The sequence below is a fragment of the Electrophorus electricus genome, chromosome 3, assembly GCF_013358815.1.
Source record: "Electrophorus electricus isolate fEleEle1 chromosome 3, fEleEle1.pri, whole genome shotgun sequence".
NCBI classification, from domain to species: Eukaryota; Metazoa; Chordata; class Actinopteri; order Gymnotiformes; family Gymnotidae; genus Electrophorus; species Electrophorus electricus.
This window is the reverse complement of record NC_049537.1, coordinates 25,117,563-25,396,094: the sequence shown is the minus strand read 5'-3', so window position 1 is coordinate 25,396,094 and position 278,532 is coordinate 25,117,563. Positions and strand designations below refer to the sequence as shown.

Below are 278,532 nucleotides of genomic sequence, written 5' to 3'. Positions count from 1 at the left end.
AGATGAAAAATGATTGCGGGAGGGAGCAGCAGCGATCTAAATCACTGAATATGGGGGACGGAGCAAATGGATGTTGAGAGACACCAAGCACACATGAAAGAGAATTATTCAAAGCCAAAGGCACTGTGATCACTGCACAGCTGTAGGCTTTCGTGCTGATATCTATCAAAGCAGGAGCCACATGGTCTCATGCACAGGATGTGGGGGGATTTTCTATAGCCTTCCTCCTGTCATCTCCGTGGCAACTGTTGTCCCTGTATGTTTTTATGTAAGAATAATCAGTGTGCTTTGGGGAGGAAATAGCATATAGTTAACCCAGTTTCTGACACATAGCCTTTCATGGTTGGTTAGAGAATAACTGGGAAGATAGTATGATCCTAAATAAGGTGTAGCAGTGAAGAATATTGGTGATGTGTGCGGTTGAAAAGAGATGAAATGAAAATGAAATGTTCAATATCTTTCCAGTCCTCATAGCAAGACAAAAAACAAGACAGCATGGTATTAATACTTGATCCAGTCTGATGAAATAGCTTGTTAATCATTTTTTGTGTTAATTCAGGCATTTCATTTGTTATAAGGGCTGCATGCATGAGTGTGTGTGTCTGCTCCCGCCTCACTATGCGTACACGTGTGTCGTCCGTGTTGAGGCCAGACCAGCACCTCTGCATGTCATAATCAGATGAAGCTCTGAGGGGGAGCCAGTGTGCATGGGTACCATGGCCCCACCACGTCTGAGCTCAACAAAGGCCTTCATCACATTCCAGCAAGCAGTAAGTCAGTTAATTAATCCTGCGCTGAGCTCAGGGCCAAAGCTCATACGCTTTTAATATCATTCTGGATGTTATACAAACAGCAGCAATGCCTTGCCTTTTTCCACAGCACGAGAAATGTGTTTATACCCCCAGCAACCCAGAAAGCAAGGGAGGTGTCAAGGGAGGTGTCAAATGTCTGAGCTTTAATTAGACCTGTCTTTACACGTTCATGGTAATATGTTAATATTTGTGAAGACAAAATAAACAGGTGGTCACATTCTCCATACTTCCTGACAGAAGACACCTGGATAATAGCCTGAGACATTCTGAGGCATCTTAGCAAGGCTTTGAAGTTCCATTAATTAGAAAGCATATTTTAAGTAATGGAAGGCCTAGATGTATATTTATAATCACCATGAGGTCACTATGATTATCACAGTATTTTTGGAAAAAACACATTTGTGTTTGTTTGTATCTGATTTCTCAGCTTGCCCACAACTAATTGGCACTTTTACACCCACAGTGTTGTAATCACATCTGCTGTGTTGGCTGCAGTCTTTCACCCTCCAGATCATACATCAGAGAAAAAAATATAAATATAACCAATGGTTAAAACAAAAATTGCACACTCATACACTCCCTCATGAAACCACACACTTATTTAATTTTTTTAAAATTTTTTGGAGACATTTTAACATAATTTGAAAAGGGTGTGTGTTGCTTTAGTCTCAGATTGTAATAAAATGCACGAATATGATAGAAACCTGAGTGGCCCTAACTGCTGCATCAGACTTGGTATGGAGTGCTGTGGACTGTTGATCTTCACAGCCATACTCCTCCTACTTGACCATTAAGCGGTAGCAGCTACTGGCGGTCGGGGACTTCTCGATGACTCACTCCGCCTGACAACCATTCATTGTGCGGCTGCGGCACACACGCGCGCTCTTAAGTAAGGGGTTTCTTCTTTGACTGCACCGAGCAGCCCTCCACTGGAGGGCGAGTGAAGCAAGAAGGAGAACGGGCAGCAGCTGGAGACAGATGATCCCGGCCCTTCCTCCTTAAGCATCGTTCACCGCCGGATTTACTCTGCCTAAAGCGACTGATTCGTGTAAGAAATATTTGGTTGTGTCGTTCGTTGGTTCGTGTGTGTGTGTGTGTGTGTGTGTGTGTGTGTGTGTGAGAGAGAGTGTGAGTGAGAGATCTAGGCATTGGTTTGAATGCCCTAGTTGGAGAGCATTCACTTGGGAGGTCCAAGATTGAGTGAGAGAAAATCGGTATTGTGCAAACTGTTCGAAGAGGCTTCGAAAAGCACTGAAAAAAAAACCTCAACTCCATCACCATCGGCAGAGGTCAAGATGAAATTACATGCTTTTGCACCACTAGATATGGCTGGTAGTAGTAGCTAGTTTGCTAGCTGTGTCAGAGTCATTGGCACCGTGTCCAATGGCATGGGGGTAAAGGAAAGTGTCGCGCGCGCGGCTTCTGAAGAACGCATTGTTTTCCCATTGAAAAGCACGTGCGCAGCATTTGAGCTACTGTTTAAAAACTAGCTAGCTGCGCCGGTTAATTTCAAGTGGTTCTAGAATGGTTCAGAGTACTGACCGTTAGCCTCTGCGCTAGCTAGCTTGGTGCCTGTCAACTAGCAGTGACCACATTGCCAACAAACAGGATAGCTAGGCAGCACAATGAATACAAACATTATAATATTAACATTAGCAAACGCCAGAATGTTTACTATTTTAGTAGTGGGCCCAATCCAAATATTATTTGTTGTGTGTATTACTGTTTATAGCTGCGTACATGATTTTTAGTTTCTTTACCCAGTTTCAGACTGAGAATCAAGTCAGACAAAAACTGCCTATGAAAATCTGGAAATAAATAGCTCGATAGTTATGTGACTTACCAAAGGTGGTTTAAATGTCTAGCTAAACCTGTCATTGTGTATTAAATATTTAATTATAGCTACTCAGTCCACGTAGCTTGCTGTCCTCACTCTACCAGTGTTTTGTCCAAATGCACCCGCCAGGTCTATGCAAGAATTGTAGCTAGTTTCCAATATTGTTAATGGATTATGATTCTTTGCTAATAAAAATTGGCTCAAATGAAACGCAGTTGGAAGTGTCCGTTGTTAATTTTCAGATGGCTACAAATTGTCACATTAAACATATTAAAGCTCAGCCCTTCTCGATGGACCGGATTTGGCCGTAATCCTCTCGTACAGGTTTTTAGTACACCTGTCTAGAAAGGCGGTGGCAAATTTTCCTTAAATGGGCTTTTCATTTATACAAGTAATGCGGCATATATTAACATACAAGAACGGTTAACCGAATAAAAGATGGCACTAGATTCCGTTAGATTGCTAGCTATTTAGCAGGATATTTTAAGACGATAAATTTAGCCATTTTCGTTATTACCCTGTGTCGTCTATGGACAGTAGACATTGAGGTAGAAATGATGACTGAACAAACAGTTTTAAGTGACCAAATTTAGACTGATGAGAACACAGGAATTTTTATGATATTTTGAGTATACAGAGCTTCCCAATATAGGATAGAGCCTCCATGATACTGTATATAGTAAACTTATTGACGTGCTGACGAAGACCGGTAAAGGTTGGGATTTTCTATATGCGTGGCAGGTCCATAAACGCATATTAACGATTAAAACAGTTAGGAGCAAGATAATACGTTGTTGCAGGATCTGTTGACCGAGTGAACTTAAGTTCCTGTTTGTTTATTGTTATAGTACCGGGTCTGTTGTCAGGCAGCTGACCTGTGGCTTGTTGATCAGGCATTTCAGCCAGATAATTTAGAACTCATGCCTTCATAACTTAATATAGGACATTCGAATAAAAAAAAAACCATAGAACCCTCAAGAGTTTGATGCCATCTAGTAAAACTTGTGGCACTTTCTGTGATCAAAGAAATTATAAAAACTAAAGTATAATTTATCATATGTAATAAAAAGATTTTTGGGCAGGGGGGAATGAACATTGTGAATGCATTTTGTCTGTTCACATTTATATACCCACTTTGGGTAGGAACATGTCTAACTACATGCTACCTTCAAGGTTACTTATCACAATTTTTTTTCCAGTACCATAAATTTGAGGGACATTCTGTGTGTGTGGAATTGGCTGATAAAATTAAAATGAACAGAGGACTGAATTTGTGAATAAAGGCTTTGACAGACCCGTTAGATGGTTGAAGATATGCAGTATTTTGAACCTTTGACACACTGTTGCTTTTTGTGGAAAAGATTTATGATGCTGCCATTTCAAGTACATTATCTTTGACTGAAAAGCTGCCAAAATGTCCCTGAGTCTGTATCTGATTGGTATACAGATTGGGGCCTTTTGTTCAGTATTAAGTTTCCAGTGAATTCTTATTTGATTCAAATCTCTCTTATGTGTTCACAGAAAAAGATGCTGGTCTAACACTGACTTCATGCAGCACTGGTAAGTGGGTAACAACTCTCTTGTTGGGGGGGGTCTCTCCACTCAGTTCTTACCTTAAGTATTAAAAGGTGATTATGAATTGTAGTGTTTTTAAAGTAGCTTTCAGACTGTAGTCACTGTTATAAAAATTTGAATTGATTGAGGCAAGTGTGTGTGTGTGTGTGTGTGTGTGTGTGTGTGTGTGTGTGTGTGTGTGTGTGTGTGTGTGTGTGTGTGTGTGTGTGTGAGACTTTTTTTTTAATGCTATTTTATGCTTCTACCATCTTTTATAGAGTGTAAGTGCAACAGGTGTCTATGCTTGACCACCAGTGCAAAGCAAGGTTGTTTGACATCTGATTAGGATCACCTGGTGGAGTTTGTCAGTTAGAGGTGGCCTTAATAGCAAGTAAAAATATCTGCTGTTATGTCTTTTGAACTAGCATCTTCAAATGATTGCTTCATCAACAGGCATAGCAAAGCAATGAGCAGGTGGAATCTGAGAATTTTGCAGTGTCTATGGACATTGGACATTGCCACTGTTGATATGTAGCTGTGGGACAGTACCACTTGCATATGAATCAACTAAAAATAGAGCTTACATAGGTGGTTTTCAAAGCATCTTGAGGGATTTAATCCACTGCTTTTTGTGCGCCTTTTAATCTGCTATTTTCATCCGTTTTGGTACATTTACCAGCAAATTATTGTTGGTTTTATATATGGCTTTTTTTTTGTGGTTTGGATAAGATCGCTGAACTGAAAATCCTGACGGTGGCTGGTGTGAGGATATCCTTGGCTCTGCAGTGCCTCTCCACACTGTTGAATGGACACTCTGCCCTACACCTTGTTGAAGGCTCAGTTTCGCATACAAACAGCAAGGCCTTCGCAGTCTCTGTGATTTTAAGATGCTGCTGTAAAATGTGTCGGCTGCTGCACTACTGAGCTTGATGTATGTTTCCATGCTGTATGAGGCCACAATAATCACAAAGGCATATAAGCTCACATTTTACAGTATAGGATTTGGTGTACTGCCAGGCTGTGAAGGCCATGTCTGTTACTCTTCTGTACTTCTGCCAAATGTATTATTTTATAGCCATATAATCAGACTTTATTAATTACTAGAGAAACATACTATATTATATTGAGCACAGATTCACCTCTTCTTGAGGACCACTTAAAGTTTCAGAACTGGTGGTGGGTTTGTTTTAAGGTTTTTTGTTTGTTTTATTTTGTTTGTTTGATTTTCCTGATCACCACAAAGACACCTGAAAGTAAATGCTTGTGCATGTTTCAGTAGCTGGTGTACTGTACATAAAATAATAATTTACACCTGTGGCATAGTTGCAGAGCTTACGGAACCCTAGGCCAAGGAGAGTAGCTTAGTAAGCATTACCTTTAGGGTTTAGCCTAAGGCTTCTGTAACATGCACGACAGCATTCAGTTCAATACTGTTAGGCTGTAGTGATTTTGTGCTGCTTTGCAGTCTGGTAATATATTGTTGGTAAAATACATTCACACACAGGTTCATTCATTCATTACTTTTATTTTTGGAGATTTTTCTTTGTAACGGTGACACAAAATATCCCAGCATGTGCTGTTCAAAACTTGCCTCTATCTGGCAGCATAAAAGTCTACTAAACGAATGCTGTTCCTGGACTGCATATGTGAGTCTAAAAATACTTAGGAACAGTGCAAACCAAAAGCTATTATCTGCACTTTCTAATTCCATTCCCCCATTGGAAACACATCCCTCCGTTCAGATTCACTCAACCCGTGCCTCAAACCACTGGTGGGATTGCTACATGTGAACATAATTTGCACTTCCAATTAAACTGTCGACCTTTGTTCCATAACACAGAACATGACTCCTAAACGTGCTCACTTCTGGATCTGTTGTGCTCATTGTGTTGGAGTTGGAATATTTGTTGAGAACATGGAGTTTGATTAGCTCCTGAGCATGATGAACAGCACTTATGATGTTGATCAAGGCTTTCCTGATCAGGAAATAAACTGTGTGAATCTATCCTGTTCCAAAGCAGGGTTTGAATATCCAAAGCTGTTAATCAGTTAAAATTGCATGATGTGTAGATCTCAAAATGGCTTGTCCTCTGCGGTATGCTTAGCTAGCATTACTTCACAATGAAAACTAGCCAGGTACAAACTTGCTATGTGTTCACACTGTTAATTCTTCACCAAAACTTTATGCGGAAGTTATTAAAGTATTTGTAGATAACATGGAGCTGTGATTTAGGTTTCATAAAGCATCTTATTTTAAAGAGCAGCCACCTGCCTAACAAGATCACTATGTTGTTGAACTCCAAAATGGCAATCTCAAACCAATGGCAGCTGGACATTATTTGTATCTTTAAAGCTGAAGCTCACAGCACTGTTAGATTTTGACTTTAGCTGAAGATGCTGGAGATTAAGACTTGGACAAGCTAATCAGGAAACATGCATTTTATTTTTTTAAATTTTTTTTCTAGATAATAAAACATGAGATGGTCAGAGGACACTCTTGACGGTGACATTACTTGCAGCCTAATCACATTGGTTGTTAATTTTACTGCTGAATGATGGAAATGTCACGTCACACTCCACAGGGCAGGCTATTTCAGTAATTTGTGATCACACTATTTAATATAGAGCAAAGTAGTTTTACTGTATAGCCACCTGTCAAATGGTCACATGTGAAACTGATAAAAGAAACAGAAATTTTGACTGGTCAAGCACAGAAGCAAAAGCCTTTATTAGCATCACAACTGCCTCACAAAATTGGAGGTTCTCTAAACCGCTATATGTTGTGTGGGGCTCTTTCTACACAAGTGATTTGAAGCTCTGTTTGTTTAAATATTTATCCAGGTTGTATTCAGATCCATACCTGGAACAACTCTATTCACTTTGGGGTGGGAACGGTATAGCCCAGTGTTCAATTTCTAGTATAGTAGCTAGGTTGTTGGAACCATTGTTTTTCAAAATAACATTCTAGCTAAACACAAGGTTGTAATAATTAATGTCTCCATGTAAGGATTTTGTAGGTAGTAAGAATCAAAAAGATCTAAGGGAGACCTATAAGGAACTACCCCACACTTTGTCCAAGTACCCAGTATTTGGGCTCACCCTACAGTTGAAGTGACATTCAGACTCTGAGTGTGTTGGTGAGTTGACACAATATGAGAGAACTTCCTAACCAACAATTTAAAGCTTAAAACTTGCTTTAAAGTTAAAAACAAATTTCATAATGTATAAAAGAGAGATACCTAAGCAATTGCTTGCTCAAACTGTAGCCTCCACAGCTCAGGGGACATCAAATTAAGCCTACAACTTCTGCAAAAATGGTTGCCATAGCATCAGCACAAGACTGTTGCTAATTGGCTCAGCTCCATCAGCTTGATTGGTTAAGAGGCATGGAAAGAGAGTTCCCGCAGGACCAGCCAATCACGTGCGTCAATCAAGCTTTTGAGTAGTTCTAGTTTCCCAAAAGCACCATAACACAGTGATTATTGTTGTGTCATAAGGTGAGCTCCACACTGTACAACTACTGCTATGGTGTGACAGTCTGTACGAAGTTGAGATTTGTCACTGGCAATTGATTAGACACATTTATGCTTATACATTTTATCGCTTTAGTTCTTCACAGGCAACCTCTCTACCACCCCCCCTCCCCCACACAAACACACACACACTCTACAGAGCCACACCCACTGCGTTTTATAGCATTTTTGACAGAGCTCTGTCATGTTTTAAGCAGTGTGTGGACCTTGGTCTGAGCAGGTAGAGGTGCCACCAAAGCATTTGCTAATGTGGCAGGGTAGAGCTCGTTAGCCCATGCTGAAGCTCTATATGGAATTAGATGGCGGGTGTCAGACCTTGTTTCTGTCACACAAGAGACGGGTGGTGTGACACTGGTCCCGGACACCCTGTCCTCCCCAGCTGCTCTCATGGAACAGGGACTCCGGCTGTGCAGCTTCTTCCTCAGGCTTTCTCTCTCTCTCTACTGTGGTCTCTCACTTTCTCCCCATTTTTTTTCTATTTTCTTTATTCTCTTTGTTGCCCTCTGTCACGCCCCTCCTTCTCCAATGTGCTCTCTCTCTCTCTCCCTTGCTGCCTCCCCCCTCTTGCAGTCATTTAAGCCTGTGTTCTTATAACAGTGACCCTCATACAGCACCTGTGAGAACTCCAGGGCTCTGTGCTCTCATCGCTCCTCACAGTCACCTTGTCTACAGCGATGACACTGTGTGAAGGTTGAATGCTAATTATTGTTGGACCCCAGAGGTGAATTACATGAGCAAAGCTCCAAGGTACCCTCATAACATCTTTCTGAGTTTATCAGCATGGTATCAGCCCCCATCACTAATAAACACTTGAAGGAGCTATATGAAGCCCTCCCTCCCAGTAGCATGCTCTGAAGCAGCAGTGAGGAATATGAAGGCGGGTATGTCAACACCTCTGCTGGGTTCAGGAAACGCCATTCACTCTTGAATTCCTCCCTCAACTCTGTCTGTAATTACAGCTTCTTAAAGATGCTTTGTTCATGATGATTTCTGCACCCTGTGTTATTTTTGGACTGTTTGATATTCGTACGTAATAAGTCTGGTTGTAGCAGCTGATCTTATAGGTGAATTGTGTTGGAGAAACATTCAAAGCTGTTTCAGGAAATTAATGTACAACAGCAGTTTGAGGAGGTAAAGGTGTTGTATTTTTCCATACCACAGCTCGTTGATGTCATAAATGAGTGTGACTTTAGGGATTATAGGCATTTTATCATCTGTTCTAATCTGGAGAATAATTGTAGCTAAACATGATGTTACTTGAAATGACAGCATTTATGGCTAAAAATAAATGCTGCTCATTATGAGGATTTGACTACCATATGGATCAAACGGCATAGTTTTGAACTGGTGGTTTAAATGGATCAGCTTTGTTCGTTGATTGCAGTGTCAATTTAGAAAAACTGGTGCATGTTTACTGCTTGGCGATGTGTAATCTGTATCTATTTTTAGAGAATAAATCATTACAGGTGATGCATTCTCTTGAGGTTGTCAAGGCTTTAATTTCATAGACATGTCCCCAGAGACAGAAGTTCTTCCCATGACAGCCATGGCTTGGTGCCATATTCCCACCAAGTTTAGTCCAGGGTCATGCCTACAGCATATGGTAATTACCTTTTATGGCACAAAACTCCGATTTCTGAAGAGCACTCAGAAGACTACTTCATTCTCTGAAACCGCTTGAGATGTTGAATGTAGCAAATTAAAGAGTGGTTGTGTTTGTACTGGTCTGTCAAATCCATCTGCCTGGCTATAAAATGTTTGTGGGGGGGGTGGGGGGGCAGCACCGCTTAGGGAGGGTAACAAAGTGAAGAGCAGCTTGTTGAATGTGAGAGAGCAATAAATACTGAAGGTTTTTTTCCGTATCGTTTTAACTATAATATTATGGGACATCGGTCTTCTTTCGGTTTAAGGTGTTCAGCCACACCAAAACCCCCAGTGATTAATGAGCACCTACAGAATGGAATTGCATATTACAGGGTTGGTTAGCGTTCAGATGGACTTATATAAGCAAATTAGGTGTTACTGAAAACATTTTTGCTCTCTTGAAAACCAAACGTATAAGAGATGTGACTGTTGTTGCTTCCTGCTGTCTTGTATTGTTGGAAAACCTTTCATTTGCATTGTCCTTTTTTAGTTTTAACTTGCTTGCTTGCTTGCTTTGCTCTGTCTGTAAGTAATTAGTAATTAAAGCAGATAGTAATTACTTAACATTGTTTTACTGTGTTTGCAGAACATCACCTACTGCTGTCCTCGGCCCTGGAGCTGTCCCTGACGTGATTGCGGCATCTGTCTGGTATGACTGAAGTCACATCATATTTGAATTACCCCAGCATTCCTCTCAGAAGTACCAATCGCTGACAGTCTCACACATCCCCCTTGGCTGCAAAGCTGGGCAGAAGCGGCTCCTGTATCTGCTATAAAGAATCTGTCCAGCGGTGCTGAGACGCTGGGCAGAAGCGTCTTCCATCTCTGCTGTAAAGAAGCTGTGCAGCGGTGTTGAGCAGCTGATTGTGCCCTGCGGTCCCCAGTTATTTGTCCTCTCATATCGGAGTTTCGGCTGATATGCAGATAGTGTCTGACTGTCTTGTTTTTTGAGTCGTGACGCACACCAATATTTACTACATGGCACCTGTATTAAAGGTTGTTTAGCAAAAGGTTGTTTGGCAGCCTGCTGTTGGTGGCATATTCATGACTGCAGAGATAGATATGAGAGAGAGCAGATTAATGACACCGTTATGTAATGATGGTCATTATATACCAGTGCATATAAAAAAAAAAATGTATTCCAAAAATGTTGCTTATAATTTAATACGGAGATCCATATTTTTCTGAACTGGTGTTTACAGTAGCACAGATAAAGGTGCAGTAAAAAATGGGGATTTATGATGTAATCCCTCACGCATTGTAAAATGCTATTAATCCATGTTATAAATAATGCCTTATTGGTATAATGTAAGCCTTTATAATTGCTTATGTACACATGATTATTAAAAGTCATTGCTTGTTGAGATACTATTTGTACTATTAAAAGGTTTTCTACAAGCAGACCAGGCAGTAATTCAAACAGATTTGCAAAGCTAGGGCATGGAGTTTGGTAATGCATCCAAGATCCACAGTTTTACCCAGGTGCTGGTAAATGATGAGGATAAACTGGAGCTCTTGGGAGATTCATATTATTTTGGTGTAGATTTCTTCTGAGTAGAAAACCTTCGAGTGAATAGGTTTTTATACACACTGGGCTCTCATTTGGACTGTAAAGTGCTACTAGGAGCCGTGTGCCGTAAGTCATCCTGTCTCAGCACAGCAGAGCAGTGGCTATTATGGCCTGCCTGTCCCCGGGAATAGGGTTACCATGGAGATGTATGGTGTCGGAGCAGAGCAACATCTGTGTGGTGTTTGTTTGTCAAGAAAGGGTTTCTCCCTCTAATAAAATAAATAGGGGGTGGGCCGCTGATCAAATGGAAGGGATCACAGCTCACCTCTGATGTCGAATCTACCTCACTTGCTTGGGGTCTTGTCAGGAGGCTTTGAGGTAATTGTGTATTTTGGAGAAATTACTTGAATTTTGTTTAGTTGTTTCATAAGCTTTTGCGTGTTTATATACACAGACAGACAGACAGACAGAGACACACACACATTATCAACTGAAGTTCTAGCACCTAAAAACATCGCATATCATCTGTACAAAGCAGCTATTCTCCAGCACCCTATTTCTTTCACCTGTTTTGTCTTTGGCCAGCTGGATTTTGGCCAGATGTGACTGTGTCAAAGGACTGCCTTTACTGTCTGGACAAATTGGGGAATTATTCAGCTCCAGTTGCCCTTTGCCTCCATGCCTCTGTATAAGGCAGTGTTCTCTTTCAGCAATTCAGAAAAAATGCATTCCCTTATTCTCTTCCTGTCTTTATCTGTAGGGGGTTAGTGAGGAATAGAAGTTATAATTTGTGTTCCTCATAGGTACATATTTGGGCAGAGAGATGATTGTGGATTGTGGCCCTTTCCTTTCCTCTCTCTCTCTCTTTCTCTCTCTCTCTCGCTCTCTCTCTCTCTCTCTCGCTCTCTCTCTCTCTGTGTGTCTGTCTGTCTGTCTGTCTCTCTCTCTTTGTCTCTCTCACTCACTGAAATGTGTTGTCTCCTCATCTCATAGACCTCCTCCCTTCCCAAACGCTCACATTCAACCCGGAAACAGTGCAAAGAAATCGGATAAAGCTGAAACAGGCTGTAACATTCCAAACTATTATTAGCCTAGCCTCCACAATAATATTCACTCCAAATATTGCTTTCTTCTAAGGCTTTAGGTGAAGGGCAACTGGTCTAAGACCCTAGAATGAACCTGCTAAGCTGAAACTGTGAATTCTCTTCTCTGCAGTTTTGGGTTAGCAGTGTAAGGAGGTCTGACAGTTGTCCCTTCTCTCTCTCTGTCTCTCTTGTGTTTTGACCATGTTTGGGCAAACCTGGCCTGGTGGAACCCGAGGCTGCGCATAGAAAGTGGGCTGAGGTGATCCCTTGCCCTGTTAATCTGCGGTAAAACACACCTCAGGCTGGTGCTCCAGTAAATCTGCTCTGCGCTTTATTTCAGCCCCAAACGCAAATCCTGAATGGACCTGCAGGAGTCATGGACATCATTAGCTGTGGAAGCTTTCATGGCGTTACTGTGATGGGTGGACATCTCCAGTCCTCAGCATGTAACATTTTCCACTGCTTTGCATCTTAGAAGCTTCTGGAATTCCTGATTGTGTTATTACCTCACACACAGACACGTCCTTCAAAACCTTTTCAATTCGAGGTTGGTGTTAAGTAATGGGGTTACTGTTGAGCAAAACAAATCCTTGGCTGTGCTTTGCTGAGTCATCAGAGGCAGGAGTGCCCCTTGGCACCCACTCGTGTGCTTTTAAATACGACGTATTACAGGATCGTAGGGGCCATTGAGTCCAACCATACCACCACTCATGATGCCCCTCTGTCTATCCACTTGATTTTAGCTAAAACATAGATGCCCTCATAAAACTGCTGGCAAAGCATGGCAGGTGAAGCCTTAACCTCAGTGTAGAATCCTCAATTACGCTGACACTCCAGACAAACAAACCCACACCCATGCTTCCGCAAGCACCAACACTAGCACACTGCTGCAACCACAGGCATCAACTTTGGTCTGTGCTGAAGAAAATCAAGAATAATCATTTTCAGCAGCTACAGCCTGGGAGGCACTGCAACCATTCATGTGTCTAACCATGCAGGTATGTTCATTTTATTTAGAGTTAAGAACTAAAACTTACTCAAACTCAGTATGGTGGCCACTCAGAGACTTCACTATGTCAGACAGCATTGTTATTCACAGCATGCCAAAGAGACATGTCACCACTGAACAACAGAAAGAATAGAACATATGAAGTACTGTCAGTATACATTGCCAGTGTTTACAAGGCTCTGTCTCAAGTTTAGAATTCCCAGCATGCCGTTCGCCTCTCAAATGGGTCCGTCCATGTGGGGTTCCTCAATGTGCGGACGAGTACAATGAGATGAATCTGTAACCCTAAGGGATAAGCCAAGCCTCACATGATGGAGATAAACAGTGGGCGGCCAGAACGAGGACTCTGGTATGGCGGGGTGGATTTTTCCCTATCCCCATGGGTTCAGTTGCCAAGTGGCTCAGTGTGCCCACCACTTCCTGACTTTGCCCATGTGCTACGCACACAGCCATGAAGTCATCAGCACAAGCCGGATCTTCATCCGTGCAAAAACACTGTTTACTCTGAAACACCCCCCAGGCTACCAGAAGTCATATCTATTTTCTTTCTCTCTCTCTCTCTCTCTCTCTCTCTCTCTCTTTTTCATTGAGCAGAAGCCAGTAATTGGGACATTGATTGGAGAGGCCTTTATACAGATAGTGCAAAAGGTATTTTTTGCAAAGTGAGTTTAGAGTGAGGACCGTTTTGAGCACAACTGTCCTGCTTTCCTGTTGCAGTGTGCCAGATGGCTATGTGCTTTGCCACTGGTAACACTTCATGACATCATTGTGGGGTGTTCTATCCCCTGGCGATGCTACTGTGATATTGTAGGAAAACATTAACCTTAAGTTAATGTAGTTGAAGCTAATGCTGTTTAGTAGTAATGTCATTTAACAATGTCATTTCTAACAGTGAGGTAACCAAATTAGTCTTTCATACTGTACGTCTTGCTGTTTGACTCATTACTGCTTTTCCCTTCAAACCCAGTAGTTTGTGTTTGCTTGTATGCACAGGTGTGGTCTACTTAGGCCATAAGGATACAAATAAGAACCATATTCTAAGGTGTTAAGACTACAGATGTTTGACTATTGACTTTTTCATCTAACATTACCATTAAGCTAATACTAGTGAAATTTAGTGATGATAAGTAAACTAGGGCTGCTTGTTTTCATTGTTGTACATTAAAAATGACTGTTATGTAGGTCTGTTTGTTTTTCACTTCTGTGAGCTCCTCACTGCACTGCCATTTAGAGCTACCTAATCTGGGACATTTGAAGCATGTGCGCATGCGTTGGGGTGTTTCTGTGTGCTTTAGAACAGGTTACGACTGGAAAGGTAAGGATGTATAAGCTTACTGTGGAGGAAGCTGGAGGTGTGTTTTTGTTTGCTGTGCTCCTGGCCAAGTGCCAGCATAGCTGCTAGTGTGCTGTTGAACAGACCTGCCACGCGTCCTACGCAAAGGAAAGGCTAGCACCCGCCACTCATGCTCCACCACCCAGTCACCACGCCGCAGAGTCACACACGGAGACGCTGGCTGTAGGGCTGGACTTCTCACACTTGCGCAGGTCTGTTAAATGTCTTTTTGTCAGGTGCAGGACCACAGATTGGTGACGTTCCTCAATCTGAAGGACCTGAGTTTTGCTAGGAGATCACAGACAAAACTGTTCCTGCTGGTCATGAAATTCTTACTGAGCATTAATACAGCTTGGGGGTTTTTTAGGTGAGGTTGGGGGAGGAATATTTGCTTGTTTGCTCATGACAAGCACCTGATAATGTGTGCATAGAGTGTCCATTACCCAAATATCACATTGCCACAATTCTGTGAGGCACTAGAAGGCTTTCTGTATTGCTGTATACTCTTACTGTTTTGCCTTAGGGCTTATCCCTTGTGGGCAGGAATGTTGTGTCACACAGTGCATAAATGACGGCAAGGGCCAGATCGTAAGTGGAAGCTTATTGTCTGGAGTTGGCAGGCGCTGGTGCAGCAGGAGTAACGGTTCCTCAGCTCCGTGCTTGGGTCTTTTCCCAGGGTTGCTTGGTGTGAGGCCATGTCCAGCAGAACTGGCTTCATTCTCTGAGTTCGGAGAGTTGTGCATCTGAACTGGAATCATCCTTCTCATCTTGAGGGGAAAAAAATGTTATAAACTGAGGTCATACGTTAACTTCAAGACAGTTAAATATTTATCTTGACTTGCTGTCTCAGCTCTGCAGTAAAACTCCAGATGAATTTTAGAACCACTGTTACTGCTTTACAGATATTACAATCACAATGACTAGTAAGCTACTATTATGTTATTACTCATTACAGTTTTATAATTGGGAATAGTTTTGTGGCATAAGCTTTGCACAGCATAAGTTCATTAATTACTTTGTATAACAAATGATGGCTGTTTATAGATGTACACTTGTTGAAATTGCAGCTGAGGTGTTTCTTCGATGACATGTCTCTTCCGCTCCTGTTTGAGAGGGTGATGATGAATGGCTGCAGAAATGAACCTAATAAAAGCACAGTAGGGATGAAAGTATTTTTGTAACTGAAACAAAAACCTTCTGAACAAAGTTCAGTGATAATTATGTTGCATTTCCAAATCATTACTCTTTCACTGAGAGATGTACGGCATTTTAGCATATGTCGCTGGGGCTGTGAATTCTCTGCATAGTGAAATGCATGAAAAGCCCTTTCATGCTACTTCAGCAGTGCTAGTGTGTGCTAACGAAGTCATGTTTAGGAGTTCAAGGTCTTACTAGGTGGAGTTCAGTTCTGCCCCCTCCCTGTTAAGTTATGCATGATTACCAGAGGTTTTCCCTAGTTCATCACAACAATAAGGGCTAGAATGCCTTTTATAGTATATCGTATACTGCTCCGTCAGTGCATAGCTTGCAAAATGTAAACATTTTGTCATCCATCTACTTATATTATGTGTGACTTCTGAAATCCAGCAGGCTCGTTAGGCTAATTTCCTGCAGGCTGTGAAGAGCAAGAGCCTTTTGGAATGCTGGTTGTATGCTGGAGCTGTGCTTTCACCTGCAAGGTCAGCTCGGAATTCCCTGTGCACCCCATACACATCTGAGCCCCTCAGTCCTTCAGCTGAGCGGCAAGAATGAAATCGGGGAGGACTGGTTATTTTCCCAGTGGCTGGCTTGAAATGGCAGGTACCAGGGGTCTGCACTACAGGCCGTATGCTCCTAGCACCCACTGTGTCATATGCTTTGAGCACTGAAGACAAACTAGTTGCTTTGAAGGATCCTTGTTTCCTCTGGCACATTGCATTGCAAAATGCTTAATTCTTGGATTTTGTCAAAAATCTGTATTGTGTTGTGCAATGTAATGTTTGTATGGATAGGCCCAAATATTAGTTTTCTCACTCAGTGGGTGCCTAACCCGGAGCCTTTTCCTGTTTAATATTAACCAGAATACATTGAACTTCTCATCCTAAACATTTAGCATTGTTCCAACATTGTAAATGTCATCAGCCATGTGGAATAGTCTGAAATTTCTTTGGAACATTGGGTTTTTTGCTGCATGGCTGCCCCTATGAGAGTGACATGAGGCTCTTCCTAATGTTCCTCTGTGGGGTGCTGCAGATGCTAATGGCAGTGTGTGGAGAAAGCTACGTTGTAGTGCTCGCTCGCTCTCTCGCGCTTTCTTTCTCTCGCTCTCTCCCCGTCTGCGCTGATCAGGTTCTCATGCCAGGTGGCTTATCTGTCTGGGTGAAATTTGTGAGGATCCTCTTTAGTCTGCCATTTAGCTCGCTCATCAATGAGCAACTATCGATTGAGAGCACTCCCCTTCCTGCCGAGCTCTGAATCAGACGTGAGATCCATTTCTGACATCACAGGCCATCACATCCACCTGCGTGTCCCCACCATTAAATGCCATTAAATGCAGTGTCTGTTGCCATCTTCAGAAGTGACTTGTGGGAGAAACACTGTCTATTGGCCCCATCTGTGATTGGTTATGGCAGTGAAGAAAACAAATCAACAACACATTTTTTCAGGAGAGTACTTAGACACAGGTGCACAATCTGTAACTAGAACACCAAGACTTCAAGATGGATATGGGTTTCATTCTTAGGATTAGCGAAGCTTTTGTCAAAGTGCTTTCACACAAAGTACTTATAAGGATGTGTTTTAATTTTGAGCTCCACACAAGGCCAACATTCAAGGTGTTGAAATGTGGCAGGCCGAGTGATAGAATGGAAAAGACATGACCTCTCTGTAGCATATTGAAAAGTTGTTAAAGCAGAAAATGACTACCGCATGATTTATCTTAAAAGGGTGCCTTTGCTTTCTTCCCGGTGAGTTATAGAAAAAAAAATGTAATATGAAAATCCAGTCAGTTTCCAGTCTTTGTGTTTTGAATGTGGCTTAGGCTTGCCACAGTCTGCCAAGTTGGCTTTCAGCACACTGCATGCATTATTTAAACATAGATGAATGTGATGGGCACACACTGCAGAGCAACCGTTGAACAAGGCCCCAGAAATCTTTAAACAAGAACAGCAGAAGTAACAGAGACCTTTCCCTGATGGCCAGAGAGCTGGCTATCTGATGAGGAGCTGAATTTGCAGAGATGCTGTGTACAGCACAGGGGGAGAGAGATGTACCTAGATAACCCCTCATGCTTTTGTCCTCGAGACACATTACTTACTCTGTTTCGCATCTTTGCCCTTTTTGCAGTTGGTTACGGTCGAACTATTGCACTTTACTGATCCATGTGTTTCCTGAAGAAGCCAGTGTTAGGTCATGTTTCCCCATCCCCTGCAGTGTGTGCCTCCCTCATGCTCCCTCTCTTTCTGCACCACAGGCCTGTGAGCAGCCATGACCAAGTTATACGAGTTCAACTGGCAGAAGCACGTCCCCGATTTCCTGCAGGAAGGTGCCGTGTTCGACCGATTTGACGAGGTAAATTCACACGTGATGTTCTTTGACTACTTACGGACAGTTCACTGCACTATAGGAAAAAAATTTTTGTTTTAACTTAAGCATGTGTCTGGGCAGCTGTGAAATTTTAAATTAATAAACAGAACAGTAATCTTATTTATAATCAGTTATTCAGAAATTCAGTTAACTCTAAATTTTTAAGCACTCTAGATATTTTTTTACTTTTTACCTGTAGTTAAAACGGCAAATATTTTTACTTTGTATAAATATAGGCAGTGCTTTAGTTCCACTCTGACGTATTATACCTCCTTCCTTCTCTAATGCGAGTGACTCTGTTTGCGTGGTCCGAAGCCTCTCCATGCTGAAGCCTCTCAGTGCTGACGCGTCTCATGGCTGAAGACTCTCACTGCCCATTGTAGAAAATCCTGTCATAGTGTTCCCAATACTCAGGCAGAACCCAAAGTTTTTCTTAGTCATTGTGAGGCCAAAGAGTCAGTGTGATCACATGCACACCAGACCATTATAGCCCTCAGCATCCCCAAACGTCCCTCTCGGTCTCAGAAGCATGACCGTGTCCCTTTTCCCTTGCCGGCCCTTCTTCTTTCCACCCTAATCGCATCACTTAAAGTGGGCTGCAGCGGTACCAGGCATCACTCAGCTCTCCCCATGAAGGACGAGGGTAAACGACCGGAGAGGGCCATTCATCCCAGTGTGACGAGCGAGAGACTTCAGCCCAGCTGTATTTCGTCCTCTCTGTAAAGCAATTCAGGCCAGGAAGGCCTTGGGCTGTATGTGTATGATCTATGTGAATTTTTGATTTAGGTCCAAGAGGGAGGCCACATCTTTGCCACAGTGTAGAAAAAGCTTAGGTCCTTCTTCGGTAACATGTTCAAGATTTAAACAGTCATTAACCCTGCCAGCACTTTACAAACCCATTTCGCCTGCCGCATTATAACATTTTATAACACATGCTGGTTCTTGCACTTGGGAAGCCAGATGCACATCCTTCCATCCTGATGTGTAAGCATGCTCCAACACTCATCATTCACAGGTAGATAATTACATGCAGAGCTAAATAGTGCCTGAGTGAGCAGAACTGACAGGCAGCTCGGAGGATGTACTCTTCAACTGTAAGATCTTACTGCAACGCTGCTGCGCTCAGTTCAGTCATATCTTCAAATCTCGAGAATTATGTATGTGAAATCTGTGAATTGTGGAAAATTGCAAACACCATACGGCATTGTTAACTGAATTTCCCTGCAGGGGTACATGTCTCTTGATTAACACTGCAGATGCCTAGCAAAGGAAGGAGGATATAAATAAGAAGGTAATCTTGTGGAGACCAGTTACTGTTCATCCTGATCCCACAGAGCAGCAGACGGTGAAGCCGTGGAGCTGTCCACCATCTTGGCTCTGGCCGTTGCCTTGAAGGGCATTCGCAGTGTGCTCATTATCCCGGCTCATGGGTGGCCACTTGCATGGATGACACTCGAGTTTATTAGCGCTTCGGCCATTAGCATCCTCTTGTAATCCCCGTGTGTTATGCACACGACCGCTTTATCTGCAAAGCAGATGGGGTCATCTAGATAAGTGACACAGGGGTTAGAGAGGGGCAGAATGAGTGAGACGGCCAGTGGTGACTGATGCAGGTGTAAACACAGACCTGGGTTAGTTTTCTCTAGCTTGATCCAGCACCACAGACCACTGCTGGTGCAGACTCATCTAACCGGCTATTTGCTAGTGGAATATTCCGGAGCGTAGGCATGGAGTCCATCCACTTTCTCTCTGTATATACCTCTGAGAGAAGTCAAGGCTACATGGCCTTCTCCCCCTTGACTCACTCTTGCTTTTATCAAAGTAATTAAATGGCTAAGATCTATTAGCTACTCGATCCTCCCTCACCGGTCGGAACGTTCAGATGCATGGCTCATACGCGCCCCGGGGGACGCCATGCAGAGCCGCCGGCATGTGGTGTACATGGCTTCCTCCTGCCTCCCTGTACACACCTTAGCAGGCTGTGCTGTTGGTTAGCCGTCCATGCGGCACTTTCCTTCTGCAAGTCTGTGGAGATGAGGACAGGAAGAAGGTTCCGCTTAGGACAGACCTTTAAAAGAAATCATATTTGCCGCTCAGTGTGCAGTATTCAATGTATCAACTAATCAAACCTTTTGAATGTACATTTTAATCTCAAGACTCATGCGGGAGTTTGGGGGTTGTGGACACAGGCTAAAGCAGCCCTAGACTAGGATAGTTTTAGTGGAGAATCACCACCGACTGTAATTTATTCCATTACTTGGGTCAAGTTAATGTACTGTGTGTTAAATTGCACACTCGCAGAGTCTGTTACAATTCAATTACAAGTCCATCATGTTAATGTGTTGTGTTAAATCTCTATCAGCTTTGGTTTCTTCCAAAAAACTGTTCTAGAGATCCAAATGTGCAGTATGAGGAAATAGAAAGGGTCATATAGTGCCATGTCCCCTGCCTGATGGCAAATGCAGGGCTGCCTTTTTCTTGTAAGCCTTGTCCTATAGCCCTGGGCAGAGCTCACCTCGCATAATGTTTCATGTTCTTAAATCACTTGTCTGATCGTACAAGCAATGACATTCATAACTTTTTTTTTTTTTTTTACACAGTTTTTACAGAGATGTTGGAGTGTGTTCAAGTAACATGAGCAGTGGTTGCATCCTGCTTAGAAGCTAATGAACTGATTTTGATAATGCTGTTGGAAAACCTACTACTTGCCACTTAGCATGTAATTTCATCAAGCCAGGCGTTGTCTTTGCTAAACCTCATGGATTAGTTTTTCGAAACTAAATTGGTGAATGCATCACATTTTTCATCAGTGTCTTTAAAGGTTTGCGGTGCATCTGTGTATGTCCCAAGAATCTGTATTTTCTTTCGACACAATGCTTTATTGTCCACGGAGTAACCCAGTTGTGTCTAAGCCTATGGTTTAATTTCATCCTGATTTAAAAACCTAGCATTCCCTCCACACTTTTCTGGTGGCTGAATTTAAGGATTATTTGCATCAGTATCATCGGTAGGTGTGTACATGAACAGTTGTTTTAACTATGACAGCACGCTATCTCAGAATCACAGCTTGCCGTGCTACTCAAGCAGAGCTGAATATAATGGCACAAGGAGAGAGTGTCAATCAAGTGTGCTCATTAGAATATTAGTACCAGGCCCAGACTGTTCTCAGCTAGAAATGATGAGCTAGTTTGTTTTTGTTTTTTGGTTTTTTGTTTGTTTTTTTTTTAGCAGTTTTAGTCATATTTCTGTTCCCTGTTTTTATTTATTGGAAATTCCCTAAATGTTTAATATAACACTTGAGTGTCACACAAACAGTTTGAATACTTTATCACGTTTCCTGGGTCTTTAACAAAGTGACTATAGGGATAATAAGATCAGAATGAATATCAAGATTCATTGAAAGGAGAGAACCAGTTGAAACTGACATGCCCTGTGCATGCCCATAGTAGCACTGTTACCTTCATAAGCTGAGCCAAGCTGAGCCTCGGTCACTCAAGCCCCAAACATGCATGATGGTTCTGCATGTGGAGATGCACGCAGCTGCACACAACGGGCCGCAGTACGTGCAGACGAGGCACGACGAACGCATGCAGACCGCGCTAGCCTGAGGGCTTTTCAGGGTGGGACTGTGAAACTGCACAGGCCTGCTTAGGCAGCGATCAGGTGGTTCAGCCTGACAGACAGCCAGCCACACAGTCATTGAGCTGCTCCTGGACATGCCACAGAAACAAGCAATCTGGCAGCTACAGACCTCTGGATTGGCGTCAGCTACAGCTGCATGATGCGGAGATGCATACTATATTGCAATTATATTCCAATTCATTAGTGACCATGCTATGGTGATGACCCCTTGATTAAACAAGTGATGACCCTTTGATTAAAGACCTTTATTATTTTTACCAAATAATACAATTATTTTTACCAATAATTTTTTTTTTTTTTTTATGGTCATTGGAGCACATGAATTAGTCAAAAAAAAAAATCATCATCTGTGAGGAACGATCACGAGGCGGATGCATATAAAGAGAAGAGCGAGATTTCTTATACGCAAATCCACAGTCAGAGTCGTAGTCACAATCCAGGGTCAACTTACCAACATGGAGGGATCCAGGAAACATGATGAGACAAACAGAAAGTAAAAGATGTTAAACAGGAAAAAAAAAAAACAGGCTAAATAAAAATGTACAACACGGAACACAGCTGGAACAATAACACAGGTAACATAAACTTAACAGGGCTCAACATCTTCAACTATGAACAGAGAACACAGAGGCATGGATTAAAAACAGAGACTTCAATTCACAATGACCAGCCAACACACAGGCAACAAGGCAGGGTTTAAATACACATACAATAAGATTTAACAATGCACATTTGCAACTCATGAGGGGCGGAGAAAACGAAACTAAGGAATGGAACCAAAACAAGGAATTAAAGCAAAACAAAGACACGAGACGGGGAAACCATGGAGACAGGGATGCTAGGAGCCAACCATTACACTGAGATTTGCCAGGACATTCAAAGCATGCAAGAAAAAATGTTGGTGTGCATCGTGTGATCTTAGCATTAACAAACGATATATTGTTAAGTGCTAGCGTAGAACCACAGGCATGCTAGGTGATGTTGGCAGGGCTGCGTCACATGCATTTAGCAGTGTGCCTTCCTCCCAGCACTTGGCCCTTGGTGTCTGGCCCCTTACTCCCTGAGCCCCACCATCCTGAGGCCTGTCTGGCTACTGCAGCCCTCAGATAACATTAGGAGGTCAACTTGACCTGGATTTTCTTCCAAAAAACACACACAATGGGGTGGCGAAGAATGCTAATCGAATCACCAATTGCAGTCGTTATTGAGTTGACGGTCAGCAGTCATCTCAGCTTCAGTTGTTTGCAGAAGCATTATGGAAGAATGGCCAGATATGACATGACAGGAGGCTTGACTGTAGTCACCGAGGAGCCCGTGTTCACATCCAGGAGCCGTTGATGCTCCCATGGATCATTGCTGGTTGCTCCTGTTCCCTCGAGGCCACTGTGTGATCGAGTCTTTGAGTGTGTTCCAGGAGGGCGTGAAGCATGAATGGTGAGGGCTTTCTGTTGTGGTGTGCCAGCCAGCATTGTACTAGAGTGTATGTGCCATATAAAACTGAGTGACGGGACCCTGGCCTCTGTAACACCACTTCTCTGTTCCACAGGATCCGTTTGTCTTTGAATCCGGCTGCCTTTTCAAAGTCGATGAGTTTGGCTTCTTTCTCACATGGAAAAGCGATGGGAAGGTACATGTTTTGAATTTGTTTTGAATACATAATACTTTCTGCCCATTACTAACCAACAGAAGCAAGAAAACAAAACATGAAGACTGCATTGTGTTTAGGTGATTATTGTTTAGAAATCGTAATGCAATGCTATCAGCACAATGTGAGACCCAAGAGAAATGTTCCTGATCCCAGCTGGCAGCACTGATCCAGCGTGTGGTGTAATCTGTCTAATGTGTTACAGGATATAGCTCCCAACTAATCACATTGTTCCCTCTCTATTAGCTGTACCACAGCATGTTGAAATGTGATGTGGAAGTGCTTCCTTCATTAATTTTTTTCTTGCAGGAGGGCCAGGTTCTAGAATGTTCCATGATAAACAGCGTTCGTGCTGGAACGGTGCCAAAGGTGAGGACTAGAAGTCATTTCTTCCACATAGATAACCTCCTGGCCTCGTAAAACTACTCGTAGAGGGTGTATTTAACAGATCTTGATGTAATCTCAAATTGGCTTCCCAGCTACACTCAACTATTAACTTTTTTACTTATTATGCATAATGGCGTATTTCTCTATAAGACGTTTTTTGACTTTTCAAGAGGCAAGCTGATGGAACAGCATGAGCGTGTTGCACATTGGTCCTGTAGCTGCACTGCAGTGATGAGACACTTTAAAGTCAAGAGCACTGTACAGCTCTCTCTTTTGTTTGTATTGGCACTTCCATCTAATGTTATCAACCATCAGAGATGATCTTGCGTTTTCTCTCAGCCTCAGCTATTGACCTATCCCAGTCATTGAACCATCCTGCTCCTGTCTAGTGTTTGTCTTTCTTTACAAGGTCTGAATAATGGAAAGTCCCACTCTCCAAGACTAGAGTAATGTCATATGGACACCTAACAGAATCATGCGACCGTGTTTGTGTGTGCATTTGTGTGCGTAGGGGGTGCTATGAAAATAGATCAGAAGGTGGCATTTGTGATGTTTGCAGAGAGAGGCATTCTGTTGTACTATCTCCTCTCTGTTTGGTGATAAGTCGTATATCTGCCAGCAGTGCCCCACAAACAGAACAAAGCCAATTCATGAGTCATTGTCTGTCGCTGTACATGAAGTGTGTACCATATCTCTAGTCCTCACTAGATTACACTATTATTACTCTCTATTGTTTTGCTAATTCAATAACAAAACATTATTATTATTATTCAATAACAAAGAATTAGTGGAGCTTTAGTTTTGAGTCATGATCTTAGATGCTTAACAGATTGAAACCCACATTGTCTTCTGTGTAGTTCAGCCCAGAATATGTCATCATCTGAATGTGACACAAATCAGTTCTTTCATTATTTATCCTGACAGACTGTGGGTGAGCAGTGTCTCAGGAGACAAGGTGGTAATAGTGCCACAGAACATTTGAAGATCTGCTGACTCAGTACACTGGCTTAATACTGTGATTTATTTTTCTGTTAAAATGCTAATGCTCTGTTGTCAATAGGATTGGAAGAGAGTAGAGCGTTTTATGAACCATTAGTTGGACTTGAAAATGTTTCATTGGGGATATGAGTAATGGTTCACTGTGGGGAGGCTACATTTTGTTTGTTTTCTTTAGATAACTATTGCAGTAACTATATTTATCCCACAAAATGTGAGATATATCCAAAATTGTTGCTTCACATCCCCAAAAAGAAAATGTATAGATTGCTGTTCTCTCATTAGTCCTCAGTATGTTTTATTCAGCTGGACACAGATAAACTCTGTAAGGGTTAATTCGCCCCTAGAGATTAGGTCTGGTTGTCGTGGCTTTTCGCTTAAGTAATAACCTGTGCCATGTTATTAGGGAGATGAAAGATGGAGGAAAGCAGTATGGTCAGGCATGGTGAAGATGAAGACAGGGAGAGCCTTATTGCATTTGAAGCTGAGGTCGTGATGAGCTGGAATTAAATGCTTGCCTAGAAAGTCCCAAAGAGCCGAGACCAAACACGGCAGTACCTTGCCCATCCTGACAGCTGCATCATGTGTCCCCAGCACAGGGCTGACCTCTGTACTCACTTCTGTTCCTCTGTCTGTTTGACCCTTTGATGGGGTCTGCAGGACCCAAAGATCCTGGTGTCCCTGGAGGCAGCAGGGAGGGCAGAGGGCGACCTGGAGGGCTGCATCATCTGCGTGTGCAGCGGTCCGGACCTGGTCAACCTCAGCTTCATGTACATGGTAGCTGACAGTGCTGACACCGCCAAGGTAACCGTTACCACAGCAGATCTCTATGGAAACCTCTGCTTTAACTAGGCTGCGTGACAAATGTGTAAACAGAGTGTGATTTAAGACAATGTAATAAATACAGGGACTGGAGCTCTAGTGAGGTCGCTGGTGCCTTTCGTGGTGTTAGCTGACCTGTAAAGGTACTGTCATCCATGCGGCGATTTCTGACGGGATGGACTGCATAGGTGATCAATAGCACCTGGAGGACCCTTTTCTCACACTCTCTCGCTCTCTCTCAAACACACACACACACACACACACACACACACACATGTGCTAGCCAGATGGGAATGCTGGGCCTTTCTTCATGTTGTTTGCACTTGTATTGTGCACTGGCTGCAGGGCCTGTGTGGTGGATCAGTGAGAGGGAGCTCTGCTCTCCTCAGCCTGACAGGTTGGGCTTACAGCCACGGGTAGTCTGAGAGCACAAGGAGGGGACTTTTGGGAGCCTGGGGTTAGCACAGCTCATAGAGGAGGAATACCTCGCTCTGTGTAATCGCACTTAGCTCAGGGCCAACTGACTGTTGTCTAACAGGGTCTGCATATGAGGCACAGTGCCATCTGGTGCATGCTAGGAGAACACGTTCTGAGAGGAATTTCAAGTCGTGGTGCATGCCTGAATTGCATTTATTGAATTATACATTGACAGAATGACAGCTCTGTAGTTTGTTATTTTGGGAAGAGAACGTCGCATGACCTTGGTTTTTGTATTTTTCTAAAGGGCAGTAATAATGCTGCACTACAAAACACATCCCACATTTCCCTTAAGGTTATAAACGAGCTACAAACAATGAATGTACATCACTGCTGAAAATAATATGATTCATTTGTCTTCATAAATAATACAGTCAAGTGCCACTCTTTTCATTCATCACATCTTTCTACAGTTATTGCATCAAGAGAACAAGGGCTGTTCAGTATTTTTACATTGCACAATACGTGCTAGCACTATTATGTGGAGCACTGTTTGGAAACACAAACATTAACCATGCTGTCATTTGCTTTTGAGTGTCCACTTTGCAATTCCAGAGGGATGGACCTTTATCAGGAGTGTCTGCTTGTCCTCTGCATGTGGCCTGCCTGTGCTCGGCGTGTGGGAGCACTCTGTAAACATTGGCATTGGCCTCTCGGCCACGCTTCATCTTTCCCCTTCCTCGCCAAAGCACAGCCCCGCAGTGTTTGATTTCCGCCACCGGTCGCCATGGCAGCTGTTGTGGCCTAACGTTTCCTCTTATTACACTCTTGCAGAGATGGATGGAGGGCCTGAAGGCAGTCATCCACAACTTCAAGGCCAACAATGTGTGTCCCACCAATTGTCTGAAGAAGCAGTAAGTGACCGCACCTGCTGGGGCTCATGCTACGAATCCGGGAACGCCTCATTCCGTGGCCCTGAAACCATGGGCATGTCATCTTGTTTCTACGGCTGAAATTGCCTAGAGAATTGCTTCGGTTTGCATTGCACAATAATGTGAGGTTTTGGAAACATAAACACATGGTGAGGCTATAGGAACTGGTCAGGGATAGATAATAACAAAAACACATAAAAGGAGATAAAACAAGTAGTTTTCGCAGTATGTGCAAAACTAAATATTTTTGTTAAGGCAGGGCTAATGAAGATTGGCTCCTCTCATAGGCATGGGGTTTTAAACACTTGTGCACTGAAAATTAGCAGTTTGCTCTGTAGTGCCACTCAGCCCAAAGCACTGCTTAGGTTCACTTATACACCACTTGACAGGAAATCTTTAGCATGAGTCAGGTTACTCAGTGGTTAGTCAGATCTCTTGAAAGACAGTCATTCAACTTGGGCTTTTCTGTTTGTATTAAATCTGCTTGAAAGCTGGGAAAGGCATAGTAGGAATAGCATTCCTATGCCTAGTTTTCTCAGGAGATAATGGTTCCTGCCTCTGAGAGTCTCCTTCTAATGTAGTCTTGGGTAGAAATTTATTCTTGGCACTTTTAGGGCTGTCCTGGAAAGACAGACTAGCTCTCTTCAGATTTTCTCTAGTCAGATCTACTCATCTAAAGAAGAGAGAAATGTGAAAAACATTATTCACCTTTTCCTTCATAGAGCAATGGATAACAAATGATTCCAGGATTCTACAAGTATAGGTAACCAAAGGCATACCCACTAAATGTTTTTAATCTTTCTTTTTTTAGCTGGATGAGACTGTCCTTTCTGACCAATGTCAATGGCAAAATCCCAGTTAGAGGGTAAGTTCTGATGCACAAATTAAGAGCTTTAGTGGGGTCACTTGAAATTCTTGACTGCATTAAGCCTGTCCTGATGAAGCAGGCCTGCGTTGAGCCTGTCCTAATTAAACAGGCCTGCGTTGAGCCTGTCCTGATGAAACAGGCCTGCGTTGAGCCTGTCCTAATTAAACAGGCCTGCGTTGAGCCTGTCCTGATGAAACAGGCCTGCGTTGAGCCTGTCCTGATAAAGCAGGCCTGCGTTGAGCCTGTCCTGATGGAGTGCATGTCTCTGGTGTTGGGCAGTGGTAGCTCAAGGGTTAAGGTACTCGACTAGCAATGAAAAGGTTGCCAGTTCAAGCCCTGCCACTGCTGGGCCCCTGAGCAAGTCACTTTGGATAAAAGCATCGGCTAAATGCCGTAAATGTAAATGCCTCTGTCCTGTCTGCAGAATCACTAGGACGTTTGGCTCTGGCAAAACGGAGAAGGGGATATTCCAGGCCCTTAAAGAGCTTGGCCTTCCCAGTGGGAAGGTGAGGAGATTCCACTTTATTCCTGTTGAAATTGAAATCTAAAACTTAAATTTGTAGATAATAAAGGTTGTGTATTTTGCAGTTTATACAATCCAGTGGCTTTTTCTTTTTGTGGTAAAGACCTAATGTATGTGTTTGTTTGTTTTTTCTAGAATGATGAAATTGAGCATTCAGTTTTCACTTTTGATGTCTTCTATGCCCTCACTCAAAAAATATGCCCACGCACAGACATCGAAGAACTCTTCAAAAAGATGTACGTCCTGACAAAAAGCTTGATGAAAACAGAACACTTGTGGTGATTTGTGTAGACTTTGCCTGCCAAGTAGCACTCTGTCTCTTCACTGTGATGCACTACAGTGCAGTTATACATTGGTCGATCGTATTTTTGTTTAAAATGTCAGCTTGTATTGATGGTTAGAAGGTTGAAATTGAAATCCAATTTCACATCTCTGTGTTTAGCATTAAATATTTGCCCTTAAGATTGATTGCCTCTGCTATGCTAACTCTTTTAAAGGAAGCTAACTTGCTTACACAGTTCAACATTAACTTTATTAATGTTTCAACTAACAATAAAAGTAATTTTTAAGAACATGTGTAACCACTATAAAAGCCAGTGTGTACAAAAAAAAAGTGCTTTATGATCTCTAACCCTCTCTTCGTTCTTTACCATGTTGTTTTGTCCATTTTAATGTAACAGATTTCTTCTAATTAATTTCTTTGCAGCAATGGGGACAAAACTGATTATTTAACTGTAGACCAGTTAGTCAGCTTTCTGAATGAAGTAAGCTCTTTATCATTCATTAACTTCTCTGTGTAACTGCTTCCCCAGCCTCCCCTGCATCTGCATGACCCGCTCCTCTATTCCCTCCAAGCCAATTGCATTGCCTTGTCTGACGTAACCATGGTTACCGTTAGGGTTGTCCTGGCTCATTGTTCCACATTCTGCATCGCTTCTCGTGTTTTGGTTTTTTTGGGGTTTTTTTTTTTGTTTTTTCTCGTGCATGTTTGTTTGCTCACTCCCTGGCTGTGTGCGCATGTGCTTTTTTTTTTTTTTTTTTTTTTGTGAGTCTTGAGTGCACATTAGTCCTCCCACCCCCAAGTGTGTCTGAAGTGGGTTACTCTAGCTACGGGTGGCAGGCAGTGTGGGGACATCACTACCCCCTGGCCAAGTGGCACCATTTCGCTTTGCACCCCCACCCGCCGCCTTTCCCCTGCCTGTGCTGAGTGTTGGGGCTGTTTTTCCTGCTAGTTCTGCTCCTGTACACTAGCCAAGTGCACGGCGCCTGGCAGCTTGGTTTAGAAGACGGCTAAATAAATGTAGCTCTCCTCTTAGATGTAGAGTGTTTATGGCGCTGCCCAGTGCCCTTTGTCTTTTTAAGGTCACAGATGAGCTTAATAGCTCATGAAGGCAGGCTGTAGTGATGTTAGGTGTTTGAGTTCACATCTGAGACTGCTGTGCTATTCAGCCTCTGCTGTATTGTTTGTAGAATCAGAGGGATCCTCGCCTCAACGAGATCCTCTTTCCATTCTACGACCCCAAACGAGTCATGCAGATCATCGAGAAGTACGAGAGAGACGAGGACTTGAAGAGTAAAGGTGATATTTTTGGAAATGTGGGATTTTTTTGTGAGAGAACTGTTCTCATCATATAATCGAAGTAAAGGCTAAAAACTGAGACGGCACTTAAGAGGAGAGAGAAAAAGCAAGCAGAAAAGAAAGTGATGATATGCTGCCATCTAGTGGTTGAAAATTGTAACCCTTCGATAGGTGGGCTGTGAAGTCTTAAATGCAGCATTCAGATTGATATTGGAATAACTATCACTTTACTTATAGAAGCAGGTGGACCTAGTGTGAAGCTTATTTACCTGCTCCATATTGTGACTCTGATCTTTCTGCATTTCCCCGTCTACCTTACCACCACAGGCCATATGTCCAGCGACGGCTTCTGCCGGTATCTGATGTCCGACGAGAACGCACCCATGTTCCTAGACCGCCTGGACCTGTACCAAGATATGGACCAGCCGCTAGCCCACTACTTCATCAGCTCATCACACAACACCTACCTGACAGGCAGGCAGTTCGGGGGCAAGTCCTCTGTGGAGATGTACCGGCAGGTCCTGCTCTCCGGGTGCAGGTATACACCATCGTGTCTGCCTGTAGTTCTGGACAAAGAATCATCATTTTTATTTTGAAATTTTTGATTAAAATGTTTGTGTGTGTGTGCATGCACATGTTCAGGTGCGTGGAGCTGGACTGTTGGGATGGTAAAGGGGAGGATCAGGAACCCATTATTACCCATGGAAAGGCCATGTGCACGGACATTCTCTTCAAAGTAAGCAAAAACATGCTGCCATATTCATCATGCCATGCAGAACAAATAACGCATGATGTTGCTACTTTTTCCAGTTTAAAGATTGATCCTAGAAATGTAATGTTGCTCCATAGTTTGATCACCTTTGCAGCTAAACAGTTTTCGAAAATGGATATAACATGGGTGGAATATGTGTATCTTAAAACACACGCAAATGTCAGGTGTTTTTACCCCTTCCCAGTGGTATCAGAGCATAATTGGATTCTGCTCTAATAAATTAAGGAAAATATAACTGCTTTAGGTGATTAATCTAATAGCCTACCTTTTTACAGGATGTAATTCAAGCTATTAAGGAGACCGCCTTCGTGACATCAGAATATCCTGTTATCCTGTCATTTGAAAACCACTGCAGGTAAGATGAGCTTAGTGCCGGCAAAAGAATAAACAAACGGGGTTTTTTTTCCTCTCTCTCTTTCTCTTTCCTCTCTAATACAGTCATGGCTCACAGTTTTTATTTGAAATCCTAATTATATTAGGTCACATTATACAACTTAAAGCTCCTGTAATCAGTGTTACTCCTGGCTGCCGGAGTAGTGCATCCCTTCTCTTCAGTCCCACACTCTCCAGTCAGACATTTCTCCATAATGTTCAGCCTACACTTCTATGTGCACATGCAAAATAGCTGACTGGCAGGAGGACCGCCTCCATGCTGAGAAACTTCCTGATTGGTTAATACAGCTGGGACCCATTGCAGTTGCAGATCGCAGAAAGACACTATTTATTTTTACTATTTTAGTAAAAGTTTAGTAAAAGCAATGTTTCTAAAAAATATATATATATATATTTTTATTCCCATTACGGCAAATTTGACAGACAGCGAGAGGGATTATGTAAACTAGAATTGGGTTTCCCAGGATTTTGGAATATGACCTATGGGTATTGCTGCAAACATGTGATTGATGACATTTATTGTTGCTGTGTGTAATCACATGTCCTGATGTTTCAGTAAACCTCAACAGTATAAGATGGCAAAGTACTGTGAGGACATCTTTGGAGAGCTCTTACTCAAGCAGCCACTAGAGGGCTTCCCTGTATGTGAGCCTCCCAAGTCACACTAAAACTAAACACCACGTAACATTTATTTATGACGGTTTTTCTTTTTTTATATTAACTTGGAAGAGTAGAGACAAGACATTTTTCTATATACTGTATAGTAAAACTAACCAACCTTGATAGCAGAAGGTGAGATATGTAATGGGACTGAAATGGATTTCATCTGTTCTTTTTTTTGTAGATTGAAGCCGGTCGTCCCCTTCCTTCTCCAAATGATCTCAAAAGAAAAATCCTCATAAAAAACAAGCGCTTAAAGCCTGAAGTTGAGCAGAGTAGGTACCTCTGTGAGCTTTCAGTGCAGTGTTTTCAAAGTCTTCATCTTCCGGGCTCAGGGGTTTTGGCAGATGCTTCTACTTATCTGTGCTTTTGGACACAGTTGCATCACTTCATGATGTTTCCTTTGAAATTTCCCCATGTTCAATGTTCCACCATATGTATGTGTTTATTGTCTGCCAAAAAATGCAAAAAGTGATAGTGTGTTTATTGACCTTGTTGCATGGTGTGTGTGTGTGTGTGTGTGTGTGTGTGTGTGTGTGTGTGTGTGTGTGTGTGTGTGTGTGTGTGTGTGCGTGCATATACAGAGCAACTGGAGTCGTTTAAGAGACACATGGAGGCTGGGGAGATGAGTGTGCAGGCAGCAGAGGATGAGAATGAAGATGACCTGGAGAATGGTCAGTTGGCACTCTTCAGCTCTCGGCCACCCCCATGCACTGGGCTCCACTCTTGTTGGGCGTGGTCATCCACCCCCCCACCCCAACTTAGCTACATGTGCACTTGACAGCTAGTATCTCAAGCCTTTTTTTTTTTTATGGATTTTATTTGTAGGCTGGCTGTAGAGTGTAGCTCTGTAAAAATGTTTAACTGCAAAAATGTTGGAAGTATCCCTTTACGACCTGTGTGGAGCGTTGTTACTTCTGTCATGAACAGTATTATGTTCAGGACAGGCACGTCTTGTTTTAAGGACAGGTTCGCTATTTTTTGAGGTACACAGCTTCCCATTGGACTTAAATACACCATAAAGGGCTATCATTTAAAAATGCAGATTATTCTCCTTTTTAAATGTGTCCTATACTATGAATTTGCCATTTTCAACACGTCTTTTTGTATTTTATGTTTAGTTTATTCAGAACATGTTCTGAGTAATAGGATTTGATATGACATTTGACATAACATTTTGATATAACATTTGACTTTTGATATAACTTTTGGAAGCCCTTGCAGTTTATAAAGTACTGCCCAACTCTTTGTAAATTTCCACACAAAGTGAGGTTTCCCTAAAACATATGAAGAAACTTGATGGTAAATGAGTTTAGCATTTTTAAAAGTGGGGAGGTTTGAAGGCTTATGTGCTGCACTAAACTGTTGAAGCTCATCGAGGTTAGCTTTTATTGAGATTGTGCTAGACACAGTTACACATGGTAGGAAACATTTAATTTTATTAAGTTGTATGTTGAAAATAGTGAGCTCATCTTTTAATAGCTGATGGAAAAGAAGACACCAAAACCCGCAACATCTCTGAAGAGCACGGTGAACAAGACTCGCAGGAAATCAGCATCTCCAGGAAGGAAAAAGTGCGTTGCTAATGGACACGCTCAGTCCACCACAGCCCAGTGTGTGCCAGTCAGACTGAAGGCCACTCAAATCCTGCCTCTCCTTCTCTCAGATTCCTGATGATGAGATCACGGAGATCTCGGAAGCAACAGAAGCTGATGCAACTGATGTGTCTGAGGCTTCAGACCTCGACAACAAAAAGAAGGTCAGTAATTCATCCTGTTCGCTGCTGGAATGGTTTCCAGGCATGACGATGTGAACAGCCTGCGTGAAACGCAAAGGTAAACGTGTAGCTGCAGTGATGTAGCTGAACCGTTGTGGTGGTGTTCCGCCGTAGGACATGGTGGAGGATGCCGACACCGAGCAACAGCTAATCGCTTCGTATAAGTATGAGGGAGCCACCACCAACATCCACCCGTACCTTTCTGCCATGGTCAACTATGCCCAACCCGTCAAATTCCAGAGCTTTGAAATCGCAGAAGGTAGAGTTGCATTCTTGTGTCTAAAAAATATATGGCTTTGAATGCTAATCACATTGTAGTATTACTTTGGTTAAGTATGGTATTTGAAAACAATACTTTCATCTCTGCTTTTCTGTGCTTCTCATTCTGCATTTTGTTCAATTGTCTGGTTGTATTTTTCTCATCAGAGAAAAACATCCATCACCACATGTCCTCCTTCAATGAATCTGTAGGCTTAGGCTACCTGAAGACCAATGCTCTTGAGTTTGTGAAGTATCCTTTTACTGCACTGCATGAGTTTGTCAGGAGATGGCACTGTTGTGCAGTTGGGGAGTTTATAATCCTTAATTTAATTAACTTCTAAGAGTGATGGGAAAGGGGATAAACAATGAAGTAGTGTGACACATTGCATCGATTTCTCATTTATTCATCATTAAAGTCATTTTAGCCTAGTTCTTTTCCTGCTGTGAGAGAACTCTTTCATTCACACTTTTAAACTTAAAAGCACTTCTCTGTTTTAACCTCACTGCTATAGTTCTTTCCCAGCTGCCAGTCTCTCTGCTGGGAATCCATCTGTTTTGAGTTCGAAATAACTCCTTGGCCTGGTCAAGGCCCCTAACCTCCTCACGTGCCTTTTCCTCATCGGCCAACTCGCAGCTACAACAAGAGACAGATGAGCCGCATCTACCCGAAAGGAGGCCGCGTGGACTCCAGTAATTATATGCCTCAGATCTTCTGGAACGCCGGCTGCCAGATGGTGTCTCTGAACTTCCAGACCCCAGGTAGGGCCCATGCCTCAAACACCCATAGACTTGCACACAGATCCACGCATACTTCATGTTAGACAAGTATGTGGAACAAAGGTCAGTGCCTTTTCTAAAGCTCTTCCCACCTGAAAATGACAAATATCTCTTTGGATCTTCATTTACACAAGCTCAACTAGGGGAACACGGATGTAATTTCTGAGAATTATTATGCAGCAGGAATCCAGTGGATAAGCTTTGGTGCCAGTTTAGCCCTCTGCTGGTACTACAGCGCTGGCACAGACGAGGCTGATTGTTCAGCCTTTTTCAAGGGAAGCCCCTGCAAGTGACCACAGCTATTCAAATAGATGAGAGTGCACCACTTCAACAGAGAGGCTGAGTAAACACACAGACGAGCCAAAAGGCCACACACACACACACAGAAAAATACCGTCACACACACACACCACCCTGTGGCTGCCCGCAGTAGGCTGAGAACATATGTCTCCAGTGAAGCTGCTGAAGGGAGGAGGAGACTGTAGACTGGGGAAACTGGGACACATTTAACCCACACAGATGGGGAAAGCACACTCATGTTTCATATTATGGGAGGATTCCAGAGATTGCTGCATTACATAGCCGTGGGCTGGCTGGTATTGATCCATTCTGAAAAGAAAGACTTAAAAAAAACAATAGATCCTTTGAATGGAAGCTGTAATGCACAACACCATGAGTTTTAGCACTGGGGGTACAGCAGGGTGATATCATGCAATTGTGTTTAGCACTCCAGCTTTTAATGCGTCAGTGCTTAATGCAAGCATTTTAATGAGCTTCTATCGCTATACTAGGCTGCTTCTGTTTAATATGACTTTCGGCATGTAAGATTAGCAAGTCATATCTAGGCAGAACTAAGAGCAGGGGAAGAAGGCTCCTTAAGGCTCTGTCATTTTTCTTTCTGTCCACAGACTTGGCCATGCAGCTGAACCAGGGGAAGTTTGAGTACAACGGCGCATGTGGGTGAGTGTAGGAGGCTCAGCCTGGAAAGCTCATCAGTTAAATTGTGTCACATCCCATTAGCCGTAGCCAGAGGCAGCCCTTAGCCACCATCCGCATTAGCGCAAATGAGCGCTCGCTAAATTTTTGCTCTCGCCCTCCCAGTCTGCCACCCGCCATTGCTGCAGACCCTGCCCGAGGGGAGGCACTCAGCCTGGGCCTGTGGAGTGTACAGCTCCTCAGGCTCATGCAGGCGTCAGGGCTCACTGCTCACTGACGAAATGCAAATCGGCACAGCCCAACTTTAGGAACATTAGGGGCTGTGGACTTGATTGCTGTGGGTGAGAATGTGGGTGGGTTGGTTTTTGGGGGTGAGGCTATGGGTAGGCGGATGAGTGTTTCGAGGGGGTGGGGTACGTATGCGTGTTATTGTGTTTGACGATTCGTATGGTTTTGTAATGGGAAAAGCTCAGGTCATTAATCTTCTTCCGAACAATTAATCAGAAGGATAATTACCAGCTGGCTTTGAGTCACGACGCTAGCTGATACCTGTGTAAACATGTAGGGCTTGTTTTCCACTCTGATTTGGGTAATAGCAGAGGGGCTCAAGTAAGCAGCTAGAATTTCAACCCAAAAGTGACTTGCTTTATTCAGTGAGAGATGAGAAACTAATGGAATTAATTTGCATGTAGTGACTGATGAAGACATAATATGGCCTATGGTATTATAGTAGCAAAAAAAATGTTTTGCTGTTTTTTTATGTGTGCGCATGTGTGTGCATGCGTGTGTGCGCATGTTTATGCACGTGTTTGCAAACGTACATGTGCGCGTGTACATAAGTGTGTGTGTGTGTGTGTGTGTGTGTGTGTGTGTGTGTGTGTGTGTGTGTATTTTGTCTGTATCACTGAAGAAAGATGAGTGTTTCAGCTCTTTGTGGCCATCTCCCACAGGTACCTACTAAAGCCTGACTTCATGCGGCGCTCCGACCGGATGTTTGACCCGTTCTCTGAGACGCCCGTGGATGGCGTCATCGCTGCCACCTGCAGTGTTCAGGTGAAAGCACTGAAGGCTCTGTCCACAGTCGCGGCCGGCACTCACACTCTCTAAGCAAAACTCTTCATTGCTTGCTGCTTTACATCAATCTCTCTGCTAACTGCTCCTGGATCAGAGACTGCACCTCCTCTGGGTCCTTTGCTATGAAGAGCCGGCTCACTGTTGCATGTGCCTGCCCGTCCCAGGTGTTCTCAGGTCAGTTTTTATCGGATAAGAAGATTGGCACTTACGTGGAGGTGGACATGTACGGCTTGCCCACTGACACCATCCGCAAAGAGTTCCGCACTCGCATGGTGATGAACAACGGCTTGAACCCAGCCTACAACGAGGAGCCCTTTGTCTTCAGAAAGGTGGGTGGACACATCTAGCGAAACCATCGAGATCGGTTCAGCAGGAATACTGAAATTCAATTAGCGAATCTAATTAGGTTGCTCTTTTATCTGTGTGAATGGGTGGGTGAGTGAGCTCACTTAACATCTGCATCTGCAAGTCTGTTCTACAACGGGTGCTACAAAATGTCATTCTTCCAGATAACATAAAATTATAATATGAAAGGATATTTACATAGTACACATTATAAGTTTAATGAGATTTAGTTTTCCTAAACTGAAGCGGACACCGTACACCAGGAAAGCAGCAGTACCAGGTGTAATAAGGCTGTTCAATTACTTTTTGAATTCAACATTTCCAATACACCCTAGTTTATCATACTCTGGTATATCATATCACCTACTGCCACCCCGCAGCTGTACTGTCATGGCTCTGTAAGTGAGATCAGATTCCTGGCTGTATATTGATTATGAACCATGGCTTTGGGCTTCAGGATTAGCAGACAGATGTTTCACTGCTATCATTGTCTGTTCATCTTCAACCAGTGGCATATGTTATTAAATAAGATATTGGGTATGTGTTATTTAAACAGAAATACATATTCTTCAAGTTTTCACAGTGGCTGGGCTAACCCAAGTTCTGAACAAGTTCTGAAAGAGCAGTGTTATTAGCATAGGTTCACTTGATTTAGCATAGCTGGTTTTACTGGGTAAAGATCAGCACTGGTGCAGCCTGCACTCATGAAAATGTTGCGGCGTCGGTATATCTTTGTCTTTTTTCGTTTGCCTGTCATTACCGAGTTTTCCTGCATGGCTAAATGGCTAAAGCAGCCTGGTACATGAAGGCGTGCGTGGGCTTGCAGAAAGCAGGAGCGCGAGGTGAGAGGCTGGAGAACCCATTGAGCAGCAGCAGACGGAGTTGAAAGCGAGTAACAGAAGAGAGGATAAAGTCAAATGTGTGTGGGTGTGATGCTCTGGTTCGGTATGATTTTCAGTTACGAGGTCAATTCATTTTTTGGTATTTTATGTTTTAAAAATATGTCTGATTCTACAGCTATTTGATTATATATGCAATAATTTTTGTTTGTCTCAGAAAAATGCAAAGTTTAATTCAAAACTAAAGATTGCAAAGTAGCATGTTCATATGCAGAAAAGTGACCTTGTAAAACTCTCTTGAAATTGTTACACCCTTAGTGCGTGGGTGTGGCTGTGCATGTGCGCATACATGAGATTAAATGAAACTGAAATTCATGTCCAGTCTTGTGCCAGGGACAGGTTCATGGCACACTTGTAAGCAATCAGTAGCATTTGCTACTCCATGCCATGGGCCGATGGGCTTTTTACAGTATAAACCATTCACAGTAAGCATTACCACTTTCATATCCTCTATGGCTCAGTAGTATTTTAAAGATTTGATTGTGTGCGGAAGGGTGGGAGTGAGTGGCAGAGAGAGCGAGAGGGATCGTGTGCAGGGCTGTTACTGCTGAGGCCAGCAGAATGGAAGACTCTCTCAGGCATGACAGGGAGACTCCAGCACAGGCTATAAATCACAGCTGCCGCAGTGCTGCCTGCTCTACGCACACACATTGACTGCTGTTAACCCCCCAAACACACTCCCAGCTTTCACAGACATGCGAATACTCATACGGCCATCATCAGTGCCATTATCCCCCAAGCATGCGTGCGCGCACACACACACACACACACACACACCCACACACACACACACACAGCCAGCCAGCCAGCACTGCTGTTACAAAGATGCACAAGGATATTAAAACATAATCACTCCCTCAAAAGATGCTAAACCCTCAATCATCAGCTCAAACGCCATGATAATGTAACAAATACTAGTATTAATAGACATTCCCATTGATATATAAATATAGTTCAAGTTCCATTTTATGGTCTCTTGCTTTCTCTTTTAAATGCAAGTACACACATTTACTCACATGCACATATATTCAAACAGTAGTCAGTCCTGCTCTTATGACTGTATGCTCATAGTCTGTTCGTGACCAGTCATATCACTTGCATGCATGGTCTCACAGAGTCCTCAGTGTCCATCCACATGGAGTGTTTGAGCTGATGCTGAAGACCTATGCTCAAATGCAGGCAGACCTGCAGGTATTGGCACATGACGGGGGGAATGTACTACCTCAGTACACACTAATATGCTGTACACTGACATAGCTAAACCCACACTTGAATTTAGTGGATACTCGATGTGTTAAGACACATTTTTTACACACACACCCACAGAAAGCTGACCTGTTTTTCACAAATGTATTACAGTAATCACTTCATAGACTTTTGACTCCTTTTGACAAACTCCTGTCCTAAAGCCCTCTGCCCTTCTCCTCTGTCCTCTTCTCTGACTCTGCCTCTGTCACTCTTCATCGTTCTCGGTCTCATTAATCTCCCACCCAGCTCCTCAGAGGGGCCACGGTGCTGTTCAGATCTGCAGTGCTGGGGCTCACTACATGTGTCCTTGTTCTCGCATGCTGCAGTGTAGGAAGCGGAGCAGCGGGTACACTCAGCACTGCAGGCTCACATCGCCTGCGCCATCTCTTCTGCTCTAACCACAACTGCTCAGAGCTGCATTGGCCAGTGGTATAAAAGCCCCTTGTTTGTGAAGTCTGTGATGTGGGTGATTTGGCTTGTGGCTAGTTACTATTGGAGCTCTAGCTGTGCGTGCCGCAAGGCTTGAGCAATTCAGCACTAAGCTACTGCAGCCTGTCTACAGGACTGGCCGACATGTGCCATAGTCCACCCCTCCCCCGGCTGTGCCATTATCTATCAGTTTGAACTTTCCACAGTGAAACTGTATACGTTTGCATGTTGTAATGTCTGAAGAGGTGGAGCTGTCATAATGGCAGTATAAATTAAACTCCACCTCCCCATCACTATTGGAGGTAGGTCTGCTTCCTGACGGGAGGAGCTGAGGTTCGTCAGACCTGGGGGAGTGAGATCTAGTGGGAAAGGAAAATGGAGCATTTATGACTCATAAAAGGGATAATTCTATTTTTCCTTTGTTTATGCTGTAAGGTATCTGTGAATAAAGCTTTGCTCTTCAGCACTGCTCGCTCGCTCTGTGCATTCATAAGCTCCTTCCTGATGGCCATGGTCACGATGCCTAAAAACATTTTCTGAAGGTCTTTGTTATCCTGGTACTGTGTGTCGGGTGTCAGACTGCAGAGTTTCTTCCTCCTCTGTGTGAGCGCAGGTCATCTTGCCAGACCTGGCCGTGTTGAGGATTGCTGTTTACGATGACAACAATAAGCTGATTGGCCAGAGGATCCTACCCCTGGATGGCCTCCAGGCAGGCTACAGACACATCTCTCTGAGGAATGAGGGCAACAAACCCCTCTCTTTGCCCACGGTCTTCTGCAACATCGTCCTCAAGACCTACGTACCTGACGGTTTTGGAGGTGAGTTGGCATGCGTAGGCACACGCACGCACAGACAGACATACACACACACACACACACACACACACACACACACACACACACACACACACACTCTTAATGCAGTACACTTGCAACTACATCCCTTCCATGCTACAGCATGCACGTACCCTTCTTTCACAGACTTGTTTGGCAATTTTGGACGATAACCCTTCTTTGGCAGGCTGTGTGGGCTTGTGTGCAGGAGCTCGGCTGAAGAAAACTGAGAAAGGCCTATGTGAAATCTAGAAGTGACCACATCTGCACACTCCTCACCCCTGGCCATACATTATCACACTGCAGATGACTGCAGTGTGCACTGCACACAATAATATTTAACAGCATAGCAAACTGCAGGAAATTGTCATTGCTTTTGAAATATTTTTTTTATATCTGCACATCAGATTTGTAGAGTAGGTAATGGTTTCTTGACCTACAGCAATCCACTGTAATGGAGGCTGCATGTATGAATGTAATTATTTATGTGAGGTTTATGACTCACTCACTCACATACACACTCTTTATCATTTTATTCCTATGCACAGAGATCACCTCTGGCATACCCTTGAAACCTGCTTCCAGTCATCCAATTTATTCAGAGCATATCTTCACCCCACAGTCATGACCCAGATCTATCCAGATGGTGTGTGTGTGCGCGCGTGTGTGCGTGCATGCCTATGACCTCTGTAGGCTCCCGCTGACCCTCTTGTGCCTTACTGTTCTTAAAGAACTTACTCTGTGTTCATTTAACAGGACAAGCAGGTTAAACATTTCTCTTTAGTTGTTTAGATTGTATTTTGAATGTATCATACTTTTAGAATTGCTCACAGCAAACATAAAGCTTTACTATTAGTGTTTGCACCATTAGTTACAGTCCTTGCATGTAGTTATGCAACTACAGGTAGACATTTCTTAAGCCTTAAAAATGAGTAACAAAATAATTGTAATCATTATATCTAAATTGCTGGATGTTCCCTGCTCAGTATTCCAGATGGAATAGAGTGCAGTGGACCAGCAGTCCTCTGAAAGCCTGATTTATATATTAAACATGGGTGGGAGGTAGAAGTACTAAGTTGAAAATCCCTTTTTAGATCACAACTCCTAAAGAAAATAGATTTTCACATAAATAAAACAACAGTAACCTTACAATCTTGTAAATTAAAAAGCACTTTAATTAGAAGATCCCAAGTGGCCTACTGGTCTGAGACTTCTCTATGTCGTCAAGAGATTCTGAACTGGGGTTCGGGGGTCAGGGACCCCAGCGAACAGTTAGAAGCAGCATAGCTGCTGGCTTCTCTGAGCCTGAAGGAGGCACACCTTTGCCCTCCCTCTCCCATGGTGGCTGCTGTCCTGTGATGCTGGATTGAGGAGTGAAAGTGATCAGGTTAGGTGCAAATTAAAAACCATAAATAATCAAAACGTGAATATATTTGAATTGCAATACTTTAAAAACTGAACAGTGAAGCGCATGTAGCATATCGATCCCAAGACTCCAACATCAAATTAAGTTGATTTGTTGGTTGTATGTAAATAAGGTAATTCTTTTCTGTCATTTTATTGCAAGTTGATTTATAGACAATGAACCTCATTGCAGTATGTGGGAAATCAATTTTAATTTACCTTTCCCGAGCCCTACGAGTTTACAGATTACTGTGTGTAGCCCAGAGCCATTTCCTCCCCTTTGTTGTGGCCAGCAGAGCAGAGCTGGCGGCTGCTTAGGTCCTGGAGGTTCATGTTCTCGCCTCCCATTTCTGAGGTTCGCCTAATGTGCTCGGGTGCGGGGGTTTGATTAGCATGTGCAGAATGGTGAGCAAGTGCTCTTATTTGGCTGTGGGGGGGGGGCTCATTGTCTCTGGTCATTGTCTCTGTCAGCTGGGGCCTTTGTTCTGGGATTCATGAAGATGCTGGAGGAGGAGCAGAGTGGAAAACTGCAATAAATGCAGAAACGCGACTCGAATTGGATCCACCTTTTATTTCTTTATTCCATGCCCATGAATTTATGCAGTTTTTCTTCCTTTCATTTGCATTTGATATTCAGAATGATTTTCAAAGTTTTTTGTGTGTTTTTTGTTTTTAATTTTACTTGCCACCCTTTTGTTAATTTGTTTGTTTGTTTATTATTTATGGGGTGATGGGTGGGGTAGAGGGTTGGTCACAATAAGTAGATAAACCACAGCATTTCTTCCTAGAAAGAAATGTTTGCTGTGGGGGGGGGGGGGGTTGTTGTTGTTGTTGTTACATAATATCTGTTGTGGCCTTTTGTTGTGCTAATTCTATTGCGTTCCCTGTCCCTTGTCTAGAAATCGTGGATGCTTTATCTGACCCAAAGAAGTTCCTCTCCATTGCTGAGAAGAGAGCAGACCAAATGAGAGCTCTTGGCATTGAAACGGTATGCTCATTCTCCCAGTCTACAGCTACGCAGTCTGAGGCTCAACATGGAATGAGCCTGCACCTCCTGTGCTAAGCAAACATGTCCTTTAAACATAGAGCGACATCGCGGACGTACCAAACGAAAACTCCAAGAATGATAAGAAGGGCAAGATGAATCAGGTGAAGACTAACGTAACCCCTCAGACTAGCTCGGAGATGGGCCAGATCTCGACCGCCATTCTGAACAGCAGTTGCGACTCCAAGAAAGGTGAGGCTATCCAGTACAGGATTGGACACACTGTAACACTGACATCATCCTCTGTCATACTGACATCATGGATGAGATGTTGTTTGTCTCATTATCTTAGCAAAAATACATGTATGAAAATATAAGCATCTCGGCCCATGCTTGCTTACGGTGATGTAGCTTATTCCCTGTGCTCACAGATTCTACGCTGGTGCACCCAGTGACTATTGAGAACTTGAAACAGATGAAAGTGAGTCTTACGGAATGTGAATGTGAACCGTTGATGTGATATTATTGCAATAAGAAATTGTGATGTCAATTATTTGACCTGAAAGATTAATTCCAGTTATCACTAGGAAGCTTTAGAGTTTTCTCTTCTCTTCCTAGTCCTATATTAAACTGATCAAGAAGCAACAGAAAGAACTTAATGCAGTGAAGAAAAGACATGCAAAGGTTTGTACTTTTGAAGCTACATCCTATGACTAAGTGAACTGTTGATTTTCTCATTTTTTATTTTCTCCCTCTTGTCCGTGAAGGCTGTTTCTTAGTACATTTGCTTACTTGACGATGTCATCGGCCCTTTGGTACATCTGTGCTCGTGTACCCAAGGGTGGACATTATTAGAATTGTTAAGATTGACTGCTCTTCAGAGAATTCCCATTTTTTGGTCTGTGGTATTAGACCACTTTTATTGATAAACTTGTTTACTTTCAGTTGGCAAAAAAACAGTGACTTTAATATGTGTCTACGTTAATTGCTAAGAGTCGGTGTGGAACCTCTGTTTACAGGAACACAATGCCATGCAGAAGTCCCATTGTACCCAAGTGGACAAGATGGTGGCACAGCACGATAAAGAGAAATTTACATTGGAGAAGCTACTAGAGAAAGCAATCAAGAAGAGGGGGTAGTTAAACTTGCTAAAAGCTAAATCTATCAGCTTAAGAAAGAAAGCAGTATGCATGCAGTAACACTTCTGTCGTTTCCTGGATTTTCTGCATCACAGGGAAAACAACTGTTCTGACTTAAAGAAGGAGACTGCAGTAAAGGTGGAAACACTCACATCAGACCACAAAGCAAAGGTGAACTCCACTGGGGTCGTCTACTACTCTTTATTTCTAGGAGTTGATGAGGTTCCAGGATGCTGGAAACTTTCTGTGAAGTAGTGTACACAAGTCATTGCCAACTCGGAGGTTTTTTTGGGATACTGAACTGTACTTTACGACCCATCCCTCCTCTATTGCTGTAGGTTACTAGTCCTTTTCCATTCAGTTCTATGTACTGTGAAGTTAGGAGACTGAGCATGTTCTCTGCACAATTGGGCCATGTTTTGTGTGACCTCTTTTATGAATGACCTGTTTAGAAAACAGCAGGTTATATATATTTAGTGTATGTAACTCTAAATATATGCATATTAGTTTATGCTATAAGTGTTTAGAAAAACCATAGTGGATTTAAGTATAAATGCATACTAAAGATCAAAGATGAACACAACATAGAGATTGTAAGGTCTCTCGATTTCAGAGTTCCATAGTGGTGGACACAGTGTTGGATTGTAACAGTCATGTAGTAGGTTTAGCCAATGAAACAATTGCTCAGACTAGATGTCAGTATAACTTGAAAATGGCCCTTCTCACTATTATGTGCACAATTCCAGTTGAAAATGGACACACTAAATCATTGCTCCTGTCAAAGCAGACAAATCCCAAGTATAGTGGGTGAAAAGGCAAAGATAAGCAGAAAGTGTGTGTGACTGTGTGTGTGTGCGCTAAACCCACTAAGTAAAACCATGGACCTTGTCTCCACTGATGGTTCACCACTGTGACACGGGTCTTCCCGCAGGTGAAGGATATCGTAGCCCAGCACACAAAGGAGTGGTCTGAGATGATCAACTGTCACAGCACGGAGGAGCAAGAGATGAAGGACGCCCATGTGGCACAGCAGTGTGAACATCTGAAGAAACTGCTGTCCAGCGTCCAGGAACAGCAGACACTACAGCTCAAACTCATCCATGAACGGTGTGTGTGGGTGTGTGTGTGGGTGTGCGCTTGCATGCATGCATGCATGTCAGTGTATGATTGGCTGGTGGTAGGTGAGGGTGCACATGTGCATATGCACATGTTTTTAGGGTAGTGCCTTGCAAGCACACTGTATACTAATGCCTTTTGTTCTGTACACTTCTCTGGGTACACGAGATTACTGTTTATCTGCCTCTTAAATAACAGCCCCATTTTATGCAGTAGTATTATACATTAGGGTCTGTGGCCTAATATGATTGTCTTTTGAAATATTATTAGTTTATTAGTACGTTCTTAATTTTCTATTCTTCTTTTTTTTGACTCATTTACACAGACAGAGCAAAGACATGAAGGCTAACCAGGCAAAGACATCTATGGAAAACAGCAAAGCCATCAGTCAAGACAAGAGTATCAAAAACAAGGCCGAGAGGGAGAGGTATAGAAACTCAAACCCCAGCCCACTAAACTCTGTGTGCAGCGAGAAATATTTCATCTTCTTGATATTTTCTTCACAGGAGAGTGCGGGAGTTGAACAGCAGCAACACAAAGAAGTTCCTTGAGGAACGAAAAAGGGTCTGTTTCCTCTGTTTGTCCTAATTTTAAAAAATAATAATTTTGGAAGGGAGTAGATTTGATGAGATACAAATCATGTTTCTGCAAATAAGAAATAGAAATATCAGTTTATATTCATTATGTGGTTCCATAAAGAAATAAAAATTAAGAAGGGAAAGAATGGAATGTTTTTCAGTATTTCAGTATGTTGAAATGTCCTTTTAGTTAAGTAGTCATTGTGTGACCCTGCAGTTGGCTATGAAGCAGTCAAAAGAGCTGGAGCAGCTGCAGAAATCCCAGCGTGAGCAGGTGGAAAAACTGGAGAAGTTCAACGAGCAGGTATGACCCTGGCCCTTGAAAACCGCAGTAGGCCTGCCTAGATACACACATGGGTGGGTCAAGCACTGTGAAGAATTTGACCCCTCTCATCGATTCATTTCTTTCCGTTGGTGTATGTCTTCCATTGCGCAATTGTGCACACATTGCGCATGTATTCACTGAGCCCATCCATTTACATATGATTTGCTTGTTTTTTGCACAGCTTTTGAAATCACATCATGCAAACTCTCAGAGTCAAGGTAGGCTCACTCACCCCTCCATTCTGCTCCAAAGACCTCGTCATTGTCGTACTCAGTCCAACATTACACTCGCACTGTACTGATTTGCTGTATACTCACATCATTTCCTCACAACTATAGACAGACATATGTAACTTAATTTTTTTGTGTGGCACTGACCCATGAGATCAGTAGTTAACATAGTTTTCTGTCATAGTCCTAAGGTACCCAAAAATGCATTTATCTGTATTTTCACTGTTCCAGCACAGAAGACTAGCTGCCCTATAATAGTTTGATGACTAGCTAATGAGTTGGCATGATGGATTAGGATAAACCCTGAAATGCACAAAAAAGAGAACAGAGAACCACTGCATTAGGTGACTGGTACCCATGATTTCTACTGCATCTCTAAAGCCTCAGTTAGTATCTGCAGAGTAGCATGCAAGTTCACTGGTGACAACTAACTCATGCAGCAGTGCCTTTGTCTGGAGAACAGTTTGGAGGCTTTAACAGAAGACAGCAGGTGCTTGAGCTTGTCCCTAAGGGTTTAACAGGCAGAGCTACTACTGGAGGGTCAGCAGGGCTCTTTATAAACAATGAGTCATCCAGCACCCTGAGTCGTAGGCTTACTACCAAGAAAAATATTGAGAGAGGTTTTTTTTCACAACCTGGCATTTTTATTGAAAAAACTCCTCCTCATTCTTGGGAAATATCACTCACTATTAAAAATCACATTGGTGAATGACCAAGGAGGCCAGAAGCTCCTAGGTGGCGAGAAGCTCTTTGTAGATCATGTCTGTTTTAGATCAGGATTTTAACATATTACACCATTTTACTGTGCTTATTTTTAGTCATACATACATTTGGACAACATTCAGTAGGATCACATATTGTGTAGTGTGATGGCCATTTTGCGAGAGCTGCATAAACAATCATTTACAAAAGCCACTGGCAAAACTCATCGCAACTACCATCAGTTTTCTCGAGATTTTCATGGAAGTTGTTCCTCAGTGCTGGGCATATGTAGGGAATCCTGGCTGAGCTACTGAGATGCCGTGCTTTGAAGTTGAAGGTTTATGCCTCATCTGATCGTTCCAGGCCAAGGACATGCAGCAGATGGTGCGGCTGGAGGCGGAGATGGACCGCAGACCAGCCACAGTGGTGTAACCACTCCATCCGTCAACTGAGAAATACAGAGACTCCCTCCATTGTGCCGCCATCCTGAGCTCCTCATCTGGAAATCCTAAAACCTTCTTCCTCCTCAACTGCTCTGAACCTCCTTCTCAGTCTCCATCTATATCCCAGGAACTCCATCAAGCATGGAACCAACAGCCCCTCCACCACTCCCATAAACCTTCCTCCACTATTAAGTGACCCTTTCCTGTGCTGCTCAGCCACTTCCTTCTCACCCATATCCCAGCAGTCCTTTAACGTCACCCTCTGTCTGTAATCAGCCTTCGCTGCAGAGATAGAGCTCCTTCCGCTGGTGGCTGATCCTGTGGAGAGTCCGAGCCCATGGAGACACCGAGCCAGCCGCAGCCGCGTCCCTCGTCCCAGCGTCTGCAAGCGGACTCGCCGTGCGAGCCGTGGCCCACATCAGCCATAGGCTCCTCCCCTGGCCCAGACAGACAGAACTCAGTGTTCTTTGTAAACCTTTTTTAACTTCTGTCTCAGTGGTACTAGTTTATAGTAGCAGCGTCAGACAAAAATAGAGGTATAAACTGAACAGATTTTAATTTGTTTTATGTCAGCACAAACTTGTGAACGATATGTTACACAAGAGTGGAGTAAAATAATCCTGAGCACTTTATATGCGGTAGGCCGTCAAAGGTTTCTGGAGTCTGTAGCAGTGCACTTGGGTTTACCTGTAGTAAGAATGTACATGTCCAAACACTGTCTCAAGAATGAAACGTTCTGGTGTGAATAAAACCAAACAAAGCAGTTGCCATAGTTTTTACACTGCTGTTCTTTTTCTTAAACAAAATACGTTTATGTTCCATTTTGCTTAATTTTTTAAGAGTTAGGTAAAATAAATAACTTTTACCCAAACTCTATCATTGTAATTCATTATTAAAATGGATTATACAGTTTTTGTTTCCATTAACAGTCCCTTAGCAATGTTTGCTTTGGAAAGCCACTATGATTTGTTCAGCGTTTGCAGACACTTAACTGGCACTGTACTGTACCTGCTGTTACACTGTATGTGTTCACATGTGGTGTTGACATTCCATAATGGACCCAAACCAAATGCCCTGTGTGTGCTCTGACTAGTGTGAGGTGAGCTTTACATGCCCCTCTGAACTTTAGGACATTTGGCAATCACCTGTTCCCTTCTTGCACTCACTGAAAAATGTATTAGCAGCTGCAAAAATGTATTTTACCCTTTAACCCCAGAATGTCCCATTCATCAGGAAACAGTTGTTATAATGGGCTGAGTGTAATGGATGTTTGGGGGTTAAAGGAATAGGTGCTAGTTAGCAAAGTCTTACACACTTTTAGCATTTGGGTTCATTATAGACCAGAGGTTTGGCCTGGAAAGAATAAGGTAGAACTCAAGACCTGTGGCATAATAAGGCAGCTCCTCCTGCAAGTTTTTAAGCAGACCTCAGTCTTCATTTACAGACACAACATTGTTTTCAAATGACGTACAGAGCCCATTACACTGAAATACCATACCCCTTTGTTTTCCACTTGCTAAACAATGTCTCCTGTTGAAATCTAGTAGGTAGTAAAGAAAGAGTATATTGTATATACTGGAATGTATGTAGTTACTTTAACAGTATGCTTATTTTACAAGGGCTCTGAGATGGTGTGTACATATATGTCATGGGAATGCCACCTATCAACCACTAAGTTATTTCCTGTTTTTGCCCAGTTTGTGACATCAAGACTGGCACTTGTGTTACGCTCTCACCACATATCTATAATGGAATAATAAGCAAAGTGCTTTTAAACTTAAATCCATTGCTTACAAATGTGCCACTTGATGTCTGGTAGGATGTTTAAATTATTTTACAAATGAAAAATGCCAAAATAAGGGATTATTTATATACAGATATATATATAAATATATAAATATACATATTATTCAGTAGTGGGTAGATTAAGATTATATTTCATTAGTTAGAGGCTTTTTGCACTAGATGAATGTTGTGTGACTTTCATGTAGACCTTTTGCTATATAGTTTGCCAAAAAAGCAGATTATTTTTGCAGAACAGTGTTGCTTTTAATGTCATCTGTTTGTACTGTTCTTGTTTTCTGGGCTATCTGCAGCTAGTCAATCAACCAATTTGTGAGTGTTTTTGTATTTATATTGTATTTGTCAAACTAGAAATGGAAAGTACTAAAATACTGTTGTTATTCTGCTACTTTAATACCGTTTTATAGTATGTGTACCAATAAATTATCCAGGTGTTAAATGAACCCTTGTTTGTGTCGGTGTTGTGTATGTAGTGCAACATTGCAGCAGTAGCCAGGATTTAGAGTGAAAGGTATGTAAACTCATAGATATTGGGCAAAATAAATAGTCATATGGATTAAAGAATTTACGTGGTACACTACATATTTATGCCGAATGAGTTAAATCTGTGGGTGAGTGTTTTACTGCATATACAAATGTTTTCCATTTAATAAGCGCTTTCATAAATTGTCTAATGTATTCACGTAATACAGTCGCTGTTCCCTTTGAAGAGCCTTTGATAATTACTCCATTAATGCGTCCCTTTGGAAACAACAAAAGTGTTGCTCATGATATTAAGGTTGTCCTGGCAACTCCAAAGCGCCCAGTATAAAGAGCGCGTTTTGAAAAGCGCTAGCCATAAGGTTAGGAGAGAGGTTACTTTGACCTGCTCCTCAGCAAGGTGCGCGCCTGCTTGTTTTTGAAGAAAACAGAATTTTCATCATAATATGACATAAAGCTACCGGAGAAGATGGATTCTAAAACTGACACAAAAATCCTCTTAGAAGCAATCTCAAAGGACAAGATTCACCTCGCCAGATTTATTCTGGACGCTTTGGATGGAAAAATTATCGACTCGAAAAGTGAAGGAGCACAAACCCCACTCATTTCGTCCGTGTTCCTCCCGGACTCGCAAACGAGGTGCAAGTTCATGAATCTTCTTTTACAGAAAGGTGCTAACGTCAACCACCAAGACGAGAGCGGGCGCACGGCATTGAGTTACGCTTGCGAGAATGGATATTTGGATGCCGTGAAAATGCTGGTTAAAAACAATGCAGATCCCGAGGTGGTCGACATGTGGGGAAACACCGCTCTAATGTATGCAGCTGTTGCTGGGCATTCTCTGGTCGTAGAGTTTTTGGTGAGAGCTTTCAAAAGGCTAGGTCTCCAAATAGACCGACAAAACAAAGTTGGCAACTCTGCAGTGGAAGTGGCCGAGTACCTTGGACACACAGAATGTTTGACTGCATTACTGTGTAACTCCAAAAAAATATATAACGATAACGATGCCTTATCTGACATATTTGGAAATTTGAATTCCAATTCCAATTCCAATTCCAGTGGTGAAAACGAGGAAAGGTCAAACGAAAACCCATCTGAATTTTCACTTAAGCAGCGAAAGGACTTTCATCAAGTTACTCCACAATGCAAAAGTTCAGCCCTTGATAGAACGCGGCTCCACTTCAGCTCAAGTCGAACGCGGTCCCTCATTTTACGCGGCAGAATGAGGTCAATGGATTCTATTGAGGAATTTCAAAAGGAAAGTGACAATTTGCCTCAAGGCCTCCTTTTCTCCGGTATTCTCACTCCGAAACCCCCTCAGCGATGCCGGTTTCCCCATAATTTGAAAGAAGGAACAGACACCTGCATAAGCACTCACCTGCCCCCACTGATCAGAGGAACAGAACTTCACACCTCGGTTTTATATTCACCAAGGCCGTCTAAACATTTGTCCAGAACCCGCGCTTCAACACCTTTGCTGGACAGCTCTTTATCTGGTCCGCTTGGCATCCTATTAACTCCTCTTGGAAAAGCCAATAAAGAAGACTCCGATAGAAACAATTCGAAAAAAGTGCCGTGCGATTTTATTCTAAAGCGATTTGATGATAGCTACTATCAAAAGAGGTGCAGTTTACCCACAAGTGCACTTAATCCATTGCCCTCCGAACGAACTCCAAAGCCTTTGTGCAAAAGCAAAACTATACTGAAAAGCATCACATCGTCGACAAATGTCGAACCCCTGGAATTCTCAGTTCCTCAGACATCCAGCGCATTTTCTGTGCTGAGTAGCAAATTATTAAGACGTTTCACTTTTCCGGAGGTCAAAAAGACTGGCAAAGAGGTGCACGAAGAAAGTTCCGCCACGCACAGTGAAGACTCTGAAACGCCTTTACGAGCAATTCCAAGGTCGGAGACGTTTCCCTTGGGTAAGAACCACCCCCAAGTAGGAAGTAAGCCAAGCATAGATAGCATTAGCGCAGTTAAATGTGAATTTGACTTTCACATTAAAGCAGCCCCGTCCAAAGCGAACTTCTGAGCGCACTTATCCTTTTGGGAACGATCATGTGGTTCAGTCGAAGATGAATCACTAGTTAAACCGACGGTATGTATTCTGCAGTTACCATAACTTGTACATATGTATGCTAAATGTGTGATGATTCTTATTAGAGTTTATACTTAAACCTTTTGTGTAGTATAGTTTATAACTTAAGTTCGGACCGGATCTCATGGAAGTAGTGTTTCATTGAAAGACGACTAGAAGAAATTAACTTACTGTTATCATAACTTTTGTTTACTGATGCGTATTATGTGCTCCAAATGTGTTGATGTCTTAAGTGGTTAATAAAATGTGATAAAATGAGGGCGTTACTTTTATTTACCCATACTGGGATAATTTAAGTATCATCGATCAATATTTTTAGACTATGTGTACTGGTCTCCTGGTATGGAGGAAAATGTGAAATTAGATTACCTTTTCAGTATAATTTCACTAGATAGACCGGGGAAGAGTGTGAGCATTTCATCAGTCAGAGTACTGGAATGTGTGTGTGCGTGATACAGCATGGATAGGGTTATTAAGGACACAGCTTTGTCCTCGCACGGCTGAGCTCACACATTACAACGCTGCATTGGAGAGCGTATCTCGAACCCCCCGCAAACGCACACGACAGCAGCTGCAACCTTGCCTACAAGCTGGCGTGAGGAGGGGAGGGGTGCATCGATTCTCCCCATCGCCTCAGCTAAGAACCCAGATATGGAAACAACGGCATTGCGGGACTAGTTGTGCGTCCTCGCTCGGGCAACTTGACTGGAACTTCTACCACAAAACACTGAATCACATTGCAGTTATGTCTCACCGTTCGTAGGTATGAGCAGGCAAAACGACCTGTATTTGCACTACTTTTGTTTTTCTCGTTTTTACCGACTTTAGTGTCTTTAGTGCGTCGCGTTTAAATACGTCGCAGTCTACCTCTGTAGGGTGAAAAAAGCTAGTTGCTGCGAAAAGTGACCGGATGCTACCTCACGTAGGCGACACCTGGATTTGCTGCATCTGCAATGATCGGAGCGTGACTCCTTAAAGACGAGCAGAGTGTCAGTGTTGTTTGCGTTTGCGTTTTTACCTAACAATTTAATTCGTCTACAAGACTGTGCTTCCATCAGCATGGAGTTGATCAGGTTCAGGACCCTGGACAGCGTTGGAGTTTTCCTCTGTTTTCTATGTAAGTAGTGCTGAATCAGAGTTCCTGATGCGCTATTTCGGTCGTGACTCTACCAGAGGTTGCACAGCCAATCTCTATCGTAGAATATTTAATAAATATCATTTAATAAAATTCGATTATGTTTCCTATATTTACCGTTTTGTTAAAAAAAAAAAAAAAACAAGAAAGAAATTTTAAATGAGTCGTGTCCAAAAGACCAATTCTAGCAGACATTAGAACTCCTGAGCGTACTTTGCTAATAATTTGAATAATTTTGGTTGGGGGGGGGGGGGGGGGGTGCTAATGAGTCATTTTGCGCGTTTGTAACACGAGCTGACCATCTTTTATATGGTTCCATATCGTCATGGTGAATGGTTTAAGTGGTGCTGTCTTCTCTTATGCAGGGTTACTGTCAAAGGTTTTGTCGGAACAAGAAGTTGAAAACCTGTCGGGGCTATCAGCAAACCCCGACAAAGACATTTTTGTCGTGCGTGAAAATGGGACAACTTGCTTAATGGCGGAATTTGCGGTTAGATTTTTAGTCCCATATGACGTCCTTGCACTGAATGGCATAGACGTAAGTTTATCATTTTTATAATAGGTCACATTTTGCATCTACGGTAGAAAAAATCAGAAATATTTTTATTTATGCACATAACTCGCAAAACGATATTTACTACAACTATTTTTTTTCATGCCTCCTCTTTTTTTTTCTGATCCACTGTTTAGTTATCAATAAAAGAGCTAATAGTGTTGACCCCGACACGAGCTGTAAAAGCACACAGTGTGTGTGCGAAATAGTCGTTTCATATTTGTAAGTGTATTACGACAATACACAGCTGCCGTAACTGCAATTTCTCCATGCACAGTTAATTACAGAACAGGCAACACTTGCACTTCCCCGTGGGGCTGAGATAGAGGGGAAATGCGGAAACACAGATGCCGAGCTCTACGTTTCTTGGATGAATAACGCCTACACCTTTCGCATCTACTTTTCAAAGGTGGGGGAGCTTTGCCAACCTCTGTATCCACGTGTCAAATTATACAAATTTATTAAGATGACTACCACCCAGCAGATGGAGATGAAAAACATATTTTGGATATTCGCCCGCACTTTTTTCATCTTACTGTGTCTGTGTGTGTGTGTTTAGGAGAAACGCACCGTGGGAAGCGATGGTAAAGAAAAGGAAACTGAAATATGGAAGATCAACAAGGTTCAGCTGGTTTATGACACATCTGAGTCATCGCATTTCATCAACGCATACAACCGTGCGTAAAAAAAACCAAAAACGCTGTTATCATCATGCTAATATGTCTTACTGTATTCAGTTAAATATAATTAATTAAAATAACATTATTATTATTACTGTTGTTGTTGTTGTTGTTGTTGTTGTTGTTGTTATGTTGCCTTTTGGTGTTTTTCTCTTGATCTACAAATATTTTGTTCATAAAGCGACTTCACGGGCATCTTTGCTGTGGTCAGGTACAGCTAGTTACACATAACTAAAGCCAGCCGTGCACTGAAAAGCTTATGGTCAACTCACGTTTCAAATTAGGTTGATCGAAATTACCTTGACATTTGTATAAAGTGCGAAAATTTAGATTTACAATTTTCTTGAAATGGATAAATGATTTCCCACACATTTGCATTTAGGTATTACTCTGCACTACACTGCGCAACTATTCTGGAGATTTTAGACTCTTTTACATAAAAAGATAAATGCGCAACAGCTATATGTTGTATTACTTTTTTCATGTATTACTGTTAATATTGTTACACTTCTGACATTTGTATTGAGTTTTATTTTTGTGATAAAGTGTAGTCATAACAGTGTAAGCGATTGTTGTCACCACAGTATTTTTTGTGTGACCTTTTTGTACATTTTGATCTATTATTAAACAAGGCTTTCAGCAGTGCATATTAGGTTGCTTATATCCCCTCCTGTAAAGATTACTAGACCTCCCCTTAGGTAACTTGGCTGTGTGTTTTTGTATGTGCATGCCCATGGGTATGTATGCATGTTTGTGCATGTGTCTTCCTCTGCAGCGGGGAAACGCACTGCCAGCACCCACCGCCTGTCGGCACTTGTGACTCCAGCCGGCCGATCGTACGTGTGCACAGCTCAGCAGACCCTCACGCTCCTTTCCAGTGACCACCAGAAGGGCATTACCATTTCCATGTCTGACATCCAAATCCAGCCTTTTGACATCAAGAGTGACTTTGTGTTCAGTGAACGTAAGAAAGAATGCCCCCCCCACACACACATACACACATTCCACTCCACCCCCCACTGCAACCTCTGCAGGTTTTACCAAGCATGTGGAGACAGGGGGACCGCCTACCATTTAGCTAGTGTATATGGGGGGAGGATTATTACAGCATCTAGATTATATCAGTTCAGTCATATATTCTGTTGCATTTCTTACTATAGCAATATGGTTTATGGTGAGTTCAAAATACACCTAAAGCTGGGAAACACATGCAAAATCACACACCAAAAAAGTCAAATGAAAATAAGTCTTTTCTTTTGTCTTGCTGATGATAGATGGATATTGCTGACCAAAGCTGATTGTCTTTTTGGGATAAGCATTGCATACATATTCTCCAAATGTTAACGTTCCACCCTCTGCTGCTCTTGGGCAAGTGAGAAGTAGTGGTCATATAATACCTCCTATCTTCACCTTGCAGTGTAATGGCCAGAAGAGATTACCAGTGTGTGAAGAGCAGGGGCTGCAATGCGAGGTCATTAGGAATTTATTGGCTTGCCTGTCTCCCCCAGTTAATGAGGCTGCCGGCTTTCTTTCCTTTAAACGTGCATGATTTACTAGTCCATTTTATAGGGTACTGAGATGATGTGTCACCTTTCACTCCCATGTCCCCCAGTCCCATTTGTGTATGAGAAAGTAAGAAGTGCTGAAAGTGCACTGTGGGAATGTGGACAGGCAGTTGTTTATGGTATATCTAATTTATGTCTCCTCCCTTGGTATTTCCGTACCAGGCCAGTAGTGTGTGAGGGTGATGCAGAGACACAGATTTACTGTTAATTCATTTGTCAGTGAGGCATTTCAGTTAGTCACCTAATTGTTTACAGGATGATTAATGCAGCAGAGTGATCCTCTAAATGTGTCAGCAGAGCTCTGGTAAAGGTAATCTTCTGATTCAATAGCTCTAAGAGTGGTAGTGAGAGAGTAAGGTGGGAAGAATGTTCTGGAAATAGCTTCAAAATATTGGGGGGGGGGGGTGAATTGCTTAACTCTACTGGAGGATAAAGGTGCTCATGCCCCAGAGGGACACAGCTGTTTGTACAGTAAAACTGAACACAGGGAAAGGAGCCCTGGTTATAATATATTTATATACATTATAATTTATTTTCAGAGATAACTGTTAAAAACATTTTTAAAAATGAAATTCATTTTTTATTATTTTGAGAATGAATTTAAATCCCAGATTGCAGATCCTTACCTGTTCATGTTTAGATGTGTCATTTTCCATTTCCGTTCATTTGAATGGCAATCGCTCTCCTGCCCTCTCCTGTTGCAGCATACAAGTGCATGACAGACCAGCGAGAGCAGCTGGAGGAGACTCTGCCTCTGGTGTTGGGCCTCATCCTGGGCCTCATCATCGTCATCACCGTCACTATCTACCACTTCCACCTGAAACTGACCGCGCCCCAATCCCAGCTGCCCCGGGACCGTTCCCTCTACAAGAACATGTAAAGACACTTGCACCATGGACCCTGCCTGGCCCCAGGGGAACAGCTCTGATACTTGACACACTTTGTCCTAAAATCCCGGGACCTTCTGAGTTGTTCCATCCTCTGTGACTATTAGAAAATACGTTGACCATCATGTCTTGCATTTGCCATTCATGTCTGTTTTGTTTGTAGAATTATTTATGGTTTTGCACATGTACAATATCTTGTTAAAATGTTACATGGAAAAGAAAGAAAATCACATTTGACACATTGATTGAATATATCATGTTGTGTGCTGTAAGAATATCAATGTACTAAACTGAAGCTACTTCAGTTCTATTAAAGTATATACAAAAATATAGATATTTTATTATGACATATGGCTGAAGCTAGAGTGAAATCATGGCAAAATTGTTTTGTCAAATTCTACTTAAGAATAAATTATTTTATGTGTGTCCATTTCAATAACTTAGATTTTTGTGAGGTTGGATTAAAAAACACCAATTCATATTACACCCTTTAATTTACTACTGACCATAAATCTATCATAAAACAGTGGAGCCTAGGTCTAGGTCAATCCTTTGTCCTCATAATAATAATAATAATAATAATGAAGTTTCTCTGTTTTGCAACCCAGACCTTATCGACAATAATGCCCTTATCTTAGACCTTAGACCTTATCTTAAGAATAATGAATAGCACCACAACACTGGTAAATTACTAGCTTTTCACTGGGAAAAAAAACCCCAGTGTAATGGGCAATTATTTAAGCATCCCCAAATCAGTGGTTCAAGACTTATTTATCCTGTTGGACTGTGCTGAAGTCCAAACTGTGGAGGAATGCAACATTTGTCACTGGTGATGTACTATGCCTGGTTAGAAATTATGGGAAGAAACAATTTTACTAAGATCTAGTTTCAAAAAGTTCTCAAACATAGTGGTCTCAAACAGTCATCAAAAAAATGGGATTATCACAACCACTGAATAAATTAAATATCACTGTGGGCTGTCAACAAGCCGACTAAACTAGTCAACTATTAAATATACCCAGAGAGATCCACACAGAGTAAACCAGCTGACAAAAATGACAATCAATAGTACAGGATGAGAGCAGTGATCAATGCTCGCATGATGTGTTGTGCTTCTGCAGCAACGGGAGATGGAATATTGATCTGAATCTTTGACTCAACTGACTCTTTGACTTAACTGAAGAAACCTAAACTGCAAATGACAGACAGCCACTTCTGTCTTGGCACCATGGAGTCTGACACTATCATTCTTTTTAAGCACAAACTAATTATTTAGTACTAGCTTTTATATGTTAAATGAAGACTGAAGAGGAACAAAAAATAAATAAAATGACAGGAACAAAAAAAAAAGGTTTCTCTGTAGATAACAATTTCTGAACCACAATTTACATCTTTTCTAAATGCTTAGTTTTTAATGCATATTATTTGTTGTACTCCTTATTAAAACACACATAAATTATATTTCCAATTCATATGTTGCAACTGATGCTATTATTAATTCATGTGCTTAGTGTTCATAAGAGGTTTACATGCTAGACTAATATGAAATTAAACATTGTGCTTGAAAGAAAGATGTGCACAGTCCTGTTTTCCAATTTTTTTATTGAAACCAATTTTACCGATAACACACATGCAAGATCATTGTACAAGAGACACTACAGTTAGGTTTACTCATTCAAGCTCGACCATTCGTTTGCCAGAAGCTGATGTTCCTATTTACAGATCACAGTGACTAATGGGAGAGAAACAGGCCCAGTGGCCACTTACAGGGAGGGTGTCATACTGAAATGAAAACATTCTGTGTCAAAACTGTCAATATTGCTGGGATTTTGGGTAGGTGCGGCTTGAATGAGTATCATTGGTAATTCTTAAAGGGAGCAGCTAGGTGTCAGTGGTTAAAAATGAAAGCTTGTGTTTATGTCTTTTTGAGAATCAGATAAAAGTTGTGGAATTACCAGTTTAACAAGCATTTAAAAGCACAATAATAAATACTTGCAGGATTATTGCTTTTCTGATAATTTCCTGCTTGTATGACATAGCCAGCATCGCTCTTTGTAGGTATTCAAAATGAGAACCAAATTAAAAAGGCCACACTACTGAAAAATAAAGCTTCAGTTCAAAAATAAATAATACTTTAAAACAGCTTATAAAATTCTGGCAATACCGGTCTCTGCACTGACTGGAAGTTCTGTCTACAAATGTAGGATAAATAAATATATTCAGGTTTCTTTAACAGTTAAGGGTGTGTTTAGTGTGGGTATATTTATTTCTTAGTCAAAAATGGTTTATAAACAGTAGGAAAGATCTTGCGCAGAAACTCTTCTATTTAATACTGCCCATATCACAATGGTTACATCACAACAAAATACTGCCCATTATCAAAACTGTACAGAAAAACTTACAATTCCCTTAAAATACACTTTCATTGTTAGTGTGAGAAGAGAAAAGTGAAAAAGATACGTTCATCCCTCCATGGTGTAACAGCTTTGCCTCTATCTATTGCAAGCAGAATCTTGCCCGTGGTCTTCCGTGATCCAGCGCATTTTTCTCCAGAATGCATTGTTGTTATTGCTGGGCTCTCCTGAGCCAGCAGCCATCGATGGCCAGTGGCCTGTCAGCTCCTCATCCTTGCAGGCTGAGCACTGCTCCACCCTGCCTGAATTCTACCAGAAAGGAAGCCACGGCCTAGAGAGAGAAAAACTGCACCGGACAAAATCACCCCCATGGAGTTTTCACTAGCTAATAAAAACTTAGATTCAAACACCCACCCCTGAAACCAGGGGGCTACTACAGGCCATAATATATCCACCTTAGCATGATATTCTTTATTCATAATTTTTTGTTTTAATAGATGCTTTCTTGTTTGCTTTGTTCACCTAAACTACAAACGATTACAGGTGTCAGTGTCTTTTATCCACAAGTTACATATGATTGGGTATCTTGGTATGTTGTACTACACTGGGGTGTTGCCGCCCTGCTGGCAGGAGGTCAGCAGTGACGGTAGTGCCTCATCAGGGGCACTATGCAGGAGGGAGGGCCTGAGAGTTTGAGGAAGGGGTGCTGAAGCAGCTCTTGTGCTGTGGCGCGCTGCGAAGGTTCCCTCACCAACATCAGGTCCAAAAAGGCTCTGAGAACTGACGATACCTGCAGAAAGACATCACACGTGGCAGCCAGTGATAAATACTGGAAGCTCTTAATTATGTCTGCATGTAGTGATAAGACATCTGAGGTGAATTGTTTTACTTTAAACACACACATGCCTGTAAGGGCACTGACCTTGTGCGACTCTTTTAGCCGAGGGGGGAGGTTGTCTCGTATTCTCCTCATGGCCTGGAGTGGAGGCTCATTGAAGTATGGTGGCTCACCATCCACCATCTCAATCACCATGATCCCCAGAGACCAAATGTCCACCTAGAAAAACAAGTTCCATATTCTGATTGTAAAATGTATCATTGTGTTTATCCATTATAACATAGCACATCAGATACAAAAAGCACTGTAAATGAAGTCTGGTTTAGAATGTGGTGCAAAAGTGTTTGAGAAACGAAATGTGAAACGTGAAATCTCTAACAATTACCTCAGTGCCATAGGGCAATCTGGAGATTACCTCAGGTGCCATCCAGTACGGCGTGCCCACTAAGGACTTTCTCTTTGGAACTTCTTTTGATACTTGGGCACAGAAGCCAAAGTCAGAGAGCTTTATCTAAATAAATAATACAGAGAGCAGTGCAGTTTTAACAAAAAAAATTTCGAGAGTCAATATAACAGCTAAAATAAGTGAGGGGCGACAACTAGGATACTTCTTGGTAATGGGGTCACGTGTAGGGCAAAATTCACAGCTTATTAGCACATAATCACATTTTAATTTGTTATGTCCTTTCATCTAATTATGAGGTGGGTGACAAGATTTAATAGCTCATAATTCCTTGATTATTTTTCTTCTCTGTCTGAAACACCAAGAACCAGGATGCACCAGGAGACAAGACCAGCCAATCCAGTTGTAGTTCTGTTACTGAAAGTATTTTTTGTTTGTTTCTCATGAAATGGTACACAAAGCGCTCACTGTCCAATATGTTTGAATCTTAGTAGATAAACACTTCTATTAACATCTATTTGGAAAAGTTTAAAAAAATGGGTTGGTTGAGATTGCATTCATGTAGGGGCTTAGGTCAAATGTAGGGGCTTAGGTCAAACGTAGGGGCTTAGGTCAAACATGTCACAAGGTCACATCACTCCATGCACTCACCCTGCCATCACTTGTTAGAAGAATGGAATCACTCTTTATATCTCTGTGGATGACGCCTTGCATGTGGAGGTACGAGAGGGCTTTTAACACCGACAGACACACTGTGGCAATCTGCTCCTCGTTCATCCTGTCAGGAAACACAAAAGATTCCAGGCACTCAACCTAAACCAAACTGGTTGCACAGACACCAGCTTCACAGCAAGCAAAAACAGCCTGATGAGGCTTCAAAAACATATTTTTACCCAGCTACAATCCTGATTTAAATTACTCCCCTACTCACACACGCATTAACAAACACATACACACAACCGCAACAATTGCATTACACCAACTTTATCATTAACAGAACTTGCGCTGCACTAGAACAATAGCGGCAGAGCAGTGCCTGGGTGGGACTGCTCAGGCAGCAAAAGATGCAGCACGTCTCAGTGAGCAGCCCATCATGTGCAGGGCGCACACACGAGGCCCAGCTGTCTCGGCAGCTCCCCGCCACGCTCAACCTCACCCACGGCCTCACCACTGCACCCTGCGGGAACTCGTTGTCATGCCGTTTGTTTGCAGACCCCCCCCAAGCTCCAGAGAAAGGCACGTACTGAAGAGGGTTTTACTGGCTACCGAGGCACCGTGTGTGCTCATAATTACACTTTTCGCTTCGATAGTGGTTGTGTGGATTTAACTAGAGGAGAATCTATTGTCTTAAGAATGAAACTTACTCATTACCTGCACAAACATGCATAAAGATATCCCTGATAATTGTCTAAAGAAATACAATGACACGCCAGGATATGTCTGAATATGAACTCTATCTCTTCTTGCTCAAGCAAGCACACCTCTTACAATCTATCATCCACCTGTGCAAAACAAACACACTGCTGTCCCCATTCTCCTTTCCGACTGGTCTTAATTGATGTGTGGGTGCTGTTGGAACATCCTAGACACTTTAACGCAGGCTGGCACTGTGCTGTGTCTCTGGGCAGGAGTCCAGTGACAACCAGCTGAGGAGAATACACCTCCAACCAGGAGCCAAATCACAAAGCATTTTTCTTTGATCATCGTGATCATGTACTGTGTAATATACTGCGTATTGTGATAATGTGCTGCTTTCGCCATTCTGTTTAAAATGCCAACCTTTTCCTACATAACCATAAAGTGGTGTAATAATGCACTGAATATCACATGAATGCACATTTCCTACAAAGAGCACTGCGCTCCCATTCCAGATTGTGCAACTGCTGGAAAACCTGATTCCTTCATGCCGGTGACGACAACTGCGATTTCATTTTCGCTAGTATCATTTGCTTACTGCGAGTGATCACAGCTCTCTGAAGGGCCTTTGCTGACACCTTTTGATCAGTTTATACTTCACTGGTGAACAAAGATTCAGTTCTTCTCCACCTAGTGCTCCCTTCTCACCAGGCAGGAAAGTGAACATATTAGCATTACATTCACACAGACCACAGGCTTCTTTCTGTGCAGCTCTCGATTACTAAGTCAAACAGCTCCTGGTGCGCTGAAACAAAGGCAATGGAAAGTTCAAGCTGAGCTCACATCTCCTCTGAGTCTAATGAAGACCCGGCTACTGATCTCCTGGCGGCGTGACCACGGGGACGCCCATCCTCCTGAAAGCGTGCAATTAGAAGCCAACCCTGTGCCACATGGAACTGATGTACGACAGCAATTACTGTAATCATGCATACAGAGGGCCGTTGTTTAAAGCCCCAACTCAGCAACTACACACTTTGGAAATAAATGATAATGAGATGAAAACTGATTTTGCAGCATCCACCTGTGCTGCACTTCATGAATTCCAGTTGCTTTGATACTGTATGTAACATGCTTCATCAAGCAGCTATTTTTAATGCTGGTCTGTGTTCTACAGTGTAGTGTGGCATGTTATTGTTACCTCGTATGCGTGACAATGTCTGTCAAAGCACCACCTTCTAAGAACTCCATAACCACCCAGAGTTCATCTCCAACCAGATAGCTATTATACATGTCCACGACGTTCTCATGGTGATAGTCTCTCATAATCACCACCTGCAACAAACAACAGCACAGCACATCTTAGATAAGATTATCTACACAAAGACTGAATACTGTGCATGCACTGTTAGGTGAAATCTCTAGTCTAATCCCTGGAATATCTTGGTTTGAAGGACAAAAAATCAGTTAATATTGATTATTTACACAATCTTAAAGTGTACTGTTATATGAATATTACATCATTGTGCTACTGTGTGAACCACTAGAAATGTACTAGATTAAAGCATGTTTAAACCCTACCATACACAGATTCATAAATATGCAGTATACAAATTCAGTCCTGTTTCAAAGAGAGGCTTACTTTGGATTAACAATATAAAAAGAGCATGAGAAACAGTACATTGCTGTTAGCAAGCCTAATAGTATTTTCAAAAATAAACAATCAAGCGAAGCATATAGTATCCTCATTCACCAGGGACCGGTCCTGTCTCCTGGGACTTGACTCAGCCCATCACAGGTCACTGTTTTGGCATTTTCACTGTATGACAAGAAATGTAAATGCGCAACAGCCCAAGGTTTCCAAATACACAGGTTAGAGAGGTTTCTGCTGTTTTTTCATTAAACCTTGTCAATAAAAAAATCAATGAATTCCAGTTTTTAAATTTAACTAAATGACGCTTGATACAAGGCCTTACATGTCAACTTGTGGAAATATCCTATGAGATTTTTAATTACATTTTTGACTTCTCTGGCACTTTACATCAAAGCTGAGAGGAACCTATGAACTGCCTGAGAGATAAACAAAACTGGAATACAGGAGGTCTGACTTTGATGGTTACCAAAGCACATGTTCATTATCTATATTTTGTTGTTTCAATGGATATATAAGGGAATCTTATTTCAATTCTCAAAGCTCATCTTACAGTGAACTAAACTGCATACTTCAGACAATTATTGGATAAATGTGGCACAAAACACAAAAATAGACAAAGTGCCTTCATGCTGACTAATAGTTTCCAATCGCTTAAATGCTACTGATAACAGCAGGCCTTCCTGTTCAGTTCATTCCTCCCACCTCATTGAAGAGGAGCTCACGGCGTTGCTGCTTCCTCAGGTCCATCTTCTTCACAGCCACCTGCTTGCCACTGTGCTTCTCTGTGGCAATGCAAACAATGCCAGTGGAGCCCTCGCCAATCTTCAGGAAGTTGTCCAGGTACTCTCGCGGGTCGCCCGGGTTCACCACCAGCTGCAGCGCTGCCCGGAACTGCTCGTGAGACACACGTGAGGGCGGCTGCTCGGAGGCAGAGCCCCAGCTTGGCGGCGGGTAGGCCCCAGGGGGGATGTATGGTGAGGAGGGCTGGGAGTGCGCCCCCTGTGGGGTGTAGGGCGGGCTGGGCTGGGAGGGCGGGTGGTGGTATGGCGAGGGCTTGTAGTGGAAGGCGGCAGGGTACTGAAAACTGGCCGGGTAGCCGGCTTTGCCGTGGCTCTGAGGTAGTCTGAGCGGGCCGCGGGGGTACGTCTCTGCCCCTGGCACCTGTGGACTCCCGTCCCGTGACATCCTGTCATAGTCAACCTGGTCGATACACATAGATGGACATTTTTTCACGTGTTTACAAATAATACTTTCTAGCCACCAACCTAAGCATCTAGTTTTCTCTTAGCGCCTAAATTTATCATGGTGTACATTTTTCTATGGAAACATCCAGTACAATACATCAAGAGATTTAATGAATACAAAAAGATTTAGTGAATCACAATAAGTAGAGTGACACAAGAGGCTTCTGCTGAGAAAACACAATAAAACTTATGCAATGGTGTGTTCCTTATTTAATTTCTGAATCTCCAAATTTTTGGAGCACCATTTGGGTGGTGTATAGACAAAGTGCAATACTGTCCCAGGGAACACAATTAATATAACACATTAACAGCTACTAAAGATTGATGTTAACTAAAATGTAGTTTATGCATTCAGAAACAATATCTCATGTGGTACTGCCCCAGCCAGGCGTGAGGTGAGGATTGGAAGGTTCTCCTGTGGAGGAAATCGTGACCTCTGTGAGACAGCGCCACAGAGCTGCAAGACCAGTTGTGTTAACACTTTCATGCATACCAACTGGGCTGAACAATATCTGTATTGTTTTCTTTTAAAAGTCCATCAGTGATATACTACATTTCTAATGCTGAAATATGAGAACATATATACTCTGCTGCATCCGTCTATATTGCTGCATCCCATAAGATACTTCCCTTGTCTCAACGGGGTCAGAACGAACAATAAATTAAATTACCCCCACTACTCCCAATGATGACAGGACACGGATAGTCTTTCAACATGCCTTATGATGAGAAGTCCAGTGAGGCAGCCTCACACGCTCAAGCTCGGTGCTACAGTACAGCATGTAATTACGCCCATAGACTCGTTCAATCAATCATTTTCTGTGAAGGTGCTTGTGGGATAGAGGAATCCCGAGACCCCTCTACGGAGCGCGGCTAGGGTTTGCCAGCACCGCTAGCTGGCTGTCAGCCAGGGCTCTCCTGATCCATGTTCGTTAAACGCACATTAATCTGAATTTGGCAGCGTAATCAACAACCCAACTGAACTGTGAAATTGAATTCGGTGGTGGAACATCGTGCGGCCATTTTTATGCAAAGGCTGCAGAAAAGGAAAGTGCCGTGACATGAGTTTGTCACAATGAGCTGCGGCTCTCGCCTACCACGGACGCGCGCGTCGAAGTGCTGCGGCTGTCCTCTCCTACACACTGGGCCACACCAACAGAAGGAAAACACTGTTTGCTAAAAGACCAGAGCTGATTGACAGCAAAGATTTTTTTAAAAGGTTGTCAAGAAGAATGAGAAATAGGGGGGGGGGGGGGGGTGTTAATGCAATGCACTGTAGTGAATTCTTTTCATATTAGTATTAAGTCATATGCCATATTAGCAAACAAAGTGTCTAGACATACCCACATGAGTAACAGGGATGACTATAAAAATAAATAGGAAATACGTCCAAAATATGTACATATTGCTTTTTAGTCTTTTATGCTTAATTGGTTTACAAACATGAATTTTGCATTCTGTCGTGCATCCTCTCTGTATGGTTTATGATTCCACTTGGAACAGACAAAGGTAGTAATCTAGCTAACTATTCGAAGCAAACATCTCCTTGATATAATAGTCCTTGGCATTATTTATCAGCAAAACCGGACAAAAAGCATTTGCTTGCAATAATGTACAGTGTCAAAAGAGAAAAGCTAAAAAGAATTCACTTCATGTGGTAACAAGCAATATAACTACTCAAATAAATGCTTTGAATAATCAAATGTTTCAATTAAAGTATTTAGAAATTTAGTTAAATTGCTTGTTACCCTATCTAATTTTTTTTTATATGAACTAATGAACCTTTTTTATGGTGTAGTTCTAATAAAATGTAATGAACCACATTTTAAAATTACAGCCAAAATTTCTCAGCTGTGCTTTGCAACAACCAAACTGCAATATTGCCTCTATAAAGTGAATGTATAGGTTACACATTACCTCAAAAAGTCCCTGTGCTTGGCAAAGGGCCTTTTCTCTAAGTCGCAGATGAACTGCTGTTATCGGGGAAATTGCCAGTGTTCCGTTAATTGATTTCTGCGCCATTCTCGTAAAAGTAATTCTGTGTCTTTGGCAGCTGCGCTGCGGTTCGGGCCGAGCAGACTAAGCGGTGACATGAGATCCATCACAGAGTCAGTACAGCAGTGCACTTGAGCGGTCTGGCTCGAGGCTAGATGCATTTGAGGAGATAATACCCTATCTACACATCCTCTGGGTCAAGGGGGTCGAGGGTGAGGAATGGGGGTAAGAGAATGAGAAGGTGGAGGGTTTACACGTGCCTCTGCAGGGTATTCACTGCAACATTATAATTAAATAAAACATTAACTACTTTTAAATGTCCACTTGGATCAGAAATATTGCAGGATCAGTAGTCTACTTACTTCTATTAAATATGATCAGGAGAGTTATTCTGTTATTTTAATATGGCCACATATGAAATTATGCTTCCCATCTGTATCTCATCCTTCTGAACGTGTGTTTCTGGATGTTAAGCCCGATGCAGTCGAGATTGTACTACTACAAACCCAAACGATATCTTGCCATCTGAGGTTCAAGAAGAGAAGTAAGATATGGGCAAGGACAGCGTTACCTTCCCGATGATCTGAGAAGCAGAGGTGTTTTCAGAGAGCCGTGGGTAGGTGTAGGAACTGTAGGGGCCCTGTGGTGCAGCCCTGAAGGCACTGATGCCATAGGGCAGGCTGGGTTCCTGCAGGCCCGAGCCTGACCGGGAGCGCTGGCGGATGGCCGGTTGGGGGCTCGTCTGCGACACATATGATGACTTGGGCCTCTTATCATAGTCGTCCCTCAGGCCCAGGGCATAACCACCCCCACCCCAGTCCCCATCCGCATAGTGCATCTGATCGCTATGTAATGAGATGCGTGACGGAGTCCCCAGGGGCTGTTCCCGGTAGTCCTGGCTGGATCCCCCAAGAGAGGCGCGATAGTAGGCCCTGGCGCCGGGCGCCACCCCCTCGTCCGCAGAAAAGCGTACTTTGCTCTCCAGGTAGGCGTGGTAGTCCGGCGGCATCCGGCCATAGTCCGAGGACTTCTGCGGCATGGCGTCCGGGTAGAAAGGGCTGCGGATGGAGTGGCCGTTCTGTTTGACGGAAAGGCGGTAGTGCCGGCCCACCGCCCACTCCCCGTCGTAGCCACCCTTGTCCCGGTCCAGGGAGAAGTCCCGGCTGCTGTCCAGGTCGCAGGAGTAGCGGGCGTAGTAGTGGCTGAAGCCGTTCTCCTCGGGGCCGCTACTGCTGGCGTTAGCCGAGGCTACTGACAGCTGCTTGCTGGAGCCAGCATGGTGGGGCCCTGGTGGGCTCTCCTTGCGCAGGGAGTTGGAGCGCGTGACTGAGATGCTGTCAAACTCTTCTAGCAGGCCGTTGATGGAAGCGTCTTTGGGTGGCTGGCTGCCCCGCACAATGGTCTAAAAGAGGAAAAGAGAGAAAGAGTGAATGGCACCTCGGCTTACGCCCAGAACAGTAGTCTTAACTGTCTCCATGACGAAACGATGAATGCGTCTTTGTAAGCTGCGGGGAACTTCTCACCACCCAACTGGTTAGACGGCTACTGTGCTTAGTCATGCCCCAGCCTGGTACAGCTTTGCCTAAGAGGCTTCTCTAAACACAATCAAAACATTTCCATCACATTGCACTACAGGGTGCTTGTTGCGTTATGGTAAAACCATTACCATAAACATCAGTGGGAGTCTGACAAGAACACGATATAGTAATCTAAGCATTTGGCACACTGCAGCCCTGCACAGAATGGCAGTCAAAAGAGTGCAATCTAGCAGTTTTCATCCCATCATCCGACTCGGGCCTATGAGCGTTTCACAGCTGTGGTCTGACTCACACTCATCTCACTCTCAGAGCTGCAAAAAGAAACACTGGAACAAAAAAATCTTCCCACAAACAAAATGTGTGTATGAGGGCCAAAATGTGTGTATGAAGGCCAAAATGGAAGACTCTCTGGTTTTCCTTCTTTGTTCACTTCCATCTCTGTCAGGGACGATAGAAGCAACTTGACAATAACAGGGCAAATTACTGAAGCCCGAAGACTTGTGGGAATAGAGGAGTGTTATGTACATCTGGCAACGTGGCTGTGTCACATCACAGCACGCCGTTTTAAGCAGCCCAATTCTTCTAGAGTCTGGGGGTGAAGCTGCTAAGCTTCTTCAGCTCCATCACCCCTTATGGTCTACTCCCTGATCTCATGGCATTTCTAAAATATATAATCGACTTTGTTGAGATTCACAAAAATCTGGCCAAAACATCTGACAAGCAACAGGAGCTACAATGCCAAATGTTATTTAGTGATCTCATTTTTAGTTACTTTAACTTTTTACATTTTTATTAATATAACATTTATGCATTCACCTGTCCACGGAATGCCATGCATCTTCTAATTTCAAAACATTTCGAACATACCAAAGCTGACAGTATTCTCGCAATAGTTACTTTGTGAAGTACACCTTGTAAGTGCTTTTCATAAGTACACAATAACCCATCTGCTTAGTCCATCTGCTGGCTTGCAGAAATCATCGTGCACCCTCTGCCACGTGCATCACTGCTCATTTTCGGACAATGCAACAACTACTGATGAGATATTATTTGGATGGTGGACCATGTTGAACACAGCATTAACTCTGACATGACAGCAGCACGGTTCAATTTTATTCAACATAACAGTATTTACATATCTTAGTGTCACTGCTAGACCGAGAGTGATTGAGCACTAAGAACAGCAGTGCCAGTTGCTCAGGAACTGTCCCTTCATAAAAGGCTAAAGAAATTTTAAAAAACTACATGACCACAGGTGAAGTCTAGACTGCATACCTACCAGGTGGTTTAAAGAATGTAGCTGGTGAAGGTTTATCCCTGGACTGTATTTGTTTGTACATACAAGGTTTTGCTTAAGCAAAAACAAATACAGCACACTACATAACCAAATCCAGCATCTCAAGAGCAGTCCTACAGACCAAGGTCTATGAATACTGGTGTCAGGGGTGGGCCAGGCAGAACAGATGGGGGGAACAGTCCACTGAACACATCACTTAAGTCCTAGAAAAAAGTCATTGAGACTAGTAAAAGCAGAGTGCCTTTGTGAATCTAATCCAACATTAAATGACAGCACAGACGGATAACGTAGGTAGTGTTTTCCACTGAATTTCACTGCATGAAGGGGCCTGTATACAGCTTATTTTAGAAGCCAGAACAGTAATACATAAGTACACAGCAAAGCATGATCACCTGGCAAGCACAATTCACATTAGCATCAATCAGTCTCTTGGGAGCAGAGCATGACAGAAGTGATAAAAGAGAGGCAGCATTATAATTGAAACAGAGGATCCATTAAACATTTATTGACTGCTGTGAGCCTGCCAGCACAGTTGATATGCTCTAGGTTTCCTTTTCAAGGCAGGAGTTTATAAATCTCCAGGACAGGCCAGTCACCTTACAGCAGTGGCGCTAAGCCAAGCCCTATCCATCTCTACACTACGGGTGCCGCTGAGGCCCAGGTCACTGTCCAACCAAAGTGGACCACGACAACGGGGGCTCCCACCGAGAGCCAGCTCACTTGGAGCTCCGACACCATCAATGGTCTAGTGCAAAAGCCTGCAGCACTTCCACGTTCCACTCTGCTGTTTGTCTCACAGAGCACGTGGTCAGCATATCTGCTGCTTGGCCTGTACTCCACCTCCCCTACACATCCACAAATATGCACATCACCGATACCTCCCCTACGGCTCCCATACACATCCCCAACAACCTCCACATGTCCACCTCTCCTACAAATTCAGAGATTTTACTGCTGTTAGAACTGATACTTCATATTAATTATACCTACTATCCACTTGTATAAGGCTTATTGCCCTGCTGCTAGTAGTGAACCAAAGATCATTTACATGAATTTGTATCATAACGTGCCTACAGTGATATGCGTTTCAAACAGCATTTTAGAGTACTTCACAATGTACTATTGAGAAAAGTTGTTTACTAGCCTTTGTGAAACAGAAATGTACAGTAAAGGTCTTTCCTTAGGAGAAAAAATGTAATTGGTTTTATAACACCCATTAAGCAATATTGGAAGCAAATATGATTTAACTTTTTTGCAAAGTTCCCTACTATACCAGTTGAAAAAAAAGAAACTAGGTCTGGAGTGAAAATCAATAAGTACGGAGAAGCACAAAAGAAGAGAGTGGGAGAGTGCGTGAGAGAGTACAGGTAGAGAGAGGAGGGCGGAGCAGGGGCTGAGGTGGGGTAATTGCGTGCCAAATCACTGTCAAGCTCCAGAATCCAGCTTGGCCTTGGAGATCTGCCCATTGGTTTGAATTAGGTGCCTGATAATTCTGGAGTGCTATTCATTCTCTCTCTCTCTCTCTCTCTCTCTCTCTCTCTCTCTCTCTCTCATTTTTGTGAAAGAGCAGGATTCAGGGCTGTTCTCGCCGCTGGCTGCTTGTGACAGGAGCCATATTTCACTGGGGCGCCTTCTCCGGCCTGTCCTGCCGTGATAAGACGTAATAGATCCCCCACCCCCTCCACCTCCCCATGCCGCTGTCGTCTCAAGGTAAGGGAGCGAGGCAGCAGTGAGCAAGGGGAAGAGGATCCGGGGAAGAATAGGCTCGCCAGACAATAAACCGGGGATTAACCTTGAGAGTAATGAAGTGTGAGAGCGGAGGTGTAATTAATGAGCCAGTCTCCAGCAGAGCGCAACACTGCCCCCTCTCCATCCTGCACTCAGGTGAGGTACACAAGACATCCTTTGTGGACACCGACCCACTGCAGGTCAAAAGGCACTTGTGCCATGTTGTTCAAACTTAAAGTCACACTTTCCAGTTTTCAGTTGTTTACACGTTAACGACTAACACTGTGCTTTTGGACTTTCAAAATGCTATTAAGAAATATTTTTAGAATGTTTCAAAAATATTAGCCAGAGTGAATCGGTGGCTTAGGGAAACAATGTGTTCTATGGGTTTTATAAACTGTGTTTATAATTATTACAAATTAAGAATTTCATAAATAGAGGGTATTGTGAAAACCAGTTTTCACAATCACACAGTAGCACACTCTACAGGACAGTTACTACAGCAGCTATAGCAGCTTTTGGGAAAAAGAACCTCCTCATGGTAGGCCTGGAAATTGATCCATGGAGACAGTTCTCTGATACAGGACAATGGGAATCCAAAGATTTGAAGTTGATTTCACACATTGAAAATAATTTGCTGAAGAGTAAGACACTCTGTTGTCATGGTCTGATAAAGCCTGCTTCTATGCCACAAATGTTAGTGGTCTGGTAGTCTTGTACTTTGGACAAAACACAATTTTTCCTATTGTGTGTATTAAAAATAACTGATTTCTAAAATTCAGAAAATTTCTGAATCCAAAAGTACTAACTTCCAGCTTCTATTTAACGTCCCCTATTTGCGTCACAACATTAAATCAGAATATAGTACTTTGGTGCTATCTGCTGGTATTGAGCCCACATTGCATGCTGATTAAAAAGATGTGTAGTTTGGTAAAAATCCATGAAAATTCTAACATGATAATTTTTAGATCTTTGTTAATAGTTATTAGTCAACCATGTGGTCATGAAATGAAGAAAGGTTTGACATTTTTCCTTCTGAGAATTAGGTCTTCAAAAAGGGCATAGTTGAGGTTAAATAAATTTAAACTTAAAATCTCTTTCACAATGGTAGTAAGTGATATTTAGGACATGAGCTCATAAAAGCACTATAACAAACACTTGTGTCAATTAATAATTTACAGCGCCATCAACATACTTACTATTGAGATCAAGAGGAGACTAAATAATACAAAACTAATGAGGTTGATGATATCAGAATGACTTTGACTGATTAGCACCAGAAAAGTTTCTCAGCAAATTGGCCTGCACATCACTGAAGAGGGGAAATGGGACCCTAAACATCTGTAATTGTAAGAACCTGGTGGGCTCAAGGCTCTAAACTAATTAGCATGAAAACTCTTGAACCCATACAAAGTTCTTAACCTCATTACCCTTCCAACCATCAAGTGCAATTGGGACCCTGGTTAGAGTGAATCGCTTGGCCTTGCCGAGTAATGAGCACTGCAGCATTTGAACAGCATGCAGAGAACAGTCTCTCAGAAGCTGCCTATTAGCCCAGGGAAAAATATTTAATTTTTTTGTAATGCCTGTTCACAGCCTCTTCAACCTCACTGCCTTTATGTCCAAGATGAGCATCCCATTTCCAGAGGTAAAGTAGGAGTGGATGTACATTTACAGCATTTAGCTGATGCTTCTATCAAAGCAACTTACAATTGTGACTGAGTACAACTTGAGCAATTGAGTGTTAAGGGCCTTGCTCAGGGGCCCAACAATGACAACCTGGCAGTGGTGGGGCTTGAACCAGCAACCTTCTGATTAAAAGTCAAGTACCTTAACCACTAAGCTACCACTGTAGAAAGGGCTCTCCCCCAGGCTGGTTTCCCTCAGTGTAGTCGTGACCCATCCACAGCCTGAGTTACAGAGACTGCTCGTTCACACTGTACAACATGCAAAGTTAACTACACATCACAGTACAAAGGAAAGTCTGTCACATTTCTGTTAGTGACACTACATGTCCCAGCAGTCCCACAGTACTTCTAATCCATTCTCCAGTGCACGCACTACAAGTGCACTTGTTGAACTGAGAACACTTGCAAATGAAACTTGAAAGGAGAGCAGGAATAATGATAAAGGAGTCAATGACACTACATTTCGCATGTAAATGACTGTCCAAAAATATTTTAAAATATTTTAATATATCTAATAGTCCTACTAATAAAATGCCAGAGTAGATATGTAGTACATTTAATAAAAACGGCCTAAGTAGATATGGAAATGTAATTGTAAATGTTGCAAAATGTATATAATATAATGCATACCACAATACAAGGTAGGTACTGCCTTTTAACTTTACTTTCAAGAAATAGCAAATTGTGAAACATTACAAAAAAAGAATATGAAAAGAACTGAAAAAGCTGGTGAACTATTATTACACTCAGATCCCTCTGCTCACTTTAATAGAACAGGACTTGGACAGGTAGCGGTACCTTCCATCACCACTAGGGGTTGCTCAAATCCCTTTAATGCACCCCTCCAGTGGTTGGCGCGAGGGTTTGTGAGAGGAGCGTTTCTCCTGAGTCACGGTGCTGTCTCCTCTGCTCATCCTCTGCATTCTGGCCACAGCCAGCCCTACTGCAGCAAGCACAGATGTCAGCCCCCACAGCAAGACACACATCATGCCATGAACTGGATGAAAGAATTATGACTTGCTATTCATCCCGACCCAAGACATTAGGGATCACGGTTGCTATATGAAGAAGCTAGCCCTCATCACCGTGATCGTGAGGCAACTGAGGTAGTGAATTAGGGGCTGTCTCCTGAGCAACCTAAAGATGTAGATTTGGACTAAGCAGCAAGGTTGTAGAGAGAGAGAGAGAGGGAGAGGTTGATATAAAGAAAGGGATAGAGAGAGTGAGAGCAAATGAGAGACAAAGATCATTAGAATAAGGGGATTAAACATGCTAATTCTAAAGCACACATGCACGAAGAAATATTCCAAGTGTTTGAGTGTTTGTGATGTTCTTTGATGATGTTTGTCTGCATTAAAGAAAACTCAAGCAATTTTTAATGTGGATGGACTTTAAAATATATTTCTATTCTACAACATTGACAAATGCAAATAAGGGCAGTAAAGCCCAATAAATAGCAGTAAGCGCCCAGTGTGATAATGAGAAGGGATCATTGTGCAGCAGGTGTACACAGCAGCTCCCACTCAAATAAACACTGCTATTGTATAGGGGATGACACACTGTATTAGTGACTGTAAAGGAAACACACATCCAGCAAAGTCAAAAAACGGTGACAGTGTAACCAAAACCAAAATCTTATAGCATGTTTTCACTGTGGTGAGCTCTCTCGAGCTCTCTCGAGCTCACTCACTCCCCCCCCACACACACACCCACTAAAAAAAGCCTCTCCAATCACACCACACATCTCTAAACACAGAACTCAATCGCCAGAGCCATTATAACCTGACAGTGTATGGGCTACACCCTCATAAACATGAAGGTAGCATGAGCAGTGGGGGAAAGCACATACCCACAGACCACTTGTACAAGCTGAGATCATCAAGCTTCAGTATAACTACAACACATCTACTAGAAACACTAGACTGTACCTACTATAAAAGTACTCCTTTAACCTGTGGGATTATAATCCCACAGGTCGATGCAGTGTACTGTGTGGTCATTGTGGCGTGTGTGTGTGTGTGTGTGTGTGTGTGTGTGTGTGTGTGTGTGTGTGTGTGTGTGTGTGTGTGTGTGTGTGTGTGTGTGTGTGTGGCTGTGTGAATGACACACCTGTGTGGGTTTGGGTCCTCTCTCCGCCAGGATCCAGCTGCAGCTGGCCCACACGCCTGGCCCTGCTCCGTCTCGCTGGCCCAAACTGAGAGTGTCTGCACCTGCTGCCTTCTCTCCCACTCCCTCTCACTGCCTCTCTCTCCCTGCCCCTCACCCTCACTCCCTGGCCCTCGTTCTCCGGCTTGTGGGACGTCCAGCCACTCGCAACATAAGTCACCACATGCAGCTGCCGCCTGCCCCGGGTTAGCAACAGAGGCCCACTATCAGGTTTCTTCCCCCCTCAACCCATCACATGCTCCATGGTGCTGCTCTGTAAGCTATTACTGACTCTGTCTGTCTGGGAGTGGGCTCAAGACTGTCAGTACTGTACTACAGTGGGACAAGCCTTGACATGCCACTCCAAGCACTAGCACTCTGTCAAGAGGTGCCATCTGATACAATACACAACAGGCTCCACAGTGCTGGTACCAGTACCACAGAGCTTACTTTAACATCACAGTCTCCAAGTCTTCCCTCTAATCAGAACTACTATAGGAACTATTTTAGCTGCTTGAAAGGCACCTCCATTCAATACAAGAACACTCTTGACTAAAATGCTGAGGGCTTCTCTAAATTTTCTCCGTGGAATATATGTAGGACACATGAAAGGTCTACCACTGTATCATAGATCTTGAACTGACATCTATCTACAAGTCTCTAACAGGCATAATGTCAGTCTAAAGCCAATGTGCTACATAAAACTTACCTCTACATTGCTAAATACCAGAACCTCTTCCAAGTGAATGTGCTTAAAGCACACTGACCTCATAAAGGTACAACATCATTCGGTGTTGTCTTCTTCATGAATGAGCAACACATATAGAACAAAACAACAGCTAGCTGTGATTAAAAAAAAAAGTGGTAACCATGAAGACTGTGTGTATAGCTTTCACAATGTTGACCACGGCAGCATATAAGAACGCCACCAAAACAGGTATGGTGCCAGACAGTGGCTGAAGGCAGGGGGACTCATCTGTGAGTGAATACAATCGGAACGCTCATGCACTGGACACGGCTTCCGTCTTCTGGCCAGCCCAGTTGCCTCAGAACCGTGCACTCTTCCTGCCAAGCGATGAAACAAAGCTATCACTCGTGTCATCACCGCAGACATAAAGCGAGGAGAGGGACAACTGAGCGAGTCTAAACTTACACCCATCTAAGGGCCAATGGATCATGCCGCGCTCCTAAGTGCTCCAATCAGCCTAGCAGCATTAATACTTGAGGGACAAATGAGAAGGACGGAGTGTCTGTGAGCACAGCTGAGCAGATGAGACAAATGAACCTAAGCCGAGCATGGCTGTGAACTACACAGAGGGTCGATAACACGAACTGCTGGGCAGCAGAGGTGCAATAACATGTGTTTTTGATATAGTTACGATATACTATTACTATATAATCTGATATTACTTGTTATCTTTACATATCTAGAATGACCCACTAGAATATTCAGATAGAGAATTTTCAACAATCACAAATAACATTGCTTAATAAACAATTTGTCCCTTGCAAGAAAACTTAGAGTAAGTTACATATTTTGTACATATTTTAAGTGCAGTGTCACTTATTACTTATTGATGAATAAGTAATATATACTTATTGAAAAATTTAATTGGTCCATCACTTGCCTGATAGAAAAATTATTAAAACAGATTTAAATCAAAAGTACTACACAGTATCAAAAGTACTATAAGATCCACCTACTTTAGCATGTGGGACAAAGAAGTTAAAATGTTGATGCCCAGTGTAATTATAGCCTGCTTTCAGAAATAATTACACAAATGTTTAGCATTTTAAAGTACACCTTAAAACTTTAGGTGGGAAAAAACATTAGGGAAAGGAGACAAAAAATCATTCCTGATCAAATCACAGATACTGCTTGTTTACCCTGCAGGAGATTGTAGATGAACCACACATTTACATATTTTGCTGTAAATCAGCATTAATGTGTTAATACTTAACCCAGGTTTAGGTGATCATTCATTTAGTTTTCAAAAATTCACTGCTCTATGTTCACTGTAATATGGCTTGCTATATCAAAGCATGCACATTAAAACAAGCATAAAAACTCTTAACAAAAAAGCTCCATGTAATGGTCCATGCCACACGATGACATGTTTATGGTGTTTACTATTATCAAATGACAATGTTTCATCATGTGACATGCTTATAGCAAGCCATATGAAAACATGAAAGATTTTCACAGAACCTACATAGCTACACAGTACAGTAAAAACCATCAAATGTTTTTACACATTTGACCTTCATGACTTTGTGACTATGTGTATGAAACACAAGAGCATGCATTTTGGATTCCAAAAACATATGGACATTGTTATTCGGTCTCAGGTTTCCGAACGCATCATCACAAAGATGTAGAAACTAGCACACACACACCCCCAGCCAAAATGCATGTGACCAAGCAGGAAAAAGCAACAACAGGAAAAGGAAGGCAAACACAGGGAGGGAGAGTGTGGTCCGAGGAGGAACAAGCGCAGAAAGAAGGGTAGGAAAAAGGGCATACTTTTCGCAACGGCGATTCAGACGACCGGACTTTCTTGGGAGATATCTGTGAAGAGAGCAAGAGAATTAATGCCTGGTTGACTCCTCTTCAGAGATATCTCCTATGGAGCTGCACTGGTTTGCACCTGCCTATTGTGTATGACTGCCTGCTTGTTTTCTACCACTCTGCTGGGAACTTTGGAGTCATGGCAGCCTCCGGGGCAGCCAATGCTGCAGCCGCTCTCACCCCTGAGCCCTCCACCTGCCCCTGCCACCAGTTACCTGCCCCACGCCTTCTCCTTCACCATGTGACAGGTTGGGCAGTTTTACTATTTGGCACGATATTGCATACTAACTTTTGCATGATATGGCACTGCTCACAGACCTGAAGATGTGGTCTCCCCAAAAAACAGCAGTCTCTAGTCAGTTTACTGACTGTCCTAATTTGCACTGTATGACATGTCCTGTTGCAAGCATGGACTGTAAGTGCTGTGAGGGCTTCCTTTTTTGGCTTCTACTGACACGAGTTTCATCAACTGGAAAAAGATAATATGTTATTAACATGAAGCCACACGTGTATAATTTACAGAATGGATTCTAAATAGGAGAAACCACATATGTATAACACACGGATTGGATTCTAGATTGAATTTTAGATAATAAAAATCATACTGCTGGAATTCTAATGTAGAGGGTATTGTTTGTTTGTATGCAACAGTTATGAAGTTAATAATTCAAGACTAGCACACCAGGAGACTAAAAATATTTTTGTCATCTGTCTCTTTTGGCAGAGTTTCTCATGTTTAAAGGTTCTATGACTGTATGCTCGCTTATGAGCGCTTATTATGTCTAATAATATCTCCCCCATGTTCCTGAATTAGTCCAAAACATTAAACAAGCCCATTAACTATTGCGGTGAAATAATAATGATGATGCTGGAATACAACAGCTCCTCCAAATGGTCGTGTGTTCTGTGATCCACGCTGACAGGCAAAGCTACAGAAAAGAGACGCAAGGCCAGGCAATGTGGACACCAGAGAGCAGGCAGGAGAGTGAGGCTGAATGGGCACTGACTGACGGTCGTGGGAACAGCACAAGGCAACATGGGAACAGCCTACAAGCAGGCACATGTATAGACACTGCATGTCGTAACAAAAAGAAAAGCTTAACACTCTTTCTAGAGTCAAGAGCAATTGCAAAAACATTTTCGTATCTGAACTGAACATATGAACATTTGGTAAGAAAAGCAGCAGCGACAGTGTACAAGGTAGAGGTGGCAGGAACCATCAGAAATTACTGTTGTGTGCAAAAGGAAGCCTGACTGTAATCAGGGGCAGACGAGTATGTAAAAAAAACCTAGCGATGTACTTCAAAAAGTGTGTGTGTGTGTGTGTATATGTGTGTGTATATATATTATATATATATAAACTTATCTATAACTATTCAATATTTTAATATCTGCCATTTTCCCATTCCATCTCTACCTCACCATGCTGCATCAGCCCATAGGAGAGTAAGTGAGGGAGAGGCGAAGGCAACCACAGAGCAAAGAGCCAGAAGAAGCAGAGAGTCGTGTTACCTTCATGGGGGCCAGCTGTATGGGGGTGATGTAGGACGGGTCCACCATGGGCTTGGGCCGGTTGGCCGTGTCTGCCAGCAGGCTCTGCCATTGCTGGGGCAGCCCGGTGAACTTCTGCTCACGGGGGTCAAAGCCCGTGTGCACGCGGTGCTCGAAGTTAGACGGGGCTGAGATCTCCAGCCTCTTCTTCTTCTTTCCAAACATGTTGGAAAAGCTGGACAAACCTGGACACACACACACACACACACACACACACACACACACACACACACACACACACACACACACACACACACACCAACCATCACACACACACACAGTACATATACACAGTACAATAGTAAATAGTAAGTACAATAGTAAATAGTAATAATGTATTGCTCATGCTTAATGCATGTAATGGTTTTGTCACATACAGTAATATAGTTCAGGCATTTCTGTGATCTAAAACAACAAAATATATGCATGATGCTACATAAACAAGTAGGATAAGTATTTTTTTTGTATCTTGTCACCTCCATAGCAGCAGTCGGTGGGTAGTTGACAGTAAAATAAATGTATTCCCACTAAAGGCACTGCAGATAAATAATTGATTATTACAAGAGTAAAATTGCCAGTCCAGATGTGGATCAGAGGCTTGTGGAACTGAAGAGGCTGTCCTAACAGCCTCTGAGCACTTGTCAGACTCTTTGTGTTTTGTGGCTGAATTGGTCTCCGTGTAGGATCATCCCTCATGTTTGTTGGTCACCGTCATTCAGGGAAACAATGCCACTCTTCAGCACTGACCCACAGGGCCCTACACGGTGCCAGGCTGACCCACGCACTGCCAGCTGCATTGCTACATGCACAAGAACAGCCTCTGTTTGTGTTTGCATGTGTGTGTGTGTGTGTGTGTGTGTGTGTGTGTGTGTGGGCATGTGTGTGTGCGTGTGTGTGCACATTTGAGAGAGCAAGTAAGCTGTAGAAAAAAAAAAGAATGCTGCCTTCAGGATAGCTGCTTTCTGGTAGCGTTCCGCACAGCCCCTGCAGCACAGTGTTCATCTGTTCGATTTAGCACTCTCCTGCACTCGCTAGCACTAGTGCACGAAAACTGTTCACCTGGGCTGCTAAAAGCCATCCCGCAGGCAGACCTGAGCGCCATCTGACACTCAGCCCATGTCTAGGAAACCTGCATGGATAGGAAGCACTGTCTCTCCAACAACAGCTGAGAGCATGGATAGAGTCATCAGCTCCCAGGTAGCATGAATGTGATGAATAACGCAGAAGCTGATCGAGCTGATTAATGGAGTCTTCCTCATTAGTTGGAACCACTCTGCCTCCAAGGGAGTGGTTGGATATGATGTTGGTGATTTTAACAGAAGGAGAGCGGAGTGCTGGGAGGGATGTTGTTTCAGGAGAGGACCGAGCTACAGGTGTGCAGGAGGCTTACTGAGAAGAAGATCTCTGAAACGGTGGGCAGTACAGCATCATCACACAACCCAAAGTCAAACACCAACTTTCTGGCTACAAGAGAAAGGTCAAGAAAAAAAAAAGGTTTGGGTCAATTCATGAGCAAACAAGCTACTGTCAGGTGGGCTAATCTTAGCTAATGAGAAGAAAGATCATGACAGAGCAACTAGGAAAACATATGACAAACAAAAGGTCTGAAACCGATACTGCCAGTTGTGCTTTGCGAAGCAAGCCTAGGTGTGTAAATTGAGTATGACTGAGTTGTCATGGGGAACAGATATGGAGACTGAGCCAAGACAGGTGGAGCTGGGGATCAGTGCTGAGACAGGTGGGGCCGGGGATCAGTGCTGAGACAGGTGGGGCCGGGGATCAGTGCTGAGACAGGTGGGGCCGGGGATCAGTGCTGAGACAGGTGGGGCCGGGGATCAGTGCTGAGACAGGTGGGGCCGGGGATCAGTGCTGAGCAAGGCAGCACTGCACACATGCACACAAGGCCTCATGTACACAGTGGAACAGAAGGACAGCAATGGGGCATCTAGACTGGAACCTAACAAAGCTCAGCTCAGAGCTTAGAAGAGAAGAATGTGCAGGGGTCAGATACATCTCATGAGCAGCCGCTCCCCTGCCTTTTATTTTTTTACTTTGCTGTTTGCATGCAAACATCATTCTTTCATGCATGCACACATATTTTCCATGTACTCAAAATAACGGCAGATAACAGCACTGCATTCTTCATGTCCATATCAGCTCCCTGACACTGTCCTGTTTCTGCTGCTGTATCAATCACCTCACCTCAGCTCCTAGGCAATGCTGGCATGCCAACAACCTGTTTTCCTTTGGCCTGTTGATACTTAGCCAATAACTATTTAATATAAAATTAAAAAACCAAATCATAAATGTCATAAATCTAAATGACACAAACACGGCACACTGCTTGAGTGTGCATGTTTTACCAAAGAGCTTTAAAGGCTTTTTAATCCAAGGATTAAAAAAAGGATTATCAGCTAAAACTATTCCCCTTGTACTGTGCCATTTCCTTAAAGGACAGATAAGAAAGTGAACAGACCCTTACAGTGTCACCTGGTCTACCAGCTACGAGGACCATGACCCTTTAGTCTTGTTTTGTGACTAGAGACCAAAGCTTCCACCATATAAAGGGTACAGACTTTGAGGTATACCATATAATAAATCATTCTTCTAGTTAACCAAGCCTTTCCCCTAATTCAGAGCTCATTACTAGTATATAAGCCTAGTGTCTGGAGGCCCTGTCTAGACATCTTTGAGATACACTGTAGGATCCTTGATGACATGATTCATGACATCTGACCTAAGTTTAGACATAGCAACTTAACAAACACAACTCAGAGTCTTTACAGTAAGGACGTACATGACCCTGGTCATGTATTTTCCAACGTATCCACCTAAACTGTTCAACTGCATATACTTAAAAATTCCGACTGCGTGCAGAGTCCTAAGGCATGCACAGAACGTGCTAGGGTAGCACTGCTCATGCTGCAACCTCTCAAATGTGGCATTCTTAAGGGATTGCAACAGATTATGAGTAGAGGGAAGAGCGTGAAGTGGCAGTCCTGCAGATGAGTACTGACTTCTTGGGAATGGCATTACACAGAAAGGGCTTGATGGGGAAGAGAATGTCAGTATGTACAGAGTGCATCTTTTTCATGCTTTTCCTGAAATTTTAACCAAATGCACACAGTAATACAGACACATAAATGCCACTGAAGTACAAACAGTTAATGCAAAAATAATTCTGAGTCATATTATCTTATTCCTAAATCCATGTCACACACTAAATAAAGTCAGTAGTAGTGCCTTAGTCATAGAGACTTCTCTGACTTGGATGCTATCACTTTGGATCTACAATTTACAACCGCAAATGTATGTAACAATGCATTTTACCAATAGAAAGTGTAAAAAAAATATAGGTGATGGGAGCAAGTCGTGCTGCATCATGCGTCATCAGGATGATGTACAGAAATACAGGACACTGTCTGAGTGCAAACCTTACTGTGCAGCTTCAGGGACAGCCAGACGTCACGCAAGCTGAGCTGCGTCACTGAAAGGGTATGTCATGCCATGCTGGACCTGCAAGTCTGTCCCTGAACCATCTGTCGCCATCTGAGAGACGGCAGGCGCTTCCCGCCTAGAGCAGCGACAGAGTGAGGCCTGGCCCTTCCCAAAGGAGTTCTGATAACAGCTCAGGGCCTGGGGCCCTATTTTAAGGCCCCCGTACACATGTGCTCTTAACTCACGGGCTTTGGAGAGACAGTTGCTTTCCCCACACACCCTTGCTGCATGGGGTTTAGTAGGGCTTTTTAGCATTCTTAACTGAATTTCAAGCATGCAGCAAATGAAGGTTGGGCTCCAACACAATTAGGGCACTGTAACTAAAATGAAAGGAAAAGCAACAGTGAGATATATATGGTTTCTCATTAACATAACAAGGCTGACTGCCCTTCAGGTGTCACATGACTTCACTACTGGAGTATTTGGCTTGTGTGTGGTCACTGTCAGACCTGTAATCTTATCTTAAACAAGGCCCAGAGAGAAGGATAGACCTTTGCTGAAAGGCAAGGCCAGCCAAAACTGAGTTTGAGCCACTTGAATGGCTGGTAAGGCACTGGCAACATTAACATTTCATAGCTCTTACCAGCCACAACAAAGAATCAGAATGGAATGATAATTTTATCCTCATCTGATTTTTGCTTCATTTTAACTAGTGGTAGTTAATCTGGTAAACTGATTTTAAACTAGGACACTGCAAACCAGACACTGATGGTCACAGACTCACAATGTATTCAGCACACAAAATGACAGGTTCTTTCTAGGTTTCAATCATACTCAACAGTACAGGTATACTACAAAATAAAATATCTTATAGGGCTAAGCAATATATCCGTTGTTTTTGTTTTGTTTTTTTTTTCCTTTTTGCAATATATTGATTTTGCAGAAGGCAGCTCACTAACAAATAACTTTTCTTTGTTTGCTCTGGTCATCTTAGACAATCCAGTGTTCTATAAAAGATTTGATGAATCATCGCATTCACAGGGTCTAACAAACGTAAACATTGCTGTGTATAAATATATTGCACAACATATGGTAATTGAAATATGTTGCAATATAATCATAGTATAATTACAGTTTAATTGCAATATGACTTTTCTGTCCATATCATGCAGCATTAATGATTCATAATCCCTATGCTAAAAGCAAAATCCTATATAAAAATTGCTTTCTTCTGGTAAGTTTTGAATTAAGTCAGATACACTGACAGCTAACAACCTCTCTGAAGCAACTATGCAAATTTGAATGCTAGCCCCCCCATACTGTCATACCTGGTATACTGTCATACCTGGTAAAACAGCAGCTTCCATAACATGCTGAGTGTGAAAAGCCATAGGCCCCTCAGTGCAAGTGGTACGAGCATGTTCCAGGGCTGCTCACTCATGCTCAGAGAACACCCAGCGTCAGAACCTGGGCCAATTCAAGGGCTAATGGCAGTGCTCAGACAGGCCAAGCCTAACCCACTGGGGCAGGGGGCAGCCACCCCCAACCTCACTGCTTTGGATGTCATCCGGAATTCCACCCATCCATCGCGTTGCTCTGCCATGCCTCGGGGCACTGTGACATCGTGGGGGGCACTCACACATGTACCTGCACATGCAACATCCATTCTGCAGCCAGCGAGTGCCATGAAGATAGAGAACGAACACCCAGAGCCATCTTCCACACCATGCAAGAGCGTGCGTGCGTGCGTGCGTGCATGTGTGTCAGACAGAGCCACCTGACTGGAGCAGATAGAGAGGCTTACAGAAGGGAGAGAGAGGCACAGCTGCTACAGTCAGTTAAGACAGAGTCTCTGGTCTACACACCCCCACACACATGCACATACACACTCAGATACACAAACACAACACTGGTATGTGCATGCTCAAGAACACTCACAGGGGATACCTATTCCACATTTATTTCAGTGAATTACTCCCAAGGTTTCGTGTGTGAAAAAATCTTCTGAATGAAAGGAAACGTGTTTCAGAATGGATTAGTGAGAGGTGTGCTGCTTCAAGGACTTTGTGGGAAGCCGGCAGTGGTACCACACCCCTTCCAGGACCAGGAGCTATTTTTAGCCCCACCCACACAGCGAGTGCTGCCCGCCGTGGGGTGCTTATTAGGCTGCGGGGGCATCTGGCTCACTAGATATCATCCCAATTCCACATGTTCTATCTCCAGCAAAGAAGCAATTTAACCAGTAAGGAACATGACAACAGCTCCCTGAAGCATGCCAGTCATTCCAGAGAATTACATTCAAGATGCTCGGTGGACTGCTCACATTCCTTTGTATGGGGTATTGTGTAGTCATTGTGTAGTCATACACTGATGTGCTCTCAATACATTTGAAAATTATTCCAGATTAGTTCCAATCAACGATTAGTTCAAATCAAATCACATCATCATACATGAGGCAATAAAGTGTTGCAAGCAAACTGTAGATCTTTGAGTTAGAGATTTTGAAACTTCACCAGTATGTGCTGTGATCTCACCACTCTATACAATGCAAAAGAGTTGTCATAAAGTCATGAACTACATTAGTTAAGTCAGCTGGCATCAACTATCAGTGTCCGTGAACAAGCAGTGAACATGTCTGTTCTAAACTATGCATAGAACTGGACTAACTTCCCAGACAGAACCATAAACGGTATTAGCTTTAAGATCATTTAAGCATGCATCTTTAGAGGTTATTGGGTATCAATATAGCTACAGATGTATTTTAATTGTGAAGACTCCTCTTTGCCCGAGTGCTGGTGCAGGGCACTGTCCATAGCTGGTACACTATCAGAATAAACAGTATTTAGTGCATAAAGTAATCCTGCATACCTCTAGACATAAGTCACAAACAAATAACATACCTACTCATTTACAACTAGCTTTGCCAGTAGAGATGGGAGATCATCTTTATCAAAGGCTCAAAATATCTGTAACAGTGCCTTGATAGTCTACACAGTGTACAGACTACATAGCCTCCACAGTCTTCACAGCCTCCACAGTCTACATTGTCTACAGTCTACAAAGCCTCCACAGTCTACACAGCCATTGCAGACAGGGGGTGAGGAAAAGCAACCCTGTCTGTCTTCAAATGGGAACAGTATTCAATACACCATGGATTCTGAAAGGATGAAATGAAGCTAGACAAAAACACAAAGCGTCTTTGGCTGTACGAGGCCTCTGAGGATCGGCGAGAATGGCCCGAGGACTCTCTGGGCAATGTGCGTCACTTTGTTAACAAGGAGCTCGATCAGTAAATGAGCCATTCAGTCAGGTTGAGTGGTTTCACTCCAAGGTATGGACAAGTACCTAGACCTTCTCAGAGCCCAGGGAATAAATCCATGCTGAAAATGAGTGAAGCAGAGTCCTGCAGGACAAGTTTGTTACTGTCTGAAGGAAAGACCAACGAAGAAGGCCTACAGTGTGCATGTGCTCATTTGAACAAAATGAGCTTATGTTAACACAAAGTATTTATGTTAACACTCATAAAGAAACAAAATATTTTCCAACAATGAGAGATGTCTTTCTGATGTGCAATGCAATTGCTCACACACACACACACACACACACACACACACACACACACACACACACACAACCACTTGTGCACATAATCATGGGCTATTTTGAGCCTTAAAAATACCCATCATTAGTCCATCATTAAGCATTCAGCACGAGAGAAAGGTGGAGAGAAGTTCATCTTGCTCCTCCCTCTGGGGAGCAGCTCTGCATACTCACACTCTTTTGAACACACATATTAATGCATACATTATTCATTTAAACGTGCAGACATAGACATTCCCATACACGTGAGCCCACTCTTGTTAGGTGCACACAGCGCCACAGCCGTCTGTGCTAAACGTGCATGCAGCATGTGTGGATAAGCAGTACATGCATTCATGTTTACAGCTGACTTTGTGAATGAAACTTCTTTTTGTTTGGAAATTTTTTTAAATCATTTTATATAATCCTCACTAAATATGTCCTTTTACATGACAAAAGATCACTTACTGATCAATAACTGGTCTGACAAAATTGTGTTGTTGTAAACAGAAATAACTGCTTCTTGAAGTAGGCATAAATCTTCAGCAAAATCACTGTAATTGTATTTCTGAGATTACGTTTAAATTCAGTTTTAATTTACACTTAAACAAACCACGTCTGTGTGCTGGTTGTAAAGCTATATAAAAAATAAAGCCCATAAAGTATAGCTAGCTTTCTGCACAGACTTTAAATGGTACAATATGGAGACTGAAGAGGGTTTTGAAGTGTCTGCAATGCTCAAAATAGCTTAGAAGAGCCCTGGAGTGCAGGAACATCTACTATGAGCTCAACCATGGTTCAACTCTACAGCTAGAGCTGTGGGTGAGAGGAGTTTTAATGTGCGTTAATAGCTATCTCCTCTGCCTGTACGTGTCAGAGCTTGAACATGTACTTGTGTATGTGTGTGTTTGCCTACAAGTCCTGGTTAATCTCTGCCTGCGTTTCTCAGTGCAACTAGAATTTAGTGGCTGCTTCCCAAGCCATTACGTAACTTAAAAACAGTGTTCTATGTTGTACTAGATCAACAGCCTACACACAGCAGGGACAGAGGGAGAGAGAGAGACAGAGAGAGAAAGAGAAGAGAATGTGTAAGGGGGGTGTGGAGAAAAGACCAAATTTCACACTACCTTATGTGTTAACACAGTCAATGATTTATCTATGGGACATTAGAGGTGGCCAGTGTCTTCAGTCCCAACGAGTGCAACCTTTGAATTTTTGCTTGTGATGTGAGCTGCTCCAGTGACCACTGTCTTCTGCAGTAATGATTTTCCCAGCCACCCTTCCTATGTTCCACCTCTACATCTGACAGAGCAAAGCTGCACAGGATCTTAGTCCGAGCAACTGGTCAGCACAGGAAAAGCTGCGAAAGCACAAACCAGCATAAATAAATAAAAGAAAGAAATAAAAGCCAACCTTTTAATGCCTCACTCTGTTTTTCTCGGCAATCAAATTTAGAGTGCTATTTCCATCTCCAATTTCTCAGCCCTCTCTTGCCTGGCTGCCTGGTCATGTATACTGCATGTATGTTCACTGCCATTATGGTGCCCTGTTTTATGCATGAACTGTCATGGGGTCCACCCTGCTGACCCCAAGGCAAGTGAGCGAGAAATAGCTTAGCACTTAGAGAAGGTACATTACAGAGAAGGTACTTTGGCCATAACTGCTCAAGAGAAAAGGGATGTAAATTTAATTTAGACCTGCTCCTACAAATTTGGACCTGCTTCTATAGAAAAGGGATCAAAACAGGGCTTCATGACATAGTTGAACATAAGCTTAACAAATAAAGGACACTAATTGCAAGGTCCCTGGAATATATAGTCAATAATCAAATATAGGAAATGAATGCAACTTTTGACAGAGAATTCATGTAATTAATATTTCAACTGTTTAAGTACTTTAATTTTGAGTTATTACTCTCTACCTCCTTTGTTCTTTGTTATTTTTTATGCTTTATTATTTACTCAATTTTGTATTTTATGCACATTTTACAAACATTATTTTATGTACATAATATTAATATAATCATCATTGCAATCTTTTATTATGAGCACCAACTCTCTCTCTCTCTCTCTCTCTCTCTCTCTCTCTCTCTCTCTCTCTCTCTCTCTCTCTCTCTCTCCTAATTATACCACAGTCTAATTCCATACAACCCATCTGCCGTGGTTACCTAGCCTGGAGTGCAAGTCTCACTTTGCTCACACTGATTGGCTTACACAGTCAGCGCATGCTCACACAACGTACCCTTGCCAAGCCAATCAGCATGCTCGCCCAGACTCCACCTCTTCCCTTCTGCAAAGCAAAAATGCATTTAGCCACATTCAGGCACATGCTGAACCACACACAAGTCTCCATGACACTTCCATTTCATCCTTCACATCAATTAAACCTTTACACACATTGATGTGATTGGCTGCCTCCCATATATAGTGTTTAAATGTACACTGTATGCTATATGCTATGTATACGATTGTTTTTCGCGGATGTTCTCACAATCATCCACATTTTCCTGTTGATTTGATGATATTTATTGTGCTGGATCTGTGCCAGTATAAAGAGCCCTGAGCTTGAGAAAGGCATTATAAAATAAAACAAATTAGTATTTATTATTATTATCATATATGAGCAAATTGCAATACACATGCTGCCATGCACATGCTGTTGGTTGGAGAAGATGACAGGGGACTAAACAAGTATGTGTGAACTATTTAGCCAGTCCTCCACTATTATCAGTAGAGATCCATTTAACGATGGTTTATAAACATGCAAGAGACAAAGTAACCATCTGGTCGAACTATCACCTACGTACAAAGACTAGCAGTTTATAATGGGACTTGACATGAAAGTGCAAAACAAATAGCAGCTAAGCACTAGTGTGCATAGCTGCAGCACTACTGCAAAGTGATAATGTCCTCTGGTGTCTATAAAATGCTGTTGTATATGTTTTATCAGTAGGTTAGCATAGCATATGTTCACACACTATTTCTAACAAAGTTTCATTAATATATTGCAGCACACCATAACTTGAACATTACAGCGTATAGTTTTGTTGTTTTTTTTCCCTCAGATTACCATTTTCTAATATATTCAACTAGCAGGAAGTTCCTACTTAGCACGCTTCTCAAATCATATTGTTTATATTGTTTTTGTGTATATTTGGTGCATTGTTGTCATCTCATCATTAGTTATCAGCATTGTATCAGTGTCAATGATGCTGTAGAGGGGTCACCCTCACCACAAAAATTTCAATGTATGAATGACCTGTATGTTTATGCAAATGACAAATAAACCTGACTTGACCTGCCAAAGTTTAGTTGTATTTAAAGAAGGAACAGAAGATAAGAATGCATCAGATGTCAAATGTTATCATAAATAATTGTAAGATTAAATTTGCTTCTATGTGAAAAACTGTTGATTTGCTTGAAGCTATCCTAATATTCTGGCTTTGACTAGCAACTTGCAGGTGTGCATCTTTGTCGTGATCAAGCCAGAGCATGTGGTAAAACATTTTCATCTAAAACTACACCCATGGTGCTCTCACTCCAACTGCAATGGTAATTAGGACTTTGAATCAGAGGTGTAGGAAGCCAGTGTGCAGTTAGTGTAATGGAAAAAATTTAGTCTTTGTGTTGATGTCCGTAAGTATGTTTTTAGAAGGTCTAACTAATTAGTCACTAAGCTAATAAACTGTCACTTCACCCTGTGGTATGGCGAGACATCAATGGCACTAGCGACTCTAGACTGAGTCTGGGTGCTGACTGACAGTATCGAGCCATGTGCACTTCAGAGCTATTTCCTGTCCTTTCATGGTCTTTCTCTTCACAGTGCCCAACTGGATGACTTGCTTTCATCTGGCATCTTGCATATAATGTTGCATATACCGGCATGCAACATTAGCAACTGGCCAGAGTGTCAACGATATTGACAAACTCTCAAAACTATGGTAACGCTAGAGCGTCCTGTAGCCCAGTGTGGCTGTTCTAATAATGACCCTTCTCCATGCAAGCCTACTGGTTTCTGGACTGACACATTAGTACTCATCTCATCGGAGTGGCTAATCTATCTGATGGGCGAAAGGGAAGAGCGCTCCAGTTTTAGCCAAGTGCATTGTCTCAGCGGCATCACGATGGAGAGCCTCACAGCACAATGGGAATGTGAGGATGGCTTACTGTCTTGAACTCATAGGCATGTTATAAGAGATCTTTTATCATAATGCATGACTAAAGCCTTTGTGCCTGTATGCTTCTGGGTTATGTATATGTTATGTATATTGTTGAATTTAATAATTAGCTTTTAATATTTTTTATCAATTATTATGATTAATGTTTATTTAAATGGGTTATATTCCTCAAATATAATAATTCATCAATAAATCATGTATGAACTCTAAAAGCAACAGTAAAATCATCAGTAATTGCATACTATCCACTGCAACTCTTAAGCATTTACATAAACATTTTGATGAATATAACTGACTGTTAAGATAACATTAAAAAATTATAGTTTGGACTTATGCAAATTTCAGTACTTTAGTTCAGGTGAGAAGTTCTGAAATAGTCATACATAAGACAAAGCCCAGTGTAAATATATGTAAGTCATATACAGCCTCATGTCATGGGCAGAGGCAAAAGCACTTCCTGTTGCACAGGAATTACTGACCAATGAAGACCTTCACATACACTATATAAAACTATAATGTTTCTGTCCAAATTGGGAATCCAACATTAAATACACAAAAACCTTAAAACAATACAGGAGCTGCATCTGGAGAGTGTTCAGCTTGATAGAGAATAGACATAGTCATGAATATGACTAAATCTGGGTCACTGGGTCTCCTGCACGGTACAGGATTATCCTAAAAATTAAATCTTTGTTTTCACAAAAATGCAAGCGGACCCTTATATTTTTTTACTTTTTTGTTTTTAGGTTATAATATTTCCATTAAAATAACAACTGCACTCTGTACAGACTTATACATTCTGCGCAAAAATGCTTGAAGCCCCATTTTTTGATAATATACTAATTTCACAGAAGCATTTGAAATATAACACCCATGTCTGAGGGTAATACAAAAACACTATTATGCCTCTGCTCATACAGAAGGATGCTGGCAGATCTCCACAGAAAGATTTAGAAATCTGTGCTCTGAAGACATTGCGTAACATAACAGTGCAACACATACTATAACTGTCGCCCACTGCAGCGTTCACGAGATGCATTCTGCACATGGGCCATAAGAAGTGCTCAACTGCCACTAGTCCTGAGATTCAATTAATCAGTATGGCAATGTATCACACACCAGGACAAATGTGCAGCCATGATAATAGAGAGCCTTCTAAATGCTCAATTCCTCATACAGGCTCTGTAAGGTCTTCCACCCAGAAATAAATATACACACACAAACACACCAAGCATAAAGAGTGGCCTGGTCATGATGACTCATCTCTTCCAGAGTTTTTTATTTATAAAGAAGAAAAGAGGAATTGAATGAAATAGGGCAAGCGACATCAAACAAGATTTGGATGGGCAATGGGCACACTGCTTTTCTCCCAGACCAATATCCATGCCAAAGACTGATTCAGTTACACTTCATAAACTTAATCTATCTTAGCAGTGTGTTTCAGCCAACCATCTTCAGAATGAGACATGTTATTCAATTTAGGCCTTTGTTTATGGTGTGCTTGAGGTGCAAGGGCCATGGGGAGAGACAGAGGGTCACAGGGATGAAGGAGAAGCTGAAAAACCAACCTCAAACACTCAGAGGATCTGGATCTGAGCTCAGCACATCTGAACTGCCATCCACTGTAAGTGTGTCTATGAGATATACATCCATCATTTGACTGAGAATGTGTGTGGAATGCTCACAGCCTCCAAAGGCTCCATGTTTCAAAAACCAGAGTAGTGAGAATCTGTTGAATTTGTAGAGAGTCCATAACTTTTGGGTTTCAAAGGTCACAGCTTTCAAAATCACCTCGACTGAGCATATGGATTTTGTGCTCATTAGGCAGATGTCAGAGCTGACTTGAAAGAGCAGTAAGCAAAAAACAGAAGACAATAGATTTTAAAACCATAAGACAATCTATGGCAGGCCCCCCACCCCACCGCCGCCCTGGTGCCAGCTGCACTGATTCTTAACGTGGGCTCTAAATACAGCTCCTTGTCAATGTGGAGCTGAACAAAAGCAGTCTAATTATACCATGAACATCTCATTACCATGGTGTACAATGGTGTACCTTACCTTTTTACATTCACTCATCTACAAATCTGTCTCTATTTGACAGGCACAACAATGATTGGGGACTGAGAAACACAGAACTATATCAATGTACCAAACCAATAGAACTGTGAGCTTAGCTTTTGTCAGATGAATTAAAACATTTTTCAGTGAGGAAACATGCTAACATGCTTGTCTAATAAGCTCATTAGACAAAAAAAAAAGTATGGCTTTAAGCTGTATATGACAGAGTATCCAGGCAGGCCACTGGTTGTGTAGCTTCAGATTTCTTTAAATTGAGAACCTGGAGCTCATACTAATGGCCGAGATGCATACAGTTATGTATCCACATGAACAAGTCCATTTCCAGTCTACCACTGAATATATGATATAACTGTCGCAAAGAAATCGAATGAGAAAAAACAGGCTAGTGAAGGCACAGTGTAATGTTATACTAATGTATAATGTATCACAGTGTATATCATTATCTTGGCAGTTAACTCTAGTGAGGGATGGGAGAGTGGTCGAAATCAAACCCACGGGTTTGCGAGTTCTCATTCTCAAGGACTAAACCAGAGACAGAGTGCTTAGCATCACGTGCAAGGCCATAGATGGCACATGATGCACCTACATTCTTAAGAACTTCAGCTGGTTTGGACATGCACGCTGCCGCATTAAACTGCAACCAGTCGCAGCAATAACAAATGAATTTGGGATGAGGCTACAAGGAATCCACAGGGGAAATCTCACATGAGGCAAAGCTAGCCATTCAGTCCAGTCATGAAGCCAGGTGTTTCTTCAAGCATGCAAATAAATGACCATGGCTATGCTAAGACGACAGGATGATCATGGCATGCTTTTGACATCTTCATTTGGCTTTGATTATCCTTCCACCAGCCAATCAAAAGGTGCCCTTGTCAACTTTCAGACTGTGAAACACACACCACACACATTGCTTTTCTGGAATCTTCCTCAGCTACCAGAGCCTGACCATAGTGTGCTCCGAACTCTCTTGACATTTACTAATCTCCAAACACCCCTATCCCCGTCCGTCTTGCATAGCATTCAACAAGCTCACAGTGTATATCACAAACTAAACCTAGCTCCATCAGTGGCCTGAAGTGACACTCTGAGCCACCATGACAGTTCTTCCTCACTGTTCTTCGAATATACATTGCCTGGTGCGGTGCCACAGCACACTGCGTGCCGGCGCTTGTTTGCTTCTCCCTTCATCTAACTCCCACCCGCTTTCTTGGTCTTCCCTTCTCATTACCATGCCTGCCAATGGCATCTCTCTGGATAGACTAGACTATCTAAAATCTCTGATGAGGCCTCCAAGGTCCTGCACAAATGTAAGATTAGGTGTAGAAAACAGATATGTTGTTTAAAGTTTCCCATGCAATGAATGTTCCCATAGTTCACTAGCTGTTAAAGCCCACTGCTCTGTAGATGGTGTGTGAGAACATCAGAAGGATCGCTAAAACTAGCTGTCTGCAGCCAACCGATCTTTAGTTTCAGAATCAGTATCAAGTTATATGCATCCACCATTATTCAATGGTGGCGTTCTGTAAAGACCTTTTTTAATAGTGTGCATGTCAGGGTATACAACAAATTACTGACTACATGGATATTAGTAAAAAGGGAGGTAACAGCTCGGCTCTCCCATGCTTTGATCCTTTTTTCTTTCTTTCTTTTTTGTTTTTGACATGGTGTGTTTTGCTGCCAGTGCAGCATGTACCGCAGGGCTGGATGACAGGCCAGTGCTTCAGCCAGCAGCCATTCCACACTCACTCAACATTAGCACGCACTTTTAACAGTACAGGCAGAAATGCTGCAGCTGTGGTCCAGTTATTACATCAAGTCTTTTCACTTCAGCCCAATACATAACACCAGTTTAGAATGGGATATAACTAGGCCTACCATAATTGCTCAGACAGTATCACACAGAAATATTAGGCCTCTGCTAATAAGTATAATAATTATACTCAGTCATAATAACAATATTAATAATAATGATAATAATAATTATTATTATTATTATTATTATTATCAACATTATATTGTTGGTGTTGTCATTACACTTGTATTGTACATGTACATTCATACATGTATATTCAAAGTCCAAATCTAAGAACATGTACCAAATGAGCAGATGCAAGAAATCAGTGCGTAGTCTGTAATCACATTACAAAGCTTCTTTTCCTCAAAACGCCACCTAACCATGGAAGTTGACTTTCCTTCTTACTGCTTAAAAATCCTATGTATGGTGTACTACAAAACTTGGGGTATGCTCTAGCACCTGCAGCAGCAACTAAATTGGAGGTAAATCCGATCGTGTCCATGAAAACACCTATAAATTATAAGTACAAAAAGGAGCATTGGTTTTGGTTGCAAACGTCAATTTTTCTAATGTATTTATTTGCTTACTGTAATTGCAGCCTACAAATATTAGTACAAATGCAATGAATGTCGACGAGCTGCCCATCCTCTTTCAACACCAAGGACAGCGGTCGACTCACAGAAAGCATGCCCATGATGTAAGCTTCAATCGACATGTGTTTATTTTCGCCTGTCTTGAGAAGACGAATAGTCGCCTGACAGTGACAGTGCTGTTTCACTGTTCATGCCGAGGCGTGGGAGAAGGCTCTCCATTTAAGCATTTCAGGGTTACAGTGCAATTTACGCACTAAACAACATGAAATCACGAGATGTCGTTATGCAGGATCAGAATAACAGTTTCCATACCTGTTCCCTTCGATAAGGTCCTCACATGTCCAAACAGTGATTTGCTCGTCAACTATGATTATGGATATACCGTTATGTGGTTGCCAGCGCCATGTTATCAGTCTTCAGTGTGCTCTACAAGCTGGTATTGATGCGAAGACAGTGTGCTACATCCGGGCTGTTGTGGAGCTGGCAACGCGAGCGCACCGAAATTAGAGCACCTGAGCCGGTGGCGCTGTGCACGTTGGGAGAGATTTCAAATCAAAACCGGTCAAAACGTGAATCGTGGCAGCCAAGGGACATTTGCTTCTTTGCTTCTGCGAAGTCACCGGAACTGATCTTTAGGACGACAGCTTTTTCCAGGGCATCACAGGGCAGGTGTGGCTACGCTACCGAAACGCCCCTCGCTGTCATCGAGACGAGCGAGACGTGGCTGCGCTGAAGAGATAACCTCCCATCGTGTGTGGACAAGTGACGCGCAAGAGAGTAATAGGCCTATAATTAACGTAATGATGACTTTTCGGACGTCAGACTGTAAATTTAAGCACAAAGGGGTGAAAATTGCTTGTTTGTTGTCTGTCTGGCCAGTATGTAACGATACGTATGTGGCTGAGATCAAGCATCGGGATAGTAAGTGGAACGTAATTACATAAGGATGGTTGCTCAAATGATAAACGTGCTCTGCCGAAGATATGAATCGATCTATCGGACGTGTTGCACAAATGACGTCGTCTCTAAGAACATAACAATGACGACATCTGTTCATATGCGGAAGATGAGTATTTTATTTGTAATTTTTGCATGATGTCATGCCTCCCAAAGGATAAGCAACATTATGCAAATAATGTGTTTCAGAGTCTATAATAATATCCCGTGGATTCAGCTATGTTTAATTGAGGGTAAAGAATGATAAATGGTTTATTTTTCTGTTAAAGACGCAGTTGCTAACCAATTATTCACCAAAAATAGAGCTCCCTTTGTCCCGCTGTGTAGTTTTGTAGTTGCCATGTAGCAGATTTTGTCAATTACATTTATGGGGTGTAACCACTGAGTGTCACTAGACACAAGCATGTCAAGCATATCGAGGATGTGGTTGTCGAGGATACGCGCGTGCGTGCGTGCGTGCGTGCGTGTGTGTGTGTGTTATTGTTGTTTGTTTGTTTGTTCGTTGTTTTTGTATGAAATTCTGCAGGTGCAGAACATTAGGAATACCTGCTTATTTCTCAGAGTAAATCAGTCTGTCATATCCAGAGTGAAGCTATGACACCTACCTTAACCCATTCTAGTCAGAATTGTAAGAGCCAGGTTAAATAAGTTGTTTAGGGTTTTTGTTTGCTTGCTTGTTGTTTTAGGATTGAGACAACCGGAACATAGACTGTGTACATAAGGGTGAGTTAAGTGCCTTTAAATGAGGATGGCTAGTAAATGGTCGTTTGAGTGTGTATGTAAAATGTTCCATTACTCTAAATACTGCCAGCCCTCAGCAGGCCAGTGGTCAGTAATGACAGAGGGGGAAGGACCCAAGCTGTGCACATCACCAAAATTCAAGTGCCCCAATTAGTGTATACTTGCAATTAAGTCATAGAGTTCTTATCATCATAAAAATTAAACAGGTCATAGTCATTCTGAATAGAGAACAACACATTAACTTTATATTATTGCCCTATGCATTTTTCTAAGATTTAAACATTACTTTCCAACCACTGATACAATAATCTGAATCAGTTAAAGAATTGGGAGTGGCTAGATCATTCTGATTGCTTCTATCCCCATGACAACAGCTTCCTTCCTATCTTGATCTCCTCTCAGTGTAGGTTAAAACAATGCACACTGGGAAGGGCTTCCACAATTTGTAATGAAGCAGCACTTTGGACCTTTGCCAGTTTTTTTTTAGAGACAGCTTGGCTAATGCAGGTGCTTTGTAGCTGGCAACCCTCACCCCTTCCCACAATTCTCTCCTATCTGCCACTCTCTTCCTCTGCATCCCTTCCCATGTTATGTTGTATAATGAGGGGATTGGCTAGAAAAGTAAGGGTGTTATACATTCATAGCTTCACAACTACAGCTATTATACTTTGGAGTCACCTTCAATTCTCAAATTCTGTTGTTGTTGTTTTTTAATCCTTGCTTATTATATCACATTTATGTGTATTGGAAACATGATTCAGAAAGTTTAAGTGACTTTGTATGAGAACTGCAATGTATGAGAATTCATTATTTGTGTCTTTTAAAAGAGTTTTAAAAACCCTGAGCATTTCTGGAGTTAGAATGTGTGCTGTTTGGGGCTGTAATTTGACTATTTCTGATAACCAGTGATATAACAGTAATAGAAAACATGCATTAGAGAGTACGAGAATTGATTTGTTTAAACTCTTTGAAGTGACTTGAATAGGCTTTTTAAAGGCAAAAAAAATCTTTGACACACGCAGGGATATTGCCTGCAGCATAATGGAAGGACATCCTTCTACATATTGTCACTTTTGAGATTTTCCTCTAGTACTAAAGTACCTCAAAGTGATTCATCTACTCTTTAGCTATAATGAATATTGATTTCAATATATAGTCAGTTTAGATAGAAAGGATTGGTAAAATTTCTAACATTGAACACTGAAGTTTTCCCTCTTAAGATTTACATTAAACAATGTATGGATCCTTGCAGCAGTGTCATTTTGCAGTTCAGCCAGTATGATCTTCAAGCCAGTAGTAATTTATTTGATGAAATGCATCCGAAGCAGACTTGAGTGTGCACCTGGTGGGCATTCTAGTTGCAGCTCATGGGCATTTCATTCTCATTGCTGAAGCAAAGTCTACTTCCTACCAGTCAAGATCAGACAGCAGCTAGTTGGAGCTCAGTTTGTGTGTCCCTCCATGACGATGGCCACTGCCTTTACCTCACGTTACTGCTGCCTGCTGAGAAGACTACAGGGAGATGCAAGGCCTGTCAGACCATGTGACGTCAGCGGCACAGATAAGGCCCAAAATAGCAGCTTGTCATCTTTTCCCAGCTGCATTTGACACAACTAACATACTTACCTCTATGAATCATCCAGCCAGGACAAACACCACCCAGAATCCCATTTATGCCTATATTTGACAGGTTCAAGATACCTTTGAAAGATAAAGGGGTGTTTGCAAATTTAGAAGTGCAAGGAACTGAGAAGAGCTATGATGATGTGGGCCATCTCAGGCATTAAAACAGACACTTGGCAGTCAAAATCTGATGTGATCTTTTCCCTTATATTTTTCAATTTGATATGAAAACTGATTTAGGACCAAGTTCCAGATATTACCTTCTTTACACTGAATGATATGAGACGGCGCAGTGATATGGGACTCAGACATTGAGCAAAAGCTTGTACTGATGAAGATGCTCACTGTACACTTTGTCAAAAAATCTGCAAGTGCTCAAAATTTCTCCAAATGTGTAGCTTTAAACTTCATATGCTATTCTATGTGTTTTCATCTGTATTTCATTAGGTTCTTTCAGACTGCTTATCTAGAGGTAACCTGTACAATTTTGCATTCCAACTTCCATTATATCCCATATTAAATAATGAAAACACCAACGGTCATGGCAGGGTGAGTTACTTCTCTGCCATAATGCATTAGGCACTGGAAACTTTGACATTGTTCACACACTGAATATCTCACATTCAGCAGAGTACCACACGAGGGCTCACAGTGAATGCTGAGTAGACAATACTGGCTTTAACCCATAGGCTTCTGTGAACAAATCTGTGTCAATAAAGATGCACAGTTCCCTTGTCCAGATCCATCTGTACACACACACACACACACACACACACACACACACACACACACACACACACACACACACACACACACACACATACACACATGCACACACATATACATTTTACAGCAGCACAGTACAGCAGGCCACTGCTATGGTATGTCTTTTGTGAGCTCAAAAGCTATTGAAGCCATCACCCACTGGGTTGTGTAGAGAACATAGGTCACAACCATTCAGCTGTGTTCTACACTTAGAGTTAACTGACTTATGACTCCCGTATGCTGTTCTGCTCTCCCCTCATGACAGCAATTGCTTTCTTGAATAGGTTGACAAGTCCCTGCTATATAGACTGTGGAGAGTCCAAAGAAAGTACTTTTTGAGCTTTATTGCAATTTCTGTCAAACTGAGCAACTGTTATGAAACATAAAGAAGTCACTGTTTAAAAAGAAACTAAGTTAAAAAAGACTTGTTGTTTTTCAACTGAAGACCCTTTCAGAAATAGAAAATGCACATATGAAGATGCAAGTGATAGGCTGATGACATGAGAAAATGTACACTGATTTCTAGGCCTCGTAGCCTAGTTTGAGGTTTGAGAAAACAGAACATACTGGACTAAACAAAGAGGATGAACATTTGGCTTTGTGCTGTGTTTATTCTGCAACCCTGGACACTGCAGCTTATTTTGCTGAAGGTTTGCTTCACGTTTCCTCCAGAATCATGTGAGGATTTTGTAAGCAATCTCTTTTGAAAAAAGAAAACATTTTGCTTTTGGTAAAACCACTGGTTTGAGCTTCCTTGTTAAAAATCATTTTTTAAATATTTATAAATATCCTACATTTTTGCCCCCTCGGAGATGTTCAAATAATGCATGGTACATCATTTGCAGCACTGTACCTACATTAAAAACAAACCACAGGTGGCATGACCAGCTAATTGATGGCCACACCTATTGTATGAGACGATAAGCTTGATTCAGTGAATGGCATTACTTTCAGCATGTTGGAGTGTGAGATTCAGCCTCCCCATTGTGTCCAGAGCTCTAAACAGTGGCCCCTTACAAATTACCAGTTTTGCACAACTTTTCAGCTGAGACATCCCTTGTAATTGCATTACTGCATTCCTGATTTGAGCAGTTAGCAACAGTCTCATGACCACTGACAGCTACGTAACATAGCACTATTCAGGCCATGGAGCTTCACAGCCACGAAATGGAATAGAATGTATATGACATGATATTCTGTCTGAATCCAATTAGATGGCTATTGGTATTCCAATTGGTGAAACCATAGGCTGTATATACAGTGTGTGGTTTAAACACATCTAAGATGCAGATTCACATGGAAAGAAAGACATACACTGCACTGTGCAAAAGTCTTACTCCACCATTAGATTTGTTGTTTTAACAATGATATGACCATATATCATTATTTCTTTTTATTAGAATACAACCAGAAAATACAGGAAATTTGTATGCAGTGTAAAAAAAAATCAGAAAAAAAGGAAGAAAAACAGCTTTTATAGGCTTCCTTACACTAGGGCAATAGCAGGAAAATACAGCCTAAATCTGAATAAGAATTCTGAGAAGCGCTGAAAGAATTCTGGTGTAATATAGCAGTATAGTATACCAGTATAACATACACATGACTTGAGAAAACCTCAGGACAGTCTCACCAAAAGAGTTCAGGATGTGCTTAGTTCAAAGGGAGGTCACAATAAATACTGACTTTTACCTGTAGAAGCCATTTTGTTCAGAAAATTGTTTTGTTTAGTTTTTTATTTTGTGTACATAAATGTGTACATAAATGTCTGCTAAATGCCATAAATACATATTTCTTGTATTTTCTGTTTACATCTTAAAGAGACTGAAAAATAATTATATATGGTCATTATACCATTGCTAAAACAACAAATCTAATGGTGGCCTAAGACTTTAGCACAATACTGTATGTCGTTTGTCCAACAAGACCCATTCAGACAATGATGTTTCATTTGCAGATTTGTTTGGAACAGTTGGTGAATGGTGCATGGTTTATCATAATGGTAACTTCAGCATGCATAGAACAACATATTTCTGCATTCATTCAGTGTTATTCTAAATAAATTACTCTGGTTTCTATGGCAACCCAGGATGTGCATGTGTCAATGCGCTAATAGTTCTCTGAGGAGAAAAGAAAGTCTGTTAGTCTACACAGCTGCATTTGTAGCCTAGCCGCTCCAACACACAGACAGACGGACACAGAGAATAACTCTGCTCTTGGGTTGTCCCTCAACTGCCACTAAATGTCAGTGCACATAAAAAAAAAAACCATTAAGTTCAGTTCTCCTCTAATACACAGTCATATTGTAGTACATCCTCATGCCTAGAGCCTTCAGAAGTGTTGAGATACGATTGAACATGTACACCCCCTTTCTTCCTCACACTAACATACAGGCCAAAACCAGCCATTATGCATAAATGGAACACATTTTCATGATGGATTGTACAAAAACAAACATGCATTCCAGATAATGACAAAGAGGCCTTCTTCCTAGCATTATGGATATCTGCTGTTATACTGATCACAGATTATCCTTATACTCTGCCTAAACCTATGTTGATATACTTGAGGGGTTTTTTGGGGTTTTTTGGTTATACTGTCCAAAATCTTCTTTACCAATAATGAAATAATGAGTTGGAATGTGACATTTCTTTCACTGGGTGTGGTTTCCCAGACGGTTTGCAAATCAGTAATGAAGGAGTGGTCAGGAAAAGAATATAGATATATATATAAAGGGTTTCCTTCAGGTCCTCCCTGAAATCATCTGAAGTTGGACATCCCAGCTTACTTTGCAGCCAAACAGGTATGGTAATGCTCGTATTATTTTTGTGCACTTTTTGGCACAATTTTTTAAATGTTTAATTTTTACAGATAGATTATTGCTTATAGTTATGAGTGGTGGTGATTTGTGGGAAATTAATACACAAATTGTTGACACAAAAGGTAATAACAGTGCATCAAAGACATGCGAAAACACTGAACAATGCACCATGACCTGTAAAAGCAAGTTATGTTGCAGTTGCCTTTTTAAATGTACATTTTAAAGATATTAATTGTTTTAACTGTAAATTATTTAACATTCCACACCTAATATTAGGGAAATTAAAGGTTAAAAAAAAAAAGTTTGTTTTTTGTGTCAGCTATGTCTCAATTTGTAGAGGACATATAGTAACTTGACATGCTGTCAGACTTAAATGTGCTCGTGGAAATAATACGTATACAGTCTGAAGTGAGCCATTTAATTTAAATTTTGATTTAACTGGGCTTATTAGTCTTAAAAAATATAGCTTATATATTCTACCTGTAAGACATGCCAAATATTTTTGTATACTAGGTCTTGCTAGAACTAGCCATGCTTGAAGTATAAGGAAATTATTTAATTGAGGAGTAATCACAATCACGATAATTAATGTATGATATTCCTTGAACTATTCTTCTTAATTGTTAACCAGAAACTGTTTTATATGTATGCATCATCTAAAAACATCCATTTTAGTGCCCCCTCATTTCTAAAAAAAAAAAAAAAAAAAAAAAAAAAAAAAAAAAAAAAAAAAAAAAAGCAGGGTCATACCTTCCTATTCATGTCGTGATCTGTGTAAAATACAGAGCCCTCTTGTGGTTGTATGAGTAATTACAGGAATGCGCCTGTGTAGTAATTCGGTCTGTTACACATGCTCATAATATTAACATGCCGGTGTATTAAACAGCACCAGGTGGGAACTCACTTTTATATTACTTTTTTATTTACTTTTATTTATTGTGTCCCCTGACCAACAGCTCTTGGAAGCAATGAGTTGCCCATCATCTGGCCAGCAGGGCAACAGCATATGGCCTTGCCAGGGAACTCAGCAAACAGGGGGACCAGCATGGCCTGGTCAATCCTGCCAATCTTACTGGCCCTGTCAGCCCAACCAGCCTAGCTGGCCTGGGATGCAGCCCAATGTACCAAATTGGCCACAAAACCCACCAGTGCCTCCCAGTCAGCCAGGTTGGCCTACTCCCCCTGCTACTCAACCCAGTCAGCCCAGTCAACCTACTCAACCTACTCAACCCACTCAACCTATCCAACCCGGTCAGCCTTTCCAACCCGGTCAGCCTATACAACCTGGCCAGCCTATTCAACCCAGCCAGCCTATCCAGCCAAGCTGGCCGGCACAGCTCCCAACCCCTACAGGGTACCTTCCCAATCCCACACCTCCGGTGTGGCCTGGGCACCCAGGACAGTCAGGATGGCCTGGTCAGGGCCCCACTGGAGGTCCAGTAGAGGTATGGCCACCTGCTCCATCCATGGGCCCTGTGGTAAGATACTGGACTGCATCTATCATTTTCATCAAAATATAATAGATCCTGTTCTTTTGTCTATCTTTGTAGTTGATAACAGCATAACTGCTGATTGCAAGCTATAAAGGTGGTTATTGTTGTAGCATGCCAGTTAACAGAATCTAATTACAAACTATTTCTCCATGTTTTGATCTCAGTCAGTGCCCTTCAATATGAATTTCCCGAGAGGAATCTATGACAAGCTGATGCTTACCATAAGAGGACAGGTCAAGCCTGACGCTAAAATGTGAGTGAACATTGGACCCAAGTAATTTTGAGAGCCAAATATTTAAATAGAGCATGTATAATTGCATTTATGCTTATAGGATTTAGTTCTAACAAGCACAGTTAATTTGTAACAAATCACTTTGGCTGTAGCAGTTGGCCACCTCCACACCAAGGCTTTTATTTGGCATTTGGACACACCAGGTTCACCGTGAATTTTCTGCGTGGCAACGACATCGCCTTGCACATCAACCCACGCTTCAATGAGCGGGGCAAAATGGTCGTTGTCCGCAATCACAAACTGGGAGAGCAGTGGGGTGTTGAGGAGAGGAACCTTCTAGGAGCCTTTCCTTTTGTTCCAGGCCATCACTTTGAGGTGAGAGAGACTGGGAAAGACTTTTCTTCACATTTCCCCTTACTGAAAATATTAAAGGCGTTTCCTGCAAGAAGGGGTATTGGGGAGAGAGCATTGCTGAAGAGATAATATGCATAGAAGATCATGCCATTACAAGACTTACACTCAAGTCACTGACTATGAAGTTTTGGTTAAGTTTAACACAAGGATAAGCTCTCATCGTAACGACGGGCTTACGGCGCTCTCCTCTCCCTTCATAGATGAAGATCCTCTGTACAGTCAGCGAGTTCAAGGTGGCGGTCAATAACACTCCTATGTTTGAGTTTAAGCACCGTATCAAAGAGGTCAACCAGATCGACCGCATCAACATTCTGCATGACGTGAGTCTCACGTCTGTCAACGTGGACACACTGCCTTAAACCACACAGATGAGAGGGCTTCCTTCTCCAGACACATCGCATTTACATAAACACCCGAGACAGCAAGGCAACAGTGAGGAACTTGGATGTTGTCACCCCATACAGTTTTGCTCAGGTGTTAACCACTGAGTAATGCGAATACTCACCAGAGACCTCACAAGCCGTTATGGTATTGACACCCCACATTCCACAGCTTCAAACTCTAATGCTTTTACTAAAAGTATCAAGCTATCTTTGTTAGAGAAGAACCTTGATATGGTTATATACACAAACATACATATTTTTGCTTCTTTTAGGTGGACAAGTGTGATCTAATAAAACATGTGCTTTTTCCATTTAAGCTGAAATTTATTAAAATAACATTCTATAATTGACAAAATTCTGCATCATAGCATACATAAATCACACAAAAAGACGACCATCACTAGACTTATACATGAAATACAGCCTGAAGATTAATAAAAAGTCAAACAAACAAAAAGGCACAACTAGAAGCACATGGATAATAAATATTTAATGACCCCCATGTATGAGGATCTAGAGCTTTATCACTTTGCTTTCTACTGGACTTAATTATGATTTGAAATGCGCGCACACACACACACACACACACACACACACACACACACACACACACACACACACACACACACACACACACACACACACACACACACACACACACACACACACACACACACACACAGAGAGAGACAGACGGGAATAAAACTGGTGTACCTGGATAGCCTTTCTAACATCATAAAACATTTATATATTTAAAAAAAACAAAAAAAAAACAAAACTTCAGTGGTTCTGGAAAAATTATAAACTAAATAAAACCATTTGTTCCTTTCTTCTTTTCTTGTCTGTCAAGTATTTAATGAAGAAAGAACCTTGTGAAATCTCCCTCACACACACACACACACCCCTTCCTTTCCGGTTATGGTGGCCACTTTATAGTCTTTTAAAGACTAGACTAGTCCTGTCGGATGTAAAGCTAGATTCTGTGGTTGAGCCTCTTCTCCACTGACTGCAGCAGCAGCTGAGAGTATTGCTCCAGTAGGGCGAGGGTCCTCTCCCCACGCTCACTTGCTGACCAAGGCTTGACTTCCAGTTCAGCAAGAACCAGTAGCAGCGCCTCCTCCAGCACCCGCACCATCTCCGGCTGCTCCACCTCCACGGTCCCAACACCAGAGTTCACCTGGAACAGCAATTATAACAAATATTTGTCACAGGCAGTTTTACTTTTAAACGCGATTACCATACTTTCCTTGTTTGGTGTATATTTATAAATATTTAATGTTTATAAATATTTGCTCACCAAAAAATCCCAAAAACAAAAACCCAAACTCCATTCACACAACAGGCCACCAGCAGATCATACATCAACTCTAGCTCCATTTCAATAGGGGACTGAGGCAGATGACAAACGGCAGACGCATTTATGAAATGTGGAAGTGTAAAGGAAGCAGCATGCTGAATCGCCAGAGTGGCAGTGCGCTCACCACTCTATAGAGCTGGGTGGCCTTCCTCATGCTGCTGCACAGTTCCTCAGCAGCCTGTCTGCATATCTCCAGGTTCACCAAGTTCTCTGCAACACAGCAGTATAATCAGTAAAGCCTTGACAAATTGGTCATGGTGACTGACCGCATGCATCAATGACCTACAAAAGGCATTTCAAAAGTGGATGTGAAGATTTGAGCTTAAAAGTCTGAAATGCACATGTGGAGTACTTGTATTGGTTTATTTAAATAAGTGGGCTAGATTGAGAACAGATCATCTCAAATTTCCCCCTCAGACAGTAATGGATTGTGTGTGAAAGGATGGAGAGAGGACATGTGAAACGTAGAGGAAAGGGAGGCAGAACAGCAAGAAGGAGGATGAGGAAATGGCATAAATCTGAGGAAGAACATCACTGGTGCGAACCTTCAGTTTGGCTCTCTGATGTCATGGTGAACGCTTTGACCGCCACCAGGGGGCGCTCTCGCTGTGGAGCATGGGAAAAGGATTCCATGCCGTCCTTCACAGGCTGACGGCCAAGAAGAGGGGATGCAGGCTTGGCAGCTTGCCGCTGTGCCTTTAGACAGCTGGCGTCCATAGAGTGCACTCCAGTCCCAGCACAAGCATGCGTGTGTGCAGCAGCATCAGTGCTCTTCCGAGGTCTGCTGGGATACTCCAAGCTGGGATTACTTGTCCTCTCAGAGGCACGGGCCTTGCTGCTTTTAGGAGGGGGAGTCCAAGCCCCCTCCGAGCATCTGGATCTCAGCTCATTCGAGTTGCACAGACCAGGCAGAGAAGCAGACAGAGACACCCGGGGGGGAGTACTGGACAGAGAAGGACAGGCAGCCGAGCGGAAAGGCCCCGAGTACGATATCGCCTCACCTCCGCCCACAGCCAGGTGAAGGCCATCTCCTACAGAGGCTAAGCGATGGAGCTTGGCTCTGGAGCTGGTAGTAGGACTCATGTAGGATCGAGCTTTGAGACGTCGGGAGGTGCCGGGGCTTTCCCAAGGCAGAGGAGAGGAGGAGCCAGTGGGCGATGGGAGGCTGCCATCGCACCTATCCGTTATGAGCTGGGACCAGGGGGCTCGAGACTCCTGTTTCAAATGGGACAGGGTCACAGGCCTTCGACCTTAAAAGATTAAAAAATATTTTATTTAAAAAAAAAAAAAAAAAAAAAAAAAAAAAAAAAAAGTTTTCATTCAAACTTGCATGAGCAAGCAAAGACTAAACTAAAGTGAATTAGAAGACCTCAGCATCAATGGAGCTTACTGCCTGCTGTTAGATTGTGTGCTGAGATGGACTTCAGAAGCCCTGTTGCTGGCTTGCCCACAGGACTGGACACCCTGCCAGAATGTGGCCCAGAAGCTTTGCTCCTCTGTGGGGTGGAGTGCAGCTGCAGAGGTTGCTCTGGAGGGTTATCTTCCACTCGCTCCTCCAAGCCTGGCCACTCACTCTTCTCCTCGTGTAGGGGGCATGCTGCAGATATCAGGGGTTTCACCGCAGCACTGGGGCCTTGATCAGACTTCCTGCCAGTCCTGGAAAGAATGAGGATGACCGCCCAACATCAAAAATGGGCAGTGAGCATCATAGGATGTGCCAAATAATGAGAGGTGTTTAGAGAAAGATATTACAGACATAATAGGATATTATTAAAATCATACCTGGTAGAGGAGCCTTGGGCAAGGAATTGTGTTGAACTGCTACCTTTATGCCTGAATTGATTACCTATACATTTGAGAATGCAATTCAGCTAAAAATCTATAAAAGTATAACCAATAGAACTGTATGGCAAAGCCAAACATGTAAACTTCAAAGCACAACACTGCGGTACCTGTAGTGTCAGTACCCGCAAGTGTGTCAAAGTGCTCTTTGAGGAAGCACTCTGGCATGCATTGCTTGGACTTGTGAAACAGCTTCCCTTGGTCCTCCTCCTCCTCTTCGTCTGGGGTGTGGGGCTCCTCATCACTGCTAAGTGATTCTGGGTCATCAGAGCCTATGGCAGAGAAGAAGACGACATGATGGCCAGAGATGGAGATAGATACACACAGAGAAAGAGACCTTTCAGAGACCTTTCAGAGCTGTACATAAGGTCAGAGTAAATGTCTACCATGTGTTTTCTTGTAGTGCCTGTAGTGTTTTCTTGTGACATACAGTACCTAATAATATGGTGCCTAACAACTTGTCTTTCTAAGCAATGTGTTGATGAGCACTTTCCCCGATCATTACTATTTGAGGTTTAAGGTGCAGTTCGGACCTCCAGAGCCCCGTTCTGGGCTGGATCCGCCGTAGCCTGTGGAGCTGCCACTGTCACGGCTGTGCTTGTGCTGGCTCTGTGCTTCCTCATCCTGCCCTTGATAGGCTAGAGGGAGACTGCCAGTGCTGGGGCAGAGCTCTGGGTACAGCACCACACCCTCAGGAGAACCAGGCGCCTCCCAGGCAGAGTGAGGACAAGCACGCTGCCTCTCAGTCTGCTGGAGTTAGAGGGAGGGAGGGAGGGAGAGTAGCAAAAGAAATACCCTTAAAGTACATTTATACTGCATGTCCTCCGATTATCACCTCTGCTAGCTGAAATGTGAAGGCAACCGTCCTCCATAACAATAGAATTCTGGGCACAACCAATTCTGGATTTGTAGTAATTCTGGTGTGAAACGTTTATTCCAGGAAGTGTAACATGGGAAGCGGTAGCGTGCAGCAATCTCACCATGCCACCTCCAGGCCGGCTGCAGAGCTGACCTGCCGAGCCGCTCCGGGCCGAACTAGGCTTGGAGGCAGACTCCAGCTGCCGAAGCTCCAGCATGGACTTCGCCATCAGCTCCAAAGAGCCCATCGAGCAGGACCAGCGCCTGCGTTGGCGTGGCCCATCGGGCAGGTGGGGCTCAGATGCACAGGACCCTGCAGACGACTCCTGGAACATCACGCAACAACACAAAGCAAGCGCTTACAAATTGTTATACAACACATGGAGCAAGGAATCGTTCCTGACCCCATTTTCCCACCATCAATCCAAGACCAAGTCAAGTTTATATAGCATCTTTCACACACAGTGAGGTCATTCAAAGGGCTTTACAAATGGGAAGATATAAAGATAATAGAAATTAAAAGCTTATTTAAAACAAGATTAAAGAGAACACATGAAAAATATAATAATAAAATATTTTAATAATGATGATAAAGTGCTATTAAAAAGTGCAGTAAAGCTAAACAGGCTTTCAGCTCAATTTAAAACACTGGTCAAATAAATTTTGAGTTCAGATTTAAAAGTATCTGTTGTTGGGGCCTTGTATGGTGGTTCAAGCTAAAAGCAGCATAGTATCTAAATGCATAAAAGTGTTTCTGACCTTAGTGGAGGTGTCCCAGTCAGTCCCCTCATCAGAAGCACCTGTAACAGGGCAAAATTAACAATACTAGGTCAAGCCCACAAACCATCAGTCAACTATTGATTGGGTGAAGAGTGAGAGTGCATCACCTTGACCCTCTTCCACCAATATGGGGTGGATCATTTCATGTTCATCTGAGGCCTGGTTCTCCAACCCTTCTTCATCATCTTCCTCAGCCTCAGAAGAGCAGGAAAGCAGAGGCATGTGGCTGAGCGGGTTCGGACTTCCTGTGGACGAACGTCTGAGAGAAACCCGCAGAGATCTTGAACCGCAGAATACCCCACTGTGGCTCAGCAACATGAAATCATAGAGCAGCGACTCGAAGTGGCTCTCTCTTAGCGCACCTGAACATGGAGCTGGCGAAGGCAGATTCACTCGACCAGTGGTGGAGCTCCTCCAGACGCCGCCTCATGTTCATGGTGAGCTCAGGGGCGAGGCGCCACACAAAGATACAGCTGCAGGGGAGAGCGGAGGTGAAACAGGGGTCAAATCCAGGGTCCAAAGTGAACTGCAACTAGCAAACCAACAGCCTTACCTGTCTCCCGAGATGGAAATTAAATGCCTACAGTCACTGGTGAACTTAATACCCGTGATGATTTCTGCCAGTAGACAGATGGAGAAAACAACTTTTCACCAAGATTTTGTTTTCTTTCAAAAATATTAACCTAGTCAATCTAGACTAGGTACAAGCATGAGCAATTAAAAAAAATATATCACCTAAATCAAAAAATTAAATAACAAAAACATGCCCAGCACAAAGTCTTTACCTGAGTGTCCAAACATGGCTGCCAGACACACTCCTTTCTGGAAGTCAAACAAGCTGAGATTCTTATCTGTGCAGCTGGTGGCTACGTACAGACCAGATGGATCCATTTGAACCTGTAGAAAATATACAACCCATTACATCTTAAATGCTCAACAACTCTAGACACTGATTTAGTAAGAAGTGCAATGTGACTTCCATTAATCCCACATACCCTAAGCAGACTACCATCTTCGGTCTGAGAACCCTTAAATGACTTCTTTTGTTTTCCACTGCTTATGTTAAACACTCTGCCAGGTGAGAGAAATAATGTTTAGAAGAATGAATGTTATATCTGCAATAAATATAAGAAAATTAACCCACACACCCGCACTTACAAGCACATACTCCCACACAGCTACACAAATACATAACCACTCACCCACCCGCATGTATGCACAAACCTGATGCTTCTGTCCTGACAACCTACAGCTGCATACTTGCATGTAGGATCCACGTCCATGTCATAAAGAGTACTTTTCCTCACCACATGGTGTGTGCATTTAAATTTTATTCCTCTGAAAGTCTTAAAATTTGAAGGGGGGGATAGGAAGGGAGGATGACAGGTGATTAATAATACTGTCTTCTTTCAAAGGACCAAGACAATCTGTCAAACAGGATTTTTTTTTTAATTGACAAGCAAAATAGCTTTCAATCTTTATGCCCAAACTAGGCAGAGGACAAAATATTGCAGATGCAATACAATGTAATATAACTAAAAAAAAAAAAAAGAAAGAAAAGCCCCACCTGTATAAGTCAACACTGGACAGAAAATTTGTAACCCAGTAGAACCAAAAAACACCACAAACCAAAATCAAACAAACACACAACAACACAGTAACTCAGAGCTGACTCACCCTGTGAGCAGTGCGAAAGTACACACTCTTATCAGCGCCACAGCTGATCATTCTCACCTTCCCATCACTGACTACACAGGGCAGCCAGTCCACCAATCAGAATGAGAACACAGAGCAGATGATTAGTAGGTCATGTGAAAGGATAACAGTTTCAAAAGAAACCACACATGTAGGTTTGTGGTATCTTCTCTTCTCTCCTCCCACCCAAAAAAAGTTAAAGTTGAACTAGTTAAAAATCACCTTTCAGAACATGCTGACAATGTAGAAAAGGGGGGGAAAAAAAGAACCATTAGGGGCCTGCTTGTGCAGAGCAAACACCAAAGCAAAGTTTAGCACTAAAAGAGGTATTCACTGGTTTATATAGACCAGATGGGAAAGTACATTTCTCACCAGCAAAGCGGATGGCTGTAATAGAGGATGAGTGCTCGTCCAGAGTCTGTAGGAGCCTGTAGTCTTCCGCAACGTCCAGCACGTGGATGAGACGATCACGACCTGCTGTTGCCAAGAGTTTCATTCCTGACAGATCACACACACCCACACAAAGTTTTCAGGTAATCCTGATACCATTGCTTTGTGCTATATACCAACAGAGAGGCAGACAGAGGTAGACAGAGACCTGTCTTTGATTTTGAGTATTCCAGGCAAAGAACCTCGGAGTCATGGATCTCTGCATTAAGAATCTCCTCCATACTGTTGAAGTCATGAACTCTACAAAAGGTTTGGGTTTAAGCATTAATATGAACATTATAGAACTACACAAGCAAGAAACAGACATTCAAATGGTCATAATCGTAATACATTTCCATATAATTTTGCAAAAGAATCTGTCAAATCAGCTCAAACCACCTGCTTAGGAAAATATCCTTCGAAGGTTATGGCCAACCAGCAGTTAACTAGTGCACTACCTTAATGTTCCAATTCTGTCTCCGGAGGCCAGGTGCTTGCCATCCGGACTCACACAGATGGTTCTTATGCCTGTCCGGTTCTCAGCTGACTGAGCATCAGGCTTCTCTGTACTACTAGTTGCAGTTTCCTCTGTATGCAGCAGGGACTCTGCCTTGTTGTTTATATAAATCACTTTCCAAAGATCCTACAAAGTGACAAGAACAAGACACAAGCGAAGAATCCTTCTTCACCAAGCACCCTATGTATTCCTGGGCAAAAATGAGCGCTTATCCAACTCTCAGCAAGACTACAAGTTTCACTGGCTCAGATCTACAGCACCATCTTCTGGACAACTCAGAAGGGCTCTTTTAAACAAACGTTTCTGATGGGTATATTTTAACAAGGCACCGCTGAAAGAGTAGACTCACGCCGCTGAGACTGTTGTGACTGGCTGGGTTGTTGTACGCCTCCGTGCTCCACATGCGTATTGTGCCATCTTCAGAGCAAGTGACAAAGAGTTCTGAGGAGTCCAGTCCAGTCACACGGCCCTCGGTGTCTTTAGGGTATATCTGCAGAGCACCAATGAGAAATTACTCACACACAACAAAAGAATAAACAAATGATGGTGACATTTATGGCTTGTGTTCATACTAGCATCTCTGTTTAACTCCAAGCTTTTATCAATTCAAATATATACACAGATGTTTAATAACTGAATAAACTGACAGTATTAACTTGGAAAATTTGGTGGCTCAAGCTCACCTTAAATTAGTACTGTGTTAATCTAGAGAGTGCTCTGAACTACACTGAATTAGCTCAGTGGGCTACATATTGGATTGTTGGCTACAGTTTACATGGCTAACAATATCCGTAGCTCTGATAAAGCTCTAAGAGTGTGAAAGATTTATACCTGTAAATCCCACACACAGGCAGAGTGGTAGAGGGCAGAGTGCACTTTGCCCACCCGCTGAAGCTCTTGAACATCCCACACGTACAGACTATGGTCATTATACACACAAGACAGCCAGAGGTTAACAGGGTCATAGGTCACTGCCACAGAATCTGGGTAATGAGCGTCCGGCTTGTTGGGGAGCAGGTGGCTGTGGAATGAAAAAGAACAGTTGCGCTGAGACTGAAATACTTAAAGGCGAGTAGGAAAGACATAGTCCACTACAGTCATATGAATTATTTGTAGATCAGCTGCTGTAAATCTCCAATTTATGCACACCGACATGAAAAAAGTAACAGCTATATCAGTCAAACGGTTCATCTGAACACAATTGAGAATTAAAAAACAGATTAAATACATTCACGGCATTAGCTGACGCTTTTACCCAAAAGCGATTTACAATTATGACTGAATACAACTTGAGCAGTTGAGGGTTAAGGGTCTTGCTCAGGGGCCCCAACAGTGGCAACTTGGCCATGAGCTTCCATTAACTATTACTGCCCTTCTACTCTAAAGGGTAAGAATAAATATATAAAAGGACCTCTAAAATCTAAAAATTATATCACGAGGCTAAATCGATGAAAAAGCTAAATACGTTTTTCCACTTCTCACTAACAGAGACTGCAAGTTATAGGATTAATGCAAAAGGTAAGAGAATGAGTAAACCACATTGGTCCACTGAGAGCGGGCTAGTCTCACCTATGGTGGATGGAGGCTGCCACATCACTGCCCAGGTGATGTGGGTGGGGCAGGGTGCAGAGAAAGCGCAGGTCTGCAGGACTGAACACCCTCACAGTGCCGTCAGCACACGCACAGAAGATCAGATCCTCAGTCACAGACAGAGCCCGTGCAGCTCTCGTCTGCAGGAGACAACGATTCACACCAGGTGGAAGAGTTATGGGAGACAGTGATGCCAATGCTATTAGAATCAACCTTCCCTGGGAAACCTTTCCAACATCTGAAGTGCAGTCTCTAAGGTTATCTTAATAAGCAACTTGCCAGCAGGCCTACAATCTAGGCTAACATGGAAAATTTAGGCAGGAATTATGGTCCTAAAAATGACGCATACAGAACAAGACTGCATGCAGTTCTTCAGCTCTGTAAGGAAAAAAGAACAGTACACCAGGCAGCCACTCACCCGGAGGTCTACCCACTTATCCAGCATCCTTTTCTCGTTGAACTCACAGAGCAGCCCAGAGGAAGTGATGCAAAATGTGCATTCAGACTTGTCACCATAGCCACAAGCCACATCGCAGAAGTTGTTGTTCTGTAGCTCCCCCAAGAGGGCAGAACGCCCAAGTAGTGGAACAGGAGCTGCAAGTTGCTGCAAAATTAAAGGTTTGAGCACTAATGGTTTGATGCCGAGCATAGACTACATTATGCTGAGCATGGTACAGTGGAGCCAGTTATTGCATCAGCTACATGAGCATAACCTTGGGGAAAACCATCAGTGGACTTTAATGTGTGATGCATGCTATCAGATAATTTATCCAAACTGAAATTATTGCTCAACCACACTGCATAGTTAATGGTGTAGCCACAGTACGTCATTGAAACATACCTTGAGGGAGTTGCAGGGTTCCAAGTACCAGAATCTGACATGTCTATTCCCAGCTGTCACAAAGTAGGAACTGTCCTCAGAAAAAGACACAGCCGTCACTTTACTGGAGACCTTGTTAGCAGCCACAAGTGTGTTTTTCTGAGGGAGTTAACAACAAGACCCCATCATTCTCTCCACTGAATCCAGGAGCACCACTGCTGCTCTTCGCCATTTTAAAGAGATTAGGTGAAGTACTCAGCTGGTTGTGGGTGTCTGGTTTACCTTCCAGGCCCACACATTGACGCCCATGTCATGCTGGTAGCCCACGCTGACGATGTACTTGCTGTTGGGAGAGAAGGCCACACAGGCCACCCCATACTTGTGCTCCTGCAGCTCTGTGACCTGAGACCCCTCAGCCACATCCCACACTCGCACTGCAGGCAGGTGACCAGTCTGACATTGAGAGCAAGAGAGAGAGAGAAAGAAAGTAAGTATGTGAGCATGAGAGAGAGAGAGGAGAGAGAAATGCATCAATGCCCAAGGCTCTGACATTGCTCCAAAAACATTATAAATGTTTAATTCATACCAGCATTTTAAATTAGTTTCTAAAATTTTAAATGAGAGTCATTAACCAGCAATGGTGGCAGTCAATATATCAAAATGAGCTTTTTGAAATTCCTAGCCAGTACAGATAGTGTGTCACTGTTGTGTATGCATGCCATTGTATGGTTAATAAGCACCATGAACAAAGGCACGTGATCACACAAACAAGGAAACAGTATGACAGTATTAAGACACAGTGTTTAAAAACAACCAAGATTGAAACTAAAGGACAGGAATATACTTCAGTGAATGTACTCACTGATGGACTACATTTGAGGGAGAATGAGGGAAAACTGTAAAATTTTGAATGTTTTTTGCTGAAATATTCCTAGCACCATACATAAACACAACAGAAGAAAAAAATTGCTGCAAACAGTGCTAAGGGCATTCACGTCCCTCAACAGCATAGTATCAGTAAGGATTACACTGTTGATAAAATCATTCACAAAGCTAAAGCTCTTTAGGTTTCATTGTCTATTTGAAGTAGCCCCATCATCTCTACTATCTACCCTGATACAATCTCTCTCACACACACACACACACACACACACACACACACACACACACACACTATCAGGGGCTACTAAGCATGAATGGAAGGTATTAAACATGAAAGACTGGGGTGGGTACAAGAGAAAGAATGAGAAATGTTAATGCTAGCAGAAGCCAACTGCATCTCATGCAGCATAAAGGCAATCACTTCCTCCTAGAGCAACTCCAGAGTCCAGACTCTGGGACTCTGTGCCCTGCTGCCATGGTGACAGCAGCACGCCTACGGATGGTAACGGATGGAGAGGATTATTCCGATACAGTCCAGGGATCAGTGCACCGGCATAAACTCTCAAGGAGCTACACACTCCCCATATTGGGGGGGGGGCGGGTCAGGGTCTGCAAAGACTCAGGGTGAGCATTCTGGGAATGTGCCTTTAACTAGTACGCTTGGAGCAAGCAAAGATTGGGATATCCATCATCTCAGTGACTGCTGGAAAAAAATAACATCTTTTTGACAAGTACATTAATCAAAACTCCCAAATTGTATTTATTGGTATGGATAGTCACAAACTTATTTGTGACTTACACCAATTTCTCTGGAGCAGAAGATACATTACCTCTCCTGTGACAAGATATTTCCCATCTAAAGAAAACGATAATGTGGTTATAGTTTTCCTGTAGAAAAACAAAAGAGGAATGTTAGGCATTTCTCACCTTGGAGAACTAGTCACAATGAATATAAAGTCCCTTCATAATTATTAATAGTCATATGATAATGGTGCAAGCTCATCACCTGGAAGTGTTGTTGATGTGCTGCTGCCTGTTCTTCTTGGGGTTCAGCAGCACTACCACACACCTGGAAGGACATCACAAACAGTGTTATATAGGACAGTTACAGTTCCAGCTTTTTAACACTAATCTGAACACATGCAAACCACTCTAGTATGAAGCAGTAGTTGAATTTCTGATTAGTCCATTAGAGTGTTCCATGTCTAGGAAAGGTACTTGCTTATAGGCACTTCCCACTACTACATAGCAGACATGAAGTATAACAAATTTACTCCCACCATTGATCCCCTAAAAGCTCCAGCAGTCTCAGGAATGGTGGATGTTTAATAAGGAATTCTCCAACTATTCTAAGTGACCTGCTTACACCCCACACGACTCAGACAGATTCAGAAACATCTTACACGGTGGTGGTTAAGGACCGAGACGACCATCATCAAGTCTGCATTGAGATTCTACAGCGCACAGTTCACCTCTAAGAAGTTGTCTTAAGAGCAGCCCAAAATCTCTTACTACAGCACAAAACTCATATACAATAGCAAAGTGGTTTGGTGTCATCATAAAACAGTAAAGCATGCTTTATTCAATGAGCTCGTCGAGTCGACCAATTAAGCAGCCTTTACATTTAAATATGCTTATGTAGCCTATGCCAATATAATGGAATTGTATAAATTGTGAAATAAACCCAAACAAACATTCCATTGTAGTCATTTCCCTCATTATTTTCTTGCATGAAATGGCATAAACTTACCCAGCAGGATATGCAACAGTCCCTGAGCAAGGATCACAAGCTAAGCCACTGTTTCCTGTAGTCGTTATACCAAGAACTCTCTCTAGAGTTACCTGCAACAGCATTAGGATTTTTTTTTAAATAAGGAATTACTGTGATACATGTTGAATAATGAATATTTAAAAAGTGATGAATCATGGAATGGTATTAGTATTATGTCCAGTTCTTCTTTATATGAATCACTGATTTTGTGTGTACATTTTCAAATGCATGGTTGTGCAGCCTCACATACAAAAAAAATTAATAAATTAAAAAAAAAAAAAAAAAATCTATTCTATATTATAATCACCATTAGGGAAAAGGTTTACTTGTGCAAAGATATAGGCAGGGCCCCTGCTTCAAATATGTAGCTAAAATCTTGCAAAAAACCAAATTACATCAGGAAATAGTGTTCTGCCTAAAACAATTATTGTTTGCTTTTCATCAAGACACTGACAGAGTCAAACCCCTCCATTTCTGTTGACTAGCTGATACCCTAAACACAAACCAACATTGATTGACCTTAAAACACGGAAAATGTTTATCATTAGTTAGAAATCTGCGCCATTGATTTTCTGTTCCACGAAAATTTAGCAAAGTGTGTTACAAAAGACATTTTTGATTTATCATCACATGCATTGTTGTTTGGTTGTTGCTATTAGAAAGGAGCAGTTAAGTAGTCCTTGTGATAACATTGCTTCAGGGTGTTTAGACCATGTATTTTTCAGACAGACAACGTGAAGGCAACAGGCGCCTCAGTCATTGACGCATGGTTACGGCGGAACACAGCCTGCCTGATCATACTGAACAGAGGGTACACTATAGTACTACAAACAGGAGCTGACGTTGATTTAATCACTTCTAACCACTGAACTGACATTTTCTTAACCTAAGTTGATCTTTTTACGCTGTAATTGTAAACAGTGGAATTTGAAACGCTAATGTGATTCTAAATGTGTCCTTATTCGCTTCAGCAAAGATACTCCAAGCCATCAAAAGCTAGGTTAGTTACCACAGAGCTGATATTAAGAAAATGAAATGAGGGTGGCTTTAACTATCAACTCGTAAGACAAAAAACTGGTTGGGTTAAAATAAAAAAAATAAAAATAAAAAATAGAAGAGGCGCCTGGACACAAAATATAAACTTTCTATAGGTTTTGCTGAACTTTACTCAGGACGCCGAATAGTAACACATAGATTACACTTAGTCCACTGATTATAGATGATATACGGATGTGAAGTTTCTAGTTTGAAGGTTACAGTGAAACATTACCATGCCACCGCTGACGGAATGAAACATGCATGAGCCTCACTGCTTCTAAAACGACTTCAAAAGTCTTTAACCAGGAAACAATTAAACCATTTTACGCGGTCATCCAAATTAATAATCTAACCTTAATCAACAGGCTTGATTGCTTTGATCACGACCATTACAATTGTCAACTGACTACATTTATTTTATAAAATGCCCCACTTCTAATGATTTCGCTTTACGTCAGATTTGTTAAAATATACCTTGTTGGTAAAGTTTTCTTTGATGGACCGTCGGCTCTTCCTGAGCTTGATGGACGGAGACCGAAGAAGACTTTTAAGTCTATTTTTTATTGTCGATCCATCCATGGTTCCCTTACAAAAAAAATACGTTAATGTGTCTTTCAAGAGTATCAGCTTCCTATTTGCAGTCGAGTTCATATGATCCTGAACTAAAGTGCCAGTGTCATAAGAAGCATAATCACCCCTGTAAACGTTGCGCCAGTCACAGATTAGCTACAGCCGAGGCAGATTTGCTAGGTTTGTATGAGCGTATAGGAAAACATCTGCAACGTGCTCTAGATCTGCGTGCTCTTGAATCATCTGACCAGCAGTGAAGAGTTGAACCATGAGCGAAAAGAAGGGGGCAGAAATGGGTTTATTCTGATTGGTTCTCTCACCACCACCCCCGCCTTTAACACTGGTTATATTTGCATGTTTAAACAATAAGTCATTTCTACCACTTAAAAAATAGCAAACATTTATGAAAGTGAAAATTATGCACCTATTACTATAAAGTGCAGCTCACATGAGATAAATGATAGAATTGCCTTGTAGCCGTAAAATTAACAAGTTTATGCTCCATATAGCTGGAATGTTTAAAACAATTTCGTACAGAATCTCTGAAACGGCCAGTCCACTGTGTCTATTTAATGGCTGTTCCATATTGTGATTAATCATCAGAAAAACGACTTATTGCTCCTTTAATATACTACTTAAATGTAACAATTTTTAAAAGGCCAAATAAGTCAATTATACTCATGGTAGGTCCACACAATATCATTACACATTTAGTCTAAAACATACAGATGAAACATGCCATCTATTACCAAGCAGCTAAGATTACAGTAAGCACCTTACTTTAAAACTGTCATTATGCACAAAATGGTGAGTGTAATCAAGAAGCACTCTTTAATACAGAAAAGTTGCAGAAAACATACAGAACCCAGAGAAAACTGCTGACCAATCACATTACATTAACAATATTCTATTTAATGAACAATTATTAATGTTTTTAAAAGTATATTCTACACCAAAGCTCTGAAAACATTCAGGTCTTCAACGTATTATTTTCCTTTGCATATTTTATTTAAGAAAGCAATTATTTCACTTCTGTTTAGTTAAAACAGTTCCCCTCCCTGGTAACAAAACATGTATGATAGCATTAAGACAATCAGTAAGAAACATGATTTATTTATATATATATATAATTTTATTTTATTTTATTTTTGCAGTGAATCTGAATTAACGTACTGTGTGCTAAGAAGATCACTATAAACAAATACAAAACATTGAGCACCAAGGTAAAACATAGCCTATTAAAGAACACATCAAAAGGAAATTAAATTGTAATAGCCTAACCCCAATATGGGATTCAGTGAATTATAAACGATGGCATGTAATATTCATACATTAATTTAATGTTTTGCTCAAATGCCATCTTGAAATAATCTGCATATCAGGCACAGGTAAACATTTTACAGCATCAGGAGAGAAGAAAAAAGAAAAAGCATTTTAATACTTTTTTTTTTTAATCAATCACTTGGTGGACTGTATGCAGCCATCGAATGAGAGGATCTTTGGATTCATGACTAGGCACATGTGATATAGTCTTGTGAACTACAATTCGTTTCAAACCTCAGCTTTTTAGAAATGCATAAAAAAAAAATAAACCATGTGTTTAGATTTTCCTTTTGGTTCTTTTAAATCTATAGTTTAAGAAAGTAATCTGTAGTATCACAATCCACTACATTTCATCTATATAATCCTCCGCCTTCGTTTTCTTGGGGTACTCGTCGTGGGAATTGCACTGATTGCAAGGGATCTGTTCCGAAGCTGTCTTGGACCTAAGGCATCAGGGTTGGATAAGGCATCTTCTATGACCACATCCCTCTTTGACCTCTTTTTCTTCATGTTCCCCAAACTTTCAGAGGCCTTTTTAACCTTCCCCAGCCCACCTTGCTCAGACATAGTGTTATTCTGGACAGCATTCTCACTGTCTGGTAGGGATGAACTTGGATTTTCCTTATTCGAGTCCTTAGACAATGAAGCTCCCTGCATCCCTTCGCAACACCTTGAGGAGTTGCCCTTTTCCACTCCTTGCTCTGGCGGATCGACGTAGTCTGTGACTTGAGAAGAACTTGGTAGAGGAGTGTGTTCAGCACTCATGAGCTTTACTACAGCATGAGTCTTGTCAAAGGACTGCAAAACTATCTTTGGCAAAGTAAATTTCACTGCAAAGAAAGACAAACCATTTCAAAGGTGCATTAATACATGATCACATCAACACATTAATATTCAATGCTCAAAAGAAATCTAGTTTTGGAAAAGCACATAGCATTAAAAATGTCTGATACAGGACATCAAAAATGCATTCAAGTTATATGCTCAAAAGTGTTTCTACATTTACAGCATTTAGCAGTAAATGTTTCTCTGGTAATTGTCCGTTACCTGTTTGACTGCCTAATCTAGGAGCTTTTGAATTTAGATTTCCACCACTGTTACATCAACCGCAACAGTATACATTCATATCCTGTTACACTAATTCTCTCAGAATTTTTAGCAACTTGGGTAATTTACCTCAAGTTTCCTAATTTAATATGTGATGTCAAATCAGTATGATAAGTGTCTGATCAAATTAGACAACCTTTACTAAATGTTTCACATGGTTAGAATTATGGTCACAGAATGGAGAAAGGACTCAAAGTGATACATGCTCTACTGAAAAGAGGTACAATACTTTTGGATCTTCTACAAAGAAAGTACTTTGCACATAACAAAAATACCAGAACACAAGTGCATCTGACTGGTACCTGATGGCCTGGGATGTGTTGAAGGTTTTTTGCTGTTGTGTATTGGAGGTAGACCAGTGGGGTTCTGTGCCAGAAATTTCAGTACTACATCCTCTAAAAAATTTCAGAGGAAAAATCTGTACTATATAATATGGTATATTTCTATATATAGTATAATAATCTTTACTAGGAATGCAATGATTAATTGACATCAACCAAGTTCTCCTCCAGTGCAGTAGTACCTATTATAACTGAGGGCAATAGGCTGTTCTCATAGTGGACACCTGCTGACACAGGACGTGACAAGTATTTGTCTGATTTGTCAACAACGGTCACTATAATGTCCAAAAAGGATATAGTCAAAGAAAACCATACTTTACCTGTTACCCCCAAACACACAGCACTTTACCCAAATCTTGAACATTTACGCTGCAGGCTGTGTGCTTGAACATAAGTCATTGCTCATTACATGCACTGTGCACTTTAATAAAACATCACTTCAACAACTGCACTCCTTACCTGGCTACCTCAACATTCTGTACGCTCCTCCATTATGCACCAAGCTGCAGTTGCCCATGTCTACATATTTATTGATATCTATAGTCTGCACTTTAAGCCCATCACTGCACATGCTCTGTAACTATCAGCTATGCACATACTGTCTTTTTTTATGTCAACTGTCTCATCATCTGCTCATACAAGTGGACTGGAGAATAGACAAACAGAGTTGCGTTATACTGTGCAGCCCTGCATTGGTATAATGACCATTTCAATTGGACAAGCTATAGCATAAGAACACTATAGTAGTCACTGTTGGGGATCCCAGCTTTCAGTACTTGACAGCTGATTTATTTCCGTCAGACCTAATCTTTAAAAAAATATATATATATATTTTTTTAATTCTTTTTAAAAATCCTGTTCAGACTCAAACAAGCCAAAGCACATTTAACATATACCTATAAACAACAGTGAGCAACAAAGAACCACTGAAAAATGCCCTAAGGCTCCAGAGGATCTGATTGTGAAGCATGCCTATTACAAGCTTAGAATAAAAGGATACTGTTTATTTTTATAACCTTGCTATAGATAATTAACTACCAATGTTTCCAGTGCAGTAACAGTTTTGAGCCAGAGTCCCCATTATGAGGATTTAAAGATATAGTCCAGCACTAAACCTCAAGCACCAATTCATGTTCAGAAATCTAGGTCATTTAAAGACTTCCATGGAGCATAATTTACAGTTCAAGAAATGGTCTATTACAACCATAAACATAAAAACAATTTAGCCATATGAGGACAGCAGATTAACTATGTGAATAGGCATTTTAATGTACTTGCCAAAAGGTTTTACAAATTACTATTTGCCATAAAACAGAATTAGTAACCTGCCTATTCTGTTTCCACATTTTCAGGATAAGTTTTTAAAGATTTTTTCATTACTTTGAAACCAAGTATTAGACAAATAAATAAACAGCTGGAGCACAAAAAAAAATGTTTTATAAGGTTTAGCACTAGAGTATTCCTTTAAGACATGATTATGATCTTTAAACATGAATGTCTACATTTAGTGAGAGCCTACAATCAGAAACCATGATACTAACCTGTGGTGATGGCTGGCTCCCTACTAGATTTCTTGGTTGTTTTGCGTATGTAATTGATGGTTCTCCACCGTCCAAAACGAGGTGGAAGTATGTTGCCGTCGCTGTCTGTACGTTTGTGGTTTATTTGGCTTGAAGTTAGTGGCAGGTTTTGAATCTTACACTGCTTTTCTCTTTCGGAGGGTTCCATCAAATTCCTCAATGGTGTCTCTTCTGTCTTTGCTGTTAAATTAAGAAAAGGTCAGTCAGATTGCTGAACCTTGCAACTAGTTGCAGAACAATCCCAGTAACACGCCTCTACCATCCGTAGCCAGGAGTCCAAAACAGGCCATGCTCTGACTGGGTGGCAAGAATGTGATTATTCCTTGCCCCACTGAGTAATGGCCCTGGGCTGCTGGATTCAGAGAACATTTTAAAGATGAGGCTGAACGTAATATTGGTTTAGCAAACCACTGCTACTGAATCGCGATGCTTGGAAGCAGAAACTAAGCTATATTAATTTTTAAGAGAATGAATCACACCCACATATTTTTCAGCACATCTATCATCAGTTATGCCTGCATGAAACCAAATCTCACTGAATAAACCACACTCTCGCTTTAGCTGTGGGCTGATAAATGTGTTTACTTTGGATTCTGACCAAATGAAGGCCACTTCTTGGTGACAGGCTACAGTGGTACGGTGCAGGGTCCCCTGAGGCCAAGCTTCTCATACTGGTGAACTACGTAAACAAGGTATGCAGAGCTCATTGCCTATCCAAAGTGTTTTTAATAAGTTAAACAGAACAAAATCTGTGGGTCATCAGTGATTGTATTGAGAGCTTCTGGTCTAGCCAGACAGAATTGTGTAGTCTAACTATAATCTTTTCGACATTTCAGCAAAAATCCATGCAACAAAGAGAATTCTGCATTCATGAAATGTACCAGTTAACTCTGCGATTCTCCTGATGTAAGCTGATCGTCTCTGAAGCATTGCTTTTTTCTTCTCTTTTAAAGCTTGCCTTCTGTCCTCCAGAGCCCGAATCATGAATCGAGCCTGTAACAAAACCAGGACAGAGTTATCCTCTTTTACCCCCCACCTCATTCAAGCCCAATTATCCTATATATGATAACTCATGACCTCAAGGCAGATCATACCCCATAAGCAAAATATTAGCAAAGAGCATTTTAAAATAGCATGGTGTGTCAATGACAAATTGACAACTGCTCAGTATTCTGGCTGGCCTGAAAAATTCTAATATTTGTTTGTTCATTTATGTCGGAATCTGAATCTCAGTTAAACATTTTGAAGGTCCTTTTTTAAGCAAAAGCCATATACTATGGCTAAACAGTACAATACATTACGAACAAAGGGTTTTAGAGCTGCCATTGTAAAAACTAAATTCCTGGTCTAGGCCATTGTGTTCACATTGCCGCTTATCAAATACATTTTGAACTACAATGAACATTCTGATGCTAAAATCATTAAACATTAATATTGTTGTTTTTAACTGGTTGTGAGAATAATTTTTGGATAATTGTGTAACTACCAAAACACCAAAGACCATTCAAATGCACTATTCGGACAGGATTACTATTACCTGGGAAGGTGGGGTAATGTTACTATTAAACTGCATTCCTTGGTGAATTCAGTACCAATCCTCCATGTTGGTCAATTTCTAGACGGTGCACTACAGCAATAATAAAGAGTCTCACGCATTTTACCTACTATAAAGCACCCCTTAGAAATAACCGCAGGTTGTTTTAATTTCATGCAAACTGCCATCATCACAACCAAGGAAAGTGTTTATCAACCATGGAGACACTATGAGGCATTTACTAGCATTTACTTACAGACCCAATAAAGCCAGTCGCTCTGATCAATTGCCGACCCCAAGTGAACGACGCACAGCAGAACCAGAAAACGTACCAACATTTCAGAGAGTTTTAGTTCTACTAAATGTATGTAGCTTGCTCATTTTTAAACCCAAGTTATTATTTCTATAAGCAGCTATACTAAATATCAACACAAACATTTTGCATAGATGACATGTAGAATTATAGTGAGTATGGAATTAAGAGAGTCCAAGACATCTAGTTCTTAATAGCCCTAGAAAGGTAATGTTCATTAAACATTTCAGGTTGCAATATAATTTTGTAGACATGTCCAGTAGAAGCTATGTATGAAACATCATGGAAATACACCTTGAGAAGAGATCTCCACCTCACGATTGCTTATCCTCTGCAAAATCACTCAAACATTACAGAAATCTGGTGGTAAAATTACACTGCATCCATATGCCCAAAAAACCTAGTCCAGTCCGAAAAGAACTAAAGCATGTAAAATGATATTCAGCCAAGCCATGCTAAGCAAGTTACCATTCATTAAAACTACCTGCATTATTCTAATTACATTATGGCTAAACAATAATGTGGATATGTTGCTAACCTGAATGAGAATGTCATGTTTGCACATCTTGATTTGCTCCTCAATGTTCAATGCTCTTTTCAGTGAAACGAAAGCATGTTGCAGTTCACCTCGGCGAGCACGCTCCTTCTCAGTGTGATTTAGACGCTTTGCTAGCACACGTGCTGGCAGAATCTTCATTGTGTTAAAAATATCTGTTCCATGATCAAGCTGTAAAAAGTAAAACATTCACATTTCCTTTGGGCATGCATCTCATTCTAAGGTCAATTATGAAGGAAAAGTATAACAATGTTAAGGTAAGAAACAACAAAGGAGTTGACTAAGGTCTAGATGTTTTATATGTTTGTATATAAGGTCTTACCTGTTCTCTAAATTGGGCTGCTCTATTTAAGCTCCTGTCGTGATCCAGATGATAAAGATGATTCAGAGAAGATTGTATCAAAGCACGATATCGCAAAGCACATATGGGGTGGGAGAAAACACCTTTGACAATCATTGACTATTGAAATATATCCTAACAATAATACTGGTGTGGTTCACTTTTGTGTCTTACATATTCTGTGATTCATTTTCCATCTTGTCAATAATCATCTTTTCCTGATATTCATCAAATGACTCAATGTCAACGTCGTCATCTTCACTGAATAGGTCAGCCTAGAAATCAAAATATTTTGCCAATGTAAAACTCAAGTTCTCAAGTTTTGCATGGATTCCAGGTCATTATAACAGTGATCAGGAAGATCATCATTAATACTTTTTGAATTAAAGTACTTACACTGTCCTCTGTTGTCCCACTGTCACTAGTAGATTCATATTCACTGGAACTTTCTTCATCACTACTTGAGTCATTATCCTCCTCCTCCTCACTTGAATCCCCTTCATCACTGCCTAACTCAGAACTGTTGCTCAGCTGTACATCAGTTTCACCTGAGCTCACCAGATCCACATCAGCCTCTTCATCTACCCATAACTCTTGTACTGGCTTCGCAAAATGTGTCTTGTTCCAGTTCATTTGCTCCTTTGGTTCTGGAACTTCCATGCTGTGAACATGCTCAGCTATTCTAGATATCCCAGTGCATTTGTCTGAGTGCTTAGCGAATTCACGTGACACCTCATTACTCCCATTGGATGATTTAAGCACAGTACGAAGAGAAAGCACCTTTGGGTCAGTTTTTCTTGAGGCCACATTCGGCAGATATGCTGCCAGTGTAGCATTAGCTGCTGGTGTCTGACCCTCCAATAAAGGACATGGAGCATCACCATCAACGTCTAGATCATCTTCACCATCTTGAAAATGATGCACAGCATCGGTGTTGTTGGGAGAAGTAGAAATTATTAATTCAGTTTGTACTGGATTATTGTGCAATTCCTTGTTGAGAATTTGTGAATTCTTTTCTGATACCAAACCTTTACAGACATGATTAGAAATTACTGTTGCCATATGATCATTATTAGACTCTTGTTCAGCAGTGATGACAGAGTTTTTGGAGCATGTGTCTCTCCAGGTTGGGTCGTTGCATGGTTCTATTTTAACGAAAAGCCCAGAATGACCTTCAGGGATTTGGTCCAAATGGTTGGAAAGTACATTTTTGTGTATTTTATTGATGACCGGAAAGCTTTGTTCAGGGACAAGCCCTTGTTCACTAATGTCAGATGGGTTAGCAACCATATCTTTCTGTATTGGTTCATTATAAGGTTCAATTTTAACGAGAACTAGTGGACCCTTTTGTCGCACCAGAATGTGTTCACTCTCATCAGGGGGGCTGATGGGCAAAGTCTGTGCTGGTTCATTATTGATCTCTTTTTTAATAAGAATCGAAGAACCATCAAAGGTTGGCCTTTGGGCACTGTCATTTGCATGTTTGGAAGTGTTTGCATTTATGTATGGCTCATTATGGATCATTTCTTGGTAATTAGATGGGAAGCTGATTTCTATACATTTCTGTTTATCATATGTTTGTTCATCATTTGTTTCAGGTGATATGGAAATAATTTGAGTATGGGGGCTTTCTGAAGTCTCAGTCTTTTCACATGAAAGTTCGTCCTCGTCCCCGAGAGGACATTCACCGCAGGCACTGGAGAAAACATTAATAGTTCCTGTTGTTGCTGCAGGCTTCAAATCATTAGCTTCTGCAAAAGCTCGGCCTTCAGCAGGAGTATTAGAATTCTTATGTACCTGTTCATTTAAATCCTCATTCTCATCTTCAGAAGCTGAGTCATCCTCATCTATCCACAAAATTCGCTCTGCTCCACTGGGTGGCCAGTCATCCAAATCCCCAAGTTCTGATTCACAATCAGTACTTTTGATTACCCGCTCAGCTCCTTCTGGTACCCAGTCATAATTGCCACAAGTTGCTGCATCATTGGAACCTAATGACTCTATGTTTTTCTCCATAAAGCTGTCTTCGTTAACACTTCCTGAAGTCAGGACATTGTTTCCATTGTTTAAACCACTTGCCTCTGTTTCTAGATTAAGTGAACTAGTGCAGCTTTCTGATGTCTGGCATTTTTGTTCTGTATTAGGGGAGCCACTCTGTGAAATGGATTTCTCCATACAGTCATCATTCTGTGGCAGTTCAGCTACAAGAGCACTAGCAGAGGTAGCATCTGAAGGAATAGCTGGAGGTGCAGGAGGTTGCATCCCTACTGGAAGTTGAATGAGCGAGAAACCTCCCGGAAGTACCAAAGTAGAAGCAGCACCATTACAGGGATCAGGAGGTTTAGCAACCTGCTTTGATCCTATCCACTTGCTCTCACCAGAAGGTGGACATAACCGGAAAGAAACCGTTCCCATTTTAGCTGGAAAACTAGGCAGTGTATTAAATGCTGGTGTGTCATTCACAATATTCGTGCCAGTCATTACAGACAGGGATGGCATTTTGGGTGCAATGGATGGCAAAGACTTAAGTGACGGCTTTGTAGCAGGACTGACTTTCCAAGGTTTTTGTACAGGTGCAGTGTCGTCATTAGGCCGGCCTGAGTCCGCAGCTTTTTCTATAATGTGTGGAGTGGTACCTGTGTAGTGATTAAAAATGAAATGAAAGAGGAAAATCTATCATAACCAAAAAATACACAGTATGTACAACAAATTAACAAAATTAAGATAGCCATCACCATGTACACTTTTAGTCAAATGGACTAAACATCAATTACTTTCAACAATTCAAGCAAGGACCAATTTAACAAATAATGCACAAATAAGCAATCATTACAAACATTTTATGTGGAAAATACAATAAACAAAAACCCACTTATAAATAAACATGTAAATAATTTCTTGGACCAAAGGCTTGCATTTTTGCAAGCACAATTAATAGCTTCCATTGACCATGCATTGGGCTGCCAATCAATAATCCACATTGGAAAAACTAAACAGCATATACATGACCAATCTCCAGACATCATCTTCAGTTCCTATAGAAATACTCCAGCATCAAACCTCAAATCATTTTACTCACTCTTCAGAGAATGTCAAAATGGTTTAGTGTTAGTTTTGTAGTTACAGATGGTACAAACATTACATGCCCTGTAGATTTATATAGGCGATCATATGAGGCTGGCTACAAAACCAAGCATTTAACAAAAAAAAAAACAAAAATCTTTTAACTACTCTGAATGCTGAATAAAACGTGTTTTTTTTTTTAGTTATAATGTTGGCATAATGCTTGAGTCAGTATTATCACACAAACTTAAAACAAAGTATGACATACTGCCCTATACAAAAATGAACAAAGCTACACTATATAGCTGATTGCAGGAAGCAATCCACTTTAAGCTTAAAAGAATGATTTAATGGTTAAATTTAAATTCAAATGTTAGTTTTCTCCATTTTGGTCACCTTAAGACAGTTAATAAAAAGTTGCCCTTCCCTTAGCTACTATATGCCTCACAGCTCCTCTTTTGTCAACTGACTAGTTGCAAGTCAAACTACACAGGACATTTTCAAGTGTGGACTTTTTTTTTGGCAAGGATAGTTTCTTTTAGGCCAACAAAAAAAAACAAACCACACAACACATGACTGATTTCCAGCTCCTCCTCCATTTAATTTCATTCAAATTAAATAATGGTTGTGTCCAAATAAAGAAGATAGTATCCAATTCAGTTATGATGGTAAGGTTTTAAAAGACATCACACAATGACATGAGAGAGAAAGCATAAAATAATACTTACCTTCACTGTGAGAGCAGGACTTTGGGGAACTGACAGGCCCTGGGGTGATGGGTACCAGTTGGAACATTTGACCATTGTACTGACAGAAGAAGTTTGTGCCTGGCATTCCTGGTACAGGCTGCAGAACCACTGGCTGCCCGGGTGGGAGAACGGCACATGAAGTTCTTTCTACTGAAGGAGCAGCAGCACCTCCAGGTGATGCAACTGGCACAAGAAGAAATTTGGAGCCATCGGGTATAACAGGGCATTTAACAGTGAGTTTACCAGGCATTGGAGCCAGAGGTGCTATGAGAGCATCCTGCTTCAAAGATGTACTGCACTCTAAAAGCAAAACAAAATCATACCACAGTTAATGCCTTCAAGGTTCAAAGAGTGCTCAGGTTTGGAGTAATCATGCAAACAAAAACTTTACAGCACGTTATAATGCCACTAAACCTTTTATAGCAGTACAATTCCAACAGATTTATGATGCCAGTTATCCCCATCATGCAATTAGCATGCTTCACACTGCCAGGTAGCATTAAACAAGGTGGCAACACCGCCATATGTCAGAGACAATATAACTAAACAAAAAAACTGACTGACTTAAATAATGGCTCAATCCCAGCATTCAGTACAAAAATAACAAACATTAAAATAAGGCAAGTGTACTATCCGTAACATGTTAGGAGCATAATCTGAATGCTCCAAGAAGGTAGAGTCTTGTCAATTGTAAAACTGAACCATCAGCAATTTAGGAGATCATATTTAGCACAGTAAAATTAAGCCTTTTTGCTGTTTCAATGCTGTATAAGTAACTTACCCACAAGTTTGGCAATGTCACTCAAGGGATTAAGCTTTGATCCTGTTTTAGGGGTAGGGGCAGCGACAAAGGCATGAGAAGGTCTGATTACATCAGAACTAGAAGTAGTTATCTTTGAAATGCTCGTCACTTTGGGTAGAGCATTAGGCTCAACAGGGTCTTTTCCAGAAAAGTGTTTGGGAACGGCAGATGCAACTTTAGGTTGCTCTTGAGGCTGGGGCCTGAGCCTTCCAGTGACAAAAGCTGCAAAACGATTAGCTGGATGCAAGGCCCCCATCTGACCCATCAGCAGCTTGGCTTGAGTATACATTTTGCCATTCACCTATAATATATACACATACAGGCATGTGAGGTTTCTGTTCCACAGTAATTTTATAAAATTAACAATATTTGAAAAGGAAAACAAAAAACAAAAAACAAACAAAAAAAAAACAACCCACAATCCAAGCTGAACTTAACTGATCAGAACTTACCTGAATTAGCCCAAGACCAGAGCTTCCAAGCTTCTTCTTTTCAGCCTTGAGATACCCAGCAGAAGCAGCACGAGTGAGCAAAGGGAGAAGTCTTGATGGCTTTTTAGCAGGCATCTTCACCTGCTTCTTCTTCCTGATGCCGATTTTGCTCCAAGAAATAAGTTCAGCTGAGACTGTGTGGAAGGTTAATTGCGTTAATACTAAAAACTGGTCTTGTGTGCTCAAGATCTTCTGTAATCATCCAATGTCCTATAAAATGGCAAATGCAAATGGAAAACATATCTTAATGCATTTTACATTTTCAGCAGTTGTTACCTTTTTCAGATTTCGTTTCATTGGTTTTTGAAAAGTTGGTTTTCGTCTTTTCTGCTGGCCGAAGGTCTTCAGTCACCTTTGTTTCCTCAGCCCGAGAGATGCACACAGTGTAGGTGACTGTGGAGCACGTCTCTCCTCTTTTCAATGTGGTGGACAATGGCTGCACTCTGTAAATCCCGAGGCAGAAAGGCTCTATGAGGTGATTGGTGCTCATGCGGCTGAACAGGGCACTCAGCACAGAGTTCCGATGAGGTTCCCAGTTACACTCAGACAGGATTTCCAGTAGTTTAGTGGGCTCAGGTTCACCTGGATCCACCACAAAGGCCATAGCTTCAGGGAGCTCTGCAGCTTCTGAAGACAGGAGAATGCACCATGAAGACTCATCCTATAAACATTACTTTTTACCTTATAGCAGATATTGCATATTATAGACAAAAACACTAACCTGCAAACTTTTGAGAGGTGGATGAGACACTGCCTTCAAAAGAATGACTCTGGAAGTGAGAAAACACCAGGTCACTCAAGTTTTTCTGGAGAACAATCAAGGTATGTAAAGATGCATCTTCATACGCAAAAGTATATCCCAATGTTATACTATTTACAAGTTTTTTAGCTGCCTGCATCTGCCTCTTGGATGGCAACATATGAACCTGAGTAGGTGGATTACTGTTGTACTCTCTCACACGAGCACATGTCATCATGCTCTCAAAATACAAGTACACAGGATCTTTATCCTCATCACGCATCTGTGACCAAGCAGAGCAGGCAGTTATATAGCAGCAAAACAAAGATCAAATTTTCAAAATCAAAATTTTCATTTACACTTTTAGTACTCAGTTTTTATTCCATTATATATTCTTAACATACAATACAAAGGTCAATCACAGACCTTATTTCATGCTCAGCACATGCATTGCCCAATAGATCATAAAAACTGAAAGCATCATTACTGACCTGAGGAGTGGGACGTGGAACATAGACACGCAAACGAGATGCTATTTTAATACAAGGTGCTGGCTCAGGCACAAATAAGGGCTCAGGGTCTTGCTCTGCATTCCTCCTCTTCCACAAGGAGGTGACACTGAGTGCAGGTGGCGGCCTGGGCTCCTTCTCTGGGTCTGCGATGGCTTTCAGAAATAAGTAGATGTTACATTTATTCAATATATACTGCAGCAGCAAATACCAAAAAGAAGCCATGGTTAGGTTATTTTAAATTACAATAATGACAGAAATTAGTACATTAGACCTGCCAGTTAATAAAAGGACACTCACAAAAAGCCATCAGTGCTTTTTTCCTGCCATGCCGAATGTTGGTCACTCCTGGAGGGCGTATCAGAAAGACCTTGTGTTTGAAACAGCTGCAATCAAACATGCATTCCACCCGTTGACAGTGAATGGGCCCTCTGATCTCCCTGTGCAAGCTATCACAGATGCAGCCCAGGTGACAGAAGTCTTTAGGACATGCATCTTCTTTATGATGGAGCATGCTGAACTCTGTCCTCCTCACTGAACTCTAGAGATAGATAAAACACCACACTTCAACAAAAAAATTCAGGTTAAAATGTAGAGCCCCATGCTACTTTTCATTATAAACAATGTGCCAAAAGGTAGATACACACAAAATATTTTTTTTATATATATATATATATATATATATATATATATATATATATATATATATTTATTTATTTTATTTTTTTTAAGAGAGAGAGAGAGAGAGAGAGAGAGAGAGAGAGAGAGAGAGAGAGAGAGAGAGAGAGAGAGAGAGAGAGAGAGAGAGAGAGAATACCTGGGAAGTAAGCAATGAATTGAGGGCAAATGTTGCCCTCTTGTAGGTAATGTGTGTACGGACTTTGCCATTAAATAATGCTTCCTCCTCCATGCCCTGCAGCATGATCTGCGCCTGGGTTTTACCAGGAGTCATGACATGGCATCCACCATTGCTCTGGCTGTCGATTGTGCCACTGGAGTTCCTTCTCAGTGGAGGCCTGCCATGTCTCCTCTTTATAACTGATCTTGAAGGGAGTCCAGAGGAACTAGTGACTTTAACTGGAGACGTCGCATGTGGCTGGCTTTGAAGCGTATGCCCAAAAGTAGCGCATTTCCGTTTTTCCTCAAACATTTTTTGTTGTTCTGTTGTAAATAAAGACACAGGTTTTCCTGGCGACCCCCTAATTGAAGATGTGGGCAGGGTCTCATTTGGAGCATTGCAGTCAGTCTTGTTTGGCAGTACAGACGCAGATCGGTTCTTAAGTATACTATCCAGAGTGACCACATAACTGCTGCTCTTAGACGGAAGCTGATAGGAAACAGGTAGCGTAGAACTCTTGGAGAAAACAGCAACACGGTCGGTGATCTGCTGAGCTTCATTCCGGAGATACTCATCTAGCATGTCACTGCAGAATGCAGAACTGTTTCTCAGACCTAGTCAGAAGTAGAAAATTTGATTGCAAAACTGTTCACTCAGAGAACAATTATAAACACATTAAAGTGTGTTAAGGGAACAACATATCCACAAGGTCCAAAAAAAAAAAAAAAGAGTAACTCCATACCTTCAGGTGTATTCTGTACTGTCTTGGTCTTAAATTTGTCTCGCCAGCCTTTTATCTTTGTGGGATCATTTGTTTTGCCAGTCCGAGACACAAAAGAACCAGCTGCATCTATACAAGAACCACCTGCCATTGAGAATCTGAAATCTGGACTAACTACGGTTTTGTAACATTGTAACCGTCCTTATACCCTTAATATATTACTACTAATCAACACCACATCATGAAAACTAGTTTGCTTATTTTAATCTCACCATAGGAAGATGTGAGGCTCATGGAGTGCACTTGATCTAGACAGCCGTAAACAGGTGGGGGTAAGGGTAAGCACACACCAAGGTATCGCAAGTCTATGCCTAGCAGTGGATCCAGGAGGCCCAACTTCATACCAACTGTAGAAGTAAAACACCAAAATACAGCTCATTCTTTAGTGCATCAGTACATCCACAGCGGAAAGATACTCATAGAGTTGAGATAAGGTCCACACTTTCACTACAAACCTTCCTGTAGTACTGGGTGAATAACCTGTCTGTGCTTCTGCTGTTTCAGGTCAAGTAGTAAAGTGCTCTCCAACATCAAAAGTCTCTCTTCCATAGAAAGATTGACATCTAGAGTGACGAGACACAGACGTCAAATGATATACTCCAAAGTAGTTTGAGAAGCACCACCATTTTTTTTTCTTTTTTCCACTTCAGAATGTGTCTACAGCATTCAAGCTTGGGTTTGCTACTACAATATAACAAACCAAGTGAAGGGCTTTAAAATTAAAGGTTTTTTGTATTGTATAGGCTATACAATGGCAAAAACAAAAAACAAAATTCAAACTTAATAAATTGATAACCATTCTGTTTACTATCACTTGCCACATCACTACTGGCTGCATTACAGATGTGTGCCTTTGGCCCCAGGTAAATGAGTCAGAGTTGCAAACAGCTGTGAAATCATCCCATTAACATGCATGCAAAAAACACGTGCAAAAAACTCAAATATAACAATTAATGAAGGCTTGCTGTCAAGTGTTGTGTACACACCGACAAAAAACCATATCAATAAAATTCATAAAATTTACACTTACATTTGTTATCTAACAGTAAATAACATGGTTTCCATACAAAACTTTTAAAAAGGATGTGACTTTCATAAATCCTAGAAAGGCAGCAAAAAGTCATCAAGCTACATACCTTCAATTTCATCTTTATCTTTCTGGTTCTGAGTTTGAGACTGTGGATGCAGAGATGTTTCCACATGCTTCATGTTCTGAATATGAATGTTTAAGGATTCCTTTGGAATAACAGACATGCAAATCATCAGCTCCAAATATCAAAAAAAGAAAGTATACACTAGAGATAGATTAACCAAAAATATTTTTACATGGGTCACAGTGAAGAAAAAAAATTAGACATTTATGAGATACAAAAAAAAGGTATATTCCGAAGTACACAGGCATAAATCATACCTTTGCAGCAAAAGACACAAACAACATTCCTTCCACATCTTCAAGGTCTGGCTGCAAGGAAACATCAAGAGGGGCAACTACAGGAGGAGGGGCTTGTGAACACCTGACTGTAGACCAACATTTTGCCTTTGCTTTCCTCCCCCTCTGGAAACGCCTGTGCAAAAAAGGTGGCTGAGTATTCTGCTTGTTTACTTGACTGCTGTTAAGGAAATGCAGCCTGGGAAGAGAAACAGCAGCAACCTTCAGCTTCACTTTCTCCAGAGGCTGAGGAACATGAGCAGTCATGAATGATTTTGTAGGTGATTTGCCATGTGCATAGGTGATCTGAGATTTAACTACGTGTTTAGAGTCAAATTTTAAACTTTCGGTGGCGGCGGCAGAAGAAACAGGTCCATCAGTAGTTTGTGGGGGTTGTTCTAAGGACACAGTTTCATTTAATTCAACAACCAAAGGTGCTACATTCTCAACCAGTGCTGGCTCTATTGGGTGTTCCTTGCCTCTACCGTTCACATCCTCTTTACATGAAACAACACTATTCTGACATCTTGAGGTATTCCTTATTTTTGTGAAGATCCCCTCATCTCTTTTCATAGACAATGATTCTGGATAAGAACATTTTATGCTGCAAGAGAGTAGGAGAGAAAAACATTGACATTTCAAAAGCTACTGTATAAACAAATATCAAACTTTGATATAATAATTAAAATGCACTTCATTTTAGACTTCCATTTGTAATATTTCCAAAACTAGATTAGATTCCGTTATTGTCATTGCAGAGTACAATAAAATTGAGTAAGAATCCTGATGGTGCACCCTCACAGAGCAAATGCCAAATTAATCATTTAAAATACTCCCCCTTATATATATATATATATATATATATATATATATATATATATATATACAAAAGATAATCACTCACACACATGAATTTAAATATAGAAACAATATACATAGCAGAGGTATTGCAAATTTAAAACAATCTCTGTATACCCAGTCATGTAAGTTATATTACCATTTCCACACATTCCAAATTCACAAAAGTATCCTTTAGTACTCTAGTTTCATAAAATGGAGGACAAAAAAAAATATCAGGATACTAAATACCTGTGGTCTTTAATGCAGGGTGAGACTGCATTCTTTAATGTGCTCATTTGTCTTTGTTCACTGGTATCTCTGTTCAAACCTAGTACAGCAGAACGTGAGCGTAGGCCGCCAGGAGAGCAGAGCCTGAGTTTGTCTTGAAGTAGGCGAATGCTCTGTCTGTCTTCTCGGAAGGCCATGGCAAAAGGGTTACAGTCTATTTTCAACTGGGTGATCTGTGGGTTCTGGTAGCTTGTAACTGCATAGAACTCTGTTTTAGGGAAAGCAAATGTCTTAACATCATGGCTGTCAAGCAAAATGAGCTCTTGTGAGCCTGAATCAATAGGAACAATGTGAAGTCGTGGTTGGTAGCGGTGCATTGGGTGCAAAACCAGACAGCCCTCTTGGTCCATGGAGTTATTGGTTAGTTTCACCTTGTAAAAGGACACTGGGCTCTCCATCCATTGTCTACCCCGGGCTGGGGACTCTGGGTGAACACACACCCGCCCAAGCACATCTGGCTCCCCCACTGCAGCAGGTTCCCATGTCTTTCCATTCCATTTGTGAGTAAAACCATCTAAAGGCACGACATCCATGATCAGTAGGTACATCCTTTCTGGATCCAAACCGTTCAGTCTAAAGCGGCAGCATGGAAACATGCGTCTGCCTTGTGTTGTGAGGATCATCTCTGTGCCCAAGCTGTGAAACCGACTCCAAACAGATTCATTCTCCAGAACGGCTGTGATGTCACTGCTTGTGCAACCACTCAGTGTGGAGCTTTTAGTTGACATCACAGGGAACAAGGCAACCAGTTGTCTTGCCTCTTTGGTCACTGAAGAAGCAGCCTGGTTTTTGCTACACCCATCAGTTTTACCTGGCTTTAGAATGCCAGATATTGAGTGCTGAATAGAAGCTACACTCAGTTTTGTCTTTTCCCAAATCATTGCACTGTCATCATCTTCCATGTTGTAAGCAATTATAAGAGAAAGGAAGATCCAATACAGGTTTGACTCCTTACATTAGATGCAATCTTTGTTCTTTAAGCATCCTAAGGATACATAAAAATTGTACAAATAAGACAAGGCTATTCAACCAGCACAGGGGTGACAAGGACAATAGATATGCATATATTATGCTGTTCAGGATTAGTAAACATTTTGTATGTTTGCACAATATGTATCTGATAACGCATAGTTAAAAAGATGATTATTTTAGAACGTTTTGCATTTTCATAGCAAGTCCACTGTACTTGATCAATGAGATGTTATGTCCAGGTTAATGCTAAAATGTAATAGAAATAAGTGTTTCAACAGATATAAAACCTGAAATCTCAAGATTTGGACAGCAGAACCTAATTTTATATACAATACACCACCTTATGTTCAGAACCTATGGTCTTCAACACCCTTAATATCTGACATAACTCTGTCTGCAGAAAAGTGTCAGTCACTCTTTAATCACCCAATAAAATTCAGCCTTTTATGTTTAATATGAATGTTTGCATACACAAGCAGAGAGGTGCTAATGCAAATCCACCAAAACCTCATTTGCAAAATGAATGTTTTCAGACTCCTGGAAAAGAGAACACCCCTTACCCAAACTTATGCATGGCTGCCATGAATGTTCATACTAAAAAAAGACTCTGCTGAGACCTATATATAAATAAATAGCTGATTTACACTGTACTATTTATGGAAATACTCAATGTTTGTATTAAATATGCATGAGAATACCCTGTTCATCTGACTTATTTCATCAAGTAATTTCTCATTCCAAGAGAGAGAGAGTAATGTGTTACTGAATATGTACTATTCTCTGTATAAGAGAATATTATGAAGCTGGTAAGTTAAAGTAAATTTAATTAATCTGTGTATAACCGTATCAGTGCTGTATTATTTGTGTAGACTTTTGGCACATATTAAATTAAGATAAAATGTTTTGTCCATAAATAACAGATTTGTAACTTGAGTTGTATGATATAAAGCGCTATTTATGCTTAAACATGAGGAAGATTAAATCTCACGAGTTTCACGTTACCAATGAACGTAACGATCTTGACCACGCCCACACGTGAGTAACGTGTTACCTAACGACGTTTTGCGTAAAGTGTACTTAATTTCTCTCATTATACACATTTAAATCTAACAAAGATTGCTTTATTGCATATTAAATTAATCTCAAAGCGCCACGTGTTTACTCAACAAGAAATCTCAACATATTTCCAAATATAATTTTAAATAGCGTTGGTGTCATCTTTTTACGTTAGATATTTAAACATAAACATAACCAACCTAGATAACTGTTATGCAGCTGAAGTTAGTCATTAACATTTTGGTATACCATCTTTAGATACTTATTAACCCAAAAGGAACAGCCTCATTTCAGAAATTAGTTAACAGAGACCTAATAAAAAACATTAAGACGAATTAGTGAAACACCATTACAAAAAAATAAATGATTAATAATTATGGTTTGTATTTTTCGGACATTAACATTCTTTTCATAAAAATTATACAATTATTTTAGTCACCAAATTAACTCTAGCTATTTAGTTATCTTAGATATGGAAATACCAAGTTAGCCAACTAGCTAACACTGCTTGAAGCTAACCTTGACTGGTAGCTGTTCTTCGCAAAACCATAGCTAAAGCTTCATAATACGTGAATACATTGAGCACCCGTGAACAGCTTCAGTACTATACTTTTAAGCTGCGTCACAATAACTCGGAAACAATGCACAGCTGCTTCCAGGCGAATCTCACGCGGCTACACAACTTCGACGAACACCACAAACTCACCAATGGAGGCCCACGCAGGCGGCTAACGCGTGGCTTGGGAAGGGAACCACGGCGCATGCACCCTGGCTACGATGGCGCGTGCTTTCCTCACAAACATGACTGGAAAGCGGGACTCAGTCCTGCGCTTAAGACAGTTTGAAATCACCCAGCGGCTTCTAAACTCCCTCAAAAAAGGTCTACCTGACAATATGCATGTTAAGCTGTCCCCTACTTGTATTTTAATCTTAGGTGACGGCTTGAGTTTGAACGGACTCTTTGCGTCGTTCGTCGTGCCCTGATTTCTGGTTTATTCAATCGAACTACACGAACGCTCCATGTCAGCTGTAGCACGCGAGACTATGTGACGTAAGAGCCACAACCGCGCAGGCTCCCACAGCTGGAGGAGAGGTGTTTGGGGTTTTTTATTGATCGATTACTTATTGAATTGCTGTTTAATAAATTCATGGGTACCTATATGAGTGGAATTTAATATTTAACTATGATATGAAATACTCGTAATTAATAGTACACCAGAGTGAAAGTTAATTGTTATATACAATTCTTATATAATAAATATTCCATTGCCTACTTTGTAGTCATACAAAGTTACCGTGGTCGACTTGAGTCTTAAGTTTCTCATTCAAATATTCCCATGAACTCACTGCAGCCAGCCCATATGTTTAACATGACATAACTGAAGTTAGAATTTATACACACCGCCAAAACAGCGCAGAATGTTAGGCGTAGCTAGTGTTTTCAGAATGGTAAAATGATACTAGCTATCTTAAAATCTATTTTATAAGCAGTTTTGTGTTCCGTTTTCAGTATCAGTTATTTTCTAATCAAGTTGTTTTGCTGCGTTAAGGTTCTTATCTAGTAATCAGCAGGTTGCCAGTCCAAGCCCCACTGCCGCCAAGTTGCTACTGTTGGGCTCCTGAGCAAGACCCTTAATTGCTCAAGTTGAGTTTAGTCAGCATTGTAACTCGCTTTGGGTAAAAACGTCAGCTAAATGCCATAAATGTAAATAACAGCAGCCTTTGGAAACAACTACGCTGTAGCGTAAACAAAAGAAAAGTCATGCTATACTGCATTAATACATGCTGGATGCTAAGCTAACGTTAGCCTATTTTGCCAGTGTGTTGCATTTAAGTACGAAAAGCTCTTACTCAAGTGAACTGCGTGCTGAACTAAACTCTTTTTTTAGTGGATGTTTAGTTGTTTTGTTTTAACAGTCTCAGCACAGTGATATATAGGAACTTTGGCGATCTCAAATCGCTGGGAGTCTGGCGCTTGTTAATGAAAGGCTACATACCATAGGCTACCATGCGAAATAAATAGGCCCGAACACAAGAGTAAGACAGCCCGTTTGCTTATTCAAATTATAAAACACGTACAGCGATCGAATTATGAACATACAGTCGTTCGTGGATTCCACTGATTTTTGAGCACTCTGGCCCTGGTTTTGTTATTCGCAAGCGTGTTTAGAAGTGACGTGACATGGAGGTTAAAACTCCGCGCGTAGTAGGACGTGCAATATGTAACGATGATCGAAACTGCGAACTTTTATCTAACAATTGACCACATATTGGACTATTACTATAACTAGTTTCCATAATAGGTTCCTTTTTGAGTTTGAGTATCTTCTATATTTGCTTTGAGCCAAAAGCTACATTTCTTTTTTTTCTATGTAAACCTTTTGTCTGCATATAAGCATTTATCAACAGCACTCCTTCCCCAGCATTTAAAGAATAGCCTATGTTCGGTCACATTCAACATTTGCCATACGCAATCCCCCTAAAATGAAGTCACATTTCAAGGATAAACCTACTATTCGGTTTGCTGTTAATAATTTCATCCCTTTGGTTAGTGTATTCAGTAAGTACTCTTTGTCTACGTCTCTTACATGATTACTGGAGTTACTTAACAACAGTGGCATACTGTTCTGCTAAAATGGGAGCACTTATTCTTTTAATGTGGAACAAAGTCAGGCAACACAACTTCCTCAAAATGTCAAAAAATGAATACGCAAATAAACACTTAAACTTTGTGTTTATACATATCCCCCTTTCCAGCATCTGATTCTATTCTGTCAGTGTGCCATATTATCTGCATCATCACTTTCCTGCAACACTTCTTTCTGCTGCGAATGTAAAAATTGAGCAAGACAGTTCAGTTTCAGTCTAAACAAGACATGACTGAAACATATAATGCATATCAGGAGTCTGATGTCAATCATCTATATAGTGCTGAATAATGAATGCAAAGGCTCATGGAAAAAATGAAGACATTAAGTTCCTTGCTTGTCTCAGGTTAAGATGACAAAGCTCCAAGGCATCAATTACATGAATCCCAGGCCTCTATGTTCTTCACCTATTCCTCCAGTTAATTAAACAGTGAGCAGCCAGTAAGATTTTGTTTCCTGACATCAGAGATTCTCTGATTCACTGAGGCAGAAAAATGAACAGAGCAGGTAACTAATTGCAGTGCTATACTGCATACTATAGTAGAAGAGTAAAGACTGGCAGTGACTTTGCAACCCATGCACTTTGTGCAGTGACGGATGGATCAGCTTGTCTTTGGAATTTTGGTATTGAGGATCATCGTTTCTGTCATTGGTGTTGTAGGAAATGCAATCCTGATCATATCAATCCTCCAGCTGACACGGCTGAAGACATTTGAAGTGTTTCTGCTTGGAATTGCTGTTTCTAACCTTGAGGTGATTATGACTATGGACATCTATGACATAATTGTTCTTCACGCTGCACACACCATCAGTGTTTGGTCTTGCAGTACACTGAAATTTATGACGATCTCTGGAGATGTTGCCAGCATCCTTTTCACAGTGCTTATAGGGATTTATCGCTATCAGAAGCTGCACAATGCTGCTATTCGAGTGATTACGCCTATCTTTATGGACAGCATGGAATCTGCCATCGGGCTTAGTGCGGGGTGTGTTGTAATATCTCTGCTCATAGGTGTGCCCACTTACATTGTAAAACCAGATATGGATATGAACAACTTCACTACTGCAGAATGTCCAGCAGATTTTTTCCATTGTCCACAGGGCTATTGTCTCACTTTCAATTTTTTTTACAAGTACCTGTTTATTGTGCTCCGTTATCTTTTGCCCCTCCTCATTGTTACAGGGACAAGTTTCCAAATGATCAAGATTTTAGCCGTTCAGCAAAAGGCTGTGGAATCACATCACAGTTCAGAACCAGCTAACATTGCACGTCATCATCATAATGAGCACTCTGAAGTGTTCCATCGAAGCACCCATGGCATCCTGGCTGCAATGGCAATCTTCCAGGTAGACTGCATTATGTTTCTGATTCTTCACCTAAGGTTTAGTCCGTATGACTTTCCTGCTTGGTCAGAGTTGGAGTTCTTCATTACAACATTTTATGCAGCTACCATCCCCTATATCTATGGTATGGGACATAACTTTTTCTCATTTAATCATATCAAAAGTCATTGTTTAAATTTAAATGATGTTAAGGACACCCCTCATATACATCTTCATTAGGTCTTTTCTTTTTTGTGCATTGTTACTTCATAGCTAGAATTTTCTCTGGACAGTAGACTTCCACATTGTCCATTAATTTTGACTAGAATTCAGATTTGCCTGTGCAGTGCCTGAGAGGCAAGCTTCACATTCAGTGCTGCACACGAAGGCGTTAGGATATTCCAGCTACATTCATTACATTCACTTTTGAACAAAAGAGTCTAATTTTGAAAGAAAACACACAAATGTAAATGCATTAACCTTTTTACACATCCAGTGAGTTACAGAACAACCATATTTGAACAATTAAAATCTTAACTATACAGTAATAGGATATATAACCTACTGCTAAAAATATAGATCTAGGAGAATGACATTGTTTGCTTTTGTAAGCAGGCTTGAGAAAAATAAATATTTATTTTTTATGGTGTGGTTATTATATATATTCTGATTTCTATTTATTGTTTATTATTTGTTATTATGTAATTGTATTATTTTAAATGTTTTTTGTTTGATTGTATATTAAAAAATGCAGACAATATAACTAAGTAAAAATTAAGTTAACTGCAGTGCAAACAGATAAGCATACCAAGTGAAACATGTTATCGCCAAAAACCTAAGTAAGGAGAGTGACTATATACAGGGACTCTGTTTTGCCCCTGAAATTGTCTTAATTGTGCAGTGTGTGCCCATGTCATTGAATAAATTCTCTGAATTCAGCACATGGCTCTGTGCCTAGCATACCCCCATCACAATATGAAAATTGGCTTCCTTTCACAGCAACACAGTGAGTGCTAAGATCTTATTTACCCTATTACCACTATCACTGAATGAAAAGTCCTGTGAATGTCATTTGCTTCTTTTGACAAGTGCTTGATATAATGCATTTCACTGACAGCCTAACAATGAGCAGCATAACATTGCAAACACACACCAAAATGCTTGTTAGCGTGTGGCTACTGGGCTATATGTATGTTAGCCTCAACAAGCTTCTCAGAAAGGGGCTACCATTAATAAATGCATTTTTAGATTATGAATTGTTTTATGAATCATATCTCAAAACCAACATATGTGTTTGTACTCTCTCTCTCTCTCTCTCTCTCTCTCTCTCACACACACACACACACACACACACACACACACACACACACACACACACACACACACACACACACACACACACAAAACAACTAAACATCAAAACTGTACAAAATTGAAGTAATTCTATATTTTGTCAAACAAAAAACAAAAAGTTTATCTTCTGGGTTAGGATCTGTGGCCAGTAGAATAATTTGTGTTAGATCCATAAAGGGCTGCATATCTGACACCAATCAAAAGTACACTGTAAACAATAGAAGGCTTATCTTTCCTTTCTGAAGTAAAAACATCACACACTGGCATAGGTATAGGCTGCACAGACCGCTGCTTTTGAATGAGCAGAGATGCAGCAGTCTTGCATATAAGGCGAGAGATGTACTGCAACACAAAGACAACCGTGAACCTAACAGTTTAAGGACATTCTTTCTAATTAACAACGGATATGCCTACCTGACAATTTATTCGTCTATTCTTATTTAAACCACCAATACGACACGTTAAAACCATTTTGGTGAAACTCAATGTGGTCCCTTTAAGGAATATTTTCACATGTGATCGGACATAAGAGTGGCGATGATGCAGTTAGGCAGAAATACTGTGTTGAATAAGAGGTTGGGTCCTGCTCTCAAGACATTCAAAGAAAAGTGCTGTCTGAATGGTACACTCAACTCAAGAGTTAATCGTAGCTTACTGCACAACAATACAGCACAATACATAGGCTTGGGACTCCCTGCGCCAGTTTATCAAACCACGACTCTGAGGTAAGTTACTGCTACGTGCGCAAAGGTATATTCTTCCCATGTAGTAACGGTTTGAGGCTACAGTATGGGTCTAGATATCTTACAATTAACTACTAGCTAGCTAGTTAATACTCCATTCTATCTTATAGACTGACAAAACACTTATGTTTTATATCCTCTGGCGCCGCGTATAACCACGGAGACAGTGGAAGCACGTCGGTGTGTAGAGTTGTTTTCCTCAGTCGCTGAATTATTTTGAGGCATCCTCGAAAAGGGGCAGGGTGGTAGCTAGCTCCACGCGGAAGACACCAATAAATAGTCTACCCCACGTTTATTTTTTCTTTGTGGAAAAACGTGCTGATAGAATCCTGCATCAAAACAATTTTCAACATGCATTTACTCAGAATTTGTCGGATTTGAATTCACTAAAGGGTGAGTGTCACGTTGATGGGTTTCCTTTCAGTCCTCTGTGTTAGTCGTGGTAGCAGGCAGCTAACGTTACTTAAATGTGTAGCTCCCCAGTCAGACAACAAATAGGTAGGTGGCTGGTTAACAAGATATGAAAACTGTTGTAAGTTTACCCATACGAATAAAAAAGCGAGTAAGTGACTTAGTGCATGGATTCATTAACGCCAGCAAGTGCTTAGAGTAAATTATTCTAATGTATGGTCGAAGGTCACGGATCATGGCTTGTAATTAGTTAGCTCATTAGTGTCGCGCGCGCGCGTGCTTGTGTGTGCGTGCGGGCGTGCGTGTGTGTGTGTGTGCGCGCGCGCGCGCGTGTTTAAAAGACACATGGAGCGATACGACCACACTGGCGTATAAAAAGTGTCGTTATAGTAGTACAAGAGTAAGCAACTGCAGTCCACGCCTCATCATTTCTGAGAGAATTTGTGGCACATGGTTGTAACTGTTGGTGAGTGTTCTCTTTGTGGTTAAAACATGCCACATGCCAACATTGCTTTGCATTACGTAGAAAATATAACCTATCCACACAGCACGGCATCAAGGCAGGATCTCACGGAGGGGGCTTATCGTGAAATCAAGGCAACAACCACACGTGGCTGGCCGAATGTACCAGTGTGTTGTAGTCTTCGCGCTTCAGACATGTATTACCGCAGGTGCAAGTAGTGTAGCTAGCTAGTTGTTCGTGATGCACGAGACTTGGCAGGCTTTGGTGACGTTGTCATTGGTCAGTAACGGGGTACCTCCGTGCTGACTCACAATCTGCTTTACAAATACTGTGCGAGTCCTGCTTGGAGGACTGTAGAGTAATAGCGCTATTATCTGACATTTCCAGCGGGCACAGCAGTTAAATTATGCAGGCAAGTATAACAGGGGATCACAATGTTTTTGTATGGTAAGCTATTGCGTTATTCTGTGAGCAGATTCTAATAAGCAACCGTTCTCCAGTTTAGGTGAGTGACAGTATCAAAACTTTGACAATTATAACATGGTAATACAATACATATTGGTAACGAAATTAATGTTTCATAATAACAGTAAATGCTCTGTAATAACAAACTATAAATCATTACCATGTACTTTATCACTGAAACCTATTTATTTTCATAATTAACATTTTAAGCATTTGGCAAATTCTCATTATCTAGAGCAATGTACATATATTTTTGTAGTGTGTGTGCTTCCCAGGAATTGAACCTGTGTGATGTTGTTAAAACACTAACATCAAATTAGGAATAATGCAAAAAGAAAGCAAAAATAAGTACAAGAACATGAAAAAATGTCAGCTAGAAATACAGTAAACAATCGTCAGTGACACGGCCCACTGAAAACACAAAAGTACAGGCCTGTGGCAGTGTGAGATCTTAGTGTTATGAGGTGGAAGTAGATTAAGGCTCTCCACATATTAAATATATGGCTGTCAAAGCCACTGAAATGTATTAATTGAATGTCACATTATATATATCTAGGTGTAGTGTATTTCATACATATTTTTTAGGCAATTTAGTCTTAAGAGTGTTATGCTAGGATCAGACTACATGATTTTTTTTTTTTTGTCATCACTGTCAGATTTAGATTTAGCAAATATGGCTTCATAAATTCTTGCAGAGTCTTGGTCAGAAGACAGACTCTCACACTTCAGTTGACACCCAACCAAGATACCAATCACAGTTCTACCACTCACACTCCACAACCAGTTCCCTGTTCTCAATCACCCATTTCCTGATTATTTATCCCTCATCACTCATCATTTATCCTTGTTTTCCTTCAGTTAGTTCAACCCACAGGTACCATCCATCAGTGCTTCTCATTAGGCTACACTGAAACTAAAGCCTCGCTCATTCTACAGTAGAGGAGCACTTCTAAGCCACCCTGTGTTATTTGAATGCCTTTTTATTAATGAACCTGTGCCGCACTACTCTGTTGCTACGTCACATTAGCAAAACTACACATTTGATGCCGACCAATCGTTCGTGACCTTCTGAGTTGGTAGGTTGTAGGGGAGGAAGGGCCAAACATTGTCAGTCATGTCTACAGAAGAACTAGGTGTAATAATTACAGCCTTGTGTTCCAAAAAGAAAAAGAAATTACAGAAAACCTGTTTTGGACTCATTCCTGGGTGTCATGAAGAGGACAGTATGGGCTCAGATTGTTGACACAGCTTAACGTAGCTTTTTTCTGTATCACTGTTCCACCTGACAGCTACTACAGCACTATCCTTCTTTCTCTTCTCCATGTTCACACATGTGCACAAGAGAGCCCATACTGGACAACATCAAGGAATACATAGGAGCTGTTGGACTAGACACGAAAATACAAAAACATCTGACATGCTAGACGTCTTGTCAGGGCATCCCAGACACAACATTGCTGTTCTTCAGTGTAGGATGAACATAATTTTCTTTGTTTCCCAGATATGTGCTCTTTCTGGGACTTAAAAATATGTCCAGCTATGATTTCTAAAATGCCGAACATTGATCAGACTGCTTCTCAGTGTGTGTGTGTGTGTCTCCTTATGCTCACACCCCACCATCTATACTCAGATTCAATTACTTTTTAGGCTTGTAAGTCTAATAAAACATAAATTAAAACAAATCTGTCAGAATTATAGGTGTGAAATAGCCAGAGTTTGTGTGGAAATCTGTATTAGAGTGGATTGCACATCTGACTTTTTAAAATGGCATTTTTGTATCTAAAGTCCCTGAGGACAATTGTTATTTGTCCTGTAAGTAAGTCTACTAAATACATTTGTTAAAAGTGGTTATACAAATGTAACCACCTCCTTCCCTCTTGCCATCCTGTTTTTTGAAAACCAAAATATGGTCACCCGACAGTTGTTGCACTACATGCTCATTTGCGTCTGACACTGGATATTTGTTGGCTACAACAAATTCATATCAGGCTGAAATTATGTAGTCTGTTTCTGGCATAAGTTTAATATTACTTATTGTCAGTATGCACTTGTATTGTGTATTATCACAGAGGGGATTGTGTATAATTCATCTGTTGCTGTAACATTCCCTGTTTGATGGGTAAAAATCACACATTGATAGCAATGAGCAAGACTTGTTTAGGATGCCAAACACATGGCAAGGTTTAAACTAATCTTAATGCTAACTTAACTAATTTATAGAGCATTTAAAGGACTGCTATAATTGATTCTACAGTTCTTGGTAACTTTTGCCAGACTAGGGTTAATCTCTTTTCCATCTCATTCCCTCAATCCACACCTTTTTCTAAAACTCCTCTTTCAAAAGATATGCATTCCTAGTGGTAATTTTAGTATTCTATGTGTGTTGTGCACATGCAAAATAATTGACAGGCAGGATGGCCCACCTTCTGGTAGAGAAGTTTCAGGATAGTCCAGGACAGTCATAGACTTAAAAAAATATATAATAATTTGCATATAGTAGCTTTAACACACTGCCATTCATCCTAAGAAACTAAATGTGTATTTTTCACCATTTAATAAAACATTTTTTTAAATAAAATAGAAAAAGGATGTAAAACCTTTAGTATTGTATAGTAAATTAGCAATGATTTCTTAGAATCCTGCCATAGAGTCCTTTACAACTGTACAATCATCTGTATTAGATAACATGGGGAAAATGTTTATAATTTTTCTTTTTTGGTGTGTTACCAGGAAGAAAATGATTTTTAAAAATAGCAATTTTTCTCATTTTGCATTTAAAACCAGTGCTTCATGCTTGGACATTATTTACAGCCTGGTTGATGCTTTGAGATTAAGGGGTCATAAAAACAAGTAAATTGTGGTTTCTTCAAGGATTCTTTTTAGGACATTAAATGAACAGTGGCATTTGTTAGGCACAGCCGACACTATTGGCCAACTAACCAAAATAATATGTTACATTTGTCTTACATAAAGATATTAGCTTACTTCAGCATCCTGTGTTTGTTTTTATTGCATGTATAATCTCCTTGGTGGATTGCTGATTTTTTGTCTTAAAGACAACAATATCCTACCTAATACATGGAGGGTCTGCTCAGTCCCTCACTTCTACAGTCACTCCTACTAGTCAGAAGAGAGAGCAAGCCTCAGTGCACTGGAGTATGACTGATAATGAGGGTTGTTTATCCCACTTGCATCAGCCAACATTACAGTGCTGATGTCAATGCCTACATGCGCTTAGCCTGCTTACTGTGTCATATGAATTCACATATTGACCTTTTTAAAGTAATTTGTAAATGCGTAAAAAGACAAGTGAAAATGATGAAACTTTTTTCACCCTCAACCAAAATACAGCCTTTCACTTCCATGTTATGTTTATTTAGGAAAATTTCACCATATTGACTACTGAGACGACATCTGATTCTGCAGACTCATTTGGACATTTGGAGCTGCATTTCTGTTGAAGTTTGTTGACATATGGCATGAAAAGGTTGCATGAATCAACATTTAATGTAAACAAAATGCAGAGATGTCTTGCTTTCATAAATGTATAATTAAATAAGTAATTTTTCATTCTAATGGGAAATTTAATAAGTTTGGGAGTCATTGGAGACTCTCTGTAACATTTCATTGTTTGTGTGTGTGTGTGTGTGTGTGTGTGTGTGTGTGAGAGAAAGAGAGAGAGAGAGAGAGAGAGAGAGAGTGTGTATATTAATAAATGAGCAAAAGACTACATAGACTATCAGGGATAGTAACCAGTGGACTGTTTTTCTGAATAGTGGTACACAATGGTTGTTTACCTAAGTACAAATACATCAAACATTTTAAGTGTTTCATAAAAGGCTTTATATCATTGCTATTTTACAGTCTCTCTACTCTTTATCATGACAAATATACATTCTTTCAAAGAATGACTGGATAAAGTGACAGAACAGTGAAATTATTGTGTCGCAGAGCTCCACATCCATGCTACATTGATCCAACAAGACTGATGACAGAATTAACATTACGCCTCTTTTTAGCATCAGATATTGCCAATACTTAAGACATTTGTCTCTTGTTGCAATGAGCAAAAACATTTGACACCTATGACATTAGTTATTAACTTCAACGGTTATTTGGCTGTTGATAAGTATTATAACTGCATTGGTCCAACTCAAAGTTCTGCAGTGTATTGACCTGCTACTGGCTATTGACCGGTTTGCCAAAGTACCATGCACTGAATAACCATGTCACCAACCCATCCTGCTGTGACACGGTGTGGTGAATGCTCTGGGCCTTGTTGTCTTGGTTCTGTGTCTGCTGTGGAAGCCTGCAGAGTATAATCATATACGTTGCATATACACTGAGCCAAACGTATATGATTATACTCTGCAGGTTTTAAAGAAAAGACAATGCATACATCTCCTCTAGTCATCCCTTTTCATGATTTGTTGAATGTGTACTTGTATCAGCCAAAAATGAGCATTTTCTTATTATGTCTGCCCAATACAAATGCTAGAATTGGTAAATGCCACTTTCAACACTCTAAATCCTTTGTTTCTTTTGCCAAGGTGTACATGAACACAATTTTAATATGTGTAGTTATGCTATTGTGGGTCATCAGAATAAGTTTTCATGTTATGTTAAAAGATTACAGTATGTTCTCAATGTTCCCCCATTCTGCCAACTGGCAAAATTTGACTTAAAGCTAGTTAACTGTTCACATTTGAATGAATGCAAATTGTACCCATGCTCATAAACTATTTAATTATCTAGTTTTCCACTTTTGTTAACTTTTTTTTTCTCCAAGCAAACCTGTGACATTTGTCCCACCGTTCATCATACAAATAATAATACTAATATATTTTTTGTTTATAATGTGCCTTTCTCAGACCAACGAATGTTTTACAATATGAAAAACAAGTCAATGAAACAAAATTGAGAAAGTACACTTAGCTATGCATACATATAAAATAAAGTAACAAGACATACAGGTGTGTGTATTTATGTGAGTGAATTAAGTGACAGTAGAAGGGGGTGACTGCTTACTTTGACATTCATGGAGTGGTACTGTATGAAAAGAAGTGTAGATTTGAAAGAAGAGAGTAGTAAAGTTCTGACAATGAAGCGGTAGGGAATTCCAGAGTTTTGGGGACAAGGCACTGAAAGCTCTTGGACCCATAATTTCACAGTTGTGGCATATTGACCTGAGCCAGCAAATCTAAGAGTGGGATGGTATATGTGTGGATGAAGAGGTTCAGAGAAAGAAACAAGGAGTTGAAATGAATATGGGCAGATATGGGAAGTAAATGAGTAGAGTACTGGAATACTGGTATGTGTAAGCAGCTGATCTCTGAATTCTGGATATACTGCAGTTTATTGAGAGTTTTAGCTTGAGTACAATAATAAGAAGGCATAGATAGCCAATTAACATTGCACAAAGAAGTCTATAGATATTTTGTATAAAATATTCGGTATTAATCCAGTATTAATTTCATGTATGCTATCTTGTGTATTTTGTGTTTTTCGTGTGACTATGAATAGATTTAAGAAAGGAAAGCTTTCCCAAGCATGGTACCACTTGGGCACGTTGGTCCACAAAGAAGAAGTGTCGCGTTTTATAGGAGCGTAGACTGTATACTTGTCTCTAAATAGATGACCAGACTACTGAAGATAATAGACTTTTTGAAAAAAAAAAAAAAAAAAAAAGTTAATTCGGAGTAGCGGAAAGGATTATAAAACACAGTAAGCCTACCGAAGGTACATCACGAATACTTTGGCAAACGACCCATTTTCTCCGGAAATCGAAGGTTTGCACAAAACACACTGAATGTAGGCTAATTAGCGTTTGTGGTAGGCTCTGACAAGGAAAAGCGAAAGTGAAGCCTGTGCCGTACTGTGATGAAAACAATCGACCTGTGCTGCAGCCTTCTGAGTTCCTTTTTTTCCCTGATACAATGCCAAAAATATTGCTAATTACACGGTATCATACCTGAAACTGAGAGGACTGAAATAAATATTAAGCGCTGTTGACCTTTTTGAATCCCAAAGGTGAAAAAATATTTTACGTCAGTCGTTTAGCTATAGTAGTGTAGTAGCATAGTACGTGTGGAGTTCAAGAATGTTAAGAGTATTTTTCTTTTTATCGCGCTTCTCAGTCTGTACATAGCACATTATACATAGCCCGTTATGTGGTTGCGCAATATTTAAAAATAAAATTCCCAACTATTAGAAGATATAGCCTAGAAGTGCATAGACCTATTCTTTTTATTAATGATTTAACTTTTAAAAACTAAAAAGACCAACTATTAAGACGTTTTGAATAAAGCAGTTTCTATATAGTAGCTTATAACTTTGCTTTAGGACAGTGAAATAGTAGCTGTTTTACTATTTTGTGCAAACCTTCTCAAGACTGAGTGGCTAAACTTACACATTGAGAATTATTTACAAATAGTTATTGCTTGGAAACAACAACTGGCCCTTTCCCCATTGGATGACAAATATGTCAAGCTCCGCATGCCTGGTTTGCAATTGGTGCAGATGAAGTTATGTGCAAATCGGTAGTGCCGAACCAGGAAGAGGACAGCGGGCAGTCAGCGTCCCCCCCCCCCCCCCCACGCCAAGCGCGACGAGAACCTTGCCATTTAAAAAAAATCGACCTCTTTCGACGGCTGTCTGGATTATGTTTCTGATTGTGAGTATTTTGGGCTTTTTAAAAACACAACTTAAAATGGTGCACATTTTTTGCTGTATCTGTATGCGACCCTCTCCAGGACGAATTCATTTTCTCTTTGGCAAAACATTGTGAAGAGGGCGGATTTAGCTGCATCGTGGTATTACTTGAGGCTATTTACGCAATATCTCTGAAGAATCACCACTTCGTTTTGGCGTGTTTGTTCTGCAATGCTTGATCATCGCTAAAATGTCATTTTCCTTCACCGATGAGCCACACTACACCGACTACATCGTAGGGTGTTATTTCTCCTTCTGATGTAGGCTGACGTCAAGTCAACTATGTCAGCCCGAGGTGTCGAGGAGAGCGCACAGAAGAGCAAACATCGTCTTCTCTCATTTGTCAGTTGCTGTGTAAACTTAGTGGTATACCGTGCAAACGAATGGGGTTCGATGCTTTTAATGCAATCGGTAGAATAGATTATAGCAATGCCGGTGGAAATACTGTTGCAACGAATTGTGTAGGCTACGATTTGTTGCTTAGCTCTTCTAACTTCTCTAGGCTCCTGTTTCTCCGAAGATCCTGGCATTTGCGGGTGCGATCATATTAAAGAAGAACCTGCCCAGTGCACATGTCAGGTGCAGCAGTGGCAGTATTTCCCGGGGCAGCATTGTGATAAATCGCCAGGCCATCTTGCGAACTACCAAGTAGACGAGGCACGACAGAAATATTTCGCTTATGTAAAACACAAGCATTGGCTAGTGTACTGTTCAAAACAAGTGGTAAGCCTAAAACGTGTTATTGTTATGGTCAAATATATTTGCGGCTTATGATGACTAATGGGGGAAAGGCCAAGCAGTTTTGAAGTGAAGTGAAGAGGGAGTACAACGTAGACTAGTTATAACAAATTGTTACTTGTTTCTTAGGGTGACGGCCTAAAGCAGTAAAAAAAAACAACAAAAAAACAAAACAAAAACGTTTAGCTGGTCATTTATCATCTAAAATCTTGCTTATGTTGGGCTACTCCGTAACTAGGGAAGAGGTATTCCCACCGCTGAACTCTGTCATTAACTGTTATAACTGATTACTTACTTTTGTTATAGCATATTCAGCGTGGAGACTTCAAATAGGTTAAACTTTACATTTGCAGATTAGTTCATAGCTATAGGCTTATAAGTGAAAATAAATAGCAACTTATTCTTTATTCATGTTCTACAACAGAATACTTGGTACTTGATTATGATGAAGTGACATGTTTATTCATTTCAGAACTTTAATGCAATTTCTGTTTTGTGCTTTAAATGAGAGGTGACAGTACAGTACTCTATAGTGCACATTTTCTTTGTTAGTCACACTATGCAAACAGAAGTTACACATAAATTATCGCTTTGTTTTCCTTAGATTTCCATCTGTACCTTCTGTAATCAAACAGTGAATGTTCTTCATTTTGATTGCATTTTTTGTGTGGGGAATGACAAATGTTTAAATATGTGGACATGTAAAAATATTTTGAACAGTTTATCAGATTTTGGATTCAGAAGATTGATTGTTATTTTCTTGGTTTATTTCTCTCAATTATTTACTCATATATTTACTAATGTAGTTGAAAGGGTAGGCTTATATGGATGGTAGAAGGCAGATTTTAAAACATACAGAATACAGAAAAATATCTTAATCTGACCTCAGATTAAGAATAAAAACGAAAAGTTGTCATTAGGAGTGAATAATATGGCCTAAAATATGTATCAAAATATAATTTTATGTTAACTGTAAAAACAGACAATGGATCCATTAACACCATATAAAAATAGACAATGGATCCATTAACACCATATGTACATTGTTAGCCTGTTCTTGGTGTCATTAATATTGCTTTCATGCACTGTGTAATGATTGACGGTTAAAGGCCAGTTCAGTCATACAATTTCAGACAAACATGTACTGACTGTTGTATGACTGCTGAATTCAAAGTTTATGGTTATACAATTGTGTGTCACAGGACTGCATTCTGTTGATGAGTTGAACAGAATTTATTTAAAGGTAGAAGATTTTGTGGCCTCTCGGGGCATTATCATTTAAAACTCAAGAAACAGGTTTATAATGTTATTCTGTGCTATGTTCATAGCCATACAAACACCATCTAGTTACATGATACTTTCATATAATTTGTAACACATTTAATTGTATGTTACATCTTAAGGATAATGTCCTCTGAATAAATGTTTAGTCGCAGCCTTGATCGTTTTGAGCTGATTTGACACTGAATCTCTTTCATACCGAAAGCTAGGCATTGTGTTGTCTATGAGATTTATTTATTTATCTGCCTTTTTACGTCCAGCATAAAATGGGTGTGAAATGCTGTTTTGCTGAGTCAATGAACTCCATGAACACCAGCTAGCTACCAATCCAAATATGCACCCAGATGAGCAGATGTAAATTTAGTGCAACTTAGCAGTTATTTCCTGTGTATCATATTCATTAAAAAGATAATGATGTTCCCTTAGTGTAAGAGAAGTCCTAAACTGAACAAGGCAGTGCTTTAACTATCAAATAAATTGTCTAGAATGTAGGCTTGTATAGATGTAAAGTAATTAATACAAAATCAAAAGCTCAAGGTTCTTTACAGAACTGAATAATTGACTACTAATTACACCACAAAATGAATGTTCATATCTTGGAATAAATAACGGATAATAGTGAATGTAGTCAGACACTAATCAGACTGTCCCGTCCCAGGATATTCAAATGTGACCAGAGGTCACTACACGAATAATCACTGATAGGTAGACAGAGTGATGCCATGGATAGAAAATCCTCCATGGTTCCTTGTGTTCTGTCCATGGAAAGGACTCTAGTGTTAAACAGAAAATCCAATTCCAGGCCAGCTAATGAAATTTATGCCTCTGTCCTCTTTAGATTCTGTTGGAAAGCATGTGATGACCCAAGCTCGGAAAAAGGGTTCCCTCAGCTACTGCCATGGCGAGGGTCATGACCGTGTAGATGGCTGGACCCATGGTAAAACCATGGGCAGATCTTGGCCTGAACGTTGTTCAAAAGAGCACAAAGCTCTGAAGGGGGTGGCCAAGAGAGGCAAGCAAAAGGGACGAGACCACATGGAAGGATGGATCCTCAATGAATGTAAGAGTAGAGCCAGGCTGGAGCATTCTCTGAAAAAGAGCAGGACTGCAAAGGGCGTGGCTAAGAAAGGCAAGGCGACAGTGTCCAAGAAGCTAAGGGAAGAGCGGAACAGGAAGCTCTACCCACTGCGAAGGAGGAGCTGCTCACCGGAGGCAGAGCCCTTAGGCTGCCATGTCATCCTTACCCGCCTGCAGGAGGGCAGCTTGGAGCAGGGCAATGACTTTCATAAGGACGATCCAAACACAGGCCGAAGAAAAATTCCGCAAAAGAGGAATGTCAAACCTAACAAAAAGCTAGAGAAAGCCAAGGAGTCATTGCGAATGCCATCTAAAACAAAATCAGAAGCAACTGTCAGTAAAACCCTAGCTCAGGAGCCACGCAAACGCCGACTTGCTTCTCTCAATGCTGAGGCGGTCAACAGCCTGCTGCTGGAGAAGACAGATGCGCCACTTGGCAGTAAACTTGCTAAGAGACATCTGCATGAGGTACCGCCTGCTGTTAGTGTGGACCACAATGCAAAGATATGCTCTATTTCAAAAAGGGCCACTCAAGCCCACAGGACTGAAGAGTGCCAGAGCCCCAAGCAAGCAGAGAAAGGCAAGGTGGAGGAGAGTGATGACAATGCGTTGAGACTATACGCTCCCACTCCCAGGCGCCTTGCTGGACTCAATGCTGCTGCCCTACTGAAGCTCACCAGCTCCACCACGGGGAACAAGCAGCGGGTGAAGTCGGATGGAAAGGCCGCCTGCGTGACGGGGAAGCAGGCTCCACGCTGCAAAGCCAGGGTGCGACAGCCTAAGGCACAGGGCTTCAAACCAGCCTCCCCACTTGGCTGCTGTGCGGTGTGTAAGAGCAGGGCAGGTCTGGAGTCCAGACTGAAGTGGGAAGGGGCCACCTGCCACCACCACCTAACCAAACCGGGGTTCCAGTCGCGCAGTATGATGGGATATCCCCTTAAGGTGGTGAAAGAGGAGCAGGTGGAGGCGGAGCTTAGTCCTTACTATTGCTGCCCTCCAGAGGGCTCCGTGGAGTACTGCCACAGGCTGGCACTCTTCTTGGGGCAGAAGGCCTATAGTGAGACAGATGAGCACCCCATGACCTCAGTGAAGCACGAATGCCTGGTTCCCCCGTCTTCACTGACGCACCCTGCCCTCACCCTCAGTGCCCACCCATGCTTGTGCGCAGACCCCTGCTACTCTAGTTACTATGTCCACATCACTCATCCAGGGCCGCCTTCAGCTAGCCTGAGTTCGCAGCCTCTACCTTGTGCACACAGCTCTTTGTGTCCCAGCAGGCTGCCCAGGTCCAAGCTGCTGGCCTCCTCCATGCCCCATGCCTCAGGTATCCCACACCCTGCCTTCTGCAATTCGGTGGGGTCGCCTTGCTTCAGCGAGGGTTGCAGGGTCGGCAGCTACGCGTTCAGTGCTATGCAGCCAGTCACCAGCAGGGCGTGCTCTTACGCAACAGGCTGCTCCAACTGTAGCCATCAAATTAAAACAGGTAAGAGATGCAACTCTATGCTTTAACTTTTCTTCTATTAAAATAGATATTGCTCCGAGTAACACTTAATTGGTGAATAATTTGATGTTGTTGGGTTAGACATTATAACAGACATTATATTCAACAGACAACAGTATTCATTATCTGATCCACTATTGATGTGTTTGATGATGAGGGATGCATTTCTGCATATTATCACACATTTGACTTTCTTCAGAGCCAGACCTTTACTGGCAAAGGTTTTGCACCATTGTCAAACATGTTTGTGAGATTAAAATGTCAACTTTTGCAAAAGCTGATTCTGTTAATAAGACAGCTAAGGTCCGACCAACAGAACTGGGATGCAGGTACATAGAGCTAAACTACTAGTTGCCAAACTAACTGTAAGTCATAATTTATTGTTACATTTTTAGACAAGTACATTGAGTACAAGTACATGATTCAGCATTCACAAATTAATTATGTAAAATTGTTTTAAATTACCTTGAATGCTGAAAAAGGTTTACCACTGGAACATTCCTTTTATACTTATTTTATGTATAATGTTTATGAATAATACTTAGGATTATGTCTAGCCTTGGGCCGATAAACAATAAAATAATGCGATAATTTAAATGAGTGACAATATGAAGAAAATTATTGTTTTGTTTTCAGTCATGTATCATTTCCATATGACCTTTTTAGTGGCTTTGACTTTATTTAACCCTTTGTACAAGCATTCTAATCTATGGTTAGCTAAACATTTATACAACAGAAAAGATTGCGTTTAATTATAGACAAAATAAAAACATCATCACGATTAGAACATGGATTTTCAGTGAGGCAAAGAATGCAACTATACAACTATACATATACAACTCTGGTAAATGTGACCTACTCTCCGGTACATGTGACCTACTCTCTGGTACAAGTAACCTGCTCTCCGGTACATGTGACCTACTCTCTGGTACATGTGACCTAATCTCCGGTATAAGTAACCTGTTCTCCGGTACATGTGACCTACTCTCTGGTACATGTGACCTACTCTACGGTACATGTGACCTATGTTCCGGTACATGTGACCTACTCTCTGGTACATGTGACCTGCTCTCTGGTATATGTGACCTATGCTCCGGTACATGTGACCTACTCTCTGGTACATGTTACCTCCACTCTGGTACATGTGACCTACTCTGTGGTACATGTGACCTACTCTCCGGTACATGTGACCTATGCTCTGGTACGTGACCTCCACTCCGGTACATGTGATCTATACTCCGGTATATGTGACCTGTTCTCTGCTACACGTGACCTGCTGTCCAGTACATGTAACCTACTCTCTGGTACATGTGACCTACTGTCCGGTAGAGAGTAAAAAATGGACAGTCTTGCCCGGATACTGTTACCATAAGTTTGTCAATGTTTTGGATTACAACCAACCAAACACTGGAAGCTTCTTTTGATCTCAATGTTTTACATAAACAAAAATCAACACAAGGACTATGCCTGATGTCCAATGAATTGAAATGGTTGTAGTGGTGAGTAATGCTCACTGTCTGAACTAGTCTGTGTTGTTTACAAATAATTTTATAAATCAGTAACTACTGCTGAATCAAAAGCATTTTTTCCCTGTAACATAACATTGTTTTTCACAGAATTAATACTCGCTGTCTTTGAATTCTTTGTTGCTCTCCCATTGAGATGCAGCAGATCACTTAGGCTAAGTAGCATATACAAGAAAAGGGCCACTGAAACACGAAAATCATCTAAATATACATTATCACCCAGGCCTATTTCTGTACAGTTTGAGTGATTGCTGAGGAAGTGTCAGTGTTCTTAAATGTTGCGCTTCATTTTGCAACCTGCAGAAGGCTACTCTTCACCTCAAGGGGATCATGCTTCCTCACTACTGGCAGCCCCAGCCTTGCCCCTGTCTGCCTGCCCGGTGCCCAGGTTAAGCCCATCCTCCACAGCTGTGCCGCGTCTCCTGTCCACCCTCCCAGACAACAGACAGACAGAGGTCAGGCTTCCAGGAACCAGGAAATGTCCACAAAGCACCAAACCACCCAGTGGCTCCATTGCTACGGGACGTGGCAGGCTGTCTCAGAAGCAACCTGCATCCAGCCCAGTGAGTGTGAGGCAGCCGAAAAGGGTACATCGCCACCGCGCCACAAATGGCTGGCGTCCTTTCGGAGAGCCCACAGAGAGAGAGGTCTTCATCGCGGTGGGTTTCTTTTCCCTGAAGGCGGGCATCGCGTGCCATATGGGACTGTTGCTTACAGGCGATGTGTTATCTATTGGCGATGTGTTCTTTTGCAGGGGGAAGACGAGACAGCACTGAGACAGTGTTATGAGGGAGTCGAGCGAGATGGAGAGGTGATCCGTGTCCGAGATACCGTGCTACTGCGCTCTGGACCTAGAAAGAAATCCCTACCTTATGTGGCTAAGATCTCAGCTCTGTGGGACGACCCTAAGACAGGTGAGAGGATTGTCTGATATGGTTATCACAGCTCCTCTAATGTCATGTTCATGCAAAACAAAAATATTCAGTTCTTTAGGTTTGTAAACAAGAATATTCATTTTGTCTTGAGACGTGCTTTAGAAACAGACAGTAATCCCATTATTTTGTAGAAGACATGAGAAATGAGACTGACTCCTCAGTAGGGGGGAGTCCTGAGGGACAGTTGTGGCCTGTTGTGGCCTGAGGGACAGTTGTGGTTAAGGTGTCATATTGTTTTTGTGACTAGAGAACTTATTAATGAAATTAATAAAATATTTTGTAATTGAATTTGAGAGTTTAGCTGTTCCCTTTTAAGTAAATGGAACCACAGCAGTCACTCTCTCAGTGTACTAGTAATAGTAATTTTTATTTGTAATGGTAAAATGTTTTGCCTCTCAGGCACAGACATGCTACTTGCTTGCTGATTTAGGGAATGAAATCCACTATAGATTACACCTATAAATTAAAAGTGTACACAATCACCAGATAATCTATATTAGTTTGTGGCATGCTGCATGACTCCTGCCCTTTTGTTCGTCCGTCGGGTTTACCTCATGTATCCCAGTTGCAGTTTTTCTCTGGGGCTGTTTGTATGGCAGCTTTGCACTATGGATCAGTGACTGTGGCACTGGTAGATTTATACTTTATGAGGGTCACTGTCTCTAAGGTTATCATGTGTTTGTGACTGGTTGGCAATTTCTCTACTGGATATTTACTATTCATGCATGCAGAGTGTCAGACAGCAGTATTGTAGTGTGTGTATTTGTGTGATTTTGTGTTTCAGGTTTCTTCTCGTCTGTGGTGATTTGTTCATGTGTGAGATTATATGTTTTGGTTTCTTGAAGCTTGTTTATGCCAGTAAGATACTGGTAAGGAATGTTGTGCATGCATGGAATGTTGGGTCCAGACATTAACAATAGTATATGTTGGTCCAGTGTATGTTCAAAGCATATGTGGCAACTACAGGCAGTTTGGGTGTTGAAGGACATTTTTGACAAGCCATCTTAGAGCGTATGTAGAGCATTATTGTGTTTACTGACTAAACCCTAACATTGTTACCAATCAAGCAGATGTTTTATGTTCTTCTTCTGGACATGCTGATGCAGTGGCTTCTTCTGACCTTTCTTCTCTTTCAGGAGAGCTGATGATGAGTTTGTTTTGGTACTATCGACCTGAGCACACACAGGGAGGCAGAGATCCCAGCATGCACTGTGAGGTGAGCCAATCCTGCACTGTAAAGGCAGATCACACATGTTCCAGACATACTGTAAATACACCAAAGTTCACCTTTTGCCTCGGACCGCATCCTCTATTTCACTGCTCTTTGCATCCAGTTCTTTCTCTGTGTAGTTGTAATAGCATTGAAGGAACAGTGGAATTTATTTGTGTTTTATATTTTATCTTGTGGTAACACCCCCCCCACCCCAGTTTGTCCTAAATAATATTTTGTGCTATTTCAGAATGAAATATTTGCCTCTCGGCATCAAGATGAAAACAGTGTGGCATGTATAGAGGATCGATGCTATGTTTTGCCGCTAGCACAGTACTGTAGGTGAGATATTTCGCTCTTCTAAATTTCTGAACTGTGACATGCCTTTATCTCACTGAATCCCATAATCTGCTGCCTCAGTGTGAAACATGCCCAGAGAGAGCTGTGGGTGGATGGTTGATAGTCTGCTTTGTGTATGTTTTAGATTTTGTGCCTTGGTAAAGCGCCGACTGGAGGGAGTGCCCGAGTGTGCCCCAGTGGTGCCCCGTCCCTCCAACAGTGCCATCCCCTCTCACCGACTTGTGCCCGAGGACGTCGATCCTGAGCTGGTTTACCTGTGTCGCCATGTCTACGACTTCCGTTACGGCCGCATACTGAAGAATCTGCAGTAAAAGTGTGGGCTGGCAGCCAACACGTAGCTGCAACCCACACGTGATGGAGAGCCTCCATACCTCCAGGACTCCTACTGAACCTGCTGGCTTCTTTTGTTCTAACCATCATGATTCATGGAAAGAGAGGTTTTAATTTGCTGTAAATGAAAACGGAGGCTACGAGGGTGGCGAGACGCTGAAGGGACGTCCGGTATAATTTAAAAGAAAGCTGGGAGCTCTGAAAGGGGTCCAGATACATGGGCAAGGTTATCTTTAAGATGAGTCCACATTCCCCAGAGTGGCAGTGTCTAAGGTGAGTGTTATTAGAGTGCAAATGACCGCTTTATTCATTTGATATTACCCCAACGTAGGACAAATGTAGTACTTATTTCACTTTCAGACTTGCCTTCAAGGTGAAGGGGGTATATCTCTAGTGATTTGTCTTGTACACTGGACTACAACACTGGTGGTGGGAGTTAAATGAAGCTGCCATTTCAGATTCTGAGTGTAATCTAAACTTCTGTTCTTCAAAGTGCGACTTAAAGTGTAACACAACTACACTCAACTGGAGTTCTGCAGTCACCCGTTAACTCTGGTTTAGTTTACTGGAGTATACATGTGGACAGGGGGTCAAGAGGAAGTGGACAAATCATGTTGTTGTTTTTGTTGGAGCAGATATTTTCAGTTCTGCTGTTTTCTGTGTACGACTAAGTACAGTAAATTTTACCATTCAATTTAGTGAACAATGAATTGAACCTCGAGTTCAGATGGCAGTGGGGATGTTTGCCCTTTTCTCCTCTCCATGTTTTGCCTTATTACTTGCAGGTAGCTCTGTAGGCAGCTAGTTTGACCCAATCTTCAATGACTACCACTCCTGTAATAAACCAAACCAAAGGCTGCACAGTGTTAATCACCATTGTCACTAATTACACCCCCAAAATTTGCCTGGGCCCTCGATTGAAAAAAGTGATTCACTTCTTTTCATTTTGTAATATGTTTTATAATATATTGAATTGAGATACTCAAAACATATAATGAGTATATTTTGAGTATTTCTTTAACAAACCCCTGCCCGTTTTCCCTTGCTTCTAGTTACCCTAGTGAAATTGCACTAATTCACTCCTTGAGTATTACTCTTCTCTTTTTTTGTTGCTCTCTTTGGCTCTGCTAGTAATTTTCCTTTAGATTTAGGCCTATGGCTCTGATTCCATCAACACTGCACACTGCAGTGGTTTGGTCAGCAAAGAAGCTTGAGAATGTCTCTCAGCACTCAAAGAACAAATCTCAACATGAGGTAGCCATAGTTTCTGGCTATGCAGCAGGTTTCACAGGTGTAAACAATATAGGAACTGTGTTGCTCATTGGCTAATTCTCTGTTTGTTTTTTTGCCTTGGCACAACTTTTGGTTAGTAATGGGATTCTGTGAGAGTGAGGGGAAAAACAACTCCCAAGACTCTCTAGCCTGGTATTGGGCAGCACAAATCTAAGGCTGGTAATGACCTGGAAACTACCTTTATTGAAGAATTAATACTAATAACCAGTCATATGAACACTTGTTTGTGTGGATCAGCAATACATGACAGCTCATTTATCTCATTTAACTCTATGCATTCAAATGATTCACATGATCTTCCTCTGTGCCGAGGAGTGAGTGATTGTTGCTATTGTTTGTTCTGGATTTGCTTTTTTCATTTTGCTGCATTGGGCATTGGTCCCTGGATTCTGCATTGTGTTGATTGAATCAGGGCCTTTCTGCTAAAACTATTTGGAGCTGGTATACTAAATCTCAACCTCCAAGCTTTGAATGAAAGACTTAAACTTGATCAACTCTCTTCTAGGAAATGTTGCACCTTCTGTATTAGTTAGGAACAGAAAATAAGTTAGGATCAGAACAATGCTCCGGGCTATATGAAGTCATTTTTTTCCATGCTTGTGATCTGCACAAGATAAGGAGTTGATTTTGTTGTTTAATTCTCTACCATGAACTATGTCCATGCTCATGTATTCATTATTCAAACATTGAACTTTTGTACAGTGGTATCAGAATTTCTTCTTTAAAGTAGTTTAGATGATTTTTCCAGCATTAGTGTATCTAATATATGTAAGTGTATGTTTAATGTGTACAAAATATCCAGGACCTGTTTCATTCCATTGCATCATTGGCACAGATGTTGCTGCAATTATACCTTGATCGCCAGGTCTTCTCCAAAAAAACATACAAAAAAAAACAAACTATATTAATAGTATTGTGGTTTAAAAGAAAAGCTTTTGATCCCATATTCGTAAAAAGGTTTCTCTGTTTTTCAATTTGTCCTAAGACAGATATTTTATTAAGTCTATTTCTAAAGGTAGAATATGCAATATATTTTTGGGACTATTTTTGAGGAATCTATTTAAATCAAAGTCCTTATATTGTTTTGTCTAATTAAAAATTGTTTTGATGTGGATCATAAATTTAAAAAATAATAATAACCAAATAGGCATGAGCTTAAACATGGACAGTGTTTCATTTTATTATGTTAGAATCCAAAGGTATGGAGTACTTGAGAGCCATCAGTGGAGGAAGAAAATGAAATGTACATATCTTGATTAAGGAATCACCAGACCATCTTTCAAATGAGATAAAATGTTGCACAATACATTTCTATTACTTAGGAGACTTGTAATTATATTTAAAGAAGTTATTTAACATTGAGTATACAAACTATATAGATATCTATATTTCAAGTAAACAAGTCATCTTAGTTGAAAAGTGTTTTGAAGTGCTATTGCAATACTTGTGGTTTTAATTGTCATGTTTTTGTTTGTTTGTTTGACTTGTTTAATTTTTTTAAGTTGTAAAGTCTTCAGTAAAATAACTAAATTGTTGTATTTATAGAAACCCAAGTTGGCATCAAGGGGTTAAAAACCAAAGCACTCTCTTTGATTGAGGCCCCCGTGTGTATATGCATACATGTGGGGCAGTTTTGGCAACTAGTAACTATAAAGTGCTGATGTCACTGCAGAAAGGCTTCTTTCACCATACCTTAGTGAGATAGGTACTTGAATTATCAGTTGCTGTGAATCATTTTCATATCATACAATATTCACTATACATGTGGCCTTTTCCTATTTACTGTAATTTGACTTTTGTTTGGTTTATTGGAAATGAGCCAAATATTACCTAATTACACTCGCACAACAAGTCTATCTTAAATTAAAAGCATGGTAGTTTACAAATGGTGTAAACTTCAGAATGCTGTCCTCTGAATGCATAATGGACCAAGAAGACCAGGTGACAAAACTTCACAACACTGGTTGTTTGTATATGGACACATACTGAGACTGCTATTTTTGCTTTGTTTTTTCTTTCATTTTCATTTTTGAAAAACAACAAAAAAATATTTTTAAACATATTTCATGATATTGGTTGATTTCTAGAGATTGTTACATGTGGTCTTTGAGGTTTCTTGAACACTAGATTACCAGCATGTTCCAGGGAGACCCTAAGAGCCGAGTGCCTCCTCATGGGACTCCTTCACAGCAAGGTTTTTCAGAACAGTGGTTAACTCACCAGACTATGATGGAGTGCTGACTAAACCTGGAGCAAATAGCAAATCTTTTACATGCACTTCTCTCTTCATTCTTTTCATACTTAGATGCAGGTGAATCTTCAATTCTTGTTGGTAACCATAGTAACTAGTTACATATTTTATGTGGATGTGTACATTTTTAAGGATGTGGAATCTCTCCGTATCACAGGAGTTGACCACTTTTCTGCAATGAAAATCAATGATGTGGCTTTGCACGATTCAAAATTCCTTTTTAATCATAACCACAATGACCAAAAACAAGAGGTGTTTTGGTTTTTTGGTTTCCCCTCTCCTGACCAATACTAATATTTATTTTTGTTTGCATTCTATGTTGCTAGTTTAATGCTTATTGCTAATATATATTTTGATAGAGTAGGAAAATGGATTGAAGAAGCTATTTTTGGTCACTGCGTTGGGGGGGGGGGGGGGTAATGTTTGTATCAGACCATTTGTGTCGCTTTGTCATGCACTCGTTTTTTTCTTTTTTTCCTCAATGACAACAAGAATCCCTGCTGATTATTGTTCAAATGAAAGAGTATTTATAAAAAAAAGTCTTTTTGTTAAAAGCAGTTTTATTTGTTTTTTCCTTGTTTGATTTTGTTGCTTGTCCCCAACTCAACATACATGAATTCAAGGTGACAAACAAAATCAGGTGACCGTTTCTGTGTCTTCCACTTTGTTTAAAATGACAATTTTCACCACTTCTTGCCAACAAGTTTTCACTTCAATTCAGTCAAATTCCATTCAATTCAATAAAACCTTATTTGTCCCTAAGGTGTAATTTCATCAGCATGCATACTTTACCAAGTCCATGTCATCACCCACACTGCTATCAAACATGTCATCACCTACACTGCACTCAAACACAAAACTTCTGCCAGGGTGCCCTGTATGCTTAAATAGCTGACATGTCTACAGTGTACCAGTCTTTAAATCCTCTCTAACATACATGGTGGGCTTGTAACCTGATATTGCACAGTTTAATAGAAGTGCATGTTTTACAATTAATAAGCCCATCTTGGATGGTGGCCCAAAGGTAGCTATTTAAAAGTACTTGACAAAACATGAAAAGATGTCACACATAATGCTTTGAGTTTTCCTCAGTATCAGCTGAAAGAGAAGAGACTTCAGAGGAACGCCAATTATTTTTGGAGCATGAATGTACAATTCTCACAAGATGTTCTGACAAAAAAAATGACACTCTCAGTGACTGTAAAATAAAACATTTCCAGATTATTCCAACTCACTCAAAATGAGTTATTGACACTTTCAACATTTTATAATAACTTCTGTGCACCAATTTTAAATGTATTATTTAGAATTGTACACAGATATTTATATTACTTATGAAACTGACACAAGGTTGTGGTGTATAATTAATGTTTCTTTCTTGTGGGTTATAAATGGATGAACAAATTAAATCCACAAACACACACAAAGCCTTATATCCAACCAGAGGTTAGAGAGCAGTTGAAGTAATTGTAAAAGAATGCATTGCAGTTTTCACCAGTAGAGGTCAGCAGTTACTTGAATTTGAATAAACTTTATGGTCCACTTCTGGAAATGTGTCTTTGGCTTGATCAGATTGCACAGAATATATGTACTAAAAGAAAAATAAATAAATAAAGAATACACCTAAGAACACATGCCAGCTTTGAATACACCAGTTATCAGAATCCCTAAATTACAGGTAAAATTAACTGGGTTTCATCAGATCATTAAGTAACTTAAGAATTAGAGAAATCTTTATTCCATAAGGAACAAAATCATTCATAGAAATATTTTTTGTGGCCTGAAGTACCCAAAAATACTTTTCAGAGGGGAGCACATTGAGAAATTGGCCTCAAGGATGAACATCCACAATTTGCTGGGCTTTCTTCCTACTAGACAAATATATGACTGATATATCTCTGTTTTTGTGCTTTACATATAATTTCTCTACCATATTCACAGTCCTAGGTGACTTGGTCTTATCCATAGCCCCAAGAATGCCATACCACATGTGTACATTACACATCAAAATGCTCTCACCAAGACTCCTGTAGACCAGTGCAAAAATATCCCTACTCACTCTTCAGTTCAGTGTCATCAGCAGGTTCATGGCCTTTTTAAAGATATACTCAGAATAGGTTGTGAACCTCAGTCTGCTGTCACACACGATGCCCAAGTACTTACAATTCTGCACAATTTCAACTGGCTTACTTTCAGTCTGGCAGATTATCAACCTCTGAAATAATAAATTTTCAAATCAACAGTTGAATAGGAAATTTTGTACTTTTTTGTACATGATCATAGTCTTACTTGGCTCTCACAAACTCACCTAATATTTTTTTTATTTTGTCTGTGTGCATTTGTTACCCTTTTAGTGGTTGATTCTGGCATGTTCTTAATATTTTGTGCCTTTTTCTGGACATGTTTTCAGTCTATTTAGGAGATAGCATAGTCTGCTGAATTGTGTTTTCCCAAGCAATGCACGCATGCATTTATATCAGTCAATGTATTGCACGTGTACCTCATGTGTCAGGAGTGCATCGATTTCTTTGTGTTCAGTCTGCTTCTGGATCTCCCTGCCTAAGATTTGAATGTAGTGCTGTTGGATCTTTTCGGCCTTGGCCCACTATGTGTTTACGTATGCCCCTGATCTTGCTCCTGTGAGTCGTTTGTCCTCTCTGCTCTGCTGTGTCTGAAATGACACCGGTTGTCTGCCTCAGTTTGCAGCAAAGCCTGGTGTCCTGGTGCACATTTCCTGTCCCTGTAGGTGCACTCCTCTTGGGACTCTGGTCCTCTTTAAAGAGTTTAGCAGTGCAGGGCTGTGAGGAGGCATGGAGGCAGGGAGGGGGCAGGGAGTACACAGCACTGGTGAGAGCCTTGCAGTGGGAGGCCCTCTCCAGATCTTTTTCCTGTGGCATGCGCATCAATACTGACCACACAGGCTGTGTTTGCTGACAGGATGGGATTACTTAAAACATAGTATTTATCTGAGGTGCGTGGGAGTGCCCAAAAGGTTAACCATGTGTGTGTTTGTGCCTGCATATTTTGCTATTTTGAATAGGTCTGTGCCTTTTTATTGGACATTCTATGCCAGTATTGTATTTAGTGTATAATTATATTCTCTGTTGTAATGTTCCTTTGCAAGAACTGCATATGTCTGCACTAATTCTGTTTTTCAGAACACATCCATAAACCTGTTGCACTCATATAACTTGACCATTAAATATGTAATCTGAAGAATGGCCTAGATGGTTTATAATTTTCTGATTAATGAATTTATAAGTAGGGACTTTTATGATTTTCAAAAACTTCCTGGTCTGAAAAGCTTAGCAAATATGATGCTGGTAACAGAGATGTCCTGGACCCCTCAAGAGGCATAATCATAGTGTTTCTGAGTGCCTTTGGTCAACGTGTTTACAGTTGATATACTTTAACCACTCATGTGAGGTGCAGTTATTGTACATGGTGATGCTGTCCAAAATATTGTATAAGAGTACTGTAAATGAGTACCTGAAGAACATCTTTTTTAAAATAAAGCAATCCATAGGCTGCAAGAAAACAGATCAAGAGCTTAATGAGGATACCCTTATTTCAGCTATCCAGTCTCTACCCTGTCTGGCTCAGAGACAATTTACTTAAAATGTACTAATTTTAATGAATTTTCTTGATCAGGTTTAGCACCTGATCATCTCTTGGTTTGGGTAAGCATGGGAGTTATCAGTCACATAAGTAGGTTCCTTTCAGGATTCCCTGAATCTGACTACACAGAACAGATTTGACTTAGAATATGTTCAGAATTATTCTAATTTGTTTTAACATTCTAATGGGACACTTTGTGATTTCTCAAATTCAGTTGTTTATGGTTTATGGAAATGATTTTCTCATTAATTGACTAAACTTAATTTGATCAGAAAGTCACCTTGTTGTCCACTCGCTCTGGTGTTTGGCATACACAAGGCGCTGTCTTCATCTTGTACTCAAACCCAACATGTGTGTACACCCCCATATTTGGAAAAGATTAAGATGGCTTACCAGAACCAGTAATCTGGGAGAATGACATCACCCATATAAAGACATGTATATAAATGTGTTTGTGTTTCTGAGAATTAGCAAATTCACACAGGGTACGCAGAGGTACACACTGCATTATTGTACAGTGGTGGGGCCTATTACATGTTTTAGTTGCCAAAACTATCCCCTGCGCACACAAACACACACATAAACACCCACACTGGGCAGACGCTCTGTCACATGGAGGAAGAAATGGCAGTGGCGGCACCAGACCCAAGCATGGGGGACCCCCTGGAGGAATCCAGAGCCGTTGCCCCTCAAGGTAGAGGGGCTCGGCTGAGAGAACATTACCGCCAAGATGTGCTGGTAGCCCCTGAAGCAGACTTCTTAGTAGGTCAGTGATTGGCTCTGTCCGTCTTTTTAATAATTAGGTTTTGTTTTAGTTGTATCGAAAAAAAGTTGTATTGAACTAACCAAATTCAGTATTTTCTGCGATAACTAATGATAAAAAAGTAATCTTTGCTTAAACAATTAAAGCCTTCATACAAAAAGACTCGTATGTCAAGACGGTGTTGTAGAATATATAACAACTCTGAAAGAGAAGCTTATTAAGAATATTTCTGAGGTATTTAAGAGTAAATTGTCACAAGACAGGCCATTGATTTAGAAAATTGCATACGTAAGTCATCGTGTATGTATCAAACCTCATTATAGTTTGCTTTTTTGAGGTCAAACTAGACCCTTGAGTTAGTAAATATAAAATGCATATAATTAGAAAAAAATTGTTTGGAATCTAAACAATATGAAAAATGTATAGAATGCCTGCAGTGAAATAAAGTGCACACCATCTGGTCACAGAGGACCCCAGAGTGTCTACTACTCATTTGTTTGGTTCACTACTTTGTTGTTATTCTTTCACCTTCTCTCACTCGGTAAATGTCACACAAATGAACACACAGTGAAATAGGGACTGTTTGTATTTATGCTCCAACAAGACGCTGTCTTGATAATACCCATTTAACACTCTGGGATTAAACACTATTTTAATCCCAGTCTTTATTTAGACCTTGTGAAAATAGTATTGTTGGATGAAATGAAGGCTCAGAACACTCCGTTTCATCTCTGGTAAACAGTTCATTGTTTTAGACTATGCAAATAATGTGGTTGTTATTGACAAAGACAAATTCAAACCCAAAGCAAATATATTATCACACAGTAGAAAACTGTGCTTTACCAGTTTGTTTTATAATATGTGCATTTTATGCTTAATCTGTTTCAACATACACTGCATTTCTTCATTTTCAGTTTTGTCAAGTGGTCTTGCATATAGGTGTTAATAATGTCTATGATCACAGTCCTCCAGAATTCCCTACATAGTCATAAAGTTTACTCTGTGAATCTGGCCCTCAAAGAGTGAGCTTTTCTTAGAAAATATAAATGCCAGCAAATAAAGATGTTGAGTTCTTAGTTCCTCTAACTGTAGTGTATACACCAGTGTCACAGATTTGCATGGACCTGTATAAGTATTTAATCTCTCTTGTGTAGGTATCTCTGGTCGTTATAATCTTCATTGGTCTGTGAAATTCCATCTGCAAGACTTGAGATTTTAATGGTCAGATCTTCTCAAATCATTTACATGGTGTCATATTATGAGGCTCGGTTAACTGCACCACTGTCTTGGGAAGACTGCTAAACCATCAGTAGCGGATATGGCTATTGTGTATGTAACAGATCACCACAGCTCAGCATACAGTAGCATGGAGGTGGCTGACCGGCTTACCTACCTTGAGCAGCGTGTCCAGATGCAGGAGGATGAAATCCAGCTGCTAAAGCTTGCACTGGAAGATGTGCTCAAGAGACTCAACATCTCTGAGGAACAATCCACTGTTTTCACAAAGAGGGGCCCTGTTCCAGGTATCTCACACACACAATACTGATTTCACTCAAAACATCTGATTTCCCTGGGATTTTACATTATGAGGTCCGTATTGGATACATGTTTGATACAGATGATCTGATTTTACATAATCCGGATGATCATAGAAGTAAACCTCAAACATTGTTTTTCTCCAGTAGCCAGGCCTTTGTCTCTGGCCCTGTCCACCAGGGGTGCCAGCAACACTTCCCTCCTGCTGAAGAAGGGCTCCAGCTCTACACAGCCCTCTTCCATGCCTTCTAGGAATTTCAGCCCTTCACCAGCCAGCAAAAGGTAATGTTGGCCAAAACCTTAGAAAGATTTTCACGTTTAGAGCCTCACTGACAGGTCAACACTGTACTGATCAGTCGCCTAAACCTGGTTAAATGTTTCTTTCATTTTTGTCAGAAGTCCACCAGGCAGTGTGAAAAGCAGCCCAAGCGATTCTGGGAGTCGGCGACTTTCTGCAACCATCACCACCACAAGCACCAGCAAGAAAAGCCAAGAGAGGTCAGGATGCTCAGAGTAGTTTACAATCTTAGCTTTGCACATGCTCTGATACTCCTGAATATTGAATATCGTCTTGTCATTATTTGCTCACTCTCATCCAGCAGCAAACCAAAGGAGGCCAATGTTCATGTTCTAGGTAAGAGAATCATGTATGTAGCAAAATCATGTATGTATTCAAAAATGTAAGGTGAAATATTATACAGTGCTGCCTTCATCATTGACAAGCTGCTTTCTTATATTCTAGCATGTCATTAATTGACTTTTGGGCTAAAAAGATCTGAGATCTGATGTAAAATGTCATGCTCTCTGTTCTTTGTTCTCTTCTGTTCTTTAGGAAGACAGCATGTAACACACTGCAAAGGTAGACCTCACGCCACCTTGCATTTGATTGATCTTATTAATTAATCTTCAGTAACAAAAACTATTTCAAAATTACAGAAGAGGAAATATTAGAAAGCTGAAAAAAATTGAAAAAGAAATAAATTCCTTGGTTCTGTGTCTCTTTTCTAAACACACCCTCACATTTTCTGTCTTTGCCTCGCCCTTACTGGTCTGCCCCCCTTCAATTAGTAACTATGCAGATTTATCTGAGCCGCTTAAGCAAAAGGACTGAGTCTACTGAGGCAACTGCCACAGCAAAGCAGCCGAGTGTACACCAGCCTGCGAACGGGCCACCTCTGGATAAATCAGACTCCCAGGAGGTAGAAGCAGGGGCTGTGAGGAGCCCTGTCTTTACATTCCCACTGCAGAAGAGGCCATGTCAGAGCCCCTTCTCTCCTACTGACATCCCCACCTACAAAAGCCTCAACAAGTCATCCAGCCAGTATTTCCAGATCTGTTACTAAAAAGCACATGTATGTACATGAGAAGTATGTACAGGTATGTACATATATGTACACATGAGAAGAAAAAAACTTTACTGTCCCTAAGTTGCAAAATATGAGTTTTTCTTTGCTAATGGTTTGTGAGTGATATGTATTTAGTATTAACTATTTTCTAGATGTTTTGTGGTACTTTGATCTGTACATGGTTTTTAGTTTAGACATTTTGAATTTGCACCTATTTAATGTCTTCTGGGTAAGCCACTGTAGTATTCTGGCACATATGCGCTACTATTCTTAGTCATCATTCTCCTTTCTTAGCTCCTCTGTTATCAATGTGTGTTTTAATTAGATGTTTACTACTTCGATTATATAGGCATGTTCAGATCATTGTAAAACTCTTTAGTCTTGTCAATTCTCCAAACTAAGCAACACGTAACGTTTAATCAGTTGCAATAAATAATGAATAATCAGTTGCTCCAGAGTGCTTTGGTAGACCTCTAGATAGTCTGTCTATCTGTAGATCACTTATCTAGAGCATTGCTATAACAGATGCACGTACCTTTGATGGACAATCTGGCTTTCAGTTTGAACTGCGACTGTTAATTTTATAACCTGCCCTGCACATGGTAACTGGCATGAAGGACGCTATAGGTCTATTGAACACATGGCTGCCATCTGGTGGTCGGATTATGCTCCTAAATGGCCTGCTTTCCTAAAGATATTCCATATGTAGTACTGCACAAGGTTACAAAACAGCCTAACACACTGCATTAAATGTTTGCGAGTGGTTAAACAAACTCTGTTTACAGCAATTTCCTACGCTGAAAGTAACTTGGAGTTAAAAATAATTTCCATTAGAAAGAACCAAAACTCAGGATGAATTATAACTTAGCTGTCTCTCATTACTGTAGCATGTTACACTAGGCTGTAACATGCTGAGAGAAAAGTATACTAATTTAATGTTATATTTATTAATATAATAAAAGTAATGTTATTTAATTAGAGCGTCACTAGAGCATTATAGTACTTGAAACACATGACATAGACCCAATATATTTTTTCATGTAATATTTTATGAGCAATGCAATATGTAGGTCTATAGGGCTATTTGTCAGCGTTATCCTTCCTACTATTTGGTGAAATGTGAAGAAAATGTATATTTGGAGAGCAAGAAAACTACCGAAAAAAATACGGTGACTAAGTGGTGCTGAGGGCGCCACCGGGCAGCACAGATACGGTGAGTCAGTGCTGAATATTTTAGCACGCCGCTCTCTCTTTCCCTTTCCTTACCGGACGCCCAGTGGTGGAAGAAGGAAAGATGGCAACTGAGAAGCTGCTGACGCTCTCGCTGCCTATAACCTTTTCAAAGAGACAGTTGTCACAAGCGATGTGAAATGGAATTGAGGAGAGTAGATCGTAAACATCGAGAAGTAAACACGATATCGCCTCTGGGTTTTTATACGAGACCGAACAAAACGTTTGTCGCATTTTTCCCCGCTACGCTTTCCAGCATCCGCACATCACTGGCGGGCGTTCACAGCATCGGTGTGTTAACGGCGTGATAAACATTACAAGGATAAAAGACTTAAAACAGGTGGGAAGGCGAAATCTGCGAAGAAAGTCTGCAGTTATATTTTCCGCTGTTCTCGTAACGGAGGGGAAAGAAGAAAGATGAGGTAAGCAAAAGCACGCGCCTGTTCTGACATCGCGCTGTAAAACGCACAATGAACGAAGGGTACTGCAGCAACTGCGCTTGGATTTCACTGTGTGGGCTTTATGAGACAAAGCTTAATACGATTCGTTGACTACGTCTGTCTGGTTTGTTTACGTTTCTTTTATTATCTGGTAAATCATGTCAGAATGAACTGGTGCTGGTTTTTTTTTGTTGTTGGGGGGGGGGGGGGGGTGTCCTTTGAGCCGACCGGCGTCTGCCTGATATCGGCCTTCGAGGTGGGGCAACAGCTATCATGCTTCATCAGCCTAATATAATTAGAAGTCTTAATTAATATCGTCTTTGGCCTTCCTCGCATGGACACAATCGCTGGTGTTTAAAAACACTAACATGAAGGAGGCAAAATACATCCATACGTACACAATAGCAAATGTGAGCGCTGCCTAAGATTGTGTCACGGAGGGAGTGGTCTGTAGAGAGGAGCTGTTGTCATAGAAACCATACTGCACGTGTGGCGTGCGTAACATAGTTATTACAGCTTTCATTGAAGAAAAGATGGTTGAAAAGTTAAAAGAGTTCGGTAACATGCACGTAACGTCAACAAATGGTATGAAAGTCTTCTAATGTAAGCAATCATATATTTGCAATGTACATTAGTCTATTGCATTTGCAATAATGCTTCAGCAAAAGTCATTATTCCTTGATCATGGGCCAGACAGTGCTCCCTCCGAATTCACGGAACTGCCAAAGGCTTGTGACCTACACCGAGATGCCTCTAAATTTATCTTAAAAGAGAATGTATTGATTGAAGATATGTTCATTAACAATTGATATTTATTCATTTACTAAATACATTTAAAATTAACACCAAAAGAGTATGCAGACTGCTTTTTCAAAAATCCACACAATTACACTTGCAACTTGGACTACATCTTCTGACTAAAAAGTTACAGAATTGTGAAGCTCTGTGTACTGCAGATATATGTAAGGCACATAATTTACCCCCCATAGCAGATATACTGATTATTGTGTATATCAGTAGGCTAAAATCTCTGTAAGTACAACTTGTAAAAATAGACTGCATCCAGATGCTAACTGTGTGTAGTGAAGGGTAGTTACAGCACTCCCTTTGCAGTGATCACTGTAAAGATCCTTTTGATTTTGATCATGTGTTAATTCATATGTCACAACTGCATTTAATTTAATAAGCTGTAAGTCCTTTAGTCAGTCAACATAACAGTGATTCTGAGGGCAAGAAACTGATGCTTTGGTACAGATCAGCAATTGACAGAAGAGTGAAAATCTACCTAAACCCATAACAGAAACATCTGGTAACTTAAGAACACTCTAATGTTTAAATAAAACAGCTCTCTGCTCTGTCAGTTTTTTTTCTTTTTGCTTCACCTATAGTATGAGATACAGCAGGTCTCTAAGTGGCATGCTATGGCCAGTTGGCACTGGCAGATACTGTAACAGGCGGCGCGAGGATTCACAGCACACCCAGGGGTCAGGGAGAAAAGCTGCCAAGTGTGTCTGCCATGGCTAACCAGTAGGCCCTTCCACACACAGTGGCAGACGTTTGCTGTGTGGACTGGGTTCATTCATACAAAACCCTCAAACCTTTTCTGTGTGCACCAGCTGATACTGTTTTTGGAAATGAGGTTAATTGTACAGGCAAGGAACAGAAGTTGCATATATATGCATCTGAATCAGATTCCAGGGAGTAATTGCATTGTACTGTAGTAAAAGATGTAGTCAAAATTGCAAAAGTGTGTGTGTGTGTGTGTGTGTGTGTCGATTTGTTTGGTTAAGTCCTAACACAAACATTTCCATTTCGCTAATAACAGTGAAATTGTGTTTGTGTGTGGGGGGGGGGGGGGGGGGGGGGTGCACATGTGCATGTATGTTCATGTGGGTGACCTGCTTTTTATCATTGGTTGAGAGGCTTGTACATATTCATGTCTGTCTGTTTTATGTTTTATGTGTTTTATGCATCTCTGGTGCAGACTGCAATCTTTGACTGTGGTATTGTTTTGGTTGGCCTAGAGGTGCACTGCCAATTATTCTGCCATGAGCCTTCTTCACTGCTGCTAATCTGGGATTAAGCCTCATTTAGGATCTTTTCAGGTCTCTCTCTCTCTCTCTCTCTCTCTCTCTCTCTCTCTCTCTCTCTCTTTCTGTGTGTGTGTGTGTGCATGTGAGAGAGAGAGAGAGAGAGAGGGAGAGAGAGAGAGAGACTATTCAGTGGTTTGAAGTGGTTTATTTGTATTTTGAGATGCAAATTCCCTTTTTTTATTTGAGAGTTATATGCACTACTTCACTATTCAGTTTTTACTAAGAGAGAAAATGTCTATGAATATTAAGGTTTATATTTACACAGAATTTGAAATTTTAATAGGACATCCAAGAAAGTATATATAAAGTATGCCTTTAACAGCATAGGAATTTTCTTGACCTCATTAAAAACCAGTGGGGCTCTCACTACAATTAAGTGTTCTGATTTCACTTTGCTGTAGAGCAAACAGTCTAAGCCGTTCCAGACCTATTTTAATTCCTCTCAGAGTAGCTGACTCAGACACTGTTTCGATCCCCCACTTCCACTGTTTTAGTCACTCTAGAATTCATCAGGTCAAGTCAGACAGATAACACAGGGTGGCAGAGCTAAGGGGTCACACACATGTCAGTGTTTCTCTTTGTCTTCAGTTTTGGACAATGTTCTGTTTCTGATTGTAGACATAATCTTCTGGAGTAAATCCAACAGCAATAAAAACAGATGCTCAGGAAAGCAGAGTCGGGTACCTCAACCTAGAAATGAAGAGTGGATTTCACTTCTGAGAAAAGGAAAAGTGTGTGCCTATTAATGTACTGGAACATCTGTGAGATGCTAATTTTTTTTTTTTTCAACCCTGGCCATGCCTCTTCTCTCCAGTCTGAAAGAAAAATGTATATTTCACTGCTTCTAATATCCATCTCATCTCCAGTTCAAAGAGTGTGAAGAATGTTCTTATTATTGTTATTTTATTGAGTGGAACGCTAGACAGGCAAATGGTTTGTGAGCCCCGGTTTTACAGGGGTGGTGCACAGAGACCTCTTCCTGACAAAAATCCTTGGTCATAAGTATAACTATAATATAATTATACATATAAATGCATGTCAGGGAGTGCTTTCATAGTACAGCTGAATGCCTAACACTGAACATACTGCTGATATACTATTAAGCGTGTTGCTCATAGATCCAGCAACGTGCATATTGATTCTGGTCAGTGTGTATGGATCTGATGCTTGTTTTGGCTGGCCCACATACGACTCTGAAATAAACCAGCTAGTGGTGAATTCTCCTTAGCCCATGGCAATCAGAGCAGAGAGGGTTTCCGAGGATTTGCAGGGATCTTCAGACTAAACACTACTTCTAGTCCTGCTGCAGTTCCCCTCTCAGGAGTTGAAGAAAACAATGAAACAATGACTGACGTGAGTGGTTTTGATAGATGGATAAGGATACTGAAAGATCTGTATGCTCAATTTCACTTCAGTATTCTCAAGCATATAAACATGCCGATAAATGTGAAAGGACTTGAAGTCTTCATTTGATTTTGAACCAAATGGAATTCTGCTTTGCCGCAAAAGTAAATAAAGTAAATGTGGTCTTAAGAAGGGGCCTTTCTGAGATTACTGTCTAGTTATATGTTGCAAGACTAATGAAGGACAGATCCAAAGTCCTACAAGGCCAGAGCAGCACTGCAGGATTGGACTGCATCATGCAATTAGAAGCTACATCCTCCTCACAGGATACTATAAATGCTTAAACTACAACCAATGCTATTTTGTTTAAAAAAAAAAACCTGCTGTAAATAAGACAAGCTTTACAAATTGCTGATCGCTGATGCAAATCCTTGTATTGTAAAAAAAGAGGAATTTCTTTCTACAGTGGACATTACAACACTGGAGGTTTTTGTAGATCTGATACTCTAATGAACTGTGAGTCCAGCCATTCAGCCTAGAAGACCCACTTACATTGAAAAACTCTGAGTAGACCTGTCTAGAGTAGAGTGTAGTGACAAAGCAGACATGCTAAAATTTTATATGGCCTATACATTGATCTGTGAAGTAACAAGAGGCTTTTGTATTGCTTTCATATCCCGATTTTTACCATCAAGAATAAAATAAAAGGAGTAAAATGTGCATTTATTTTGTCAGGTGTGTGTGTGTGTGTGTGTGTGTGTGTGTGTTTGTGTTAATAGGGTCAGAACGGCATCATCCAGTCTTTCAATGCAATATTGTCAGATCTTTCAGCGGATTTGTATAACAGACAGAAACATCAACTTTGTTAACAGACTTACTGAAGCTTATGTAGGTACTGTACTAAAACCATGCGTTCCAAGCGTTCCATGGTGCACCACTGCTATCACATTTACTTTTCTTAAAGTATTTTAATGAAATGCAGATGTGCTCCAAATAACACCATCATACAGTGTGTCTGTTATATACACTAACATGCTATGGTTTGGGGTTTTACTACAGAGCTTAACAGCAGCTGTAAGATTCACAGCATATATTTTATCAGATGTGCGGTACACCAATATCATTTGCAGATAGTTAAACGCACATAATAGAATCTCTGTTTTTATCATGTATTGTACAGAGTGTGTCTCTTGAACCTAGCCTCAACTGACATTATCCTCCTTAGTGGACGACCGGTTGGATGTAAATGCCCATGACCACAGTGAGAGAAATGATTGGCTGCTGTCGTTGTTTCTTATATTGCATCCTCTGGGGCATCACAGTCTGACCTGGGGGGAGGGACACTGAATTAAGTCACACTGAATGAGAGCGGAGATCAACCTCTCCCTCAGCCTCTCTGGCCCTCTCTCTCTCTGTATGGCCTCCTTCTCTATTACTCTCCCTGCGCATATTCAGCAATTCATTCTCAGCGTTTTTACTCCATTCTTCCTCCTTCCTGCTCTGCTTTTCCCCTCTTTGCATTGTTCATTGTTTCACACCCGCTCTCCTCCAGTATATCTAAATTAGGTTTGATGTATCTGCCTCAGTCTTATGCTTATCTTCTTACCTTTCTATCCGTTCATCCTGCTAGCCTATATTCTCCCTGTACCCACCTTGACTCCACGCTCAAGCCCAGCTCTCCATACAGTATGCCTTGGTGAAAGTCTATCAGAAGGACATCGACACTCCCCACCATCCACCCCCCTGGAGAGTGCCGGAGGTTGTGCAGTTACAGTCTGGTTAAGCTCCACTCAGAGGGAGGTGTTCCTCTTTAAGGATTAGAATGCAATCTGCAGCCATGATGGAACCTGCTGGGGACCAGTGGGGTCAGTAGTGGGGGTCGGGCAGTATACTACCTTGTAAGCAGCAGCCTCTATTGTTCCATCACTACATGTCTGTCTGTTTGTGTGTCTGTTTCCAGGACTGGTGCATACATACACTTTAGTGTTCGTATGTACAGGATCTAGTCATTGGCTCACTCTTTGCTTTGACCTCAGTTGATCTTTCTGCTCAGTGGATCTTCAGAGATTTGTCTCTTCATTCAGTCTTGACAAAGACACTTAATCTGGATTGGACAAGATGAACCAGAATCAGGAGCTAATATATTTACTGCAAAGATCTGAGATTTACAGATCTGTAAGTTCTGAGAGGTACACATCTGTAAAATCTGAGATGTACAGATCTGTAAAATCTGAGATGTACAGATCTGTAAAATCTGAGATGTACAAATCTGTAAAATCTGAAATGTACAGATCTGTAAGATCTGAGATTTAGAGATCTGTAAGATCTGAGAGGTACACATCTGTAAAATCTGAGATTTAGAGATCTGTAAGATGAGATGTACAGATCTGTAAGAGCTGAGATGTACAGATCTGTAAGGTCTGAGATTTAGAGATCTGTAAGAGCTGAGATTTAGAGATCTGTAAGAGCTGAGATGTATAGATCTGTAAAATCTGAGATTTGGAGATCTGTAAAATCTGAGATGTACAGATCTGTAAGGTCTGGAACAGAGCAGAGTGTAGCTAATCTGCACTACATCACAGGCTAGAATTACTTTGCATTGCTACTAAATTTGTTGACCTGCTAATAATGAAAGAGAAAAGTGATGGAATGGCCTGACTCCATTCACCCTTGTTGCCTATGATCCAGTGTGATTTATGCCTTTTAATCAGTGGTCAGTGCCTGATGGAGGTCTCCTGAGGACGTACCACAGTGAATAAACTACACATAGGGAACCAATGCTTTTACAAGGCAGTTCGTTCTTTTGATTTTCATCTCACTGAAGTGCATGCTCAGCTGCTACTCATAAATGCCACAGTTGACAGCTTTATGTGGACACAGCTGAATACTTCCCGGACTGCTTCCTTGTGTCTGCAATTTGTGTTTTTGTATGTGTTTTGCCTACACTAACAAGGGGAATGTTTTATTAACATACAGAAATGGTGTGAGTCATTTAGAAAAATGTAGTCTTGCATTTTCATGCTGGAGCAGTCTCAGTCCCTGACATATGGATTGCCTCTTCACATTCAACTTGTCAACAGCCATAAATTATACTATGAGAGGAGTGCATTTCCATGTTCTTGTACTCAAAACACAAACAACTTGCAACACTGCAAAATACATATACTATGGGTTTCCCTTTCCTCTGTTTTTATATCCACAAATATTTCGGAAAACCAGAATAACAATATGTACTGTATAATGTAAAACAATGTATGATAAAGAAACAAATCACAAAAGCCACAGTATTCTTATGTGGCTTTTACTGTATTCTTCTGTGGTTTACAGTATTTTGCCATTTGTTCTCATAGTGCAGTACTATAGTTTAGAAAAGAAAAATATAGAATCAATAACAAATACAGTAATACCAAATCAATATTTTCACTATATACAGTAATTCACACATATGTGTCTGCCTATCAGTATCAGAAGTCTGCTGTTGGCCTGGTCCATCCATCCTTTTCAAATATATGGTAACAGGGCACAAACAAAAAAAACTTCAAATGACTGCAATTTCAGCAGTATATGTACTGCACTAAAAGTGGAAAGATCGCTCCCGTGACATCTAGATTTTTCATATATACATGAAATACATTTCAATACAAGTTTTGTATCAATTTGTATCAATGGTGGCAAACAAAAAAACTGAATAAACTTTCTGCTCTTTTATTTCAAGTGTATATTTTCATTTGTCTGTCAAAATGTGACATATTTCAACCCACAGTGATCAGAATTGTGTTGGGTTCTTAAGTCTTTAAGTCTGAAAGTTAAGTCTTTGGAACAGTATCTAAATGTCTGCAACATTTGCTATAGACTTTTGCTGTTGATGAACACTGACTGAGAGAGATATTCATGAATTTTGGAAGAAGTTGTGATTGAATGCCTTTTGTATCAAAGCAATGCAAAAGTATAGACAGTTTAGCTCACATAGTCTGTTGATATGGTGAATGTGTTAAGTGTTTTGAAAAAGTTGTATTGAGACAATTGTAAAAAACTGTAAATGATGTATGCTTAGAGGGAAGGTATTTGTTGTCAAATGAAAACCACATGAACATGTTAATTTAAACCTGTGGAAAGTCGTTTGTGACAACTTTAAACATCTAAACAGTAGCAACTGCAAGTCACATGTACAGATTACTGTGTGTGTGTGTGTGTGTGTGTGTGTGTGTGTGTGTGTGTGTGTGTGTGTGTGACACAACACTGAGATAGTGATGGTAGTTTGATGCTTGAGAACCTGGACAGTCACTGCTCCGTGTAGAAATGAAAGCAGGGATAGAGAGAAGGAGAGAGTGAGAGAGTGAGAGAAAATGAGAGCGAGAAATAGAAAGAGAGAACGAGTGGGGAGGAGCAGGGTAGTGGTATTGGGGGGAGGGGTGTGATTGTGGGCATGGCTTCCCTTCTTGCTTGTCATAGCTGGAAGGGGAGGAGGAGGGGAGGATAGAGAGAGGGAGAGATGGAGAGATGTAGGATTGGGGGAGGGATCTGCTAGATGAAGCAAAAGACAGAGAGGCTGTCTAATGATGACGTCTCACTGAGAGTGTCATTCACTCCATTCGGTCCTCTCAGTCTGCTGAAGAGAGGTCTCTCTCGGTCTCTCTTTCTCTCTCATGCTATCCTATTCTTTTTATTAATAATCTCCTTTTTTCAGGATCAATTCATTGAGGATGTGATTACGGGTCTTTCTTTTTCCTTATTGTCAACCTTTTTAAGCATTCATTTGATTGATTTAATGTTTTTCTTTCTGGCTTTCCAAACCCTTTTCACCACAATTGTTCACATGGAGACTTCAGGAAACTGCATGTGAGTGTGTGTGTGTGTGTGTGTGTGTGTGTGTGTATGTGTGTGTATGTATGCATGCATGTGTATGTGTGCATGTGCATGTGTGTATGCGTGTGTATGTGATGAACATTTACTCTGCCCACTCTGCGACTCCCGCATGTGTAAGGAAGCGGCCGCGATGCTGCCACTCTCTCGCTGCCTGAGCTGTTAATGAGGGCTGTGGAGTGAGTGGAGGAGGGGAGGGGAGCTGGGGGGATAGCCAGTGAACTGACAAAGAAGAGAGAGCACCTGTTCCTCTCTGCCACAACCCGGAAGCCATGGATATTAACGTCCAGTCACATCGCTTCTACATCCAGCAGATCTACTGTGACGCCAGTTCTCAGGTCACTGAGTATAAGATCAGGTGGGTCCACATTGTCCGGCTGGCCGTCCTCTTCAGGCTGCAGGCGGAATGCTAAGTGAGTGGCTTTCATGAGAAGGGCCCGATGGGAGGATGCTTGATTTCCAGCCAGAGCCAGGGCGTGCCAGGCAGCGGTTAGCGGCAGTGCTGGGCTTCCGAAGGTGCCCTCCTTTGTTCTCCTTGCTCATCCTGCCGTCCTTCCTTCCCTGTGCCGCTTGTGAAGGCTGGTTCTCTGAGACCTCAGGAATCCATGTGACTGATAACCCCACTATGGAAGCTGGATAAATCAAAGTTCTTGTTCCATTGTCTAACTGCTCAAAGGTGTCATTTCCGCTGTGTTGTCTGGGTCTACTGAGCACTGAGCTTTGTTTCTGGAGTGTCTTTGTTCAAATGCAGCTTTGTTTTCATTAGGTGCTTACATGCATCAGAAATTACTAATACCAGTATATATCATTCTGGTAGTTGGAGGATGATGCTTGAAAGGGGAATATCAGGGACTACACTAGAAACAGGTATTTTGCTGCTTTAGCAGTTTTTGAATAGTACAACATGGTGAATACATACTGATCAAAACCTAATCTAATTTTACTCCTCCCAAGTCCAAGTGAAGTTGGGATTTGCTCTACATGGCATAATTGCAGGATCTGATTGTCAGATTTTATCTTGTCATCCTATCTTGACTCTCTGCAGGACTCTTTTTTCCTACAATCACACAGTCAGAGCTCATTTAAAGTATGTGGTAATATTTTCTTTTTCCTAATCAGAATTGACTGCTGTGATAGTTAAATCTTTCCTAGTGGGCTTTTGGAAGGAAAAAAAAAAAGAAAAAACAAATGTAAGCTTGGCCCTGTGTTTTGGGTTTGGTGCGATCTGCATATTCCTGCAGAATGTCTTTGAGTTAGGTCTACTTTGTTTCCACCATGTGTTTTCTCTGGTTTTGGAGATAATTGCTGCATATTTGTTCCCTTTGGACATCGAGCTTGTGGTGGTTCCTCCAAAGTGAGTATTGGATTACCAGCCCAATCCATGTACTCTCCTGCAGCAATGAAAGCACAACGTGTTTTCACAGCATTGGACTGGAGGTGATTTATACAAAATATATTATTATTAGGGATTAACATTTTGCAGAATTATTGTTCTCAATTTTGGGGGATATTTAAAATTTCATTAAGAATATATGCTGCTCAATTCTGGCTGTGTCTTTAAAAGCGAGCAACAATAAAATGCACTGTCTTTGCTTTTCATGGCAGAAGTATGGTATGCTGCCTGTGGCCTAGCTGTGGGACTTTTGGTGTGGATGCTCTCTCTACTTGCACTGCTCTGGGTGTAGTGTGCATGCTCTGTCTGCTTTCACTGGGCTGGTGCTACTGAAATGATTACACTGATCAGCTGGGTTGGGCTGGAAAGAAAAACCACAATCATGATGAATAATAAGCTTCAGAATGAAGAATGAGAAACAGAGAGAGCATGAAGGAGAGAGAAATGGGGGAGGGAGGTGAAAGGCAGAAGTCACAGAGGGTGGGAGAGTGTATGAGGATGGAAGAGCAGAAGGACTCTGAGAGTAGAAGAGAGACAGGCTGAACGAGAGAAGAAAGTGATGGAGAGAGATGCATGGAAGGCTGCATATGAAATTCCAGGCTTGGGAAATGGAGGTTGATTGAAATAATAAATAATGCCAAGGATATGGATACGTAGCTTCTAAGTGGGGGGGATATTGGGTGGTGGATACTACAAAAAAGCCTTTGTGTTGCATGGAGTATTCTGGATACCATGTAGACATGGCACTGCCCAACATTCTACAGTAGAGTCAGACCAGTTGGGCTCAGTGTATCCTGTCTGCTCTGATAGTGAGGGGGGAGACCAAATGCAAGCTTTTGTGTATATGTGTATGTGAGTGTCTGTGTATGGGGGTATTTATGTGTCTATGTGTGTATTCCTACAAAAGCAAAAAACAACAACAACAACAAAAAAGCAAAAGAAATGAAGAGATTTGATTTTCATTCAACCTATTGAATAAAATATCTTGATAGACAAAGATGCATTTAAAAATCATATATAAATGAATGTGTAGATCTTACCCTTTCACAAGCTCATGGGTGACTTAAATAAAGAAAAAAACTAAATAAATTGGAGGTAACAGACCAGCTACTGCACAATTGTTTCTGTGCTACTGATGGGGGCAAGCCAAAAAAACAAAGACTTTTTCTTCATCATTCCACTAATTTAGGTATATCTCTGTTATTACATAAGATTCTCTGTAGCTAGGAATAAGCTTTGCTGAGCTATAAATACCCCTAGCTGTTACAAAGAGGACATTCTTTTGAAAAAGTAGATCGTCACAATTTAGTGTCTGGCTGATGTTATTGACTCTTTAATGCCCTCCAAATGACCACATAGTTATTTTGGTTCTATGGTAAATTTGTAAGGTCTTAAAACTGTTACATACTTCTGCCATTTGAAGAGTGTTGATACAACAGCCAAACAAATGGAGGTTGACATTAACATTTTCACAGTAATCTGCAGTAGAATCTAGAAGGTTTCTCAGACTTTCACTTTGTCTGAAGGCAATACTTTCCAGCTAAAACTTCCTTTTGAACACTGGCTATAAACCTCTGGTATAAAGTGGGCGGAGACCTGCTGAAGTTTTTAGATGATAATGAGTTTTGTAATGTTGTGAAGGTCTCTGGAATACGCCAAACCAATGGCCTATTTCTTATGTAAGGGTTATCTCCAGAATTAGTTTATTGGAGCTGAATCCAAAGGTTTAGTTTTATATGCTTTATGATGGTGTTTGAGAAAGTGTGTTCACTCCATGAAAGTGTGTTCCCTTCACAAAAGTGTTCACTCTATTAGAGTGTAAGCACTCCATGAATGTGTTTTCCCTCCAAGTCAGTTGAGCAGTTGCAGGCATTAGTTGCATACAACCAAAGACAATCGGATTATTTAAACCACCAAGTGAATTCAGCAACTGCATATCAAATCAATACAAATAATCTAAACGGTCATAACTAACAGTAGAGCACATTAAATGCTGATTGCCTAATTAAATGAATTGTTGTAACTTGTATTTTAAGTACATGTGCATTCATTTCAGTGAGAATGTTGTGCCAGACTAGTGCTTTTATGCTCTCTTCCAAATAATTATTTCCAAATAACAATTATTATCAGGTACACAGCCACAACAAATTAGATCACCATAAATACTCACATCTTATTGTGTACCCAGATGTGTTGTGTCTAGCTAGGTGAATTAAGGAATCATCTTAATGGAGTCTAGTTCAATACACCATTTGATACATTTTAGACTCAAAGCACCTAGAGAGCTTTTACACTGCATGTATTATTCAATTATGGTATAAATGTTTGAGGCTATGCTGCTTACTAGTACAACACAAAGCTCATTAATTTCTTTTTGCTTCTCCAATTTTTTTAAAGCCTGGCACATATTCCACTTCAGTTGTCATGCTAACATCTTAGGGTGTTCTTGCCATCTACAGATTGAACTAAGTTAACATGAGGGTGTATCTGAGGTGCTTCAGTGTGTGCACAAACATGCATAAATATGCATTTATTCCCAAGCACACAACCATAGGCAGAGCGGTAATACATACAGTCCTTATGGTTTGTATCTCAACTGGAGCAATATAAATGCCTAGTGGAGTTGCACAACTAAGCAGTCAATCAAAGTGCAGAAAAGAGAGGCAAATAAATCCAGTCAGCAGCAGACTACTGGTGTGTTACAGTAGTTTAAGTCAGCGCGCATCTCTGACTGATCAGACATAATTCTTATATGTGGAATATCACAAGCCTGAAACTTATTCATCAGTGATAATGAGCACAAACATGCATGGAAAGGAAGTAGATGTGGAGATAAGGAAACACATGTTTACTTTATAAAGGCCAGGAAAATTTCACTTCATAAAGACGGGAACATCTTTGCAGACTCTAAATTATTTCAGCATAAACATCACTGCTTTCTGTTTCTGCTATCAGGACATTTGAATGGCTTCTGCTTCAGCTTGGCGAGCTCTCTCGCTCCTCCACTACCTTCCAACCACAGAGGCTGTGACTGAGCAAGCTGCTTATGTAACACTTTCCCAAAAACTCATATGGGAAGGCCATAGCCTGGACTATTTTCCTTGGCAGAGCATGCTGCCACTTATATCTCAGGAACCCGCTAACATTTTCACAAGTTGAACTGTATTCTTCCAACAGCCTGTAACTTCATGTAAATCTGCCAGTACTTCGGCAGGCTTCTGCTGAGCTCGGCTTTCACCTACATGTTAGATGAGATATGCCACATTTGAGTGTAATGTTAATTTTCCCGGGCATATTTTGTAAGATATATGAATGGGAAAAAGCAGGCCTTTTTATGAACGTGTCAGTAGGTGACAGGGTACACTATTTTTAGCGCTGTGACTGCATGAGTTGTGATGTATCATCCTGGCCTGATTACTGGGACATACTTCTTGGTTCTTGCGGCAAGGTTTGTCAACCAAACTGACTGGGCACACACTTTGAATTTGTTGTTTAGCTTGTCAAAGCCAGTTCTCTCCACTAGGCTGTGTGTGTGTGAGGATGAAATCAGGCATAACCTAAATGTTGAGGTATAGCATGGTGGCTGCCTGCCTCTTGGGATTGTGGGTTGATTCCTGGGTCTCTGCAGGGAGCATAATTTTGGTGCTAATCTGGCTTCGAGCCTGACCTTCATCCCCACTTGAGCTTTAAAGATCTGGTGGATGTGTGTGTGTGTGTGTGTGTGTGTGTGTGTGTGTGTGTGTGTGTATGTGTGTGTGTGTGTGTGTGTGTGTGTGTGTGTGTGTGTGTGTGTGTGTGTGTGTGTGTGAGTGTGTGTGTATGTTCATCCACACACCAGATTTGATCTGATAGCTCTTTTCATTGCATGGCAATAGGTAGAGCTGCACCTTCCTTTACAAATCCAAACATTATATTCATTAGTTATTAGTTAGAAATGTTTCAGATTTTACACTAGGCAACATAAAATTCACACCTACTGACCTCTACATGACCTCTACAATTTCAGCAAAGATGTTCAGTTACAAATTACAAAATGTATTTGATGAAATATCTCATGGCCAGGGATATTATAGTTAATAAGACTGATTGTGGCATGTTGCATGTTACATTATACCTTTTATATTTGTTACATGTCAGGTGTCTTGCATTTTCTGGAGTGTGTGATATAAACCATGTCCAGTTTTTTTCAGGTTAATATTGATGATTAGTTCATGATGGTGGATGACTGCTGACAGAGTTTGGTCTAATGATCCCAGACCAGTGGCAGTGGCAGTGTGTACAGTGCACCTAGCAGAGAGCAAATGAGTTGAAGACAAAGTGTGTGATTATTGCAACATGGTCAGTTAGCTGAGACTAGACAGAGAGATCCAAGGTGTTTCATGTAACACTTATTCATACAGAATGGAAACACAGAAATCTGTTTTTGTCACCTGGCTCAGTGCCAACCCTGTCTGTTTACTTTATTGCAAAATGTGATAATGTATGTTTACACAAGACACCTATACCTAAACCTGATCAGAATTGTTTCTGCTTCACTCATGATCTATTTAGATATTGGACAATTTATATGTGCATAGGTGTCGGCTATGAGGTTATTCCATAATAGAAGCTCAATAGGAAGAAACACAGAACACTGCCTAATGTAACTGAAGACAGTGGAGACACCCCACTATACTGGAGAACTGAAAAGGTTAGTGAGAGTGTGAAAGACAGAGAGAGAGACAGAGAGAGACATAGAGATATAGCAATAAGATGAAAGCCAAGGCAGGTTTCTGGTTTTAGGAAGTATAGAGTCCTAATGCTTTGTATCCAGCTACTGGTTCAGGGGATGTCTTGATTTACTTTTAGTAACAACTGATAGTCAAAGATTTGAAGTTTCATGTGACAGGAAGTTAGGAAGAAGATTCAAAGTAGAACTAGGCACAAGTAAAAGATCTAAATCTTATTTCAGCAACATCAACAAATATTTTGTTTCAGGGTGTTTCAAACTAGTGTGTGAAGTACAATCAGGTGACAACAACATTGTGTGTGCATCATTTGTCTTCTGCCATTTAGTCCTCTGTCAAAGTGTATTCCAAGCTGGCTGATTGATTCCTATGCCCCAGAATGTTTGTTAATTTTCCAGAGTGATATGCTGAATGCTGCAGTAGGTGAGCATGTGTATGGCAGTGGTATGGCATGAACCAGCAACCTTCCAATTACAAGTCAAGTACCTTAACCACTGAGCTGCTACTACTACTGCCCCTACTGTCTTTCATTATCAGAACTTATAAAATAGCTTAGCAAAGTAGTAGTTAAGTGCACTGAGTGACCAGTGGACAGAAGAATGCTGTTGCTTGGATACATGTTTGATCACGTAATTTATAAAAAATAATTTGACTTTAATGCTGAGCATATTGTTGAAATGTCTTCAGGATTACATGGAGATATTGATGAGTCCTGAGTGTTTTCCATCTGATTGGTCATCTGGTTGATTAAAGGCTGAAAGAATTTTGGGATGTAGCCCCTGTGCTGATGGCTCCTCTGAACTGACTTGCCGATGCGTGTTTGTGTGTTGCAGCGAGCAGAGCATTTGCCAGGCCCGAGCTTCGGTGATGGTTTACGATGACACCAGCAAGAAGTGGGTGCCCATCAAGCCAGGCCAGCAGGGCTTCAGCCGCATCAATATCTACCACAACACTGCCAACAACACCTTCCGTGTGGTGGGGGTCAAGCTGCAGGACCAACAGGTGCCTCTTATTCTTACAATCTTACAGCTCAAATCTGAATCAGTATAGTCACATATTCAAATTAAAAACCAGAGCTAAACAAAGCTATTAACGAAAACATACAGCATCTGTATTTCATTATTGGTCATGTTATTACTGGGCATGAAGGATGATGCTTCTCTGTTCATCTGCTTCATCTTGTTGAGAACCATACCAGCAATGTCAGCTTTCATATGGATTGAGCCTTCGCCTCTGAGTGTGTTGAAGTGCCCAGTGGTTGTGTGTAGCTGTCAGTACAGAATTGAGCAGTGACAGGCATCATGGGTAAAAGAGAGATCTGCAGATATCTGCAGGCTGTGGATACTGGGGTGCAGGACAACACATTCTGCAATATCAGCTTCTGCTTTTATACTAAGACTGCTAAATCAGCAGACAGATGGTGAATTGTGTTGTAAAAAACCTACACTGTACAGGGTCAACGGTAGCATGGCCTCAGATGTTTGAGCACTGGTTCCCTGCCTCCTCATCTTTCAGATGACCTCTGTCTGTGACCTCTCTGTCTCAGGTCGTCATTAACTACTCTATTGTGAAGGGACTTAAGTACAATCAGGCCACTCCGACCTTTCACCAGTGGCGTGACGCCAGGCAGGTGTACGGACTCAACTTTGCCAGTAAGGAGGAGGCTACCACGTTCTCCAATGCCATGCTCTTCGCCCTCAACGTGCTGAGCACTCAGGATGGAGGTGAGGCTGTGTGGAAGGTAGTACACACCTGGGAGAATCATTCACTCACACCATCTTTCCTCCACATCCAAACTTGAGCAAATAAGAAGTCATCTGTGAAGCACTGTGTTCAGCAGCAAATGCTGAGCTTGTATCTGAGTTATTACAAAAATATATTTAAAAAATGTATTCATGGGGAATGATACAATTATGTGATTGATATGTGACCTTCTTAATCTTAGTAGAAATGTAAGTGGTCAAGTTGGCCTGGCAACCAAATCTGACTGGAACAGCTGTAGCCCCTGTGGACTGTACCTGTTGCATGCTTGACTACACAAACATACACTACACACTACACATTACTAACCTCACATATACTAAATACTGCTTGGAGTCTTACATGCCTACTCTGACCTCTGCAGTCTCAATCATCCCTTCTCTGCCCATAAAGACAAGAATAGCCACTAATCAAAGCATTAAAAAATACATTTTAGATGATTAGTCTGTTTTTACTTATACAAAATATACAATATATACAAAAAAAATTGCCGGGCAGATTGGACTGTTTTAAAATTCATCTAATATTGTTAATGGGATAAAGATTGGAGGTATTCTGACAAGACAGCTAGGGCTGAGGAATTAATATCTATAATGAAACTGTGTAGTGACTGGGATGCTCATAGGTATACAACAAATAGTCACCATTCCTCTGTAGACACTGAAGATACTTGGATCCAATAGGACCTTATGTCTTTGTGAGCAGGTTATGTTCATGGTTAATGTTTTCTCAGCTGATGAACTTTCAATGTGAGCTTAGGCAGACTTGGCAGGCCATCTCTGGCAGAACTTCCCTCCTAAACAGTTGCAGCAGAAGTCGGTTTGATCACTTTTAACCTAAATACACAGCGCAAATACTCTTGTAGATCTGTGGCTGAAAGTTGAGCAATACAAGCATTGCTACTGAGCCTTATTGTGTGCATACTGCCTACATAGGCATTCGTGAAGCACAGTGCCCCCTAAAGGTGTGCACTGCACATAACCTACTCAGTGTTGTGTGCAGACTTATTCAGAACAGGTTAAATATGTGGGCTAATTGCTTGTAGCTGAAGAAACTGCCATTAAGGAGTATATTAAGGCACTTTGAGTAATTTTCATATACTCGCAAACAGAATTCAGCATTTCATTAATGGACGTATTTCTCTCATGCACAGTTCAATCATATCAACACACCTCTTTTAATAAAACATAATGGGAGAGAGGGTTTAGAGAGGTAAATGAGACTCAGTGCTTCTAAGTTATTAACTGAGAAGTGTTTTCCCAGTGCAACGCTAATCTTAATTAAACTCGTTATTCGTTGGACGTGTTCCCCTGGGCTCAGTACTAGTGCAGGTTTTTCTCTTTATCAATGAAAGAGGATGACAGAGAGAAAAGGAGAACAAAGCCTGCAGGCCTGACCCTGCTACTGTGCTCCCTCTGACTGTGAATAGTAAATACCATAGAGAGTAATGAATTCAGGCAAGACAAGGACACTGTACAGCCGGAGTTTCGTTTGGACATATGGTGTATTCTCTTGCTTAGTTAACTGAAATTGTGTTCTATTTTCTTTCCATAACTAAACAGATAAGGATTCTGAAATTTGGTGAAATAGTCTATATTCAAATAAAAATGAATAATGTCATTCTTCTTAATACTTAATGGTGCGCCATTGCTCCTGAACAAGGTCTCATGCCCCCTGTTGGCTTGGAGTTGCACGTGGCACTAGAAGCAGGACATCAGGGAGGCTCAGGGGAAATGTGAGCTGGTCAGAGCTCACCAGCCTGCTGCTACACTGTGGGTGTAGGGTTACCCCTCAGGGAAACCAGAGACCTCCAGGGAGGAGAGTATATGAGGAGGAGAGGGGAGAGAGGGAGAAAAGGAGAAGGGATGAAGGGCCCGGGGACACTATGATCAGCAGAGAGTGGGTCTGCCAGTGCCTCTGCATTTGCCACAGTCGGATCTTCTTCTTCAAGATGTCCAGTAGGTACTGCCCACACTCTCTCCCTCTCTCCTGTGTCTGCAGTATACTGAACACGACATTGGAGGAGTTCGTGTCAGGTCCAGTCACTGTATGGAATGCGTGAGAAGGAAGGGACTTGTGTTTTTAGTTGTGATGACAGCAGGCACGCTACGGTGTTGTGTAGTGATTCCGCTGGAATGTGTAATCTTTTAAGGCAGTTTCTGCACACACATGAAGCTGTTTTCGCTGCTTTTTGTGTTGTTTAGCTGATGTTAGTATCAGCATGAATCCATTAGTTTTTGAATAGTGTCTTACTTAGGTGAACTGGAAGACTGATGTTGAGTTTGTGAGGTTATGTGGACATTGCTTTTTTTATATTTTAAAAATCAAACAAATGTATTTATTTGTATATTTTGTAAATAAAATAAATAATGAAAAAGGTAACAGTCATGTATATTAGCCAAAAGATATGAATCCATATATTTACATTTTACAATAAATTAATGTAAATTAAACATAGTTTAATGTCCACTCTGTGTAGCATGGAATCCCCCAGGTTATATCACAGTGAACACTAAATGAATGTATTCTTACAGATACATGTGCTGTGGAATAGGGGGCTGTATAAGGCTACAGGTCACTTTAAACTTATATTAACTAGAAATCAACACTTGCCATTTAATATTCTCTTTAATATTTTTATGAAATATTATTAAATATGAAATAATATTCCACTAACCCTCATTTATATTACTAACAGACCCAATGATTGCTCTGTTGGTTTGCGTCATTCTCCTTGCATGGATACATTTGATAGTTTGTAGTTTCCTTCATGATTTTGTTTTACCTATGTGATTAGGATACTGTGTTGCCTGTGTGTATGTGAATGTGTTTGTGTGTGTCTCTATGTATGTGTGTGTTTATCACTGAAAAATGAGTCGAAGCAGTGGTGTCCTGAGATCAGATCAAGTTCTACTGTTTATTTGTCAGTTTGGAAAGCTGAAATTTGAGCTTGAGAAACAACTGGCATCCTTTATAAACACTGCAACTGCAGAGAGACAATTATGGCTGTCTTAAAATCACTGAAACCATCATGATTTTTGGTTAGCTTTTGGTCATTGTTGTCCTCAGCTTTCTCCCTGTACTTTTTGTTCCTGCTCCTGGTTAATTGGATCCAAAATGGCTGAGAGTTGGTGTGGTCAATGTCTGACAGTAATGAGGTGTATTACTGTCAATAGCTCATGTGTTCATTTACACTTCTTCTGTTTCTGTTTCCAACAAAGTATCTACATGTTTCCTTCCTGTAATTAATGCCAAATGTTAAGATTACATTTGTTTCTCTCTCTGACAGACTGTCTCTGCTCCTGATACACCTGACCTTCCTGTGCTTACTTCAGTTTTCCTTAGCAACCCCACAATGCTTCACTACCTCTGAATAATTCAGCATCTTATGCTTGCCTTCTTAAATCATCCTCTTAAATTAAAGATGAAAATGTCTCTTTCTATCTCAAGACAAGACTGGAAATAAATTGAGAATTGGTTATAAATCAATAAGCCGACATATTTTCCTACAGGCCGAGTGTAGTGTTTTGTATAGCTGTTATTATTATTTATTTTTAGTTTTTTAGGATTTATTTCCCAATAGGTGTCTGCCAAGCCTAGATCATTATCATCCTATACAGTATGGCAGCCAGGGGCCATTCCAGAGACTGCAAGGCCCTGAAATAAAATATTCAACCTCCTTTTAGGACACAAAGCAGGGTCATAAACAACAAAATTGTTACAATCATATAAGTATAGCAGCAATAACTAACCACATACCTGTAAATTAAAATGACGTTAAACACCGAATGCAGTCTAATTACACCCAAGGCTACAAGTCACTTTGTTCACAGCTGTCCCATTGACTCAGAATAAGCAGATGATATAAACATTTTCTTCACATATGGCACCTTTTATGCACAAGTAGCAAAGGGACGGAATGCATTTCCACCTAGTTAGAACTGAGGAACATCAATCTCAGTAGAGAAGAATGGAATTAAGAGTACAGACTGAGAATTAAGAGTACAGTCTCATGTCTCATACAAGAGGGACCCAGTGGCACAGAATAACATTGGACACTGGTATGTCATCTGTAAATCTTGGGATTGTGAGAGAATGGTAGTGCATTTTAGATTCAAGGTTAAAGGCTTGATTCGAAACCTAATGGGATTATGCCTAGATGGAGGTTAAAACTCTAGAGGTGAACATTTCCTTAAGTGCCAAGTTTAATAATGTGAGGGGCATTCTTACAGCACAGCAAGACACATGAACTTTCTGTGGTATTTGCTGGCCTTTAACAAACTGTAATATGTTGTTCTCATCCTTGCTTAGGTCCAGCGGTGCAGCGCCAGGTACAGAATGGACCCACAACAGAGGACCTGGATGTGCAGAGAAGGTGATATTCAGCCTACGGGACTCATGATGTTACTCATTATTGCAGCGTTATCAGTGCTGCTGTGGTTGAAGCTATCTATCTATATGTAGCTCATCAGAATGTGGAACTGAGGTTTTTAGCTCCACCTGGTTTGACACAAAGAACCTAAGAGTTGTGGGTTATTCATTTACCCTCTTTGCAGTTTTGCTACCATAAAATGTCCATTCACAAATAAACAAAACCTGTAATGAACTTGAATGCATAGCGTGTGGATATCAAAGTTGTGAAGATCCAGTTTACTCAAGGGCCTGAAGGTCATTGGGGAAAATCTGTCCCCTGGTGGTTGAAACATGGAAAAGCTTAAGTGTGCCATATGGCTACTCTAACTAAAATGCTGTGTCAGTTGCACCCCAGCAGAATTCAGCTGGAAAATTCCACAGCACTTTCTTTTCCTGGTCAGATCTTACATACAGGAGGAATATTTGTCCTCATTACCTTGGCGTTGTTAGCACATTTCTCTACCTGGTCTACCATTCTATACTGTAGTAGTCAGTATTCATATATGCAAATGATGTTGCAGGCCAAATGATGTTAATGCAAAGTGTAACTGCAAAACATTACCCACAGCACATTACGAACAAAACACAAGCAGTGTGTTGTGAATGCCTCCATGAGGTACTCCAATCCCATTCACAGCATTCAGTCACTTGCCACTGTTGAGCAGGGAAATGGGATAGAAACAGCATGGCCTTAACAGTATGGCATGGCGATGCTCTCCTGGTGTATGCAGGTTGGATACCCTGCTGTCTTGACTGTGTGTGTCCTGTGTGCTCTCTGCAGGCAGATGGAGATACAGCAACAGCAGCAGATGCAGGCACACATAGACAGAGAGCGACGATCATCCAACTCAGGTTAGAAATTAAGGCCTGCCTGATAATAAGGACCAATTTCATGCCAACTTCTAAAGGCTTACATTGTATAAAGACCAGTCTGAACTGGGCAAATTCACTAGACTCATATTTCCCTTCTTTCTGCTAATCCTTTTTGCTTTTTCTTCTTTTTTCCCATCTGTCCATTCTGCTTCACCTTTCATCACCTGTATTCTTCTCTCGGCAGGTTCCCCATTTCAGGGCCATCCCACCGTGCTCTCTGTGGCTCCTCCAACTGTAGCTCCGCCCTCCATGCCAATGGGAGGACCGTGCCCGCCTCCCCCTCCTCCACCTGCACCTCCTGGGCCTCCACCGCCCTTCGGAGGGGCTCCTCCTCCACCTCCGCCACCTCTGCCCATGGTTGGAGGTGGTTATGGTGGCCATGGGACACCGCACGATGAGCCGCAGGCCCCCACCGGCCTTGCAGCCATGATCGCGGGAGCCAAACTGCGTAGAGTGCAAAGGGTCTGTTTCATGTTAGCATGCTGGATATCAAAAGTGATGAGATATCTGTGCAATATCATGTCACATTGACTCAGAAACCAATTTACTCAAAAAAATACTCGAAATGAAAGCCTACAAGCAATTGTTGAATTTTCTCTCTTCTGACTTGTAATCGACAATGTGCTACATACAGATTAGGTTCTGAAGATTATTTAAAGATTACTCTGTATCACTACTGCTACTATTGTATAATATACAGCATCATCAAAATAATTCACAATCAATGTCTATTATGCGCTCTAATTAGTTCAAACACTGTGGGACAATACGTTCTAAATCAAGATGTGAACAAATAGGAGATTGGAGCAGATGTTGACTGTATGACTGATCTGAAAAGTGCAATTTTTTAACAAGCCTGCCTACAGGCAGCGTGAATGAGAGCGGTCTGTTCAGTGACTGGGCCATGTGTTCACAGCCTGAGGACAGCTCAGGATCTGGAGCCAAAAACGACGCCAACCGGACTAGTGGAGGTAGCGGAGGTTTAATGGAGGAGATGAACGCCCTGCTTGCACGAAGGTCAGTTTTGAGGTTTCACAACGAAAGAGGTGATATTTGTCAATTGGTGAAACTAATTTAGCACACTATCAATCCATTTGTAGGGTTGCAGAATAACCTGATTTTTCCACTGTCGTTATCAGACGAAAAGCCGCAGACCAGTCTGAGAAAATCGGAGATGGCCAAAATGTAAGTGCTGAAAGATTAAACAAAATTTGTACTTCCTCTTTTTTGTATTTTGTGTCTGTCAGCGGGCCATAGCATTTTCTTCTTTGTTTTTTCTCCAATGTAAATAAGTTTTTGTTTTAAATATTTTCACTAAATATAGCTTTGGGATGAGAAAATAGGAAACATTTAACCAATATAAGCTTTATGTATTTTAGGATGATCCCAATTCCTCCTCACCCATGTCTAGAGGACAGAGTGCCTCAGGTACCCACTTCACCCACACATTCTTCATATTATGAGCTACTTTGGAAGGTTATTTTATATTAGCACAGAGTGAAGACATTAGTAGAGCACTAATGCTTCAACTGATCAATAAATGATGAAAAAATGAATGTAACCTCAAACAGAAAAATACAAGGAGAGGAATACCACAGACAGAAAGCATTAAGCATTAGGTCATGGAGGCTGTAAACATTAAACTATGCAATTTATCACGTAGTCCCTGCTGATGTTTTTTCAAGGCCCTGCCTTGCTTTGCTGTGTAGCCTCTTACCTGCACTTTTTATTCTTCCCTATAGATGGCGCAAAGAAGCCGTGGGACCGAGCCAATTCTGCAGAGAGGTCATCATTGGTATCTAGGTAAGGTCATCATGGTAGGACAACAAAATGTAACAATTTTTTAAAATCCATAAAATTTTGCATTTGACTGAGTATGCTTGTAAAATCAATGGCTAACTGGAGGTTACTGAATGTCATTAAAGTCCTTTCATCCCCAAATATCTGTGTTTCACCAGGTTTTCTAATCTGTGAGGGAATTAAAAATGTAACAGTAAACATGCCATTGTAAAAAGTGTTTTGAAAAAGTGTTTTATATGTTTTATACATTTGAAATATAATGTGTTTCCATAGTGAAATGCAGTGATAAATAGGGAAGATTTGAATGTAATAATGATGATGATGATGATGATGATGATGATGATAATAATAATAATAATAATTATTATTATTATTATTATTATTATTATTATTTATAGCACATTCCATATATGGATGAAACTTAAGGTGCTTCAGAATAATATAAAAGTACATACTGAATTATTTACAAGAGAGAGATCTGCCCTTGACTGTGGCTGTGTTTGTGGTCTATTTAGGGTTCGGCCTGTGGGAAGTAACAATGACACAGACGCTTTAGACTTTGACAGAATGAAACAGGTAAAGGTTCAGCCTTAGTGAACGATATAAGTATACTAATAAGATACATGCTTGCTATCCATAATGTTAATTTAAAACTATGAATTTTATTAATAGATTATTACCTACCTGTATGCCTGTATAAATTAATAGGAAATCTTGGAAGAAGTTGTTCGTGAATTGCACAAGGTGAAAGATGAAATTATTGATGGTATGTTTATTTTAAATATTTATAATTTCCTTGTAAAACAAACAGTTCATTTTTATAAGAGGAGACGTTCCAAGGCCTAAAAAATAAACAACAACATGTACTTTGGAATTATGAATATGATAGCAAGTGCTTGCTTCCTTAATGTTACATGAACCACAAATCATTAGGTAATACAATTCTCTATAATCTCTTTCAGCCATTAGACATGAACTTAGTAGAATTAGCACGACATAATCTCCCAGCCCTATGTGGCCCATCTTTTATGAGACCCAACCCCTGGCAGGACCTGCTGTAGCCGAAGAGGGGAAGCTGCCCAGCAACATGACTACCATGTTAAAGCAAATGTGGAATTTTGCTGTAACATGTAGATTGTGGTAACCCTCAGATATATAAATGGAAGAAGGACACTTGCACTGATCTCTGTTTTCTGGTTTAAAATAATATTTGGCAACTGTCTTTTCATTCTTGAAATCTTTATAGAAAATTGTTATTATTATTATTATTATTATTATTACTATTATTGGTGGTGGTGGTGGTAGTGGTAGTGATGTCCTTGTAAGTAGTAGGTATATTGTCATGAAAAGATAATAAAAAATAACACTGATTTAAATTTTGATAACAACAACAACAACAACAACAATAATAATAATAATAATAATAATAATATCATAGGTCTCTATGTTAGCCTTTATTTCATTGGTCTTTATTTTCCTTTGCTGGTGGAAAAAATAATTATAAGCTTATACAGCAGCAAATTATTTCTCACAACCTGAACTTTTTTTTAATCAAGATTTTAAGATTTTTTATTTTTATTTTGGCAACACAAATGTGTATGTAATCACTGACAGGAAGATTTTTAAAACAAGGTGGGATCAGCAACAAACTATTGCTTTTTGGATATTGCAATCTTATAAACAGAAACATCAGTACACCAGAGTATTTGTGATCATGTTGTTAATAAAATGTTTATTGGCTGCAAGAATTTGGTGAAGCATTGTTTGTTTTATTCTTTCCTCGTTTGACTATGTGCTTCCTGGTTTGAAAAAAAAAAGATATACATTTAAAAGAAATTGGAATAAAACTAAATCATTTGGAAAATGTATTATATAAATAAGATGATATGTAAGATGTGTGCGAGTTCTTTGGTGTTCTCTTTACTGCCTCATCCATTACATGACTATTATAGCTCCCTCTAGAGGGGCGCGCGCACACACAAACACTCTCACACACACAAATGTCTCGTGCAGTTTTTAATACCTCAGTATGTATTGATATTATGCAGTTACAGTAAGTTTATTTTTAAAACCTGTTTGTATTCGTTTAACTCAGCAATTCATTGCTACAGTCATGTTGAATAAAACTGTTATGACGATAAAATATTTATGTTCCTGAAATATTTAAATGAGCTACATCACATTGTTGGTGAGGTGCATTATTTTATACAATCTCATCAGCTAGGCGTGTGCACGCGTGCGCGTCTTTCGATCTCGCGAGACATGAAATTGGAGCGTAGTGGCGACGTGAATTTGTGTGAGCGAAGTGGAGTTATTTGTATTATCGAAGAGGGAGGGTAGCTATCGTTTTAGCAAGGGGGTGTGTGTTTGCGGGGCGACGAGCTCTGTGTGTAAGCAAGCAAGCTGGCGGAATTCAATATGGCATCCGGTGAAACCCTGTATATAGAGACAGATGGCTCAGAGATGCCGGCTGAAATAGTCGAACTTCACGAAATAGAAGTGGAGACTATTCCTGTGGAAACTATTGAGACTACGGTCGTCGGTGGTGACGACGACGACGAACATCAGCCCATGATTGCCTTGCAACCGCTTGTAACGGACGACCCAAGTCAGGTTCATCACCATCAAGAAGTGATTCTCGTACAAACACGAGAAGAGGTAGTCGGCGGAGACGATTCAGACCTCCGTGCGGACGATGGATTTGAAGACCAAATTCTTATACCTGTCCCTGCACCGGGCGCAGAAGAGGAATACATTGGACAGACTCTGGTTACTGTTGCAGGGAAAAGCTCTATGGGGCGGATGAAGAAGGGGGGAGGTAGTGGAAAGAAATCAGGTAAAAAGAGCTATTTAAGTGCTGCAGAATCCACCGGCAGGAAATGGGAGCAAAAACAGGTGCAAATAAAGACGCTGGAAGGAGAATTCTCCGTTACAATGTGGGCATCAGGTAAGTTTTCCGTGCCAAATTTGGAAGTTTCTCTCGATCGGTCGTTTGCGTGTTGCTGCCTACAAAGCAGGGCCTTACAGGGCGTTGTCCGTCTGCACCAGCTCCGTACGTGGACTATTCCCGTAGAGCATTGCCAGGAGTGATTCCGAGGTTTCCGAGTGCGAAAATGCGAGCGGTTAGGCGCATATGTTTTTGTTTTGAAGGGAAGCCATGTTTTTAGGTGTTGATGGGCGCCGCCATATTCCCCGAGTCCAGTATGGCGGCCCGAAAAAATGGCGATGGCGCGGCCGTGCGAAGATGGCGGCCGAGGGCTGCAGCGAGCGCGCTGCTGGTGTATCGTGTAGGCCGCAAGTGCGCAGCCAGCCAGTGGGAGAGGAGAAGCCAGTCACTGTTCAGGCTAAGCAGCTAATATTAACGTTACAAAACGCTTGTGAAATTTATGAACTGCACGATAACTGTTTCGGGTTGTTTGGAATGTATCATTTCAAATGCAACTAGTTTTTTGTAAGCGAATTGGTTCAAATATCGAACTGGTTTGCACAAGTGTCAGTCGGTTTTTGGAGTTAATGTAGTGCTTTGTTTGCGACTTCGTTTTGGTAGTTAGGTGATTCGATGAACCGCTGGGCGACAGAAATGTAATTAATACGTTATCTTTATACTGAATGACCGCAGTGATCTTTATGTAGACTTTATTCAATTTTCAGCAGGCCTAGCTACGTGCAAGTCAAACAAAATCCCGAGCTAGTGCGCAACAAAAGCCATGGGCACTTCCGTCTCATGAGAGATTGATGGTTTAGCTACGCTTTCTCTATTCTGTTTGGTTTAGCAAACATGGCTCCCCCTGAGGGTAGTGTGAAACCAGGCCGTGTTTTGCCGGTTTGCATGGAGGTTAGTCAGCGCTGATGTCATCGCCTCCCTCGTGTTTAAGTGTAAATGTTGTTGAATTTTGCGAATTAATAAAACTCATTTAATAGTCTGGTTTTATTTTTATGCCACTTCGTGTAAGCCATTTACTGTATATTATTTTTCATGTGTATTCACATACGGTGTGCGCCTTTGTAGGACTCAACAGTGCACTAAAATGCGTATTGATAGGTAGATGGATGGATGGATGGATGGATACAGACAGACAACTTTAAGTAAATTAATATAAAGCTCCATCTCTCCAAAGCTACCACTGTGCCTTCCTAGGTGTTAAGTTGGCAAATCAACTGAAAATAGTTGTTACTAGCAGGTCTAGGAGGGCTCATGTGCAATACAGTTTGGCGATTTCCCTGCTCCATCTAGCCTGATTTGATCGGTTAACTACCAGGTATAGTTTATTGCTTGGAGTTGAATAATTACCAAACTTCTCTGGAGCCCAGCTGTCCAAGTCCAGAGTTGTGCTCATCTAGTCTATCGATTTCAGATACAACTTAATCATTTGTTTAATAATTTAGTACCAATTATACCCTTTGTTTTATTTTCAGATGACAAGAAGGACATTGACCATGAAACTGTGGTGGAGGAACAGATTATTGGAGAAAACTCTCCTCCAGACTACTCTGAATATATGACAGGAAAGAAGCTCCCACCCGGTGGCATTCCAGGAATCGACCTCTCAGATCCCAAACAGCTTGCAGAGTTTGCCAGGTAAAACCATGCACACTTGTACAGAAACAAGAAATTTGACAGAGCTCATATCAATGTTTTATGATTTTGGTGTTTGAATGACACCCAAAATGTTATTTTGCCATTTTAATGTATTTTCCTGGTTGAATACTAACTGCCAAGCACTCGAGTGTAAAATCACATGAGCTTTAGAGAAGAATAATTATCAGAACTTAATTGCCTGATGGTAACTTTTCACAGTTATACTGATTCCTGTGGCCTTTATTTCAATTATGTCAAGATAGTTGTGCTATGTATCCTGTAGCCTTTTATTTACCTTGGCAAGTGTGGTCTACATATTAAAGTAATTGCTCAGTGTATGGTAAGGGTGAACTTATGGCTTTGATTGAAAATGATTACTTTTATTTTTTATTTTCTGTGAATACAGATATTAGTGTTCCTGTTGAAAGTTCTGAAAATGTTACACTGAATCTGATATTCCAGATGCCTTCCATTTTAGTAGATTATAGTGTTGGTAGAGTAGCTATGGTCAATGTGAATTGGTTAGACGTGTTTAGCAGGCTCTATCCCACACTAGTAATCTTGATGATGTTTGTAACCAAACATTGATTTTAAATTTAGCTCTAGATCTGTGCGAAACATTAAACACAGAGCTGAAATCATCTAGATGTATATTATTTATGACAAACATATGTATGTGAAGCTGCATGTAGTACAGACTCTCCTGTAGTATATTGCTTAACAGTGCAAGTATACCTGCTGGGGGTGATGTTTTTGTTTGTTGTTTTTTTTTTAAATGCACACAATAGGTTGAATTTGAATCCAGGTCAACGTGAAAGATGCTACGATGTAGGGCTATGTTTCCTTTATTTGTTTTGTTTATTGAGAGTAAGGACTTCAGGGTGAACAAAACTAGATTGGTTGTCACGCTTGAAATATTAATTGGTGGTGTTTCTCAGTCCCTACAGTCACTGTGGCGGCCCTTTTGGTCGCAGCTCAGTACGGTAAGATGTGAATCTGTAATACACTGGTAACCATACTGGTTTTGGGCTTGTATGTGATTCAGTTTTTTATTTGTATCCATCAGAGGGGCTGTAAGGGGCTTGGCTCTGTCTCATTCACAGAGAAAAATAGTGGTGGTTTAACTTGGACCAGATACTTTGCTTGTTGTCTTTGTCTGCACTTTATATTCACTGTGCACAAATGTAAATGTGGCATCACATGCAAGCAAAGGATTTATTTTATCTTTTCTTAATGCAGTTTATTAAGTCTAATGTTCTTTTTGCTTTCAGAATGAAACCACGGAAGATTAAAGAGGATGACGCACCCAGAACGATAGCCTGTCCCCACAAAGTACGGGTATTTTTGGTTTCTTTATATCTTTCACATAAGATTCTTGGTGACACCTGAATACAATTAATTGCCAGTAGGGGACAAGTTATGAGACCTAGATTTATTGTTTTTTAGTCATAAACTACCTAATTGGTCCTGCCTACGATTTGCATTAACACCCATCCTCTGATTTGAGGCAGTCAGCAGTTTATAGTGCAGTCAAAAAGAAATTACTCAGTGACGTACCTCAGGAGTGACATATGTCACTCTTATGCCATTTCAGACAGACAAAACAGTAATTGAAGTGTTGGTTTAAAGTTTTTTTCTTTACATGCTGTAATAGACTGTTGCAGATGTAAACCTTAGGCTCTGTTTTCCTCAGGGATGCACTAAGATGTTCAGGGATAACTCTGCAATGAGGAAGCACTTACATACCCATGGGCCCCGGGTTCATGTGTGCGCTGAGTGTGGAAAAGCCTTTGTGGAGAGCTCCAAACTAAAGCGCCACCAACTCGTTCACACTGGAGAAAAGCCTTTCCAGGTTAGAACACCCACCTGCATTACTGAAGTTGAAAACAGTTTCCAGTGTCACAAGCATTTCCTAATGCTACTACTCATTGCATTGTCCCATGATATCTGTCTTATTGAACCAGTGTTTTTCTGGATTTACACATCTAAACAATTAGTAAAAATAGCTAAAATATTTGTTAAATGCATTACTGGGGAACATTCAAACAGAGCTAATACTTTTTTCTCTCTCCCAATTAGTGCACTTTTGAAGGCTGTGGGAAACGCTTTTCGCTGGACTTTAACCTTCGCACACATGTGCGGATTCACACCGGTGACCGCCCATACGTCTGTCCATTTGATGGCTGCAATAAAAAGTTTGCTCAGTCCACCAACCTCAAGTCACACATCTTAACGCATGCAAAAGCCAAAAACAACCAATGAGCACCTCTGTTCTTTTCTCCCTGAACCCAACCTTAACGCGACAGCATCTTAACACTGGAGGTATGAGCCGCACCCTTCCATAGTTCTCCTGAGGAGCGGTAGGAAAAAAGATTACCTGAAGGACTTGGGATAAATTATGGCAATTGAAAAAGACACAAAGCTAAATATTGGGAGCCCCTCCATCCTCAAATCAGCCTGCTAACTGTGTGTGGCCCTTGCTGAGGAGCAGAGCCGGGCGTGTCTGGCCTACATGACCATGCCACGCTGTGATGGCATTCTACAGCCAAGAGCATGGCCAAACTCATGGACATTGTGTTTTACCACACAATTGAAAATATTTGGACAGTTGCTCAATTTCTTTTCACTTTTACTTAAATTTCACCAGTCTGCATAGATAGCTTTTAATTTTGTATTTTTCTAAGTGTGCATATTGTACACTTTTTTTGAATATGCTTAGTAACGCAACCTTGTGATCATTCTTTATCCCTAAGAATTTAAGGTTTTGCTTAGAACATGTTCTTCTTGGAAGGGTTCATAATAGTTACTGTAAGACAATACTTCAAAAGTATTTTATGTAAAAAGGTATCTTTTCAGTTTCATTTTGCTTCTTTGTTTGTATTCTAACCATTGAATAATCTTGTATTTGTGTGTTGTATGGCTGTGTGGAGATCATGTAGAAATGAACAGCAGCGTGATTCCAAGTGTTTACTGCTTTAAAGCGTTTAGTCATCAGTTGCTTTCTTTTGTCACATTCTCACTTGGCAAAGAAACATGAATTCACTTAAACCCATCTGTTGAACCACATCAATAAACCACAGTGTGACCTATCATTTTTCTTGGTTTAGAATGTATTGTAAAGGCCTAAATCATGACGACATATTCTTTGTTAATATTTACATCTTCATGTATTTCAGTGAGCAACAATTAAAAAAAAATGCCAAATGTGGTCCCAGCATTTTTTCATGTACCTCATTCAATGCCTTTTTGATGGCCAAAATGGCTGAAATGACCTAAGAGCTATGGCAATAAAAGGGCTTTTTTTAAAAGCAAAATCTCTCTGGCATTGTGAACGTAGTCCTAATGTCTCATCAGAAGTGTGATGTTTCTGAGTGGTGGTGTTGACTGACTCAGAATGTGGACTGAGCTGTTGTGGTCAAGAGATGAGTCCAGTCTTAGTTAACCATTTCTTTCATATACTTAAAATTTGCTTTATCAACTTTTGAAGTGTTCCTGGTCTTTGACATCATGTCGATATAACTGCTCCTTTAATGCCGTTGTATTTTAATAAGCTGTCATTAGAGTGATAAGGGCAGTAGAGTTGCTTCAGTTCCTCAGCAGTACATAGAGACTGATTTTCACATTCTGTCTATAGGATCTAATCTTCTATACTGATACTGAACCAAAAATAGAGTTCCCTTTGATTTTATGTTTTAATACCCTTCTAAAGGCAAAATGTAATTTTCACCATTTCACTCACTATATATATATATATATATATATATAGACTAATATCGGTAATGTTTATAAGGACTATTTGCAGTTGGTACTGTGCAGATAATTGTGCAGATGAAATTGGCAGCTTGTGCTAACTAAACCACCTAAGGGTTTTGGCAGTAGTTTCTTAAAATCTAGCTGTGTGCAAATTTCTTGCCTGAGTAGACATAGCTGAAGGACCATTCAGACAGGGCTTGTATAAACAAGACTCAAATGAATATATTTTATCAGCAGAATGCCAACCTTGCCTTATTTGAGTGTGTCAGCTATTATTCTTTCAGAAAGGTTTATTACATTGTTGTAGGTTATCTATGCTAAAACATACACCTGTACAACTTGAATTAAATATACATTTATGGTGTTTAGCTGACAGTTTTATCCAAAGCAACTTCCAATTATGACTGAGTACAACTTGAGGGTTAAGAGTTTTGCTCAAAGGCCCAACAGTGGCAACTTTGCAGTGATGAGCCTTGAACCAGCAACTATCCAAATGCAAGGCAAGTACCTTAACCACTGAGCTGCATCTATGTAATTTTATGTTTTTCATATATTTTACTACATTGAAGTATGCATTAGAAAGCATAACATTCTGTCCAAAATAGTCACACAGCATGTAGTGCAAATACAGAGCACTGGTGAATAGAATTAAATCTAGTCATCTAAAACGTTGGTGTTTATTTAAATTCCTTTTTAGTCTGTAATTACTTTTTAGTCTGATTTATACCAGGAAGATTGGCCTATGCTAAATTATATGAGGAGATGCATCTATTAATCAGTGTTTGTAGTGTACTTACTTGTATCAGTTGTCAGTGCAGCTTAATTTGTCTACAGGCATCGATACAGATAACATTTAACTGTCAAAACAGGATGAATAATAAAAGTGAACAATTTCTAATACTTACAAAAATACATTCACTCATCTATTCATGCAAAGATGCACAGATGTTTTAAGGCCTGTCAAATGACTGGCTAAATACTGTGTAAGTATGAATTTGGAATTCAGGCAGTAAATGAGCCTCCTATTGGGAAACAGATGCAGCACACATTTCCTGTTGTCTCTTAAGGAGCAGACAGCAGGGTATGCCTGGTTTGTGGTTCACATGTGTGCGTTCATGTGTGAGGCTGCAGGAGTCTTTCTGTGTCACCTGTGCATTACTGTGTTATTGTAGTGTGTCACCTTAGCACCTAGAGGACTCTGCATAGCTTCTTGTGTTTGTTTGGATTTGGATCATTTTGCAAGGCAATTGGTTATTTCAATTGTCACTGGTAGCAGTGAACAAACGTGCTACTTGTCATGCCTGTGATGCCAGTCAAGCATCCAGCTGTAACCACCTCAAACACAGATGTCTACTGCCTGGTTACTATAAGCCTTTCACCCCCATGTCAAACCACCCTCCTCCTTCACCTTGTTTTTGTGAATGTGCCACCTCAGTCTGTAAAAGTAGATATCGGTGGAGCAATCTTACATAAGTTATTTGTTCCCTTCATAATGTATTATTATTTAATCTGATGTAAATATTTTATATAGAGGGTGTTGTCTAGATGTGGTTTGTGTGTATGAATGTGTGCACATTGTGTAAAGCTAAATGTGTCTGAGATGTGATTTTAAAATACTTCTGACATAGATTAATCCTGTGTGTCATTGCAGGGTGGAAAGCCTGCATTTCACATATATTCATGCAGAAATATGTTGCCAAGGAAACTGAGTCAGGAAGGGCTGTGTGTAGATACCCTTGAATTCCATGGAGGTGGAGAGGAAGAAAAAACTGTGTGCAGCCAGAATTGATTAATGCATTGATAAGTGGATGATCGCTTGTCCTTTAGCTCTTGAACACTGATAATAGATGCATGAGGGAAACATTTACTTGATTGTGTTCCATTGGTTTTATTCTAATAACAAATTATCAAGAAATGTATTATGTGTCAAAAGCCTACTATTATTGGGTTATCAGCAAATGTATGCTAAGCATCATGAATTCCAAAGGTATATTTTACATTTAAAAACAACTCAGTGCCAGTGTAGACTGCCTAAACCACAAAATTAATTATTATATGTAATATGTAAAATTGCTGGTGTGCACTTCAGTTGGACTCAGACATTTGTAAAGCTGCTTTGTGACAACAACTGTTGTAAAAAGCGCTATATAAATAAATTTGACTTCACAAGTTAAAAACCTTTTAAAAATCTGCAATTATCTTGAATAATCATATTGTAATTATACACAATTACAGAAACAGTATATAGTACAGACCAGACAAAAGAAATGAACTGAGCTAGGAGCAGTCTATCAGGTTGTTTCAGTGCTGTTTTAAGGATGAATGTTTTTACAAATATACTATATTGGATCGGGACCGTTTCAGCTGAGTTCTGTAACAGACCTTGTTGGCCTAGTCTTAAGTTTTGGACAGCACTTTCCCAGAAGGAGTAATCACATTCAATATTAACAAGGATGTTCATTCGGAGCACATTTTCCCTCATTAATAATGCAAATGCTTGAAATTGCTCCTGCATCTATTATTTTATAATGTCTCCACAGGTATGCAAGTCCAGTTATTTTGTATAGCATCAGTCATTTTCTCTTTCTTCATTGTAGATATTTAATTGGGTAATGAATAATGTTACAACGACCAAGTCTGTGCTATTGATGTGACAAAAGAGAAGTGACAAACTTCAGACAAACCATAAAATAATGTACACATTTAGTTTGAACATATCCTATGCCATTCACAGAAAAAAATGCATTTTTGGTAAAAGGGTCATATGCATGATTCATATAGATATATGATGCTAATACAGGGATAAATGTGAGGGAGCTGACTGCAGAAACTCTACTCAAAGATTTATTTTGCAGTATTAAATTACAGACAGTTGAAACCATGTGGAATGTTATTAACTGATGATTCATAAAACCTGGCTTGTTTTTAACAGGTGAATATAGCCTACAATTGTAACAAGATATTTTTTTTCTATTTTGGTAAAAACAAAAAATGATGATTGAAAAGCTTGAAGTCATGAATACCTGAAGTGGTTGACTCGTCTCCTGTATGAGTAGAGTTAAAATTAAACTCCCATTATCATAGCCTTGGTAGATCAGTGCTGAAATAACACTATGCCATGTGGCAGGGTAATTACTGACCCTTTGCAAACATTGCCAGATCTGTGGAAATAAATGTATTCTACAGTAGACAGAAATGTAGTCTAAGAGCTAAGAAGTTCCTCGTCAGATTTCAAGAGATGCTCTTGCCACAGATACTCATCATTTATTTATGTGACCTTCGGGGGGCCCACTTGGGACTGTCACATAGGTGTGCAGCATGTTAATATTGATAATGAGCATGAGGAGCAATAACCCTGTCCTCCTGATGTTCATGAATGAACTAATCTCTAATCACTTTCCATGAAAGTTTTTAACACATAATTTTAATATAATAATTTGTTCAACAGCACATTAGATGGTTGCATTTGTCTAACCATACTTGGCCTCTTAAAATGTAACCTGCAACTTCTGGTGTAGCTAAACACAAATCTTCTTTAATCACTTTTAATTGCCATGTGTATGAAAAGTGCTATATAAATAAATTTGCTTTGCCTTGTTTTTAATGCTAGCCAAGTCATTGATATTTTAAAACCATGTCTTAGGGAGAATCCACTGACTGCGCTTTCTTGTAATGTTTGCAATTGTGGATGCAGGCTTCCTTTCTGCTGTGAAATTTTAGGGCAGCTGCTTGTGTAAGTAAGAGGGCTACAGGGAGGGGAGTGGAGTCTCCTGGGACTAAAATGGCCCCTTTCATTGCCTTCTTGCCACTGCTTTGAACAAACAGAGGAACCCAGAGAGCCAAGACTTGTGAGAGATCCCCTCTCCTACTTGGTGCCTCCAAGGGAGAAAAGGATTAACACTTCTAAAAATAATTACAGCACAACCTTCACTGCTGACATTCTACTTGATGAAACACATTACCTCCACCAAGCAAGACAGAGCATATCTCTCTATACTGGAGATAAAATCTGAATTAAAGTCATGGACTCTGAGAGCAGCTTTTGCTTGCTTCTTTGTTAATACACTCTGATACACCTTCAAGTGTCATGTAGTCTGTAACCTCAGGTCCTAGCAAAAAATGTCATATGATAGACACAGTTAAATATCTCATACCCCTGAACAGAATGGCAGCAGTGTAAATATGGACTGCTCATACTGAGTAAGCTTTGCTGAATGACATTTGAAAGTGAAAATGCATAGAAGTATAACACAAATATTTCTCAAAAACTAATTTCTTGCTCAAAAATATAATTGCAATAATGATTTATGTAAATAGCCATTGTAATAGTCTTGTGATGTTATTTTGTAACATTTCCTGAACAAGGTGTAAGCATGCCTGATCACCAAACAGTAGTGATTAAATTATTAGTCTATAAAGTCTTAGCAAATAAGTGTTTATAGTAAATATATAATATACATGGAATCTTGATTTCATTACAAAATCCTATCTAAACTTAATTGCACTGGTATGCATAATCATTTAAATATCAGATGAAAACAAAAGGGCTTTTCACATTTTATTTTACACAATGTAACATGTTTCTACACGATGTACTCTATTTAATATTCCATATAACAAAGTAATATACATGTCAATGGGATTATTTTAGTATACGCAGAAAATGGTAATTCATTTGTGCTTTATAAAACATTGCCCACACAATGTGTCATGTCCAAGAAACTGAAAAATTTAAAAGGTCTGAGTTTGCAGTCTGACATAAGACATAAGATCAAAATATGATCTGTAAGTTCACCAAAAACAATGCAATAAGTTTTAAAAAAAGAGTCCTTATAATGTGCTTTCTAGAACCCACTCGGACCGAGACAGTGAGTCTTTCCCATGGAGTCTGCCTGAAGTGTCCAGCTGGGGCAGATCCCCACCACTCATGGATAAACTGCGTTTGGAGCGCAGGCTGCCAGTCTGCTGCTGGTAACTTGCGTAGATGGTCTGCTTGCAGGAGTCTACATTCAGAGAATGCCTACGGCTCACTCTCATGCACCCCACTGGAACTGTCATGTAGTTGTGCAAGGATTCAAGTTGAGCTTGCCTGGAAACTGGGGTCACCAGGGTGGAGTAGGCGCGAACTTGGGTGGATGTGGTATGTGCCTTGGTCGAGTTGTTCTTGTTGGCATTGTCGAGTTCCATGCTGGCCTGCATGTCAGGCTTGAGCGTGCTGGCGGGCTTGAGTGAGGCAGCGTGGGGTGGGCGACGTGATCCAGGCGAGGCAGGATGCCAGCTGTGACTGGTAGCTGAGGTAGTTACGGTGCAGTCAGGCAGGGCGGGCTTGGCTGGCCGAGGCACAGGCACAAGCCCAGGTGCTGGGGAGGGCACAGCCTCCAGCTGGGGGGACACCTTCCGACACGAATCCCTCTCTGTGCCCAGGACCTGCTTGGACATGGACTTGATGATGCCACAGCCCTGCAGTTGCTCACTCCTGGACTGGGAGTGAATGTCCCCCAGTTCTATGCCCTTATCCACCCCCTCCTGGTTGCACAATCGGTAGCGCACAATGAGGAAGATGATGAAAGACAGAACTGAGGCCACGATGATTCCCCCAATGATGACAACAATGGTGCCTCCAAGGAACTGGGACTGCATGAAGTGACAGCGGAGGTACTGCGGTTCTGTGGCAAAATGAACACACCCCACCACACGCGTAGCCGTGAGGGTAGTCATGGCATCATCATAAATGGCTAGCACACAGAGGTCATATAATGTCCCGGCGGCCAAGTTGTTGACCAGGATGTTTTTGCTTGCTGGGGGAATCATTCTGCAAGGAAACATGTTTGACCATGGGGTTAACAGCTTACACTCACTCTGTAAATAATACTGTCTATCTCACAGACTTTCTGAATTAAAAGTTGTAGTAAGCAAAAAACATGGCTACTAATCATCACACTTTTTTCCGTAACTTCTGCATTGCCTCCGGGCTCTGACACCCATCTACACTTGGACCCTCCTCCCTACCTGCACCTGCTCATTTTTAGGAACACATTAGGACTGGTATCTGTACTCCTGTGCTTGCCCTAGCTGTGAAGTCAGATTCTGAGATGATATTTCCTTGTATTCCCTGTTTACCTTCCCATATACCGATATTGGCTTGTTTATTTTGTTTAATTGAAAATAGCCTATCCTGCTGCACCTACATGGCTGAGTATCAATGTCAGCAGTTATCATCCCTTGGAGTTTGCTGAATCTGTAATAGTCTGAATTGTTTGTAATCTCTTTGTTAAATAAACCTAACCCAGTACATGCATCTCGTTTCCTGCTGTGCTTCATTACACTAAATCAAATGCCACTGGCCCACAGCCCAACAGTTCCCCACTGGTGCTCATGAATCTCAAAGCTCTCATGTAGTCAAGTCTCTTTTTGTGAGCTGTTTAACCTCTGCTGAATGTATAAGGTTTTGCTGCTGAGTTAGTCCATAATCCATCTTCCACCCTAGTCTTATAGTCTGTTCAGCCAATTAAGATGCTTAAGGGCCTAGTGAGGACTCTCTGAACACTGAAGGTGAATTGTTATTCTGTTATCTGCCAAATAAAAGGGCTGTTTCTGGGTTTGGGTCTGTTTCAAGTGTCTTTGTCTGTGATTCTATATTATGTTTTAATCAAGTAGGAGTTTTGTATCTGTCACTTTGTTGTACATATCCCACACACTGTACATCATTCCAAAAATGCTTCCAGTTTAGAATGGAGGATGTAAATTAAGCTTAATTGGGGTTTTTTCTGCGACCAATACTAACGTTACTTCCAAACAGGCATATGACAGCATATAAAACAATTTATACGTGCAATCTTACCTATAAACTAGAGAGTCATCATAAGTGCCATTGTACTGGATTTGGAACATCCGAATTCCTGGAATATTCCGTTGCAAGTTGAATTTCACTAGGGCTGAAGAGGATGTGATTTCAGAGATCAATACCCGCTTCTCCTGTCCAGTTTTGGTGTTGGTTATAGGAGTGTCACCATCTCCACCCATCCTGGTTGATGTAGCTATGTCTGAGGAGCCAGGGTCAGGCTCCTGTATTAGACTTGTGTCGTTGGTAAAATGTGGCAGTTTGGTGATAAGCAACACCACAGTTTGCTGAGCCTCTCCAGATGGGTTGGAGGCAACACAGTTGAAAGAGCCAGAGTCCTTCACTGTGCTGATGAGGATGTCTAGCGTACCATCACTGTGGACCACTGTTCGGGACGAGTTAGACACAAGCCTGCCATCAGGGGCAATCCAGTGAATAATGGGATCTGGGTCACCCCGTGCTTTGCAGCGCAGCGTAACGTGCTGGCCCTCTAGTGCTTGTGTCTCCTGTGAGTGGCGAGTGATGAGGGGAGGCTCACAGAGGAATTCCTCCTCAGAAACAGTCCAGAAGTAGCGTCCGGAGAGGTGCTGTGGGGCTGCGCATGTCTCCAGGTCATCCTCTCGTCGCAACCTCCTCAGCCATAGCAACTCACAGTTACAGCGTAGCGGGTTCCCCCCAAAGCTCAGAGCAAAAGAAGATGGACCCAGAACACCAGAGGTGGCCAAAACCCCTGCCCGCTGGAAGACTGGATCAGGAGGAAGCTTCTGGAGCTTGTTGGAGGTGACATCAAGCCGTTTGAGCTTAGAGAGTCCTGAAAACGTCCCTTCCGGTATGTAGTCAATCATGTTGTGGTCCAAGCTTAAGGTGTGTAGGCTAGTCATATGCTGGATGGCCACCCAAGGGGCACTCTCTAGGTTGTTGTAAGAGAGGTCAAGCTCTTCAAGAGCCAGGAGGTCATTAAAGGCCCCAATGTGGATGTGAGTGAGCTGGTTGTTGTTTAGAATGAGATGGTGGAGTTTGGACATGCCGCTAAAGGTATCGTTTGTGATGCGTGTAAGACGATTGCTGTCCAGGTGCAGGGCACGCAGGTTCTCCAAATCATTGAAAGCATGAGGTGCGATAGAGCCTATTGTGTTCCTAGAGAGAGTCAGGTCTACAAGTTTGGTCATGTTGCCAAAGTCTTTTCGTTTGATGCTTGTGATGAAATTGTCACCCAGCCGCAGTTCAACAGTGTGTCTGTCAATGTTTGGGGGAACAAAAAGCAGCCCCTTTTTATCACATAAGGTGGCTAGGTTGGGAGACAGCACCTGACAGATGCAACGTTTGGGACATATTTGCATCTTCTGGGCTTTCACTGCCATGATAATGACCATCAAATACACAAATAGAGTCTCCATTTGGGTTTATTGTTGGATAACACACCTGTGAAGAGAGAAGGACCAGAATTTTTTCAGTGTGGATGTCATGCTTATCAAAATAAACAGTGTATGAAGGGGCAATAAAAACAACTTTCGAAAGGTCATGTTTTCTGATAGAAGTACAGCTCTAGTATAGTGCATGCCAATCTTTGCAACGACTTGCATAATGTTCCATACCATTCAAATACTGTAACCTTCTTTTGTCATATACCATAAAGTCTCAAGAAATCAGAATTAAAACACATGCAAAAAGGTGTCTGGGGGCAGTTGTACTGAAGTCTCTTCTGCACTGGTGCAGGGTTTTGATATGGTAATGCTTTGCTTTTCATCTTTGTGCATAAAGAGATGAAAGACTTGTCTGCCCATCCAGTTACTCATCGAAATTAGGCTGATATCTCCAAAGATCATGTGGACACAAAAGGAAGGGATCAGCACAGATGTCATGTCAGTAGGGAGATGCCGTACAGCTAATATTGATTTTCCATAATGCTTTACTGCTGCTTAAGTTACTGACTATACAATAGCTTGTAGGTCGAGGGATAAATTCAATGATTCCTGACAGGCATATAACCTTGAGAAGGATGTAACATTTAATACAACCTAAGATTTAGCATGGTGGGCTTAGTATATGCATAAGAATGGAGAACGTATGTACATGAGACCATATATGTTTATTTCTGATACAGAAAAGCATATATTATAAAGGAAGCTGCCTGCAATTTAATTCCATCTTGATCTTTTTTTTTTTTGTAGTGAAGAATCTTCTAGCTTCTGAATGCTGTGTGCAAACACACAGAATGCATTACATTCTTAGTAGATTGATTTTCACTGTTTGAGGTTCATCAGAGGTTCATCTTTTAAATCTGAATATCTTACTATGTCACTTATGTCACTATGTCTTACTTATTGTAACTTATTAGAGTTACAAAAGTTGCTTGATGTGAAGATTGTGAAATATTGACTACCAAACATCATGATTACTTTCATGAGAGACATGGAGTAACACCAACGTGTAAAAATAAGTCATGAAATGGAACTTTTTTGAGATAACCTGTGATTTTTATCTAATCGTGATTATTACACCTGTAACATCACATTCACAAAATGTAGGAGATTATTAAAGTAAAACAAGCTTTTTACTTAAAGACTAAAACCAAACCTAAAACGTAAAGCTTCCTATACAACTGTGCCATCTGGCTCCCTTTTAACCATTGCTTAAATTAGCTTGTTAAATTTAGAAACAATGTGATTGTGAAAATGCCTTTTCCCAATAAAACAAGAAACTGACCTGTCATGTAACTGCTTAATGGCCTGATAATGACATTCTATTAGCATGCTGATGTGCTTCAGATTGTGCCACTTTATTGAACTGCTGCTGGTTCTGTGTATCAACTAGCTGACTGCTTTAGCCAAAATTACCTCTCCATGTTCACGGAACTGAAGTGAGCCCTGCTTCCCAACAACACCGTACCCACCCTCCCCCACTGACACACACATGCACACACAAACAGAAACATTGCATTGGTTTGTTCAGAATCCCTTTTTTCTCATTCAAGATTTAATTAAACATCAATGCAGTAGTAAGATATTTGTTGGGATTTTTTAATTTTTGGAAATATTGATTCAATATTGATATTGAATTGATTATGAGTGTGGTTTAAAAAAGATGTTAAATACCTTAATACAGAAAGTACAGAGAGGACAGCCCGTTTGCCAAATATGCATCAGTGTTTGCATACTGTACTGTAATGGCTTTTCAGGAAATCCTGTCAGATTGCTGATAAAATATTATACACCTAAGACCGACAACAGAAAATTTCTCGCAGCTTCAGGGCTATTATATCTTCTACAGAGCTCTCCTTTTAGACAGGCTGTGCCCTGCATCACAGTGTTGTGTATCAGGGCCATCTGGGATCAGGTTTTAGACTGCAGCACTCAAATACTTTTGGTTTTCTCACTGTAAAAAATACTTTTTTCTACAGATGTCTTTGCAACATAGTTTGGGCTAAAGAGCAATGGACCGCCAGACAACTCTTAATGTAAGAATTTATTTGTATTCACTGACTATAACCAGCCACTAGCTAGCAGACAAACATGAACGAATCAAATGGGAACTGCACATATAAACACAACCAATTTAGGGGCCAATTGTTAGGAAAAATTGGGAGTTTCCAAGCTTCATGTTTAAAGGGGGACTTTCATGGATTGCCTAGTCACTGAGGCAGTGTATATGTAGTGCTAATGGAGCATACTTGCACACTAACATCAAGACACAAAAATCAAGTATTTATTTATTTCTCATTAGCAGCATATTAGCAGCACAAAAGACACCACTAATCACCCTCTGAGAATGAAACCTGTGTCCTACTGTTTTTGCTGACCCTGTAATATACATTGCCTTCAGTTATGATGCAGTCTGAAGATTAAGAACGGATCGTTCCGCCTTGTGACCTAAATTGACATGGCCCAACTTCAGATGACCGAATAAAAGACCATTGTCAGGTGAGTCTAGTAGTGTATTTAATGTGCATTCTTTAAGGGGGTATCACCACTTACATGAACCATGCAACTGAAGGGCTTAAGTGTAATCAGCACAGTATTGTGCACTTGTAAGAGATGAGCTCTAAACAGCACCTCATATCAGTGGTTTCCCCAACAAGGTTCTTTTTCACGGTGCCATCAGAATTTTTCCTTAAATCTTGTAGACTAGCCAATATTTGAAACATATATTTTAAAAATCATACATTGAAGATGGTTTGAGAAGTAATATGGTTTAGAACAGGTCAATCTGCCATACAATACCTTTAATAGGTGATTATTCCCTGTCGCCAAAACATAAATCTACCTCTATATATATATATATATATATATATATATATATATATATATATATATATATATATGTGTGTGTGTGTGTGTGTGTGTGTGTGTGTGTGTGTGTGTGTGTGTGTGTGTGTGTGTGTGTGTGATTGTATTAAATACCATAATAATAAATACCATATCGGTGCACAAAATGTGGATGCCTCATAATGAAGAAGTAATGAGTGGCACATTGTTTTGAGAAGGAAATAAGATATTAAGCTTGCAAGTTAATATTAAGGATAGGTTGTAAGCCTGTTATTTATTGCCATATATGCATTCAAATTACAACTCGATTTGTAGGGTAGGAGACGATTTGGCATGCAAACCGCGGTGTTATGCTACATTTCAGCTGCGCTTCCATCAGGTAAATGGAATTTTGTGACCTTGCAGCTGTGCGAGAGTACAATCTTTATAAGGGGATATTTTGGGTATTCTTGTTCAGTTTTTCAAAACTGACACACCTTCCAAAATAGTCTACTGATTAGCTAATTCTCATCGATTGCTCCACCAAACAATTTTCCCTACCAATAGCAGCTGTGGGAAGAAAGAAACCATTAGCCTGCAACGCCTAATGAAAATTTACCTTGGGAAGATATCAGCCTTGCTTCGTGCGAGAAACTGCTCACTGTTCACGCCAAAACCTTCTTTTACCTTGCAAGTCACAGCATTTCTGTCCAGTCCAACTGGTAATTATTCCTTTAGTATGACCCAAATAAAAATTAAATAAAATAATATCGGTGGAATCCACGCACATCCTTAAAGAAACCCATCGCTGTAGGAGAGATAATGTGCTAACAAAAAGGGACCTCTAAGAAATCCTAATTACAAAATGTCTCTTTGCCTTTAAAAATCCTCAGACACATTCGTCCTGTTTTCGCAGCAGCTCCCCTGTCTCTCCGCATTACGCCAGCATGCGCCGGTTTAACAGAGAAAACGCCTTTGTGGCGCCAGGGATTAGGAGACAGGGCGACTAGTGTTGAATTCGGATCGCATCTCAGCAGACAGATGTTTTCAGTATATCACCCGCCCAAAATATGGCCTCCAGTAGTGTCAATCTAGAATGATGGGGCAGGTGTCTCTATCCCTGCATCATAGGTTTGTCACATATGATATGCCCCCCAATATTGTCACACAACATAACCTTCAGGTGGGCATAAATATTCCAAACCTAGGCTAAGAAAGATCTTACTATGGAAAAGATGCACCATTTAATCATTCTAAAGTGGTGTTGTGGCATTTGTTAATTCCTGCTGTTTTGCAGCTGCAGCAGGTAAAACCTAATCTTACTGAAGAGGTTTACTGGAGGGTTTCCTATCATTCCTGTATCCTCTATAATTCTAAACATTAATGGAGTCACTTAAGCATCAACATTAAGCTTGACTGGACCAACCTAAATAAGAACAAATTAAATATCACATCAGGGAGTACTTAATTAATGCACACAATGTACTGTTTTATAACAAAATAACCACGAAATACAACTCTACAATAGAAAGCAACAAAATACTAGAATAAATGTAAAACTACATTACATTTATGAAAAAAGGATGAAGACACTGACCTTTAAGAACTTTATTATACATCAGTGGATTAAGAGCATTTACAGCTGTACTGCAATAATGATGCATTGCTGAAAATATCTCTCACACACACACACACAGAGAGAGAGAGCACGAGAAAATTATTTTATCTCTTTATTCTTTTATTCATCCACACTTGTTTACTTGTGGTTGTTGATGAACTGAGTATAGGTGAAGGAATCTGCCTTTTCCAAAGTCCTGCTCTTCAGCTTCAGAAACATCCCCATATCATCACATGGAGGGTCTGCAATACTCCGACTCCACAGAGGCTCAGAGATGCCCAGCAGCTCTCGGACATGTGCCGAGACAGCCTACAGAAGAAACACTGGGTGCAAGCATCTCATTTACATTTACGGTATTTAGCAGACACTCCTGTACAGAGCAACCTTCTTTGTTGTCTCCATGGAAGAAATTCTTGTGCTAGGAAATTGGCCAGAGTCTAAAGATACTATTAAGACAGAATTCTGTCAGACAAAATACGCAAAAGTAAAACACATTCAAGTAACATATTTAAAAGTATACATGTAAATAAGCAAGTGATCAGCCAAGTGCATTAAAGTGGCTAGGAATTATTCAAGTGCTTCTTGAAGAGGTGGGAATAGGTAGGTAATCTACTGTACTGATAGGTAGTGGCTGTTCATTCTACCCTGTGGGTGCTATCACAGAAAAGAGTTAAAACATGTCTTTCATGTCTCTTAAGGGATGGTGGTTCAAGATGAGCTGTAACTGAGGCACAAAGGATGCGAGAAATGCAGTTGTAATTAATGAAATTAAAGTTTAAAGATACCACAGCTATGATTATCTATACAGTTCTGTGATCATTAAACAAATTTAAATGTTTAAATGAATCAAAACACCACCATAAGTCACTGCTGTTGTTTTAAGACTTTCCAAAAATCCTAGTCCACCTATGGTTTATCAAAATATGACAAATGTGGTAGGTATTCAATTCATATGCCATGAATAAGTCAAAGAAGAAAAGCTCATCTTATATTTCCAAATGTTCACATGCAAGTAACAGTACTGGCAGACAACAAAAGGGAAAAAAGCTAATCGACACTATATTTAGCCTTGCATACACAACCCTTAAATAATGTTTTCTTGTATTTCCATACCCTGGATGTCATACCTAACTTGTACAACATATAAAACAATGTGGAGAAGGTAAATCAATATGATCAACAGTAGAATAGCTCACAGCTCATGCCTTGTATCCATACCTTCATATATTCAAAGTCAGTGATTCCTAATCGTGGTAAATAATTGCAGTTTACAAAAACCAGCTTCTTGCCTGTGATGAAATTCTCAGTGAAACATTCCTGTAAGCAATTTACACATGCATGCGTACAAATGCACATACGCACGCGCACACACACACACACACACACACACACACACACACACACACACAAGAATATTCGGAATTGTAGTAAAAAAGTAGATTTTTTTTTTTCGTATATAAACTGGTTCATCCTCCTACTAATTCAGAAGCACTTTGCTTGCACAGCTGATGAAGAACCTCTGTCCAAAACCTTGTTTCTCTGGAAACCTTCCTTCACTATCACCAATTTTGAATATCTCTACTTCTTTTACTACAATAAACAATATGGCAAACAATCAATATGTCATATTTTAAAAAGAGGTTTCTCATTCTGTATCAAGATGACAAGAAACATAACACTTCTTTGTCACCATCTATAGTAATGTTTCAGTGTTTTAAGTTGGCGTGGAAGGAACAGATATTGCTGATGGGGATGAAAGAGTTTCTTTCCCACATGATGCTAGCAATGCATAAATGGACAGTGATGACAACGCATTATTAAAAAGCTGTCCAGACTATATCTGGAGGGAGAAGGCTCTAGCCCTTTTCTATTAATGGTGTTCTATAGTAGCAAATGCTATATATTAAGACAGAAATAGGTTCTTTTATTTATTTTTAACATGCAATCAAGTCAAAAGAATCAGGAAAGGCCAACTAGTTTGTAAGATATAACCAGCATCATTGACAGTTTTAACCTACGGAACATTCTTTAGTTAAATTTTAGGAGATTCAACCTAGCTAACTAGTTAGGTTAGCTAGCCTACTAAACTTAGACAGAAGTTATTCTGTACCGCGTATCCAATTTAACAATACAACAGGAGGTCTAATCATTGGCTACAAAATAACTTACCGTGTACTGGGGATAGCCAAGAGATTCTATCCATTTCGCTACATCCTGGCAAGTCCATCTAAGGAACGCCATTTTTTGCAGTATGTGTGTTGCCATAGGAACATGTCAACCAACAAAAGGTGCTTTCCTCAGGTAGTTCAGGTTGGCCAAAACCTTTGGGCGGTGAGAGAATCCAGTAGGAAATGCACATCCCGTTTGGTGAAGAATTTGGATTATTTCAAAAGCAGAGAAAAGACAAATCCAATAAATATACCTCTGTTATTCTTGCTCAGAGCAACACGATTTGAATAACGTTTTCAGTTTAAAATGATGTGCCATTGTAATCAACCGCTGGGTAAATTCTGCAATTTGTGTGCATATATTTTCGCTTCTGGTTTTCTGGAGGTCAGCCATAAGACACAAAATTGCACGCATTTTTTCTTAGCTCGAATGTGCCGATCGTACTGGCTGCATCAGTATTTTTCTATATTTTGATTTTGTAGGCGACCCCCATTATCAATATTATATCCACCGTGTTACATATTTATTTAACTAGCCATAGGCTAATTAACTAAACATGGAGATATTCCAAGTTTGAACTTCAAAGCCAACAAGTAGTATATTTTTACCAGGATTCTAAAAATGTGATTATACAAAGGTGAAAACCAAAGATGAAAGATGACGGGCAGCTAGGCAGCTCATAAATATTAACATAGAAATGCGAAAGTACAACGGAGCTCAGCTCGAGGCCCTGCGCCAAACCATCGTCCTCTGACAAGTTTTTTTTCCCCCTCTCTCACGAGCTGCCATTCACAGAATATTTTTTGTTTATGTCACCATTCTCTGAATCCTTAAGAGAAAATCCCACTGCTGCTGGAACCATGACTGAAGACAGTTAAACACCCCCCCCCCCCCCCCCTTCTAAACATTAATGTCTGGTCGAAAACAATAAACTTCATATGTAGTTGTAAATGTTTTTAGTAGCTGAAGCCACGTGATTTGTTGTTCCTAAAGGTCGGCAATGTCAGCTGTTTTTGTTAACCTGCAGATGTGTGCTAGTCTACCTCATCGGTAGAACCTATCTAGTTAAAAAGTGATGTGCAGAACCTTCCACAGTAATAAAACCATTAGTTCTGCAAAAACGCTAAGAGTCTTGAAATAGCATTCAGAATTAATGTCATGTTCTTTGAAACACATTTCCCCATTTGTTTCACTTCATGTAGCCCCAGGAGCATAATTCTACAGAATTCTACTGGATTTACTCAACGACGGCTGCTAGCTTTTAATATTTATTTGTTTAAACGTTTAAAAAATAATGGTTTACATTAATAAAAAAGGACTAACCATTCGCAGTAGAAATCTGGTCTGCATACTTGTACTGGTAAATAAAAAATTAAATTAACTTCTGTAGTTAGTGCCTTGAACAAATGGGTGCAAGGAGGCTGGCTCACGAAACGCAATAACCACGTGATTAAAAGCCGGTCACGCTCGTATAACGTCTATGTACACTGCACGAGCTTCGTTTGCCCTCATCGTTTTCTTATTTTAGTGTATCCACTAAGGTAACCGTGGCTAAGCGTTAGCCGAACGAAAAACAATTATTTCCATTTTATAACCGGAATGGCTTGGACTTGAGCGTTAACGTAAACAGGAATTTGGATTTTCCTAGCTGTATTGCACTGTAGGTACATAGTTGGAGCTATATAGAAAGCTTGGAAGACATTAGCATTAAGTTAACCTTTAACTTGTACTAGCTAGCTAGCCTACACTCTGCATTTGGCTAACCTTACCAGTAGGACGAACTAGCTAACATGCTTTGCTAAGTGTTATGATATACGTACATACATAGCTAGCTAACTAGCTAGCGAGCAAGGTAATTCACAAACCAAACACGATGATTAAGGACTTACCCGACAATTTTGGCAGATTGACAAGATAGCTAGTTAGTTGATTCTTCATTTTAGCATGATAGAAGACCCAGGAGGCGTGAGAGGCAAAGCCAAGAGAATAGAAAAAAATAGTTATCACCTGCCACGTCATTGATTTTCTGAAAGGTAAATACACAAAACTATGGTATTCTATGTATCTTGGGTTTAGGTAGCTATTTCTTCATGAAAATAGTACTCAATGAACCCCCACCTTGTTTGCATAAGAAGTAACTCCACGAACTATAAGCAAATATAAAACGCGTCCAAACAGCACAAACATGCCCCCATGTACGCTGCATTATGTTGCATTTCCTTCTTTTGAGCAAAGTGGCGGCATAAGTTGTTAAAAAAAAAAAAAGCGTTATACCAGGCTTGGGTACTGCTTGGGTAAAATGCTGCTACAGCAATATTAAGTTTCTTTGTATTTAGTTTATACTAAACTGTACTCATCACTAATAACCATTCAGTGACCCTTAATTAGCCACTTCATAACTTAGTTACATACTTTTCACTCTATGGAAACTATTCTAAGATACAGTACAACTGTCCTGAGACAAATATCACTGGCGTTTGCTAAATGTTAAGTCAAAAATAACTAAAATAAATCGTTTTATGTGTACCAAAATTATGATCTTTTATATGGGTATATTTGTCCTTGATTATATGTAATCAGTGTAACTATGTAGCCTATATGTAGTATGTATGTAATATATATATATTTGCACATGCTGAAAATATTGTATTTTAGTAATAAGTGATTGCAAAGTAATTGTTAATGTTAAGTGCTTTCCCCCTAATTAAAAGTTCTAAAAGATACTAGCAAATTAGAAGTTTCCATATAGATGCCAGCACTTTAAATTGCTAGCAGTTGGTGATATGTGTAACTATTGCATTTTATTTTCACTACCTATTATTTATTGTATGATCTCTAAAAATAATGTCCAAATGTAGGTTGGTGAAAATTTGGAGCATTCTTTAAATAAATAGAAATGTGTGGTAAACTTAAGGGAATCTCCTAAAGGTACCTTTGGGATGGATAACCTTGTTATATTAAGCACCTCTGCAGTATTTTAATTGGTCAATAAGTTAGATAGGTAAAGCTTTTCTTTTTACAAAAGTCTGAATTCCTCAGATTTGTAGACCTGGTGTTTGACTTGTTAGTTTTTATAGTAGCCAGCATTTTAAAATATGAGAGCCAAAATGTATCAAATCAATTGCAGTAAAAACATAATGTTAACAAGTTAAATTGTTTATTTATTACATGGATATTTAAGAGGTTATAATTCTGTCCCCCTACTGCATGACATATTTGACAGTGTGCCTTTGTGTTTGTGTATTATTTTGTTAGCAGAGCTAGACCATGTGTCTGACAACTCTTTGTTTTCTAAAAACATCCACAGGAGTAATTAGATAGCTTGTGCTGCATGGCTACAGTGAGGATGTGTCCTGTGCTGCCTATGCTGTTTTTATGGATTCTGGTAAGGGATTCAGGGGCCCATCGTTATGTGGACAGTGGCCTGGATTTTGCAGCAAGCTTCGGAAGCATTTCTTCCTCGGTTACCTGCCCTGCCAATGCCAGCCGGATTTTCTATGGAATCATGTTTGATGCTGGGAGTACTGGCACACGTATACATGTCTACACCTTCATACAGAAAGACCGAGGTAAGGGTTTATGCCCAACTGCTTATTTTTTCCAATGTGGCTCCTAATGCTAGTATCTGAAAGATCATAAGGCTCAATGATCTCATGCACTGTAATTGCATTGCACTGTAATGTAATCTCATGCACTGTAGACAGTTGTGCACAGACAGTATGTGTAGTTATATACTGTATGATTTCCTGTTGGTTTGTTGTGATTTTCTTTGTTTATGTTTGCATTCTAGAAGGATTACCCATTTTGGACAATGAAATGTTTGATTCTGTGAAGCCTGGTTTATCTGCTTATGCTGACATGCCTGAATATGTGAGTTAGTTTCTGTTAATATAAATCTCCCATATACACTGATCAGCCACAACATTAAAACACTGACATGTGAAGTGAATAACATTGATTATATATGTGTGTGTATGTATATATGTTTATATGTTTATTTATATATATATATATATATATATATATATATATATATATATAAACATATATATATAAACATATATACATACACACACATATATAATCAGAGAGAGAGAGGGAGAGTGTGTATGTATGTATATATATATATATATATATATATATATATATATATATATATATATATATATATATATACATATATGTATATATGTATGTATGTATATATGTATGTATGTATATATAATATAGAGGGGGAGAGCATGCGCGCGTGTGTGTGCGTGTATATATATATATATGTGTGTGTGTGTATATGTATGTATATATGTGTGTGTGTATGTATGTATGTGTATATATAGAGGGAGGGAGAGTGTGTCTGTGTGTGTGTGTGAGAGAGAGAGAGATTTTGGCAGGGGGTGTCCAAAACCTCACCAGTAAGGTGTGTGCTGAAGTGTATATGTCTAATTCAAGGCTGGGCACATGGTACGGCAGTTGCTAAAGATTGCCAAGAACACAGTGCCTCGTGTGGTGTGGAAACAAACCCCATTAGTGTTGAAGGCAACAGCAGGACTGAGACTGCTGCCACCAGCCAAAGCTCATGCTCTACTAGAGGAGGTTAGAAACCTATAACCGGTGTTATGATGATGTGTTGCACCATGGACCAGAAGTAACATCTAATTCCAGTATATACAAAGTATTTGAAGGAATGTCGATAAAAGTTTATATATACTGACCTTGAGTATATGTAGTGAGTGCATTGTTCTCCAAAGGGCTCAATATGCTCTTTCCTTTAGGTTCAAAATGTGTTTGATGAATCTCCGTTTTATGTACCTGCTGATAGCGTAAGCATATTGAGCGGAACAAATGAAGGTATGTCTACTGGCCCATACAGATTAGGCACTTTAAATATGTGCTGAAGGTGGCTGATTATAAGAGTGCTGTCAGCAAAACAAACTTGGAACAAGGTTAGCTTTAAACAGACCAAGATACTATCCAGTTAAGACATGAAAACAAACGAACTGGTCCTGTGAGTGTTTCCATATGAAGACTTATAAGCATCAGAAGGGACATGTCATAGATAAGTGTGGATTACCTAAATTGTGGTGTAGGTTGGTTTTGTTTCTTGTTTTTTTGGACTGCAGTTTGACAAGTTTGGTTTGTGTCATTAGGGGCCTAACTAATAATAGCGTCATTATGTGATGTGAAATAATAAGTTGTGGTTTTTGAAGCCAAATTAAAAACTTGTTCTGACTTGCATAAACATGTTAAGACTTATAAAGCAAATTAGGTCATAAATTCTAAATGACCACTATAAATCTTTCTTATTTTTTATAGGGATCTTGGCCTGGGTGACATTAAACTTTCTGACAGGTGATTCTGAATCTAGTTGTCACTGAGATGTCATTGAGAAAACATTCATTTTTATTAATTCTGAAAGCGCATACTGCACAAATATAAAATGATTCAATCTTTGCTCCTATGTTTGTATCAAAATGCTAAATTACTGTTGGCACTATATTTTATTTCTTTTTTCTTGCTGTCTTTTATCTTTACTGACTGGGCTGTCACTGTTGAAAAAACACCATACAATGTTAAATTAATAGCTTTTAAAAATGTACTTGTAGGCCATCTTTACCCCAAGACAAAAAAGACTGTAGGAATTTTAGATTTAGGTGGAGGTTCAACTCAAATCACCTTCCTTCCCAAGTCAAAAGTAGGTGTATATTGGTCTTTTTTGCATGGACTTCTAAATCCAGAGTCTGTCAGGCATTTGTCGGTTATTGCTTAAAAACAGTGTATTTATCATCATGCTCAATTTTTTGCAGAAAACAATTGAGAGAGTTCCAGCTGATTATATAGCAAGGTTTGATGTATTTAACACAACTTATGAGCTTTACACACACAGGTAATTGGAATAAATATTGTCTTGTTTTTTTTTTGTTGTTTTTTTTTTTAAAACATTTAAAACAAAAATTTGCATGCTAAAAATTTAAGAGAAAATGTAGCATATTTCACATGGCATTTTTCCATCTATTTCCAGTTCCCTTGGGCATGGAATCAAAGCAGCTCGTCTTGCTGCTATGGGTGCTCTAACCTCAGAAGGTACAACATTTGCATTTCTTTGCAACTAAATATGTCGGCCCATAAATACATCAGAATTAGGCGTTCAGCCTTTGTCATTAAGGTCAAATTTCAGGTCTTGTAGTCTTGTTTCAGGTTTGGAACGGAAAGCTTTTAAAACCTTCTGCCTGCCTAAACAATACAAAGGAGAATTTAGCTTTGGAGGGTTCACATACAAAGTCAATGGAATCTCAGATGGTAGGATGCATTAATCAGAAAGCAAGATTCATTATATAATCATTAACACATTTAATGTTCTCACTTTACCAGTGTCATTTTGACTTCCCATGCCATTATCAGGTAACACTGGGTACAAGATCTGTTACCAGGAGATGCTGAAGGTTGTGAAAGGAATTATCCAGCAGCCATATGAGCTGAAAGACAGCTCTGTCTTCTATGCCTTCTCTTACTATTTTGATCATGCTGTTGAAGCAAACCTCATTGGTGAGAGTTACTTAGACTATAATAGAGCTGTATAGGAACATATCATATCATATCAAAAATAAAATTAGTTGAATATATATTGTATTATCCTAGTTATAAACATCTTGAAAGTAACTTCAAGCAGTGTGCATAGGACTACCTTTTTAATCACTTCTTGTCCATTTATTGCTCATGTCTGAGTCATAAGTCAGAACTGGCACTGAGACTTGCTGAAACTTTCTTTTTTACAGATGAAGCACAAGGAGGAACTCTGCAGGTTCTAGATTTCAAGAAAAAAGCCAAAGAGGGTAAGGAACTTAGCTTTCGCTCTTTATGCTCAGGTTGATGTGGTCTGGGATTGCTAAATCTGGCTAATTACACAATTCACAATTACACAATTGAGGCCTTTGAAAAATATTACGCAATGACAAAAATTATGCGTTCGTTTACAGTGTGCAACAGAATGTCCCTATATAATCCAGACTTCCCCTTCCTCTGTATGGATCTTGCATACATAACCTGTCTACTGAAGGATGGCTATGGCTTCCAGGAAAATGCAGCCCTTGAGGTATGGCTTTGGCAGCTACACTCTAGCTGTGTCCAGGTGCAGCTTTTGGCTGATTAAAAAATACAGTATATTAAAGGCCAAGATGGAGTAGGAGTAATCACATCAATTTCAGTTCACTAAATTAAAAATTAGTTCTTCAGATTAAAGTACACATGCTTGTGTTTTTATATGGTAAAGGTAGCATCCTATGGCAGTGTCTTCTTACGATGAGTTCTTTATTACGATACATTCTATTGCAATTGCATGATTTTGTGCTTGACTTTATGCATGTTAGCAAATGTATCTGAAACACCTGAACTCTAATAAGGAGAAAAAGAAAGGGAAAAGTTTTTAAAATATACATTTAAAGTATAATGAGTTTTCAGTATAGCATACTTTAATATATATGTTGGTATCTTGCACTTTTCTTCTCATAGTTGACCAAGAAGGTGAACAACGTAGAAGCCAGCTGGGCACTGGGGGCCGCTATCAGTTACTTAGAACACATCACACAGAACACATACTTTCCCCTCTGAGGGAACGTAAAGCTGTTCCAGCTCTTGACAGACTTCCTTAAGTTACTTTTGTAGCAATAGCCCCCCCAGTATTTTTTGTTAGCTGTATCAGCTATACAGATACCGTTTTGCTTTTTGGTATGCATAAACAAACAGGTAATAGTACATTATAAAAATGTAAGCAATACAACAAGCAATTATACATAATAGGGAAGAAGACATGATGAAGTTATTGCATAACATTTGTTGAACACATCTGATTCATGTCTAGGCAAACATGAAAGCAGAACTCAGAACAAGTTTGATAGATTTTGACTACACTACATTTATCACTACACATCAAACATCAATTCTGTTCTTTGTCATACCTTTTGTATCTGTTCCAACTGATCCAAAATAAATAATAAACAAAAAATCTGGAGAATTAAAAAAAATGTATTATATCTATGTCAGAGCTGTGTTAGAGAATGTTGACATTTTATTCATCATATACCTTGCATCTGAAACTTTGTCCACCACTCATAACTCTGTCCAGAAATATTCCTTGCCTTTTTTAGTCACAATCTATTTTTTGGATACTGAAACCTAATTTCATTTCAAGTCATTCAATGGATGTGTCACACTAAACACATTGGCTAAGTTCACACATTTATATTTCATACATATTTCTTTAATTGAAAATGATCAACTGTCTTCAATACACAATGCCAGTTTTGTTTTAAATGTGAATTTGCCTTTGGTTAAAATTTTTTTAAAAAAATTCAGATTGACCTTGAGATGTTTAGTACCTCATATGCATTTGTAACAAATAGTGGTTGGTTGCTTTATAGAAATATTTATAAATGTTATATGAAAGTTATTAAACTGAGTCTACCAAATTCTTGCACTTTCTCCTAACCATTAGATAATGGCATGAAAAAAAATGGTAACACATGCAATTTTTTATTTTAATTACTTTATTTACAAAGACTACTATAGCAATGCCACAACATCCTCCCCATAAGCATGACTTCCAGTTGTCATGGTGACCAAGTCATGAGGTGGAGAGAGTACCACTACTGGGTCTGCAGGACCTGAGGACATAAATACATAAAAACAAAATATAACTACAAAAGAATAGTGTGTATATATCAGTTGTATTATCGGATTGTCTGAAGCAGGCAGACAGTTTACCTTGTCCCCTCAGCATTGCATGATGAAGACTAACAGGCTCCACAACTGTTGTCATAGTTACCATGGAGTCACTGGTAGCACCATCAGCCTCCAGCAAACTGCTGTGAGTCAGTGCCTCTCCTGCCAATCATAAACAATCACTAAATCTGACGAAGTGAGAGGTCCTCTAGCCTAACATTTTTCCTCCATTTCCTCTTCTTTATGATACACTGAAGTGAGTGACTAATGTGTAGCGTCACAATAGCTTGTAATTGTTGTGGATAATACTACAGATTGACAGTAATATAATTTGCCATAAAGTGATATCTTGTTACCCGTTTCCCTGCTATCAGAGCTGAGAACATCCTCTCCATGTCGTTTCCTCATGTGAACATTCCTGCTACCACTCTGAGAAAAGGTCTTCCCACATATAGAGCACTGATGAGGCTTCTCCCCTGACAATACAAGACAATGGCATTAAGCATGCTGATATCCAGCTTAAGATCTGATCAATTTCAAGCTTTTTATTCTCCCTTTCAATAACCTGATACTTTCCAGTGGTATGACATATATTTGTTTGGGTGTAAAAATATGAATCACCACTTTTAAAAAATGCATTTTCTAAAGTAGTACCGTCTGCTAAATTTCACTGAGCTTAAATAAGTATAATGGCTCATGTTCCAAAACCATTTATAACTTAACTCTGTACATGGGGAATACTCTTACTCACCAGAGTGCACGAGCATGTGTTTGCGAAGACTAGAGTACTCTGCAAAAGATCGTCCACAGCTGTCTACTTCACAAAGAAAGGGCTTCTCACCTAACACACAGAAAAACGACAAGCTTCCATTACAGGATGAGTAGCAAGTAAAGATAAACTAGCTGGAAGCATTGCTAAATTGGAATAAATTAATGGAATCTAAGTTTCATGAATTTTAGAAAGCTTTTCTGATCTATTGAGTGCATGTCTACAATGGATTGATTCACTGCTAACTATAGCTTGAAAGCCTACCAGTATGGATGCGTTTATGGTTCTTCAGGTTACCAGCAGTGGTAAACTTCTTGCCACAGTTCTTCTCATTACAGATAAAGGGCTTTTCCCCATTATGTGTCCTCATGTGCACCTGCAGTCTCTGTAGAACATAAAAGCTCTTCCCACAGCCTTCAGCTCCACAACGGAATGTACGGTCGTTCCTGAGACATACAAACACACATTACTATACATGCAGAATGCCATCGAGTTAAAGCTTAGTTCTAGTCAAATACTGTAGGCTACACCGTTTTCTCAGTTTACCTGTGTGTTTTTAGGTGGTATTTTAGATGAGCAGGCCAGGTAAATGTCCTATGACAGTTCTCATAAGGACACCTCAGAATCTTCTCTGCTGATGCACGACTGTTTCGTGACAGTGCCTCCTTTTTTGGACCCTCTGACTGGTAGCTATGGATATGGTCACCTAGATAATGACAGTGCGGAGCATTGTGATTGTTTGGGCTATACAACAGTATTGTGATCCTACTGTTTCTGTACAATAGTGTTTCTAAGTTATAAAATACAGCAAAAATCACTGTACAGTAGTGATACTCTGAATTTAAAAAGCTGAGACAAGATAATGAACATTACTGTTGCTACTAGCCCTGGCGTCCTTAGCCAGCTGGGCCCGCGTGGCAGCTATCAGGCTATCATGGGCCAGCTCCTGCACCCGCAGGTACCATGGGGCACTTCCGTCTGCACACTCCCCTGCTGAGATCTCCTCCTCTGCCTCATCCACATCATCCTGTACGAACACCAGGGGTTCTGCTGAGGGCGCCAGCCCTTCAAAAAGAGAGACACGACATGGCCAAACATGCTGAGAACATTCAGTTGGGGGGTGGGGGGTGCTTACACTATATCATAAAATAACCCCAAACTTATAATTCAGACACCACCTCTCATCACCAGGTCTGACCTAAAGGTAAACCAGATAGAAAGGTCAGATCAGCAGCACTGAATCAACAAGCCCCAATGTCTTGACTGACTGAATAACATGCAAATTCTGAAATATATCCCAAACCTTTGTAAACTGCTATACAAATAAAGTAAATAAAATCTGATAGATTTTATTAAAAAATGAAGACATCCATAAGACATTACATTTTTTGGGGGGCGGAAGAATTTACATAATAGAAGTGCAAATCTCATGCGCTCTGGCTATGAGAGGTACAAGAAGCATTGAAGGTTTTTCACTAGGCAAATATGTTGTGTGTTGGCTACACCTGATCTGTCCTATTTTAGGTGAAGGTTTATGGCTATGCTGCACCAATGTATAGTCATTTTGTCCTTTAACCCTAATTACACACTATATTTTTAGAAGATAACTCAAGAATTAAATATTTTTAAAGGGACTAAAAGCATCATCAGGTGTGTTGTACAGTGACTTTAATTTATTTTACCACAAAGGAAAATGTTTCTTTAAAAGACAAATTCCACATTATTAAATTGCTACCACCATTGCTACTCCAGTTTCCAAACTCATGTGAACAAGCGTAGTCATATTGAAAACAGACGGAATCTTACCTTTGGCAAGGTTGAGGAGGACATATGAGGTGCTGTCTGGTTGGTGGAGGTCTTGGAGGATTGCAGGTGGAGTTTGTGTTGGGGAATGAGGCTGGAGCTGCACTACCAGGGGGCTGCGCTCTGGAGCAAACTCTGACAGTGATGGGGATGCAGCATGGCTAAGAGCACTCTCTTGAGATAGGGATTCAAGAAAGCATTTGATGAGAACATGATGCACAAAAGCGAGTGGGTACAAATTTAAAGTGCAAGATCTGAGAAATTACACAACTACACAGCCAGCTCAAATTGAGACATCTAGAGCAAGTGTTTTGATGATTAACTGGGACTAGAATGCAAAATTACCTGGAAGGTCTAGCTGGCTGCATATGGAGTTCTCTGAAGAGGCAAGGAGAGGTAAACACTGTGTTTTGGGGTCTTGTTCCTCCAGACCCTGGCCCAAGGGTATGGAGGCGTTCTGCACAAACTCAACCAGCAGCTTCACAAAGGGATAAGCCAGATGCAGAAACAACATAAAACATGCGTTGCTAACCCCATACTGACAGTACATTAACTGTTTCATTTTTAATCGAAAACAATGCGCTAAGCGGCGAATACCTCAGGTTTGGAGTCAAGCTCATCAGAAAGCATGGATTCAGAGTTGTATGATCTACGGTAAAGAAGACAGCAAATTAAAATTTATGTTGTGTATCAGGGCTAGAATTATCTTATTTAAAGGTGATCGAAAGAGCACTATGATAGATACCACGATGACATGGACACGTGACGACTTGGTCAGAAATAGAAGATACTGGCCATTACTGCTGTCAAAAAATTTGGGCAAGATGTCCAAAAGCCTAAACAAGGAAAAATATTAAGTATTGAGAGACTTTTAAAAATCGCCCATAATCACGAACAAACATTCCGGGAGCTAACTGATGTTATTCCAAAGAGAAGACATTAACTTGTTGTTCCAAAGAGAAGACACTAACTCTACCACTCAATTTGTCATAGAAAATTAACTACAAACAACTTGCATTCCACGTTGAGTTTACATGTTTTAGGCAAATGACAGGCGTGAGATTTTATACTGGAAAAAAATCCATAATCATCGACTCGGACCGAAATCGTTAGGGCATATCCCACGACCTCTGATATACACCTAGCGGTTAGCTAACTGCAGTAGCTCGCTAGCTAGCTAGAGGAAATACGGAACGTGTAAAGTAGTCGTCGACCATCAATGCTAGCTAGTTTATTTGACAATCTAAACCTGACCATACTGTGTTCAAAATGCATTTGCTCGTCACTAGTGTAGCTAGCGTTGGCTATCAAAATCCTTAGCTAAACGTTTCCAGCGGTTTGTGCCACTGCAACAACCCAGCTAAACTATGTTAGCTAGCCTACCGATTCATTTAACCTGGCTTGTTGGCTGGCTGGATACTGAATCGCTAACCTAGCAATCACACACTACCTAATGCTGTTGCGGGTTACATTTCAGTAACACTATTTTCATATGATCGCCATTAATATTTCACATTCCGTTTAATATAGCCATAATGAAATCTTACCCCCATCTCCGCTGTTTTGTCAAAAGAAAAATAACATCGCAAACAAAAAGCTGAGCACTAGTGTACTTCCGGGTTGCAATTGAAGGAAACGAAAGTCGCTTGAAAGACGTCAGTATATAAGGACGGACCTGGTTAAAGTTCCTCGGCGTGACAAACAAAAGACAAGACAAACCGGGATTGTCATTTGCTATGAAATGCATGAATATACAGCGGTTTTATTTATTGATTTTGTTTTCATGAACTGACTTTACGTTACAAATATCGCAATAATAATAATAATAATAATAATAATAATAATAATAATAATAAAGGTTGCTTAAAATATCTGTTATTATTGGGAGAGCTTACAGTCCTGTTTGGTTTCTCAACATTCTGTTCACATTCACTCTCAATGTATGCATAACAGGGAACGTCAAATAGAGAAATAACACATTATTATAAACCCATTACAGTAAACCATAGACCTGTCATAAATGATAAGCTGATAATACAAATTCTTGAACTGTTATATTTAATGAAACATTATAATAAAATGTATCCGTGCTAGTTTAAAATAAGATGCACTGTGAAGGGGAGCTAGGTATGTATTTTTGACTTTCCTGAAAAGACAAAATCCACAGATATCAATTTAATAGAATCTTCTTAAGACTCAGCCATTTATTGTGACAAAAAGCTCAAACTAAGCTATATTGCCAAATAAAAAAGACAAATCAAATGCCCATGGCCAGGTGTGGTTTTGAAAGGCCATGTACCATGTTACTTGAAACAAGAAAATGTGAAAAGATGTTATGGCTTTATGATCCCCCCCAAACTGGGTTATGGTAAATAATATATAGTCTACTGCAACAAAAATAAATAGACTGTGGAAACAAATGTTTTTGACTTTAAAATATTAAATGATGTTAATTTATCCTTTATTGATTCATTATAATAGCCATTTCATCATTATCATCAAATGAAAGCCCCAAACCAGTGTGCAAAAACTTTGTTTCATTAATTTTTCACTGCACTAATTAATTTTCTTCTGCCATTTTAGATCAGGATAACTTTTTTTTTAAATAAGTAATCTTAAATGTATAAGAGGACCTTTTAAATGAAGGCCCAAGAATAACACTGAGTACATATTTAACTGGAAACCTTTTTGCTTGATTGCTTTTATTTAATCTTGATTATTTATGGCAAGGAACAAACATTTTCATATTAGTTTACTATGTAAGCCATTTTTAAATAATCTGTAAAAAGTGCACAAAAACAAGTGAAAGGCAAACATAGCACTGATACATTAGCATTTCATTTTCCTTGACCCAGGCTATTTTTGTTGTTGTTTTGCTACTAAAATACTACTCCTGATTGCTGTTTGCACTGCAAGTCCACAGATCCTATGACACAGACATGGAAGACTATAGAAGCAGGGAATATCTGCATCAGTATTACATGAATATGAAATAACAAAAATGTTGCTTTAGGAATGGAAAAAAACATGATTGCTAGTAAATAACAGGTAATTCTGAAAATAATAAATAATACACATCTCATTAAATGAATAATAAAAAGAAATGGCTGCCCACATTTCCTATCTTTGTTTGCACAGTTTGTTATGGACAAACTACTACAAAACAGCAATGATAAACAGTAAAACAATGTATATCTAAAAAATTACATTTGAAGCCAGGATATATGCATAGATGTGAATTCTCAGAGGCCATTTAACTTTAAAAATAACAAGAACATTTCACTATTAACCAAAAATCCACAAACAAAGACCAACTATTCCACTATGGTGCTAACTCTTAAATCAACATAAGATAACTCCCTAGTTTCTATTTTGTAACTGATTAAGCCATGCTTTGATGATATTTAGGTACACTAAATATCAAAAAGGTAGTAGAACACTACATTCACATAGAACATTGCATGTTTTAAAGTTAACCTGTCAACTGGATGTGCTGAGCAGACACTAACAAACTACTTTTTAAGATGATGGGCTTTTTGTAAATTAAAATTTAACCTCTTTAGAAAGGACATTGAGTAAATTAGCTAAACAATCGTTAATCCCAGAGCAGATGCCATAGGACATTCCGACAAAGCAAATATATCATCAAAGCAAAATGATGTTACCTTTATTGTGAAAGGAAGGCCATAACTCTTAAAACGTTTTTAAAAGTAATAAAACAGCAACCGCAAGACAATGTCATAGTGAACTATGAACTAGTGGTTCATTTGTAGCTGCCACAAAAAAAAAGTTTAAATACCATTTCTGACAATTATTTTTCACAGGCCAACTGAGTTTCACTAACCAAATAAATCTTTAATAAAAGCAAGATGACAGTAGGTAGGCCTCAGCTGTTACTAGTAATCAATTTTATAAAGAAAAATAGCCACCACTTTAAATTTATACCATTTCAATATGCTGTCTGTCAATCCAACCTCTAAGAATCTGAGCATTACTGAGGGAGTGGAGAAAATTGTCTATTAAGAACATTTATACACAGAACGTGAATGTGACAATTTGACATAATATATACACATTAACAGGGATTCTGGAGCATGCAACTTCTATTGTTGGGAAATAAAGGAAGCTGACCTGCTTGAGTGAAAACACTGCATTACCCTCAGGCTTAAATATCTTAAAATACAGGCTTGTGAACGGATGCAGTCAGGCTTCAGTCCTGTCAGTAATATGTTAATGTTATGATTAAGCACAACCAGTAAGGATGCATCATGTAAAGAAACATGTAGTTATATAACTCTTATCATTTATGTTCATTTAAAATAAATAAAATAGAAAAACACTTTAATTTTCAAACATAAGTAGCTCTTTATACTTTACTTTAGAAATTAATGACAGGCCAAAATATGGAATAGTTTTGAATCAACTATTCTCGTTGTACTCTCATATATGTGGGGGGGGGGGGGGGGGGGGGGTGACTATTTTGGTGTCCATGATGATACTTCCAGTGTCTCAAGCTTTTACAGATCAAATGTCTGTGCTGTGGGTCATACACACGAAAATCTGGTCAAACATTTCCTTTTAAAATGTAATAGCCATTGAATCTTTGGCTTGGCTGATAAAACCCAGAGCAAATCCCACAACATATAATTGATTAATATGCATCCATCACATGATTTGGTAAGTGGTAGTAATGCTATGGCACCTTTTTGATGAGCAGAGATAAAAGATACATAACAGAAAACTTACAAATGGTTTACAATCAGAGTTTAAGTTAAGGCTGAAGCTACTAAATGGCTGTGGACAACCTCAAAAGACATGGCGATAATACAAAATTTCACACTATAATATTTTTTAATTTTCAGCAGTAAGCAGATTTGGTTTAAAAAATGTTTTGAAAAAAAGTCGTAATGCAACAAAACCATAAAATGAAGACATACTGAAATGACATCATTCTGTCACATGACTCCACAGAGCATTGAGGTTTCAACCTGTTTTACCTACTTATGTTTACATTACAGGCCTATATTTTAAGCAAATACCACCACATTTACATTTAAAAACTAGTCTCCCCCGTTCATTTCCCTCTATATCTAGCTATGGTACTGAGGCAATAATATATTATTAAAGCCCTTATGAATGTTTTGAAAATTGACTGAAGATGTGCATTTTCTTTACTGCACAATGGGAAATAGCCATTTAATCATTACTGTGGTTTTATTGGTCTATGTTTTATTAAGGGGATCAGGAAGCCAATGCAGTTATATGCTTTCTTAATTACTTTTGTCCCAGTTCCTGAAGTAAAGATGCCTTATCGCTCACCCCTACTAAAATACTGTGGTTTTGACTACCAAGTTATTCACTCTCTTTTTCTTTGACATGTCAAAGGGTTCATGTGGTGGCAGGAATCAAAATTAGGAAAATGAATATTTCACTGTAGTAGTAGTAATAATAATAATAATAATAATAATAATAATAATAATAAAAGGCAATCTGAATGTCTGAAGAATTTAAGTCTCGAGCTCGTGTCCTACTTCAACTGATCCACTGTTTACAGACTTCTTATCACCCTCCTCCTGCATGCTCAGCTGTAGCTTACTCCACATATGCAGGTCTCCTGTCTGCAAGGCTTCTATGAAGAGACTGGTGTGTTCACGAAGCAGATCCAGCTCAGCCTGGGTCCGTCGATTTTGGCGAATTAGCTCTTTAGTACGCAATGTGATGTCCAGCAACCCTGATTTGCTTAAAATATTGTAGGTGTTGCAGAAACGCTTTCTCTTGTTGCTGCTGTCAGAGTCACTGTCTTGGCCGATGCCATCCACTACGTTTGTGTGGGTCTGTAATGCCTTGGTATGCATGTCTGTGGGCACTGCAAGGGGCTCCAGTTTTTCAGGAGCTAACCTTTCACCACTGGGGCCAGTGTTGGAATCAGCAACAGCCATGTGGGGCTGAGGCGATTCTGGAAGATGTCTGCTTGGTGTAAAGTGGCTTGGAGTGGAGGAGGCTGAAGAGGCACTACTTTGTAAACCTTGCTGCTTGTCTCCATGAGGTCGGCCTTGACCGCTGGAAGACGAATTGCAACTCTTTACCAAGCCAGTAGTGCTAGAGCTGCTACTGCTGCTGCTGCTGCTGCATGCACCATGTGGGCTGTCTCCAGGGTGAGGAGCGATTTTGGGATAGGACTTTAGGATGGGGAGGTACTTCTTATGCCTGTGTCGCTTACTGGGAGGTCCTTTTGGCGTAGTGGCAGCTCTCTGAGAGACCACTGGTTGGAGGAAGACCACTCTGGGCTGCTGAACAACCTCAATAGCTGGATTGAACCCCCAAGGCTTCAGAGAAGACGGGTTATCATCAGGCTGTGAATAAATAAATATAAATGATTTTCAAGAGGTCAGCTCTTACAGTAACCATAGTCCCAATTACAGAGGGAACAACCATGCCTTAGGGCAAGGACAACATAGGCTTACTAAGTATGGTGCTAAGAACACCCAGTTGCAATATAATAAAACTCAATAGACGTTTAACACACACCTGTAGTTTTCTTGTGATTGGTCTTCCTGTTAGATTTAGTGGAAGTGAAATTAAATTTGCCCTGAATGTTCATGAAGTTGACTAGGGATACACATCCAAGCTTATTTGCATTTTTTGACATCAATACTACATTAACAATACATTGTGCAACCATACATCCTTCACAAATAAAACAAAATTCAGGTTGCTTTATTTGCTTACCCATATAATTTGTTTTCTATAATGCATGCAAATTAGGAACACCACAAATGACTTAACAGAAATGAAATATCTCAATATACAAGTTTAGAAATTGGAGCCTCACTTAGTCCTTGTAATATCTGTCCTAAGACTGAAGTCAGCTCAACAACAACTAATTTCTTATTGTCTTATTATTTCTAAAAAGATTATTTTAAAGTTATAGAAGAAAACCATTAGACAGTGGATTACGAAATGAAGAAGTACTCTACACCTGCAAAGAATTAGGGGTATGTTGAAAGATAAACTTCAGTTTAGATAAAATCAGTTTAGACAAGTCTGACACCATGTAATCTCTCATCTCAAAAATGACTATGATGGTTTAGAAGACTACGTAGCACTCATCAGAAGGGTCTGGGCTCGTTTAGGATTATTTGATTTAAGTATTTTTTTTCTTTATCCTCTTTTCTTTCATTTAAAAAATTTCTCTAGATTTTGTGTTTGCTGAATTTTCCCCTTTTGCATTTGCAAAATTGCAAATGTTGCAAAATGGAAGCACTGAAACAATTTACAGTGTGAACCTATCATGATGCTTCTCAATAAAATATAAACAAAATATATGTGTTAAGTTTATAATAAGTTAAAAAAATGTACATTTATAATAAAGGTCACATGAGCACTTTGAATGATATAAAATATTTCACATCATTTCTTAATGCAAACTGACCAAAATCCCATGGTTTGTTTATCTTACTGTAGCAATGCCTGGTTTAAAACAATGCATGGTTTTTTTTCAATGATTAAGGCACACTGTTCCTTACAATTGACAATGGGTATTTTGTGTTACCTGTTTGAGAAGAACATTGTTCATGATAATCATAGGTGATAGATTCTGCAAAGAGCCACTCATGACAGCCAGCTGAGAGGTCTGAGACCTGGAACCCGCCATCGCTGGCAATAACGGCAGAGAGGCATCATCTGTGTCTGTTTGGTCAACTGCACTTAGATGTTCAGAACTCGCATCTATTTAAACAAACAAATAATCAAACCAAAATAAAGTCTCAAAACAATTTAAAGGATTCATATTTCAAAACCCAAACCTAATTGCATTCTCAATTACAGACCTGAGAAACCAGAATCCCTTTCAGCATCTGGTTTTGACTTCTCTAGTCTCTTCATTTTAGATTTGCCTATAGTCCTCATGAAACCATCCTCTTTCAACTTCATGCTCATCCTGGCTCCACTCTTTTGGCCCAGTCACTCCAGTCTCACCCTGCAACAAGGGGCGATGAAGTAAATACAGAAAGCCAAAACTTTGTTTAAAACCTTACAAGAAAGCGTGCTTCAGGCTTTGTGTCTAAATGAAAAAAACAACTGTAGTAAACAAAAACAAAAACAAAAAAAATCCACATCCACATGAGCATACAATACCAGGAAAAGCAAAAATAAAAGATACTAAAAGCTATAGTTAATGAGAATGTTAGAAATAATAAACTATAGATTATTAAGAATATGGCATGTCCATATATATATATATATATATATATATATATATATATATATATATATATATATATATATATATATATATTTGTGTGTGCTTTTACATGTTGCTGGCAAACTACACGTGCTTTTTCATCACTAGTTTATAGATTTGGGATCAGCACAAAAGCTCTGTGACTAACTAATGAGAGCATGCAGAATTGTTATTGGACACACGGGATACTATACATGAACCCATATCAACGTATCCTCGTTATTAGTTTAAAGGACACGCTTACATGGTCAACAAATGCAGTATTTAGTTGGGGTTCACAATCAGACTAGGCTTTACACGCAGCAAAAAAATAAAATAAAACTGCCCTTAAACGTGTAACCCATGGCTAGCTAAATGTCGCCAATTGGCTCTTGTTTTAATTAGCTAGAATGAACGTAATTAGCTAGCTAGATAGTCAGCCAGCCAGCCAGCAATCTAAAAAATTAGCTACAGTATATAACTAGACATTCTTGCCTAATCCTAGATTGCTGACTAGTTTGGCAACCAAACTAGCTAGCTGGCTAGATAGGTTACCTGCGTTCTCTCATCACATAGGTGAAATGAACTTGCATGTGCACTTTGATTCACTTACCTCAGCAGCTATAACGTACTTAACTAGCTAGCTGGCTACTAATAATCAATTTTAACGTTATTGGGCAGCTAAGATAGCTAAACTAAGATAGGGTTAGATATCCAGCGTCAGCCATCGTATAAGGCTAATAACCTTAATGGTTGCTTGGCTTGCTAGCTAACCTAGTCAAATAACTTGCGCCTAGTTAGCATCCAGTAGATTACAAATTGTTGTCCAGACTTTAAGCGTTTACGTTATGTGGTCAGCGAACATTAGTTTCGCTTTAGGTAGTTTTGAAGACTACATTACAAAGACATTCGTATGCCTAATGGGTGGACAGAGTCAAAGCCCTACCTTGCTCCGTCCGTCTCCGTCAGTGTTGCTCGTCCGTCACTTAAACCTCCAATAAGAAATACACGATGCCGTCCACGACACCTCCGACACAATAACGCACCAGCCAGTTGGAACGTTTCTCATCCGCGAGAGTGTGGCACGTGGGTTAAATATTCCAGTATTTACTGCAGCTCTTTCTTTGCACTAGTATAGCAATTGCGAAATCTGGACTATGTTTTTTATGCGTCTTTGTTTTTAGGATGTCCTTTTTTGGTAGGACGTAGGGAGGGTCTGTCATAACCACTGCTCATAGAAACGGGATACGTCAATTTCTATGATTGGCTATTCCCACCCACTGGAACTTATCATACTTTCCAATTGGTCAGAACCACGAACGTTATGCTCAAAAACGTGACCTCTCACCGAATGTGGAGCAAACTGAGTACATTTTGTTCAACCGCATAGCGGCGCCGCTGACGACAAGTAGAACTATGGAGGTGTCGATCAGTTAACAATATTTGTATTACATAACATTTCCAAAGCGTGCACTTTATTTAGTTTATTTGGAGGTAAAGGCACGGACACTGACTAGCCTACACATTATCCCCGGACATGAATCCCACCGAAAATGTTAAACATTTATGAACATTTTTCATTGTTTTGCTAACTTTGACAAGAACGTAGTCACATGCCATCAGAACCAGGTACAACTTGAGCTTCATTTCATACTTACTATGTAAGTGGACTATTATTGTGTTTCCCAGTATTGTACAAGACAGTGCTGTAATGGGCCCCAGACGTTAATAACAAACATATTGAATTGCCATTGAATGGCAGTTTAATTAGACAAATTAAGTTCTGATCATTATTACAGAACCTTGTGGTCTCTCATCTCGTCATGAATTTGTTATTTGCACTACTAATACAGTGCCTATCAGAACAGAGATAAATCAGGTAAAAACAACAGATATGATTACTAGTACCCAACTCAGTTATTCCCTGAGAATGCTTCATTGCCAGTGGACTGCAAAGTGACCAAATATACTGTTTACTGAAATAATCTCAACACATTGTGGTCTAAACACCATGAATAAAATACTATAAATGTAAATTAAAAATATAAATGTTTTAAATGAGCTTTGACTTTAAAAACAGAACTATTGCAAAATACTATTACTGATGATATGGTTTTTGTGGTTAACCATCAAGGGCATGGATCTGTACATTGCATCCCAGCAGTAGGTTATTAAAGTTTCAGTATGGCCTTTACAAATTATCCAACTTATTTCTCTGACAACCAACAGAGGGCAGTTGGGAGTTTGCTGATCACATTTCCTTTTTCCTTTTCTTCTCCCATATGATATAGATGTAGGTATTCTACTAACTTGAATTAGATTGATTTTAATATAAAGAATATTGGGGGGGGGGGGGTGTACCTATGATAGCTTCTATGATACAACTACAATCTAAAGATGATAAAATTGTATTCATGAAAAAAAAAATCAGAAATCTCTCAAGCAAGAGAGTCATTTAACGAGGTCATGGGTTTAAGACCTGCACTCACAGGCATGGTGCTCTAAAAATGAAAGCTGAATATACCATTTGGTCTTCTCTGCTGGGCTTATCCTCACCAGCTGAAAGAAAAGGAAGTGGCAATAGAATCATATAATATATGTAGAATTAGAATTTATCATATTGTACTTGAGAGGGGTACAACTGAGCTCTGAAAAGTGCACATGGCCTACGTAAAAGCACTCGGCCTAATAGAAGTAACATGGTAAAACTAACTGCACTGTGATATTGTGTGTGAGGGTGGGGGAGCACCCTAGTTTCTAATTATTACAGCATCCAGAGCAGCGATTCACTGAGACAGACCTGAATATGGGCTCTACGACACCTGGGTATTCCTTCCCCATCATCACCATGCTCTCCTGCAAGCGACACAGACTGCAACCTCACCTTGTGAAATGGCATCACTAAAATGGAGGATACAGAGTTTTTCAGTTGAGATTTCAACTATGTCCCCTCTAATTCCTGTCATTACTAATTCAGTGTATTAATGTTGTACAACTTTTTAAGTACAATTTTTGAGTAACTGAAGGCCTTGCTCAGGGACCCAACAGTGGAAAATTGGCAGCAGTGGGGCTTGAACTGCAAGATTCTGATTACTAGTCAAGTACCTTTCCCATTGCACTACCACTTCTCACACATATTATACACACTCCTACGAAATAACACCAAGTAAGAAACATTAAATGTAACGCAAGTTAACAGAATGCCAAAAGTTTATATCCTTTAAGTTATTATTACATGTGTTTGCACATGTGTTTTCACATTCATTTGTAAGATTCCACCTCGCCCAGTGTAGCATTCCTAGTTGGGCAGATGGAGGCTTGCCCTAGGCCACAACCCTCAGCTCCCACACCTAGTTAGAATAAGCCTACTTCATGGTTATTATAATTGGCCCATCAAAGTCTTAAATAAAACACATTGAAGTGGCAGGTCCTCCATTGGAGAGCAATGAGATAAGGCTTCAGTCAAAGATCTCCTAAAATACTTCACTCATAGAGTTTTCATATTTGCAATTTAGCACACACCAATGTAAATGCTATTTCAATGCAAAATGTAAAATATTATTTTGGTTAAACAAATGAAACAAATAACAAATAAACAAACAGAAAAATCACACGTATTTCTGAATTTTGACTATATTGCTATATTATTAATAACTGCATTGTTTTCATAACTAATCCACTGAAGAAAGAGGGGTCTAATTCAGGTGTTTTAGTCCACTCTCTTTAATTGAGTTTGCCCAGTCCTCCCTTGTATAGAATCCCTCAATCCCTCAACCAAATGATGACAGTTGATCTGCAAATTATAATTAGCGCACATTTACCTCCTTAAATGGCATGTGAAAGCTCATTGCCTGCCATGTATACGTTTATGCTGCGTTTTTTAAGCACTTACTCCTTTTCCCCTCATGTTTCATGGAAAGGAAATTCCTGATGATACTGCAGACACAAGTGCTAATTCTGTTCTCATAATGATTTTTAATGAATTGTGGAATGAAGGAGGATTCCATACTGACATGTGACTTGGAGCCAGAGTAGCTGTAAGGTGATAAAAAAAAGCTCTGGTCTGATCAGAAAACACACACAGAGTGCCCAGGAATGTAAACAATTAGGAGAGGATTGTGAGCACCATTTAACATAAACTTTAAGAAACACATGACTATAATATATAGGATAAATAACTAAAGGTTTTTGAGTTATATAGCAATGTTGAATTCAGAAAGCTATCTATATATTTTTAATTCTAAAAGTATAAAACTGACTAAAGAATTTTGACTAAAGCGATTTTATTGTTACTTCTAGTTTCCTCAGCATCTGTGACTACACCTATAAACACGGGTGATAATGTGGTTGATGTATAGGGAGAAGAGCAGTGGAGAATGACAGCCATTTCACACCCATTCTGACTATGAAACAATATGGCAGGAAGGAGCCTAGCTTTACATGCTTTCTACACACACTGCAACGAGCATTGCACCTAGATTATGTCTGCATCACTGTCACTGAACTTAGTTGAATACATAACCTTATAGTAGCACTTTACTAGAACACATAGTACATATTCTACTGTTTTTCAGAAATAAAACTTTATTATAATGCTACAACTTCCACAAATTCTTGAGTCTTATTCCTGAGTTGTATTTAACTCCTTTACTAAGCAGAATGTATACACAAGGGCTCGTTTTTCTTAATAAATGCACCATGTTGAACAGAAAAACATGATTTTTTTAATAACACTAATTTTATCTCATTGTTATTTAATCAGAATAAAGTAAACAGACTGAATGACATTGGCTGAATGCTCTTCTGTAAGGCTTTTCTTTGCCAGGTTTTCCAGGTAAATGTGTTCTACCCAAACACAAACAGGCAGCTGTGAACAGTGTCTGCAAGAGTCCATTATCAAAGGCACTGAATCACTTAACGGCAGTGAAAATCAGATCTCTGGAAGGAAAGGTTGGTGACACCACCTAACCACCATGGTCAGAGACAACTCCAATATGTCTTTAAAACAAATGGGGTGGAAGACACCTGTCAGGATCCTGGGCCCAAACATTTACACCCTTCTAAACTCAGATTTTATTCAGTGTTTTATGCACACTGCTCTGCTACCTTTTAACACTACAGATTATCTAGTTTTACGATTAAGAATGCCATGTATGACAGATCATCACACATAAAGGTCAATTGTTTTAAATCTAATAATATAGTTTAACCACAGAAACCCCACTGGACCAAGTGTTATCCACCTACCATTGGCATCATTAGGCCTGTTTGAGGGGGGATATAGTCAACAACTGCCCCCCCAAATGTTCTTTAGCTGGCCAAAATAACCATGTTATTCGTTTAAATTGTCAATTGTTCTCACTCATTCTATTTTATTCAACTGTTCCATCATGTATCCAAATTTACAATATAGTGAGAAAAAGGGGTACTGGGACATGGGAGAGAAACCTGAATCACAATTTGAGTCTGAAAGATATTTGTACAATCTGTGCCACCATTACCAATCTCTCTGCACTGCATTGGGAATCATCTCAGTCATTTTGTGTTGTGCTCTGTGTGAGACAGAGGATCTCTGTGTCAGAGAATGCTGCTCAAAGTTCAAGTTCAAGTTCAAAGAGGTTTTATTGTCATTTCAGCTATATACAAGTACACAACAAAAACAAGACAATGTTCCTCCAGGACCATGGTGCAACACAAAAACAACAGTGCAACAGACAACATGCTACACAAGTGCAAACAGTGCAATATAGTGCAAAATGTAATTAAATAAACATTAAATATACAATAATAAATACAGGACAGGACAAATACAAAATGAGTAGACAGTGCAATTATTTAGTACAGTACACAGTACTGGGCATATGTACAATTGCCTGTTACAATTGTTTGAAATGAAACCATATTTACTTGCTATCCAAAATACCATTAAGCTAGCAGAAGAACCATGATGACTGATTAACAAATGCTAATGTGACAGTTAAAAAGTGAACTCAAAAGCAGCTTCTGCAGTAAACAATTTGACATTTAGGGAAGCCACTACTACTGCATTCCATTACTCATTTCTACTGCTGTAACACTCAATCCCTATGTTAAGGCCTCCTAAACCTAGACAGGGTAACATAATTGGGAGCTCGTCCAGGATTCTTTTTTTTTTCTTTGCCCCTTCCGTACATTTTGGTGTTTTTTATTTTGTGCTGGTTGGTGGTTTTCTCTTGTGGGTCGGGTGTGTTGTGTGCAGTTTTGGGTTTTCGGATCGTGTGTTGGGAGCATTTCTTTTAAGATGACAAGCTTTGATTTGTCTGTTTTTACTCTTTGTCCTACCCTGGAGCAGTTTGACCTGTGCTGGTTTTTACAGATATTTATGTAGAAATTAATTGCGACACCCTTAACAAACATACTTGGCGAGAAAGTTGTCTTTGAGTGGTCCCCTATGTGTCAGGATGTTTTTAATGCTATTAAAGCATTATGATGCCATACTCCTGTTCTGTCTTAGAACACCCTTTTTGTTATTTTTCAACAAATTTGTAAAACAGCAATTAGCATACAGCACCATAGAAAAAGAGGCACTGGGTCTCATTAGCCCTGCAACATTTTGAAGTCTATATTGGTGGCAGTTCTCAGCCGATTACAGTATATACTGACCATAATCCCTTGCGCTTTCTTAGCTGTATGGGGAACACAAACCAGCGTCTCATGCGCTGGTCCCTCATTGTACAAGGGTTCAACTTGAATATCCTGCACAAAAAAAAGGAATTGAGAATGTGATAGCTGATGCCCTGTCCCAGGCTTAGATTTATTTGGTGTTTTATAATTGTTAATGTATTTTTTAACATGGAACTTCTGGGGAGAAATCCACACTTAAGGGGTTGTGTACCTTTGTGTGTATCTTCCCTGTGTTCCAGGTGTTGCCTCTGACTCTCCAGTATCCCCCATCCAAATCCATACCAGGTTTTCCAGTGAGCAGAGGACTATATAAAGGTAAGAGGCCCAAAGAATGACTTTGCTTGGGGGCTCATTGGAGAAGAGACTGGTGTTGCTAGTGGTTTTGATGCATTTTGATCTTGTGTTTGCTTGGCTTTAGATTCTCCCTTTTGACTTATGGTTTGCTTTGTCCCTTATTGGTTTGGTTGCTGGATAATATTTGTATCTTGTATGTATTGTCCTGTATTTAGTTTCACACTGCTTGTAGGGAGTGGTTGCCATTTTGTTAGGGTGTGGGTTTATGTCTATTTCTAACAGTGTAGCCATTTGCCTTTTTGTTTATGTTGCACTTGGTCACTCCTGACCCTATTGCACCAGTTTCTTGTCTTTGAACTCCAAAACTTGTAAATGCACTAGACCTTTGCTGTCAATTTTAGTGTCTGGTTTGCATGCCATTTTTCATGTCTACTGCTGTAACACTCAAATCCTATGTTACGGCCTCCCACCCTAAATAGGGTCGTAAAACGGGTGTTAATGGATGGTTTGCTCTTTTTCCATTTTTTCTATACGCACAGAGGGCCTAGACCCAAGTTTCTATAGACGCCTCTGCCGTTGACTATTACTGTACACTTTGATAAAATCTCAATGGGTTTGTGTCGCGCAGTGTATGAGAATGATCATGTATAACAAATATAAAAGTAAACACGTAATCTGAACGTCTATGACAAATGCGCGCAATGAAGAAATGCTAAATGTAACGTTATTACAAATCAAACTAAAAACGACTTTTGCATTAAACAATACAGCATTTAGGGAAAGTGTTAGTGGATGGTTCTTTCATTTTTGCAAGTTCTCCTAAATTTCTAGCGACGCCCCTGAGAACATGGATCGTACAAAAAGCGCTACAGTTGTTAGTAGGGTCATCCAAATGTCTGCACTCTTAAGAATTTCAACACACCATTCTAACGTTAGCGATACATAACATCGACGCAGACCTGGGATCATACCTGTTTACAGTTCGCAGTTTTATTTTTATTTTTATATTTCTATAATCTGCATCCTGTTTACCAAACTGAGAGTACAGTTTTCAAATGCATGAGCACAGTTTGCTAAATTCGGAGTACCGTTTATAATTCCGTGGGAACACAACTGAGAATACAATTTACAAATCTACCAACTGTTAAAAAACGAGGGAACTCGGTGGGTACAGTTTATAAATCGAGAGTATAGATTTTACGGGACCAACAATCTCCAGTTAGGCTTTACTTTAATCTCCTCACGCCTTAGGCATTATTTATACTATATTGACTTTTGGCCACTTCTGATAGGCCCGCCTTCTCCACAGCCTTCCAGTCCAGCATGATTAACACCTTTGATTAGGCTCAATTCACACGTAACACAAGAACGGTCTGAAAAGTGATTAGTGGTGAATGGAAGAGGGGTGGAGCTATCATAACAGAGGATTATCAACAGTATAAATAATATCAAGAAGTGTTCAAAGTTGATGTTTGCGTGATGGAAGGGAATTGGCACTTGTTTCACTTGCTGGTGTGTAACTGGCTTTATGTTTCATGCTATGCACATCCTCCACTGCAGAGATTTCTAGGTCTGAGGCCTAGGACTGCATTTCTTCAATCAAGTGAAAATCAACTGCCTGATAATTCTCAACCACAGCTACCGTTGTTCTATGCTCAGCCTTCACAAAGATGTGCAGTTGATGCATATGATAAAGTGCAGTGTGGGCAACATAACATTAGTGCAGCTGACTGTGAGTCCATAAACTGCTGCTTTGATGGGCACCTTTGCTACTATGGAAAAGCAGGTAAGCACCTTACAATATTGCTGACCAAAATAAACTTGGTTATTTATTGACTTGACTTGAGCCAAAACTGTTTCCCCATGCTGTTAGTGACTGTCCAGTGTATCAGAGATGGCCAGTTTGTAGTGGTTGTGGCTAGAGCTACCACTCTGCCTCAACTAAGCTTGGATTCAGTCTACCTACTGGGTCGAAATGAAGCATCATGCAGCCCTGTTGAAACTACTGCTGCCTTTATCATTTATCAATTCCCTGTCACAGCTTGTGGAACAAGGATGACTGTAAGTATTTAGTGGTGGCATAACGCATGGTTGCATAGTCTTGAAGTGATGCACAAAACTGTATTGTCCTTCATAGGTGGAAGATGGCTATTTGGTCTATGAAAATGCAATAACCTCAACTTATGAGGTGGGGATAGGACCCCTTGGAGCCATCACAAGGGACAGCCAATTTGAGTAAGTAAACTGTCTTGTTTGGCTGCCTTTTGATCAATGTTCTCCATTAACATTACCTCCTTGTTAGGCTTCTCTTCCAGTGTAGGTACTCTAGAACTGCAGCTGAAGCATTGGTTGTGCAGATCAGTGATGTTCCTCAGCCTCAACCAGTGGTTGTTCCTGGACCTCTAAGAGTGGAGCTTAGACTAGCCAATGGAAACTGTTCCTTCAAAGGATGTGTAAACGGTAGGCTTCTAACACTTTTTTAAGTTCTCAATTGAATGTTCAGTTGGGTGTAAACGTCATTGCTTTAACAGGAGATGTGCCATACTCTTCATACTATGAAGAGGCTGACTACCCAGTCACAAAAGCTCTGCAGGAGCCTGTTTATGTAGAGCTGCGCATTTTGGAGAGGACTGACCCTAATATTGTTTTGACCCTGAGACACTGCTGGGCAACGTCCACTTCTGACCCACTCAGCCTACCCCAGTGGGATCTTGTGGTTAATGGGTATGTAAAGCCATCTTGTACCCCCTCCTTTTTTTGGGGGGGGGGGGGGGTTGGTAGGTGTTTAAAATGTTGTTAGCCTGAGTCTTTTTGCCCATAGGTGCCCCTACTGGGATGACCGTTACCTGACCACATTGATTCCAGTGAATGCATCTTCTGGCCTTCTATTCCCCACCCATTACAAGCGCTTTGTTTTAAAGATGTTTACCTTTGTGGATCCTGCATCAATGGTCCCTCTGATGGAAAGGGTATGAAACCTTATTGCTGTTGACCCATTTGCTCTACTCTTTTTGTAATGTGATTGTACTCTTTAGGTCTTCATTCATTGTAACACTGCAGTGTGCCATCCAACAGCAATGGAGTCCTGTGAAAAAAGTTGCACCCGACAAAGTGAGTGCTCCCTTTTGCCATTTATTTATGCATGTATGCATGATCTGTAATTTAACCTGTTCTGCATTTGTTTCAGGGAGAGGGGTTGCAATTCTGGAGAAAACTAATCTAGATACTGTGGCTTCCAGTGGTGAAGTGATTTTATTGGTGTAATTTTTTTTGAATAAATTTGATAAACTCCCTTTAGAGTTTGTCTATGGGTTTTGAAAACATCCAGTGATGTAACTAGGATCTACTCTACCCTGGTCCAAAAATCATGACTACATATGTTTAATGAAGTCATGTCTGCCTAGACATGCAATAGGGTGAAACTAGCATGATTCTCACTTGAGACTGAGACCAAGTCCAAATTCCTCTCTGGCACCTTCAGTGACTGGCCAAACCAAGGTTTATGCTGAACTAGCCATTTGGACTGCAATAGCAATCTGTCAACTAATTGCCCCAAAAAGCAATAGAGTCTTGGGTTCACTGCACCTTGCATAGTTTGCCAGCAACTTGGTTCAGATGTGCTCACCCCCCCCCCCCCCACCTTTTTTCTAAAAACCAAGCTACTTTTTAAGATTTGTGCCTGTGAAACCAGTTGTGTGCACATGGGGCTGTCCTGCAATAAGTGTGTTCAAAGAAACATGCATAATTGCAGAAAAATCCATGTTGTACCAAGAAACATTTCTTGGGTTTCCATGCCACTCACCCTTTCCAGCCTTAGTAAAAGCTTCCTTCAAGGTTCAAAGAAGCACCCCCCCCCCTCCCTGAATTCTATTGTGTCCTTGTGGGTTGAGGTTTGAAATCTAACATGGCTGTGAACAAGAATGTAACCACTGTCACTGGTGTATTTTCAAAGGTTTCTATGCAGAAAGGCCCAACCAGGTCAAATACTTGTCACAGATTCTTTTGAACATTAATAGATTAAATTAACTAGTTTTCCATAATATTTGAGTTTAATGCTTCAATGTTTGCAGAACAAACAAGGCTATGCATGTAGCATCAAGACAAGTTTCTTAGGGTTTCACTGTAACTCAAGCTTTCCCACCTCTAACGGCTTCCTTGGCTCTTGAGGGGGCCCCTATTGAGGATGGTCAACAAGTGAGGCTTTCACTCAAGTTGATGCTTTAGAAATCAATGGGAACGGTCTCTTGCTCTTTGCAAGAGCCCATCATAAAGATGCTAAGTGCTCCATATAGTGGAAACAGTAAAAGGGAAGCAGGCCAGTCAGAAGTCAACTCTAGTCTTCTGGTCTGTACTCTGACGAGTCATCACACCACTGGCCCACCTTGTGAAGGTTCATGTATGATCTTGTTGGTATACAATTAATTTTCTTTCAAAATTCTGTCAAAAAGAATTGGTGGCCTGCCTCAAACCAGGGTTGCTGTGGCCACAATGCAGAGTACTAACCAGTATACAATCATGGCACTGCTTTCTTCACATGATGGCTTTGCACATTGCTTTTATCTTTTAATTTGTACCATGCCAAAACTAAGCATCCCATTCTCAATCCTATAATAGTGAAGAGCCAAAAACTGCTTCATTAACTGCCCTAAGATCCTGTACAAACATCCATTCATCTGGTTTACCCTAGGCTCTAATCTTTTTCACTGGGAATATCTATTCTTTAACTGGGGAATTGTCGCAGGGGACACTCCAGCCTGTAACTGTTCTTCAAACACTGTTGTAATGTCACTGATAGCTTCCAGTTAATTGGCTTTATGTGCCCTGTAGTCTGTTTTTAGGAGTTATTTGTACAGGAGCACAATTCTTAATGCTATGTCAGTTTTGCCCTTTGCCCAAAGGTTTCTGGGTACTCTTTTCAGTTCTTCCTCAAAATTAACCTTTGTGAAACACTCCTGAATTTTCATCCTCCTTTGGGCTATCATGGCATTTGATGCCAACAATGGCATTTGATGAAACATGAATGTTTGCAGAAAAAACAAGACTAGCCATGTAGTGTCAACACAAGTTGCTCAGCTATCCCTGTAAGTCAGGGGATAGGCCATATGGGGTGTTTGATTTACCCGATAGCCTCAATGCCAGGAAATTACCACCAGTGCATGACATCCAATTCAGTTGGTTGGTTGCGAGTAGCTTCAAATTTCACAGTGATTAGGTGGACTGAGTGGTGCTTTCACTCAAGATGATGCTTTAGAAATCCTGTGATAAAGATGCTAAGTGCTCCACATGGTGGAAACAAGGAATCAAACCTTCAGTCCTCTGATCCCTACTCTGACATGTTATCCCTTGCAGCTCTGGCCCACAAGTGATGTCTGTATCCAATAAATTCTTTTTTCTGTCGAAAAGAATAAACTGTAGCCCAGAAGGCTGTCCTCCCTGACGCAGCTGACTTAAAAGGCTGGTGTGATAGTTTCAAACAGCCTTCATGTAGAATACTATCCACTATACAATTATGGCACTGCTCTTCCAATGAACTTCCCATGTTGTTTCAATACATACATTTTTCACATTTCCCAGCTTTGTTTCCTCTTCAAAGACACTACCTAATGATAACACTTTAGTGGCCAAGTCTTATCAATTTCTAGATTATACAAGTTTGTAAAAAGTCTCACAGAGCCACATCCCATATGTGGCCAATCAGGCTGAAATTCTGGTAATTTGTAAGATAATCTAGAAGTCAACATCTTAGCACATTCTGAAGTATTTCTACTTTCAGCCAGCAAAAGTAGAAGTGTCATACAAGTCCTAGCCCTTAATTTTATTCAACACATGAATAGTAATGAGTAAAATGGCTAGTCCTTGATACACAAAACAAACATGACTTTGAAGCTTATTCTAAATGAAGTGTGTGTAGGGCAGTATGTGAAGGTTATGGTTTGGCACAGGATATTTGCCTGTGTATAATTACATTTACACAACCATTAAGATGATCAAACTACTAACCCATGCATTTATAAAAAAGTTACAAGTGTTAGCAGACCCTATAAGAATATGCTTTACTAGGCTCCTCAGTACAATTAATCCTCATTATTTCCTGTCACCCAATCAGCTATAGCAATAAAACATGCTATACAGCATGTTCCACAGAACCAATTAAAATTTGAAAGCAATCATGCCTTCTCTGTCACTAGGCCAAAAAGTCTTTCCCAGGAGTGAGGTTGAGATGAGTTTTAAATGGCAAATGTAGAAATATTAACACTTATAGCAGTATTCTTGAATTCTCATGGTTGTCCCTTATTTTTTGCCTTATACTCATGTTTGAATTCTATTCTTATGTGGCTCTAGGGGGTGTCATGAGTACTAGACCTGCATGCATCTAAACCACTAAAACAAACTATGCCACCCTCACTTCTTTCAATAGGGAATGAGGCAATCCTATTATCACCCTTCCCCACACAAGCACTTGCCCCTAAAGGACAAATGGTAACCATATGAATAGATCAAACTAAACTCTTCATCCAGTTCAATGGACTAAAATTTGTCGATAACAGCAAAAAAAAAGCACTATATAAAAATAAATCATTAAAAAAGGTCACCAAGTGCATATGCGTTTACTCAATTTACACAACCCAGTTTATCATATCCAATACCCCACAATTGATTAACAATTTCACTTGGTGTACACAGTTACCATCTTATGCTGCACTGGCTCCATTAACAGCACATCATACATACAGGTGTACTGACAAAACAAAAAAAGTCTACAGCTGCTTTCCTTGACTGGTCCTGTGAGAGAAATCATTCAGTGCATTGACAATTCAACATTACCTTTGGCCAGATTCATTAACTACAATTATTTCAGTTACCAAACTGCACTAATGAAAGATTCAGTGAATAGTTCAAAGTCAGTATTATATTGAGGTTCACCTACTACTAACTCAATTTCAAAGTTTCTCACCCTCTTTGGTTTCACCCACCAGAGGGGGGGAAAAAAAAAAAAATTAAAATAAATAAATGCCTTGACCATTGCCACAGCCGAGCATGCCAACAGTAAGTCACCCTGACTAAAGTGCATTTAGATCAGATTCGCTGCTCTACAGCAATACTGCCACTTGCTGGGCCCTAGAACCCTGCTCTTCAGTGACTGCCATCCCTACCACCACAATCCACACGGTCTTAAAGCCTTCCACTATTAAAAGGATCCTACCCTCTGCACAATTTCTTTTCAAAGCCCCCCCACTTTTTTGCTGTATTTTATTAAATACTGATGCTTTTAAAAAGGTACAAGTAAACTTTAACAAAGACTTGCTTCCATTTATAAACCACTATAGCCAAGCCACAAGTTCAATCAGTGAAGACGGCTCATTGAGTCAATAGACTTTATTTCTTAAAAAAAACAAAACCCCCCCCCCCCATCATTTTTCCAGAACAACAATAGGGCCAATAGTGGCTTCAGCTTCCCACTGCAGACCTGCAATTAAAAAAGTTAGACTCAACATCCAAAGCTGGGTGGATGACTAATGGAAAGGGCAGTGTATACCATACCTTGGACTTTTGCCAGGTCTCTACCAAACCTGTATTCACATTTTGTGTTGCAGCAATTGCATACTTGGTTGTCATCTGCAGGAAGCCAGCTAGAGAAGGGTTAGAAGAAAAAAAAAAAATAATAAAAAATAAAAAAGTTAAATTCCCCCCCCCCCCCTTTGGTGACGATTGGTCTCCAACTTGTGATGAAGTAATACCCATTGGTGACGAAGGAACAGGCCTTATGCTCTACATCTGTTGGGGATGAAACTGGAGTTGCCTTCAGCATACATGTGATGTAGACCTGCACATGCAAGGCTGAATTAGTAGAATTTGATCAGGCATGTACAAAGTCTGATAATGTCCAACATACAGAACCAGTGTCTTGTTGGAACTGGAATGTCTCCAAGTGAAACTGCAGTTCACCATCATGCAACCTGGGTAAGAAGCTGGAGTTGGCAATCTTTCCATCAATAAAGCACCTGATTGGGAAGGAGAATATTTGTTAAAGAAAAAGTTAGAGGAAAAATAAGAAACCACAGGGGTACTTTCCTACCCATGATTTTCAATGAAGGAATATCTAGGATCTGCTTTCATGTTATGACTTGCTGATGCCACACAGTTGTCCACAAACACACGAAGTGGTACATGGTGGAACTGGGTCACAGATGCCTCAATATTCATGACCTCTCCCAGGAAGTATACATTGGAAGGCCTCTCAAACTTCCAGTCATCTGCAAAGACAGAAGACAAGCAACTTATCTACCTGGGTGCAGCATCAGCCTAGACCAAGACCAAGATCTATACAAACCAGTCATGAGTCTCAAAGAGAAGACCAGGAAGTCCTCTGCCACTTCAGTAGATGCATAAGGCATCCAAGTTGGTTGCAGTGCATTGCTGCTCACATTATGTTTCCTACAAATTTATAAATATTTTTAAGACAATGTATATAATGTCATAAGAAGTAAAACCTCAACACTACTCACCTAACATAGTGACATTCAATACCAACAGCAGCACCACGCATGCGAATGATGGGCAGCCCAGATATAGTTAGAGGTTTGTAGACAAGGCTAAAGGTATACACCAGTGCATCCTCAGTCAGCTAGAATAAGAACAATGAGGTAAGCCAAAAAGCCACTTTATATTCAGCCACACCATATTAATCAAGTCTTACCCGTGTCATACTATTACAGCCCTGCAGTGCTGAGTGAAAGACCAGCACTCCTGCAGCAGGGTCCTCTGCTGTAACAGCACAGCCACCCAAAGTAATAGATGATGGGTCAACCCATTGGCCAGTGCCAAAGAAGTCTCTCTTCACTTCTACCTGCACTGCATTCTCACCACATTTAACTGCTATGCTCTGGGCTGCTCTGGGCTGCTCTTGCAACTCAGAGTGCACCAGTGGATGTTTTGGTTCTCCTTGCACAGTAGGAAACTTCCAGGGTAACTTTGTATCATTATCCTTTACCTTTGGGCTTGGCTGGACAACAGGTTGGGTATCTGCTGCAACATTTGGCACTGGTATTGGCTCCTGTGTTGGGAGCAAATGCACTGTTTGAGGGTATGCCCGTGGAAGGTACATAGGGTACTGAACAGGCTTCAAGAAGTCCTTAAACTGATGATTTGGTATCAGTGCATGGGGCCAAAAGCCTACTGGAGCTTGTGCCTCACAAAAGTAACTGACTACAAACAGCACCAAAAGCCTAAGAGCATCTTGCTTAAACGCCATTGCTACAATAACCTCAATGCAACCACAGTACTACTGGGTAACTGGTCTTCCCATATACAGAGCACAATAATCTAACTCCTCCCCTCTCATTATGAAATTGATTTCTGGACCTGTTATATTGGGAACAAGCAGACATCAGGTTTATATGGATCAGTAATTACCTCAGTAATTTATTGGCAAATACATACGTATACTATTATTGTTGCACTATAAAACTGACAACAGTCATTAAAATACATTTGTTTGACTTAAACCTATAATTTAGCCCAAGATGATAACATTTGCCAGAAAGGAAGCTGCAGTTAAAAGATACTTCCAATGAAGGAATCAGTGTATGTAACCTTTTTCTTTAGTGTTCCAATTGTGAGTTTTTAGTTGTGGTTCATCAAGTCAATGTGACTGCAAACTCATGTCATCTAAGAAGCTGATAAGTAAATGAGGGCCTAGATTCCTGTGTTTAACCAAATTATAATTTGGATATTGTCAGAAAGATGCAGAAACACATAGCTAATTGAAGACATATTATGCATTGTTTTTAGAGCAATAAACCTGAATCTTCTTTTAAAATATTCATACCTTTAGATACATTTAAATAGTAATAGCTGTTTTTTTCCTAGGAACTCTATCACCCTATCACTCTCTACTGGTTAAATATTAGGAATAGACCCTTAAGGTAACTACATATTATATTTGTAGTTGTTTGTAGAATAAACATAATACAGAACTGCTACTCACCATTAAGATACTTATAGCTATACATTTAATAAAAATAATCCCAAAGATTCTGATCATTTTTTTTGTTTAAAAATATTACCCACCCCAAATGATTTAAGATTTACTCTACAATACTGATTTCACTACATACAAGACAGGAAATGTCTTTTCTGGTATCATCATAGTGACTTTAATTTTATACATAAATAAGCAAGCAACTTATTAAAAACTTGCAACAACACAAAAGCACTGAAAATACACAAACAATGGAAAACCTAGGTTATATAATTATATAATATATATAATAAAACCTAGATTTTTATTCCCAACTATTTACTGTATTAGTGTCACTGTAGAGGCATGGAGCAGCTGTATACGCTAAGTAAGAAACTGTTCAAACTGTTTATATAGGTTATGTTCACTTTGCCAATTTAATATAATCTGTCAATTTACATGAAATGCTGTTGTGATCAGTGTGCTCTCTGAGGTTACTGGGTTTACTGTAATAGTAATTGCCCCTAGTGGTTCTTAAATTGGTGTTCGAGTTTGGGTAAAAGCTACTCACAAAAACCACAAATACAACAACCATATGTAACCATTTTTTTTAGAGAGTCAAAATCTCAACAGGTTAGCTCAGATGCACAGGCTTTGAAGCTATAACACACTATGCCCCCTGCCCAAAAAAAAATAAGCCGACGAGAGATGACACTTGTGGCTCATTTCTCAGTGGAGAAGGCTCTCTTCATGAGTGGTGGAGGTGTTCTTCCAGCATCATAAACTGGCTCAGGTGGGGGGCTGCTAAGACAGCACCAGTCAGGAATGCGGCCTGTCTGATTGTAATAGTCTCTGGACACAGACCGACTTCCCAAGATATCCTGCAATGCTCCAAATATAGCCCCTGCACAGGCAGATACAGAATACCTTTTAAAAACAGAAATGACCTATATCCTTCTAAATGTTAGAAGAGCAAATCTTCTCTCTCACCTCCCAGCCAGGCAGTGCAGTTGGGCTTTGCTGGTGGGCTGTGGATGCGGAAGCTCTTGGTGGCTAGAGCATCACGGTATTTGGCCTTCTCCACAAGCAAGCGGATCTCCGCTAGAAGGCGATGAAGAAAGCCAGGCAGCATTGCTGTGCCACCAATTACCACCAAGTTCTCAGACAGAACCTTTCGCGTGTCAATGGGGCACTGATGAGGAACAGGCACATTAACAGAACAACAACATTTTAGTGACTAATACTAAAACAACACGATTGGTTAAAAGAATATTAAGTAGTTCCAATTTCATAATTAGTTGCATAATGATCTGTAGCCTATAAATGGTAGTAGTAGTAATGGAGATGGTAAAATTACTAATACACCACTTCCTATTTGGCATTTTTGTAGATTTTACCTTAATCAGAGTGTCAAGCACTAAGGTAGCGATGGACTTTTCCTCATTGTCCTGTTCAAACAACATCTCAGCAACTGAGTCTCTGGAAAACAGTTCAAGTGAATTTTATTGTGAGGTTCCTATAAAGTATGCTACATCTGCCAATAGATATCCAGGGGGAAAAAACAACTACTCTTAATCAATTTAAAAATACCTGTTCATTAAAACTTTATTTTTAAAAACATAATTAAAAGTACAGAAATTAGTTTTTAAAATGCATAAATATACATTCACAAACAGAGGGTAAAAGAGATTGAGAATCTTGATTTTAAATAAACAGAGAGGTAAAATAAACACCTTTTAAAAAGTGATGACAGATTTACCTTATTGACCCCTTTATATGTAGAATCTTCTCTCCATCCAATGGATAATCAGCATCTGGCGGAGGAGAAGGTCTCTGAAAAGAAGGACAATGATTTGGATTTACATTAAAATAATAACATTTTAGCATCTATTGTTTGCCATTTAACACTTACATTAGGCAACAAAACCTATGGATAAATTGACAATCAAAAGTCTTCATACAAACATAAGTGACTGACAACATGATCATTAACTATATTTACAAACCCCTGCAAGTCCATCCAAGTTAAATTTGGACTCCTGAATTTTCAGGCCTCTCTGCAAGTCACTGACAAAGCATGTCCTAACTAAAGAAAAATAAATAGAAAACAAACATTTGGATTCTGGTTCAAGTCACAGTATGTATGTCATTTTGACTAATCTTGTTAAAGCTTACCTTTGATATCCTCCACAACCTCCTCTGGAATGGAGCCTGAAGAAAAAAAGATGTGAATAGTGCAAGATACCCTGTCTATCCTTATCCTGGCAAACCTACACTAGAGATCTGCCTGCTGTTCTAGTCCTCCTAACAGCATTTTTACAGTGCTACCATGAAAGCTAAGCATAATGTTCCATGACAACCTTGACAATGTTCTTATATTTTTCATATATGAGGCAAAAGGGAAAAGTAGAAGGAATCTAAAAGGCTGTTTATTGTGGAAATAACCAAATTCCTTCACACATCAGCAGCAAGGTGACTGACTTGACCAAGTTGATTTTTTCATAACAGAACCAGAAAAGAAAAAACATTAAGCCATCAGTGATTGATAATTCAAGGGAGCATAACTCACTGAAATTTGATATATCCCTATGATATGACTTTGACACATACCAATTATGCACAGAGAAAATAGATATAATAAAAAATGACCAAAAAAGTCATGTACAAGACTTCATCTACAACACTTCCTCTTTTCATGAGCTGGTGGCTTGTGACTATAGTAAACCCTTACCAATGACAGTTGGTAAACTATGGCCAGTGCCTGAGTCTGTATCCACTGTGCACTGTTCTTTCAGCAGAATTTCCAATTCCCTGTACAGCAGAGGGGAAAATAATGTATGACCATCTAAATATCTTTGGTAAGTATACCCTGACATGGCAATACTGCACCTTAAAATAAGTCTGTTTACGTAAGGGCACTTTAACAACAGGCTACTTACTTGTGAATGGCTTTTCCACCCAATGGCAAAGCCTCCCATGCAGACAGGATTGGAATACCCTCATAAACCTAGAAACTATTAAGGCAAAATCATTCTATCGTTACTTAATTAGAACAATCATCATCATGCTTCATTTATATGGCACCTTTCTATCGCTCAAGATCAATTTACAAAGTATGTTAAAAACAAACACAAAAACTATGAACAACTACTATTGCATCCCATTTCATTCCATAGACCGATACTTTGACTACCTCCATGTTTTCTTACAATGTATATTAAATATTTTAGCAGGGGCTGCATTGGCACTTGACATATGTTACTGCAATAATGAAAACTAATCTCCAGAGATTCCTGATTAGCAATTTTGCACCAAAAAGCACATGCACTGCTTAATTGCTGTATTGACCAATTTAAACTGTATTGTTTGCAAATATTTTTTCCAAAACTCCCACTAGGTGACCTTCCTTATAAATGAACTGAACATGTACATGAAAAATATTGTGGCATTAAATAGTTGTAGTACTTATGCACTGTTTTGGTAGTTCTACTCTCCTAAAATACTCCTTACATATTGGGGCCCATGTCACTGCAAGACATGCAAAAAGGATACTGGCAGCACCAATGTTTCTGTGTATCCACAGTCCATCACGAGTGCTGAGTTGACGCCCAAAGCCATGATGGTCATTAGATGACTGGGAGCGAACAGGACTGATGGAACCTACAAATGTTTAAAAAAACTACAAACGTTATACTTCTACAAGGAGCAACAATGCATACTCTTTTTCAGCCCTCTATGAAAAGTTAATGTATAGAAACAATGGGAGCTAAAACAATTCCATTGTGAAACCCTACAAATGACTTACTGCACTCCAGAGAACAAAAACTGTTACCTCAAAGTGTTTAAAAAAGACCTTGGACAGCATTTCTCTGAAGTGTGAAGGGCAGAGGATAGATTCAATGATAACCACTCTTCTATCACGTGGATTCACAAGTAAGTGCCTGTGGGTGCATAGAACCCCCAAAACTATTTCAACACAATACCATTATATCTTCAGCAGAACAGGCATATATTAATACAACACATTTAAGTACCAGGGCATGTATCTCTTACCTGAAGTACAATGTGTGAATGAACTCCTTCAGGTTTGCATACAGCTCCTCTGTATTTATATTGTACTGCACAACTTTAATGGGCTGAAATAATGCAAGTCATATTAACCTAGTAAATCAAAAATAAGCTTTTCAGACATCTCTTGATTAGTGATCTCACAGAATATTTAATGTCTAACTCACTTTTTGGAGTCCATGGCGCTGGATCTCACTAGGGATGATAAATCTGGGCCCAGTCTCACCAGCAAAGCCACATCTGTGGATTAGAAACAAAGGTTTACCTGACCCCACCCATACACACACAAAAAATCCTGCAAATTCATGCTTGAAAGAAATATGGCGCCCGTGACTGAGCCACAAACTCAAACTACTTGACATATTTTTATGCAGTCTTAGAAATTGGCGCATTTAATTTCATTTCACATTGTACCTCGAATGCACACGTGAAATCTCATTTCACTTGAGGATGTAGCTAACGTTAAATGCTTTAAGAATGTAACTATTTTATATATTACACAAAGTACATCATAGTGGTAAATTAATGTGTTAACCTAACTCTGAAGCCACACCTGTGCAGTGGCATCTAACAATACGAATTCACCAGTTTCTGAAGTTTCCATTATTTTGTCAGTTAGTCCTACAAAAGTAGTTACATTAATAAATACTACACTACACTACACCACACTACACTAACAAACCGACAGAAGTCATTCACATCTAACGTATCTTACAAAGTGAATGTGAGCCAAAAAAAAATCGCAGGCTAACAGCTAACACTCGTTAGCAATTTAGCTAGCTAGCTAGTCAATTAATAACAAATAACTCACTTTGTATATGCTGCTCCTAAGTCAATAACCACAGCTGTTTTCTCTCCTCCGCTCCCCAGTACTTCAAACAAGGGCATTTTAAATGAACAAAAAATAACTAGCTTAGGACAAAGATGCTTCACGACCAAAGCAATAAGATACAGAAACGAGAGATCTAGCTAGTATGAACGACTAACGGGGTGGGTTGACATTGCAACCCTAGATATTTCCTGTTTAAAAAATAAGAACTAAACTGACGTTAATTAAATGCTTGTTGATATATCAAGATATTTTTGATTCTTTTTTAAGTAAATATTTGTATCCATCTTTTACACTTCTACCAATATTTTATTATTTACGAAAATGAGGCCGTCAAAAAGGCAATATATAAGACAGCATAGCAAGTTGTTTCTGCTGATTTGAGACCAGTTATAATATTTTCCTCATTTTATTACTTCTGGTAGGATTTTGGCAGTTGGCCTGAACTGAAATCTTTTGGACAAACTATTACTTTGTCCAAGGACGCTTGGTGGTGTTTATCATGATTTGTGCATCAATGATGACATAATAAAATTTACTCATGCCACTACAGCTTGGTATAGAAGACTATATCCAAAACGTATCAAAAATATCAAAATTAGTGTAAATGCAACCTACAACAAAATAGATTTAAGAAAACAAAAACAATAAAAGGTTTATTGACAATAGTCACAGTCAGGGTATAACGAACTTGTGCTGGAAACGTTCTGTAGTCATATGGAAGGCTGACGCGCACAGGCACGCGCCTTGTCTTGCACGGATTGCATTCGGAGCTTTGCCAGAATAACGCTGTCAATCCCGGTTATGTTATGAATGCCAGATTTGACACTGCTGTAGGGATGGTGTCGAATTGGCTGCTACAGAAATAATTTTGATCGGCAGGTAAGGACTGCAGGGTCTTAAAAATAGTAATGGAATGCTGTGCAGAACAATCAGTGTATAAATGCTCCTCGTTTATGTGGCTGTTTGTTTACAAATATGTCACTCAGATATCTTAGTCAATGATTTGACATTTTAACTTCATCTTGACGTAGCATCACAAATATGACAATTTGACTGTTGCGCCGAGATATAATCTACATGATCTCATTGATCATTAAATATCCATTTCATTGCATTTGACTGTTCGAACGAGTAAAAATGATAAGCTATACCTCAGTTGTGACAAAGCATTAAAATGCGAGCGTTGCATGAAGGAAATCTTGTGGTTTCTGCAGGAGAATTTCATGAATCTTTTAAATGCGGTTTCGGTGGTCAAACACTTTTAAGATATAATAGTTCATTATACATTTCATTATAATAGTGTTTTATAATTCAGTGAACGCCCATCCTATTTCTGTGTAGTAAGGATGCTTGTCTTGGAGAATGAATATAGGGCTATTTTTAGGGGTTGTGTGTGGAGGAGGGCACCAGCGTGCTGTGTCAGGTTCTGCATGAGATGTCTGTGTGGATGAGAAAGAAAAAGAAATACCCTACTTATCATAATGATATGTAAGAAAACAATTACTGCAGTACTATAGAATGATTTTTATGATTAATTGTGTCTTGCTTTGTGAACATTTATTCACATTTTATATATTAGAAGCAATGAAATAAGTATTTCTACAAAATCTTTTTTTTTTTTCACTTCTATTTTTCCAAGGTGTTTTCTGACACTGGATCTGACCAACTCTCTCCTTTCTTAGGAGGTTAATTCCCCCAAGGTTCATGCTCAACTGTCAGTTAAGCTATGCTGCATTGTAAAACTTTTCGAGTTCTTTTTTTGGCTGAACTCTGTCTCTCCACTTGGGGTGCCCCCTTAGGGAGCACCTCTTCGCCACAGGCAAGGAACTGTGGCAGAACCAAACAAGGATCTAAAGAAACCCCTGAACATCTTGCAGGCCATCATAATGGCAAGCTATGTATGATATCACAGATGCAACTGCATTCATCTTCACGGCTACCAGAATGGCTTGAACCCAGAGGCACAGCAGAGGTCTTACCTAGTGCAAAACAGGAAGAGGAGGATGCAGTAACAGGAGTATCAGACAGGCAGAATAGACAGGTGGGCTTAGTTAATGCAAGGGCTAAACCATATGCACAATACCAGGAAGCTTTTAATAAGTCTATTGATGAAAGCTCATCTGAGGAAAAGAACAAGAGCCCTTCATCTGCAACTATTTCTGAATCCATTGCTGCTGTGGAGCATACACTGGGGCTTGGAAATGTAAATACAATGAGAGACTTGGTTAGTTTGACCACTATATCCACTTCTGCAGCAGATCAAATCAACACACAGAAATACACTGTGCAGAATGGAAAATCTAAACTATCTCATGGGGTCAGCAATGACAGACCTGCACAGACACAAGCTGAACTGGGGTACAGTGACAATCTGAGGTCAGGAAGACTGCTTTACAACAACGCAGAGGAAGATACGGGAACCTTCCAGCCTCTGACTAGTACTCCTTTTCAAGAAATTGAAGAATGGAAGGTAAAGGGAGTTAAGAAGAACATATCTGCCAAGTTTAGTCCAAAGCACTGGGGAGGAGTTTCGACTGAACCCCCATTCTTTATTCAGTCTCCCTGGGCCATCGGTCCTGTCGTCACATCTCTAACAACATCAGGCAGTTCCAATGGACAGTCTAGAGGAGCTACAGGTGATAATGAGAGAGTAGCAGAAGAAAGCTTCTTTACAACCTCAGAGCTCCAAGATAAAGCAGTTACACCAGGATTCTTGCAGCCAGACCTGACCCTCAGTTCCAGACAGGCAGCGCTCGGAGTCACCTGGACCGAGTCACTTCATTTGCAAGGAGGTGAGCACATTATGAATTGCAATTACATTATATTATAAATGTATATGTATCTCTAATGTTTTTGTCTCTAGGACTTTTTTTTAAAATTTCAATTAACTACAATAGTAGTATGATTTTTAGATTCTTTTGTATGCTAATGCAAATGCTAACAGTCATGCCGGAGAACTTACTGCAGTATCTGCAGTAGTTCTATAGTTTATTCTGACTTCCTAAGCTTATGCAAAGAGTTTGTGAAAGTCCAATATGGAAAAAAAGGAATGAAAAGAGTGCAGAGAATGACAAAGATAGACTTTGATTATGTGCTCCACTTTGAACCACTGTGGGGACAGCCTAATTACTTTCTATTTTTGAGTCAGTTCTAGAAATAATTGAGTTACTACATAAAGATGGGTATAAGCTATTGAGCATGCTCCTGTCATATCTAAAGGCTTATGTAGCTTTAGAAGACTCGGCAGGTGATTAATCTTTGTTGTCATTTTGGTATTTCTTGAAAAACAACCCATAACAAATTGTTGAAGATTTAGATCTTCAAACCTGAAATTTTGTAATGTACTCTTGCCTAGTATTTGTGTATCATATCTTTTTAAATTAGGAATCTAACAAAGCTCATCGGTTTTCTTCAGACAGATTACTAAATATTATTACCATATGATGCAAACCATTTCTAAAGTATTCATAATAAACAAAAAGCATTGTTTCCCTTTTTTTATGACCTTTGTTGAAACAGTGGAAGAAGCAAGCATCTTGCCCTTGTCACAGGAGGTGGGCCCAGAGGCAACCATGTCTTCTGAGGACCTTCCTTTGATATTTGCGCCATTCGATGATGTCACGCCCCCCAGGAGCTCAGCACTGGCATTTGAGCTGTCTGTCGCCATGGCACCAATGACAGGGATGCTTGAGGAGGGAGAGCTAGAGCAAGCAGAGTCCATGGATGCAGACCACACTCTTTCTGATGTCTCTCTCCTGGGGCCATCTGATTGGCCATCGCCGTGGCAGATGTCTGGTGCAGAGAATTCAGATACTCTCATAACGTCTCAAATTCCAATCAACAAACCCTTCTCTGAAGCTGACCTGGAGAATAGTGACAGGACAGGGAAGCTACAGAGTGAGGGTGTATAAAATGTTTTGGTGTCTAGTATGTGTTCTGCATGTACAATTAATGCTGGGCTTAATGACACAATATATCCTCATGTCATCACATAATTTTAATAGTTTGAACTGTCGTTGTGCAAGTTTGTAACACAATGTATAACCCGTTCACAATACAGTGACGTGTTAGTAACAGCCTACCTTTACCTAGGTTACTTAATTAAATAGCACATCATCCAGTCTGACATATTGCAGAGTTAGGCAGAATGTAGCTTTGCAGTAAGAGGTGACAGGCATCAACTTCAGAAAAATCCCAAAAGACATATAGTCAACACCCTGCTGCACTATAGGTACTGACATCTGAGACCTACTTCACTGGAAACAGGCTATGGCCCAATTAAAAGGAAATAGAAAAATGAAAATGTAAAAGGCATTTACAAAAATAACCGGTTCTTCTAGGTACAGATGTCATCCCGACTTCTGTGGGATCACTTCCATTCTCGTCTTCACCTTCCTCAGCCCCCACTCAGCAAATTACAGACATCGAACCAACTCGCTTACCAGAGTTAAAACCAAAGTCATGGCAGGAAGAGCTAGAATCTGAAGGTTTGTACTTACAGCATAACTACACATTCACACACACAAAAAAACATTAATAGTTAACTTGTTTATTTATTTTCTGTCATTGTGTTATAGAGGATGAGGATGAAGAGGATGAAGATGTAGATGAATCTGAGGAAGAGGAGATTGGGGAGGACATAAGTGAGGCTCCTGCCCATATAACTACACAACGTTCTTACAGCCTTATCCCCCAGCCCCCGATCTGGGGGCATCAGAACCAAGGACTTAGTGAGTCAGATACCAAAGTTACTTTTAAAAAAGCCACTAGAATTCAAAACACAGTGGGTAAAGCATGAGTGTCTAGAAGAAGAACTTAAAATACTATCAAGTCAGTGTTTAATTGTTTGTAGAGAATGGAGTCAAATACGTCTTGTATTGTGATACTTGTTTCCATTAGATTACAGCAAACATTTGTTTATTTAAATAGAAATGTTCATATTTTAATTATTTATGTTTATCTCCTTTGCATTCTTGCAGTACGCAGCTGGGTTGAACTTATCCGAGAAAAGGTAAATAGCCTCTCAAGACGTTTTATGGTAGCAGTCTAGAGCAACCTGAATGACTACTCTTCATTTTGGTGTAGGCAGGAAATGTTTCCAGTATGCTGGCACCTGTTGGCATCGGTATAGCTGGCGCACTACTTATCGTTGGTGCTCTTTATGGCATCAGGATGATCCATCGCAAGAGGCAGAGCAGCTTCAAACACCAGAGGAGAAAGGTAAATAAGAGAGGAGACAATAAAAAGCTAAATACACCTTAAAGTAGTTCCCTTCCATATTCCATATATATGATTTGTCTACATAACATTCAGCCAACATACTTGAGTTCAGCAATTGTATCTATTCACATCATTATGTGCCATGTGCATTTGTGCGCTGCAGCAGCTGAAGGAAGTGAGGAATGGACCAGACCAAGCAATGCTTTTGGCTGACAGCTCAGAGGACGAATTGTGAACCCACCCAAAATCAGCCTTTAGAAACAGATCCGTCCCCATGTTTGGCATAGAGCAGAAAGTATCATGAGGATGGAAGATCCATCCACGTTCAGGACTCAGGCTTAGCCATTTCACATTCTCAACCAAGTCCAAACAGCACATATAAAATAAGTAAGCAAGTGGCTGTTATGTGAAGTTAGCATTGCACTAACTGTCTAGCTGTATACAAATACACATATTCCTTACGATATTTAATGTATGAAGTTCACTCAGCATTTCTTCATATTTCATTTTCCTATTTGTAAATACTGAAAGCAGGAGTGAATTTAGTATAAATATCTTACTTCATTAGAAGGAAAATGGATAAATCTACATTTTTATGGGAAAGAGAAAGCACCTTTGATAACATTTTCAAAATGATTTAAATTGCATCATTCATCTGGTGAGAGACATCTGCTTCTCTCATGCCAAAATAGCCATGTTCATGTTAACATAAGCTGTGGATCATCATGAACAACCCATGTCTTGAGTTCATGTTAATGTAAGCTTTGGATCATTATGAAAATTTAAGCTGTTTTAAAGAGACAAACATCCAACACTGATGTGACATTGTACACTGCTGATCCTTCTACTTCCTCCTGAATATCTAAAAGTTAGCTACAGTAAACATATGCTCCATAAATGCAAAACAGTGTGATCAACTTTAAACAGTACATGGACCATGTTTGCTGTATGTTTTTTTTTTGCTGTTATTACAGTTAATACCTGTATGCCATTAACTAAAACATTTTGTGACAACATGCCCTCTGTATTTATAATTAAGTTGCTTGTTATTTCTGTTGTATGAAGATCAAGCTTTGTTTTACATTAAAAGACCTAGGAATCAAAAATAAATGTACTGCTAATTTGTAGTGATTTTTTAGAATTTCTTTTTCAAGCATTTCAATAAATAAAGAAATGTAGAAAAAAAATCATACTGCATCACAGAAAAAAAATCAAATAATTTATTTTTTTTCCTATTGATGTTAAATAAAAGATCTTGTGACACTTTAAATCAAACGTAAAACAGGGCTAGAGAAGCATAATAAAAATGTCATGCAAAACATCTTCCTGAACCCCTCACAAAACAAAATACATGAGAAACTACAGTTCTGCATGTTCTGCATCCATAATTAACCATCTGCATTAATAAACAATAGCTCATTTCTCTACCCCAACTCTAGTTGCTCTGGTCACCCAAGTCTGAGGTACATCCAGGCATACTGTCAGGTACCCCTTATTCCTTCAGTAATAATACTGTCTCATCAAACTCTAGAAGTAGGCGAAGGACAATTTCAAGATTTAGGTGCGAGAATTTTCCCACTTGTCAACTTGTTAAATGAAGAGCACCAAGGAATCCAAGTAAGTCCTGTTTGCTATGAAATGATCATGTTTAAATCTCATCTTTACAGAAGTATGTCGATGCAGTTAAATCAATATCCATGACAAAACACTTATTTGACAATACTAGTCAAAGAGCCATTAAATGTAGTGTGGGCCCTTGTGTCTTTTTCTTTTGTTCACAGACTTCATAGTCGATACTGATGTCCTTGCTGATGATGGACAGTCCCACAACAGCCCATTATCAATAGTTCATGTTCTCTGAGGTTGGGCACTGTGAGCTGAATTCCCCTGAGGGTGGCATCAAAATGGCTAGATGATAGTCAGAACGTTTATATCAGGATGACAGTATGATCACAGAGAAAATCCAAACAGCCCACTGTTTCCTTCTCAACAAAAGACGATTTTAAATTAGCTTAACAAAATTCAGATAACAAAACCACACACACAAATACACTCATCCACTCTCGCCTATCTTAAACTAACCCTAAACCCAGACCTGACACTGGCTACCTTTCCCCCCAAAACACATACCTCACAGTATGGCACAGTGACTCAACCCTAACTCCTGTCCATGTTGTAGCACTGTATTTGTGTGTTTGGAGTGCAGTTACTCTGATTAATACAAGCACACAATGAAGTATCTGTTGCCATATACTGGGAACATCCAGGAGGCAAACTTAAAAAAAAAAACAACCAAAAAAAAACCAAAACAACAATCAAACACACAGACATGCACATAAGTACATATACCAGCAGCATTTTGAATCAAAGTGCAACATCTTTCCATATACTTTAAATAATAAGTGGCAGAATAAATGTATATTTAATCTTCCTAAACGAAATGCAGTGTGCCACACTTCCACTCCTTCAATGAAACTGGGTTACGGTTCTGGACTTGGTTGTGAGATCAAATACTGTGATGGGTCCACTTGAGTTTAGTGTAATGTTTTTTTATTCCCCATACCCTTCATCAAATATAATGTTACTGGTAGTATTTCAGTATGCATGTGAGAAAAAAAAAACCAAAAAAAAAAACAGATTTAGGATAACAGCACATAAAAACAGCATTTTTCCAAAGTTGCTGGGAATTTGGCTTACTAAAGGGGGTGAGAGCAAAAATTGTAGATTGGTGTACTGTTTACAGACTGTCAGGATCACAGCCAGCAAAAGGTGACACATGCTCACTCAATTCAGGAAATGTAGACAATTGTGAAACAAAATCTGTTATTGGATATCCAATGAATGCCATGAGTGTATGAATGTTTGAATCAGTCTCTGCAGAAGAATTTGATTACTCATACACCTCCTCAGAACATGTACTATTGTGTGTTAATTCAGCCTTTTCTGGTGTCGAGAGTGACTAGCTTTTCTCCATTGTTGCCTTTACTTTAATTAAAGGAGTTAGAACTGAGGTTGTGCTCACTGATGCAGTAAGAAACTTTAATCGCACTGCTGGCCAGCAGAAATGTTGTTCCTTTTTTTGATGGCAATATTTCCATTTGTCTGAAACAAGGATGGAAACATTTTTGTGTATTCACCCTAAAGTAACAACTAAGTGAATGTAGTTTTCAGCACTTGTTCCATTACTGCTTACTGCTGGCATTACATTATGCACTAGGCAAGACATGGAAGCCTATACCCTTCAGACTTGTGGTACATCACTTCTCGTATCCCACATTAAAACTGTCTAGTTACTGTGTATAAAAGGGGGAAAAAACAGAAATTACATACTAATGACATTGCTGGAAGCAACAGCTCATATTTTAGATGTGTGGTAACAAGTCGAATAAAATATGGGGAGGTGTAATTTTATTCTGCTGAGGTCTTATTATACAAGACTGTCCATGTCTGAAATACAAGGACATTCTCATAGGCATTGAGAACAGCAACTTAAGTAGAGACTCCTATGCTCTTCTTACACAATTAGAATTTCACGCAGATTTCACACATTCCCCAGCCAATTGTAAACCATCCTGAATTTTGCAAGCTTTCACTTTCTACCACTCTTTCATATATTCAGCCTGGCATCAACTCCAACAGCAAATATTTGATGCATATGGTAATAGCATTAGTCAAGTTCAAGAGCTCAGAACTTTGTTAGTGTTTCTTCTCCGATTTCTGTACCCTCTGTTTGCTCATTGTTTAGCTGTCATCATCAACTGAACTGTCCCTAGAACCATCCTCAGCACATGGTAAATTGCCTAAGGCATGGCTGGAGAATTGTCTTTTAGTTGGAGTAATCTGTTTAGTGAAATCAAGTAAAAGCTTCAGAGACTCAGGGTGATTTAGCAGGCTACACCCTCCCACTAATACACAAACCACACAGCTTCATCAATGTGCACATTACTACCACACAGTAAATACACAACTCACAGCAAACCCTCACAGCAAGCAAGCTCACATCCATGTCAGCAGACTACATAAAGAACAAAGCTCCACTCAGCATTCAAGCCCCTAAGCCATTGTATAAGTAGACATAAAAAATATGTCTTATTACAAGCCTCAATTTAAACACAAACACTTCACCACCATCATGAGCCCAGTCCTTTACTGGGTCATGTCTTTATTTCAGCTGTTGTTCAGTTCAGCTTTTTGTATCTGCTGGATCTTTTCCATTCTGTTAAACTACTGAAACAGACTTTGTTTTTACCTTGACACAGGACTCTGAGCATAGTAGAGGCCTTTTACACTTGTGGGGTTTTAAACACCTTCTTCTTTTATCATCATCATCATCATCATCACCCCCCCCCCCCCCCCCCCCCCCGTCTCTCAGAGATATATATATAGTCCTTCAGTTTGCTTGACCAGCAAAGACAAATGTGGCCTTGAGTATCTGAGCCCCAGGGCTACAGAATTTGTGAAGTCTGCTGTTAACTGTTAGCCTGTTGAAGGAAAACAACATCTGACAGGGACAGAGCTTAGCGTAGCCACAGCTTGAGCCGCAAAGCATCCACGCCGTTGAGATAATATCTGAAGAGCCGCTTGTCCCTCACAAAACCCAAGTTCTCATACAGCTTCAGGGCAGATTTGTTTGTGATCTCTGTCTCCAGCACCACCTTGTACAAACACAGAAATACAGACAATGCAAATGGTTGGAGAGAGAATTCTAAAGGAGAATAAATAATATCTTGATTAGAAAGTATAAATAAGCTCTTAAATTACTATTACTATTTCTCGTCTTTTAGCAACCTGACTGCTTTATCCATATAAGATCATCAAGCAATGGACCCAATGCAAGAACATTTTTGTATTTTTATCTTACATTTCTTGTACTAAACTGTTAAAGAACATAAGCATGTTCATAAGAATGTAATAGAATGTGAACTGAAGTCTTATTTGTCAGTGTATATAAAACCAATGGGCATCATGGCCATGTGCAACATTATACTATGTCAGGGCTTAGTGGATCAAATAAATGAGAATGTCAGAGTAAATAGTCAAATACTACTTTCAAATGGATAATTGCAGCAAATGTACTTGATTTGTTAAGATCAAATTTATTCAAGTTAATTAAATTATCTGGCACATAGGTTTTTTTCCTTTGGGAAACAGTAGTACATGACTGTTCGTGACTGTACCTCACTCATACATTTTGTCTATACATAAAAGAAAACTAAATGGAAGAATACTGTTTAAATGTGGAAGATTCTCTTAAAGTGCTTATATGAATACTAAGTATTTCTTGCATGAGACCCAATCAGTTCATATGAGTAAGAAGAAAAGACAATAAGTCACCTCATCACAGTCTCCTTCCACCATAGCATAGATGGCTTTCTTAACAAGGTTAGTACCTACAACAAGGTAGCACAACAATGAATAAAAAAGGCCATTTTCCAAGTCGATCTGTACACTCACGCAGGACGGATTTCCCACCTCACCAAACAGCCCTCTTAAAACCCAACTCAACAGAACTCTTTATTTTAAAAAGAAATTATTTTTTTAAATAAAAGGCCAATAGCTTAAATAGTGTGACACTCACCAATGCTTTTTCGACGATGTTTGGAGTCCACGGCAAGCATGGCGATGTACCCACGCCGGAACATCTTCTTGTGCATGTCTAGCTTACACACAATAGCCCCCACACACTCCTCCTCTACCATCGCCTGTGAATCATAACACCCACACAAATGAATGCTCATTTGTGAGAACACATTACTCTGTTTAATTAGATTAAACCCATCTAAAGGATAAAAATGTTGTTTTGTTTACAGGCAGTGGTAGTTCAGTGGTTAAGCTACTTGACTTGTAATTGGAAGGTTCCTGGTTCAAGCCCCACCAATAAAAAGTTGCCACTGTTGGGCCCCTGAGCAAGACCCTTAACTCTCAATTGCTTAAGTTGTACTCACTCCTAATTGTAAGTCGCTTTGGATAAAAGTATCAGCTAAATGCCATAAATGTAAATATCACACAGTTTGGCCTATAAAAGAATGAAACCATCAGGACAAAAGAATGATGAACAGCTTTTCAAAATGCATTTGTAAAATGTTCAAGTTTGTGGACCAATGTACTCCAACAATCAAATCTTAAAAGATTACTGCTTTTCAATTTGTTATCAACCTTGGGAGAAAAATATCCTGGCATAGAGTATGATGGAAAACTGTAGATTCATGGATTTAATCAAATGTTAGCCTCTGTGTTGCAGGGTTAACATTGTTGTAGGTGTTCCAACAGTAACTGTAAACATACCCTGATTATATATAGAGTATCTAATTCAGTGTTTGCAGAAACCCTTGACACCAAACAGATCAACTCTGCTTTCATTTGCCATTCTTGGAATACTTTAGCATACCTATTAGGCCTAATTCTAATGCCTGTATGAGAGAGCTGAAAGACAAAGAAGCATTCTCCTGGATGGAACGAAACATGATATTTTAACTACATTGAACATAATAATGGTAAAACATTGCATAATTTTATAATAACATTTAGCATTTCCCCCCATATTTTAGTCAACACACAAGTGACCAGGTCTTTGACTTGACTACGTACCAGAAAGCAGAGCTGAGGCCAGTTGTGGATAAAGTACCGGTACGTATATATAGAGTAAGGCTCGGACAAATCCTTGGTTATAAGTCTCATAATGCCTGGCATTTGAAGTTCGGATTCATAACGCACATAATTAATCTCTTCACTTCGCCTCGTTTCTCTGAGGAACGAGTGGTTCAAGTCTAGTCTGGACAGCTCCTCCAATGGTACATCAGCCCCCGTTTGAGATATTACTCCAGGCCTTTCGTCAGGCCTCGGACAACATTCTGCGATCACACTTGAGTTTTTACTACCAATTTCATCTCCAATACTTGAATGGCTTGGACTGCCATCAGTTCGGGATAATTTAAGGACTCCGTGAATGCTGCTGTCACTGTTTGTGTTCATATCGTAGCAAGGAAAACGGAGCCGGTGATCTCGCTGCTCTCGGTCGTTATTATTTTGAACGCTATTTGAATTGTTCTTTGCAACTCCTATATGCTTGTCACAGTGGTCCATTACCAGTCTTAGTTCTTCAAGGCTGCCGTCCTCGTAGTTTTGCGTAAAGCCGTCCACACCAAAACAATTTAAACCGTTCACTTGCCGGTCTAACGTTGGACAGTGGGGGTGTATCTCCGAGAACAAGTACCTCTGGTTATTCTCTCGCTCTCGTTTACATTCACTGATATCTCCTTCTTTCCCAACGTTGGAAATAACCGATTCCTTCTTTATCACGCGTTTCTCCCCTTCCCCAGGTCCAGCGCATCCATCCCCGGGGAAGGGAATAATTTCGACCGGGGATGCTGGCAATGCACCGCTAGGCCCCGTCGGCACTGCAGCCATTCCACCTCATTCAGATCAGAGCTACAAGTTATAAAAGGAAACAACGGAAGCCAGTTTCTTCAAGTGAGGAGTCTTTAATCGACCCGCTTCTTCGAATAAAATAGACGCATTCCCACGTTAAAACGCAATTCAATTTGGGCTTCAGGTAAGCACCTATGAGTTCCCTGCACCACGTCTTTTCTTGCCCCTCACTGCCGTAAATTTTTGTCGATGTACTCGCCATTGTTGCTGCAAAGGAGCTTTTACGACAGTCTTTTCGCCTAGCCAATAAGCATACGAGAGAGAGAGAGAGAGAGAGAGAGAGAGAGAGAGAGAGAGAGAGAGAGAGAGAGAGAGAGAGAGAGAGAGAACACATTTTAAAGTATTTTGTTTACGGATTTAGTCATGATTTTATATACATATATTATATATGTAAATCTTGTAGTTTTATTTGTGCTTGCTCAGGTGCAATGTAAGGAAGCATAAAACAGCAGAAAAATTTCCTTAGTAAACTACTAAATGCATAATTACCGTATGTTGATTGCATTCTTTAAACTACCGAGGTTTGTCTTTCCTCCAGGAGGAATTGTGTAAAAAGCAGATTAGGCTTGTATTGGTAAAAACAAGTGCAACAGGTTTTGCTTATCTACTGCTTTAGTTTATGTTCAGGATTTAGCAATCAGAACTGACCCTGCCCAGTGCCCGGTAACATCGTTAGCCCCTTAGCCTAAGGAGGGGATTAGCACCTCCTACTAAGTGTAGGGAGAGGTCATTAGTGGAGGGTGATAACCAGGGAGCCAAGCTGAGTCTGAACTATACATACATATAGCCTGACAAGTGAAGAGGTGTGTGTGTGTGTTATTGTCAGTATGCTACCATAACGGGGCCCATACAGAGAATCAGATAAAACTAAATGTGGTGTCTCAATGCTCAGAAAGTAAAAATGACAGTGAATAACAAAACCTTCGCAAACTAAAATAGGTGGATGTTATAATACTTTATATCCTGAATTTGCATCTGTTTTTAGAAATGTTGTCACATAGGATTTTTAAGTGACAGGGCAATTACTTTTTGCATTAATTATATATTACTTATTTATAAATAAGGCTAATAAAGTTATTACACTTACAGTATGTGCAAATGTGCTTCTAAAATGTACAGTGTATGATTATTGCCTATATCTGGCCTAAGGAACATCACTCTTCAGTGTCCAGCAGTAGTCTGCCAATGCAGAGGGGATCCACTTTTCTTGGTACCACTTTTTCATATTAAACATAATGAAATGCTAGTGTGTAATCTGGATTCAGTGTGCAAATATACATAATCAGGCTTTTTGTGAGGAGTAAAACCATTGTTGACCAGTGAATCTGAAGTTTTTAATAGATTAACTAGACTGCAGTACTTCTGAAGTAGGAAAAGGGGGCAGTGTTGTTTCATTACTGGTTTTATTTAGCCAAGGAGATAAAGAATCTAGACCTCTGTGCTCAAGATATGTGAGAGTATATCCATATAAGTCACATCTATTCACCTCACCTTTTCAGACAAAGAAAAAAAAATCTGTTCTTTTCTGTTTACTTTTGAGGACCTAATAAAACACCTATGGATTTCTCTATGAACAATGAAGTTATCACAGTGTAATGTGGACATCATACTCAAGAGATGTTATTTCTGCAGGGTCTGGATTTCACAATTTAATAGTTTCACTATTTAATCCTGTTTCACATGCGCTAAAGAGAGTAGACAGGCTACTTTAATGTAGACAGGCTATAAAATGTACCAAACCCAATTGTGTTTCTTTATTTATGAACTGTTAAGATCATCTTTATGAGTTAATAAATGATGAGCATGCTGTGTCAGTCAACAGTAAAAAAGATTTCTCTCCTCATTTGTCTTTATGACATCAGTGCTTAACCTACGATCCCTGTTACCATGTGGTAACTGAGTTAGAATATGAATCCATCTTAACAATATGAATCCATAACTTCTTGTCAATGTACATATTGTCTGTTGTCTTAAGAGAGGTTCTGTCCATTCAAAAAAACTGGTCCTGTGTGTTCATGCAAATGAACTGTTTCCCAGACATTGTTTAAATTTAGTCTTGTACTAAATTGTGGTGTTAGTGGTAAATCATCACTGGAAATTATTTTTAGTTGAGGTTTAGGCTTAATATGACTCTGGGAAACTGACTGTAAGTGTGTTGCATTTTCCATCTTTACTGATGGATTCTAATTTGAATATCTGAATGGGATTCAGGGAACTGGTATAAAAAATACCATGGCAAAAGAATGAGACTATCATAGGAGATCAAACTCAACCTTAATCATTTAAAGGGAAAGCTCCTCTAGTTCTATAATAAGTCTTTCTGAAACTGTTAGGTAAATAGGTATCAGTTATGTAATTGTGGTGTGAGAATCTGGATGTCAACACATTAACATGTCCTGTGATGTTATGTTTCTTATTTAATAATGTTGTAGAATGACTGTCTTCTTTCTTCTAGTTTTTTCATGTGTATTAGTGAAGAGGTGTGTGGACTACTGAGATCTGCACAATGTTTTTTTTTGTACATTGAGAAAGGGAAGGCACCAAGTGAGCACACACATACACTTATTCTTGTGTGCAACCCACCCTTTGAAAGCTAAGCCTTTGGGCTGAGAACTCTCTGATGAGCTGGAATCAGACATGCACAATCAGTTCCCCTCTTTTAATCTCCTTTGGAGGCCTATCTATTTGAGCAGCCTCTCCTTAATTACTTTCTCTCTGACTTAGCAGGCTGTGACTGGGCATGGAGGAGAGCACTACCGTGGCATTGGGTTGTCTAGGAATCCCCCCCCCCCCTCTTCTCCCCTCAGTCATGGTTTTTCACCATTTCTCCCTCATTGGTCCTCAAAATAAACATTTTGAATGAATGACTCCAAATATTACATGCAATATAACCCCCACCCCACCAGTATGTTACCTATAATTTAAATGCTAAATTATATTAAATTATATAAAACATATTAAATTCTACATGGAATATTGAAAAAAAAAATTTTTTCTTCACAAGCATCATGGACCTAAAGACACAATTCATAAATTAGGAATGTAGATTTATGGCCTGTATTGCCCCATATGGAAAACTGTTTTGGTCTGTGAAAATAAGTGATACATAAAATAATGTATTAAGTTACAATTTTTATACTGCAGGACACAATGTAAATGAGCTCACAGTGACTCCTAAAATGTAAGCTACTCCTAGGACAGAAAGGGAACAGGTCAAAGATGCTGCCAAGTGGATTAGCAGTACTGGAAACAATACTTCTCCTCCTGGACTTTGAATGCACATTCTGTCTGTCGCCTGTGGTACTTAAGCCAGCTGCACCAGATTTTGTGCTGTACTGGAAACTGTTGTAGATCTTACTCACTGTGATCTTGCTCACGTCTTTCTTTCTTTCTTGCTACACATTTTACAGACTAAAGCTGAAGTGTTTCAGGTGGATAAGCAGTACTGTGTTAAAAACAGGCTTGTATGTGATTGTTGATGTTACTGATTTTAAACTAAATGTTGTAGTGTTCTAAATCTATGGTTGCCATTATTTATTTGATTCTAATTTTCAAAAAGAGCCATCTTCTGTATAACTATGTCTTCTATGTTTCCTGTTGTCATATTCTATTCCACCCCTTCTGCATCTCTATTTGTGTTTGTGCATTTCATGCAGAGCAACACAAAGCAGGTCCTGGAGAGGAGAGGACTTTAATTAGTTTCTGTTAAGTTAATTAAGAGGGAAAAGTTTGGGGTTGAGGTCTGAACAAAAGCAGGTCGAGCCAGTCGCAGGTGTTCTAGAATGTCTGCCAGATTCCACTGACTATATTAAAATGGCTCCCCTAGAGCCTCTCTGTAGAAATCTGCTGGAGAAGGAAAGGAGCTCTTACAGAAATCCCTCTCCTTTTAAAAGTGGTGGACTTTTGTCCCCACTTCCTGCTATATAAGAAATAAAGGCTCGCATAGAGTGAATGCACTTGTTAGTGGCCAACCCTAGAAACATATCATATCATATAAATTTGCATATGTTACAAAGTACTGGACACAGTAAAAGTAGATTATACCAATCCTTAGTGTATGGCAGTGTTCCATCTGTCACTTTGCTGATTAGTCCAAAGATGACAAAGTGGAGACAACATACTTTACCTTGTTCATGGGTGACTGGGACCTCCCATATCTCAGACACTCAGACACTGTCCATGCAAAAATGAGGCTACCAGCTGAGCCTAATTTTGATTCTTAAATGCTGACAATGACCCCAGATCTCTGGTGAATATGTCATCTGATCAATCACATACTCATACCACACACAGAGTTCTGAAGGAACAACCACTCATCATGTGATCTTACTTCTCCCATCATTATCTTCAGTGCAATTCACTTTATAGGGTAGGATGAATAGTATTTTTGTATATTTAAGTTATTTTGAAGGACTTAACACTAGTGGGAATGTATTGATTTTAATTTTTGGTATACAATTGCCAGAAGGACAGACAGGACAGGACTGCTTGGCCAAAGAATGACAAACTTTCAGGTCTATGAAAGTTAAAATTTTCAATTAAAAGAAAATTTAAGGATTTAATGGAGCTTTTGGATGTATCCCCAGTTTAAAGAGTAGTAGTCAATGTGAGGAAATCTTAGTTTATAAGGAGAGTCCTGGGCTTAGACAAAAGCCCCAAGACTGATGAGTGTGAAAGCAGAAATAAAAAGATGCGATTGGGAGAGATATGAGGAGTGGAGGAAGACAAGAACAGGACAAGATGGAGATGAGAAAAGAAGAGACTCTACCCTGGCAGCCCTGGCACGCTCAGGACCCCTTACTGCCTTATCGTCCTGGGGCCTTTTTGACGGGCGCCAACACAGCAGGGAGGGGAGACAATCGGGCAGCAGCACAGCAGCAAGCTCAAGGCACTGGGGGAAGAGGGTGAGGGGGTTGAGGAGTCATAGGGGAGAGGGTCCATAGGGATGAAACCAAGGGATAGAGTGCAATGGAAAGAAGGAGGATGGGAATGATCACGGGACCGGGAAGGTTAAAGCAAAGGGAAAATTAGAAAAGGCGGGATAGAAATACAGATGCAGAAGGGGGGCA

The 278,532-nt window shown here is 40.3% G+C and overlaps 20 protein-coding genes across 44 annotated transcripts; 10 read left to right on the top strand and 10 right to left on the bottom strand.

Moving 5' to 3' along the window:
- The first annotated feature begins 1,646 nt into the window (after nt 1-1,646).
- Nucleotides 1,647-49,249, top strand: LOC113589466 (1-phosphatidylinositol 4,5-bisphosphate phosphodiesterase beta-4). Of its 3 annotated transcripts, XM_027029185.2 has the most exons (40): nt 1,647-1,860; nt 4,171-4,209; nt 9,967-10,029; nt 17,769-17,866; nt 23,070-23,150; nt 23,478-23,537; nt 25,212-25,355; nt 26,625-26,704; nt 27,534-27,587; nt 28,015-28,096; nt 28,249-28,349; nt 28,820-28,877; nt 29,584-29,692; nt 30,020-30,230; nt 30,335-30,428; nt 30,740-30,819; nt 31,414-31,498; nt 31,702-31,792; nt 32,102-32,191; nt 33,000-33,091; nt 33,184-33,276; nt 33,409-33,553; nt 33,721-33,805; nt 34,190-34,314; nt 35,241-35,292; nt 36,219-36,321; nt 36,507-36,671; nt 39,877-40,081; nt 42,400-42,488; nt 42,587-42,737; nt 42,917-42,966; nt 43,104-43,169; nt 43,505-43,620; nt 43,720-43,795; nt 44,556-44,731; nt 45,066-45,167; nt 45,247-45,304; nt 45,536-45,622; nt 45,825-45,861; nt 46,939-49,249. In XM_027029185.2, the coding sequence occupies exons 4-40, from the start codon at nt 17,783-17,785 to the stop codon at nt 47,025-47,027; spliced, it is 3,666 nt and encodes a 1,221-aa protein (XP_026884986.2). In that variant the 5' UTR covers nt 1,647-1,860; nt 4,171-4,209; nt 9,967-10,029; nt 17,769-17,782; the 3' UTR covers nt 47,028-49,249. The 3 variants fall into 3 exon arrangements, with proteins under 3 accessions (XP_026884986.2, XP_026885065.2, XP_035379954.1); XM_027029264.2 differs by lacking the exon at nt 45,825-45,861; XM_035524061.1 differs by lacking the exon at nt 46,939-49,249 and having other exon boundaries at nt 45,825-46,111.
- A 2,652-nt stretch (nt 49,250-51,901) lies between these two features.
- lamp5 (lysosomal associated membrane protein family member 5) lies at nt 51,902-56,658 on the top strand. Of its 2 annotated transcripts, XM_035524548.1 has the most exons (7): nt 51,902-52,519; nt 52,903-53,075; nt 53,368-53,499; nt 53,650-53,767; nt 53,952-53,981; nt 54,546-54,734; nt 56,040-56,658. In XM_035524548.1, the coding sequence occupies exons 1-7, from the start codon at nt 52,462-52,464 to the stop codon at nt 56,213-56,215; spliced, it is 876 nt and encodes a 291-aa protein (XP_035380441.1). In that variant the 5' UTR covers nt 51,902-52,461; the 3' UTR covers nt 56,216-56,658. The 2 variants fall into 2 exon arrangements, with proteins under 2 accessions (XP_035380441.1, XP_026888603.2); XM_027032802.2 differs by lacking the exon at nt 53,952-53,981 and having other exon boundaries at nt 51,904-52,519.
- Nucleotides 56,659-57,807: 1,149 nt separating this feature from the next.
- Nucleotides 57,808-97,225, bottom strand: pak5 (p21 protein (Cdc42/Rac)-activated kinase 5). 5 transcript variants are annotated; one of them, XM_035524282.1, is made up of 11 exons: nt 94,553-97,225; nt 87,838-87,885; nt 78,541-78,764; nt 76,984-77,028; nt 66,635-67,465; nt 63,527-64,024; nt 62,372-62,505; nt 60,469-60,595; nt 59,800-59,925; nt 59,499-59,633; nt 57,808-59,366 (listed from the first exon to the last, which is right to left on the bottom strand). In XM_035524282.1, the coding sequence occupies exons 3-11, from the start codon at nt 78,742-78,744 to the stop codon at nt 59,211-59,213; spliced, it is 2,256 nt and encodes a 751-aa protein (XP_035380175.1). In that variant the 5' UTR covers nt 78,745-78,764; nt 87,838-87,885; nt 94,553-97,225; the 3' UTR covers nt 57,808-59,210. The 5 variants fall into 5 exon arrangements, with proteins under 5 accessions (XP_035380175.1, XP_026885531.1, XP_026885682.1 ...); XM_027029730.2 differs by lacking the exon at nt 87,838-87,885; XM_027029881.2 differs by lacking the exons at nt 87,838-87,885; nt 94,553-97,225 and adding an exon at nt 86,724-86,901.
- Nucleotides 97,226-101,904: 4,679 nt separating this feature from the next.
- Nucleotides 101,905-104,227, top strand: LOC113591489 (galectin-3). 3 transcript variants are annotated; one of them, XM_027032030.2, is made up of 4 exons: nt 101,905-102,622; nt 102,802-102,890; nt 103,073-103,244; nt 103,484-104,227. In XM_027032030.2, exons 1-4 carry the CDS (start codon nt 102,113-102,115, stop codon nt 103,640-103,642), a joined length of 930 nt encoding a protein of 309 aa, XP_026887831.2. In that variant the 5' UTR covers nt 101,905-102,112; the 3' UTR covers nt 103,643-104,227. The 3 variants fall into 3 exon arrangements, with proteins under 3 accessions (XP_026887831.2, XP_035380682.1, XP_035380681.1); XM_035524789.1 differs by having other exon boundaries at nt 103,025-103,244; XM_035524788.1 differs by having other exon boundaries at nt 103,022-103,244.
- Nucleotides 104,228-104,530: 303 nt separating this feature from the next.
- LOC113589116 (mitogen-activated protein kinase-binding protein 1-like) lies at nt 104,531-117,824 on the bottom strand. The gene is made up of 29 exons (XM_027028630.2): nt 117,720-117,824; nt 116,187-116,278; nt 115,443-115,505; nt 115,267-115,324; nt 113,837-114,007; nt 113,576-113,713; nt 113,153-113,338; nt 112,714-112,874; nt 111,976-112,165; nt 111,494-111,634; nt 111,086-111,270; nt 110,797-110,888; nt 110,571-110,696; nt 110,181-110,251; nt 109,728-109,849; nt 109,499-109,574; nt 109,289-109,400; nt 109,057-109,120; nt 108,866-108,976; nt 108,611-108,762; nt 108,484-108,523; nt 107,816-108,056; nt 107,399-107,615; nt 106,976-107,137; nt 106,804-106,869; nt 106,414-106,701; nt 105,569-106,273; nt 105,148-105,233; nt 104,531-104,843 (listed from the first exon to the last, which is right to left on the bottom strand). Exons 1-29 carry the CDS (start codon nt 117,822-117,824, stop codon nt 104,640-104,642), a joined length of 4,425 nt encoding a protein of 1,474 aa, XP_026884431.2. The 3' UTR covers nt 104,531-104,639.
- A 746-nt stretch (nt 117,825-118,570) lies between these two features.
- magl (MAX dimerization protein MGA-like) lies at nt 118,571-138,436 on the bottom strand. 3 transcript variants are annotated; one of them, XM_035524783.1, is made up of 24 exons: nt 138,173-138,436; nt 135,400-136,423; nt 134,293-134,914; nt 134,018-134,117; nt 133,337-133,444; nt 133,094-133,228; nt 132,843-132,950; nt 132,080-132,714; nt 131,563-131,803; nt 131,245-131,417; nt 130,893-131,036; nt 130,736-130,784; nt 130,291-130,641; nt 129,976-130,148; nt 129,503-129,824; nt 128,701-129,021; nt 125,306-127,545; nt 125,084-125,184; nt 124,892-124,925; nt 124,552-124,740; nt 123,048-123,159; nt 122,128-122,346; nt 120,548-120,640; nt 118,571-119,968 (listed from the first exon to the last, which is right to left on the bottom strand). In XM_035524783.1, exons 2-24 carry the CDS (start codon nt 136,338-136,340, stop codon nt 119,493-119,495), a joined length of 7,887 nt encoding a protein of 2,628 aa, XP_035380676.1. In that variant the 5' UTR covers nt 136,341-136,423; nt 138,173-138,436; the 3' UTR covers nt 118,571-119,492. The 3 variants fall into 3 exon arrangements, with proteins under 3 accessions (XP_035380676.1, XP_035380677.1, XP_035380678.1); XM_035524784.1 differs by having other exon boundaries at nt 130,941-131,036; XM_035524785.1 differs by lacking the exon at nt 120,548-120,640.
- Nucleotides 138,437-154,421: 15,985 nt separating this feature from the next.
- LOC113569105 (bromo adjacent homology domain-containing 1 protein) lies at nt 154,422-164,639 on the top strand. The gene is made up of 6 exons (XM_026997237.2): nt 154,422-156,162; nt 158,010-158,365; nt 158,461-158,620; nt 159,778-159,857; nt 160,102-160,193; nt 160,336-164,639. The coding sequence occupies exons 1-6, from the start codon at nt 154,422-154,424 to the stop codon at nt 160,520-160,522; spliced, it is 2,616 nt and encodes an 871-aa protein (XP_026853038.2). The 3' UTR covers nt 160,523-164,639.
- Nucleotides 164,640-168,315: 3,676 nt separating this feature from the next.
- LOC113591693 lies at nt 168,316-171,345 on the top strand. The gene is made up of 7 exons (XM_027032341.2): nt 168,316-168,469; nt 169,807-169,989; nt 170,149-170,284; nt 170,399-170,500; nt 170,605-170,636; nt 170,835-170,861; nt 171,071-171,345. Exons 1-7 carry the CDS (start codon nt 168,316-168,318, stop codon nt 171,343-171,345), a joined length of 909 nt encoding a protein of 302 aa, XP_026888142.2.
- A 1,257-nt stretch (nt 171,346-172,602) lies between these two features.
- On the top strand, nt 172,603-198,102 carry evlb (Enah/Vasp-like b). Of its 3 annotated transcripts, none has more exons than XM_035524787.1 (13): nt 172,603-173,000; nt 188,272-188,440; nt 188,985-189,162; nt 193,511-193,574; nt 194,394-194,464; nt 194,670-194,947; nt 195,402-195,502; nt 195,625-195,670; nt 195,865-195,913; nt 196,228-196,288; nt 196,801-196,861; nt 196,994-197,051; nt 197,248-198,102. In XM_035524787.1, the coding sequence occupies exons 1-13, from the start codon at nt 172,996-172,998 to the stop codon at nt 197,283-197,285; spliced, it is 1,179 nt and encodes a 392-aa protein (XP_035380680.1). In that variant the 5' UTR covers nt 172,603-172,995; the 3' UTR covers nt 197,286-198,102. The 3 variants fall into 3 exon arrangements, with proteins under 3 accessions (XP_035380680.1, XP_026888491.2, XP_035380679.1); XM_027032690.2 differs by lacking the exon at nt 172,603-173,000 and adding an exon at nt 181,026-181,676; XM_035524786.1 differs by lacking the exons at nt 172,603-173,000; nt 197,248-198,102 and adding an exon at nt 181,026-181,676 and having other exon boundaries at nt 196,958-197,035.
- A 102-nt stretch (nt 198,103-198,204) lies between these two features.
- yy1b (YY1 transcription factor b) lies at nt 198,205-204,178 on the top strand. Of its 2 annotated transcripts, XM_027031734.2 has the most exons (6): nt 198,205-199,232; nt 200,702-200,864; nt 201,803-201,847; nt 202,136-202,196; nt 202,558-202,716; nt 202,944-204,178. In XM_027031734.2, the coding sequence occupies exons 1-6, from the start codon at nt 198,704-198,706 to the stop codon at nt 203,124-203,126; spliced, it is 1,140 nt and encodes a 379-aa protein (XP_026887535.1). In that variant the 5' UTR covers nt 198,205-198,703; the 3' UTR covers nt 203,127-204,178. The 2 variants fall into 2 exon arrangements, with proteins under 2 accessions (XP_026887535.1, XP_026887608.1); XM_027031807.2 differs by lacking the exon at nt 201,803-201,847.
- A 2,986-nt stretch (nt 204,179-207,164) lies between these two features.
- lrfn5b (leucine rich repeat and fibronectin type III domain containing 5b) lies at nt 207,165-216,711 on the bottom strand. Its single transcript, XM_027029613.2, has 3 exons — nt 216,322-216,711; nt 211,459-212,880; nt 207,165-210,429 (listed from the first exon to the last, which is right to left on the bottom strand). The coding sequence occupies exons 2-3, from the start codon at nt 212,853-212,855 to the stop codon at nt 209,448-209,450; spliced, it is 2,379 nt and encodes a 792-aa protein (XP_026885414.2). The 5' UTR covers nt 212,856-212,880; nt 216,322-216,711; the 3' UTR covers nt 207,165-209,447.
- A 584-nt stretch (nt 216,712-217,295) lies between these two features.
- On the bottom strand, nt 217,296-221,723 carry LOC113591780 (sterile alpha motif domain-containing protein 15). Its single transcript, XM_027032463.2, has 5 exons — nt 221,608-221,723; nt 221,379-221,421; nt 219,490-219,642; nt 218,539-218,637; nt 217,296-217,629 (listed from the first exon to the last, which is right to left on the bottom strand). The coding sequence occupies exons 3-5, from the start codon at nt 219,583-219,585 to the stop codon at nt 217,459-217,461; spliced, it is 366 nt and encodes a 121-aa protein (XP_026888264.2). The 5' UTR covers nt 219,586-219,642; nt 221,379-221,421; nt 221,608-221,723; the 3' UTR covers nt 217,296-217,458.
- entpd5b (ectonucleoside triphosphate diphosphohydrolase 5b) lies at nt 220,978-228,023 on the top strand. 4 transcript variants are annotated; one of them, XM_027031176.2, is made up of 14 exons: nt 220,978-221,149; nt 222,797-223,058; nt 223,280-223,359; nt 223,939-224,082; nt 224,262-224,337; nt 224,803-224,838; nt 225,093-225,181; nt 225,294-225,373; nt 225,509-225,570; nt 225,685-225,786; nt 225,889-226,032; nt 226,263-226,319; nt 226,464-226,579; nt 226,996-228,023. In XM_027031176.2, the coding sequence occupies exons 2-14, from the start codon at nt 222,821-222,823 to the stop codon at nt 227,092-227,094; spliced, it is 1,323 nt and encodes a 440-aa protein (XP_026886977.2). In that variant the 5' UTR covers nt 220,978-221,149; nt 222,797-222,820; the 3' UTR covers nt 227,095-228,023. The 4 variants fall into 4 exon arrangements, with proteins under 4 accessions (XP_026886977.2, XP_026886899.2, XP_026887122.1 ...); XM_027031098.2 differs by lacking the exon at nt 220,978-221,149 and adding an exon at nt 221,381-221,522 and having other exon boundaries at nt 226,996-228,022; XM_027031321.2 differs by lacking the exon at nt 220,978-221,149 and adding an exon at nt 221,381-221,522 and having other exon boundaries at nt 222,910-223,058; nt 226,996-228,021.
- A 5-nt stretch (nt 228,024-228,028) lies between these two features.
- znf410 (zinc finger protein 410) lies at nt 228,029-232,412 on the bottom strand. The gene is made up of 12 exons (XM_027031420.2): nt 232,324-232,412; nt 231,522-231,612; nt 231,374-231,425; nt 231,122-231,254; nt 230,780-230,950; nt 229,847-230,038; nt 229,520-229,679; nt 229,238-229,419; nt 228,956-229,045; nt 228,561-228,680; nt 228,247-228,366; nt 228,029-228,146 (listed from the first exon to the last, which is right to left on the bottom strand). The coding sequence occupies exons 3-12, from the start codon at nt 231,404-231,406 to the stop codon at nt 228,046-228,048; spliced, it is 1,302 nt and encodes a 433-aa protein (XP_026887221.2). The 5' UTR covers nt 231,407-231,425; nt 231,522-231,612; nt 232,324-232,412; the 3' UTR covers nt 228,029-228,045.
- Nucleotides 232,413-235,259: 2,847 nt separating this feature from the next.
- cipcb (CLOCK-interacting pacemaker b) lies at nt 235,260-240,183 on the bottom strand. Its single transcript, XM_027031918.2, has 4 exons — nt 239,944-240,183; nt 238,606-238,754; nt 238,329-238,504; nt 235,260-237,129 (listed from the first exon to the last, which is right to left on the bottom strand). Exons 2-4 carry the CDS (start codon nt 238,712-238,714, stop codon nt 236,284-236,286), a joined length of 1,131 nt encoding a protein of 376 aa, XP_026887719.2. The 5' UTR covers nt 238,715-238,754; nt 239,944-240,183; the 3' UTR covers nt 235,260-236,283.
- Nucleotides 240,184-245,666: 5,483 nt separating this feature from the next.
- On the top strand, nt 245,667-249,218 carry LOC113569010 (zona pellucida sperm-binding protein 4-like). Its single transcript, XM_035524395.1, has 10 exons — nt 245,667-245,708; nt 245,900-245,953; nt 247,614-247,740; nt 247,828-248,015; nt 248,092-248,189; nt 248,275-248,414; nt 248,486-248,678; nt 248,776-248,923; nt 248,990-249,065; nt 249,142-249,218. Exons 1-10 carry the CDS (start codon nt 245,667-245,669, stop codon nt 249,216-249,218), a joined length of 1,143 nt encoding a protein of 380 aa, XP_035380288.1.
- A 4,148-nt stretch (nt 249,219-253,366) lies between these two features.
- On the bottom strand, nt 253,367-255,207 carry LOC113568906 (zona pellucida sperm-binding protein 3-like). Its single transcript, XM_026997081.2, has 8 exons — nt 254,653-255,207; nt 254,462-254,580; nt 254,287-254,390; nt 254,032-254,209; nt 253,849-253,957; nt 253,694-253,779; nt 253,497-253,585; nt 253,367-253,422 (listed from the first exon to the last, which is right to left on the bottom strand). The coding sequence occupies exons 1-8, from the start codon at nt 255,205-255,207 to the stop codon at nt 253,367-253,369; spliced, it is 1,296 nt and encodes a 431-aa protein (XP_026852882.2).
- Nucleotides 255,208-256,087: 880 nt separating this feature from the next.
- On the bottom strand, nt 256,088-260,991 carry actr10 (actin related protein 10). The gene is made up of 13 exons (XM_026997833.2): nt 260,795-260,991; nt 260,151-260,223; nt 259,969-260,051; nt 259,748-259,856; nt 259,468-259,575; nt 258,855-258,922; nt 258,647-258,726; nt 258,091-258,126; nt 257,922-258,001; nt 257,675-257,748; nt 257,313-257,394; nt 256,906-257,107; nt 256,088-256,819 (listed from the first exon to the last, which is right to left on the bottom strand). The coding sequence occupies exons 1-13, from the start codon at nt 260,869-260,871 to the stop codon at nt 256,638-256,640; spliced, it is 1,254 nt and encodes a 417-aa protein (XP_026853634.2). The 5' UTR covers nt 260,872-260,991; the 3' UTR covers nt 256,088-256,637.
- A 558-nt stretch (nt 260,992-261,549) lies between these two features.
- Nucleotides 261,550-267,158, top strand: LOC113592114 (armadillo like helical domain containing 4). Of its 8 annotated transcripts, none has more exons than XM_027032984.2 (8): nt 261,550-261,694; nt 262,498-263,607; nt 264,335-264,718; nt 265,156-265,302; nt 265,393-265,545; nt 265,795-265,826; nt 265,901-266,035; nt 266,199-267,158. In XM_027032984.2, exons 2-8 carry the CDS (start codon nt 262,542-262,544, stop codon nt 266,268-266,270), a joined length of 1,989 nt encoding a protein of 662 aa, XP_026888785.2. In that variant the 5' UTR covers nt 261,550-261,694; nt 262,498-262,541; the 3' UTR covers nt 266,271-267,158. The 8 variants fall into 8 exon arrangements, with proteins under 8 accessions (XP_026888785.2, XP_026851483.2, XP_026851402.2 ...); XM_026995682.2 differs by having other exon boundaries at nt 262,455-263,607; nt 264,335-264,610; nt 265,216-265,302; XM_026995601.2 differs by having other exon boundaries at nt 262,455-263,607; nt 264,335-264,610; nt 265,162-265,302.
- A 3,250-nt stretch (nt 267,159-270,408) lies between these two features.
- LOC113569783 lies at nt 270,409-273,662 on the bottom strand. The gene is made up of 4 exons (XM_026997808.2): nt 272,624-273,662; nt 271,614-271,737; nt 271,370-271,425; nt 270,409-270,690 (listed from the first exon to the last, which is right to left on the bottom strand). Exons 1-4 carry the CDS (start codon nt 273,440-273,442, stop codon nt 270,553-270,555), a joined length of 1,137 nt encoding a protein of 378 aa, XP_026853609.2. The 5' UTR covers nt 273,443-273,662; the 3' UTR covers nt 270,409-270,552.
- Nucleotides 273,663-278,532: the final 4,870 nt, after the last annotated feature.

Bases quoted from the DNA above. Each gene is read 5' to 3' on its own strand.
- LOC113569783 (XM_026997808.2), bottom strand. From the start codon at position 273,442: ATGGCTGCAGTGCCGACGGGGCCTAGCGGTGCATTGCCAGCATCCCCG. The intron at 271,426-271,613 runs GTGAGTGTCACA...ACCTTGTTGTAG, and splicing joins ACATCGTCGAAAAAGCATTG to GTACTAACCTTGTTAAGAAA. The intron at 270,691-271,369 runs GTGACTTATTGT...TGTTTGTACAAG, and splicing joins TGGAAGGAGACTGTGATGAG to GTGGTGCTGGAGACAGAGAT.
- LOC113591780 (XM_027032463.2), bottom strand. From the start codon at position 219,585: ATGGCAACACACATACTGCAAAAAATGGCGTTCCTTAGATGGACTTGC. The intron at 218,638-219,489 runs GTAAGTTATTTT...AATTGCTTACAG, and splicing joins TTGGCTATCCCCAGTACACG to GAATGTTTCACTGAGAATTT. The intron at 217,630-218,538 runs GTATGGATACAA...TTTCTTCTGTAG, and splicing joins CTGACTTTGAATATATGAAG to GCTGTCTCGGCACATGTCCG.
- znf410 (XM_027031420.2), bottom strand. From the start codon at position 231,406: ATGCTTTCTGATGAGCTTGACTCCAAACCTGAG. The intron at 230,951-231,121 runs GTAATTTTGCAT...CCCTATCTCAAG, and splicing joins CAGCCAGCTAGACCTTCCAG to AGAGTGCTCTTAGCCATGCT. The intron at 228,681-228,955 runs GTGAGTAAGAGT...TTGTATTGTCAG, and splicing joins ACACATGCTCGTGCACTCTG to GGGAGAAGCCTCATCAGTGC.
- LOC113592114 (XM_027032984.2), top strand. From the start codon at position 262,542: ATGCTGCATTGTAAAACTTTTCGAGTTCTTTTTTTGGCTGAACTCTGT. The intron at 263,608-264,334 runs GTGAGCACATTA...TTGTTGAAACAG, and splicing joins GTCACTTCATTTGCAAGGAG to TGGAAGAAGCAAGCATCTTG. The intron at 266,036-266,198 runs GTAAATAAGAGA...TGTGCGCTGCAG, and splicing joins TCAAACACCAGAGGAGAAAG to CAGCTGAAGGAAGTGAGGAA.
- LOC113568906 (XM_026997081.2), bottom strand. From the start codon at position 255,207: ATGGCGTTTAAGCAAGATGCTCTTAGGCTTTTGGTGCTGTTTGTAGTC. The intron at 254,581-254,652 runs GTAAGACTTGAT...TTCTTATTCTAG, and splicing joins GCTGTAATAGTATGACACGG to CTGACTGAGGATGCACTGGT. The intron at 253,423-253,496 runs GTATGGTATACA...TTTTAATTGCAG, and splicing joins AGACCTGGCAAAAGTCCAAG to GTCTGCAGTGGGAAGCTGAA.
- cipcb (XM_027031918.2), bottom strand. From the start codon at position 238,714: ATGAGCATGAAGTTGAAAGAGGATGGTTTCATGAGGACTATAGGCAAA. The intron at 238,505-238,605 runs GTCTGTAATTGA...TTGTTTAAATAG, and splicing joins AAGGGATTCTGGTTTCTCAG to ATGCGAGTTCTGAACATCTA. The intron at 237,130-238,328 runs GTAACACAAAAT...ATTTATTCACAG, and splicing joins ACAATGTTCTTCTCAAACAG to CCTGATGATAACCCGTCTTC.
- yy1b (XM_027031734.2), top strand. From the start codon at position 198,704: ATGGCATCCGGTGAAACCCTGTATATAGAGACAGATGGCTCAGAGATG. The intron at 201,848-202,135 runs GTAAGATGTGAA...TTTTGCTTTCAG, and splicing joins TTTGGTCGCAGCTCAGTACG to AATGAAACCACGGAAGATTA. The intron at 202,717-202,943 runs GTTAGAACACCC...TCTCCCAATTAG, and splicing joins CTGGAGAAAAGCCTTTCCAG to TGCACTTTTGAAGGCTGTGG.
- LOC113569010 (XM_035524395.1), top strand. From the start codon at position 245,667: ATGGGGAACACAAACCAGCGTCTCATGCGCTGGTCCCTCATT. The intron at 245,954-247,613 runs GTGAGCAGAGGA...TTCTATGCTCAG, and splicing joins AATCCATACCAGGTTTTCCA to CCTTCACAAAGATGTGCAGT. The intron at 247,741-247,827 runs GTAAGCACCTTA...CCATGCTGTTAG, and splicing joins TTGCTACTATGGAAAAGCAG to TGACTGTCCAGTGTATCAGA.
- actr10 (XM_026997833.2), bottom strand. From the start codon at position 260,871: ATGCCCTTGTTTGAAGTACTGGGGAGCGGAGGAGAGAAAACAGCTGTG. The intron at 260,052-260,150 runs GTGAGTTAGACA...GCATTATTTCAG, and splicing joins AGCGCCATGGACTCCAAAAA to CCCATTAAAGTTGTGCAGTA. The intron at 257,395-257,674 runs GTAAATCTGTCA...ACTGTTTTCCAG, and splicing joins CATATAAAGGGGTCAATAAG to AGACTCAGTTGCTGAGATGT.
- lrfn5b (XM_027029613.2), bottom strand. From the start codon at position 212,855: ATGGAGACTCTATTTGTGTATTTGATGGTCATTATCATGGCAGTGAAA. The intron at 210,430-211,458 runs GTAAGATTGCAC...GTTTCCTTGCAG, and splicing joins GATGACTCTCTAGTTTATAG to AATGATTCCCCCAGCAAGCA.
- lamp5 (XM_035524548.1), top strand. From the start codon at position 52,462: ATGGAGTTGATCAGGTTCAGGACCCTGGACAGCGTTGGAGTTTTCCTC. The intron at 52,520-52,902 runs GTAAGTAGTGCT...TCTCTTATGCAG, and splicing joins AGTTTTCCTCTGTTTTCTAT to GGTTACTGTCAAAGGTTTTG. The intron at 53,768-53,951 runs GTGCGTAAAAAA...TTGTTCATAAAG, and splicing joins TTTCATCAACGCATACAACC to CGACTTCACGGGCATCTTTG.
- LOC113591489 (XM_035524788.1), top strand. From the start codon at position 102,113: ATGAGTTGCCCATCATCTGGCCAGCAGGGCAACAGCATATGGCCTTGC. The intron at 102,623-102,801 runs GTAAGATACTGG...TTTTGATCTCAG, and splicing joins CTCCATCCATGGGCCCTGTG to TCAGTGCCCTTCAATATGAA. The intron at 102,891-103,021 runs GTGAGTGAACAT...CTTTGGCTGTAG, and splicing joins GTCAAGCCTGACGCTAAAAT to CAGTTGGCCACCTCCACACC.
- LOC113589466 (XM_027029185.2), top strand. From the start codon at position 17,783: ATGACCAAGTTATACGAGTTCAACTGGCAGAAGCACGTCCCCGATTTC. The intron at 28,878-29,583 runs GTAAGCTCTTTA...TATTGTTTGTAG, and splicing joins TAGTCAGCTTTCTGAATGAA to AATCAGAGGGATCCTCGCCT. The intron at 45,862-46,938 runs GTAGGCTCACTC...TGATCGTTCCAG, and splicing joins TGCAAACTCTCAGAGTCAAG to GCCAAGGACATGCAGCAGAT.
- LOC113591693 (XM_027032341.2), top strand. From the start codon at position 168,316: ATGGAGGAAGAAATGGCAGTGGCGGCACCAGACCCAAGCATGGGGGAC. The intron at 169,990-170,148 runs GTATCTCACACA...GTTTTTCTCCAG, and splicing joins AAAGAGGGGCCCTGTTCCAG to TAGCCAGGCCTTTGTCTCTG. The intron at 170,862-171,070 runs GTAGACCTCACG...CCCTTCAATTAG, and splicing joins GCATGTAACACACTGCAAAG to TAACTATGCAGATTTATCTG.
- LOC113569105 (XM_026997237.2), top strand. From the start codon at position 154,422: ATGCCTCTGTCCTCTTTAGATTCTGTTGGAAAGCATGTGATGACCCAA. The intron at 156,163-158,009 runs GTAAGAGATGCA...TGCAACCTGCAG, and splicing joins TAGCCATCAAATTAAAACAG to AAGGCTACTCTTCACCTCAA. The intron at 159,858-160,101 runs GTGAGCCAATCC...GTGCTATTTCAG, and splicing joins ATCCCAGCATGCACTGTGAG to AATGAAATATTTGCCTCTCG.
- LOC113589116 (XM_027028630.2), bottom strand. From the start codon at position 117,824: ATGGATGGATCGACAATAAAAAATAGACTTAAAAGTCTTCTTCGGTCT. The intron at 107,138-107,398 runs GTCCGAACTGCA...TCTCTGCCATAG, and splicing joins CCCAGAACGGGGCTCTGGAG to GCTCTGATGACCCAGAATCA. The intron at 106,702-106,803 runs ATGATTTTAATA...TTTGATGTTGGG, and splicing joins CCAAGGCTCCTCTACCAGGT to CGGTCATCCTCATTCTTTCC.
- evlb (XM_027032690.2), top strand. From the start codon at position 181,591: ATGGATATTAACGTCCAGTCACATCGCTTCTACATCCAGCAGATCTAC. The intron at 181,677-188,271 runs GTGGGTCCACAT...TGTGTGTTGCAG, and splicing joins GTCACTGAGTATAAGATCAG to CGAGCAGAGCATTTGCCAGG. The intron at 196,289-196,800 runs GTAAGGTCATCA...TGGTCTATTTAG, and splicing joins AGGTCATCATTGGTATCTAG to GGTTCGGCCTGTGGGAAGTA.
- entpd5b (XM_027031176.2), top strand. From the start codon at position 222,821: ATGGCTACAGTGAGGATGTGTCCTGTGCTGCCTATGCTGTTTTTATGG. The intron at 224,839-225,092 runs GTGATTCTGAAT...ATGTACTTGTAG, and splicing joins GACATTAAACTTTCTGACAG to GCCATCTTTACCCCAAGACA. The intron at 226,033-226,262 runs GTGAGAGTTACT...TCTTTTTTACAG, and splicing joins TGTTGAAGCAAACCTCATTG to ATGAAGCACAAGGAGGAACT.
- pak5 (XM_035524282.1), bottom strand. From the start codon at position 78,744: ATGTTTGGAAAGAAGAAGAAGAGGCTGGAGATCTCAGCCCCGTCTAAC. The intron at 77,029-78,540 runs GTAACACGACTC...CTCTCTTCACAG, and splicing joins TACAGCTGGCCCCCATGAAG to ATATCTCCCAAGAAAGTCCG. The intron at 59,367-59,498 runs GTCAGTGCCCTT...GTCTTTCTGCAG, and splicing joins GGCTAAAAGAGTCGCACAAG to GTATCGTCAGTTCTCAGAGC.
- magl (XM_035524783.1), bottom strand. From the start codon at position 136,340: ATGGAAGATGATGACAGTGCAATGATTTGGGAAAAGACAAAACTGAGT. The intron at 133,229-133,336 runs GTTTGTAGTGAA...TTACTTCTACAG, and splicing joins TCACCCAGTACTACAGGAAG to TTGGTATGAAGTTGGGCCTC. The intron at 131,418-131,562 runs GTGAGTGTCCTT...TATTTCTGAAAG, and splicing joins AAAAGCACTGATGGCTTTTT to CCATCGCAGACCCAGAGAAG.